The 288,358-nt window shown below is 40.4% G+C and overlaps 4 protein-coding genes and 1 long non-coding RNA gene across 18 annotated transcripts; 1 reads left to right on the forward strand and 4 right to left on the reverse strand.

Moving 5' to 3' along the window:
- Nucleotides 1-2,548: 2,548 nt before the first annotated feature.
- ADSL (adenylosuccinate lyase) lies at nt 2,549-20,498 on the reverse strand. The gene is made up of 13 exons (XM_065860473.2): nt 20,270-20,498; nt 15,877-16,080; nt 14,701-14,745; nt 13,849-13,928; nt 10,943-11,114; nt 10,600-10,646; nt 10,118-10,208; nt 9,214-9,283; nt 8,053-8,200; nt 5,993-6,083; nt 5,353-5,442; nt 2,984-3,160; nt 2,549-2,691 (listed from the first exon to the last, which is right to left on the reverse strand). The coding sequence occupies exons 1-13, from the start codon at nt 20,423-20,425 to the stop codon at nt 2,605-2,607; spliced, it is 1,458 nt and encodes a 485-aa protein (XP_065716545.1). The 5' UTR covers nt 20,426-20,498; the 3' UTR covers nt 2,549-2,604.
- Nucleotides 20,499-20,650: 152 nt separating this feature from the next.
- On the reverse strand, nt 20,651-166,362 carry TNRC6B (trinucleotide repeat containing adaptor 6B). Of its 12 annotated transcripts, none has more exons than XM_071801623.1 (26): nt 166,207-166,362; nt 149,705-149,777; nt 145,128-145,217; nt 125,452-125,519; nt 77,955-78,042; nt 73,918-73,939; nt 71,950-72,294; nt 64,869-67,196; nt 63,555-63,713; nt 60,063-60,241; nt 58,357-58,431; nt 56,922-56,967; nt 53,088-53,236; nt 51,735-51,905; nt 49,326-49,451; nt 48,153-48,284; nt 47,535-47,630; nt 47,114-47,288; nt 46,619-46,753; nt 46,239-46,415; nt 41,241-41,387; nt 40,884-40,979; nt 38,241-38,465; nt 37,689-37,759; nt 35,515-35,654; nt 20,651-34,578 (listed from the first exon to the last, which is right to left on the reverse strand). In XM_071801623.1, the coding sequence occupies exons 3-26, from the start codon at nt 145,170-145,172 to the stop codon at nt 34,191-34,193; spliced, it is 5,583 nt and encodes a 1,860-aa protein (XP_071657724.1). In that variant the 5' UTR covers nt 145,173-145,217; nt 149,705-149,777; nt 166,207-166,362; the 3' UTR covers nt 20,651-34,190. The 12 variants fall into 12 exon arrangements, with proteins under 12 accessions (XP_071657724.1, XP_065691507.1, XP_071657726.1 ...); XM_065835435.2 differs by having other exon boundaries at nt 145,119-145,217; XM_071801625.1 differs by lacking the exon at nt 145,128-145,217.
- Nucleotides 166,363-167,450: 1,088 nt separating this feature from the next.
- LOC136109554 (uncharacterized) lies at nt 167,451-177,800 on the forward strand. Of its 2 annotated transcripts, none has more exons than XR_011736293.1 (3): nt 167,451-167,653; nt 168,653-170,661; nt 171,085-177,800. It is a non-coding gene; the product is annotated as an uncharacterized lncRNA (long non-coding RNA). The 2 variants fall into 2 exon arrangements; XR_011736292.1 differs by having other exon boundaries at nt 168,653-171,244; nt 173,868-177,798.
- Nucleotides 173,977-201,024, reverse strand: FAM83F (family with sequence similarity 83 member F). Of its 2 annotated transcripts, XR_011736287.1 has the most exons (7): nt 200,501-201,024; nt 196,580-196,747; nt 189,175-189,296; nt 187,904-188,616; nt 179,298-183,050; nt 178,038-178,175; nt 173,977-174,110 (listed from the first exon to the last, which is right to left on the reverse strand). XR_011736287.1 is itself a non-coding variant. In XM_065852313.2 (5 exons), the coding sequence occupies exons 1-5, from the start codon at nt 200,954-200,956 to the stop codon at nt 182,986-182,988; spliced, it is 1,524 nt and encodes a 507-aa protein (XP_065708385.1). In that variant the 5' UTR covers nt 200,957-201,024; the 3' UTR covers nt 179,218-182,985. The 2 variants fall into 2 exon arrangements, 1 of the variants encoding a protein (XP_065708385.1); XM_065852313.2 differs by lacking the exons at nt 173,977-174,110; nt 178,038-178,175 and having other exon boundaries at nt 179,218-183,050.
- A 20,428-nt stretch (nt 201,025-221,452) lies between these two features.
- Nucleotides 221,453-261,985, reverse strand: GRAP2 (GRB2 related adaptor protein 2). Its single transcript, XM_065850243.2, has 8 exons — nt 261,873-261,985; nt 236,656-236,758; nt 233,427-233,518; nt 230,970-231,089; nt 229,086-229,254; nt 227,322-227,453; nt 225,060-225,179; nt 221,453-222,874 (listed from the first exon to the last, which is right to left on the reverse strand). The coding sequence occupies exons 1-8, from the start codon at nt 261,932-261,934 to the stop codon at nt 222,695-222,697; spliced, it is 978 nt and encodes a 325-aa protein (XP_065706315.1). The 5' UTR covers nt 261,935-261,985; the 3' UTR covers nt 221,453-222,694.
- Between the last annotated feature and the right edge of the window lie 26,373 nt (nt 261,986-288,358).

Below are 288,358 nucleotides of genomic sequence, written 5' to 3' on the forward strand. Positions count from 1 at the left end.
AGCCTCGAAAGAGGTGGCAGCAGCAGGAAAAGCTACTCGGGTCTTTGCCATCATTCAGCTCTAGGTTAATTTCTCCTCCAAGCAGGGCACAGACCCACTGCCACTTTATTGGTTGCATCTGTCATGGACGTGGGCTAGAGAGATATGTACCAGAATGGATTTGGCCTCACGAATTGGTAGCAAGCTGCTTTTGGAGCTTGTTTTGGCAATTTACTCCAGGAACCAAGGGGAGAGGCGAACTGCATCTCTGGTTGGTGCCTCTGTCAACTCTGCTGGAAAAAAGAAAGCAAGGTCCCAAACCAAATTCTTCTGAAGAGAAGCAGAAGCCTCTAAAAGGATTTGTATATTGTGCCACAGAATGGTTGGGGTTGGAAGGGACCTCTGGAGATCATCTAGTCCAACCCACCTGCTAAAAGCAGGTTCACCTACAGTAGATTGCACAGGAATGTGTCCAGGTGGGTTTTGAATGTCTCCAGAGAAGGAGACTCCACAACCTCTCTGGGCAGCCTGTTCCAGTGCTCTGGCACCCTCAGAGTAAAGAAGTTTCTCCTCATATTCAGATGGAACTTCTTGTGCTTCAGTCTGTGCCCATTGCTCCTCTTCTGATCATCATGCACCACTGAAAGGAGTTTGGTCCCTCCTCTTGACACCCACCCTTGAGACATTTATAAACATTGATGAGATCCCCTCTCAGCCTTCTCTTCTCCAGGCTGAACAGAGACAGCTCTCTCAGTCTCATAAGAAAGATGCTCCAGACCCATCATCATCTTTGTAAGCCCTCTGCTGGACTCCCTCCAGTAATTCCTTGTCCTCCTTAAACTGGGCAGCCCAGACCTGGATGCAGTACTGCAGATGTGGCGTCACCAGGGCAGAGTAGAGAGGGAAGAGAACCTCCCTTTACCTGCTTGTCACACTCTTCTTGATGCACCCCAGGATACCACTGGCCTTCTTGGCCACCAGGGCACATTGTTGACTCAGAGTCAACCTGTTGTCAACCAAAACTCCCAAGTCCTCTGCAGTGCTGCTTTCCTGCAGTTTTATAAGAAAGTGATGTTTTCCCTGTGTCATTGTTCTTCTTTTTAAACTTTCCAGGAAAGCAAATCCAATGGCTCAGCTGTTAGCCTCTACCTAGCACAAAGATTAATTTCCAGATGACGAGATAGGTTGCCTGTTCCTTTTCTCTGCACAGGATTGTTTGGTTTTTTGAATCTCACAAAGGAGGAAAGTGAATCAAAAAAGGAAGACTATCCATTTTGCTTCTTGGCTATCCATTTCAGTCATAGTTTGAAAATTACCAGTGTTCAATTAGAGTTATCCTTTTCAAACAACACTAATTGTTAAGAGCACAAGCAGGCAAAATACTTTAAACACCATAAACCTCACAAATGTTTGAGATATCTTGAATGTCATACTCTAGATGCAAGGTAAAGCCAGAACAATCTAGATGAGGGGAGATCATGGTCTGAAGCTTCCCATTTCTCTGACTACTTAATACAGACAAGCCTCATTAAAACATACTATATTTTTAAGTCCTCTTTAAACAATGATGGCCTCAAGGAGAGCAGGTAGCTTCTTTCAATTAGTTCTGCTTTTCTTAATTCTCTCCAACAATCACACTTCAAAAAGAATCAAGTAATTCTGATCAAGTATTTATTCAGACTCTAAGAGTCTGAATAAATAACAGAGGTAAGAGCTTCTTATTGCACTCAAGCAAAAAAAGAAGGGCTGTAATGTAACAAAACTGGATGAACAGGTAAGGGAATCATTCCAGTTTAAGTTAAAGGGAGAAGGGTCTGGTCCAGTACTGAATGTCCAGTAAAGCACAGACGTTACAAATAGAACACGCAGAGTCAGAAATAAGACCAACGCTCTTAATTTTCTCTGGCATCCAATGAATTCCAACATCTTTTTTCTTTCTTTATCAAACAAAACTTACTTGCAATAGAGAATGACTCACATACCAGAGTTTACCTGCCTTTCAGTGTCAAAGACCTGGAAAAGTAAATCACAATGGCTGGTTCCTGACCTACACCTGTAAATATGATTTTCAGAAGCTGCAGCACCACAGGTGCAGTATTAAACCAGCAAAGGGTCACTGCAGGACCACCAGTTTGGTGAGTCAAAAAGTTCCATGGCCTCTCCCTTTCATTACTCCTAATTCTTTTGGCCTATTTGCTCCCCAAATCGCAGTACTCTGAAAGCCAGAACAACCTTTTATCATCTTTTGGGATACCTGTGGAGAAAGTTTAAGAGCTGATGAATAAGATGGAAATGGAAGTGGGCTCAGTTGCCCTTACCCCTGCTCTTCAGCAAGTCACACATGAATGTCAGGCGTTGCTCTTTAAACAGCTGCACTGCTCTATAACGGGACAGTGAAAGGTATCTTGTCACAATCATGCGTTTCTCGGTAACTCAGCACACAATAGATGGAAGTTTGATTAAACAACAGACAAACAATGAAAAGCCCATCTGGAACTGAGGTGGCTGTAAGTTCTGGGGGTTAAATGTACTGTGGCGAACCACAAAAACATGATGCAGTAAACAGACCTGGTTCAATAAGGCTTTTACTATCTTCCTGTACCCACACACCTTTGTGGAATATGTCTAAAGTGCCAGCTCAATTTTCCCACCCATCTTGCTTTGGTATGGAATCAGTGCTGGTCGAACCTCTTCCTTCAGGAACTTTGCCACCTGTTCAAGAAAGATGAGAAAGAAAAAACTAGAAAGAGTTCCCTTCTCCTCCCCATTCAGACCTGCTTGTCTCAGTGGGGTCTGTTTCACAGAGACACTTGGCAGTCTGATGCCCAGGGTCATAAATGTGAAGCCCACAAGGAAAGATAAGAAAGCCAAGGAAAATCAAAGAGAGAAACGTGTCTACTTTAGTGGTATGGGCAGAGGTACACAATATGGACACTCTGGCACACAAGAGGATGCAGATTGCATTACAACCTGTAACACCCATAGCCTCTTTCCATTACCATACCTGCTGAGGAGCACGTCCAGTGAAGGAAGAGGGATCCAACAGGCTTTCAAGTTGTTTATGGATAGGGCTGAAGTAAGGATCAGCTTGGACACGGGCAATGAAGTCGTTATCGCCCCCTTCCTGTTTCACAACAGCGGCTGCTTGCTGGGAGAGAACACGAATCTTCTCATGGCAATCCTGTAGGAGCAGGGGGAAGACGAAGGGAAAAGAAAAATAATTCAATTGCTACTGAGAGCACACATTCATCCTGCTAACTTGTGCAGGAGGGAGAAACATCAAAGCGCACTGCACTGGACAGCATGTAAATGAGACACAGCTTGGAACACAGTGTCTCATATACCACTATATTAAACCAAGATTTTCTTCATCCTTCCGGATCTGCCCTTTGAGGCTAAAACAGTCTGAATGACATATATGTTCCATGTTCAGTTATACCACAAACTTGTGACACTGGAATCCTTTACACTTCTTCAAACTCCTCAGATACTCTTAGGAGTCATTATAGGATTTTTTTTTCAGTTGTTCTGTTCCCTACTTGCATGATTTTCCCCAAGACAGGCTATAGTAGCTGTTCCCAAAATATTCTATGGACTGTAATAAAGGATTTCCTTATTCACCGCTAGTCATCCCCTACATACAACATCTTGGGTGCATTACAAAGTAAAATCTCTACAGGTTTGGAAAAGGGAAAAGAACCCGTCTAACTTAATGAGCAGTGAGACTATGCAAACCATAGCTTACCTAAGGACAGGATGAAGGGAAGAAAGAAACTTTAGTAAACCTGAAGGCCTTAAGACATCTCTTCCAAACAAACCTCACATGACACTAAGACTGGCAAAACCCTTAAAACAATTTTTAATTTTTTAATTGCTTCCTAATCCCTTGATTCCTTGTGGAATCAATATGTAAAAACAAGGGAACCCAACTGTAGTCAGGGACCACCTGCAAAAGCAGATGCCACCATGCTTGCCCTAAAATACAGTCAAATGGTTGCATGTACAGCCATGTAAGAATCTCCTCATAGATATTATCCCTGATCTATCTCCAATTAGGAGGAAAATGATCTGTTCCTTGTTTCCTCCATCCAACAGCCATCTTGCTCCAGCACCGACCTGCCTCAGGTGACCAGATCTGTCTTCTGCATCTTTAGAGAAGGGAGCTGATCAGTAGTGGGGAAAGGAAGTGAGTTTCTATGCTATGAGGTGAGAAAGCATAGAGAAAATATGCTGTTCTCTGGAGTTCTCCGTGCATGAAAACAGAACATACCAATGTGAATAACAACAGATTTTATAAATGTACTAAACTCTATAGATTTGTAATTCAACAGCACCAGAAAGAAGGCAGGCCAATAACAAACACAAATGAAGTTCACTGTCCAATCTAATCAAAATAGAGAGGATCGTTTAGGTGAGTACGAACATTTCAGAAAGAGAACCAGCTGAAAAGATAATGAAACTTCTTCACATGATGTGACCCCTAATAAGTTTAGCTAAGAAACTTACTGACTGACTCAGTGACAAACATCAGAGACACATGGGAAAAAGAAAAAAAGGAAAAAGGATTTTTCCTGACTAACATCACAGGTGAGTTGTCAGAAATGTTTCAGACAACTAGAACCACATACCCTACTCAAAGCTTCTAGCAAACCCTTTCGCTATTACTATCTTGCAAGTTTAACTTCCGCCCCTGATATGGAAATAATCACAGAAGGAAAAATTACTTTATAAAATTAAGGTAAAATAAGCTGTTCTATTGAGATGTAAGTTTGATCATCAGTTTTAAAATAAATGATAAAAAAATATAATCTAATTTTCTCTGTATTTATTTACTAAGGAAAAACATTTAATTTCAATTTGCTTGAATACAGAAAACTGAATGAGGGGCCATAAACAAAGTTAAGAATAAAAAGCACTATACTGAATGAAGTGACACATAAATGAATGGTTCAGAATGTCTGTCTTGATTTTTTGTTAACAGCACTGATTCATTCGTTTAATTTGTAAGGTAGCCAGCCACCAACATGTTCCATTTAAAGAAGCCTGGCCTGTGTTCCAAGTTCCTTCAAACATTTACAAGAGGAAAACGCCTACCAGTATCTAATATAAAAATAGGTCTCCCTCTTCTCCAACATAACCAGCCAGATTAGCTCAAACACACAGTGTTTCTAACAGTAAATATAGATCTCCACAACCGCTCTCTCCTCAGAGAAGAGAGTCTCTGCAGCACCAGTGTCATATCAATAACTCTGTGGGAACAGGTGTAGAACAAAGAGGTGTGAGATGGTCAGGAGAAGAGGCCCAGGTATTTTTGTTTCTCAGGAGCAAAATGTCAGGCAGTGAACAAAGGTATTTTTTTGACTGCACTTGTACCTGACGATTGCCCCCTGCTTTCACCATTGCCATGATTATATTCTCTGTGGCCATGAATGGCAGCTCCTGCTGGATCCTCCTTTGAATCACCTTAAACAAAACAAATAGGAAAAAGAAACAGCATTATAGCGATTCTGTAGACAACTGGGACTCCCAGTGAAGTTTTCCTCTCCCTCTGAATCTCTAGGACTGGACAATGATGCAAATAAATCTATCTTTTTGAACACAGCTATGGAAATCTAGGTATTGAAACTGATAATACTTGGAATAGATATATATTTTAATGGACATTACTGGGAAAAAAACAGATTTTTTTTTTAAATCTGTAAGTTACAGGTCTGCATGACATCTGCCTTTAGAGCATATTTTGGTGATAAGTTCCACAGATCTGTCATGTAGTTCAGGGAAAAATGTTCTATTTGAGAAATTTTTCATTTACTATCATTTGGCTTCAAGAAGCGCCCTTCCATGCCTGTTCTGTGAACAGTGAGAATACAGTGAGAATGGAGAGGAAAATTCAGAAACTGTTTGAACTAACAGATAAAAATGTAATCCTTTGAGTAGAAGGATTTTTATATACTTTGGCATAGCTGCAGCATCATCAAGGATGCAACACTGCACACATTATCTCCTGCTTTACCTTTGGATATACCACAAGTCCCTCGGAGATATTCTGCAGAGTACTGAGGATGATGTCAGCTGTGAGGAAAGCCTCAGCCAGACAGACGCGCCTGTGAAACACACATACCCAGGGCCCCAGTTAGCAATAAAGGCCACGTTCCCACTCTACCTCAGATCCAGCTCTTTAGTTTCTGTAAATAATTCTGTAAATAGCATTACTGTGGCCCTAAAGTTGGAACTGTTCTTATAAGTGCCTTTTGTTGCTTAAAGTCACAACTAGGGAAGCTAAAGAACATCTGACAGAAGCAGCTTTCAAGCTGGGGAGACAGGAGCATTTCGGGCTATCTTCTTTTTTTTGGGGTCAGTAGAGAAAGAGCGAGAGGAAAAGAAAGGGTAAAGGTGCACAGAGAAAGCTCGAAGATATTTCAATGATTACACAGCTAGGAAAGAGGGCAGCAAGGTACAGAGCTGAAAACATGAGTCCATCTTCCCCTGTGTTCTGTGTTGCCCTGTCCACTGATCCCACTCTTCAGGAGCATGACACACTGCATTGTCACACTGTGCCTGGCTGTGCTCGTTGCGGAACTCTCAAAGGGATCCACACATTTGGTGAAGCTCCTTACAAAAAGGAATATCAAAAGGAAAGGAGGGCAAGGAGAAAAGTAGTGGGGACTGAGCTACACCAGGTGAAAGGCTCTGTGTCACAGTGCAGCAATTACAGCATCATCAATCTGTGACAGCAGTGTCTGGCCCATCTAAACTGTGACCTCTTAAAAAATACTAGTACTTGAACCTTGTAGTACATTTAAGGCCCCCAATTCTATCACATTGTCCTCAAAAGGACTTTACTGTTTTGTAGGTTGATTGCATTTTCTCTGGCTTGCTCTCCTTTCAAAACAGTATAGCTTTAACAATAAAAACCCAAGGTACAGGATCTTTAATTGGATTATGAAGTGGACAAATGACCTTTTCTTTTAGATGAGATGAAAATAAAATTTGAAACATTCCAGTACATCTCTCAACACTCTTGGAAAATAAACATATCACATGAACCAGTATCCAGTTTCTTAAATTTACATTGTTTTCTGTTGCCTATTCAGCTCTTTTCTTAACGAGACTGGCAGCTGTGGAATAAAGTCCTTTTGGGAAAAGATCTTGAATACTTTCATGAAATTTTATGCAGACATTATGTTTGTGGATACATTTTAAAATATAACAGTCTCATCAACAATCTGAACATTAGTCTATATCCACAACTGCTGCTGTTCATTGCTCCACAAGCCCCCTATCTAAAAAATCTAAAGATCTAAAGATTTCTAGGATTCTAGGAGATCAAATTCAGCAACAGACTACTTTGAAACAGAAACATTTCAAAGGTAAATATGAGCTTTATGCAAATTTCATACAAACTGGAAGATGGAAGTGTTGAATTTAATTGCTATAATTTACTTGAAAATCATTGTAGATAACTTGTGCTTATCTCAAAATAGTCATAATGGAGAATCAGAAAACAGGAAAGATTGTTGAGCAATATCTAAAAGACCTGCACAAGTTTTCATGAAACTGTACTTCAAAAATAACATTTGTGCTTTCTCTTTAGCATCTGAACTACTTCTTGTAAAGAACAACAATTTACAAATAGATGAAAATAAGTTTCTTTAAATTATTTGGAGGGTTAAGGGATTACAGATAAAATGTCAAATTATTCTTTAAGAAGTGAAGAGGAGCAGGGTCAAAAAACACATTTAAAACAGACAGGGAGGAAAAGGTGAGAAATGTAAGAACTGCTATAGTAGGCTGTTGAAACAGGAAGACGAGCAATTTAATACTGTGGCTTCTGCATCCCCCCCTCTCTCTGCTCTTTTACTTTGCAGAAGATGTTGATGTTAACAAAACCTAACAGTTTTCATCCAATCTTAGAGAGGAAACCAGCTTGTAATCTCCAGATTATATTGAGACTGCTTTTCATCAAGGTGGTAACTTGTGGTTTTAGTTTAAAAATAGTATTTTCTACATACATCAGAAGACCTTCCTGCACAAGACCTTCTGAAATTGCTGCATCGCACGATCTAAACAAACCTGTTGGCACTGTCATCCAACGTTCGCTCAAACCACTGCACGGAGGCTGTTTGGAGGGGATCCAGCACCAGAGTCATCAGGTGTCGAGCCAGGCTGCAGCAGCGTTCTGAGCGCATTGGATTCCTCTTGTAAGGCATTGCGCTTGACCCTGTGAAAGGAGAAAGAGTGATGGAAACAGGACATAGAAGCTGTGCATTCAGGAAGAAGAGATGGAGGTCATCCCCCAGATGAGAAAAATGTGTCGGGAACCATGTTTTTGACTAAAGCCTCAAAACACGTTGATTTTCCTAGGACAATAAGGAATAAAGAAAACAGACAGCACCATACTTCCCCTTCAGATTAGAAGCACCCAAATGTGGGGAGAAACAATTGAGAAGACATTTTGCAATTCCGCAGAACAGATTAAGTACTATCACATAAAAAGGACAAAGTGACTTAATTTTTAATGCAGTAGTTAGCACCACCTCTCTAGGCTACCAACAGCAACTTCAGCAGTGATGAAGACCCCATCTGCTCAATAACATTGTCCTTCAAAGTCAGATACCTATACTGCTGCCCATTGCTCTGGTGAATGGATATCAAAAGCAACCACAGAATGTAGAATGATTTAAGTAACAAATGCAACTAAAGCTTAATTTGCCACTATGCAACTATTTAGGGTGCCTGCCTGAACTTTCTTCCAGCCGAGAGCCAAAACTCTACGTTTCCCTCTCCTATCGATGTCAGAATCACATCATTGGTATTCTTCTGGCAAGAGTCCAGCCAAGTTTCATTGTTCCAAATTTGTCTGTTTATAAAGACCAAAATGCTGAGTCAAGCTGAAAACACATAGTTCCAGTTAGCTTCATGAGGAATGGAAAACACTAAATACTTCTCAGATCCAAGTCTTCCTCTGTGGGGAATATGTGACTGCTTCTGCTTTCCTCCCAAGCCCAGGAAGTACAGAAATACGAATCTGATTTTAATTACTTAATATCCAGAAACCTTTGGGTAAAGTACATCTTTTTCCTTTTAAAAAAGGCCCAAAATACTAAAAATATCAAACCTCAGTTTATTTAAAGCAACTTCGGTCAATGCCATTTCTAAGTTTGTTTAAAAGGCTGTACCAACATAAATGAAAACATATATACATTGGTCCAAGAAACGTCTGCCATCCCTTACCAATCTGGTCTTTTTCAAAAGGCTCCTCTATCTCCTTCAGGTTGGCCAAAAGACGAATATCAGTACAAATCTAGGAAAAAAGCCCAATAAATTAACAAACAGAACCAAACTAACGCACACACCAATATATACTCCTGATAGTATTCTTGGAGAAGTGTTTGCATCTATGTCTGAGAAGTAAATTGGGGACACAGTGAAAAATTTGACAAAAAAAAGACACCGCAATGATACTTCTCAGCCTCAAAATCCCAGTCAAGAAAGCGTAAGGAAACAAAGGTTTACACTGTGTTAGAATACAACAGGACTCCAAGAAGGGCACATGTTTGCAGGCAATGGAAGAAACACCAGGAGAGAACGATGAAAATGCACAAGAAAATTACACAGTGGTTTGCAAACACAGATAATGTGTTCTCACTGAGCCAGCCAGCCTACAAAACTACACCAGAAGAAAATACCACAGATCACTTTATCCCAAGAGGAGAAAGACGGAGGGAACAGAAATAAATCAACGAAAAGAATCCACAAGGACAGAGAGAATAACACCATTATCAGAGAAGCAATTAACTAGGAGAAAATGGTGAAATTTAAAAACTTGTACACCACTAGGGAAGACATTTGCTCTAATTGGATCAATTTAGCATAGATTAGACTAATATCTGGTGTGGGATTTGTTAAGCCATCTTAAAATCTGCTCAGTAAACTTGCTTTATTTGCCACTGTTCTTAAGATCTTAGAAGTCTGATTGCTAGGCATGTACCCAGGGGTGATTTTACATGACCTCAGAAAGAACAGCTGAACAAGGAACACCAATTATGTCTCTTAGGAACAGTGTTCTGCACCATTAGCACCTTCTCTTCAAGATATGTTTCCCCTTCTTCCCAGTGTATACAAATAGGGTACTCACCTTGTGTATAGATGCCCCAAGACTGGCCAGCACAGACAAGACTTCAATATCCACCTTGCGACTATAGGTCTGCCCTGTTACCATATAAGCCCTAAAAACAAGTACAGAAGTTGAGTGCTCCAGATACAATTGGAAGACTTGGAGCGAGGAGTGACATAGGTCTTAAAGTGAAGGGTTGCCATTCTGTCCTGACCAGAACAACTTTGGATTCAGGCTGTCAATTTTGGGCAGGATGCAGATAAAAGAGAGAAAAGCAGAGGGAAACCGGCCAGCCATGCTTTGAAAGGGAGACAAGTCACTTATTTAAGAGGTGAAATTTCCTGCGGGAAGCTGCAACTGGGAATGGAAGGTGGCAAAGGGAGGTAAGTCAACAGCAGCACAGATGTCAGTTTGGCAGCTAGGGGAATCTGGGCCAACATGGACAGCACGAGTCACGCTTTGTTTACACCAAATTTAGGTGGCTAAGCATGCATGTTACATACCGCTTAAATCCTGCCTTTGCAGTCACTAATCTGTCCAGCTCTTCAACCTCAGGGTGAAGAAAAAAACCAAAACAAACAGAGCTCAGAAAGCACCAACTCAGGAAGGTCAGTAACAGCACAAAGGATCCTTTGCTTTTCATAGTTCACTGCCAACAAATGTTTTACTTGCTGGGAAGCACTCTCTCCCCAGATTCTGCTCATTTTCACACAAGCCCTTGTAAGTGGGTCCCAGAGGGATCACAGTGCCCTTGTGTATTTCATACCAGAATCTCCATGTTCCCCAAAACAGAACAGCATTTCAAAGGGGAGACTGCAAGTCTATACCCTGGGCTGTTTGACTTACTTTACTATGGTCTCCCTCAAAGAGCTGCAGGAAGCTGGCTTGAGTGCCAGTGGTGCCTTTCACACCACGAAAGCGCAGGTCATCCCGAGCCCGCTCCAGGTTCCGCAGGTCCATGCACAAGTCCTGAATCCACAAGCAGCAGCGTTTCCCCACTGTGGTGAGCTGTGCAGGTCTGAAAACAATCAAGAACAGATGGAACTCATTGACAATTTGCACAGTAACTCCATAAGGACCATGCTTTGCTGCTGAGTCTACTGTTAAGACCTCCTTGCAGGTTGCTCACTCTGACTCCTCTGAGCAGAAATTAAAAAGATCTGGCTTAGGCAGGAAGATGGGCCACTCACTACAAGAAAGACACGGAGGTGCTGGAGCAAGTTCAGAGAAGGGCAACGAAGCTGGTGAGGGGTCTGGAGCACAAGTTTGATAAGAAGCGGCTGAGGGAACTGGGGCTGTTTAGCCTGGAGAAAAGGAGGCTGAAGGGAGACCTTATCGTTGTCTACAGCTACCTGAAAGGAAGTTGCAGCATGGAGGATGTTGGTCTCTTCTCCCAAGTAGCAAGTGATAGGATGAGAGGAAATGGCCTCAAGTTGCACCAGGGGAGGTTTAGGTTGGATAGTAGGGAAATTTTTTTCACAGAAAGGGTTGTCAGGCATTGGAACAGGCTGCCTGGGGAAGTGGTTGAGTCACTGTCCCTGGAGGTGTTTAAAAGACATATAGATGAGGCTCTTAGGGACATGGTTTAGTGCCAGAATTAGGTTAACGGTTGGACTTGATCTTAAAGTTTTCCTCCAACCAAAATGATTCGATGATTCTATGTAACAGCACATATATATCACCAGTAAAGACTACTGAAGACACAATTATTATTTTCAGGAATTAGATGCAATTACATCAAGAATTACATCAAAGAGAAAATAGTAATTGTAGTTTTTCTATGTGTTAGGGGATAAGCGAGATGCGATATCTGCAGGTGTTTCACTACTACAGCGTTTGAGTGTTTTAAATAAAAGCGACTGACGGCCCACTAGTCCGGGTATCTAGAAGGGCTTTCACGGCGTTTTCCCAGAGCTCTGCCCAGCCAGTGTAAGTACCGCGACTTCCCCGGCTCCCGCCGCCACCGGCAGGCGGCGCTCCGCCCCTGCGCCTCCGCTGGCCGAGGGCGCCCCCTGCCGGCCGCGCGCCGCGCCGCGCCCGGAGCTCTGCCCGCAGAGATAAGCCCGGGGGCTGAAAGAACGCGGGGGTGCGGCTGTCCCGCTCCCCAGTGCTGCTCGCCCAGGCCACAGGCGGCACCCAGGCTGACTTACAGCTCGAGTGTGAATTTCCCAGCGCAGAAACATCTGCGTGCACGTTGTGATTTTAAATGACTCCTCTAAGGGATTGTTCCTTTTTATTTACAAAAAGGCATGCCTCAGCTCTTGGGGAAACAATGCAATAATTAACAACATTGTTAGGTAACATTTTTTATAAGACCTCCACATTGAAATAAATATCTGTGAGCTTCAACCACATTGTCCCGCTTCAGAGGCTTTCAGGAGAAAACGAGAATATTAAACAGAGCCTTTCGAATTAGCCACATAAACTCCAAAGATAACCTCTATGATATTTTGAAAAAGCATATGCACACAAACAAGGTGCTCATGATTAAGTTCAGACTTAAAAAGAAGGCACATGAGATGTGGAAGCAGGGATGGGCGATTTGGGAGGAACACAAAGAGACTGTCCAGCACTGCAGGGATGGGGTTAGGAAAGCCAAAGCCCACCTGATGCAGGATGTGAAAGGCAACAAGAAAGGCCTCTGCAAGTACTTAGGCAGCAAAAGGAAGGCCAGGGAAAACACAGACCTGTTCCTAAATGGGGGAGAGGTGCTGCGGACAAAGGGCACGGAAAAGGCTGAGGTATCAGTGCTTTCTTCACCTTAGTTTTCACTTGTGTATACCTCCTGAATACTCCTTTGTAGTCTTTCCAAAAGCCAAGATAAAATGGAGTTCAGAGAATACGCTTCTGAAAAGCTGCAGACAAAGAGGGACCTAGAACTAGAGCTGATTGCACTGACATAGCATATACAGTAAGACTATTAATCAGAGGCCTGAAAGGATGAATTTTAAAGTGCCAGACACCACATCTGACATGACGTGTGCTTAATTTCCCTGCCTCTGGCGTTCCATATCACTGGGATAGAAGACCCAGGCTTAACTCAAGGTGTACAGTTTAACATCTCTGAAAACAAATTATCTTCATGAAGCAGCAGATTCATCTACCTCAACAACAGACCTACCCAGATCTCATTGTCCTTTTACTCAGCAGTCTGCCTAAAAATTTCTATTCTATTCAAAGTCAATGTCAGAAGTGCTGCACAAGAAGTATAAATTTCTCTGTTGAACAGAAGAAATTCTGCCTGATTCTTCCCAGGGATCCATACAGGGATGTATGGAAACTGATGGATCCTGAATCATCCCTTCAGAAGAAAGCTTCAGCTATAGTGCCAGAGTAGCTGTAGTGATAAGTAAACAGAACAAACCTTTCTAAGCTGCGGTTGGAACTGACAGGAAAACAAACAAACAAAACGTGACTGGAGGACAGGCTTACCACAATTCCCAGTCACGCTTTTTCAAACAGCCCAGAACACACACACCTATGTTCGCCAGGAAGTTGTTCCTTATGAAGCTGGGTTAAACAACTAGCGACAGCTGGTCAAAGCAACAGTTCAATTTCCTGAGACAAGGATGGAGTTAGGCACAAACCCCCTTTCTGAACCACCAACAATGTCTTAATGACATCCAGCAACCATCCAGTACCAACTGCCACTGGTCAGAAATAGGAAAAAGAATGTTGAAAGAAAGCAGCAGCAGGTCAATTTAACCAAAGTACAGCCGACAAAATGAAAGCAAAGGCTGATGGTTACTTACTGGTAGTGAGTGAAGCCCAGAGTAGGCAGGTCAGCGTACTTCTCAGCAAAGTCGGCCAGCCGGCTGATCACCCTTGCAAGCTGGTGGATGCAGGAAGGATAGAAGGGAGGCAGAATGAGAGAAAAAAAAAAAAAACCCACAGCAGAAGCTAGCACGCTTAAGCACAACACCATTGTGAGAAAAAGGGGAGGAAAACAACTGTGCAATCTTTGAACAACCCCCTCTTATTGTAGAACGTGGTGTTTTATTTTTTCAGGGCATGCATGAAATTCCTGCTTGCTACAAAACTCGAGCAAGAGATGATACAAGTGGTTGGACTTCAGCTCAAATTAGTCTAGCCCTCGTGCCCAACTCAATCGTGCACTGGGTATTTTCTTTATTCCTGGAATTAGCCAGAAATAAAGCCGCTAGGGGTAAAATTGACACATGTATGGTCCAAGGCAAATTGAGTGCTAAGACATTCAGCTCAGATAGACAACACTACACACTACACTCCCACCACATTTCACTTCAGAAAATTGTAGTATATAGCACCTTGAATACTGCATACTCCTATGAATACAGTTAGAGCGAATGCCTAAGCTGACCCTGAAAGCAATACAGTTGTTTTCTGAAACTAGTACCTGTGGCACAGAAACAAGGAGTTGCTTATAATTCCCATGGTGAGCAAAGAAACTTGGGAAAGACTTGAGAAAGGAAAGGAAGATAACTGTTTGCTTTCTTGAGAATAACCCAAACAGACAGCTCCTCCTAGCTTCCCAGCAGGGCTTAGAAAAATCCAAGTTAAACCCAGGCTGTTTACAGGACATCAGCACTGCCCACTTCCGAGACACTGCCCAAATGCCTTCTCACCTTGGGTAGCAGCAGGTTAAACCCGTCACGGAGGACAATTAGATCCTGAAAGAAGCAAAGAAAGGAAGTTTGGGCCATGTCTAAAGGACCAGACATAATGGCTTCTCTCAAAGGCAACACAGATCATTGAAATACACTTTGTCATCTCAAAACGGAAGCTCTGCTTTCCTTCTTGCACCAGAATTTGCAGTGAACTTGCTTAGGAGAGAAATGTTGCATACATCATTGCTCCTTCTATACTATCCACAGAAAGTCCTACTGGGCAGTAGAAGACTCAGTTCCACTGACCGGGTATGAATGATTATTTTGATATACTCCTGATGCCCATGGAATGACAGACTAAGTCATTCATCCCAAGTGGAAATACCGGCACTGCAGACTAAAGACAGCAGGAAAGTAAGTGGACTGATGAGGCAGCACTTGTCTTTACTCCTCTTTTGGAGACTCAGGTACTGGTAGGTGCCAAGTGTCACAGGGAAGGGGGGCTACTACCTAAAAGCCAAAGAGACTTGCAAAGCAGTAAGGTAAAAATAATGACACAGCAGCTTCTGGTTGGACAAAAGCAGATGTGAAGTTGCAATGAATTGGGCATGGGGGAACAGCAATATCTACTGAGAAATCAGGCTTTAGTTTGCACTCAGTTTTAGACTGTTTTTTCACAAACGTTTTACAGTTCCGTAAAATGGCGGTACTTCCTTTTTCACTTAACACATTTTTCCATTCTCTTGGCCACTGAAAAGTTTCTTTTACCCTGAATTAATACAGGGGTTCCAAGCAGCGGATGAAAGCTCATTGGCTGCGTATATCAAAGGCGGTCTCATTTTGTAAGTCAGTGAACTCTTGTCCTGTTGGCGTAACTGACAGTTCACGTTTCTGCATGTGTTTGCTACTCATGTCTCTTATCTCCCTGAATATTTAACATGCAATCAGAGTTTAGGGAACAGCTAGTTTTGAGACAGATCTTGCTTCATGTTGTAAGAAAGAAGGCAAGAGAAGCTTGCCTTCCTAGGGCAGCTAGGGTGAAGGGGAATTAGCTTCAACAGTACAACTAATAGAAATGTCTGAAAAATCTATTTAATATTATTTTATAAATAAAACTTTATAAAGAGCTATCAGGTAAGCAACTGTAGCTTTGTTTGGCAGATCTGCAGGCAGGAAACCAAAATATTTTATTACCGTATTATCCCCTACATAACACGAAGTTGCTCCAAGGTGAATGATGGCTGCGGCTTTTGGACAGCAGTGGGCAAAGGTGTGAACGTGGGCCATCACATCGTGACGCAGCTTCTTCTCTTCCTCCGCTGCCATCTTGAAGTCAATGTTGTCCAGATTTGCTTCCATCTCCTGTATCTGCTCATCTGTGATAGGAAGCCCAAGTGACTGCAAGGGGAAAAGAAGTTCCTATTTCTTTTTGTCTCTAAGAGACAAGTCAAATTGAGACAGAAGCTGTTTAGACAATTTACTCCCATGTGACATCTCATGCAGGACAATATGGCAAAATCAAAAGCTGTAAAAGCAAATGGTTGCATTCTAGAGTTCTCTAACCTCTTCCAATAGGACAGGACAGCGTTCATGCTCAACTGTTCCTCTTGGGCTTCATACTTCCCTCAATTCCATTAACATCCCTGTGACAACTACAAAAATCAGACACATGGCAAAAAGTGATATAAAAATATTGTAGCTTTAACTTCTTTTATTGAAATTTACCCTCTGGGTAAAGAACAATCCAGCTACCATGTCACAAGATAGCTTGTGTCAGGAAGAACTCTCTGGACCACAATCAGACCTAAGCAACTGTAAGTAGCAGGCTCAGAACGAAGTGGAAAGGTATATATTTCAGGACTTTTGGAAAGGTACAGACATATTTTGTCCCAGTCTGAATCTGGAAACTTGGGAAATCAGTTGCTTCGTCTGCAAGCAGAAGATAAATGTTCCTAGGTCATGCTCAAAAATATTTGCTAAACTTTTTTAGAAAGCTCACTTGAAAACAGAGTAAGATATCAAACCACAGAATTATACACTGGTATAAATCTTGCACAGCTCTATACTCACACAAGTTAACTAAGCTGAGAAAAATGTTTTTTCCCAATACCGAGAGTTTAAAAATCTCACAATGAACTTGGCATTATTGCCTTTTCCAAATCAAAATGCTATTGTCTGGTGCATTAGTAATTACAAGTCACCAGCCAGGAAGCTTCATGGATACAAAGTATTTCAAAAGCTGGTTCTATTCAGAATCAAACTGACTGAAAAAATGTTTTCAATGTGGAATCTAGAACTAGAGAAGACAGTAAGTGAAGCAGATGTGTCTTCAAGGCCCTCATCAGTACCCACATAACTTAAAATACGATGCTGCAAGTGTGATTGCACTACCATGAGTGTCCGTATGAATGAGGAAAAGTATCAGACTTCAGTCAGCTGGCTGTGAGGTGTGCTGATGCTGACCGTAGGTGCCTGAAAACACACAGGCAACTCAGCAAGCAACACTGTCTTATGTCAAGATTAAAATCTCACACCTTCCTCACACATCTGCAATCTGCTGGGAAAAGCTGACCACAGTGTGCATTCACTGACAGCCACAGAGAGGAAAGAAAGAACCCCCAAGAAAATAAACTACTTGTCATAGGGAATACATGCAAGGTCAGGTAGGGCCGTGGCAAATGCTCTTCTTGTGTGACCACAAACATCACGTGAGGCCTCTTCCCTAAGAGTTTTTGCTGATACTGGCAGTACCTCAAAGGGTCTTCAAACCTGTCTACCTAACAAAACTAAGCAGGAAAACTACCCGAGGAAGAACACAGGATTTTCTCCAAAGCACTACAGGTCAGAGATGCGCTGTTCGGATTGTGCTTTTAAGGTGTCATTCCTCCAAGGCTGTTTCAATACTTGGTTATTGAAGACTGAAAAAAAAAAAAATGAGGTATCATAATACAAACTATTTTTTGTTCAAAAAACCACAAACACTAGATGGGTATGAGCTCACTTCAGCTCTTAACCCAAACTTTAATGAGTATCAGTTGCAAAAAGATTAGTTTAAGGAGCTCTCTCTTACTCATCTAATCACACATTTGCTGATTCTTCTTTTTCAACCTCCTGGTATTACCCGCTGTAAGGAACAAAATACAAACTATAAAGCTTCTCTGTCTAATTTTGTTTCTAGTGAAATAATTTTTCAGTTTTTATTTCACATATTCCAAGTGGACTACTCAATTCTTTTTCCCATAAGTAAGGTCAATATTGAATGTACCTCATCCTCTACCTCACCTAAGATTTATCACTGAACTGCACATCACCTCTTTTACTGCTTCCCTGCAGCTTTTAGAAAACCTATGTTTAGATCCTCCTAATATTCTGATCTACTGAAAAACAGGCTTCTAGGATGATTGCAGAGGCTTGAAAGATATGCAGAGGATGGTGAGTACTACTAGAGTAAATAATACCCATAGTCCATTCATTTTGTTTTAATGTACCCCAAAAGAAATATTATATATCTTCAATAAAGAACCTGAGGAAACTGCTTATATCTATCACGACCTTATCACTCACAGAGCTAACAGGTGCTGGAAGTAGCTGACTCTTCCTCTTTCAGTCCAGAGCTGACATCAGAAGACAAACTTCTCCGGAACGAGGAGACAAAAATAGTAGTCTCCCTCTTCCCACGACAAAAAGGGTGCTCAAGAAATTGCAAGATCTGTCTCTGCTTTCTGGGAACAAAACTCTGGTGGCAATGGGAGGGAACATGAGGGTCAAGAGGCAGGGGAATCCCAAGTTCAGGGCTTAGGAGTGGAAACTAGAGGTCTTACACTGGTTCTTTTACCAGCTTGCTTTCTCCTACTGGGCAAGTCATGTCAAGTATTTTGTTCTTGAACAGCAGAAAAGGTGATTATTATCTGCTGGAATTGGTATGGCAGTGTTTAAATTATCATGCTTTGAACATGAAAACCTCCTTAAGCGTGCATTCTAGTGTTGACCCTTCCTACACTAGATGAGATTTGCAGTCAGCTCACTCCAGCATCTCAGCCTTGACAATACCTAGCACATAGCATTTCAGAAAACTCCTCCTATTTAACAGAGCTGTATAATTACATCTTCACCTTCTAAAACATCACATTTGTTGCATCATACTATTGATGAGGCTGCGATAGTGGTGTGATGCTTGAGTGGAGAAGAAACACAGCGATGACAATAGTAACAGTCAGACCTAGTGCTTGGATCACTTCCTACAACCCCAGTACTTTGAGAATGAAAACTGAAGGACTCTGGACAAAACAAATGGGCAACTATTAAGTCTGAAAGACAAAGCTATTGTGTCAGATGGCACAGTGGCTTTGTGTGGTCTTTCCCCCCCCCCCCCCCCCAGGAACATATTACAACATTTTCACTGTCAAAAACCTGACATGAGTCTTCCTCTCAGAGACAAGGAGTCAAGTTAGCACATCATAAAAACTGACTGTGTCTCAATTAAATAGCTGTATCCATACTCCGTACTGGGACCAAATCTAAAGTAAGAAGGTTCGGTTTAACTACATATAAAAAATGTTAACTCCATAGACTCTACTACCCTGTTTCCCCAAAAATGAGAGGGGGTCTTATATTAATTCTTGCTCCAAAAGATGCCTTCTTTTTACATGTACGGCTGCCTGGGCACTATTTAAATTGACTTTTCTAATGAACTGTAACTAGGGCTTATTTTTGGAGTAGAGCTTGTATTTCGAGCATCCTCAAAAATCACGCTAGGGCTTGTTTTCGGGGAAACAGGGTAACACAACACCTCACAGTCATATGGACATACTCTCATCCTCTGCTTCCTAATAGCTGAATCAACGCCAGTTCTTCGTGCTATCTTTTTGCGTGTGCGTGTGGTGCTTGGCCCGTCAGAAAAGTCACAAGCATTTCTAGGGTTGGAGGTTCCGCTTGCTTCAGCCAAAAGCAAACTTCTCTCAGAAATGAGGGCTATCCTAATCCAACTGGCTGCAGGTGTGTGGGGCAGCCCGGCTGGCACAGACCGACGGCAACCTGATTGAACGAGAGCGCGGGTGTCATCAGTCACACCTCCCGAAAACAAACAGACAAGCACTAGAGAGAAGGACACCAATGTTTGCTCAGAAGACAACCACCCCCCCTCCAAAAAAAAAAAAAAAAGGCAAACCCCAAACCCCAAAACTGCTTAGCAAAGTATGGAGACAACTAATTTCACAAAGAAGGCAAGAGTGCAAGGGGGAGGGAACGAGAGGAGTAGCGGCGATTCGCTGCGGGGTCGGGCAGGTGGAGGACTGCACACCGGGGGTTGTGCAAACCCGGGCTCGACACTCCCCGCCCAGAGGCGCCTGAAGGTGGGTCGGGTTTCTCCCGCCCGTCCTGGGCCGCCGCTCGGTCTCCCGTTTCCCCCGGTTCCCGCGCTGCAGACACCCAGCAAGCACAGCGCACGGGCTCCTCACATCCGCCGTTAACCGGCCCTTCCTCCCCTCCGCCACCCCGAGCCCTTAAAGGGAAGGGGGGGAGCTAGGGAGACGGTCCCCCGCGGCAGCTCCCGCCCGCTCTCCCCTCAGCGGCCCCGTCCCGCCGGTACCTTCTCAGCCTGGGCGAGGTAGAGCCAGAGGCGGCGCCAGGTGCCGAACTTCTTCCTCTCGCTGAAGTTGAAGCCCATCTCAGCGCTGGCGTATCGCGACACCAGCGGCGAGCGGTACCGCGACAGCACGTCCTCCTCAGCGCCGGGGGTCGCCATAGCAGCTGCAGCGAATCGACGGAGCGATCGTGCCCGCCGGCACCGCGGGATAAGGGCGGGCGGCGGCCCCACCCCGCTGTCGCAATGAGCCCCGCCCCCGCCGCGGAATACGGCACCCGTGCTGCGCGGGGTGGGGGGGGGCGGGAAGGAAAATGGCGGCGGGGGCCGAGACACAGGGTGATAAAACCCACAAGTGACAGAACAAACGTGCAGAAACCACGAGTATTAAATGCTTAGCAGCCAAACACATTTATTAGTCTTTTTCTTTTTTTTTTTTTTCCAGGAACCCAAAAATATTTTGTAGTTATAACGTAAGCAACTGAGTTGCACATAATACAATCATATCTTTCAAAAAATAAAAATAAAATAAAAACAAAAAAAGCTGTTTAAAAGCCAAAAAAAAAAACCTTCAGAAAACTTATAGAAGTATTACACCATCTCTCAGTTTCAATGAAATGACGAAGACTTAATTCCTTATTACTCTTTTCACACTCCAATAAAACATCACCCTTTTTTTTTTCCTTTTTTTTCAATTTTTTTCTTTTTTTTTTTTTTTTTCTAAATCCAGCATGAGAAATACAGTACCTGCTATGGCAAAAATACACATAAAATGCAACATTTCAGCTTATTTGTACATTAGTAGAGTTTAAACATTTTTCTTTTTTTTTTTTTTTGTCTTTTTTCTTTTTAAGTGAACCAGTGATTTTAAGTACCACTATACTAGAAGTAAAATAAAAATATAGAAAAGGAGGAGGAGGGGGGCAGCCAGCCATACGAGAGCACCTTCTAAAGTGCCGAGTTTCTGTGTCCATGGAAAACCCTTAGGGAGTTCAAACACCTGCGAGCGTGCGGGATGGAAACCACGGTGCAACCTGGATCCGTGAGACACTGCCTCATCTCCTCTACCTTCTCCCCGCTTGTCCTGTATCTCTCTTTACTGCACGCTAGAGGAGGAGGGGAGAAACTTGAGCTATGGTAAGAGTTCAGTAAAGGAAGCCATTTCAAGTATAAGAAAAAAAAAACAACACTTAAAGGTAACTTGCAAATAGCATCAATACACATGCAGCCACTACTGTTATTATTACCATGTTTGCTTCTGGGGGACAGTGTTTCAGACAAGAGGACTCAAGCAGTACCTTCCTGTTACCTAGTTATGTGCAAAGTAGAGAAGCTGCCTTTTCTGATCCAGCCATTCTGGACATCGCCGATGTTCTGTCCTGCAACCTCCTCCCTCCCTGTTGCCGGGAGAGAGGAAAGCGGCATTATTTTATCGTGAAGATAAGATGAAATGAACGTATTTCTCCGTTCCTCTTCTGGACACACCCTTCCTCCCTTGCAATGAAGAGAAACTTGCCCAACACCTGATGTCCACCATTAGCCAGTTTCCTGAACAGGTAGAAGGCATTTACCTTTGTAAACATGATCCCTTATGTTTGTGGAACTCAAAGCAGCATTTCAGATCTCCAAACCAACTGGTGGAGATGAAAATAGATCAGGACACTCCCCCTGTCACTGCTTTTCCTCCTCCACTTCCCTCCCCCTCGCCCCCAGAAAGATGACAATTGGTTACTTTTGTTAGAAGGTGGGGTTTTTTTGGTTCTTTGGGGAAGATACTCAGCATTTAATTAAAAGTAAACATTGCAGAATTACATCAGCAGAGTCATACTGCTGGTTTGTTCTGCTTTCTAGATGAGAAATAAAAAAGCATCGTGCATCAGATACTCTGCATGTTTTTGACAGGGTGTGGCAGAAAACCAAGATACGCATGTGTGTAAATCCTACAGGTGCACACGCATCATTTCGGCTTCTTTCTCTGCAGAATCACTGCAGCCGTTTCACCCGGAGAACTGGCAGAGATGGAGCGGGTGGCACAGGGCAACAGTGGAGAGATGTTCCTAAGGCCACGGGGAGCAATGCAAGACAGAGAGGGCCAGGGAGTGTCAGATAGGAAGGTTTCAGGTACAGAAACCATATTCTTGACATTTCAAAAGGCCAAATTCCAAAAGGCATGGGCTCATATGCACATCCCTGAGACGCACATCCAAGAAAGAAGCAACAGCGACCACGGGATCGGAGAGAGGAGAAAGTAGCAGAGGTTCCCTGACGGCTGTGGGATTTACCCACCAAAGACCTCTTCCCCCACTACCCTCCCAGAGACCTTCTGGGAGAGCCCTAAGGCAGATACATGAGCAGCATCTACTTTCATTCCCTCTGTTCCTACGTTTCATTGGCAGGTGATGGCTTCTGTATATGGTGGACAAGAAGTGACACTGCATTTGAAGTGTCACTGGTAACACACCAAAATTAATGCAGGGAAGGAAACAGAAAGTTACTCTGCCCTTCATCCCTGGAGCAGCAGCATAAAGTGGCAAGGTTCTTCATATTACAGTCCCCTCTCTGGAACTACCCACCACCACCTCCCCTTCCTAATGGCAGGAAAAGATGTGTCCACTTGAAGGATGACATTACCCCAAATGCTATTTAAAGGCAGGAAAAAATACACAAACTGATTCCAATTTGGTGATCTGGTGACAGAAGCAGCAAACTCAAAGTACTTCAATCAAGTCTGAAACTTATTTTAAAAGTACAACTAGAGACATGCAACCTGTAGCAACACTGGCATAACTATGTAACAAAGAGCAGGAGAATGAAACTGGCATAAAGACAGAAGAGGAGTATGAGTAACTGAATCTCCATCAACTTCTGTTATTTAGGATCTAAGTGTCTGATGGCTTTAATCATAAAAACAAGAGGTTATTTTCCTCCACGCAACCAAATAACGTAAAAACAATAAGCGATCTTACTGTAAAAACCTCATAATACTTCTGTCATGTTTTTTGTCTTTAAAGCACTTTACAAACATTTACTAGTTGATCCTCACAAAACCCCTGTGAGGTAGGTATTATTATCACCCTCACTTTACAGATGAAAAAACAAAGGCAAAGAAGTCAAATGACTTGCCCAAGGCAAAGGAAGAGTAAGGGCCAATGTTAAAATTCAGGAGTTCCAGGCTTCTGGTCCTGTTCTCAAAACCACTAGTCCAAACATCTTTTTAGAAAGCAGATAACAGATGGAAATAAAAGCCTATTAAGGTTAGAAGAAAAGGTAAGATTTAAAAGGTTACATCAGAAGGGGAAGTGTACCACGAGGTATTTTTGTGAGTTTCAACTTCAGATTTTTTTTTTCCCTTTTTTAAAAAAGGCAATCTGACAAGTGGAACCCTGATAAGATCACATCTGCAAGGCAGGCACAGATGCGAGAGTGATCATCAAGTCTATTACTTGTTACAGTACTGTGAACGTCAACAAAAATAAAACTGCTGCATGAAAACACTGAATATAGGCAGGATAATCTCTCAGTTTATGATATTACATCTAAGATAATGCCAAGGATAATGCAGGTACCATGGTATACCACGGACAAAAGAAAAAGTCAAGTCAAAGGGTCCCTATTAAGATGATGAAGAGGGCAGTGAGATCTCAACTTTTCTGAGGAGACTGCTCCTGGAAGCTCAGCAAGCTTCAAAGAACAGAAAAAATTCATAATGACTGCATTTCAGAGATGTGAGGAAGTGCATCCTTTTCTATGACCATTATGGTATCACCTTATACTAAAAAAGGATAATCTCTTTGAAGTAAACGGCCTTGTCTACACATCGGTCTACATTCCCTAAAACTTCGCACACTGCCAACACTAATGCTAAGTCACCAGCAGTAATACCAGACAACAAAGCGCTGGTAGCTGCTGACATTGATGCTTTGATCAGCACTAGAAAGTAAGTACCACCTCTACCATCTTGTCCACTGCTGCGCTGCCATTGTATGAGCCGTGCCAGAAACAGCAGCAATTTCAGGGAGAAGAAAGTGTAGACATCAAGGACCAGCTGTGTTCCAATTCTCCTGGAAGAGCACAAAGACTGCTGAAATGGAAAACGAGTAGTAAATCCAAAAAAGTGCCTACAGCACTGTGATTCCTGAGCTTGACAAGGGCCAGATGACAGGAGGTGGCAGATAGTTCCCCAGGTAGAGCTGGTGTCCCATTCACCCTATTGGCCCTGGGTTAACACTGCACAGCTAGAATTCACAATCCTGCGCAAGGTTTACAGCTGATTTTGTTTTGCAGTCAACATCAGTTTTCCAATCTCTGCCCAGTTCCCCATTGGCCACTTCCCCAAACTATAATGGATATACCATGGACACAGAAACTCCTAAACAGTTTAGCAAAGCTATCTTTGTCCCCTACAGCCCCTTTGCAGAATGCATAGTTTACAATTCACTTACAAAATAAAGAAGCAATGCTGACCACATATGGGACCTTTTTTTTTTTTGAAAAAAGAACAAACAACCTCTTCTTAAGTTCAGTATCAAAATTCACATTTGCATAATAATACATTTCAAGGCCATTAGAGAGGAATGAGAGCGAAGCAAAGAAAACTGCAGAGTCTCTCCTCTCTTTGTCTTCCTGAATAGAGCTGAGAGATCCCACTGAAGTTTTTTTTCAGAGTGGGAACTATGAAGGGCTACAGCGACAGCTCTTGATCTTGCACACCTCATGTTTTAGATGGGACGAAGAGGTGAATAATTAGAAAAAAACAAAAAACAAATGGAAGGAGACACTGCAGATTCCCATGTTTAGCTACAAACAGCTTCGAAGAAACAAAAAATTACTTCAGACTTTTTTTTCCTTTTAAACACTTCTACCTCACCATTTCAAAAACTCTTTTTTTCTTCTTGTGTAATACCCTGTTCATTTAAATGGCAACATTAAGTGTGCTGGAAGTTGAACGGTTAAAAAAAAAAATTTTCCTGTTTCTCTTACCAGGACACGGACAGAGAGGGTAAAAGTGTGCCTGCACCCACTATTCAACAGAAGCTACAAAACATCGTCTTCTCTACATGTATAAATTTGTCTCAAACATCACTGTGTTTCAGTTCTCCAGTGCTTACAAAAAATGAAGCCACACGCACTCACACTCATGCACACAAACGTAAAGAGAAACTACACAATACATATATGAACTCAACCTGCAACAGCAGACTAGCCTAAAACTACCAACAGCTTCTGTGCATCACAACAACCCTTCACACCCCCCCGCCCCCGATCTCTACCACATATATGAATACGTATTGTGCAGTGTAGAGACCAGCCCAAAGATGCTGCTTGTGAAAAGGGACCAGTGGGCTGCAATCTCGACGTCTGACCCTTGAAAGAATAAATTGACCACTGTCTCCCTTCTCCTCAAATTAGACAGTCACTATACTCACAAAGGCACATTCATAAATACCACATTTAACTTACTGCTTGTAAAAACATAGGAGGAAAACATTAAGCGCTTATACCCCAACCCATCCCTACTGACCCAGCAAGAAGTATCACAATAACGTATCACTTGGTGAGACCTTACTTTACCTTTAGAAGGTACATATTAAAGAAATCTTCCAACACATCTTTTTTTTTTTTTTTTTGCATAAATGAATGCTTTTTGTTTGTTTGTTTTTGGCTTACATATTTTGGAATACAGCACACTCACAATAAAGCTCTGTTGTAAGGCTACCCCCCCTAAAGTAAGGCTGTTCTACCTTGGTTTGCATTTTCACTTAATTTTGCTGCTTCTCCACACGTCCCCAAAACAAAACAAAAAAACCCACACAGCACTTTATATAGAAAGGGTAAAGCCATATCTGGCAGGGAGAGGGAGGGGAAAGAAAGCACGTAATATCATAACCATGTAACTAAAATAGCTATTCTAACAAGCTGTGCAACCTGCTCTTACTGCTCAACAGTACACAATGAAGAAAATCTTCACTTATGGTTGTGTTTCATCTGAAACAGGAGAAGTTTCCACTTTGTCTCAATTTAAAACAAAACAAACAGATTTAAAAAGCCCCGAGGAAGTTAGATCTGCAAATGTGACAACGCACAGTAATACCTAGGAGGAGGCATTTAGTGCTCAAGGAAACTTTTGCTAAGCACTACCTCCTTGTATTGCGCATCCATGCAAACTTCTCCAGTCTCTTTACTTCCCCTCTGCCCACCACAATCAAGAATGTTTGCTGCAAAAATACTTAAACGCTGGCTGGCACAATGCATTCCTCCCCCCCACCTTTTTATTTCTTTTTCCTTGGAGTGCTCTATATTCATTTACAGAAAGGCTGTCAGAGTCAAGTCAGAAAAACTCCCTTGCTCACCACAAAGTGAAGAGGAGCCCCAACACTGCTGAATGTCACCAGTCCCAACTGTCACACAGGGTGAAAATGGCTCTTTGCAGAGGGCACTTGATTTGCTAAAAGCTTGCTTACATACCACAGGATTCTGGGAGACTTTGAGAGACAATCTTTCCTGCATAGCTTGATGAAAAGCAACATGCACGCAAACTGTGGATGCAAAGGGACATTGTCTGCTGCGTGCCACAGATGAAGCTGCATCTATCTTGGCCTGACAAGAGTTTTAAGAGTAGGCTCCAAATCATCAGGAGCTGTGGTGCTCTTTGTAGCACAGATGAAACCTTAAATCACTTTTCATTTAAGGATTAGAAGCTATAGTTACTACATCACAAAGTTTAAAGTCTCACATAACATCACAAAATAGAGAGCTGTATTTTTAAACAGGACCCTGGCTCAGTTTTAACAGCAATGTAGACAGAACCTCGAATTCTACTGTACACAAAGCTCTGCTTGGCAAGTCACTACAAACTGGGCCTGTTTCCTATTATCTACTGCAGGAGAACTTTAGTAAAATTCAGCAACACTGGTATTTACAGTGATGGAACACTTACGTAAAATATTGTGAGGGACGTGAACTAGCAAGGCTGTTAAAAATCTCCAGTTAGGCTTCTGTTGTCATTTAAGCCTAACTAAAAACTCTGCTCCAGCATAATTTTTGCTTTGTGTTTTATGTCTGGATGTGAATTCAGCGTAACAGGGAAAACAGGCTCTGTCTACATCAGGGGAACTTTACATATTTCTCCCCATTATTGTTAAAACCCTTCTGCCACGAATGGAAGCCTAGTACTGGAGGTGAAGGAAGAGAGTTTGGGTTTTAGACATCTGTATTTTGATCACAGTGGGAATGACTGATGTAACAGTATCAGTTCCTAACATTGCAAAACAGTGGTAAATAAAATAAGAGAACTGAAATGTTATTTTGTGCAAAATAAATTTAGACAAATCAACAGGTTCTGCATATGTTGTTTCAGACTCAGGACCAAAGTTGTACTTCCACAGCATTTTTTTTAAGAAATAATTTCAATTTAGTTTTCTTGGTATTACTTTCCTGCCCACAAATACATGCATGCATATTTACATTTAAGCAAGCTGCTTCTGCTAGGGTAACCTTACCTCTTCAGAGAGAAAAAACTACCTTTTACTCAGTCAGGACTCATATCCTGAGATGGTGACCATTCACCACAAACCCAGCAGTTCAGTCCGCTTGAGAAACCTGGATACTAAGGTCACGTGATTTACAGTGAATGTGATATATGCAATGCAGATGTGTGCTGCACTGGAAATATAACAGGTCTTCATCTGCCACCTTTGGCCCCAATCCAGCTAAGTTTTCCTTACACAAAGAGCCCTTACCCGAGCAGTACTCGTTTAAGGTCAGTTGGACTTAATCATGTGAGGATCACACACAAGTCTGGTGCAGGAGACTGGGAATCTCAGATACACATACAGTACTCCTCTTAAAGTCTACAGGGAAACAATATGCACAAACAGAATTAGAAACCTAAGAGATAAATGTAATAAAAAAAGGAGAAATAAAAAAATTCTACAGTACTGTTTGGATGCACCACCAAGATACAGTGGAAGATGTGGCAGTATTTTTAGAAAGAATAGAGGAATAGTTCTAAGGAATAAATGTTAAGAAATTTCATGGCAAAAAAAAAAAAGAGGCCAACTTAATATTAAGGTTCAATTGTTATTTGATCTTTGAGGTGGTTATCTCAGCCAGTTTGTTGAAAACGTTCTGTTTGTGTTGCAGAGGAAAAACACACTTGGCTTAATACTCTTGCTCATTACACAAGCCACTTAACTTGAAGCAAAATAAAAAAACTTGTAAGAAAAACCTGACACCCTGCGATTGGAAAAAAATCCTAAACCAACAAAAAACCCACTCTTAAGACTGCCAGGCAAGCATCCAGGTAAAAGCATAAAAATGCTAGGAAAAGATGGCAAGTCTTCCAAAGTACATGGTACTGAAACTGCTTTCCAAAGTAAATGTCAGAGGTCTCAACATAGATTTCTGTGCTGTACCCCACCTTTTTTTGCTTGCTAGGCTTTGTTGTCACTGCTAAAATGAAATACTCAAATGGAGCAAAGAATTACCAAACTCATTAAAAAACTCCCAGCTTGATACACACTGTAGCATGGAGTGAGTGAAGTGGCTGGTAACACATGGATGCCTGTTTAAAAGACTGTGTTTTGTATTGTTTTTTAACAAATTCAACATTGAAGGATTCAAAACTAGGAAAAAAACAGGAATGCTGACACTATCTGTAAAGTACACATATATTTAAACTGTATAACCTGGACAACCACAAACAAGAAGAAAACTGTAAGAGTTATGTTTGTCGCTTAAAAAAAGTAAAGAGTGTTTTCCAGTGAAAGACGTTACGTTTGATTTTTTTAGTGGAAAGAGATGCCAGTAGTCTATTCCAGGATGTGCCTTCCCCAGTGTCTTTTCCCTGCCTTCTTCGTCAGTATGTTTAAACAAGACGTTCCCACATACTCCTTCCCTGGAACAGTTCTGTAAAAGCCCAGTAGTACCCTAACATGAGTTCCTGCTAGCTTCTCACTGTCATGAGCTCAGATGGTAGCAGAATATTTAAAACACTAAGTGATGGTCGTCACCAGAAGATGAGTCTCGTTAGTACAACGCTCAGAAATCACTTGCAAGGGTTCAGAGTGCCATGACTAAGCCACGCTAGCAACATCATCATTAACTACATGTAATCTGGAGTGGAATAGAACCGTCAACTGTAGTTGGACAATAGTAAGATTAATGTTGCTTTAACAATTTAGGAAATCTATCACTAAGGAGACAGTCACCGATGTTTGCAGGCCTGCATGTTTAGAGAAAGGCAGAGCAGACTGTTGCACTAAATAGCTTTGGACCCAGCAGACTGCTGAAACTCAAGACTATCAACCCTTCAGCAGTCAGTCACAACCCATTTCCAAGTGACTGTCAAGTTCCTGGGCTCTTTTTGATTAAATCCTACAATTTCCTCTCTTTTAGAGGACACTGCTGATTTGATAAAACACAGCCTCTGGCAAAGCACTCAAAAATTCTCTCTGTAAAGTAAAAAAAAAATAAAATCTCAAACTTCCTAAACAAACCCTCCTTCCACTGGCCCATGACAGGGTTTTTTTAAGCGCATTTTTATTATTACTGATGCATTACTTTCAACACACATGTATACAACACTCAGATGTACACGCAGCGCAACAGGAAAACACTGGGCAACTGGTACAAAAAGCACAGGAATTTGGCATCTGATTTTTTTTTTTTAAATAATAAAGTTATCTCAACTACAGTTACATAACTCATTGCATACACAGCATGCTTTTTTTTTCCTTAAGAACGAGTACATCTATTTCCACAAAGCGGCTGTACTGCCTCACCCTGCCTCATCTTCCCTCCCTTCCCCTGCCGTAGGGCATGTGGGTGCACGTAAAAAGGCACTAGCATGGTGTTTGGGTTTTTGTGGTTTGAGCCAAGCCATTTCAGACGGAGTACGTCCCTGACCCTTAGAGCTGGCAGACAGAAATCGGCCATCCCAACCAAACTCTGAAGTTCCAAGACTGTAAGCCCTGGCAGCCAGTAGCAATAGGGTGAATAGAAGAGTTTAACAGATATTTCCCTCATATAAAACAAAGCAGAAAGACTGGGAGGTGGGGTAGGTGAAGAATAGCAAGCAGCAAATCTCCAAGTGGGGGAATAAACTGACCAAATATTCTGAAAACAGAAAAGTTGATTTCTAATGTACATTTTACTGGAGTTTTTCCATATTGTCTAATTTTTCTATACTGAAAAAGGCAGGATAACAAAACTACTTCATTATTGTTTTTTTGTGTCAGCACTGGTTTTCTACACTACATAAAAAGTGGTTTAAAGAAGCACCATCACGTATATTCTGCTAGTCCTCCTAATTGAGGACTCTTTCAGTTAAACTATACTGCATTTTAATTAGGTTTATAGTTTCACTTAGCTTTTAAAAAGGTGCCTGGAAGAATATTTTCGTTTAGTTTCAACTGAGAGGCAATAAAGTGATAAATTTCCATTCACACACTTCTCCATGCAACTGCACGCATGTCTCTATGAGTAACAAAGCACTACAAATGATAACCCTTCTTCTCCCACAACTTGTTTAACATTACAATAAATTTCTGTTGCTGATATTGAGAAGTTTTCTTAATATATTTTCATTTAATCTTTAAAATTCTTGATACCCCCACTTGACAGTAACATTTGGAGATTTTTTCTTTTTCTTCTTTTTTTTTCTTTTTATTTTTTTTTTTAGCATTTTTATTTTAAAGTAAAAACTTTCAAACATTTTGAAGATTCAGGAACTTGTAAAAGTTTATCAACAAGAAACAGCCATCTATCTAGGATAAGGTTAAATAAACCATCTTCAAAAAACTGGCTTCCTACCCTAGAATTCCTGAGAATGCTTGCAAATTTAAAGCAGGAAAATAAAATGTTAAAATAAAAACAAAAACACTGTTAAATGCTCCCAGAGTTAGTCTTCATCTAAAATATATATATGCACTTTTTGGTCTTTTTTTTTTTTGTACGTTTTAATTTTTTTTCCCTTTAAGCTTACAATGGAAGAACAATTTAGCTTTTCTTTTTAAATATTTCAAATCCCTCATTATGTCTTGTAAACAAGAGGGGCTCTAGCACCCGGCTTTCACCGTAGTATCACAATGAACTCAACTAGCCCAAAGTGCAGGAAAAAGGGACCTTAGGGCAGGTTGGGAGAGAGAAGTGAGGGTGGAACACAGCAATGAACCAGCGTGTATAAATCACGTGGCAGAATGGATACTGGCTTACTTGGGCCAAAGGTGCTCCACTAGGAAGTACTGCTGGCACAGGACTTTTAAGAAACTGCTCTGTGTCCAAGTGTGCTGGTCTTTGAGCAGAGATTTAGCAGAAACAAAACTTCATGGATGTGTGCTTATGAGCGGCACGAGCTAGCAGGAGCTGGAAGAGAGCATTATCTTTGTGCATGGTGGGATGGATGAAGGAGGAGACACGATAGAAGAGTATATTCAGAAGGGGGCAGAGTATGCTGCACACTCCAGTTTACTAAACAAATACAAATCTCCTTGTACTTTTTGTCACTTATCACTTTGCATACAAATCTACAGGCATGTGTATATGCAGCATTTCCCTCAGTCAGCCTTCCTTGTGACATTGGGTTTACATCGAAAGGGCGAACTTAAAAAAGCCACGCAACTCCCCAGCCCCTCCCTCCCACCCCCAGCACACAGGCGTACACGCACACACACACACCCCCCACATTACTTGAATCTGCTTCTGCTTCTCCCCACCCAACCCATGCTTAGAGTTGAATGGATCTGGCATTGTCATATCCTTCAATGAAAATGCTGAATAAAGACACCCCTAATCCAATCCCCCCCCCCGCAACCCCGGTAATAAATCTTGAGCGCTGCTCCCGCTGAGGGCTGGAATGGACAGGTATGTGCTGGTACAGAATGTCGGCACTTTGATAGACAGTATCATGGCTAGACAACACCGCGCGGAAGTCCTAGCACTTATGGAAAAAGTACCGGCATCTCTCTTCCCTCTTCTCCCGGCCCCAATGCCCCGAGAGACTTCTCACTTAATGTCAAGGGATGTTCCTTCAAGTCTGCTACAACTCTTTTCACAACAACAGGTCTTAAAAGTTTTGTTCCCAGCGCACACATGCACGCACACACTGGCTATCACTGTGGATTATAGGTCACCCCTATCCTGCCCAGAGTACTACTACACTGATGCTAAAAAAAACCCCAAACCTTTCCTTAAATACAGAAATTAAAAAGCAACAGTACAGAAAAAGTAAAAACAAAAACCAAAAAGGTGCAATACTTTAAAAAAAAAAAAAAAAAGTCTTTGCTAGTTATATACTTCCCTAAGCAAAACCACGTACACAGGAAAAAACACAACACAGATAAACAAAAGGAAACGTTTGAAGTACACACTGGTTTAAGAACATTCGTAAGTAAACGTTTCTGTCAGTGATGGTCTGGCGCTGTAATACACCAAGGCCTGGCACAGGTAACGCTCACCATGAAGGACGCAGAAGGGAGTTTGCTGCATGTGCTGTCAGGAGATGAGGGAGGCTGGCCAGCAATTTGCTGACATGACTTAATTTTTGTCAGTTTTAATACAAGCAGTAAATCAATTAAAAGGCTGATTTGGTTGGGCTGAGCTTTCAAGCTTTTGATGGATTCTTCAAGAACAAATATGGGTGCCTATTTGTAGGTTTGGGGGAGAAAAGAAACACTTTTTTTTTTTTTTAAAAGGTACTGAGGCTTGCAAGAGACTAAATAAGAACATTTGTCTTAGCCGCACAGAAAATGGCAATGTCTTCTTTTCTCCCTTTTTCCCCTTGTTGGAAGAAAAAAAAAAATGGCTTGCATTATATAACAAACATTCTAGGGTTCACTCAGTACAAAAACCCCACATGCAGACATAAATAAATAAATACACTGCTACTCAAAAGACAACATTGGCTCCCCTCTCACCAAATCCTTTGGATATGGCAGTGTTCTGCTCTACCACAGGGTTAGAACAAGGGTCAGGAAGCAACTACCCACTCAATACGATCTGCAGACTTGAGATAGCACCCTACTAAAACCAATTTAAAAAAACCCTACTGACAATTTTTAATCCAGCCCAACTGAACTCTGCTTCAGCCACAGGGACTCCACCGTGCTTGTCTTGTTTTCAGAATCAAGACATGCAGATGGCCAGCCAGCCCACAGGCCATCAGCAATGCAGCACTTCAAGATCATATATAGAGAGAAAAAAAAAGCACACACACGAACATGTGCACACGCACTCACACAGAAACAAGCACACGTGGGCAGTTACATGTGCCAGAACACACTGGTACTTATCAACCAGCCAATCACAAAGTGTTGGTTTTTTTGTTTTGTTTTGTCTTTTTTGTTTTTCTGTTTTGTCTTTTTTTGTGAGTTTTTTTATTTTTAATTTTTTTTAAAATTTTTTATTTTGTTTTTAAAGTGAGGCTCCGTCAAGTCTTCCCCCCCGCTCTTCTTTTGAACCCCTCCCCTACCCCAACCCAACATGGTAGACCTAAGGACGGAAACACACCCAGTGCAAACAAAGTTAAAAAGCTATTTTTTCAGTATATATGTTTCTTAGCAACAACTTCCGTATAACATGAAAAAGTGAAAAACTAGAAACTAATTTTTTTAATTTTTTGTGTTTAAATTTAAATGGTATGTGTACTTGCTTCACATTGTCTTTCTAAGTTGGCGTTCATGATTCAAGTATTTCAAGAGTGATATGTTCTCTTTTTGGATTCATATTCCAAACGAAAAAACTGAAGTTATATAAGGGAGGCAACTATGTGCTCAGACAGTCTGTCAATGACCCACCTTTTTTTCTCTCTCCGTTTTCTTTTTTCCTTTTTATAAATGTATTTATTGCAAGTTGAAAAAAACGAAAAGGTCAAGTTAGTGCTGCTGCTGTTCCAAAAAAGGTCACGAGGTCAGAGTTGAAAGTTCTAAGTTCAGATTGAATCCGACCCTCCTCCCAGAAGGTCTCCAGGTAGTAAGGGAGCAGGGCTGCCCATTCTGTGTGGATCCTCTACGCTTGGGACCCCCCACAAGCTTGAAGAATAGTTTGGGGGCCCCCACAATGAAGCGCCAGTGAGATCACCCCCACTGCTGCCGCCGCCACCACTGCTCCACTGCCCAAGCCCTGTTGACCCACCAAAGAGATTTAAAGCAGGTCCAACTGGATCTGTCTGGTTCTGTCCCGTCTCCAGGGATTGCCAGCCTGCTGTGGGTGCACTTGGGGTTGCTGCAGGTGTAGGGGGCTGAGCTTGTGCCAGAAAGCGACTAACCTCTTCATCTGTGGCAAACTCAGCAAGGATGGTAGTGTTTCCCAACACACACCTAGAAGATATACAGAAGAAGAAAAAAAATAATCAGAGCCAGAAGGTTAAGAGAACGGGATTCAGAAGGCGTAGAAACAACACTATTAGGTGCCCAAATCAAAGGAGGTATCAGCTTGCCACAAGGGAGCACAGAAAACTTGAGCTGTTCTCGACAGCAGAAGTGACTCAAAGTACAAAACACTCCATTTTGTAAGGGGAGGGAGTAATGCAAACCAAACCAACCCACCCCCTTTCTCCCATCACTCAGTTGTTAGAACTGCAACAAAAGCTTTCTAAATTTAAACTAAGGTCTTGAACATTAACACTAAGAGCAACGGAAGGGCACATACGGCCTAGCTAAAATGGTAAATGCACATTTGCAACCTTTTGAACAAAACAGAGCAAGAACAGGTTAAAAGCCGGTGAAATTCAGGATAAGATTAGCATAGTTCAAAAGCTTTCACTGAGTTTAATGGCTTACACCCTCCACCCCTGCCAAGATTTTTGCCTCAAAACCTTTCACATTTTTAAAACATACCAGAGTCAGAGTCATTTCCAAAAAGCTTACGAACAGGAAACCTAAGATCTGCAGCTCTTCGACTAAGTTATTTCAGGTGTATCTCAAAACAATAGCAGATTCCCATACATGTGAGTTACACACAAGAATGATTTTCATCTGAAACAATTCACAAGCTTTTATAAAATGGCCAAAATTGTACAATAAGGTGCATACTGGTCAGAATTCCATCTTATTTGTACCTTCTTGCATGTGCTGGTTTGTGCCAACAATCAAAGTAACAAACACAGAAGACATCTTTTTTTTTCCTCTGCCAATGAATGAAAGACTCCCTTAGAACTACGATATTTGAAATGAGTTCCCAAAGCATAGCACTGGACAGAGCTTTTGTGTTCCCGACTAATGTAGCAACAAAGAACAGACACGGGGATTCCTTACATGTGCAGTGCAGTCTGGGCCTTGGCCGCCTCCTGTTTGGTGTTGTATCGGATAAGGGCGGTGCCCTGGGTCAGGTTCAGATGGAATGTCAGCAGTGGACCATGCTGCATGCAGATCGTCCTCAAGGTTGACCCATCGATCTGAGGAAGAATAGCCACGGTAAAACAGATGTTTGGAACTCTATCTCCAAATGCACTTCAATCCTATCTTCATCTCAGTAATTAAAAGATAATCTGCTCTCAGAAATGAAAACCTGAAAGCAGTGGGAAGTAAGTAAAGGTGACAATTTGATTTTCAGACAGGAACAGTATGCCTTGACTTCGCAGAATGACAATGACTTTGCTTTATGGAATAATCCGACTTTTCTTTCCCACTCGCTTGTAGCCTGAGTCAAGCTTTCCCCACCTCACCGAGTTTCTTACACTGTCTCTAGCCTTGTGTTGTCAGGTTTTACAGTAATTGTATACACAAGTTGCACTTCTGAACATCTTCAGCCATCAGGGATTTGCACCAAAGGAACCAGAATTTCTTAGTCTCCAGCACTACAATTCCAATGTAAATGCGATCAACCAGTATTTAGAAGTTCTTCACAAAACTGGAAATGTCACCCCTACAGTGAGTGTTTTTTAAAATTTTGTTGCATTTTTGTCTTTGTGGTTTATGGAAACAGTAAGCTACAGAAACAGTGATCTTTCTGCCAAACCAGCAATGTTCCTTCTTCCCGAGCTAATGTTTGCACAGCGGTTATTGCCTACATTCCTTCTGCAGCAGGAACAGCTCACCACTTACCTCCAGCAACTGCTGCTCTCCCAGGTGTTCTGTACAGACAGATTCCATTCCTGGTATGCCACAGGAACACGCACACATGAATGGGATCCATATGTGCAGATGCTTAAGGAAGTACTACTTTCTTCCTTTTCCCCCATTATGTAGTACAACCTCAAATGAGGGAAAAGGAATTTGTGTGTGGGTACAAATATGGACAAAGTTAAAAGAGAGAAACTTGAAGATACTGTCCCTCAATCCACCTTCTTGCATGTGCTGGTTTGTGCCAACAATCAAAGTAACAAACACAGAAGACATCTTTTTTTTTCCTCTGCCAATGAATGAAAGACTCCCTTAGAACTACGATATTTGAAATGAGTTCCCAAAGCATAGCACTGGACAGAGCTTTTGTGTTCCCGACTAATGTAGCAACAAAGAACAGACACGGGGATTTATGCTTCCTTCTCTCTAGTGTACTGACCCCCAATGAATAGAGCATTTGTTACGGAAGAGACAATTACGATCTGCTGCTCTCTCTTTTCTATTAACTTAAATGTCTCCAAAATACATTCTTCTTCCATTAAATGATTCCTAAAGTAGTATTAAACTACCTTGCACAAGGGAGACTTGTAACTGCACCTCTTCATCACACAACTGCTGTTTCCTTTGCATCAAGGAAACATCTTTTCTATTAAAAGAGCACAGTTTGCCATTCTGGGTGATCTGAAGGAGAACTTAGTTTTTCCTTTCATGTTGACGTTTTCTTTGACTGTAGTAGAAGCATTGTAAATTATCCTGCTGAACAGGAGGGCTCTCCGTCTAGACATCAGGGCGCTGCAAATAATCATACAGGCTTTTCCTAAGCCTCGAATACAGACTAATTGGGATTGCTGAAACCAGGATCTCCACAGAATCTACTCTGAATGGAAGAAAGCTCTGAGAATACTTGCAGGAATAACTTAGCTAGACTGTTATTGGCAGGAGCGCTGGAAACATTCTGTGGTTTAACTATGGAAACACCGAAGTGAAAACTGGCAGTTACACCAGCTTTCTTATTCACAACATCCCAAAGAACAGTCTCTTTAACAGCTCTAAACCATTTCACATTATGGGAATGGAATTTATCCTCACTTCTAAGAAAAATCTTTCTGTTCCAGTAATTTTTTTGAAATTCTCGGTAACAAAAGGTTATGGCAGTCATGTAGCAAAAACTGAACATCTTAAAGTTAGCTGAAGAGATTACAATAGAAATACCAATCAGACTGCAGCCCCATTTAGTAGAAACACATCTTATGTATGCTGACAAATCTGATTTTGTTAGATTTTATTCAAAGAGAAATAACCGAAGAATCCACAAAGCTGTATCTTGCTCAAGCAAACAAGTTCCCAGAGACAACAACAGAAAATACCTGTGGAGTGAGATTGTGAAGAACCAACCAGTAGCTAGGACGAACTGAGCCACCATCACTCCAAGTAGATGCTGCAAATTAGAAGACAGAGAAATCAAGACAAATTTGATACAAATACAACCATTTTTCTTTACAGTCAGGTCTTTCAATCTCAGACAAATTCAGCATTAACAGCCCTGCTAACACAGTAAAGCTTCATCTTCAGACCTGAAAACAAACCCATATATTTCCTCACATTTCACATCAAGATTCACTTTTTACTAGAATTTATCTTGGAGGAGTTTCCCACCCACAGAAAGCATCTAGTCTTGAGAAAGGTCCCATGCAGTAGGTATTCCCCCTGGCAGCTCTCAGCCCTCTTCACTCATTCCCTGCAGCAGGACCTGGGATTCCACACCCCACCCCAATTACTGACAGCAAATTTCCATTTCAAGAAGGAATTTTTTTGCCTTTTCCCAGACAACTAAAACTTTCTCTCCTCCAAACCATTAGTGCTGTAAAATGTACATTCCTCAGGTCTGATCAATAGTGCTATCAGTTGATTCTTCTCACCAGAGGCAAGCCTTGAGTCCTGTGCCCCCCAGCCCCTGACCGATCGGGGTGCTGTGCTGTTCCATGGAGATGATGGTTTGGGGTTGGTCAGGCCAGGAGGCGGGCGGGGCAGCCCTGTAGTGTTCCTTGAGGAAATATGGTTTTTCCACATCTTGTTGGAGAGATGAGTGGGATTGTGTCCTATGGGATCTGGGGACCATGTTGATTTGTAATCACTGAATTTTGCTAGAAGATTAAATAAATTATCCATATTAGAGAAAGCTGTGAGATTCAGCTAGCCTTTAACTATAGCATCATTGTAAACGCTTTGAACACATTCAGATCAGAGACAAACACAAAACACGGAACCTTATAACAGGTAATTTACCATATTAAAAAAGCTACGCTACATGTAAATTAATCTTTGCTTATTTTATATATGCTGACAAAAAAATAATCCCTTGATCATTTATGATAATGTAACTGTTTACAGTATGTTAAACCATTAATAAGATGAACAGCAACTTTTATGTCCACACTGCATTTGATTTGGTGACAAGTTTGGGCACTACTGACCTTTAATGAAAATGAACCTCCTTCAGGCCAAAAACTTGCTGAGAACTGAAATGAATATTTCCCACTCTTGGTCTACTAAGCTAATGCTATCTCCTAAAGGTGTCGTCCTATAAGACGAAAGCTTTCTCATGCATCACAAATTTCATACAGAGTTGACACCAAGATAACACATAAATGAGGCCACAAAGCTGTGTGACAGCTGGACTTTTAAACAATCTTGATAGTGCATACTCATTTTTTTCACTAGAAAACATTACCGATTGCCTAATAGAAGTTAAGACCAATAATGGATATCCCTAACATACTTCTATAGAAAGTCCAATAAAAAGAGAAAAATTAACACACTCCCAAAAACATCACTATCGGTTATGAATATTTGGGAGCTCTTTCTAAACCAGCTTTCTTTCAGAAGGAAAGGATCCACAAATTCTCCCACACCTTCTGACACCAAGGGACATTTATCACCCAGGAAAAAGCTAAACCAACAGTCAAAATTGGTCAAGTAATTTCTTTTTTCCTTGTTCTGTGATGAGAACCAGTGAAAACAGACAAGGTGATCTGGGAAGAAAACGCACTTGTGTCATGAATTGTTTTAATAATGAATTACCTTAATTAGAACTCACATGCGTGTACTGCAAATACCCGTATTAAGCTGTCTTGACTAATTAAAGGTAGTAAATTACTTATTTGAAACAGAGTAATAATCCAGGTCTACAATATGCCAGGGTGTCACAAAGTAATACATTTGGGAATCAAGACCATAAAAGCTTTTGGTAAGTCAACAACAAGCAGTTTCAAGCACTAACCTAACAAAGGTATATGAAAGTGCTTAAAAACCTGCTTTTGCTAGACTTAGTCTGCTTTATAGATAAGAGAATATTAAATCCCTAATTTGGATTATCAGTTTTCTGGCTATAAACCACTGGTGTGTAGTTTAACATGATGAGCAGAAAATGGCATGTGTGCCAAACAGTGACCTAATTTCTTCAACTGAACTATGACTTCAATCATTTTTTCTCTCTTGGGTCTTTATGTGCTGGACAAAAATTAAGCAGAGGTAAGAAGGTGATACATGCCACTCCTTTCGCCAGGCTATGAAAAAGAAATTTTCTATGTCTTTGAAATGCTGCATAAACAGATATTGCTTCAAACCAAAGTCACCCCACAAACTAGCAGCAGGAACACTGCTCTCTTCTCAAGGGCTAAACAGAATTTTCAACACTTGCTGTGAAGATGCTGAGGTAGCATATAAACACAGCTTTTCTGCAGTAAGATGCAACAAAGTAAGTCTGGGCCAGATGCAGCTCTCAGTTATGTTTGTCACTTTGGTGTTTTGCACACAATCCTTCAGTTCTAAGTAGTTGTGGAGACAATGAAGTCACAAGAGAAAACTCTGGCATTTCTGTGAAGTTCAAATTCCAAATGGTTTGTCTGCACCAAGTATTTCCCGCATCCTACTCAGAAGTGTGTGCAGAAACCATTTTTCACAAGAAAGCGTTGGAGTCCTTCCTACTAAGTATCTGAGGCAGATACCTAAATTACTATTTACAGGCCAACCATTAAAAGCCAGACAGCTAAAAACCCTCTGTCTTTTCAGGGAATGACCAGTGCTGTAAAAGGTGAGACAAAAACATTCTCTTCACAGCACTCCAATATTCTAAAGCTAAAATGAATAAAACCACTCACCTTATTAATCCAATTCCTTAACTCACACACACAGTAGCAGGTATCTATAAATTATGACATTCTCTCAACTCATTCATTGCATGTCAAAAGACTCTGCATGTGTGTTTTTTTTTTTCCCTTTTTGTACCTGCTGTTCATTGCTACCCTATTCTTTAACTTGCATAATGAAGAATTTTGTATCAGGGTGGATGGAAGGACAGATGATCTTAGCTTAGTTTTTAAAGCAACTACAAGAGAGTATTTTATCATCAGGAGGAAAACTATCTGATCATCCACTCAAATCTTGATTTCCAAGCTTCCTCAGAACTGACTGAAAGACTAAACACTCAAAGTGGAACAAGAATGAGGAACCAGTGAGTAAGTGGAAAACGTTTTGTCCAGGTGAGTTTTGAGCCCGCATACCTGAAGTGCTATGAACGTTGGTGAAGGAATTGTCAGAGGCACTGTAGGGCCAGGCACCAGGTGAAGGCAGCGAGGTGTTGAGGGAAGAATTAGACCCTATCAAAGGGAAAAGGAGAGAGAAAGAGCAGAGTAGGCCAATTTCATAGAGTTTCTGTAACGCTGTTAAACCTCAAGAGAGCCACGACATGCACCGATGCCAAGCTTTCATGTGATACACAGCCACGGTGCAAAAGCACACAGGCTTCCTCCTTAGTCAAACAAAATGGAATGCGTTACCCTGTTATGGCAGGAACTTCAGAATATTCTCAAACATCAGAACGACTTTAATAACCACATATCAGTTGTTCATTGTTTTACCTGTGGTGTTGTCCCGCAGAAGTTGGTGGTCAGTATCTACAATGGGAGATGTGGCTGTCCCCCCCAGCACACTTCCAGGGGTCACATAGGGGTCAGATTCAGGGTCAATGTTTTGTATACCTTTCCATGGCACTCCTGGTTGGAACTCTGTGACAGGAGGGAAAAAAAGAATTAGACTCAAACAGGGAAATGCCGTTTACTGGAAGTAAACTGAAGATATTTCTGGAAGGCAAATAATTGTCTTCTACACTGTTCCTCAGAAAAAACCAGACTTTTCTTAATTAAATTCTGTTACACATTTCCTTCGATGGCACTACCTCTAGTGTCTGAATACAAGTCCATGCTACAAAAAAGTGGCACAAGTGCATATGGTATTCCCTTGACTATTCCCGTTGTACTACATTCAGATGAGACGTCACAGAATCACAGAATGTTAGGGACTGGAAGGGACCTCAAAAGATCATCTAGTCCAATCCTCCTGCCAGAGCAGGAATGTTTTACTCTTCCTTAATACATCATATATTTTTGAAGATATGGAAGATTAGATTACATAAGATTATATTCTGCACGTATACTTTTGTGTGTGCACAGAGGCCTTTCTCAAGGAAAAGCAACCTAGCTTAAGAGTTCATTAAGACGACACTTTACACTGGAAGTACACACACACTTTATACATTACCAGTTGATACTGAGGTAATGCTAAGGTGAGATGCCTTGTGGTAAAAGCAACGTATATACCCATCGACATTCTTCATGCTTCGCAGTGAGATGGAATATACTTATCATGCTTTAGTTTCCTTTCAACTTTAACTCTAGCCATGTCAGATATTTTAAGACAAGAGGATGAGTTACATGGGGTATGAACACACAAAAACTCCAGTTACTATAAGAAAGATCAGTATCTTGGTTCCTTCTCCGAGTGGATGTTCAGTGAATAAAGTTCTGTGGTCAATTTTGGAAGAACTGGTAAGAAAGTAAAACTGTCAAACACAAAAAAGGGTGAAGAAGCTTCAGATACTACGTGACATTTTGGATGAGTGTGAAGAGTGCCAAGGTGGCAGATTCATCCCTTGCAGATACAAGTCCAGGATATGGAATGATACCTTTACTCCCAACCTGAAGTTCTGAAACAATTAATGATGGAATATTTGAATATAATTAAAATTCCATGATTAGAAGTGGGATCCAGGATAAGCTCTCTGGAATGAAGCCACATAGAATGAATCCAGCATGGAAGGATTAATTTCAGTCACCTTTGTAATGAAGAAGCATAGTCAAGACTACGACTTTCACAGACAAATACATAAGAAAATGTGATACTACTGGTTCAAACAACTGGCACAGCAAGAGCAGTATTAGACTGTGACATTGCACTGGCAGGAGAATCTCAGAAAAGACATAAGAAATGCCCCACTGGGTCAGAACTGTGGTCCATCTAGCCCAATATTCCACTAACAGTGGCAGGAGAGATACCATTTAGCATAGAACACAGACCTGACCACTATCTGTAGGCTACTGCCCTCACACTCTCCCAGCATCCGCAGTCCTTCTATCTAGGATATCAGGAACAGTCTCCATCTGTTAGCACCTGCTTGTGAAACTGTTTTTCCATCAGTTTATCCAATCACTGTTTCAGCTGGCTAGTACCATCTGCCTCCAGAAGCTCTAAAAGCAACACACTCCAAAAGCTCACCAATCCCAATGGAAAAAAAAAAGCTTTCATCTATTTAAAATTAACCTCAAGTCCAGCATTTGCACCATGGTTCTAGTGTTGCAGGATTTGTAGAATTACAATTCTGCATTTATCTTGGTCACTGTCTTCATGATTTTGTAAACCTCAGTCACACCTGCCAATCTTCAGTAACTCAACAAAATAATCTAGGATACCAGTTATCAACATCTCTAACAGCAGGAGTGATCAGCACTGCATCAAGGAAGGAATATAAGGAATATGCTCAGCTGCTGTCAAAATACTGTAATCCTCTGACAAACAGGACCACCTTATGCTTAAGAACAAGCAATGCAGCGCTTCGGTCTAGTCAGAAGATCATCTCTGTTCTGAGACAAAGAATCTACAAACATAGGTTAGGACCTGAAAATCATAACTTGTTTGCAAAACAAACAAACAAGCCAACCCCACCCCCCCCGCCCCCCCAATCTTGCCTTTGTAAACATTTCTGAGAACTGGTGAGACTGAAAATTAAGTGCACAGAGGCAGCTCACATAAAAAAGTTTAAGGAATATTCAAACAAGGTTCCAAAGATCAAGGCGTGCTGTATACAAATACATTCACTCATCAATATAAACTTGGTCTGGAGAAGAGTTTTCCTTGAATTTCAGCATACTGACAAATTTCCCAAACTATCCTTTGGGACTGACAGACGTTCTCATGCACATTCATCAACTCTCCCTACAGACATGCATATTTATTTCTAGATAGTAAAGAAAGCATGAAGTGCATTTCTCCACTGATATTTGAAAAGTCCTCCCAAAAAGTTCAAACCTAAGATTGTTAGGAAAACCATGAGAGACACATCCAGGACAGTTTGCCTGGAATATATAACTGAATTGCTCTTGAATGGAAAAAAAGAGTGTCTAGTTTTACCTATGTATGCAAGTCTGTGTGACATAACCAGAAGATAAAGTTCTCACCATCACAGCAAAAATTCCTTTCACCTCCAGCTGTGATACCAGTTTGATTAAGCACCACCTCATTTATCTTTGTGCTTAACAATACTGTGCTCTTAAATGGCAGAACTTCTGCAGCAGATGGCATTTAGGAGAAATAAAACACAAAAGGTGTACTCAGGGTGAATGGTGAGTGACCACTGTATTCATTGTAAGGAAAAATGCACCTATTTCAAGACGTTCTCTCCTGTAAGAAGTATTTTTTGTTAACAACTTATTTTCCAACACTAGGAAGGAAAGTTGTATCTCCACGCCAGGAACTGACAGTGGGCCTCATCTACAAGTTTGCATAGAAAAAGGACCTACAGTGTAAAATAATTTAAGTCTTTATTGTTCAACATGGGTGTTCATAAGGTGGATCGTGGTTTCAGCTAACTTTTCCTCCTCAAGGAAGCCAATAAGTTAGAGAGGCTATGAGACAATTTAAGTGGGTGGTTGTTATGGGAAAGCAACACTTGTCCCATAGTCTGTGGACTTCGTAAGAGAGGGCTAGCAATACAGCAATAATTGCATAAAAGCCACATGCCAAAACCTGTGATGTATTACATGACGTCTGCAGTCACAGTCATGGGCTACTCGTTTACACAATAAATTAGGAGTGGTATTGATGATCCCAGTGAGAGTTTATGGTCAGGATTTGTGAACTCCAGCAAACCTCTCAAAGTGGTGAGGTGCTCAGCAACAGCACAAATCTTACTTATCATCGACAGTGGGACTGCAGGTATCACTATGGAAGCTCTGTGATATTACAAGAGGCAAAGAATAGCTATTCAGCTTCTAATTTCTGTACCAGCCTTCTGGTTCCAAGAATCTTGGCAGTGGCTGCTTCTAAATGTGGGAACGTGGCAGAGCCGATCCTCACATTCCCCTCCTAACAGTCCAAGCAATTCTGTGTCCTTCAGTATTATATAGGGGAATGGTGACTAAAGAAACACGTTTGGCATCAATGAGTCTACAAAAGAGGTTCTGAAAAAAAATTAAATTGTGGGGTTCTGGCATTATGAACAGTAACTCCAGCTCAAGAAGCTTAATACCTAACAACCAGGCTGACAGAAATGTAACGCAAATACACCTCTACAGAGAGCAGTCAGTAGTATGAAATATTGTGAGTCTGCACCCGTTCTTGAGATAACAAATTCTCTAACTACGGTAGCTCATCAGAAAACATTTTCTTGCCAGAATTAAGACACTGAGATGTTCCCAAATAAACTGCTTTTTGTAGGTTTCTTGCAGTTGTATCTGTCACACAGATCCCAAGGCTTTCTGATGCAAGGTCTATGCTACTGGTTTAGCCAAGAGAGGTACCCGCACCTTTACTTTTTTGTGCTTTAGGGGATGCACAGCAGAGTATCTGCAGTTCGGAATGTTTTCCTAGAATGCAAGAGTCTTCGAGGAGGAGAAAAATCACAGTATCCACTACTTGCTGAACAGCAGTGGTGATTAATCCATGCAACGTCAAGGACACCACTCGGTTTAATGAATGCTTTATACAGAAAATTATGTGCGTGTTCAAATACAAATGTATTTTCCCTAGGTACTCTAGTCTTCTAGCAGAAAAATAAAAATCTGCAGTGAAAGTATCTACAAGGTTTAAGGAATGCGCTACTGCCTTTAATGCAAAAGGCAAGAAACTTCCACTCAAGCCACAAGACTGGTGAGCAGTACTGAAACACAGCAACACTCTTTCCAGCCTTTATGCGCCATGAGCAAAGGTGAACTGCAAGAGCATTTTTGTCAAAACTGCAACACACACACTGTATACATATTGTACCAATACTGCTGCTAGAAGAAACTTTGCAGTCCTAAGAGGACAACTGCCAGAATAGAAGTTCACGTTAGGTAAAATACAAGAGGTCAAGGCAAGAAAATCCTGCTCCCACCATTACAAAAAACAGGCTTTCACATCTTATGCTTTCCAATTCCATGTTATCCATCCGAATCTTTCCATCCCTTGTAAGCCTAACACCATGCAAATAAGGAACCAATACAAGAGGAAGGAGCTGGTATTGTGTTTTCTATGGACAAGTGTTCTCATGAAAATGTCTGTACGTGTAAAGTCACAAAACTACAGGAGTTCACCTAACAAAAGCTAACTACTAGTCAGGAAATTCAGCAGTTAGTTCATATTTAGCCCAGAATTTCTTACTGGAAATTCAACATTTATGTTCTAATTTAATGTGGAAAAAATAAAAGAAACAGATAGGTCAAACAAATATTTTCCTTGTCGTGGTTATTTTAAAAGTATGATGAGGAAAGGTCCCAGCAAATCTAATCTAAAGCCAGGACACAACCCTTGCCCCTGTGCAGTACCTGGAGGCCAGCTGGCATTGCTGGATTTGCTTCCAATCTTGTTCGTTGGTGGAGATTTGGCAGGTAACCAACTATCACCAGCAGGGCCTGCATGGCCACCTAGTGGGTCGCCCTGTATTATGTCAAATTGGTTGTAGGGCGATCCTCCGCGAGCCTTTCCAGGGGGTACTATTGCACCTGAAGCATTAGAAAAGACACATTTACAATCGGGAAAGGTTGGGATCTTTATGAGCATGGTATACCAAAACAAAAAATATTTAAGATGCATACTGGTGAGGTAAGACATCCACTAACTTCAAGCATAGTTTCACCTAAGCTATTTCACCTCTGGCAAGATGATACCGCAAGGGCATTCCCAAAACAGCCAGTCCCCTTCTCACCATTTTTGTGCATATTGGCATCTTGTGAAGCCACAGAGGGCAGCCCTTCCATCATAGTCCACTGCTTAAAGCGGGATTCTGTTCCAGCCTCTTTCCCTCCCACCATGCCATAATCCATGCCACTTGAGCCAAAGCCTGTGAAACAAACAAACAAAACTCCATTGTCATTCGCTCTTTTTGGTTTAATTATCTTCATACAGGGAGTCATTGTGATCATAAAAAAAGAAATAAAAAAAATAACAGTAGCAACTGAAAAGTTCAAGAGGCAACTTTCAAGTAAGCTTGTTAGGTCACTATGCCTCCAGGATATGCTTTGTTATTAGGTTTGTCTTCTTCCCATGTAATGAAAAATACTGCAATTTGATCAAGACTTGACACTTGTCGTAACCTTCACTCTAGTGTTTATATACGAGTTATTCATTTCTGGACCCAGATATAACTGGTTATATGGAAACTGTAGGCAACGCACCAAATCTTTATCCACAGAGCACTTACTTGAACCGTATCCAGGTATTTGCCCTTTGGTCTGTAAATCTGAGAGACCCACATTCAAAGGATTGGGTACCATACTGTCTAAATGTGGCTTAGGCCCAACAGGGTGGGAAGGTGAATGCTTCATGCCAGGCTGCCTCTGCTGCTGCTGCTGGAGGGCACTCACCATACGAGCAATCTGCAAATGGGAGAAAAAAAAATGGGGATGATCTATCCTACATTGTAACACAGAATTCCAGTAAACATCAAGAAGCAGTGACTTGAAAGAGATCCAAAGGACCTTGTTCACTGAAAAGTGCAATCTGAAGAGATTGCAAACTGAAGAGAGCCAATGACATTACCAAAGCCAGCGCTGTCTTTACTGCAGACTGTGTTTTCCCAACACGCACTATACTTCACATGACTGACAAAAACAGTGCCACACCTGTTGCTCCTGCTGTTGTCGCACAGCTTGAGATAGCTTCCTCTGGCTCTGTAACAGTTGCTGCTGCTGTTGCTGCTGAAGGAGGAGCTGACATGCCTGCGAGATAAGTGGGGGTGGGAAGAGTGAAAATACAGAGCTCATCAAGTGAAATATAATTGCCAGGTGCTAGTCACTAGCAAATGATTTGCTCAGAACTTGGGTAAACATTTCACACACTACAATAAAATGACAATTAATGCATTAGAAGACTGCTATATCCTTCATTTATTTCTAATTTAACACCATGCAACAGTATTACTAGTACTTGCTTTATTACCGTCACTGTGACTACAAGTCCAAAGAAAACTTCATTAAAAAATCAACAAGCAATTGTTTTCAGTGCAAAAACATTGTTCGGAATCATTACTAACTCACTGCAACAGTTACAATAAATATACAGGCTTATTTATCTGCTGCCTTCTAACAGGGCTGTATCTTCCTGTGCAACAATAGGGAATACTTGTACAAAAATCACACAAGATCAGTAGAACAAAACAGAATTAGAAAAAACATAAAAAGAAAACTCTTTTAGCAGATGATATGTAAACAGTCTGTTACACAAGATTACTAGCTACTTACTAATTGAAACTGGGGAATCTGTGGAAGCTGGCTCAGCATGGCAATCTGTTGTGGAGAAAGCTGGGGGCCCATATTGAAAAGACCAGGATTCAAGCCACTGTTGGGAAATTGTTTGAGCATGGAGGCCGAAACCTGCAAAGAAACCAGTTACATATCCTCAAGAAATGCACTGCTATGAGAAAGGATTATGAAGTACAAGTATTTCTATAAAGGAATTATGCAAATTTTAAATGGTGTTCCAGGAAAGACATTACAGATTTATTAACACATCACATTTAAACGTGCACAATCTATGACTTAAGCAGAGTGAATACCTCACTTGATTGACAATATACAGTATTACACGTGCAGATGCAGACACACACACAAAGGTTCCTCCCACAATCAGTCTGGTTGCTAGAGACTGCACTAAACTAAAATGCTGATGTATATGCAGGTAACCAGTAATCACAGTACTGCATTATCACATTAAAAATGTACTGCTTGACAAGGCAAAAGAAAAGCATTCAGGCAGTCACTGGAGCAAAGAAACAGTGCCTTACAGAAAGAGTTAATCTCTTTGTGTGCTGAATAAGCCATAGTAAAAGACAGGAGTAGGTGGAGAAGAATCCCCCCGTTTCTCCCTGCATTATGTGAGAGTTACACAAGGAGACTTCAACAGAATCTCCAGAAGTCTTCACCAAGCCCAAAGCAAAAGGTAAATCTGTGCATTTGGAGACCCTGATATCTTACAGCTCTACAATATAAATGCAATTGTGTAGCCCTTCATCAGGCCTCTCTTTCAGGGGATACAGGAAGCACAGGACAAGACTACTTAGGAAAAAAAAAAAGGTACAACCTGTCACACTTCAGAAAGACTTCCAGCTTTCACTTTTTTGTTCGTACAGTACTTTGGCAAAAGCCCTGCACAGGACTCCTGAATCCACTTTGAGGTTTAAAAATACTGACAGCGAGCATTTACCATCAACTGCTTTAGAAAAAGAAAGAAGGCTAATCCTTCTCCACTGAGTTTTAGGCACTTTCAACTACGAATTTCAATTTTTTTAATCTTATCTAAGTTTTTTATCTTAACATCAAGTCAAGACTAAGATAGATGTATAAGCAACTGCAATGATGTGTTCTGAAGGCTTAGCTCTACTTTCTACAAGAAACCAGTTACTAAAAATTCCTTACCTGGGGAGAAAGAAATTGGGGAGGCACTTGCGCCCGGATATTGGGGGAAGGATTTAGTGGCTGCACTGGTGTGTGCATGCCCCTCGATTGTGCTGTGCTGTTTCCAAACAAACCATGATTGCCACCCTATAAAATTAAAGCAGTAGTGAGAAGATGAATCTTTCAGGACAACGGATTTCTACACTATTAACTACATATCAACAACGAGGCAAGTACCGACGTAAACAGAGTATCTTTAGAATTTACTGAGATGTTTGCCCAAAATCAGTAATATTCTACCTGGGGTAAACTGCTGTACTAAGTTTTTGAGATGCATGCTCTTTCTCCTCTACATTGAAGAGTCATGTTTATCCACTTATTTCAAAGCACATGTAAAAGCTAATTGTTTTATATCTTGCACTTTACATGGTGGGAAATGGAAAGCTGGTGTACAAACAACATGTTCAAAAAACCCCATTCGACTGGCTCAAAAGTATGGCAAGACCATGTCAACAAGAATTTTGGGCCATGATTTTGGAGAATTCAGGTACTTTTTCTGAGTAGGTTTTTGAGCTATCACTCATAAGCCTATTACTTCCTTTGCAGGTCTTTCACTAGCTGAAATTACAATTCAAAAATTTTAATAAAAATTTTCCTTCTGATGTAAAAACTTCAGCATTCTGGATTGGGATATAGTCTTTTGCCTTTTTTTTCAAGTGAGGGCGGTGTTTTTTTTTCTTTTTTTTAAACTGCCCAGTCATTTATTTTCTAATGCAAGAATACCTGCTGTTTCTTTTGAGTTTTTTTTTTAAATGAGAAGTATTCACTGTTTTGTAAGCAACTCCTGTAATAATAAATCCTAGTGCATGAAAAAGGCCAAAGAAAATTCACTATTTTGTTTCACTGTTTCAGTCTCTGAGCAGACTGTCTTTATCTCTAGCATCTTTAAAAAAAAGCCACCAAAAAATGTTATGTGCAGTCTCCTACACTAACTGTTGCATGCTGTTGCTTCTAAATGCTGCAGCTCATACTCCAAAAGGTCTTTGTGTGCCATGATTCTGTCCTTTCATTTTCAAGATCCTCAGAACCTCCCACCTTCTACTGTGTTATCAGGCTACGATTCTCAGACACCTGGGGTTCTGTAAAGTACATTTTCCATCCCTCAGCCACGTTCTTCCTCTCCATGCCAGCACTGCTGTACCAAACATAAATTCATTCTACTTCCAAACTGAGACTATGCAGGCCTTCTCCAAAATCTTTCCTTCCCTTATATACAGGTTTTCATAAACTTTGCCTCCCTTCTACCATAATACTGTGCATCCTTCACTATCCCTTTGTTAAAACAGAAGTCCCATGTTGTTTCCATACTGGCAACATTATGGATTGCCCCATTCACCTGCATCACATTTCACCTCCTTAATGTATCTTCTCTTTCAGAGGCAACTCAACATGTCATATTGAGTATGGAGAAGGAGAAACAGAACAAAAAAACCAAAACAAAACAAAAAAAAAAAAAACCAAAAAAACAAACAAACAAAAAGTCATCTTTATGCTGGAAAGAACTGTCTGCGGTCAACTACACTTTCAAATTTTTGAGAGGCTTGAAGCTGCAGCTACACTTGCAGCCCTCCCTAAACCTCAACAGAGTTCTGCACACTGAATCCAGGAACATGCCTGCAAATTTTGGACTTACTCTGATATTCAGCACTGATTGTGTCACATGGAAACAGAAAGACAACACAAAGAAACACCATCATGTTAGGCATGTGACTACATAAGCTAGTCCAGTTGCAACACTTAAGATCTATTCTTCCATTTCTTAGTATTCCTGCAACATTTTCTTCTGGCATAATGCAAAACATAATAGCTAGAAATTCTTCCAAACTGCCGAGTCAACCACTTCATTTCTTCCCTACCACTCCCCCATATACAGAACAAAAATATTGCTACTCAAGAGCTTTTAAAAGCTGCTAAATCAATCCTTTCTTTGGGCTGCAGGGAAGGAAGAAAAGAACAGGCAGAGTGCAAAAGGACTGCCATTTTTTAAAAGGCACATTTCTACACAGGTCATTGGGTGGAGTCTGGAAAAAAAAAATCAGTGTCAGGAGGTGGTGGGGCAAATGACAGCCTCTAACTGGGTTTTAAAACAGCGAGTAGAACAAAGTTGTCACTAACTTAATGACTTCTGAAAAGCACATCTATCTGCTGCTGCAGTGTGATTCAGGAAGTAAGAGGCCAACAAAACCACATGGAATACATTTTAATGACAGGAACCAAAGCAGATTGATTCTCAATGGCCTGATATAGCTGAAATTTCCATTAACAATATTAATTTATTTAGTATGAAAATAAATGCAAGCAACCAACTAACCAGGATTAAGCCCAGGTTGCAGCCTTATAACAATGCATCTTATAAGGTGGCCTGCTTACTTGTCTAGCAGCGAAGTTTTGGGGACTGAGCCCTGAGCCGATTGCCCCAAGGCCGACGTTGGATAGTGTGGAACCAGAGGGAGACAGCTTGTAGCTGGGAGAAGGGGAGAAGGGAGAGCAGGGAGCCTCATCCCCAAGGCACCCATCTTGATTGGAGAAAGGCAAAGTCAGCTGAAGCAGCAGTTAAGCCAACAGCAGGAGGTGGTTAGTGAAGCAACAGAATGCAAGAGGAGAAAAAGAGGGACAGTGAGTGACTGGGAAGAAGCAAAGTTAATTTGTAATTAGCAATCACAAGGACAAAACTTTTGACTCAAATGATCACTTGACAATTAAGATTTTGGTCCAAGGCAATAATCGATAAATTCCTAAAGGTTGCTTTTAAAAAGCCACATTTTGAACTCTCATTAGGTTTGTTTCTGACAGTGGCTATTACTGCTATAGAAAGAAATCTTGAATGAATTCCCTAAGTTAGCACACACCTATGAACATAATTTGTTAGGAATGCATTAGCTCTGCTAATGGTTTTTATTAATTAGGCCACCAGAGGGAGTTGACAAAACTGTTTTTTGGCCTGTTATACCCCAACGGAGGAGGTAAAAATGCACTGACAGTTAACACGCCTTCGGAATTTTTAACCCAAATTTCTTTTCCATTCTACATGTGATAAATTTAAACTGTATTAAAAAAAAAATCCTCAAGCATTCTGAAACTACTGGACACTCTCCAACTCATAACGTGAAGCAATTAATGTTTGATAGTAACAGTGGAAGCTTCTATTTAAAATAGGCAAGAATATGAAAGAAATGCTATCATAACATACAACAGATGTCACAGAGAAACAGATGTCATACAGAAGCTTACAGTACACGGACATACAGCATAAGGGGTTGCGGAATTTAGAAAGAGTGTTTCCAATAAACGACAGACATGAAAGCAGAAAAAATCTGAAACACTGTGATTACTTATGTTTACTTAGATCTAAACCAAATTTTACAGTAAATGATTGTAGTCAGTAGCCAAACAAATCACTGTGATGAAACCCATAATGAATTTCATTGCTATCAGTACTTCACCCTTCCAAAAAAACAAAGGAATTTCTTTCTGTCCATATTGAGAGCAGTCTGTTCTAGAAAAAAAGCCTCATTTCTCCCCAGATAATTCAGTGTGTTTATGCACATCTGACACCTCTGTTTTATATACACATTCATTCCACAAATGTAACGCCCCCACATCTTTTATTATTGAGTTTATCCAAGGTTACTGAATTTTTAGCCCTTCCAGAGAAGTAGGGTGAAAACTGGGACCTTGAACATAGAAGGCTGATAATAATTTATCTAAAGATACTTCTCTCACCTTCTCAAAATAAGGCCCACTATCTGTGGTTCCCATGTCTTTGGAATTAGGTGGACGGAACCCAGATCGATCCTTTCTCATCATGTCATTAAAATCCCCGAGATTCATGGCTCGTTTATCTACCTCAAACTTCTTATCTGGGAGACCACCTTTAAAAAAAAAAGAAAGAAGATGAAATTAGTGGCAATAATCTCTATCCGGTTTCACAACAGCAGGTTGACAGCAAAAGAAAGAATCTTTAAGATCAGATCTGTCTTACAATTTAGCATAGCTACAGTTGCTATTAAGAGTGTTGAAAAATTACAGTGGGAAGTTTCATTTTTAATACTGAAGAAGCCAATTTAGTTTAGAGAGTTTAATGTGAAGAATCTTTTACAATTTACGTACAGATATAAACATACGCATTTCTACAGCAACCTAGTTCAATTAATGATATTCATTTTATACATAATTCTCAATGTCTTCCAAAACTCACTGTTAATTATCGGTAGTCAGATCTATAGACACCCCGCTATTTAAAGGCTAAATAGAATATACGGAGAAGTTAATAGATTTGGCTATGAGAAAGAATTTATCAAACTGCAAAACCATGTGCATAATTTGATCACAACTCTCCTCCAGTCATGTGAACTTCATGCTTGAACACCACAGATCATCTGTAACTCCATCAGTCTGTATGCAATGACTATACAACTAGTAACAGAGACGCTTTTCAAACATCCCCTACAGTCTCCTGCCATTGCTGCGTAATCTGGTAGAACATGAGGAAGAGATGTTAATAACAGAGGATCAAACTATAACATAGTGGACATCATTTTTCTCTAAAGCTATCATCACCCAAGTGCTGACTGAAGGAAATTTTCTACCTTACATACTGAACTGCTGCCAAGGAACATTTTTTTTTTTTTTGGTCATATTTGGCATCTGTGAAGTAGCAGATGCATATTGTTATGTTGAAGTAGACTGAAAACATCTTCATTTTAAAACATGGACAACATGACTGAAGTGAGCTTTACGGGAGTTTTTAGTTTTAAATAATTTCATTTACTAGCACAGATGGCCTAAGAACAGTTTAAAAAAAACTGTCCCCATAGTTAGCCAGTATCTGTGACTCTTCCAAAAGAAGCTGGTGATAGATATCCTGACCTACAACCAACAAAACACTAGGTCTGTCGAACACAGCTGACAGCTAATCACTCCAATATCTTCAAAACACTTATCTGTTCCTCAAAAAAGCTTCTCAAAACCCCTGCATCTTTTGTTAATGTCCAATCACAAACTATTAATATTCATAGGTATGTTATTGCCAAAAACCTATGAAATCAAGCACTAACTACATGTGTTTTACTTGCTGGCACAGCTTTCAAATTCGATCTGGCCTGATCTTCTCAGATGCCTTCAATGTGATTTATCAGAAAAAGCACTTGACATATCTTGACATAGCCTCACCTACATATCTCAGCTTGTAACTGGAATCATTTATGTGGATGAGCTCATCCCTTTCTAACACATCCTAAAAAGCTAGAACTGGTTCTGCAAAAGCAGTCACACAAAATGTCACATGCATCCCAGTCCTGTCAATTCCTACATCTAAGCACTACACACAACGCCAGCAATTCACTACCAAAAGGCTTCTGTGCTTTAATTCTAGAAGGAAGCCCTGTCTGTTAGTTACTTGAAAAGAAACTGAAAGCAAGACTGAGTTGCATCACTATCTGAAATGAAACTGGGTCAGTGCCAACACAAGATGACTAAGCAGTAGCAACACCCTTTTGTTTCTTCAGTTATCCTGATGATCCAGTGAACTCCTTAAACATTATTGAAGGATGCCTTGTTAAACAACATGTAGAGCATTAAACAGCGCCTTTACAGGCTTCAAGCATAGATATGCATGCCACTTGGTGCTGAGGTGGCTGCTTAAACTTCAATATAAACAAGGCCTTGTTAAGAGAGATAATACAATTCATTTATTCCATTCATAGAAAATGCCAACATAACCTTGAAACCTGTCGTGTGAATATATCTTTTGCACTTACCAACAAGAGCTATAAATAATGCTGGTGGCTGAAGACTAGCTTTAGCTTACATAGTACAAGATAACTCTTAAAAACTGAAAACTTTGGAGTTTACCATCACTAGGCAAGAACACTTGTGCATCAATAAATATGAAGTACTAAATCCTCTACATGCAGAAAGGCAGAGCAGGTTAAAAGTCCACCTTAATGAAATGAGACATTCCATCAGTTCTTGGATTCTTCCCACTAACAGCTGTAGATGTACATGATGCTGGAAAGTGAGATTACCTAATGCTTAGCACAGTCAGTCACAGACCTGAACGCTGAAGTTCTCTGGCAGGTAGTATCTCAGAAATAAATAAATTCTACCCTTGATATTGGATACTGCCAACTTGTATCACAGAACCCACACTATTCTTACTTAGAGCAATGAATTTCGGAAAACACTTCAAAACCAACTGTACTTGACTTATAAACACCAGCTTTAGTTGATCCAGAGATCTCACAGACTGTGACCTGACACAGAACTACTTTTGCAGGTGGCTTTTCAGAGATACCACCACAGGATCATCAGTAATTCATTCAACTGACAGGGAACACAGAAGTCTGCCACAGTAAACTAAGAACCACCAGCAGCATAAGCAGTGACTCCAGTGAGTCACCTCTCCCTGCCAGTCCTCCCTTCTTAGCAAACCTCTTGTGTCCTTCCAGCAGCACACTGACATTCCTCACAGGTACAGAAAATACGATGACAATTTCTCTCCAGTACTATTGCTGGGTTTGTACAGTGGCAATGTCCTTTAAGTGGACTAGAAGATCTGCTTTCGTAGCCAGGGGTATGAGGTGATCTTCCTGCTTCTGTAGATTTTGAAGAATCAAAAACTGAACGGAAGTAGTCCCTTAGAACAGGAACAAAACCCTCTTCTCCTTTATAAGTACCAGACTATCCTGTACAAGTTTTTAGCCCTACTAAGCCTTCAAACACTTCATAACAAAATAAATAATCGGAACAATGAATTTGGATAATTTCTTTTTAATATATACCTTAGGAATCTTGTAGGGAAGCCATCTCAAATGGCAGATTTCAGAAAGCCATGGTATTTCTATTGCAATACCATGATAGTGAGTATTCAGAGACAATTTGGAGAAGAACAGAATGCAAAACTAAAACTGATTTCAAGATTAAAAAGGAGTTCACTGCTCAGTTTGCCCAAGAAGAAATTAATTGCAAATTCAAAGGTAATTAAATGGGATTAATCTAAGTGGTCAATTCCAACTCTCATTTAGGATAGTGTTTTCCACATAGCACATCCCACACAAGCTGTGTAGTATATGTGGTGAGGCTATCAAGAGTGAAAAATCTAGTTCTACTGAGCAGTAACTTGTAATAGCCTGAAGCAAGCAACTGAAGAAATCAATGACAGAAGATACTCTTTTCCTTCACATCACCTCCAGGGAGCTGTGGTAATTGGGATGTTCTACCGCCAAGAGCTAAAACAGTCCTCCTCTTCCACCAAATGAAAGCAGACCTTTACTATCTTAAAACAGTTAACAATGAATACATAGATCAAAACAGTCTTATAGAATGTTCCTTCCACAAGTTATAGCTCAGTTCTGTACAGGTATACATCCCGGTGTTGCATATCAGCATCAGCTGTGTAACTATCCAAAGCCTACATCAGATGCTATCACTCTATCCTTCTATTATGAAGAGTGCTAAAAGCAAGGATCAGACCCTTCCAAAGCACAGCATGTCATACACATTAAAATACTACGCGTGATCTCATACTTCAAATGCACTTAAATTAATTATACGCACCTACAGACAAGTCCATCTTACTGCCTGGAATGTCCTCAGTTTGACTCTGGGGAAAAAAAAAAAACAAACAAACAAATCAGTTCTAATGTCTATGAAATGCTGAGGAACGTTTCAGAAAGCAGCCCTTGATGGTTAAAGGTGGAATGACCGTAGGACATGCTTGTCCCAATTAAAGTTTTATTTGAATCTAAAATAAAATACAATGACTCTTGATATTACCCTGGACACATCTCACCTCAAGCCCCTAATGCTCTGTGTGGCAAGTTTACCCATGTGAAACCAGACACATGAATGCATGGGACAGACAGAGAAAGATGGACAGACAGCTGCTCTGTGAAATCAACCTCTGTCCTCATGTTCCAGTGGTCAAGAGATGAAACACTGAAAATAGTGGCCAAAACGATAGCTCAGCCTCATGACCTGTCAAGTCATCAAATCTTGATATGTGCTGCCAAGCTATTCTTTAGTTGGCAGACTAGAACAGGGTGTTCCCATAGCTTTCAGAAGCATCTGCAGTCCAGCAGACTGAATTTGAGCTTGGGGCTAACAGACATCACAAACTAATCCTAGACACGTCAGTGACAGTTCATGTAGCCCTGGGTTTCTCACAGAACCTCTGCATTACCATCTTTTGCTGGTCTGCATTACATACTACTCACTCTTCACAGTACAACAGTTGGCACAATATTCTGTGAAATGTTTTACAAATCAGCATGTCAGAAATTCTTAAAAAAATTTTATATATATATATATATATATATATATATATATATATATATATATATATATATATATGTAATGTTTTAAGGTACTTCGCTGCAGATATGTCTTTTCTCTCCATGACGGGCTGTTTATTTAATCCCTTTACCAACCAGTCTTTAAGTACTGATTAATAATGAGTCCTTTTTTATTAAAAGGACCCTGCTGCACAGCATTTAAAATAAAAATCACCAGGATAAAGACACAGGCTGTAAATCTCTTTTTCTGATATGTGACTTACATTCAGAATGAACAGCCTTGGACTAATCACAGATGACTGACACTACAGCCAGGAGCTGAAACCTCTACCCTGAGTTCTCTAAACAGCATGTTATGGGAGAAGAAAAAAAAAAGCCAACCAACAACCCACCACAAAAACAAAAACCTAAAAATCTCCAATCCTATTACTTGCAAGGTAATTGCAATCTCAGAACAGTTGTCACAAAAAGTAACTTCGAAGAGTCAAAGTAGATCTCTGGTTTTTCTGAGAAGCCATTCTGACTAACTAGGAAGTGATGAATACCTAGCTATTACAGGTATTATAATCAACATGCCAGCATAGAAAATGCAGGTAAATAAGTAGGTAGACACTGTGCAACAGCTGACCTTTTGACTTATCCAAAGCTTACTGCTTCTTTACAAAGCTGGATTTTATATTTAGAAAAAAAATACTTACTAGCAAGCCCATATTTGAAAACTGTTTGGATAAAGGGTTCATCCACGAATCACTATTTCCTCCTTTTAATGAGCACTGGAGAAAAAAAAAAAAAAAAAAAAAGATGACAAAAATATTTTTAAGCAGCTTCTTGATTTCCTAAATTCTGTTTTATCCTTCAGTTGCACAAGTGCCAAATGAAAAGCCTGGTATCAGGCTTCGGGTTCAAACTGGAATCCAAGAGGTTCCACTTAAATTTGAGAAGAAACTTATCCTCAGTAAGGGTATCAGAGCACTGGAACAGGCTGCCCAGGAGGGTTGTGGAGTCTCCTTCTCTGGAGACATTCATAACCCACCTGGACACATCCCTGTGTAACCTCATCTAGGTGTTCCTGCTCCGGTGGGGGGATTGGACTAGACGATCTTTTGAGGTCCCTTCCAATCCCTAACATGCTGTGATTCTGTGATCAGAGAAATTCAACTCCTGAATAAATCAGTTAAAGTTTTTGCATGGTTGGAAACATTTATCAAATACTTCTTTATTTTCTCTCTCAATATTGTTCATTGCCAGGTATACCGAACTGTATGAAAACTTGCTGTGTAGAATGTTTATCAAACCTTTAGTTGAATCTGGAATCTGGAAACCCCTGTGAATGTTGTTTTTTTTTTTTCCCTCCGCTACAGTTTAATACGTTATTTAACCACCACATACAGAGGTAGATCCTTCTTTGGCTTTCTTCCATTTAGTGTGGTTTCTCTTATCTGTGCACTGTGCTGACAGGGCTCTCAATGTGGCCTTACTGTAATTTACAGGTGATCAAAACCAAAATTGAACACAGTTCAACAGAAAAGATACTGATAAGAAAATGTTCGGACTGTTGCTTTGGTGGTTAAAATAAAAAAGCTTTAAGTGAGAAAAAAGTTCATGAGAATAATTTCTGTAAAACAGGAATTGTAAAACTCCATACCATGTCACAACACTATTTTTCCACATCCTAGGAAGCTGCTCCGCAATTGCCTCATGAGCTTCCCCTACCTATTAGTCAGAAGTAGACAAAGCATAGTCCTTCCAATATGAATGCAGTATCAAGTGTTACTGTACTAGAGAAAATTAACACAAACAAGGTTTAGAAGGCAATTAACTCAGGGCTATAGCCAAGCTCCTGCTCCGCTCCTGTTTGAAGCCAAAGGTCGGTAACGACAAACCCAAGTCAGACCTAAATCCAACAGTCAGTAGAAATAAGACGTGCGTGTGCCAAAGGGACTGCAGAATCTGAACTTCAGCAGGCTGTGCAAGGAGACCGGCAGCAGCCTGACACAGGAAGATGTGTTGACCAAGAGAAGAGCAATAGCCTCGGGATACTTATTGCTCGGTTTCATTTAGTAATGGCTCTGCAGTTTACATACCAAAATTGTATGGCACCTGCTGGAAGATTTATTAGTCACAACAGACACATGGTTTGAACCGTGGAGCTGTCCTACGCAGGGACAGAAGTTGGACTTGATAATCCTTGTGGGTCCCTTCCAACTCAGGACATTCTATGAACATGTGTAATACATTAAAACAAATTCAGAAACCTCACATTTTTTACACTGTCATAACAAGCATCTTTCTAGCTGAATTTTGTAATACCTCTTTAAAAGAAGAACTATTATACTGCTCTAACATATCAGTCATACTGCTTTTAGACAACACAGTAGTGTTATGAATCATCCAAGCATTTTACCTTCATTTGTGTCTTCTTTCCTCCTTGCCCCCAGCTTGTTGAGTTGTGGGAGGAACTGCTTCCCTGAGAGCCTGCTGTGTTCCAGACTCCTCCCTCCTCCTCCTCTTCCCAGCTGGAATGACGCGTTCCTGTCACTGGCCCATCACTCTCTCCCCAGCCATCTTGCATAGATTTAGAACCTTTAGGTTAAAAAAAAAAGTGGCATTCAAAACCAGTCTAAAATACCATGCAGCTTGTGATTTGACACTGCAAGATTAGCTGAGATAATCAGAACCCCAAAAGAAGGAGACAAAAAAAAAAAAAAAAGTATGTCTTCACTCTAACAGCTGTAAAAACTTGTACGTGAATCCCAAACCCCAAGAGATCTGGTGGCATGCTAGCATGTCATGTTTTGCAACTATTTTAAAGCACTATCACACCCTTAAAAAAAATATAATAACCATGGGGACCTCTTCTACAGATACAGCTGCATTTGGATTTCTTTAATATGCAACCTATTATTTTCTAGTGTAAATGAAATACTTCAAGGACTCTTAAAACCAAGGGTGCTGAGGACTTTGGTTCAGGTGATTTATCAATTATTTCCTCTCTTCCTTTGAAACCGTAACACCTCCCCTGCAGTAAACTCTTCCACAAAATTACAGAAACAAAGAACTTTAAAGAATAACAACTATGTAGAATCTGGAGAGGACGTGACATGGTACTTTGGTAGATGTAACATCAAGAGCAATCTAATAGGAAAAAAAAAATCCCTGTTCTGTTCTTAACAATGTCACTGAAAAGACTTATTAGAATAAGTGCTGTTTAAGTAGAGATGCCAGTACCAGAAAGCTACAACAATTTCATCATACCAATTCAGACTAAGGACTTTTCTGTGTTGGCTTCTTTTCTTGCTGTTACTGTCCAGCACCAGCTGTCAGGTAACTGAGAATTCTAACCTCTACTGACAAGCCAACAAGAGCTCAAATCCCCATCTTGTCCACTGTCCAACTGTTCTCCTTCCTACTGCAACTCCTCATTCTGCATATTACTTCCCATAGTATTTATCTCATTCATAAAGGATTTTCATCACCATCACCTTTTTCATAACTAATTCTTCAATTGTCTGGGGTTTGAATGTGGAAATTGGAGATAAGGATATTAACACACACAGCATAAAATCTGAACACGAGTCAGGAATTGTAATTAGTCTATCAAGGGGAACTTTACCTTGATCATGTCGAAAGTAAGTACAGTAGCATTTCACAGCAGTTTAATAGCTGCCTTAAAATGAATCATAAATAATAACTCAGATACTTCACAGGAAACAATAACTTTTAAAATTATATTCATGTACCAAAACTGAGGGCTGCTTAGGTTAACATACTGGTCCGAGTTCAAAAAAACTACCTCTTCACCCTTTAATCGTGCTACTTACAAAGAAAAGGCTACATTTAAGGATTATGACTGCATAGACTTAATCTGGAAGTGTCATATATGGGGTAGTCATTGCAGCTTTAATTTATTTCTGGCCACAGTGCTTAAATATAGAACTATGGCCCTGGTTTTAACTACATTATCATAGATTATTTTTCTGCATTGACAGCTCTCAGGTTTGAGATTCCTGAATATGAATTTGGACAGTGGTGTAAAGATGAACTGTCTGTAGGACAATTCTGCATTTGTTGAGCAAGGTGGCACAAATACCTATAGTAAGCAATGGGAACTTTCAAAATGAAGTCAAAATAATGATGTTGCAGAAAACTGAATTTATTCCTATTTCTGCCAGAGAATTCCTATGCAATTCTGGTAAAACTATGTAAATCCATTTTTTTAAACAGGTGTTCAATGTCTTATGCTTTCCTCCTTTGGTTCTAAACTTCTTTTCTTTTCCAATCACTGCTAGTCTCTGTTTCCTGTCCTTACCATCAACCATCAGTTATGCCTTTGGAGGCTCTTTGTCCTCATTTCTTCTTCCAACTTATCCAAAACATTAAATATCTCCCCTTACTCCACTGAATAACATAGCTTTCTTCTTCATTCCTTCTGGGTATCAATTAGAAAGGAGATGAGAGAGCAGTCACAAAACACAGGAGAATGAAGATCTCTGCTCTTAACACTGGTGGCCTCTAAAACACCTGTTATGGGGAAATTCCCTGTATTTTGCTCCTCTAGACCTGTGGACAGCTTATGTACACAAATGCTGCAGTTCTTTGGTTATGTCACACATGCAGACCATTTAGGAAAAGCAAGTGACCATGCACAGTCTTTAAAGACTACCTTAAGTATTAACAAATCCACAGAATTTGCAATGAACCATTAGCATTTCAGAGACTCATATTTTGGTTATACTTAGGTGACTTTTTGCAGATGAAAGAAGACAACCATCTAAAAAAAAAAAAAAAAAAAAAAGAGAAGCCTAGCATCCTGAGAAGTGTCAAATTTGTGTGTCAGATACAGGAAGAACTACAGTCATCCACAAAAGGTTGCTATAATGTTAACACTAAGCAAGCAATGCTTTTTTTCCCAGTTTTGTTTCATAAATGCCCAAACAATTTAACTGGGGTGGGAGGAAGGGATAACGACCCAACAGCACACAATCTGCATAGAGCATTTCATTCCAAATAATTACATGTTGTAAAAGCAAGCTGTAACTGGAAACAGTTTTACAGTGGCTACCATCAGTCAAGATCAGTAACAGTCATGTATTTCCTACTGGAAACTTCATATCCAAACATTATTGGTTTTGGCTATAAAGTTGCTATGCTGTATCAGTAGGTGACTGCTTTTGTTTGTTGTATTTTCCTTAAAAAAAGTGAAATAAAATTCAACAAACAGCATACATCAGCAGGAACAATTTCCACAAAAATAAAACTCTTAATACAGCAACATTTTAACTTCAAAGTAAATTTTTAGAATATTTCAACATCATCTCATTCATGAAAAGCACAGCTGTAGGCCAGAAAACTAACATCCATTTAGGCTCAACCACAAAAGTAAGTTCAGTTCCTAAGAGTTACTGCTTTCCACACTGATATAATTAAAAAAAAAAAAAATACATTCAAAGGCAAGTTGCATTACCAAAGCATAGATTATCACATAATGGCCTCCATGGTGAAATTTGTCTGTATTGTGCATTCTTTTTTCTGATATAATCAGGAAAAGTGATTTATCACATTACAAGTTCATGTGCTAAGTAGTAAGTGGGCAGCCAGAGAAGAAAGGACGTTTTGAGAAAGACACATTTCCTCACTCAGATGCTCTAACATTTCAACACTTATGCAAATCAGAGCTGCCCCTTATATTGCTTAATTAGAGAAATTTTTCATTACCTTAAAAAAAAGTTCCAGTCATTTTTAAGTACTTAATCACTCAGCCATCAAAATCTTATATGACATTCAACATCGCTTCCAGGCCTCAGATAATTCCTCCATAGGCGAGTTATATCAAAAGGCCAAACGCTAAAAATCTCCAGGACCACTGCAAAGAAACTGGTACCTGGCCTATACTCACTAGATTTCATGGCATTTGGGGCGTTGGAAGGTGCATTCCCCCAGCCTGTTGTCGATGCTCCTGTATCATCTACTTCACCCCACCCGGGACTGGTTTCATTTGGCTCACCCCAGGCAGATGTACCGTTATCTGGAGCAGGTGGAGTGCTTTTGCTCCAGACTGCACAAAGGAGAAAGAGTTTTGATTACAGACCATTTAGACAACAAACTGTTTACTGCAGTGCAGCACCATGTCATTAATCTATTGCTTCATTCTTTCTGTTGAGGAATTCAGATTCTCAATAGTGTGAGTGCAACAGAATTGACAACTGTTCCCATCAAACTTAGAGTAGGCATTGACCTCCAGGGATGAAAGGGAACAGAAGGCTGTGACGAATATTATTCTTCTCCCAGGTTAAACATGAACCACATGTCTAATGCTGGCCTCCTATCTGGTGAACTTTTGTGACTAATTAAAAGCACCAGATTAACTCAGGGTTTTCATTTAATGTAGAAAGCACATATTTTAAGTAAATATTAAAATGGAATTGTATACTTCAAAGCATGCCTGAATCAAAGAAGAGATTACATAACAACAACATCTTAATATTTATTTCCAGGCTACGTAGCTTTTCCTTGTCCTTATTTCAAAGAAGAAAATATTTTGCTAAGTATTCTTTATCACACAGCAGAGCCAAAACCTAAATCATAGACTCACTCTGTTTCAAGTGTTAAGTGAGTGTTTCAGAGCAAAAAGTTTTTGACTAAAAGTAAATAATTTCTCCCTGTTTCTCTAATATGTAAATATCAAAGATGTGATTTAGTCTGGAGAAAAGGGGGCTGAGGGGAGATCTTATTGCTCTCCACAACTATCTGAAAGGAGGTTGTAGCAAGGTGGGTGTCGGTCTCTTTTTCCAAGCAGCAAAGATGTGTAGATGTGGCACTTATCGAGATGGTTTAGTGGTGGACTTGGCAACACTGGGTTTATGGTTGGACTGAATGACCTTAAAGGCCTTTTTCCAAACTAAATGATTCTATGATTCTATAATTCAAACTGTTCTCAGACTGAATACACAGATCTGTCAGTTAACAAACATTTTCTCCTACTGGCAAGCTGACCAGTATTTAGATCACAATTACTCAGGCACGAGCAGCAGAGCACTGACTGACTCAAATTTTGAAGACACTTTAAACACAGAACCAAATATTCAAACAAGAAATTGATTTTCTATACGGAATATAACTATTAGCCATTGGAGGCTACACAAGTATCTCTCATGCATTAAGGTTACATTCATGTCTAGGAGCTTACTGAAGAAAGGAACAAGACCAGTACCTGATGCTTGTGATTTGTTAGTCATCGGAGTAGGCAGGCTCTGTTCCCGTGGGGCCTGTCCTCCTTGTGAGTTCTTGTCCCACAGGTTCACATTCTTGTAGTTATAACTGCTAGGATCTCCCCACGCTGAAGTGCCATCATCGATATCCATTTTTCGACTGATTGACTGTGGAGAAGGTTCTTCCCAGCCACTAGGCTCCTCGTCTTTAGGGGCAGCTGGCTGTGGTCCGCTGTTCCAGTTTGGGTTTGGAGGTCGCCCATTACTTGGAGTTTGGGGTGGTGGACCCCAGGAACCAGAAGACTCCTGCTGTTGCTGCTGGTGCTGCTGCTGCTGCTTGTTCCAGGAGTTGGGCTGTCGACCCGTCTCATTCCACGTTGAAGTTCTTTTACAATCATCCCATCCACCTTTTGAAGCAGCGCTTGTGTTTGCACCATTACCCCAAGTTCCAATCTCATTTTGGCCACCTTCACCCCAGCCGGACACTGGCTTGTTTCCTGCACTTTCCCAGTTGCTGTTTTTTGTTTGGTCAACTTCCTCTCCCCAACCGTTCTTTCCAGAAGACCATCCTTGATTAGGCTGCCGTCCACCCCACCCCTGATCCTTACTAGAGCTGTCATTCCAAGAGGAAGATGATTTTTCTTCTGCTCTTCCTCCTCCCCAATTAGAAGAATTGGAGTTCTTATAGTCATTCCATCCTCCAGTATTTTTGGGGTCCTTCCACTCCGTTGAGGTTGAGAGCTCACCCCATCCAGACTTGATTTGATTGCTTTGGCTGGGTACATCACCCCAGCCCCCTGAGTTCTTTGTCTGTGTGGCAGAGCTCTCCCACCCCTCAGTTCCTTTATCAGACTTCCCCTCGGTCCGTGGCATCTCTTCAATATCCCACACGGTATCTTGCTTAATTTGAGTTTGGCCCCAGCCGGTGTTTGAAAGCACTCGGGGGTCCAAATCAGTCCTGCTCAGCAAAGTCTGCAAGACTGCCTGGCAATCAGGATGAGTAGGCCTATATGATCGGCGTCCAGAATTGTGACTGTCACTACTTCCTGCTTTGTGGTTGCTTCCAGTGCTTTGACCTCCAACCTCACTTCCCGCAGAGCTGGAAGATCTTCCCCAACAGGGAGCCTGGGAATTGCCTTGGTTTTCAGGAAGAGGGTGGCCTTTTTGATTGTCCCATGCTCCAGTGCTAGAATTTGGTTGGTTTGGACCACTCCATTCTCCAATCTTCAGTTCATCAGACCCAGACAGCTGTTTCCATTCTCCCTGAGAGACCCCAGATGTTAATTTGTTCCCTTCACCCCATTTGCTTTCATTTGCATGCTGAGGGCCAAAGTTCCAAGACCCACCACCCGTAGACCGGTTATTGTTATCCCAAGAATCATTTCTTGACCCATTAGGCTTTTGAACAGAAGCTCCTTTCCAGGAGTCCTCTCTATCCTTTCCATTGTTCCCATGGTTTCCAGAATTGCTCTGTCCAGAGACTGTGTCAGTTCCAGAAGACCCCCTAGCTGTACCCCAAGATCCAATACTCCCAGTCTTTCTTTCTCCAGTGCTTTGTGAAGGGGTGTCAGTGCTCCTGGAAGGGTTCCCCAAGCCCATTTCAAAGGGCATTCCCTTATTCTCCATAGGGTTTGGTGAACTTAAGTTCAAGGAGTTAGTGTTTCCATTTTTTGGTCCATCAGTGTTATGAATTTGAGCCTGTTCTCTGCCAGAGACAAAGTTAACACCCGCATTTTCCATCTTTGACTGCTGTTCCCTAGAGGTCTGACCTACTGTGCTAATCTGTGCATTGGAGCTACCACTATCAGATTCCAAAGTCCCTTTCCTAGAATTGCCCTCTTGAACCAGTGCCGGCCAAGCAGATGGGTTGCTATTTGGGTTAAAGTTGCTGAAGCCAGAACCGGGACCAATTCTGTCTTGTCCACTCAAGTTCCTCCAATTACCTAGTCCATTGTTACTCTCAGCAGCAGGGTTGGAAGATTGAACAGATTTAGCCTTGGGATCAGATTTCCAGGCCCCAAGATTACATTCGTTTCCAGTGCCTCCAGACTGGCACTGGCTTCCTTTTCCTTTGTTACTAGTGGTGCTTCCTGGCAGAGCATTCTTCTCCAAGCCAGGGTTCGAGGCACTGTTGTTATCGGCGGTGTTTTCGGAAGAAGACTCAGCATCTTTGCTGGCAATACAAGGCCACTCTTCCATGTCAGACCCGTCTACAATCACCTTGTCCCAGATGTGAGTTGGGTTGGCGTTGGTGCCGCTGTTGGAGGAGGCTCCAGGACCCCAAGTGGAATTTGCATAATTTGAAGCAGCAGCACCTCCAATTGCTGAATCTAAAAAGAAAAAAAAAAAAAAAAAACCACACCCAAAAAGGTAATTAATAATCAGTATTATTATTTACAAACACTGAACATCACATTTTTGATACCACCAATTACTGTATTCATTAATAAGAATCGCTCCCTCACTTGTGTCACAAAGTTGCCTTGGAATAACATCAGGCTGGAAAACACCATTGAAAATACTCATCAAAAACTTCTTCCAGTAAACTCCTTACAAGCATTTTATGGGGATTTGAGTTCACCGTTTACCCACTACTTCTGTTAACAGCCCAACTCCAAGTTCAGCATAATAATTATAACCCAGTTAATGAACCTGCATCATCATTACTGATATTGGCTGTAGACTCTTCAAATACACATTTAAAATCACACTATGTATAGAACAAGAATGTGTATTATGTGCACACATTCACATGCGTGTGTACATGAAGTCAGCTGTTGGTCTGTTACTCAACTGACTCAAAGGAACTACAATTTATTACAGATCAAAAGATAAACGATTGAAGAGAAAAGCATCTAATCAAAATAGAAAGCTGAAGAAGTCTACTCTACAGCTTCAAATATCTTCAAGTTCAGTTCTGATAGCAGTCAAGCTCTTTAACTACGTCAACTGTGTTCACTAACTCAACACAAAACTGTCCACTTTCATTGGGTTAGGTTTTGCTGGTGTACCACATCGTACAGGGTAACCTGCAAGTTCAACGAGCTTTGGCATCACTATAAGGAAATTAGCAAGTTGAACAACAACTAACAGGGCCCCTCTCTTTCATCTGTGACAAACCATTGTTATGCCCTATGTGGTACAACTTCACATAGACAAGATATTTATACATAGTTTTAAAGCAGACATAAATTAATGCAGTGCCACAATGGATAAAGCCTGTGTCACTGCTGGCAGCATGATGTCTACATACATGCAGACACTTTATCATCAAAACGTCTGCCATGATTCCCTAGCCATCCACATAATTACCTCTGATCCTCTAAATAATTTAAGTCTCTTAGTACTTCAGTGCTGTTCTCTATATAGGGTTCCATTTATTTTTCTACGTATTTTTAATACCAAGGGACGCTAAACTGCCTGCAGTGCAAATTCCCAGAGACGAAGACTAAACACTCTCCCTTTTACAAAACCATGTACTGAATCCTAAATATACTGGTCTTATTCAGTTATCCCACCCAATCAGTTTAACTTATTTCACAGAGCGTAAAGTTCATAGTAACATCTGCATCAGTATTCATACCTGAATACACACTGGTACTACCAATACTGGCCCAAATGACAGTATTCATGAAAATTACGCATAATCATCTTAGAAAGTGATTTCCTCCCCGCCCCCCTTAAATATCTATGTCATATATTCAAAAGTGAAGATGACAATTTCTGGTTGCTAATATTTTTAATAGAAAATTAACAGATCAGCTTTTAGTGCCTGCCTCAGGCTTTCAGTTCATTAGCTTAACCAACGAACATTCACTGAATGCTTCCAGATGCCCTCTTCAGTGAGTGCCACAAGGAAAGATCCAGACTTCACAGCAAGGTTAGAACTCTCTTGTAAGCTTTGAATACCGATGAATAAAACTCTCTTCATCCATTAAACTTTAGCCACCAAGACCCAAGAGACCGAGCAGCTCCCATGCACATTCTGTTCCTTCTATTGCCTTAATCTCAAGTACAAACTTCACAACAGCAAGGAAGCGCAATTCTCTACCAATATTTTTATCTGGCAATCTTTTTAGTACACTGACTAACCCTTCCCCACCACCACTTTAAAAACTTTCTGATTCAGCTGATCACAGGAATAGCTTAAGGAGGACAACAAAAGGCAAGTTCAAAAGACTGTAAGGCGCCATCTTTTGGATTGAGCAATGACTCAGCAAATGAACAACACACAGGCAGCCGTGCACTCAGCAAGACCTTCACATAGGTGACTTTAACACAGCATTTCACATTTAATTTTTGTGAAGACATTCTAAAAGTATTAAGATTGGGATGCTTCCTAATGTACTAGGACACAATTCAATGTTTTATAAAACCAGCTTCCCTCACTGCGTTTAACAGCAACAATAAAATTTTGGCAATTTACGGTTTTGTCTTAAGATAATGAGTAAGGGCTCTTGGCTCTTAGACTACTCCTGTTGGCTGAAGATAAACAAGTTTCTGATCTGACTACAGTGAAAAAAGTTACTAGCAAATTACTACTTGTAAGGATGAAAGTATGGAACTGAGATAAGTGAAAGTATTAAAATGGAGTATTGGAATGGAGTCCTGAAACAAAGATGCAGTTTTGCTGTTAAGAGATGGTGATCCTTACAGGGTATTGTAGCTATTGAAAGACTTTCACCAATAAAACTTAAGGTTTGTTTTCCAAAATTGTCTTGCACATCCTGAATCTCACTGGTACTGGAAGAATTATATATACCACCCTCCACCACAACCTCCTGTATTGCTACAAGGCACTCGTACATTTGGTGTCATCTTTCAGGAACTAGAGTTTTGCCATCTTACAGATGCATTTCCATTCTGGTGGAAAAAGATCCATGTAAACAAGGATTATGTAGTGACACTGTATTAAAGCCTTGCCAACAACATTTTTAGCTATCTGGTGAATATAAAAATACAAAGGAGTAGGTAGGCTACATTATTTTCTCCTTTGGGAACCTGTTTGCTTTTCTCATGTGGGATGAGAGTTAATCACAGTTATCAGTGTACAAATGTCTCACAGAACTGGGCCCATCTGAAATGCAATTTGTGAACAGTCAGGATCTCAGATGGGATTAACGATGTCTGAGACAGACAGCAACCCCATACTTCCACAAGCACTTTGACGGAGTGATGGCCACAGCCTTTCTCATGTCCAATGCTCATTCCCGCTCCTCTGGTATACCTACTCTTTTCGTACTAGAATGTATGTTCTCACTGATATTCAGTGAGCTGAACTGGCAGATCACTTAGACTGAAATTAGCTTTAAAAAACATGCTAGGTTAATTCTAATCCAAGTCAGGTTGCCAGCCCAGTTGACTGTGTTATGGTGCAGAACTTTGGATGACATGAGGCAGGTCTGAAGGACCCACATCTTTCTTTGCAATACTCACACCTTACACCAGAATAAACCAACTAACCATTGGCACAGAAATTTGCCACAATTAATAAAACAAAACCATGTAACGTGCTAGCTGTTAACGCACCATTAAACTAAATGCAAAAATATGAGAACTCAAAATCAAATTTCACTCTCAGAAAAACAAATATTAAGTGTCAAATTAATTACACAGAACTTAAAAGATTCTCTGAAATACTTCAAAATGGTCCTCATACAGTACATCCAACAGCAAAACCATGCTGCTTATGAGGAACTTTGGAAATTTTTGGCACGCTTCACTACCATAAAGTCTCCTTTATCAGTCTCCTGCAATCCCTGTGAAGGTACACCAATGATGACATAATGCTAGGACTTTATATAGTCGAAAAATTTGGGTGTTTTTTCCTCCACCCCCTTCATCTTTCAGGTGTTTTATCAAAATCAGCCACCCAGAAGAGATCTGTTTTCAAACTGATTAGCTAAAACTGCCATTATAGTTTGAAATTCACTTTCCATCCTTATTAAATAGGAAACAAAGACAACAAGAGAAACTGTCAAAAAGGGATTTGCTACAAAGGAATTAAACTACTGAAACCACAAAACAAACAGAATTATTCATTTTCCTAGAATCCTTTTTAATAAAGGCAGACATCCCACCTAGTTTACTTGATTCTAGAGTTCCAAGTCACCTCTTTTTTTTTTTGCCCTGAATCACAGAGAACTATAAAAAGCTCATGCTCTCCAAGACTGTGGTAAAAAACCCCACCCTTTTAATCTGGCATGGTTTTCAAAGGCAAACTCAGATATAGTAGCATCATTATTTTCTTCTTTTCACTTTCAAGCATTTATTTTTTTTTTTAAACACTCTTATTGTTAGAACTGATGTTGTCCTTGACTTCTCAGATTACCTAAGTTTTTCTTTAGAAGGCAGATAAATGTTTTGAGTGGAATTTTGTTTGTTCTACAATCATCACTTCAGAAGGAAATATTACAACAATTGCAATTCCCAAGTGTCTAAAAAGTTTTGGAGCAGCCGTAACTTCCTCATGCTTGTAAAATAATCTTAAAATCAATTTATCTTCTGGAATTAAAGTGAACAGAAAAGCAAAAACAAGACTGCCACCACTTTTATAAAAGGTTTATGTAAAGAGAATAACAAGATAACTACTCAAAAAGGTCAGAAGCAAAAGGACCCTCTTTCTTTCATCCAGATGAGAAGTGACAGACACCTGCCATTGGCAGACCTGGTATCTACATGTCTGTTTTACCAGATCATATAAAAAAGTGATGAGACAGGAAATTAATGTCAAAGAAACCTCAAGAGCTATTAAGAACTACTTAATGTAAAACACAAAACGCTGTTTATCTATGCACTGTGTCTGACTTGCTGTGGTCTTAAGAGCATTACAGCATTCGACTCAAACCACCAAAAACACATTCTAAAAAACCACCAAACCTCTTTCTTGCTCCATCTAGTAGTAAAAGTTGCATCCATTGTCACTAACAGCAAAAGAAAAGTCTATATGCTAAAATAGTAGAAGTAAGCTCCCCAAAAGAAATATGAGGAGCTTTGTTATACAATTATATGCTTATGCACAACTGTAGTGATACCTTTTCTGCCACGCACACATAGATGCCCATTAATATTATTATTACTTGCCTGTTGCAGTCCCACTGTCGGTCTGCAGCAGTGCTCCTGTCACTGGTTGTGCGTTGTTTGTGTTTGCTCCTGGTGCTGCTGGGGGAGGAGGCCCTGCTCCACCCCCAAGGAGCATACAGGATGGCGGAGGGGGCTGCCCACGTTTCAGTAACACTTTGTGGTCCTGCTGGCAACGGAATCGCGGCGGCACCTCCCGAGGCATGTAGCGGGCGGCGCTTGGCGGTTGTCCGTTCGGCACTGCCACCCTTTTGGCATTGTTGCCACCATTGACTGGTGGCGATGGAGAGTTGCCAATTGGGCTGGCAGCCACTGGTTGGCTTAAACTTGGTTTCGTCACTTCGGGCACTGAAAAACAGGAAGAATGAAAATCAGAAATTTTTCCACTTAAACTTGTGCTAGCTGCAAGAACACACTGTGATTCTTTCCTTTCATAATTTCATTCTTCTCCAAACTACTGTGCAATTTCAACCTTATCAAAGAACAATTTAATTAAAGAAGCAGGAATAAGCCATAGTGGCAAACCTCGTGCTTTCACATACAACTCTGCACCTCAGCAAGTATTTTGCTCTAAGCTCCAAATTTCTTGGAAACGTAGAGCTGGCAAAGAACACCACACTGGGCAATGAATGCTTTTAAAATATGAGCAGTCAAATATAACTGGTTTCCTCCCCTGCTCTGCTCCCTGATCTTCAACCGTTTTTTTGGATTGTTACACATCACCCGTATGGCACGTCTGAAATCAGATGCCAAGTTTTCACCTGCTTACTAGGCTACAGGGCCACTGCCAAAACAAAAAGGAGGAGGGGAAAAAAAAAAAAGGATCAAACCTCCTCTTGGATTCAGAGTTAACAAAACTGGGTTCTGTGCACTGCCCTCAAATAAGGCAGTTGAGTCTGACCCCAAAGGCAGTCCTACATACAGCATTTGCATTGGGCTTGCCTCAAGTTTCCTAGCTGCTCATGAGGCGCCCTTATAAGCAAAGGCAAGATGCTTCCAAGGGTCATTATGCATTGGAAAAGAAGAAAACCACAAACAAATCCTTGAGGAACTAACACCATCGAAAATTTGCCTAATACACTCTAGACTTGTGATCGCTTACTCATGTTCTCCATGTGCTTTTTTTGAAGAAAAAGCAATTCCCAGCCAGACACCTAGGTGTAATTGCTAAGAGATCAATGATCAACATTGTTGCTTAATACAAGAAACGGATGTACAGAAACCCCTCACCAGCAAAGTGAACATAATCAGTAAAACTTTTCCTCTTACAGAACTGAGATGAAGCAAGCCAGTCTCTCTTTGGCAACAAGACTGCATTATCCTCCGCATTTTAATTTTATCAGGGTTTTTTGATTTCCCTATAGAAGTTTCATTGCCCAAACCCCAAAAAAGGGTATTGTTAACTGTAAAATCAAGTTACTATCTCAGTTGTCTTGTCAATAACGACAATTTCCCCAGATAATTTTTAGAAAACTGACACACAAATCAAGATTAAATATATTTTTAGAACAGTTAAATAAGCTTGACTTTCAAGATGCTCACTCATCAATCCTGTTTTATCTGTTGGACTTTTAGGTGCCTGAACTTCTCCTTAGGTTTCCACAGACAAGTCATTTTCACTCATTTTGGTACCTCACCATAAGCAGTACTTTCTGTGTCTTTCATTCCATTTACACAAGTGGTTTCAGTTTTCGGTTACTTGTCTAATACCTCTCCAAAACTGAAATGCTAAATATTTCAGCTGACCTATTTCTTCCACAATACTTATTCTTTCTTCAACTATTCTGATGCTGACAACATGGATTGGTTAAGGTTCTCTATTTCGATCACCTCAGCTTTTATTTCTGAATACACATTTTCAGTATTTCACTCTTGACTCATAAATCCCCTTCCCTTTTTAACAGTTCTGATTAAAATCTAAGTCCTGGCTCAAGTCAATTAAAAATACTCTTTAGGATCAAAGATTCTTACCTTTGGTTTTTTGATCTGTGACCTGCAAATTAAGAGCAAGAATGTAAATACAGTTTTAAGAACCTTGAAAGAAACATTGAACAGGCTGCGCTAAATTACAACTTTAATTTCTTAGCAACAAGATCGATATTTGTTGCATGAAAATTATCAGCGGATGAGCTACAAGCCTAAATGGTACTCCTAGTCACATATATGAAGCTTTCAAAAGTACTACAGATCCTATAACACCTTTGCCTGATGCAAAAGCCCTCAGCAGAAACAGCAATTACTTCAATCATTATGATTTTTAGTATTCACACTCTTCCTCATCCCCACCATGGACTTCCAAAGCCCAAACGAACGTGCTACTGCATCAGTTATTTCAGATTTTGGAGGTGAAGTATTAAAAAGTAACAAAAGCTTCCTTCTATGACAGTATCCTTACAGTGGACTGTCTGGCCTCGCAACAGAGCTCCCATACGAGTAACCACGGGGGAGGGTAGCAGTCCGTCTCTGTTATCTTCCCAAACCACCTTTCCCACGACATCTCTTCCAGAGAAAAGAAATCCTAAACCTTACTGGATTCATTGCCACAATTACCAAAAGCACCAGCAATACCTATAAAGTACCAGACTTCAAAGTCTCTTGGATGCAATAAGAAGCTGATTACCGAAGTGAGCCATCATGCTGGCCAACATGTTCAATATGTGGTTTTGCTGTACTTCTACACTCTTTCAGGATAGTAGATATCAAGCTACAGTAGAGACAAACAGACCACTGGGATATTCTCTGGAACCATGTGTATTGTAGCATGTTCTGAATCCGTTGATCATGAGTTCCACCACACAATAATGAAAAAAAAACCCTAAAGATCATCATGTGTCAGGCTCTATGACACCTATTCTTAAATGAAATTGCTGAACTAGTTCATAAATCTGGAAGGTACACAGTGACAGTATTGAATAATGAAAGTACATGTAAAAAACAGCTTATTGTTTAAACCAACTATGCCAGAACTCCTTTGTATGGTAAAGAATAAAAAGACATACTGCTCTGAATTACTATGGCACCATTTACTTTGCAAAGATGAACACTGCAATATGCAAAGCGGAACATTCATTATAACACAAAATCTTACACACTGTAACTTCACAGAATTATGTAATCCAAAAGTCTCCAAGACACTAAAAATGCACCTGTACCAAAACTGTACCTGTACCAAGCCAGACATCAACTTTCACTTCACTTACAAAAAAATCCCTTATGTGTCAAATTATATTGTCTACTGTAACACAGCTAAACACTTCTGCAAAGCACTTAAGTGACTCTGAAGCTCCACTACTAAAGGAAAAGAAAAAGGGGAAGAAATTATTCATTAATCCAATCTGGGAAAGTGGATAGGTCTACTATATTCAACAGTAAACATGTTTACTAAAACAGTAACTTGTCTACTTGGAAGAAGCCCATGTTACTAGATCTTTAAAGAATTCTACATGACAACTGCAGTTTGCTTTAGGAAAAAGAAAAATACTTCTGTCTATACTGCATCTCCTTGTCAAAACAATTTGGTTTTGTATTTTTTTTTTTTCAGGTCTAGAATACAAAGACTGAGAAAATGTGACACTGTCTCAGATTGACAGCTGTCACCTCTTTGTGGGCAGCCTATAAGTACCAGCAGGGCTGGAGCAGCTACAGTGAACAGGAAGGTAGAGTACAACTCAGCCTCCTGACAAGCTGCCAAACAGCCCCTGGGACACCAACCACAGGAATTTAGTCTGTGATTTGGCTTGTATACCCTCTGTTTAAGTGATTTTTTTTTTTTTTTTTTTTTTAATTTACATTTCAGAAAATCCAGGAAGAAAAAGTTGTTTAAAATTATACGAACTCTGCCTAAAAAACCTACCCTCAAATCATTATTGCTTATTTGCTGAACACCACCACAGTCACTAAGAATGAAAACACACATGCAGACACACACACACTCTCTTATGTTCTGTCCTTGCAGTTGCCTGCTTTGCTATTCCTAGATATCTCCAAGTATTACTGTTAAGTTTGGTCTCTAGGAGATTAACTTATTTAGATAGGAGATTAACTTATTTAGTGTTTACACTTCCGAAGATTTGGCAAAATACCAACATTCAGTTATACTGAATAACTTAGGTGAAGGACCACACAGGGAAGCTGGCAAATCTCTTTTGTATTCAAAGCACCAATCCCTCAGTGAATAGTCACAGCACTGTAAGCAAGATGTTCACTACAACCCTTTACAGTTTCTCTTGTATCATTGAATATCAGCATATAATTCTCAAGTCATTAGTCTTTACTTACCAGGGTCTGCTCCTCCTGGTTCCTACACATGCTTTTTGTACTTGAACATTAAACAGCAGCAACACTGAGGCAAAGAGACACTGAAGAAACCTCATTCTGTAGCTACTGATCTTTTGCAGTATTGCTGGGGATGTATCAACACAATGGCTGGATAAAACCAGAAATACACCATTTTATCTGATTTAAAACCGATGGAGTCAAATCGGTGAAAAAGCCAGATTTAAAAAGGCCCTAGATAGGCCAAAATTTAAGTGAAATCAGTGCTGGCTGTTCTCAGCAGAAACCTACAGAATCTAACAGACTAATATCTGATCTTTCACAAGATCTGTTGTTACTGAAGTAACTGGAAAACAGACTACTGAAAGTAAAGCTTTCTGCCCTCAATTTCACCTAATCATTGAGGCTGGAAGAGACAGCCGCTTGAGATCTAGCCCACAGTTCCCACCTCTGCTCCCCACCTGCTTCCAAGAGTCTTCCCAGCTCAAAGCAAACTCATCAAAAACAGATTGCACAAAGCCGTGTCCATCTAATTTTTGAGCATCTCCAAAGATGAGGTTCTTAGGGACGTGGTTTAGAGGTGAACTTGACAGTGTTTGGTTAATGGTTGGGCTTGATGATCTTAAAGGTCTTTTCCAACCAAAATGATTCTATGGAGGCACCACAACCTCTCTGGGAAACCTGTTCCAGTGGTTGCCCAACCACACACACGCACAATAAAGTCTTTTTATGATTAAGAGGAATTTCCTGTACTTCAATTTGTGAACAATGCCCTGTGCCTTGTCCCTGGGCACCACTGAGAAAAGCCTGCCTCCATCTTCATTGCACCCTCCCACAAGGTATTCGTACACATTGACTGACATCATCCCCTGAGCTTTCTCTTCTCCAGACTGAATGGTCCCAGCTCTCTCAGCCTCTCCTCATTTGTCAGGTACTCCACTCCCTTAATCATCTTAGGGGCCTTTTGCTGGACACGTCCCAGGATGGCTATATCTGTCTTGTACTGGGAAGCCCAGAATGACACAGAAGGGATTTTACCAGTAAAAAGCATGGATAAAGCGGCAAGAGACTCAAGCTCATATGCCAGCTTAACACCTAGAACAATCTACTAGATTTTCAGCAAAATAGAGAGCTCCTAATACACCAAGTGTTCAAATCCATTTTCTGAACAAGAACAATTCACAGTGACTTATCAATTCTCCACAGCTCGAACTGGTAAACTTCAGCAAAAGTGCTACTAGCTACAGAAAATACAAAACCTAAGTGATAGCACAAAACAAAGAGAACCTTCAGTGGTAAATATTTAATATAAATTAATATAAAATTCCTTGAGGACTTGCAAAAAAAAAAAAAAAAAAAAAAAGAAAGGTATCATCTTGCTTTAGGAAAATATTTAGTCAGTTTTACTGCAAGAATTCAGAATTGCAAAACTGGCAGCATTTCCAACCCCAAACACCTCAAAAACACAGGAGTTGCACAGATCAAGAGACCCATATTCAATAACTTTTAATGCTTTATATATAAAAAACCCCCTTCTTCTACTTCACATAACACACTAAGGAGAGAAAATTTGTAAGTTAAACACTCAAATTCCATAAAAATAATGCAAAAATAGTCTTTAATAAAGCATCACTCTAAACAATATTAAGCTCAAATACAGTTTAACATCTTTCCATCACAAATACTATTTATGTTCCAGCTGGATAAAAGACTTCAAATATATCAAACCCTACCTTCTGAGCAGATTCCTTCTTTTTCTTATCCTCCTTCTTCCTTTTCTTGTCTTCCATTAACTGTTCTTCCCTTTCTTGCTCCTTCTCTCTGTCAAAACATGACAACCAATACTATGAGCACAATCAAGTTCTGTAAGATGAGCCAGATGTACTATACCCCTCTCTTCCCCCCAAGAAAGACAGTTGAGATACTAGATTCCTCTGATTATGATACTTCATTTGCATTTGATGGTTTCAGTCCAACTGAGATAAGAAAAGCATCTTCTAGCTCAGTATGACCACAATCACACCACTTGCTGCATAAAGGAAAATTCCTTTAGTTGGATCAAGCCTCTTATGGCAGTACCCTATACAAATTAACTACATGTCTAGTATTAGAAAATATCTTCAAGACATTTTGGCCAAAGTACCCTTATTAATTGGGTTGTGCTTTTATTTAATGAACAGTTTCATGAATCTTCTCATATGGTAAAAAAGGGAAGTTGTAATTTAATATAAGATCGTTTGGTCTGATACATTTATCTTCACAAGGGGAAGAGATTATTCTATTGCCTGTAGCTGTGTCACTTGTAAGAGACTAGAAGTGTCACAGCAAATCAAAACCATCATTTATTATACAAATCACAAATTTAATTTCTAGCCTATTGTACCCACCCACATAATTTTTGTGATGAAACTTGTAATATGAATTACTTTGCAGGGAATCCATTTTTTCCACAAGAACATTCTTTCAAAAAAGGAAGAAAAATATGTGCAGATGCTACTGTTGTCAAGCTATCATCTTGTTGCTATGTTTTGTATCAAATGTGAAAGTACCAGAAAATAGTTAATTTTCTGCATATGTGGTATTGGCTGAGCTGTTTCTATGGTGAACCACATTTTCGTTAATCAATTCTCTTTACTTCCTTAAAACTAAATTTAAGGCCAAGTTTTCACCTCACTTGGATCAATTCCTACTTATAGGAAAAGATTATGACAAAGACAATTAATGCAAAAAGATGATCTGACAGATGAGGGGTAGGACCAGAGATGTGTACTTTACAAATGAGAAACAACGAGCAAGTATAATCCATGATCTTTCAGAAAAATATTTCAGGAAAAATAGAACAGCTATATAAACAAAACAGAAGTTTATAATAGTACCGAGCTATTTCTTATATTTATGCACAAATCAAAGCTCTTTTTTGGTCACAATTTAAGAAGATTAGAGTTGAGTTGGCTTTGCTGTCACATCATTCAGAGTTTTTCTTCCATTGCATTTCTACGGTATAGGTAATATTTTTGTTTGCGTTTTCAGTAGATGCTGCCAGTCAGTGTACAAAGAGACATTTACATAATGAATCAATTGCCACAAAAATATTTTGAGATGTTATGTGTTAACAGCTTCCTGATTGAGGACTTCATGGAACTCTCTCAAAGAGCAAAGGTTCTACACACAGTAATAAAATGTTTCCGTTTCCTAAAGTTAGGCTCTCCTTCTTAACGGATGGAGAAAACACATAAGGGTAAGATGAGTCCTTAGTAACAACATTCTGAGGTTATTACCAAATGCAATTCATTAATAATGGCAAGTTCAGTCTGCATTTAACAAAGTTTGAGGCAAGCATTCCACATCATACAGAACAGCATTTCATGCACTCCAGCTGGTATTGCTTAAGCCAGGTCAGTTCCTGCTCTTTTCTCTGTAAAATGTCAAAGCAGACTTCCCAGCCCTAAACTTTGGCAAGGAAAAGCCCAGCAGGTTGTTTTACTAACAGCACAAGATGTGACGCACTGGGGAGGCCAGTGTACTTCGCATTGTCTGTCATAGCACCGAGATAAAATTTTCCATCTTCTTTAAGCTACAGATTGTATGCAATATGAAAAACCTCTCCAGTGACACTCTTATCTTTCAAAGTTACTATACCCTCAAATTATGTTTACTACATTCATACTGTCAAGGTACGTGTGCCTTTTGGGCTGCAGTGCCAGTTACAAATATATTATTTCCAAAAAACTTCCTGCAGCAGGCAGAGGTTTAAGAGCTGTCTTAAAACAGCTGCTGAAAAAGGGTAAGATCAAAATACAAAATGACTTCCAGTAACTGCTTGGCACACAGACAGCCTTTCAGTTAAAAGCACCTTCCTTAATTTTGCAAGCAGAAGAGCAGGGAATGGAAAATAATGAGAAAAAGGTCATATTCATAGTCAAAGCTGAAGCTATGGTTTATAATGACATATAACACTAGCAACAGAAGGAGCCAAGGACAAAAGATCCATAGCCTGGAAGTAAAAATCTAGTTGTGGTCATCTGTCTTTGTGATAAGTTCAGGACAGGGCGACCGCTGCTGCCACTGCCTTATTTTCAGACACACACAGACAAGTGGTACTGAGGATGCACAGAAACCTTTGTTTTGCATGGTGACCTCCCCTTCTTCTGTTCTTTCAGGAGAGATGTGCACTTAATATTCCATTGGGCACATAATCAACAACCATAATATAGCAACAATCAATACTTAGTAATTTAGGTTTCAGTTCACGTAAGCACACAGTTAAGTTCTACTGATACAGAAAGGGATCCATCTGAACACTTGGGCTGCATCACAGCTAACAACACCATGAAGTTCCTGACAAAACATAACTGAAACCTCACAAATACGTAGCACGTATGAAATAATACTCTCCAAATGACAGAGCGACCATTGATGCCACAGACATGCTAATAATGTACCACTAGAAACTTAACTGAATTAATGGGAAACAGCTCATTGCCGTTCTGAGAATCACACTTGCCATCTTCCCACTTTCACTCTGATGCACTTCAAGTTTTATGATCAAAGGTTTCCCTTTTCAGTTGTACGCAAAAAGCTTGTTAAACACAAAGTTAACTTGGAGTGTCAGGTGTTCTGATAAATTTAACACAAACACAGCTTCCAAGTACATAAATCCATTCAGAAGACAACACTGACTACTAATCTTCTCTCATTAGCTAAAAAGCTGCTACTTCTTGGCCTGGTCAAGGAAACCAGGGGTGTCCATCATGTGCAATCCAGTGACCAGCTGCCTACATTGACAAGATCAACATGGGGAGAAAATCCATCAACTCCAAATGAGTGGATTTAAAGTAATACAATGGGGTGTGGTTTCAGTTTTTGTTACCAGCACATAGTAATGGGAACATGGACACACCACAATCCTGCAGAGGAAGTTTGCTAAACAGCCAGCAGCAGCCAGTTTTTTACTTCAACTTTCTTCAAGAAAGCATGTGTCGATCTTAAAAATCTGACCTAATTGCACTTATGTTTCCTAAAAAATAAGTTTAAAAAAAATCTTAGAATTCAACATCTCTGAAAAGTATTTTAAAAGTCTATTATAGACTTTAACTCTGAGTAATCAAAGTAAGGCATATTAACAGCTTACAAATGAAAAGAAACTACAGGTTATAACCCAAAATTTTATTTTACAGAAGACCAAAACCAAATCAAGCCAACCCAGTAGCTATGATGCACTACACTAAATGCCTAATGAAATTCTTATAAAAACCTCATCTGGCTAAGACAAAAGCAATCATTTCAGAGAAAAGGGTTTTTTTAGCTAGTTAACTAGAAAAGTAACAGAAAATACTTGTGAAGTTATTAAAACAGACAGTCACTTCAGGGAAAAAAAAAAAAAAGGTATTCAAGAAATGTGCCCTCCCCAAAACAATTTACCAATTTTTGGAAAATGTCACAAATCCTAATATTAATTTTCCCAGAAAATTCTAAATAAAGACTTATTCTCGCAATGTACAGGCTTTAGGCATGGGTAGAGGACAGCAGTTGCCTTCTAAGTTCTTGCTATCACAAACTGAATTGTGAAACAAGATGACATATTACACATTCCACACTATCTGCTGGCAACACACTTTGACAGGGAGAGATAAAATGCCACACAACCCCCCCCCCAACCTTATAAAGTCACTCTCAAACTAAAATTGCAGAAAAAATGTAAGCAAAATGTAAGAAATTAAAATTCCTAGAAACTTGGGAGTGGCACTCTACTGTATGCAATTCCCAGTTCCTTCCACAGAGCTACAGGACGACAATATAATACTGTTTGGAAGTTCCTCATACGTAAAGATGTGGACTAGATACCAGTGCTGTGAGTCATCTTCCCAACTCTTGACCCCATGCTTTACTTACTTTCAGTACAGTTAATTTGGTTTAGCTGTACTATAACACAACAGAGGAGCGACAGTGAACTTCTACAGGTGCATGCTGTTCTTCGCATTGTAATAACCTTAGGATGATTTACAAATCTGCTTCCAAATTGTGAGCCAACTCTTGTATCTTCTTCCAGACTACGAGAGGATCCAAAACTACACCTGTAGGCTCAGCAGCACTGACAGAAAAAGCTTTTATCTATATAGCTACAAGGTCTCATTAACAACTGTTCAATTTTCCCTAAAGGCTTTAGCCATAACTACCCAGAGTCAAAGGCTATCATAAGATAATGATCTGCATGCATAGACCAGTTTCACTTAGAGGCAACACTTGAGCAATTTACTAACTCTTTCTTACAGACAGGCTCCTAGTGATCCAAAATATCAGACCACAAATATATTTCTGATAATTTAGAAACAGACAAAAAAGACTCAAAACTTTAGAGACCAAATCAGAAATTTAATATACAGTAAGGTACCCAACTTTGGTCCAGATTTAAAGCAAGATGACTTTCCAGCAAACTCTACACACATCTAAGCTTCTCCGCATTTCTGACAGCTTTCTCATTATCATAAATTTCTGACAAGTTATACAGCCTGGATATCGGCAGAATTAGCCATCACACATTGGTGTCTCAGAGGCATCGCAAGACACCATTATAACAAGCTCAAGGTCAGGTATCCTTCTAAGGCAAAAAGCTCCTCTCAGATGACACAGGGATGAAATCCCTCTGAGAAAAGTAAGCTGTGTTCAACAGTGCTATTTCATGAACAGTTTAATGCCACCACTGGAGAAGTAGGTTTAATTTTCTTCCACTTTATTCCTCTTCATCACTCTCAGTCCCTGACCTTCCCTTGCTTGAGCCTTCTCTGGAACTCAGTTGATTGTATGGCAAGCAAATTCAAATCAGAGTAACTCACCTGGACCACTCCCTTCATTTTGTAAACAGAATTAGCTTAGAGTATTATAAGATGAACAACAGAAGTAGTGCACAAAAGCAGCAAGGAATCTTCTCCTTTCAAAGGAACATGTTAAATTGGTTGCATTTGAATGAAACCACAACTTATTGTATCGCAACACTTCTCCACACAGCACCCAATATAAACTGTATCACAGAAAGATCTCCTAGTAAAAGTGAGCACATTTTCTTTTGAAACCAACTCCTACATTGTTCTAATATATTAAGGAGAATGTTTCCTCTGGACTATATTTACTCCTTTACCCCATACTCTGCATATGGGACCCTCACATAGACACCTGCATCTGCGCAATTCTCCTAACTGTAACAGGGGCTTTACTGGTACAATCCTCTAGCCAAAATAAAGTATTTATATATAAACACATTAAAATGTATAAGCTGATTACAACTAAGGGTCATGAGCAATGAAGAAAAAGCATACTACAAACTCCCAAATGAGTGCTTGCACATTAATGTGCAAGCAAAGAACACTGGCAGTCCTACTACTTCAAACGCTCAAGGTGGATGAAAGCTTTTGAATTGTACCAGGAAGCTGGATGTCAGAAACTAAAAATGAAGCAAAACTAAATTCACTGCTACCAGAGTATACAAATCTTTACATTTTTATGTTTACTTTCATCCAACATATCCCACGAAACAGACATGCTCCATTATTTCAACAGCATGAAGAGAGTATGGCATGTCCAAACAGGCAAGTGTGCTCCAGCACATTCAAACAGAACATCAAACAGAAGCAAGACATAACATAGCATGGGATAAATCCCAGGGCTGACAGATCCTAAATTCCTAAAGGTACAACTAACTTCCACCAGACTAAGCTACATAAAGAGTAACTGATCTTGCTGACCAAAAGATTAAAAACTGAATTACTTTTACGTAAAAAAAAAGTTAAAATGCACAACACCATGGCCACATTGTTAAGCAATGTTTGCATGCATAAATCAGACAGACGTAAGCCATACAAAAGCCAGTGAAATAAGGCATAGCCATTCAGAAAGTCAGGCTTTAGGGAGAACTGACAAAAATGGAATATGAAATTATTTTAGGCAAAATGAATTCTCATGTTTACAAGGAAAAAAAAAGGATCCTTCAAAATAGTAGCCATGAAGATCCAGAGTATAAATATTTCAAGGATGAAAATAAAGAAGACTAACAGTTCGCTTGAAAAAGAGACTTAAGTTTACAGCATCATTGAACAACTGCAATATCAAATAAGGGATAAACTATACAGTTTTAAATTGACCAGTTAGTAAAAGGACAATAGTCACCCACTTTCTGAATAAAAGTGAAAAACAGGGTATCAGAACTCAGCCCTTCAGTAGAGTATGAAATTAAAACCTTCATATTTGTAACATAGGTACATAGCATTAACACATGTAAGACAAGAAAGCGTGTCACACACCTGCCCCGCAAGGGTAAGCTGAGCCTTTTATATACACACAAGATACACTTCGCCATACATTAAATGAAAAGACTTCAGAAAGTGTGTTTTTACGAATGCTGTATTAAAGCAGGGTTCTCAAAAGGCAAAAGATTATTGCTCATCAAGGAGTTAGAGTAAGCTGCTTTTCTCTTTGGCTGAAAACCAAAACAGCGTCACAGCAAGAAGTTTGCTTACTTTAAATAGAATATCTGGAACAACTGATATGCCTTTATCGCAGCAAAACATCAGTTAATTTGGAGTTGCTGTAGAACATAATCAACTTTAAAACATTGGCAAACTGACTTTGCTAAAAGTACACTTCTCTAGAGAAAGACGACTCACAGACTGCTATTAAACTTGCTAATAGAGTAAGATTCAGTCTTTGTGCAGTTTTTATATATATATATATATATATACACACACATATATACACACACATATGCAAAATTATTTACATTATAGAAGGAAAAAAAAAAACTTTGACCATAAAGGGCTGTTTACTTTAAATAACTTGACAGTATAAGGCCTACAATGCAACAATAAATGCTCATAAATAAGGAGGTTTGTTCTCAACACTTCAGTGACTGTTTTGGGGGAAGGGATTAGTTTCAGTTTTAACAGTCTCCTTTTCATAAGAAAACCTTGGACTGTGTAAAAAAAAGAACCGAAATGTTTTTAACATTCCATATTTCTTGCTTGCATTCCTTTTACAAAATTACTCTTTCCAGTTGTATCACTTATATACATTCATAGAATGAATTCTAGGTACAATCTAAAATTTCCAAGTGTTAGCCATAGCTGATAAAACGGAAAGTTTTAAGAAAACAGAAAGTGATGGTCCAAGTTCTAGAACATAAGAACTAAGTGAGCTTTCTCCCCTGTTTCAGTCTTCAAACACTTCAGAGTTCTTACAGATCAGTAATTATTATTTCAGAGCATGCGCACTCATGCATATCAAAGATGCAAATAAAGCGTGTTTAGAGAATTGTGAAATGTCACAAAAATAGCCCAAGAATGGCAAAACTTACAGTTAGAAATCCGCCTGTAATTAAGACGTCAGTAATTTATTGTATCAGAACATTCATTCAGCAAGATGCAGTTCTATTCAAGACTTCAAGGTTTTGTGTGATTATCACATAACCGTATTTTCCTGTAAAAACTATTCACATGTGTAGAAAGCTCCATTATCTACAACTGTTTACCAGGAAAAATGCTGTTGTGGTTCTGAAAGCCACAAAATATAGGAAGAGAAACAAATGCATAACAAAACATGGAAAACTAAAAGTATGACAGCTACCACGATAAAATCTCAATAAAGAACCTGCCTGCTACAGGTTTAGAGAGAAACAAGTCAGTTTTTTGACAAAGTGAAGAGCTAGCATTCCTCAAGTATAGTCGAGATCTCTGTTCCACTACAAATGATCTATCCTGCTAATATGTACTCTTTCAAGCTCTAATTCTCCCTGAAGCCATAATTTCAGCAAATAAGAAGAAAGACTACCTGGCAAAACATCTCTCTGTATCTTCCACTAAGTGAAGTCCTTTCATTTCTGCAATGATGGGAGTGTGTGTGTGGGGGTATATCACAGCTCTGGACAGCTGCATCACTCTGAGGGAGCTGCTGCTGAACTTGCTTTTGCATGCGAGACACTTCTTTTTGCTACACCATCCAAAAAGAACATTTTACCTACCTCACTGTCCACACAGAAATACCTCAAGAGTCCTACTTTACCACACAACACGGGCTTTGAAATGAATGCAGGCTATCTGGGAAAAGTGCCAGATGTCAGTTAAAGGATTGCTTATTAGTCTGCAAGTGCAGTATGCACAAGTAGTTGCCAGCACTGCTTTGTATTAAAAGATTAAGAGATGTAAACCCTACCAGTTTTATAATCTCTAATGGTATCTATGTCAGGAGAAAAAAATCCTTTCATTTGAAAACTAAAAGAAGGAAAGTTACACAGAACATTTTCCCTACACAGTCCTTTCTATGATGTGGTGGGTTTTTTCTGGTTTTGCTGTTTTTTTTTCTTGGGGGGGTGGGGGCAGTTGGTGTGTCTGTTGGTTTTCTGTGGGGTTTTTTTGGTGTTTTTTATTAACCAATTCATCTTTTTGAATTAAGTGGCATTTTCTGCACTAGATACTCTTACTAGTCTCACCATGAGAATCACAAATAATTCTGACTGAAGGAACCTCTGGAAGTCACCTGGAGTCTGGTCTAACCCCACAGAATAGTACCATCACCAAGCAAGTTGCTAAGGACCTAGTCACATTCTGAGCATCTCCAAGGATAAAGAGATAATCGCCACTGTGAAAAGCTTATTCCGTTTTTGTTTTTTGTTTTTTTTTTGTTTGTTTGTTTGTTTGTTTGTTTTTGGTTTTTTTTTTTGTGTGTGTTTTTGCTTGTTTGTTTTTTAACTACACCCATCATATCTGCCTCTCCCAATATCTACTCAGAATTTCTTTCCTGCAACTTGTGCTTGCCGTCTCCTGTTTTATGACTGTGGACCAGGACGAGTCTGGCTCTCTACACCCTCCCATTAGTCAGTTGAAGACAGAGCACCATTACCGTAAGTATAGAAGGCTAAGGCCTTCTATTTCTAAGGCTGAAGAAAGCCAGTCCTCTCAGCCTCTCCTTGTGCAAGATGTGCTCCAGAACACTAATCATCCAAGTGGTCATTTAATATGTCAGTGTCTTTCCTGCATGAGAGCCACAACTGGACACAGCATGTCAAAGGTAGACACTCAAGTGTTGAAAAGAATCACTTCTCTTGACCCACTGGTCATACCCTTGCTAATATAGCACACCATGTGGCTGTTTTCGTAACAGCAAGGACACTCTGCTGACCCACATTCAACTTTTTCTTTGTAAGGACCTTCAAGTGTTTCTTCTGCAGAGCTACCTTTTCTGGTCAGTAGATGCTTAACCTATGCTGTAACACAGGGCTATTTTGCCACAGGTGTAGTATTTTCCATTTACATGTGCTGAATTTCAAGAGGTTTCTGTCAGACCCTTCTCTCCAGTCTACTGAGTTCACCCTGAGTAGCCATCTTACCCAGCAGAGGTGTCAACCACTCAGCTCACTTGAGGATCATCTGCAAATGTGCTGAGCGTACATAACATCCCATTGATCAGGTCATTAATACAGATATTGAACATTATCAGTCCTGATACTGACTCCCACAGAACACCATACTGTCTAAGCTGCCAGTGGACTTTGCATCACTGACCATAACAAACTCTCTGACTCTGGTAATCCAGCTCTGGAATTCTTTTTAAATAAATGTATTACCTTAGAGGAGAATGAGCAAGTATTTCTGTACTTAGCGGCCCAGTGAGCAGACTCTGAAGCAGAAACCCCTAAATAAGCCGGCACCCACTTCAGGTGCCCAGATCAGTCCGCCACTGCATTTTGCAGCCCAGATGGTCTCTGCAAGTTACACTCCAAACTCTGCTGGCAGCTTTACCAGTGCCTCACTGGGGCTCCGAACTGGTTACAAATTGTGACATAGGTGAAGCTGAGGAGCATTACTGCCATCTTAATAATGCATTCTTGTAGGTATGTATGAGATGTGCTATAAAAAACTCCACCTGTTTACTGTTAATCTTCTGTCTGTAGTTAAAAAGCAAATGCTATCTCCTGGCTAGGTGTAAACTAAATTTGAACAAAAGCAGCTCTGTATCATCTTAAATTACACATTTCTGTCTTAAATGCCAATAATATAATTATTTTTAACACTAAAAGAAGTCCCAAGAAATGAATCTATTTGCTATGGTTACTATGCCACAGTACGCCAGACAATTATGACATTTGTTTTAATGTCAGAATGTGACATTTCAGACAGAATACTGAAAAAAGTATAATAGAGTTTAATTAAATGAAACATTTTCTGCCATAGCATCATTTGTGGTATCAGCACAGGCCATATAGACAGGAAGAAACTGGATCATACAGAATCTTTGAGAACAGAAGTAGTTACATTTAAAACAAACTTTAACATTTCTTTGATTATGACTGACATTTTTATATCTGTGATTCTCAGTCATAAAGAAAAACAGAGACCTAAAAGTCATCCTGGTAAAGATCCAAACTATCTAAAGATACAGGAAACAGGGGAAGGTGGAAATAAAACATTAGATAATACCACATTACAGTGTTATTGCTGTAGTTTAACACACTTTAAAATATTGGAGGTTTTCTTAATTTTCATGGCGTGGCACTTCAGGAAGGATCCATAAAAAACCCCCTGAAATATGGGTAGGAGTGAAGCAGTTTCTATTGAGTGACAGTTAAATTACTAAAAAACAAAACAAAAACCACCACCACCAAAACCAACAAAAAAAACCTCACCACAACAACCACCAAAAAACCCCCAACAAACAACCATCCAGCCACCCACCCACCATCCCAAACCAGAGAGCACCATGCTGCTTAAAAGCAGCAGCTACTGAATGATGAGGTGCTTGGAATTGTACCTGCCCAGACATATTTTAAGGATACCCTCACAGCATCAGAATGGCATAATTTACACCTCATTTTATAAATTATCTGATTGTTTACTTCTACTCAATTTCCAAAGAAACACTCTAAACTCACTTGCTATAAAAACCAAAACACTTTATGCAAGTGAATGAATAGCCTGACAAGCACATTACATACCTCCAGATCTGTATAATATTGTAAAATTTTCCATATACAGTGCTTCAGGGCACTGTAGTAACGAAAATATCATTTATCAAATTGTAAGTCATTATTTTAATTATACTAAACCAAAATACTAAAGCAAGAATGTATTTAATTTTATCAGTGGGAAGTTAAGAACAAGGTTTTCCATACAAAGTTATTATTTATCTGTTGTAGGCCAAACTGGAAGAACCAGCAAGTTAAGGTTACTTGAACTTCTAATGCATTAAAAAACCAACTCTCACAGCTTGCTCAGATTTTCTTGGCAAAGGCATTTAAGGTTTGTATTTTCTACTCCAGTTATTGCCGGAGGCAATATTTATTTTTAACAGGTAAGAGAATTCATTCAGCTACTTCCTGCAAATATTCAGTTACAAAGTTTCAACACTGTCATGATCCATATCAGGAAATCTAAATTAAAGGCAGAAAGAAAATTAAGTAACACATTTTGCAGGTCTGGGAAACGCTGTATAAATTTTGCCACCAAATTACCATCTCTTCAAACAAATCCGCGTGTGTCCAGTATATTCAGCTGGGCTTGGGCAGGTAGATTCTTGATATTCCATTACTACTAAGCTTGCTCCATAAATTAAGGCATATAACCAGGATTATACGAAGAATCTTTTTTTCGTAACTGCTGATTTTGCAGACTACAAACCATTGTCTATCCTTGCTAAAGACAAACACTATTCCTCTCCATCCTTACACCAGTTGAGCCGAGAGCTGAAGCACGATTAAAGGCAAGTAAAAAGCCTCCAGGAATAAGCTGTACAACCAGACTGCAATACAGCAGGAGAAAGATCCAGGTGCTTTCAATTTGAATCCACCATAATGCACACGCACAAACCAGCGCTTGCATTCAGCTGTGCCTCACAATTCACTGCGCAAGCTGGTTCCTTCACAAAGTACTTTAAATAACAGTTTTGAAGCCCCTTGTTTTAAATAATTTATTTGTTTTGTGCAATCAGTAAAACACAGATGTAGGATCTTACATGAAACAAAAACCTGAAACCCTGTATTTGCATGCATAAAGCATGGCAAATCATTTCATTTAATGCTACTGTGCCTTATGTAATTAGACAAATGGTTAGCTGGCTAAGTCTTAAACAGATGTATACTTTTTGAAAAGTTCACTGGCATCTTGTAATTTTAATGACAGTGTATAATCATAACCTTCCTCTGTCAGATGAGGGAAAAACCACACAAGAGCCTGATACATATATTGTTATGTAACAGCCAAATACTAGATGCTATGCGAGCCGATTATCAATCTTGGCAATCACAAAGCTCAAATACCGACAGTACTCAGTCTAAAGTAAGAGCTTGTTTACCAGCTAAACACCATGGATTAGTGAGTGAGTGAGTTCTTAGAATGCAATAAAGGTTATATACACTCATTTCACAGTGGAGTTGCAGTTAAGCACAGCATATACTGAACTCAAATGAGAAAGAGATCTGCAACAGGCAAAATTCAGTCTAGTCTACAAGTAGCTAACACAAGTTCAAGTTCTCAACTGTTACATCCACTACCTTCTCACCCTCTGCTACTTGTAATGATGTATTTCCTTAAGTACCACCAGCTATGTTTAGCAGCTCGGTGAAGTTGTATACTTGTCTTCCCATCCTCCCTTTATTTAGAATGACTTGTGGGAGGGAAGAAACACATGCTGCAAAACACAGAGCTTTCCCAGGATGCGTTACAAAACAAGAGACTGCATGACCTGCTCAAGGTTACAGAATGACTCCATTGCTCACTCTGAATTAAAAACTGGCAACCTCCTGACTCCTCCTGTATTTTCACTAATAAAATAATTCCACTACTGAACACTTGCACAGCTCCTTTCATCACAGGATGTCGAAGGTCTTTATAAATATTAATTAAGCATTACAACAACACTAAGAAGTATGTAAAACTTAATTCCACACATGAGTAAACCCAAGCAAAGAATAAATAACCTGTGTTCAAAGTCACAGGACAAGTCAGCAGTATGAAGAATAAATGGCTCTTGCCATTAAGGAGCACTCCACTAGAAAAAGGACAAAACACTCCAAATGGGATGTGAACTGCATAGCCCTTGCTCTTCAACATACTACTATGAAGCCTCAGTCATGTTCACTCCTGCAAAGGTCACACAGTTTCTGGCAGCAATCTCATAAAGACACTAAGTTTGGCTTCCTCCAAACACAGAAAACAGTTCTCAAGTTATTTTTAGTAAAATTCTGTTTTGTAACTTTCCTTAGAGAACACAGGTATGAGTGTGATATTCTTCCGCACATGTTAAAAATTAACAAGTAATATCAAGCTGAGACAATTCAAATAGCAATTCAGATCCCATAAATGAAAGGGAGCTACATCTTAACATTTAATCATGTATTCCAGTAATTAAGGAAACAAAATACCTATTTTTTTTTTACAAACTCAATATCCGTTCTCAAAAGAAATCACTTTTATGAATCCAAAGTGAATGCTTTCAGCAAACAATATTATAGTCATCACTTAATCAAGTACTTCAGTGATCTTACAACTTAACATGTCCACACTTGACCTGCTACTAACTACTCCTTTACAATTACTTACTCTTCCCAATGACCATAACTATCACAAGACACCAATCTGTAACACTTATTTTAGTGTGAAACGCAGCTGTACTTTTAAAAACATACCAAAGCTGATTCGCTTCTATGTGCTACCAGATTTGCAGATTTTAATGATAGGAGTGAGATTAATTTTTTAAAAATTCCTGTTAGCCTACTGAAAAGACCACAAATGTGACAAGCTCTAAACTACTGAAAAAAAATCCCTTTTAAATTCAGTTAGAGAATCTGACATAAATACAACTGAAAAAAAAAAACTTTTGCTTTGGAGAACGACTACTGTTTTCTATGTAAGACAAAACAAATCAAGATGCAGCAAAAACATTTGCAGATTCACTTCACAGTGAACCCTGTACTAGAAAAGGAGACTTCATTGTTACAGTGTTGATGAAGAAATTAAATGAAAAGATTGTGTAATTAATATTTCAGCCCAGCAGCTTTTTGGTTTCGGTTGGTTGGGGTTTTTTGGTGTTTTTTGTTTGTTGGGGTTTTCTTTTAAACAACCAATGAACAAACCACAAAAACGGCTCAAACGCAAGTTTTACTTTCCACCAAAATAACAAGATGCAGTGAAGGCTGACAAAGAGTTGGCAGAATGAAAAACAGGTTTTTGATTTGTGTTTTAAACTACAAAGCATGTTTTTCTTTTGACTATGGAATGAATGCCTGGGTCTAGTTTTTGGTTGGTTGTTTTTGTTTGTTTGTTTGGTTTTTTTTTTTCCCTTTCAAAAGGCCATAATCTGTCAGTAGAAACCTACTGTCTGGGTGATGGAGGTGTGTATCACTACTATAATTTTATCTTGAGTTCTCTTACAGCACAAAATTAGAGAAAAAATATCAGTATTATATCCGATATACAGCTTTCATCACATGAAGCAATTTTTCTTCCCTCTTACATGGGACAACAGCTAGTTAACATAGTTTGCATTATCATTCAAGCATCGTGCCTTCAACTGTGGACTGATGAGATTTAACAGCAAGGCTTCAATAAATAGTGACCCACCCCCCATAACTCTTTGGAAGTCAACAGCTCAAAGTTTGCTGAGTTTTCCTGGGTTAAACAAGAGTCTTGAAGATCCTCATCAACTCCTTGCCACTCAGAAGTATGACCAAGTTCAAGATCAAATACTGCTGAGAAGTGTCCAAATATACTTGGAACCAAGGAGGAAGCAAAATTTTAGTCTGCAGCCACAGAAGTTTTATGGGAAGAGTGGTAGTAGTATATGCTCTCCAGACAAACAGACCTGCTACAGACATAACCATCAGGCAAGTAATTCTTAAAGTCTGGAAAAGCACAGATACGTGATCCTTTTGTTACAATACAGTATTTCCGAGTTTATGCTTTGGTTCTAATGATCAGTCAAAAACATTTTCCAGTGTACTCAGTCCGTTCTCAAAAGAGTTTTATTATACCCACAAAGCTGCTGGTCCCTAGCTGTTATCTACTACTATGTATCGTGGATATCCCGTGCAAAATGTGTAATTGTGTTGCATTATGTTCTCACACTTTTAAGAGACATTCCATAAATCATGGAGGATTGTATGTATACAAAGGAAGGATTTAGAACTATAGTGTCACACATCATGGTTGTACTTCAGGTTATCAAGATTCCACTGTATACAACAATAAAGTCAGAACTTGCCATGACAGTACTACAGAGATACAATATATACATATTATTAAAAACTCAATTTTATAAGGCTGTTATTCAATACTTGTGGCTTATGGGTGTTGCTTACAGATGATGAAAAACTAAGTTCTGGTGAAACAGTAGTGCTAAATTTTAAGCCAGGTGTTCCACAATTAAAAATGTTTAAACACCTTTGCCACTTTAAACTCGTAATTAAAACAGATTGTCCTGTCATATATCAACTTTGGCATGCCTTCTAAGATATACTCTTTACAACACACAAACTAACATAACCTTCCTCCCTCCCTACTGTTGTGTGAAGATTTAAACACTGATAAAACTCACCTTGATAAATTCAGTCAAATTACCTGTCTCATTTAAACAGCTTTTGGAATCAAACACACAACACTATTCACAGCATGGAGTGAGATGTGGAAGTCCTACATGACAATGAACTGAGCAATTCTGCTAACAGACCATGCCCTCTTTTTCTGCAGCTTGTGTCTGCTGCTAAGGTGGACAGGCAAGGATCAGGTCTCATTAGAGGCTCAGTGAGGATGAGAAATTGCAGACTCTGCTCAGGAAACTAGGTAAACCACAAGTGTCCTAGGTCCTCTCCTTCCTGCATTGCTACAGATATTCTGAAGGCAAAAACATAAGACTTAGTCATAAAATATAAATGAATAAATGAAAGGTGTGGGGTTTACTATGAAATTCGATACATTCTCAATCAATAAAGTGAACTTTATTCTAATGCAGTTTGCCAACAATAGGGAGATATGCCAGACTTGGTACCTACTTTTAAAGCAGCAAGACCTTGAGGACACTGAAAAAAATGACCGACTGACTCTCGGGGAACCTTTGCATGTGTTAAGCACACAAATTCTTTGCACAGTCTGGTAGAGAAGTGTTTGTTTGCCAGATGCATGCTTCCCATCCTTTTTACTGCAACCAGCTGGCCAGCTTTTTTGTTAGTCATTTTCCATTCAAAAGTGAGATTGATAAAATTATTATTCAAAACTCCACAATTCGATACTTCGTGTCATGACTCAAGCAACTAATTAAGATGTAAGCTGAAATTATTCACTGGCACACAGAATGAAAACTAGAGAATTGTAAAGAAACTGTGCGTAGGAAACAGGAAAAATGAAAACACCACCAGAGTATAAGTGCAAGACAAGACTTGTTTTGAACTACAAGAAACTAATAATCCTTCCTCATTAAGTCACTTAAGTAGCCAAAAAATTCAAAGCCTCTCCAAACTTGTCTCCTCATATAATCACTTGAGTTTTGAGGACATGAAGAAAATGTGATCATTTTGATCTGGCATTGCAAGAAAATGAGTACCTAAGATCTAAAAACGACAGAAAGAACCAAAACCCTCACCAAGAAAAACAGTGACTGCCAGCCCTGCTTGCACTCTTCATTACCTAGAACATTATTTTTGACTATATACAACTGTGAATTTTTCATTCATATGGAATGCTGATCACCATGCTGAGGTAACAGTATCATACCAACATTCTCTGGAATCTAGTGGTTTGCTATTTGCCCAAAATACTGTCCAAAACAGTGGGCAGAAGACACAGACAACCAACACATAACAGCAGAAGTTTAATTGTGATACACTTCCCTAAATTTCAAAGGCCTAAAATTTCTGCTGTGTTTTTCAACAACAATTGCGGACTCTCGATTTGACAATAGCTGTGCATCCTTATTTCCTTGTGAAGAACAAATTCTTTATAATTCTGAAGTCTAATATTAAATTTCTAAGCATAGGCCTGCTTTATGACATGACTGAATACATATCAAGGAAAATTCCTTCTGTTTTAGGTACCTCCCAGGAAAACATACACTTTGGAAAGCTAATAAAAATCTGTTTCCATATATTGGCACATAACACTTGTACAGAAGCGTAAAAGCGCCTCACTATTAGAAAGTTTGCGGCATCTCAGACTCTTTAATTTCAATTTTCTCCTGGTTTTTATTACTTACTTCCACGAACCGATATGACAGATAAAATTTTTTTAGGTAAAGACCTCAGTACTACTTTTTGCTTGCAGGGTGGGGTTTTTGTTTTGTGGTGGGTTTTTTGTTGGTGGTGTTGGTTTTGGATGGTGGTGGTTTGTTTTTGGTGTGTGGGTTTTTTGTTTTGTTTTGTTTTTTTGAGGATGGGGGTAGTGCTGTTTGGTTTTTAAATTTCTTAACTTGGTTTTTGGCAAGCTATGTTTGCAAAGCTAGAGACAGCTGTTCTCCATAGGAAGTACTATCAGGAAGAATATTAGAAGGTCAGTCAAGAGCTTTGTAAGGTCACAGAAAACTACAACTGTGATAAACACATTTTTAAAAAGAGACCACTCTGAGGATAAATTAGGTTAATGCTAGAAATAACACTGTTTATTCACATGTCTTTGCTAAAAGAAAAAACCAAACCAGAAAAGTACTGGAATCCATGGAACAAAACCACGAAAAGTGGAGTCCACTACAGTACAATAAAACATTACCACCCTAAATAAAGCATTATCACCCTAAATCATCCTTCCTAATTTAAATCAGAAAACACAAGCCTTTGCTAAACACAGCAGTGCATTTTACCTATAATCTGTGCAGATGACCTGAGACATTCATACAGTTGCAAATTTGAAAAATGTAGAAACGTGTCTTCTTCATTCCAAAAGGAATGGAAAAGTGTGGAAAACAGTAGAGCTGTTTAACAGCTTATTTAACTAGTCACAAGAGTTAAGGGATAGAAACAAAAGTAGTTCTAGGAAATAGCTGATGATTGCCACCTCTCATGATCAATCATCTGATAAACTATCTTTGATTCATCCATTTTTGTAGTCCTGATACTGTGCAACAATCCCTAGCTGTGTTTTTAAAAACTTTATTTTATGCCTTCTGGAAATAAAGCATAGATTACACCACCTAGTCTAGACATGAAACCCTTACTAATTGCTAAGTAAACAATCATTTCCTTATTTCTTAAGCAAAGACATTAGAAAGTTTAAGTGAAGTGTTCACTGTATCCTCGGGCATTTATCTAAACTAAGGATAGTCTCCCACCAGGGAAATAATTTCTTTTAAATATGCTGTTATTTCTGTGGAATTGGTGTCTGCCCAATCTCAGCAGTCACTCATCTGAGAGTTTTTCCTATTTGTATTGAGTGTAGAAGACAGGATTTTTGAAATCTTGATTGAGGGTTATCATTCCTTGTCTCTTTTCAGGAATGATAATTTACAGCTTAAGTCATGAATTTTACTTGCTGCTTGTGTCATTCACCAGTACAGTACAAGATCAACTTCTAACTTCAATTCCATTTAAATATCTCTTGTGTTTTAATACATTATTTCCAGACAACTTAGGAATTTCAAAAATAGTAAATAATCAATTTGAGGACTGCATATACGCCTCGCCTGAAAAATCTAGTGTCCATTAATACTCAAGAAGCAAGAAGGAAATATTTTTAAATTAACTATACATTACTACCAAAGAAGAATCTTCTCTTGTGAACTAAGTCAGCCCTGGAATAGCTATATTCCGGAAAGTTTGCACTCCTTTACAGCATGAAAATTCACTTCATAAAGTTGCTTCAACATACAAAAATTCTAAGATGACAGGAACTTGCAAACCACATATGACATGGTTATGGTTCATCTTCCGGACAGGCAACGTGCTCTTTTTCTGCCATGCAAGAGTCAAATTTTAAAGCAAGAGATAATCCAAAAAATAGTCTAAAATGAGGAAACCACTGAAATGCCACTTAAGAGATTACAAAAGAGCACCACCACAATGGTCCACAGAAAATAAAAGCGTTAGGTCACAAAGGGAAAACTGAGGTGGAAATTATAATTATATAAGTGAAATTTACCATTTAACACATTTCTGAAGTTCCACAACTAAGCTGATTTGTCTTGTTAAATTCTGAACTGAACTAGTGTTTGCTACTTTTAGGTAATTTTTGCCTTATTACATTATGTAAGATTAACATTTTTAATGAAAATCACATATTTCTCATGTTAAGCAATGATGTCATAAGAAGAAAGAAATGCATAAAACTTACAGAGACTATGATTTGTAAAGAGTAAAAGACATTTTTACTTCTGAGTGGTTAAAAATACGTACTCTTTTTCAGCATCAGTCCTAACAGAAAAGGAGTTATATCAAAAACATGTAAAGCATTCGGCATATAGATTCACATAAGTCCTGCATGTTTCCTGTGACAGAAGTAATTTCACCTCTGTTGACAGTAGATCTGAAGACTCCTATCTTTAACAGCTACCTCTTCCTATCCTCCACTGATGAATTTTGTCAAAGTGCGGAACAGAACAGTTTCATTTTTCAGACACTATGCAAAACCAGCATATGATACATGACAGGAATGTAAGATATTCATGTTTCACAAAAAGAGGCATTTATAATCTATTCAGTTAAACCATCTCTCTATCCTCTTTAAAAAAGGTGGCTCTGCATAAAGACAGGTCAGCTCTTCGTTGCTATATAAAGTTGAAGGTTAAAAAGCATAAGCTGACGTGGGAGACTATTTCCTGCTGAAAGAAAAGCCCTTTAAACCGTAGAACCTCAAATCTGTCAGCTTATTGATGCTTCCACACACACTGCCAGTGCAAAGTGTCTATCCTTCTATGAAGCCACTGTATTGAAAAGATGGTCAATGCTACATAGCAAAAAGGTTAGCCTGACCTTATAAGAAAAGTGATAAGAGAATTCACCCAAAAAAGCATTGAAAATTCAAAATTTCAGGTGAAGGACCAGACCTTTAGCTTTAATCAAATCCATCTGCTATGCTGAAAAGTGCTGGCTAGACTCTGATAGTCAGTAAGTGTAACTTACACATGGCTAACTTAAATGGGGAAGTGTACCAAATAAGAGTCACCAGCTTTTTCTTATGCTCTTTCTAAAGAGTCTGAAAAAAAAAACAAACAAACAAACAACCCCACATTGGGCACCACCAGAAACCATATCCTTAGTTAAGCCAGCCTTTTATAAGCTTGCTCTTAACTAACGTGTTGTTTTAAAGAGAGGAAGAACTTTATTCTGCCACTGAAGCTATCTCTACCGCCTTAAAATTAGGAGACAACACAGCTCAGAATAAAACAGTCTCAACTGGGTCTCTCATTCACCATCACAGGAATCTAGTCCGTAACACTGTTCTGAGTGGTAGCAACTCCAAACTCAGCCACTCACCTCTATATGGTTACAGTATTTCTGTAAGACCTGCTGGGAAGAACTAAACAATTAAATTACAGTATATTACCAGCTCTAACAGGTGAATAAAGCAAGAAATGCCACAACAATGTCAACCTCTAAAGTGGCCCAGGCTTGTGCAACAAACCTGATGGACATCCAGTTTAAGTGTATTCTGAAGCTGCAACTAAAGTGCATCGGGACTTGTAAACACTCAAATAGCTGAAACCGAAAGGGAAACTCAAAAACCATTTTCCATCTGGCTTGGTTAGCAGAGTACATAAAACCGAGAGCAAGTAAAATAACAGACCACTGTAATGCTCACATTAATTATTCTGATTTTCGTTAACTACCAATGAGAAGTTTTAGACGCAGGCCTAAAGCGCATATCACTCACACACAATTCTTTGCAAATAGTGAAATACAGTCACACTGCATGTGCCAGAAAACACTGGGGCACTGCTGCAGAGGGGGGAGAACAGGGAAAGGTGACTCGAGTCCTTCAATCCCTCAGAAGTGAAATATTTTATTGTTAAGCTTTCAATACCTGGATTTCTTTTTGAAACCATTTAACATTTTTGTTATTTTCAACGGACAACATAAAAATTACTTCCAGGTAAAGCACTGGAATGTTCTCTGTTTTGGTTTGTTTTTTTAATTGTTTTTTTTTAATTGTTTTCTCTAGCTAGGTTCCACGTCAGTAATTTAGGAAAATATCCTTAACTATACATTTGCATAGGGCCTAAGTCAGCAAGAAATGGTACACAAGATAAAGCAAATATACCTGAGGGAAAAAAAAAAAAAACAAAAAACAAAAAAAAACAAAACAAAAAAAAAAAAACAAAAAAAAAAAAAACAAAACAAAACAAAAAAACAAACCCTACTTTGCTGCTAGAGCTTGGAACTAAATACATTTTACCAGGAAAAGAAAGTCCCTTTTACTGTAAAAATGGATATATTAATCCCTGTGAAGATTTTTAACAGTACAAAAAATAACTCATAACAGTGATGTTTTCCTATAACAACACCTTAGATCCAAACCTCCTCCCTAAGGGGAATCCCCCTTAAATAAACAAAATGGTCCATACATTCAATAAAAGCTACTCAAAGCTACCTTTTTACTCCAGCAAGGAAGAAAATAGCAGTAAGCAAACCTACAGCAGGTTTTATCTTCTTTCATAATGCATTGAAGGGTAACAATATTTGCAGCCTCATCAAAAACTCCACAAGTGTTAAATAGAGAGGGTGAATTTCAATTTAATAAATTATTATTTCAGAAAGATTCTCTCTGAACTAGGTTTTTACTTCTATTTTACAACAAAGAAAATCATGCACTTTTCAGGGATTTTTTTTAAATGACATTAATATTTCTTAAGGTAGTAGGCAGAACACCTTTCAAGCCCTGAATTCTTCTGCTCTCAGCGAAAGCCCTTAGTCTGACCTCGAGACATTGCACTATGATTTGTTAACGATTTAAGACCCAGTAACATTAACCACGCTCCTTGGTAAGTGGAAATCCACAACCACTGAATGCAAGTTTTAACACAAAATAGAACTTTTAGCATTTGAAATTTTGAGAAAGGTGAAATAACACAATTCAATCTTTTTACCCACATTATGATTTTAGTTAAGTCAGTTTTGTTCCCATAAAGCCTTAGGAAAAAGAAAACATCATTCTATTCACAATTCAATACAGCTGTGCACGGCTGGCTTCAGCCCCAGGCTACAGGCCAGGAACTTCTGAGTTCAAGTCTGGCTCTGCCACTGACTTTCTGTGTGGCCTTCAGAGGTCCTCTAAATTTCTCTGCTTCTCCTCTTTGAGCTATACACTCACCTTACAGAATGGTATTTGTTTTGTTTGTGCAGGCTTTTCCCAAACAAAAAAAACCCCTTTGAGAGTATTTTTTACTATGGCTTTAATGCCCAAGACCTCCTAAGAAGTCTCCACATGTCAGCTGATACCCGGTAGTTCTTCACTGCATTAACTGCCAACATGCACATTACATATATAAATATAAATGCATATATAATACACACACAAATATCAAAAGATGCCCTAAGTTGGAAAACGGGCAATTATATCAAGGTTTGCTAAAAAAATTGGATGAAAGAGTGAAATCAAGCTAACTGCTATTAAGCAGTTTAAACTTAAAATGTAGAACAAGCTACAACCTTGTTATTAACCCACTGAGCCAGTGAGGAAGTCTGTTTTTAACAGCTTAGCATTATATGCACATGGCACGCAATGCTCAAGCTCAATCAATTACCACAACTAATATTTCAGAATATTACTTTAATTAAAAAAATGGCGTAGGAATGCGAAGGGAAAAAAAGGATTTAAGCTTAACTAAGTTACCTAGCACTAATGGAAACATCATCTAAAAGATAAATTTTCTTAATAAAAAGATCAAGGGAAGTTACATAAACTTAAGCTGACCATATACTTGCAAGTCTGTAGAAGACTTTCACCTCCCATTATCTGACAGAAGCAGAATGCAATGGAGACTGACACCAGCTCACCTCAGCTCCAACAATCCCATCGTGCAAATACAGCTCATCGCCTTCATAACAGTACACATTGCCTTCAAATCCACCCCTGGGAAAAAAAACATTGCCCCCAAAACTTTTTCAAGAGATACTGACTTTCCAAAAATTCACCTGTTCAATTACTCATGGCTTAACCACGGCAAGCTAGCTTAAAGAACTAAGCAACTGTAGCTCTATGGAATATTAAGCTGCCAATGTAAATTCTAGACTCTTGAAGTTAGTCTCCATTGGCTTTCTCCTTTTTCTTCTTGTTTTAGGTAAAATCTAGTAAGAACACACTTCCCACAGTTTTTCTGCATCAGGACATAGAATTTATCTGTGGAAAACGGTACACTTAAAGCAAAAATGTATCTGAATTAACAATACAGCAGAATAAATTAGTTCACAACACTGTGTTATTTTGTGATGTGTGTCACTCAGAGACTTCATCAGAAACAACCACTCCAGAAGAGCTACCATGCAAAGATGAGGTGGTTCAATGCAAATTCAGATCTTTTGTGCAAGGAAACTAAACTGGTTCAAACTGCTAAAAAATTACTTGCATGCAAAATTTACGATTCTCCCATCCCAAGTCATTCACTAAAACTTTCCACTGTAATTGAGTGGTTCTCAAAACATTTTTGCTGATTAAAAGAGAGCTGGAGAAACACCATCACAAAGAAGTACATCTGAACAACTTATTAGGAAGATTAAATCTTCACTCATTTGCAATTTTGGTTTTAGTTTCCTAATATCACACTACCACCACTGTGTTTCCATCAGATGAAGCAGGCATGAATACTACAGCAAGGCCAGCATATTGGTTAGCAAGCATTCCTGCCAAGGCAATCTAGATTTGCTCTGAATAGGATTACTGGACACAAGTACAGCCAAAATAAAACAAAAATAAACCTAATGCCCTGTCCACTTTCCCTCTCTCTCTCATTATTATTTGGTCTGGTTGAGTTGTATCAAACAGTTAATCTGAACATGATCAGCACAGGAACAGAAACTTTATAAGACAAGGCTACTTAATTTAAAATTCCTATTAATATTGCTATAACTGAGTCCTGTAGCAAAAGCTGGAGCCTTTTCTTACACTTAGTTCAAAAAGCTTTTGGGGTTTTACTTCAGATTTAACCCAGTATTTTTACAGGCAATTTGAATCTAGTCAACATTTATATTCCACAACCAGTGCACATGAACTTGTAATCACATCCACAAAGAAATACAGAGCTAGATACAGAAAGACATATGTATAACCTAAACAGGACATCCTCTGTTTCCATGCACTGTATGTTTTAACCATATATATATATTTAATATTTTTTTAGTATTTACCATAGAAATTCCCTTGAATAAAACAGTGGTGTTAATAACACTAACAATAGCCAAGTAAAGCCTAACAGAATAGGAAAGGTTTATTTACATAGTTTCAATGAGAATGTAAAAGAATACTTTTTAAAAATTCACATGGGGATCAAAGTACTTTGTGACTGTTTTCTGTTTTGCAGGACAACCAGTTTTTGATGCACATATGAGTAAGCTAGGAAAGGATATTAGCTAAGTTTTGGTTCCTTCTGCCCTCCCTTCCTCTGCATATAGGAGGTATCTGTTTTCATTTTTATTGTCCTCAAACTCCCTCCAGTTAAGAGGTAAAATATCTTGGAAAAAAAAAATCCAGCAAGAGTTATCAGATTAGAATTTCCAAGCATTTAAAAAAAAAAAAAAGTTTCTTGTGATCAAATTATCATCCCTACAAATTATTCAGCAAAAGGCTGAGCGTAAATATGCTGTATGTTTAGCTGGCAAAGTGATGTATCAGAATATATCAGTCTCATGTTAGTTGATGAAGTGCTCAGTAGCAGTCATCCTCTTGCCAAAGAAAGCTGTTTTGTAGACAAGTATATCTAGACTATCAACACGGAATTAGAACCATGTGTTTTAAATCAGACCCTCAATCTAGTATGATTGTGGAACTGAAACTACATACAATTAAAAATATAAATACTAATACAGAAAATGCAACAAGTACACAAATGCTGTTACATTAGAACTCTAATATTTAAAGTTGCAATGTCTTCTACTACAAACAGTAAAATTTAAATGGGGTGGTGGGGGAAGTGGAAGAAAAACAGAAGACTTATTTTAAGAAAGGTTTAAGTGACACAGGTTTAAGTGACACATCATGGAGAACTGGCTGGCTCAGGCATAACCAAGTTCACTGAGCCAGGATGACGACATGTGTGTGTTTGTCAGAGCACATGTAAAATAGCACAATTGAGTTCATCTCTAATTCATGATTAAGTGGCATTAACAGAATGTATATTAAGCTTTCCTGTTTTTCGTATAGGTCAACTAGCCCCAAAAATTCAAAATCTAAAAAGGGTGTGGTGTGTACATGCTTAAAAAATAAATTCCAGCAGTCTCAATGCAGCTGAAGTTTTGGATGCTCTCATGTACACAGAGGTTGTGCCAAACAGCCACTACAAAATTACAGATGGACAGTAGCTTATGATTGTGCTGTCTGACAAACACTGTGCTTCGAAAAGGAAAAAAATACTGAGAATATTAGAAGTAATTTTTCCCTTGTTTTATTTTTCTAAGAAATATTTATTGTCTCATCCAGAAATTAAGACAATGTTCTGTTCAAGTTCAAACCAGTTCTTAGGTTCAGTTGTTCTACCCATATCTGCACTTCTGGAAGCCCTAACTCTGCATCTACTAAGGACACTGGGAAAGATGAGCACCCTCCCCTTATTTCGTAACTTAAGCATGAACAGCACTGTTTTGTGTATTCTTAAGGAATTAAAGAATGGCCTCCTTAATTAAAAAAAATATTAATGCCTTTCTGCTTTTTAGTTGCTGAAGTAACTATCCTGTTCAAAGCACATTCAACCGTGATGGAGCTCAGTGTCAAAGTAATGCTTTTCTGACACAAATTAACAGCTGCTTATTCATTTACAGACAATGTATGTATTTATAAAAAGAAATACAAAAAAGCTGAAGTGTTTTTTGCTCTACTACCTCCATTATGTTTCACTGCTCTTATTTGAACTGCCTCACAATTTGTTGACCTCCCCACTGTTCAAAATGCTCTGAAGTTGAGGCCTCACAAGTACCATCCTAAAAAGAGAAGCACTCCCCTGCTGGCATGAAATAAAACACAGTTGTATCTTGATGCTTTGTTTTGGTTTTGTTGTAGTACTAAATTCCAAGGCTACATTTCACTTCTAAAAGTCTCCATTTACCATGTTTGTATTAATAATGCGCTTTGCACTTTTAAGCATTTTTTCACCTATTGATATTGAAGTACTTTTAGACAATTTTCTCCACGTAACATATACAAGCATCCATTTAATTAAACTCAGACACAAACTACAGCACTGAAAGGAACAGTACTCGCTCTCCTGCTTACTACCTGTGGTTTTTAACAGGACTCCGCTCAGAAGCTTCTCTCTAGGTGTATTAGCACACACTTTTCCATGCAGCTTAACCCTTGGCTTGATACGTTCTGCTTTTAAAGATCATTTTGTGTTTTATTAATGTACCTTCTTTTAAGCAATAGAAAAAACTCATGTTTTCCCACGTGACTAGACAGACTAATTAAAAGTAGTGCTGGAACTACAATATTTTGAAAGAGGATCAAGGTTTGTCTTTCGATTTGCCCATCCTATAATATCCAAACATCACATCAACCAGCCCTTAAGATACGACTTTTCAGACATGATTATGAATATTTAATTCTAGTAGCAACAGAGCATTTCAGCCCTGAATAATTATGCCAGCATGCTGTACACAGACAGCAAAACAACCTTTAAAATTACAACACCCATAAAGTCTTGGAAACTCCTTTCAGAAGTGTCTTCATGGCACTCTATTTAAAAAAAAAAAAAAAAAATTGGAGTTTGCATATATTCATGTTGCTCCCAAAATACACAGTCTGCCTCTACAGAAAAGAAAAAAGAAACTTGTCTTCTTGGGTTGCAAGCCTATGTACAAGAAGAAAAAGAATTTAAGCAGTGAAATGCACTGGATGTAACAGCTCTGGAGCTGGAATTCACAAATGCAGAAAGTCACCATTTCTCTTGGGCCCTTCCAAACAATTACAACACCATCACTAAAACAAAATAGAAATATTTTCAGTATATAGTATTTTTTATCTCCACGATGCCTTCACATTTGCCCTCAATGCTGAAGTGGCCAAAAAGTGTTATCTTGACACCCAACTTTAGATATCTCGTTTGACCATATTTGAAATACGGCACACGTAATCATCCCATCTAAATGCCAGTGCTATATTATCAACTAAAGCTGCTGTTTCTTGAAATAAATACTGAAATGGTCTTGCTTTGGGAAGCAATAAATCTTCGTATTGACCTAAACTGAATTTTACATGTCTATAAAATTAATTATCCAGCAATAATTGTAGCTAAATATTTAAAGTTTAGCCACTTAAAATCTAACCAGCTTCTTCAGCAGGATCTTCTAAATGAAAAGACATCTTTTGCCCTAACATTACAGATCACCCTTCACAAGACTTTCAGGAAGGTTACAAAGCTAGAACCCAGATACCCCCATCTCATCTCCTTGACAGGACGTGAAGTGCAGCTTTTTAGAGCTAAACATCCTGTGTATCTTATTTTCCTGCCTCGAATCTTCAGCTGTTTAAATAGAAAACCAACACTTAACATGCTGCAACAGCTCTTAGGAAGGAGGTAGGTTTATACTTAATCAATTAAAGCAAAAAAATCCCTCAGACTTTTCAGTTATAAAAAAACCTGCTAGCTGAAGAGAATACCAATTGTGCAGATTCCAACAAATACTGTTCAAAATAAACTGTAAATTAAACTTCTCATTTTCTACCCTGGTCACCAAAAGGAAAGTAGATCCATAATGACCAGAACTAAAGAATTGTGCCTCAAGGTGAAAGCCAAAACAAGATTTCGGAGGGGTACTAGGAAAGGTACGGATAAAAATTATCTTTCAGCAATATGCTAATTCTATAGATTTTTCTTCATTTATAGATTTGGATGCTTTCTCCTCTACTTAGCCATCTATTAATAAGAGACAAAAGTCTCAAAAGGTTAAGTTTAGCTGAAAGTAGCTGGCACAAACTGTATGATCTTATGAAGTTTTTTTTCCTTCCCAGCAGGAGAGAGAGGCTAAAAAAACCTGCTGAAAGCAAGCATACTGATCCTTCACACTCTTGTTTTCTGTGAATTTTTTTCCCATTAGAACTCCAGACTCCTGTATATTGAAACTCAATGGTAAAAAGGCTTTTCTCATCCATTATTTCTCAAGAATCTCTTGGACGTTGTGCAAAAAACTCCAGGGGCTCTGTAGACTACAGACTTCACTGTAGTTTTCAACCGACTAAATAGTCTGCTTTAGAAAGGGACAGATTCCTGTACATATCAATAACAATTGACATACAAATAGAAAAATGATATAAAGTTTGTGAATCCAGTGTCATCAGTGTAAACTGAACGAAGCAAAAAAGGCTCTCCTGTCCCAACAGCTCTGCAAGCTTCAAATTGATCTGGAAATTGCAATTTGAGTCAGGTCTCTCAAAATTATTTTAAATAAGTATTTTTTTTTCCCTTTGTACTGCAGGAACATACTGAACACAAACAGGATTGAGAATTGCCCAGACTCACACTTTTAAAATCCTACAGTTTCACAGGTTCCAGAGCCCTCACCACACCCTGGGCAAAGATTTGATAGACAAAAAAACATATTTATATGAGGAATTATTTAATTGGTCCTTCCTATTCACAGTGTACTGTCTCACAGAGCTACTCAAATGTTTAACAGACTCCATACTGGAATAATTTTTTTATTCTCAATAGATGCTTTTTATCTGATCCCTGCTATGAGCAGTTGCAGTTATTAGAAGATATCCTGTCTACCATCTTCCTAACAATTGAGTTATACTAACGCACAATTTGGAAGTGTGTAGCATAGTAATACACAAAAGCAAAAAATACACAGGAGAGGCGAGTACTTTTCTGAAGTGTAGATTCTGGGAAGGCTATGTCCTACAACATTGCCAACTCAGGACAAAATTTAGATTTTTGTTACTTCCTTGGTTCAGCCATCCTACGCTACAGTAATTACCACAAACTACTGAACTGATGTTTCGGTCCATTAAGTACCATATCTAAGACTACTACTGCTTCATACTGCTTTTGAAAACAGCTCTAATATCTAATAAAGTTTATCAAACAACAGGTATGTTCAACATATTCTGGCTTCATCAGGATCTTCCCTAAACTCAAGAAAGCTTTGAGTAACAAAACCAATCAGGATGCATTAGACCAAAGACAAGTAAAGTTTTTATAATATTCCCTCACACAGATACATGTCAGTAACACAAAGGTGGAATCTAACAAGTTCACTAACACTAAACAGGGAGAACATATTACTTCATACATGAACTGGGTTACCCTTTACTACTGAACTTTTTAAGATCAGAATTATCAACACAATATGCTGTATCAAATTTGAGTGGTAGTATTTTTTCTTGGTTTGCTCTAATTTAAAGTAAAAAACAAAAAGCCACTTTAATTTGCAAGAGAAACTTAATATACTGCAGAATTATTTCAAATATTTGCTAGCCAGTGGAAGAAAAAAACACCGATATATGCTACTACATGACTATAATGAGGACACCCAGCTATATTTTCAGGAAACATATACAAATCTATCTCCTTCATTTGTATTTAACTGTATGGATGTAAGGTCACAAAGAAATATAAAATATGAGCCATTTTGTTGGTTTACAAAGTTGACCTGCTAACCATAGTCAATGCAGACACACACTGCAATGTGAAAGCACATTCACATTATCATTTATATAATTTTCTGCTGCTTAAACATCCAGGTACAAAAAATATCACAGTACAAGGCCTATGAGGAAGGGGTGAAGAATAATGTATACCACCACAGAGAATTTTTTTTTTCATTTAACCTCGGAGAAAAGAGCATTACATCACACTCTTACAATGCAGGAGGAGGGGCCTGTTCTCAGAAAGCAAGCTTCAGCTATTTCCCTTTAATTTTCTGCTTGGTTCTGGAGGAAGGTGCAAAAATAACTTGGATTTAAATTTTTAGTGACATGGAAGACGGGGAAAAAAACTGAGAAAACACAGCTTTTTACCTACATTTATTAACATGCAGCTGAATACTTGTTTTCTGAAGAACGCAGAGCAGAAGTCTACAAAACAACAGCAGCACCCAGTATCTTGCATTTGCAAGCGTGCATTCCTAAATATCTGCCCCACATTTTATCAGTCGCCAGACCCGTTAAGCACAGAAAGCTCCCCTCACTTCTAGGCAACCGGACCCGGCAAAGACCATTTTAAAGCCGGCACTGCCCAGCGCGCCGAGCTCGTTTTAAGTCCCGATGCCATCTTCATGGGGCAGCACCATTTGGTCCCAAACGCGGCCGGAGCGGAGGCTCCGGGAAGGGGGAGGGAGCGGCGGCCGAGCCCGCGCAGGAGCCCCGCGGTGCCGGCTGCGCTCGGCTCGGCGCTGCCAGCGCAGGAATCCTCTCGCCCCCGAACCTGGCACTGCAAATGTTTGGGTGCGTGTTTTTTTTTTCCCCTCTCCCCCCTCCCTTCTTTTTCTCTCTGGGAAAGGTGGCCCGGTGAGAACACTTCCCCATCTGTCCCTGGTCGGACCCAGCAGCAGAAAGAATGCAAACCCGATTTTATATATGCAAATTTTTGCAGCAGATTTAAGAGCTGTGGGGAAGAAATCACTGTTTAAGAAGGCCCTATTTAAATAAAACAAGATTTTCAGTACTATCTTGTACTTCGCCAGCTTGGAAAATACAAACGATCTTGTGTAATTTGCCTAAATTACTTATCTCTTTAAAATCTTCAGTACACTTTTACGGAGACCTCCTTACAAAAAGCCCTAAAAATCCACTAAAAGTACTTTACACGTAAAACCAGACATCTGAAGCACGTATTTGTGCCAGGAAAAACACCTCTGCAAAACCACGGATGAAAACAGCCAGCTCAGGCTCCTAAAAATCTACTGATAGGTAAAAACAATAATAATAATGATAATATAAATGTACCACTAACCTCATAAAGTGCAGCAGTGCTTAAATCCAGCGAGTTGAGGCATACAAGGTAGAAATGGAAATGAAAAAAGATCCAAAAATGATTTTGTGTTTGCTTTGTGTTTTGCTTTTTTTTTTTTCTCTTTTTATTTCAAATGTTCAGAAACCAGCAGAGACTCTGTCGGCCATTTTGGCTTGAACTCCCTCTCTCACTCACTCTCCCTCTCGCTCGCTCTCTCCCTCTTGCTCTCTCTAAAGGAAGCAGCTTTTTGTGACCTTCAAATAGAGGCAGGTCATGTGACTCCAGGCGGGCTGTCAATCACCAGACTGGGCCGGCCTACTTCCCGCCTTAAAGGGACAGCGCCCTCCCTGCACCGGAGGGACAACTCCCCGCCAAGCAACACCGTTCTAAGGCGCTCTCCACTCGCTTGGTTCTTCTCCGTTCCTCATGCAAAGGCAATAATACACAGAAAGGGTAAAACAGGCGAGGCGTGAGAGTGTGGAGAGCAACTCAGCTGGAGCTTTTCTCTTTAAAACTAGCTAAAAAGAGAGAAGCCAATTATTCTAATTCTACAGTAAGGTTGCAGAACCCATTAACAGTGAATGATGAATGTTTAAGTCCCACTTGCCACACACTCTCTTCCATGGTGCACTGTGGAACACTTTACTCTAGCACTCAGCCCGAGGAGAAACCACATTTTAAGAAGTACCCCATTCTGATCCAAGGACAAGAAAAGGTTCACCTTCAGTCCAGAATGAATCCAGACTGTGACCAGACTCTACATGACACACACACATTTAAACCTGTGTCCTGGTTTTGTTAAAAAACAAGTTCCTCTTTTAGTGAATTTGCTTGTCAGCTAAAGCCTTCATATTAGCTGCATTTTCCTGGAGAACCAGATACATGTTTTAGTAAACATAGCAATGGAATGCAAAGTTATTGATAAGCATGGATGGACATCTCCCGGGAGGGACAACGAGAAACAAGCGACCAAGAAGCTGACCAACTGTGCATAACATTCCATTCACATGAATACTTCATATAAAAGTGGGAGATCACGAGGATCTCGTCAGACTTTTCCCTTTTGCTTATGGCCGACATCAGGAGAGGACCTTGCTGGTTGTCCCTGCGAACTGAGGCCTAGTGAGAGACTGCATCCAGCTCTGGTTGGCTGCAGAGTCCAATCCAGGACTTTGGGTGCCGGCTCTGCAGCTGTTGAGACTTTCAAGACTGGTTTTGTATATTTTCTCTATTCTCATTAGTAGCATTAGTAAAACATTTTTAATTTTTCCAACTCTTCTCTCTCTGTCCTTTTCCTCCCTATCGCCTGTCCTCAGCGGGAAGGGGGGAGAGGGAAGGGCAAAAGGGGAACGTAAGGGGGAAGAAGAGGTTAATACATCTGCCAGGGTTTTATTGTCACCCCGCAATCTAAACCCTCGACAACGTGAGATCCAGGTTCAGAGGCGTGAACACCTGCAGGACAGCAGAGCAAACCTGGTCTCTCCTACTGCCTTGGCTGTTTTAAGTCTCAGTCTGCAACTCAGTCATCAGGCAGACACTCGACAGCCTCTTCCCACAATTTCCATAGATAAATGCTCCGACAGCTGAAAGAAGAGAATCCCAGCACGTTGAAACAAAAAATTTCCAGGATGTTTCCAGACATTACTATTTCTGCACATTCAAGATAAAGGATAAAGTTCAGAAACAGTATACGGTAACGTGAGTACGATTCTGCGGTGGGACTTGCTCCTGAGTCAGCCCAACACAGGTAACAAACACTTGAACCGACTGCGTAACGAAACCACGTCTGGTGGGATAACTGACAGCAACCTGGGAAACTCACAGGCGCACCCTTGAATTGAGCTCTTAAAATACACAAGTTTTTAATTCTGTACAGTTTTGCACTATAGCTGTGTAGAAAGTAAAAAAGACCACACTAGCAGTAAAAAGCCATCACAGAATGAAACTAATTTGAAAAGTCATGTGAGGGCGCTCCATAGGAATGAATTTGGCAGGGCAGAGGCTGCACACCTTATGAATGAGAACAAAAATTATTATGCAGTATGATAATATACACTAAATCCTTGTTTCAAAAAATTATCAGGAGGCTATAGATGGCAAATATGTGTCAGGCTTTGACACGCTTTGCTCCTACTGCCTTTACGGTACAGGAACTCTCAAATGGAGATTCCACTAGCAAGGGGATTTCTTCAACAGCCTGCAGGGTAACCAGCCCTATATCTATGTCTGCAGGCTCATAAAACTCTGGAAATGGCTAATGCATGCTGCATTTACAGGTACTTAATGAAATAAAAGTAGTCAGATGCCAGGTATTCAGGTTGCTCTCTGTAAACCAGAACAGAGAATCCGCCTGCTGGATGTAACATCTTGCGGTGCTTTGTGGCAGGGCTAATCCACGGCAATTGAAGAAATGTAGTGGAATCTCAGGGAACATATTATTTGTGGCAAAACCCAAAGAGAAGACTACATTTGCTCTGAATATGTAAAGACAAAATCCAAACCAACTGCTAGGCATCGGATTTACACAAAGTTTCAAAAAAGCAAATATATATGCATATTTACAAAACAGCTATCCCCCTTATGAAGAATGGCATTATGTATTGCAGCTGCATGTTCTATACACGTTCACATTGAGTATGACAGTGTGCACTAAGCTACAGATAAATTTACTCCCTCTCAAAAGCCAAATTGTTTTACTTAGACTTATAAATCTTCTTAACTTCAGCAGGGCTTGCCAGCTCTCCATTCTGAAGTCCTGGAAGCTTTTACTTCAAGAATAATACTGTGATGTCTTTAAGCAACAAACACTCACTTGAGTTGCTCTGTATCACGAGTAAATCACCATCAAGGGCATAAAATTTCACCTTGTCAATGTTTGATTGAAAATGCTTTATAAATCAGAAAACTTTTTTTGGGACAAGCAAATAATCAGTGAACCAAAACTATTTGGAGAGGCCAGTATGGGGAACTCTTAAATAACTGCACCAGGGATAAAACATATTGAGTTATTTAGCGTGCTGTTACAAATATATGGGCCAGTTTGTCTTCCATGAAGAACCACGGACTTCACTTGATGAGGTGGAAATTACCCACGTTTTGTCTCTTTTAAAATGTTATTTGGAAGCAACTTCAAAATCCTTACTTCAACATAATGAAATAAATGTTTTAATCGATTTTTTCGACTAAGTTAACAACTGAAACACACCGCATTCTCCATCTCTGTTGGTGTATTTGTTAAGATGGCTCAAAAAAAGTTTGGTTGTTTTGTTTTCTGTTTGGTTTGTGTGTGCTTGTTGATGCATTTTTTGCCCTTTCTTGTTTGTTTGTATGCAGCATTTCCCCAACCAAAGTTGTTGAAGAAAGAGCAGCGCAGTAGTCCAGAAGGCAATGGAGTAGAGCATAATAATACACAGCAAATGTAAAATCTGCACATCCCTTTTCAGAGGGCAATTGCACTTTAAAACCTAACCATTAAGCTTTCTGATGCTAACAGCACTGTTAATAGCTAGTGTTAATAGGTTATATCCTTGTTATGTGCTACTAACTTATCTGATTACAAACACTTCATTTCTAAGCACCTTCCATCTGAGGATCATAAAGCACTTTAAAAACTTTAATGAAGCTTCACAGTGCTCCTCTGAGGACAGTATCCAGTATAAGACATACACATGCGCACACACACACACGGAGATGCTTACAGTCATAGATTCTCTGAGCTTGTATCTCAACTGAGACAGTAGAGGAGTGGTTTTTTAAATTCACATTAAGCTGCATTGTGGTTCTAGTAACAGCTCATTCTTTCTGATGGCCTTTTGATAAGAATCAAACAGGCTTCAAAATTATGTACATGGGCACGCTCCAATGTCCACTAGACAAACTGAGGTATCAACTGTATCCTCCAGTTGTCACCTCAAAAAAGAGACCTGATGTGTCTCATCTGTAGATCTTTATTCAATTTTTAAATGACCTGAGTTCATCCAGTCCATATGCAAAACTTCCTGTCCCATGATCTGGCATTTTGGTTGGGCTCTAAGTCCTACAGTTTGATGCCGTATCTCAGCTGTTTTGAAGACTGCACCCTCACCACCCTACAATACTGCACTCCAGCCACCGGGCTTTCTACATTGCTCATACACATATGGCAATAAATATAACACTTTTTTTCCCCCCTAGAAAGTTCTTCATAGCTGATACTATGAAAGTGAAAAAGTCAATTCGGCTCCTCCTGACACAATTCCTCAGCAGAAACCTCAAATGTTAACAAGTTTCTCATTGCATGAATGCCTTCTCACCAACTGTCCTTTTACCTGCTGGTGAAGAATTTGCTTCCTGAAGAGGCAAAAGGCAGGTTTTTTTGCCAAAGCGAACTGAAGCCTACACACCCTCTCTCCTACTGCAGCTCATCAATTAGATTTCCCTGGACCTCCTTCCCCTAGCCCCAGAAGGGGGTGCGGTAACAGCTACAAAGCTACAAGGCAACTGGAGGCCGATTCCTCCCCAACCAGTCACCAGTGAACCAACCAACCTGGATTACAATCCTGGCAAGCATGCCTCTTCACGTTAACAGGGATCAGAAAGGTCCCTTTGTCTTTCCTGAGTTAAAGTTAAAAGCATAACTCCTAAGGTATGGACAGGTATGTGAGTACTAGGTTACATAGCTGCACCAATTCTAATAATAAAAATCAAGCTAAGAACACAGCAAATTAAGGAACAGAATTGAGTCTTAACTATTCCTTGTGTGCTCTAACAACTGCCATATGATTTATTTCAAGAGAACAATTAAAAACATTAAGATTAAAACCAGGAGTTCAAAGCATCTTACTTCCTGGACTTGTTAACCACCAGAACTTGACAAAGGCTTCTCAGTTCTGGATAAGGGATAGTTCAGATCACTTTTAAATTATTTTCTCTGAACAGACAGAGATGTTCAATGCCTGACACTTCTGAAAAGTGAAGACAATAGCTAAATCTGGCTCTATCAACATACTACTTTTTTTAAAGTCTTCACAGCAATTGCATGTAAACCTATGCGCAAGAGAGACAACCTCTCCTTTTGCAGGAGTGCAAAACTTCAAAGTGTTCAAGAATTCTTCAAGGACAAAATACCCATTCCTAAGGAAAACTAGAGTTTTCTTTCAGGGTTAACCCTCCTTTCACACTTCATAAGTGGCAAAACATTTTATGCTACAGAATTGTGAAAACAGAAATGGCAGGGGTTTTAACTATAGTAACCAAAAGTATAATGTAACTTCTTTCTTCACAGAAAAATACCATGACAAAAAGGGTTCAGCAAAGGAAAAGGTTGCTCTGTTTCTGTAAAGGTTACAACAGCTTTTGCATATCTAACACAAAGGCACCTATCAACACATTTTAGGAATGGGACATACTATTATTATTATTATTATGCAAAACTTACATTGCAATAGTGCTTTGGAGCCATTCTAAAGCTCAGATCTCATTCATATCTTGCCAGGGACAAAAGAAAGAATACAAGGCCTGAAAATTTCACAGCATATGAAGCTTAAGAACTACACGACTTCAAGCCCAAGCCAAAGTTTATATCCTATACATGAATGAAGTGCTCACAGAAAGACAACAAGTCAGAAGGAAAACTTCATTCACCAACTTTGCAAACACTCAGTTTTCCACCTAATTTTTCCTCAGTCTACCACAATGCATTCCCTAGCTGTTCAGCCTATAAATAACCCATCACCATGCCTCTACTTCTTCCATCTCCTCAAATGCCCTTTCAAAACTGAAGATAAAGCTTTCTAGCCGCCTTTTAACAGAGCTGTCCATGAACAAGAGAACTGAAAGCTTATTGCCTATGAATCTCCGCCACACATCAGTGAACCTCTACTGCACTAGTCCCAGCTTCTGGGGCAGCCCGTTCTCCCTTGATGCCAACGCTCCAACAGTATATTAAGTCCTATTGTCAATCACTTCCCATAATTTCTTTCATCTCTTTCAGCACCCGGGCAAAAATAGCTTGTGCAGCAACTAATCTCAAAACATACGTGATTATTAGCTAAAACTGGACAAGAGACTCCAAACTTACTCAGGAAAGATACAGACATGGAAGGCAATTGCATGAGACTTAACTGTTCTAGGAACTGAAAACATTGACACAAAACGTCTCCCATGCAATCAAATTCACCTCTAAATGCTGAATGAGTTTTTATAGCCATATCTGTGGAAACTGAGTATTTTCCAGTAACAAAACATGCAAGGGAACTTGTGCAAACTAGTATTATTAGAATTTGGTTAATCTGCTCCTTACTATAATCTCAGAAGCTGCTTGATTTTGGAGACTATAATCCTATCCTAACAGCTCTCCCTCTTCAATTTCTAACATCCTGTAAACTGCCAAAATACCAATGAAATAGGAAAAGTTTATCCACTTTATGCAATTCTATCTGCATCAGTGAAAATCACTTTCAAATAAGTAGATGTTCAGGGAAACGGTATAGGATATCACTCCACTCCTACATATAGCAAGTGGTTGCTTTCTCATGGTTATTTACAGCAAGTGAATTAGCATGCCAGGTAGACAACTGATTCAACTTACCTTCCATCAACAATAGCTGTTCTTATGCAATTCAAAAGGAGGAATAACCTCACTGGTTCAATCCTTCCTTCCTTCCCTCTGTTTAAGCCTTGAAGCTTTAAACATTTTAAAAGAAATAGCAGCAAACACTTTCATCTGACCAGGCTGGAATAATTGATGAAAAACTTATCTTTCATGTCTATAAACACTTTACCACAACAGGACCCCTTTTTTCTTTGGAGCCTTTAGACATGTTTCTACTGAAATTCACTATGCTCTACTCACTTTGGTTTAGTCTGCTCACACAAAGCAGATTTCTTATAAACACTTATGGGAGGTCTCACAAAACACAAAGACAACTTTTGGACTGAAAGAGTTAGTCTTATTCCAGTCCTCCCCCGCCCCCCCCCCCCCTCCAAAGGAAGCTATACTGCACTTATTTATTATGCGCTAGACCAATACCTCTCTACAAATTGTTTTAACTTGTCTTTAGTTTTAGTGTGGGGAGTTCAATCACTGGCCCGGAAATCTCTGAGCAAAGGAATTTCTGGCATCTTGGCTGGAGCTGGCACCAACCCATTTTCCTTTGTTCTCATTAAAGGAACCATAATATGCTAAGTTAAATTAAAAAAAATTTTAAAACCCAACACAAAACCCCAAAGTAAAAGCAGAATACAAAAGGAATGCATATTCAGTGGATTACTGTAAGAGAAGATCTCCCTAATTTGACTCATTTTTCTAATAAAAGCACTATTTATTGCTGCAAAAATCTGTAAACTGATCTTTCCAAGTGACTTGAACATCTTCCCTAAGTAATTTGCCTTCATGTACAGCCTTTTAGTTTGAAATGTCAGGAAAGGAACAGCTCGCTATCCATGCAGAAAATTCTACAAGCTGTAGCTGTCACATATATTCAAATGCATGCACTGACCTAAAACCAGTATGACCCCCAAATATGATCAACTTCAATGAAGGGCAAAGAGCTCAGCAAACTCCATCTATCTAGGTAGGAGTAAAAGAAATCATACCAGCTCTCCAGATCACAGCATGCCAGAGAAGCAACATAGCTTAAGAGTTCCAAAACATCACTGTAAACAAGTTTTTAATTCATACCATGTTGACCACAGAGTGCAGTATTTTTAGTCATACAAAGCAAGTCATATCTTCTGCATGGAATAAAGAGTTTGCGTTTTTTCTTCCTTCCCTTTCTTTAACCAATAACAGTGAGTTCCTGACGGGTCTAGATGGGATCTGCGACTCCGAACGAAGGTCTTGGGACTTTAAAAACTATTTACCTTTTTTATCCTTTAATGTCTGGTATCTCTAAGCCACCGTGGATAGTCAGGAAACAAGAAGAGAGCACAAACTCTAATATAACATACAACCATTAAACCTTTTTTCCCTTCCCCTCTTCACCTCATTGAAATGAAAATTCAACCATTCATCTGGCTGTACACACAAAAAAAATACATAAAGACTTGAGGGACTTGATGAATGTATTTATTCTTTGGAGAGAATGAAGAATGCACTAAGCAACTGGAAAAAAAGAAGTTTTAGGACTGTACTTCATACACATTTATGAGGCCACTGACTTGTAGTAACAGTCCAAAAAGTGAATCCTTAGCAAATCAAAATGTAGTGTGGCACTAATCTCAGTCTAGATATCACAGAAATCTGTCTAAATTATAATATATTGTTAGATTAAGAATAAACGCAGAACACTAACTTAGGGCTCAAAACTATTAATAGCCCTTAAATGGTTTTGCTTGCTGTTCTTTGAAGTCTGTTATCTCACTCCCATGTAAGGTGTCATCCAACAGTCGCCATCTAAATAGTAATGAAATGCTGAAAAGAGAGCAAAGTCCAGCCACCCATAGAAATGATACATCGGGGGCAGTTACCTCAGGCAGCTACTGAGGAAGTGGCAACTTACGAGAGGGAGGGGGAACAACCACTAAGCAACCAGATCCAAAAACAAAACTTCAGAGACAAGGAACTCGAGAGGTCAATATAGAGTGTCCAGTAGATACTCTGCTTCCTGGAGAGAGGGTAGAGGACAAGAGGTGGAGGGTGTGGTGGTGTCTGAAATAAAGAGGCTCTGGGATTTTAGGAGTTTGATCAGTATGCAAATGCTCTCCCTTTCTAAGTACAGTAAGCTCTTCAAGACAGCAGTAAACCAGAATACCCTCCTTTTTGCTAGCAATCACAATTACTTCTAATGGTAACGATTAGAGAAACTGATGGTATCAAGGATAATGTGACATTATCTACTCTGGGTACTTTGCAATATCATGCGTATGTATCAGCAAGCTGGAATGGAAAATCTGCTTTTCTCTTGTTTTGGAAAGACAACAAACGTAAAGAAGTCTCTTGATCAGATGCAAGTGCAAATTCAGAAGCAGGCTTTGTATGCTTCCTACACAGGACAAATACAGATCTTGGCAGGGTTTGAGGAAGAACTCAAACAAAGGAGCCTGTTCTTACCACAAGACATCTGGAAGAATGCATGATAAAATCCTAGGGAAAAGAAGTGCCAAACTATTCACATTTAGAATGTTCCCTGTCCACAAACCTCTTCCTCTCTCAACATTCGGCAGCAGTGTAGGTTAAACACATTGGGGTAGTAAGTGGGAACTTAACTTCCAAAGTTGACTTTTATCTGGGTGATCTCCCATTGCTTTTTTCCCCTTAACAGTCATCCTGCTTCTGTTTTCCCTTGTATTGAGAAAATACTTGCAAAATAATAGTACACAAACGGTGTGGGTTTGCTGAGGTACCTGAAAAGCCTGTATCTGTTAATGATAAAATAAGACATACAGTGCTATATGCCTTGCTACCTCCTAATCTATGGTTTGAAAGAAAAAAAAAGATGAAATGAGGAATCTTAAAAATAACGAAATTACAATTCAAATTTTTTTCAAGACTAACTTGCAGAAGTGAACGCCTAATTTTAAGTCATTTTTGCTTAGGATATTCAGACTAGACTTTCCCTGTGGGTATTACCTCTAACTTAAATTATAAAAATTTCAATAGATTTAAATATAATATTAAACTGGTAAAATATGGAAAGCAATTGAAGGAACTTCTGGCATTTTCAAGTCCTTAAGTTTTAATTCTTAATTCTGCATATTTTTGTTACATTGTTCAGAAGTATTGTACTGTAAAGAAGTGCAAGCCAGATTTTGCAACCTAACTGACTTACCAGTCTTACAGCTACAACACAGCTGCCTCTACAGATACAGAATTCACTGCTGTCTCATCCATTTCAATCCACTCAATTGCACAACAAAGAGCAATCATCTTCTCCATGCCTCAGGCCCCCCTTATATACACAGGTAGAGTTGCCTTCAAATGCAAACTTGTCCTGCCACTCATTCCACTGCAGGGAGTAAAAAGACTTCTACAATATGAAGGTGATGAAAATATTCCTCAAATCTTAGTTGGACCAGTTTTATCTTTAGACTAATGGTCTTACACCCTCAAATATCTTTTCAAATATCCAAAGACATAAAGGAAAAAAAAATTTCAAAGTTAGTGCTACTCAGATGGCAATCCCAGAGCTAGCCTGAATTATCACCAGGACTGAAGTGTATTCTGATGGAACAGCAATAGCCTGTGACAAAAGTGTCTGGTATGGCCACTACAGACATAGCACATGTGTCTGTGGTGGCTTGTTAGGATGTCAGACAGAGGACTTCAGCGTGGGATGCTTCTTTAATGGGTTACTTATTCTATACACATATAGAAAAATCAGCAACCAAAAAAATCAGTTATGCCTTTATTTTTGAACATAACTGTTGATATTTTCAAGGAAAGACAGAACTTGTCATGAATTTCAAAAGTATTTGAAGTCATACCCAAAATTTATGTACCCCAAATCTGAGATTATAATCTGCATTAGGATTTGGAGGCTACTTTGAAAATCCCAGCATGAATCTTCTGAAAAAAACCCTTCTGCTTATGCTGGTACTGTCAATAAATTTAAAAAATGCAATTGCACTCGAGACAAATCTCAATACCTTCTGTAATATGGAATGTTCCTAAAACATGAAACAATCGCCCCTGTTATGCAAGCATTTAGCCAACCGCTTACTTTAAATTTGTAAGAACAGTGTTTTATGCTATAGGGACACAAGCTATGGCTAGGGTCCGTCATGGGACTTTAACACTGAAGAAACCCTTCAAATGAATACTGTAATACTTCATAACAATGTCTGGCAATCTGACCAACCAAAGCAGACATCTTCAGGATATACTAATGCAGACTTTTTATAGTTTTCAGCAACACTATAAAAGAGTAAGATTGATCATTTTATGCCACTGTGGCAGTGATATTTGTATGTATAACTATATCAACAGTCTGATGAAAGTGAAGGAAGACTGGTTTATTAACTGGGTCCTTAATTTAAAATACAATGAAAGGCTGATAGAGCTTGTGTCACTTAGTTTTAAAAGGACAAAACTAGGCAGAGGAGGTGAGAAGGGGAATAATTTTGCTGTGTAAGCAAACATGGAACTAAGTTTTAATGAAGACAAAGCCACACTTTCAAACATGCACAATGGAAGATGAAAGGCAATGGACATAAATTGCAACAAGCTAAATTCTTACTGAATAGTAGGAATTTTTTTTCACCATGGGAGTGATAAAACACTACAAAAGATTACCCAGAAAGGGCAATCCTGAGAAGTCTGATACAACTTAGAAGTTAGATCTAACTTCAAATCTGGCCCCCCTTTGAGCATTGGATTGGACTAGATGACTTTCAGATGTCCCATCTTAAATTGTTTTATTAATCTATGATTTCTGTTTCCGGCTTAGGTCATTTTAGCTACTGCTTTCTTCTAAGGGTAGTGTCACACAAATCCAGGAAGACATTGAATATTTCTGCTGAAATGTCAACAAATAATGTAAGAGAATATTAACAAATTTTAAATGAAAACTTTGTCATCCTCACTGGTTGCAATCTCTTCCTGGAATTACTGCAATTTTGGAGGTTCTCCTTAAAAATCCTTGTCTCAGAATCTGTACGTTCAACTATCAAGTCAGGGAAAAGGGCCTCCAGTAGGTCTAACCAATGACACTTTGTAACTTATGGAAATGACCTTAATTTGCTGTCTTTCCTACAATATGAATCAATTCCAGATGTACAAACTGACAAGATAGTTGAACTTCTCTCCCATTACTGCAAAACAGCAGGTGGGGAATATCCAGCTGAGTTATTTCAGACAGCAGTAATAGCTTGCCTTACCTTGCTAGTAAACCTGAGTATGAACTTTGCTCACTTTTTGTCTGAATAGCTACTGTCAAATAGACCTCTCTGTGTGTCAGTCAGGAATATAAAAACATTTATTTTTTTTATTAAAAGGATTAGATTTTCATTACACGAACCCTTTCACTAATAGATCAAGGTGCATAAGTTTCTGGTGGTGACAGCAGGAGATGATTTATTAGCACAGGTTGAGTTGCTAATTAATACTCCTAGAACTAGGAGCACAACCTCAATTTAAGGACTTCAGTAGAATTTTTTTTCCTACGTCCAAAAAAGTATAAGGAAAAGCCGCTCTCTGCTCATCAACAGAAGTTTGACTGTTTCGGAAAGATGTTTCTGGATCAAAGTCGCCTCTTTATCTTTGCTCTAGCAGTGAAAAAGTAAAAGCCCTATTACAACTGGTAAGGCAGCAGGAAGCTACTGGCACGTAAAAAGTATTTTGGAGGAAGGTATTTACTCCTTAAGCATGGAAATGAAGACGAATGCCTCTAACAAAACATCCACCTGCAATTGAACAGAACGTTACTGACCTTTCTCCAAACTTTTCCTTTGGGAGGGAAGGGGGTTTCTTACCAAACATTTTAGCCACATAACAAAATAATGTGGCCAAGTGTAACAAACAGTGGTATCATATACCAGAATGCAGAGAGAAAAGAGGAATTTACTGAGTACTTAAAAACTAAGCAGTAACAATTTTTTCAATGAATCCATTGGTCCTCTACCGGAGAAGAATCATAGAATGTCCTGAGGTGGAAGTGACCTACAAGGATCATTGAGTCCAACTCCTGTGCCTGCATATGACAACCCCACAGTTCACACCATGTGTCTGAGGGCGTTGTCCAGGCTCTTCTTGAACACTGTCAGGCTTAAGAAGCAGCAGCATGGACCAAGACAGCCATTATCCAGGCCAAGCAGACTCACTTATTTTGAAGTGTAGGTTTTAGAGTAAGTGGCAACCATCACTGCTGCACAACCTCAGTCTTGTGACACACGTACTGTGCATAAGCTACAAACATCTCACAGGACTTGAGATGAGTACACCCTTTCCATATTTCAGTTGTACTAAGGATTTTGAATGGATAACTTTTCTTCTTCATAATTAGCTTCAACTGAAATCAATTACACTCATGTTCTAAATGATCAGTTGAAGATTTCTTGTATGCAATCTAACAGCATATATCAGCAGACCACAGTTCTCAGGTATAATCTACTGTTCAGCAAAAAAAAAAAAATCTCAAAATGCTGCAACGTTAGTACAGTAAGTCTACCCAACAGAACTGTTCAATTCAGCAAAAGAAACGCTTGCAAGACTGAAGCTGTTGCTGTTTTGTGTGTTTCCCAATACTCGAAGGTACTCTTGCAATGCCAAGTTTTCATCCCTGAGTAAAACTGAGTGAAAATAGTCTGTCACATTGCAGAAATAAAGTATCAGAAGTCATCCATGGATGACTTGTAATCCCTTATGAAGCTGTACTTTAGCAAAGGAAATTTCATGTGAAACTGTGGCTAGGTAAGAACTACTGCTTCCATTGAAAGTCTTTCAGAATTATCTTTTTATTTCTGTTCTTTCATCGCCCACTCAAAATTAGAGTCCTTGAAATGGGCTTGCCTAGGAGGTTAACACTGGCTGACTGTGCTCAAGCACTCTGGTGCAAGCGAGCTCCCTTGCAGGTCAGTTGGCCAAACTGTATCTTGTGAATAATTCCTCGACAATCTCAGTACAGAGTTTCCCCAGATCAGGATGCCTGTGAAAGGCAATTAAATTAACATGGCCAGCTTTTCAGGAAAGTAAATTAGAAACACTAAAAAAAAAAAATCCCATCTGCATGGCTATAGAGGCAATAAACTCTAGAAAGTCTGATGAGCAGCTAGAAAGGGAAGGAAGCATCTCCAGCTGTTTTCGTAGTTAATGTCTAACTCTACATTCAAACTTACGATCTACTTTTCACTAACAAGCTCCAATTTTATTTAAAACCAATCAGGAGGACAACAGTAAACACAGGTACACAGAATCATTGCAGGCAGAAGGGATCTCCAAGATCATCAGTCCCCCTCTTTTGCTCAAAGTAGGGTTAACTACAATAGGTTGCTCAGGGTTGTGTCCAGCTGGGTTTTGAATATCTTAAGACAAAGGTGGCACACCTTTTCTGCGCAACATCTTCCAAAGGTCTGACCACATTTCACAGCTTAAAAAACAAAAAAGCAGCAAAGCCTTTTTTTCCTTTCGTTTGAGAGGAGTGTCCTGTATTTCAGTTTATGCCCATTACCTCTTCCCTCCACCACCCTCAACTGTGAAGAGTTTGGCTCAGTCTTCCTCAGTCTCCTCATCAGGTGATATTTATGCACATGCACACAATCCTACCCTGAGTCTTCTCAAAGCTAAACAGTCCCAGCTCTCTCAGCTTCTCCAGTCCCTCTCTGTGGCCCTTCACTAGACCCACTCCAGGATGTACAACTAATGCCTAACACAAGTAAGTAGTAATACAAAAAGGTAAGTTCATTTTTTTCTTTTATTTCAAGATCTGCAGCCAAAGATTTGAAATCAATGCAGCTTTTTGGAGTTACTTAAGAATACAAATTACTGATCGTTTGTGTGATTATCATTAGTTTATCTCAGATGCCAGATCCATGTGACTTACAAGAGGTAAGCTCTACCAAGGCAATTTTGTTCGGTAGTTGAAAATTTGAGATTGTAGGTAGAAGATTCAAGTGACTACTTCAAATTTAAGAGCAATTCTCACAGTAGGACTTTGCTGGCATGCTACAGTTGCACAAAACAAGTATCTTGATTTCTTAGCTGCATTACTAAAATTGCACATTTAGACTTCTATCAAAATATTATTAACAACACTATCAAGAATGATACTTCTTAGGGCAGAATCTGTATGACAAGATCCCAGATGCCATCTGAACACAAACACATTAGTTACAAAAATAAAAATCCTGCCTACCACTGATCTCATATTCTCTAATAACCACCATTTTAGAGAAGAGACAATGTTGTAAGGCACATGAAAAGCTCTAATTAAAAATCAGGTCAACTGTAAAGTAATTCTGCCTTCCACTTGCACCTAAAATAAGACAGCAAACACAAGTCTATGATAAATCCAATACAACATCCCTCATATTATTCACTACAATATCATGATTCATTATTCTACTAGATATCTAAAGAACCAATTCCAAAAAACAGAAGTCTAACCCTTACTTTTAATTTCTGCACTGATTTTTCTTCTGGAACTTTTAGAAAGTTACTATTTCAACAAGCTGTGTATTTCTGGGTACCGCAGTAAGCTGGGCAGTCTGAATATAAAGGAATAGCAGAATTAATTCCATGATGCAAAGAATGTGCATGTTCAGCACTAGAACCTCCCTGAACTCATTTGGACTACCTCAGAAAGTTTTTCACTGCTGCAGAAGCAGTGGACTTACAGTTGCTAGCTTATTCAAAAGGTAAGGAAGACCTTCACCCCAAGTCAAATCCCAGCCTTTCTGCAACCAGTGTTCTGCTGATCAATGAGAATTTCCTCCTTCTTATGAAGGTACATCCAGCTAGGCACAGGAAAAAGTGCTCTGTGCTGTGTATTTCCCAAAGATCATCTTCTTGCTTGCACCAAAAGGCAGGTCACAAAATAAAAAAATAATGATATAAAAATTGAATTACAATGGCATTAACTAAAGAAAATAATATGGAGGACAACTATCACTGCAATACTTCTAGGAGAAGACTCTGTTCATCCCATCTGAACAAAAACCCATGAAAAAACTCAACCACTACTGGATTTCATGAAGTCGTATGAAAAAGACACTTTCTGTATGCCTTTTGCTTAAGGAAATCTGTCATTTTCTTTTCTGATCAAGCTGCTTTCCCTAAAGAACTAATACTAGCATCTTAAACTGCTCATCCTTGAAAAAGCATTTTGTTTATAATTTCTGTTCCTTTATTAAAACACAATCTAAAGAAGTAAGACTTGTATTTCAAAGAGGACCAATCTACCACATGCACACCAAAAGGAAGGCCCTGGTTCTATCATATTTCATGTTATTTCAATGAAGAAAAGCTGTATAAAAACTTCATGTACAAACTCACTACCTCAGTGCCAAGCTTCCAGAATGTTTCCTTTTATAATAACTTCTGATTTACCATCTGAAAGTGCAACACATATTTCTATGGTTTTAAATTTAAGGCAAGTCAACATCCTGCCTTCTTTTTTTCAGTCACCATCCACTATTATATATGGATACTTAAGGAATCAAAAGGGCAAGCACCAATGAACAACCAATGCTCCCAGCACATTTAAACAAGAGTGCTTCACACCATTGACTATGGTAAGGCCCTTTTTAAATAAACGTGTGACTCACTGTTTGTTTTCTTCACCAGGAGGTGGAGTCTTGCCATGCCCCTCCATTACAAAATCCTCATGTTCCATCTGCAAAGGCAAGCATTGCAGGTCAGAAATTGGTGGAACAAAACGCACATCACCTAAAGTGGCCCTTTTCCATGCGCAACAACTTAAGACAACCACTCACAGTGGCTGGTCCAGAACAGGTCACATAGCTTCTTAGCAACATATGTACATCTCCAACCCCATTGCTATCGTATCATTTTATAGCACAATTTTCAGAAAATCTTACAGGGGGAAAAAGAATGATTTAATGGCTATGGCGGAAGATTATCAGTCAGGGTATCTAGGTTCTAAGTTTTGTTCTGTTCTGGGCCTGCTTTATCATCCTGGGTAAGTATGGCTTCTACCACTTCTTCCTTACATTTAAAGCAGGAATTCAGCAGTTATGTCTATCAACATCTCTGGAGAAAAAAAATACAGTTTTCAAAGAAATTTATTAACTAAAGAAAGCAACTACTGCAAAAGCAGAGTACTTCTTGTGAAATAAAACAACTTTTATATGAAAAAGAGACATTCGGTGCTCACACGTACTTAGTTCGCAGGGTAAAAAAGAGGCCTAAGGGAACCTCAAATAGATGCTGTTCCAATGACAACATAAGGTAGGCATTTCCTTTGGCTCACATGTTAAAAGATTCCAAGGGCACTAAGGAAGCTTTCTGCTTAATTGTTTGCTTTTAAAATACAGTTGTAGCATACATTTGCAGTAATTTCTTTAGCCAGAAATATTTAGATTATATTTGATCATTAATTAATTACACATTCTTCATTTAATTACTTCATTTGGCCAGAATTTCCTGCACAGGTAGCAAAATATTCTTCTCTTTATACAAAAATTCAGACACATGCACTTAATATTTTATATAAACATCCAGATATACAGTTAGCAATGCTCTACTTCACATGAAGCCAGCAAACAGGCCACACAGCGGCACTCAACAAGCCATACAACAAAGCAACTAAATCATAATCACACACAAATCCATGATCCACTACATTAAGCCAGAAAGAGGAAGGAAGCACTATTCAGTCAATAAAGATAACATGGTTTAGTCAGTCTTTGAAGGAGTAAAAAAAAAAAAAAAAACCAACTAAAAAAAACACACACACAAAAAAACAAAAACAAAAACAAAAAACAACAACAAAAAAAAACTAACAAACCCAAACCAACCCAAAATCCAGCAGCCACTTTCTCTTGTGCCCCTACCCTCCCCCAAAAGAGTCAAGTTTACTCATGTGTACCTTCATCCTGTTGACAGGTCAAAAACACTGGCAAAAAACCACTATCTGCATATTGACATCTAACAAGGATAACAGAAGTTACATTATTTGCCTGCACAGACACAGCCCTAAGCAAAACCACAAATGAACTGAGAAACTGTTTAACTGTGAGATGGTAATGACATCCAGGAGACAAGACTGTCAACCAAATAGGTGTAAGGTAATTTCATATTTGTAAACACGTACTCGTGCGACCCACAGTCAAAACAGCATTTTCATTTAAAAGTAATGTTTGAAAGCAATAAAATTTTGCATTACAGTTTTGTGAGTAACTTGGACTTTCATCCACATATTCCCACCATATCAGACACACTGAAACCTATGTGCATCTCAGTCCATACCTGAATCTCAAGAGCTCTAACATCTGGGTGCAAAACAGAAAGGTATTCATTCCGCTAATTCTTTTGTCGCAGATGTTAAAACATAAGTTTGATAACTGGTAGAACGGGTACAGATTTGTGGACACACAGTGAAAAAAACCACAGTTATATGAGTGAGGGTAAATGTTTAAGAGTTAATCTTACATAACCTGAAATCAGGGTGTTTTAGCCTGTTGCTGGTATGAGACAGGTACAACTCAGATGATGGCAAGCAAGGGAATAGTTTGTGGTCAGTACTGGGAAGAAAAGTGAAATACAGCCTCAGTGCCAATCCAACAAGATTCCCATATAAAATAGAAAATCAATTTAATGGAGATATAGAAAAGGAGAGATAATAAAAATTCAAGTATAAAATGGGAATTATTTTAAAACCAACAAAAACTTAGAAAGGAATAAGAAATTATTTTATTAGATCATTAACAATAAATTTGAATGAGAAGCAGAACATCTAGACAACCACCACCAGGACAAGGCAACTGCTGAAGTACAGCCAATAAAAGGCTTGCTTTAATATGAATTTTATATGAAGAATGCTAGTGACATAGCTGCTCCAAACACATTATCATCTAATATGTATATCTATCAAAATTACAATTTCCAAGAGAAGTGGGTAAATAATTAAGACAAAAAAAAAAAAAAAAAAATCACCTGAGCTAGAAACAACAAGATTGTAGGTCCACGCACAATCTGTTTTAAAGCAACTAGAAAATTCCACCTACTTTAAGAAGTGTTGATCAGCTTGCTCTACTTCAGACAGTAAACAGAAGTATCTAAAATGACTAAAATCGGTACCATAGAAAACTGTGCTGGGTCAGCTGAGACAGGGTTAATTTTCACAGGAAGCTGTGAGGGTACACAGCCAGGACAGCTGATCCAAATTACCCAGAGGGATATATAATACTGTATGACATCATGCTCAGAATAAAACTGGGGAGCACCCACTGCTTGAGGGGAGTTGCTGCAGTCTGGCGGCTCTTGGTTGTTTGGACCAGCAGTGCGGCCTGATTGTGTTTGGTGCAAGTTGCTGTCCAGATCTCTATTGTTCTGGGACAGGACAGGACCAGGGGGTTCAGGGATAGAATGTTCAAGTGTGAGCTGCAGATCAGTGTTTGTGATCACTGCCAGGGAAATCACTACTTGGGAGCGGACTGTGCATTGGTGTTGCCACATGGTGAGTGACTGCATTGTGTATCCCTCGCTTTGTATATTCTATCATTGTTATTACTGTTACTGTTTGCCTTTTCCCTTTTGATGTTCTGTTAAACTGTTTTTATCCCAACCCACTAGCTTCCCCTTTTGTTTCCCGATTCTCCTCTCCATCCCACAGGGGAGTGAGGTGAGCAAGCAGTACGTAGTTCTTGTTGCTGGCTGGGGTTAGACTACAACAAGAAGTGAAGAAGATATCGTACAATTATGTCAGCACTGGGGAAAAAAAAAAAAAGGCTGGGCTTCATGTAACTTAGAGAAAAGCAATGACAAAGTTTTTCATGAGAAATCCACCAAGAAAAATCAGTCACAGAGTGAGAAAGTACTCAGAAACAGAGAAAGTGGTCCACACACAAAATAAAGATTAATTGGTAGGTTTTCACTGATGAAAAAGCTAACAATAAAATGCACCAAGACACTAAAAGAGGACATGGGAACTTCAAGAAATTGAGTATTAGTGAACTAGGAAAAATATGCCTCTTTAAAATGAACAACTGGACTGGCAGGACAGTTGGCTAGTGAGGCTCAGATGGTGACAGTTACTGTGTTGTATGCTACCTGGAGGCTGGTATCAAGTGGGGTGCTTCAGCGGTCTACCCTAGGACAAGTCCATTAAACAACTTTACCAATGACTTGAAGGGCCAGGTAGGGTGTACTCTGGTCAGAATTTTAAGATAATGCCTAACTGGGGTGAAGAGGTTAAATCAACAGGTCCAAGGGCAGGGCTGCTGCTCAGATGGACCTAGAGAGGCTGGAGGAATGGACCCTACAGGGACTGTATGAATTCAGACAGGACAAACACAAAACCCTGCACCTGAGAGGCTTTGGCAACCATACACTGGAGACTGGCTGGGGAGCAGTTCTGTAGAAAAGGTATTGGCAGATAGCAAGCTGACCATGAGCCAATAATGTGCCCTGGCAGGAAAAGTCAACAGTAACCCAGGCTTTATTAAGAGCATTGCCAGTAGATGAGGGACCTGATTATTGTCTCTACTCAGTGCTTATTATTCCAGGTATGGTCTAACATACCTGATTTTGGGCCCCTGGTACAAGAAATAAATCCATAAACGGGATGCAGTAGGACATCAAGATGCTTAAGGAGCCAGAACACTTGTCCTGTGAAGAGAGGCTGAGGAAGCAGGGCTTGTTCCACCTGGAGAAGAGGCAGCTTTGGGGAGACCTAACAGCAGCCTGTCTGTATCTAGGAGGAGGTCAGCAAGGAGTCAGACTCACCACAGTGGTGTGCCATGACAGGACAAGGAACAATAAGCATAAGTTGAAACAAGGTAAGTCCAGACTGGATAGAAGACAACTCTTTCACTATGAAGACCGTGAAACACTGGAACAGATAGCCCAGAGACGTTTTGTAGTCTCCTTGCTTCAAGGTTTTCAAGGCCAGACTTGATAAAATCGCTTGTAACCTCGTCTGACCTCATAGCTGACCCTGCTCAGAGCAGGTCAGTCTAGAGACCTCACAAGGTCCCTTCCAACCTGAATTTCCCAGCAATGCTATGAACACAAGAACAGATTCAGTTTAATGCTGAAAGGTAACACATAGGAGAAAAAAAACCCTATCAAATTCCCAATCCAGGAAGAACCTGCACTTCAGTGTAGAAAAGTCTAGGAAAAATATCTTAGAAAGTTACATAATTAAAAACAAAAACAAAAACAACAACAACCACCACACAAAAAAAACAACCACCAAGAAAAATTAAACTATGCTGAACTGTAATACAGAAAGAAATACTGAAATTATGGTAGCAGAACCATAGTATGTCCTCTTTTAGAATACTGCCTATGAGTACACGTAGTAAAGGCTGAATACCCTTCCACAACACTCTAAAAACATGAGAGCTCAGAACAAAGAAAGGTCTGAGGCAGAGGGAAGATTTTACATGAATAAAATCCAACATTTGGGCTGCAGATGAATCTCCCTGAATGCAAGACAAGACATTACTGAGGCATACACAAAAACGGCAGTTTGACAGTCTTGTAACAAATATCACCCCTTTGCTACCACAATACAAATAAAACCCAACCCACTCAAAAACAACCAAACAAAAAAACCCAACCAACCAACCACAAAAAAGCAACAACAAACCAAACACCAAAAAAACCCAACCCAAACCAACCAAACCAAAAAACCCCACAAAACCAAAGAAAAACCAGAAAAGGATATAGAATTATTTGGAAAATATACTATTAAGCAGGCAAAAATTAGTTGTTGTACAAACATAAATTACAACATCAAATTTCACAAGTCCTCATGGATTTTATCTGTGAAGATTTGTGTATTAGAGGATTACAAACCAATAGCAATATAAGCTTTGCTATTTCTGGCAATGAGATAGCTTTTCTGAAGGAAAAGTGGTTACATATAAGATCATTCTACAGGCCTGATCCAGTACAGCAATTTTTGCATTACTCTTTTTGTAGAACCTTGTCTCTCATTTTCTTTCGCTTCCCTGTATATGTTAAACAATTTCACGATCAGTGATCTATATTTTTCACTTTGAAATAGATAGCCTAGCTATCTATTCATTAAAGTTATTTTTGAGATCCAAAAAAAGTACTTTAAAATATTTAGGTCTTTTTTCCCCAATGACAACAGTAACACATCATTGTACAAAGAACGAGAACACAATATTTTATGGTTTTGATTAAGTGACTACCTGAGGATGAACTGAAGAGAGGGACAGCATATAATAGCCACAGTTAGCTGAAAATACTCTTTTTGCCTGCACCCACAATTCTTAATAAATTCCTGTGCACACTTCTTCCCCACATCTCTCAGTTTCTTTTTCTTCACTCTGTCATCACCGTGTCATGTCCAGCACCCTTTTAATCTTCTTCTTAAGGAAGCTGGAGCCCAGAGTCCTCACAAAGTTTGAGCAATACACAGCATACAGCAACCACAACAATTCTGGTTAAGTACAAGCATTCTGAAAATGCCTTTTCTAAGTCTTCAGTCTCTCTAGACTTAGACCACACATAGGAAAAGCAGTTGTCCTGAACGTGTACGGAAAGAGTGGAAGGTCAACATAAGACAAAACTCTGGCACCTATTGTATTCCTCCTAAGAAAAGAAGGTGGAACAGCAAAAGATCTGAGACACTTTAGTTTCTCTTCAAAGGACTGCAGAGGGAGCCATTGATTCCAAAAGGAGGAATCAAAGGAAGTGCACTCCACACCTGTTTCTCCTGGCAAGTGATGGAGAAGGCTTCAAGATTCTGGCAGCTGGAAGCAAGAACCAGAAATAGACCCTTAAACAGCAGGGGGGCAATTAAATAGAAAACTTGCATTTAAAAAGGAAAAAAAAAAGAAACCACAATTTGTTGAAGTCCATATTTTATTATTTCAAAACTTTTTTTCCTTAAAAATCCAGGCACCTGTGAATATCCAAATTTTGACTAAAGCTTATAAGTTGAGTGTTCTAAATAACAACAGACAAATTGTTTCATATAGGTTAAAGCTATTCACCATTAGACACTCAATACTTAGTTTCTAGAAAATGAAATATACCAGAAGCAGCTTAGACATAAAAACTTTTAATTTTTTTTTTTCTTCCAGGAGTGCAACACCTGTTACTGCAGTTTCATACTACTCTTTCTAAAAATACCTTCAGTAAGACCTTAATGGATTTGATTAATGAGTAAACCTAATCTGCAGTTCCAAGATAAAGTCAGCCACACTTTGAAGGGTCAGAAAGTTTCAAGGGCAAAAGCCTTATCTTTCCTGAATTCTGATGTCAGAAAGCACATTTTCCTAATGAGCTTCTACACCTTCATTAGATATCCTAACTCACCAAAACTGGACTGAGCATAAAAGAAACCAAATATTGTCTCGGGAAAAAAGACAGATGCTTGTAAGAAATCCTAGATTTACTATGAAAAGCTATTAATTCTAAACAGTATTTTGTCTTTTTGCCTTCACCAGTTATAGAAACATACTAATGCAGCTTCATCAGAGAGCTACCATCACCACCTTTTCCCACTCATTCCGTAGCTCCTTTTCATAGCTGTGATTTTTTTTCTCTTCTATTTTCATTAAAAAAGACTGCAACCAACCACCTGAGTGAACAGGAGATGAAGACTTTTCAGATTTTTTTTAATTTGCTGGCATCTCAAGCACACATGAACTGAAAACCTTATCTGAGTTACAATGAGACTCCAGTAAGGATCAGCCAAGGCCAAAAGCTGCTTTCCGCAGGTTGCAGCAATTTATTTCCAGGGCTTTATGCTACCTGCTAATTTTAACACAGCTACTGCAGACTCATCTCAAGACCGAAAAAATTGGTGTTTTGTCATAATTACTGCTCTAACACCAGTGTATCTTCCCCATAACCAGCAGAAAGAGTGCTACTGGAAACAGCAGCCGTCAGCATTTCTTTCATCTCACTAATACTTGCTTTAAGTAGAATTGCACAACCTAATCATTAAAATCCAAGCAATTAGTCACTGGTCACTATTGCTAACAGTGGAAAGCCTGTAAATGCCAAGCAGTTAGAAGAACTTGTTAGAAATCTCAGAGACAATTTGAGGTCTAACAGGAATGTAATCACTACTACAAACTAAAGGAAAGCCGAGTCAGCCCTCTGCCTGGCTTTATTATGAGCACTTTGCACAAACTGCATCAGGGAAAATTTTTCTCATTAGCAAAAGATTTTAATTAAATTTTTAATTTAACTTCTTTTAATAAAAATCAACGCAACTTAGCTGCAAAATTGTTAATAATTTCTTAGGAATAAATTGTGTTAAGCTAGCATCCCAAAATATGAATAGCACAAATTGGTTAGCAAAATTAGTCTCAACATACACTTTTTAGATTAAACCTTACTTTCAGTATACAGATGTAAGCATTAAAAATACACCTTAAGAACACTTAAAAGAAATAAAATAATAGAAAAGAACAGTTCCTAAAATGACAAAGAGCAAAGTATTTTTCTGATCCACACAAAGGAATGTCTTACAGAAATAATATGCATTAAAGGTTAACTGATTTTTGGGGTCTCTTTCAGGATTTTGTTGTATTGTAGAGCATTGTGATATTCCTACATTTTCAATTGAACCTTTTTTCTCTCAATTTTTACAAAACACAGTCTCAGTATACAAAAGATACCAACACAAGATGTGAACCATCTCCTAGCTCACTGTTTTCTTGAAGTTTCTCATCAGCATCTAGATTTAGCATTTTAATATTGTTACTATCACACAGTCCTAACTGGTTTTCCCATTAGTGAAAAATAAGTGCAAATTTACTATTCTAATCCTGCTGCTAAGTCACACATCACATTCAGCACTTCCCTGCTCATCATTCTGAATGCTGACACTTAAACCAGACATAATTACTTTTTAAAATAACTTATCTAATACCTATGTTTGGTATATGCAACATAATGGTACTTTAATTCCCGACTCAAGTGTTACAACATTAACTATAAATGTCAACATGTTAACATATACCACTATTAAAATGTGCATTATCCTCATAGAACAAACCTGCAGCAGTGCTTAAAGCACTGGAAGCTTTGCTTCTCCCTCCAGCTGTCACTCATTAATCAGCTGCACTTGCAGAAATAACCTATGGCCCATTTTCTATATAATTTTTACAACGTTTAGGTTACATTATCTAATATTCTGTGAAACACCAACAGCTTAACATGAATTCCCTGCTAAGCTTAAAATAATTTTGCGAATATTGCAAAAACAAGTCACACTTCAGAAATGCTGAAAAGGTCAGGACCTCAGCCACATTTAATACAGTATATATAAGAAAGTTTGTTTGTTTTTTTTTTTTAAATGCATTCATTAGCTGCAAAATATTTCAAATACAACAGCTCATATGTGTATATACATATAAAATAATTAATCTGAATCTTGCTCTGAAGACAATTAGAACTATCCAGTTGCTTGCAGCAAGATACTGTTTTGCCATCAACACCTTCGAACATCAGAGATGTTGAAGTCACTAAGTTATGGTATGACAGGATATCTAGAACTGCTATTTGAAAACTTCAACTCTGAAGCTGCCAAGGCAGCTTTGAATAATAGTTTGGCTATCTCAAATACAAAATGCATAAAGCATTCTGAATGTAAGCAGAAGTGCTCTCCTCTTCCTGCACCACAGCTGATAATGCACTTCATCCATTTCTTAGTGTGTTCTGCACATAAATAGTATGGATTCCAGAAAAAACTTTATTTAGTAAGACACAAAAATTTCCCATGTTTTATTTAACTGACTTTCTGTATTATTTATTCTTCAGCTAAAGATCATTAGAATTTCACAAGCCATGGATTCTTGCTAACTTCCACAACTCTGAAAAAACCTTCTCCATTTCCATAACAAATTTTTTACATTTTCCATTTGGGGCAAAAATCTGACCCGAAAGCCCTTGAACAGTTCACCCCCACCACTACATTGAACAGCCACTCACATGCAGCCCAATGACTCCATTTGCCAACTCATTTTACAGTTAATTTCCTACTTATGGTGCAGACACTCATGAACAAGTTACAGCAGTTTAAACTGACATCTCTAAGTGGCTGATATTTTAATATCCATGTTGATAACATGTTTTCTCTCTTCCTTGTCAGGGTGGTTAACTGTTCTTCTCCACTTTGATTGGGAAAGCTAGATGATGCATTGTCACAAAAGGCCAACAGGCACAAACAAATAAGAGCATTTTTGATGTCTCACAAAAGCAGATTATGATCAGAATCGACTAAAAATAAATTAGACTTCTGCACTACACATTCAGTCACCTTCACTGCCACAAATATTGTTTTCTGCTGTTTGCTGGGAGCAACTGAGTGACATAAACCAGGCACACACAAAGAGGTGCATAAATAATTCTGCCTTAAGAGATATGACCAGACAGGCAAGGAAGTGAAAGAACTAACTTTCTTTTCTGTGTTCACAGAAGAGAAATCTATTGTGTGGATTCTAACCACACGGAAACTGTCAATGGCCCAGAAAGTTCCTGAGCAACAAACAGGTGGAGGCTGAGAGCAATTCTGTAGTAAGTATATATTAACCCTGCTTTAAGCCTGTCTTAGGCATCCACCTTAGACCACTGTCAAAAGGAGAAGGAATACAGACTGTTCATACACTTCAAAACCCTGTATCTGTTGAAGCCTATCAATATGATTTCAGAGTACTTTCTTGGCAACCTGATTTCATACAGGCTTATTGCATCTGTACACAACTATTGTATTATGTTCTCCCTTCTTCATAATACTCTGTCTTATCTACTATCCAAATGTCTTGGTGAACAGACTTTAAACAAGTGACAGGAGATGTTGCAATGCTTTTAATGTTGCTTTTACCCTCAGGGGAGTTGACATTGCATAATGCCTTTTTGCAGAGTTCAAGTGTTCTTAGTTGTCCACACACTCTTTTATCTACTGTAATGCTGAAGACCTGATGGCAAGAATAATAAAAAAAAAGCTCTTCTCTGCAAAACCCATATCCACTTCTTCTATACTCAATGAGAGAAGAAAATAAATTGATGAACTGACAAATTCATACCTGAAAAGAGAGAAATCCTTCAAACTGTGTGCCAATAGTACAACCACATCAGAAGAGATACTCTGTAAGCAAAGCCACAAAACAAAGTCCCTGACTGTCTGTCTCCAAAACCATAGTGGAAATATAACACTTCAGCTATTCAGCTATCAAATGCAAAACTGCCTTTTTTTTTTTTTAGGCAAATGTTATTTGCTTTTTTGTCTGTTTTGCAAATTATTATAAGTTGCTGTAATCAACTGAAGAAGAGGTGCTATTGGTTGAGAAAAAAAAACGAGAGAAAATTTATGAAAAAGAACTTTTAAAAGAATGGAAAAGATCAGTTTTATTTAACACTGAAGCATTTTTTCCTTTGGAAATCAGAGATAGAAACCTGTTCACTGCAGTGACATTCCATGCCATTACATTTCCTCCACATGAACAGTACATATGAAAAGGCTGGATCAAACGACTGTATGATGACAGTTCTTACAGATCTCAAAAGTCAATTTGGCAGATGATGGTATTTTCCAGGGGAAAGAAAATACAACATTGTATAAACCACCTCTCTTGTGCTTCAAAAGCACTTCAGGGTATTCTGAGATTAGAAACCGGAGAGTCATCTTTCAGTCTGGTATCTGTATTTCAGTAGTCTTCACTATGGGTAAGCAGGTTTCAAACGAGCAATCCATCTTGCCTCTATAGAAAACAGACACGCAACTGGCAAAATCTTGCACTTGATCCTGAATTTCTTTAAAAATGTCCAAGCTGCTAAGCTATCAACAGCATTCCTTTACAGCAGTTCAAGTAGCACTGGCTGTTTAATTCCCACATGCTTTTTTGCAAAGTCCTCAACAATTTTACCTTGTTTATAACTGCTGTTCTATAAAGCCAGTAGACCTTGATAACATACTGTACTGGTTTTGACTGGAATAGAGTTAAATTTCTACATGGTAGCTTGTACGGGGCTATGTTTTGGATTTGTGCTGGAAACAGTGTTGATAACACAGGGATGTTTCAGTGACTGCTGAACAGGGCTTGCACAGTCAAGGCCTTTGCTGCTTCTCACACCACCCCACCAGTGAGTGGGCTGCGGATGCACAAGAAGTTGGGAGGGGAGACAGCTGACCCAATGATCAAAAGGGATATTCCACACCATATGACATCATGCTTAGCAGTAAAATTGATGTGGTGGGGGTGGGTGGGGGTGTGAGTGGAGGTTGGCAGGGGCTCCCAGTCCTCAGGGGCTGGCTGGGTACCGGTTGATGGTAAGCAATTGTTTTCCTGTTTTCATTTTGCATAATTTTTTTTCTTGGATTTTATTTTCCTCTCTCTCTCCCTCTCCCTTCCCCACCCCCAACCTTACTTAGAAGAAAAAAAAAAAATAAACTGTCTTTATCGTAACACAAGTGTTTTCTTACTTTTACCCTTCTGATTCTTCCCCCCCCATCTCACTGATGGGGTAGCGAGTGAGCAGCTGTGTGGTTCTTAGTTGCCAGCTGGGGTTAAATCACATAAAATAATTTTAGCTTTTTGCTACAATGCCCTGAAATTTTGAAATCCAAAGTTATTAACTCACAAACAGGTTCCCCATCACCCTTTCCCCCTCAAGTAGGAAGGTCCAACCATGTAGAGTTTTGTAGGAAAGTGTTATTAGGTTCTTTTGTTAACCACAATATTAAAGTTCAAGAGAAAAACTAACCCAAAATTTCTGATTCCTTTGACAGACTATGTTAATTCCTTTTTAAAACAAAAGTAAGCCATAACATTTTTACAAGCTTTAATAACATGTCATTAAAGGGAGGACCACTTTATTGACTTAAGATTTAAAGTAATTTTGTTCTTTACTGAGAGATGAATGGATTTTTCTTTCTTCTAAATACACGATACGCAAAGATTTTGGTTTTGAAATTACTCTCCTAAGGAGCTGCAACATCTTCAGGCTAGAAAAATTAAGCTAGCAGAGCACGATGAAGATGACATCAGTTTCTGTTGTGAAAAACTGTCTGTGTGCTCAGATCAGTTCTTAAGCTGCTGCCTTTCAGGAGAAAGGTAAGTTAAATGTCTTGTTAGGCACAATACCTCTCTCCTTCTAAAAGACTTTACAAGATACTTTTTACAAAGACTGTAGGAACTCAGTATAGTTGTAGGTTAACATTAGAAATATTAGCTGCTTTTACAACTCACATTCCAGAAAAATGATATCCTGTATATCAGGGAACAGAAATGTTGGAAGCTCCACAAGTAACCCACCAGACAACATAAAAAATTAATAAACTAATACATTCCAAAAATGAGGTGACAAACAAACATGACTTCCCTGGAACCAATGGAGAGGCAACAGCCACATGAGTAAACTGAAACCTACTCTGACTTACCAGGTATTCACAAGAAAGTACACTGAGGTTGAAAGTTCACCTCATTGTAACAAACCAAAATTGTCAAGAGTAGCAGGGATTCGTACTACAGAGAAACCATCAAGTCTGAAAGCACTATTAGTACCAGGCCAGTACTAAATTGGTAAACAGCTTTTTTTAAACTACAGTGATAAAGCATTTTGTTAATTACATTACTATATAGGACTTCAGCTTGAGTTTTTAAAAGTTATTTAGTGCCATCTGAACAGAAACTCAATTCTGTATCACTAAGTAGTATTATAAGCCTCAAGGTTTTGGATGCTGTGAACTTTAACTACCCAACTAAGATCTTCTTTCTACTATATGAATTCTAAATCCCACATAATGAAAGCACCGGCCTAACTTTTGCACTGTCATCGGCATCAAGCAACATCCACTATCAAAAACTGAGCGTGACTTATGCATAAATGCAGTTAGTGAACACTCGCACTTTCAAGAAAGTATCTCCTGACTGGCAACACTCCCTTCTAACACTTTCTTCTGAATTTTAAGCTTCTGTTTCTAAATACAAAAACACATAACTTAACAAATAAAAATACTACTCAGGCAGGCTTATGTTTCATTATTCTCAACATACATGAAATAAAATCAAGAGCTAAGATACTTGAGTAAACGTCATATACTTTTTAACCTTCTCATAATGTGAGTGCATGTTTCAGGATAAAGAAAAACAAACACACACACAACATAGCCAGTGCCAACAGAGTTCTGAAGACTGATTTAAACAGAAGAAAAATGCTATTTCACAGTCAGACACCAAGAGGCAAGAAAAATAAGAATTAACCAGGATGAGAACAGGCAGGCAATAATGTAAGGGAAAGATTCATGTTGACAGATAAGAATAGGGGGCAACATGAAAGGAAATAAAACAAGGATTAACCTCAAGACAAGCTTGGTAAGTGGCACTGTACAGTGAGACTGAACAGAAGAAGCCTCAATGTTTCTGTCACTGATTTTGAAAAAGCCACCAAAGTAGCCTAATTTCTAGACTACCTATTCAGTTCATTAATTATTTCTACAAATGCAAATGAAAACTTTGAATAAAAATAAGTTTACCTAGTATCACACAGCACAGAATCTTTTCCCCTTTCCTGTACTTATTAGGAATTGAGTGTTATTACAAATCTCATGCAGCCATATTTTTCATTAAAATTTTGTGTACCTGGATTTTTATCATACAAAGCATTAAAAGGGCAGAACTAGCCGTTTTTCCTCTTTTCTCTTCTACAACACTGAATTAAGACCATGATTCATAAACATCTTTCTATAAACTAATTTGGTCAAAGTCTCTCCCTTCCTTCAAATTCACAGGTTTTTACTTTGAAAGATGAAGGGAGGAGAGGGGGAAATTTTACATTTGACATGAAAAGTTTAATGCACTTTTGAGAAGAAGTTTGCAACATAAGCTCAAAACTACTGCCAATATTGAAATAAATCTAAAAATATTTCAAATCAGGTATAACATTTTAGCTTCCTTCTGCAATACTTCATAGCAAAGGAACAACCGAGAAACAAAGTTTAAGTGTTGTCTGTGCAGTAATCCTTGACAGATGGAAGAAAACAGCTGAAAAGAAATTAGTCACAAACAAGCAGCTCTGCAAGCAGCTCTGTGCTTGTTGATATTTTCAGAGCACCCAGTCTGTTAATGGGAAAAGCCTAGTAATCATTAGTGGCAAATTAACTACCACATAATGTAACTGAAAAAAAAAATTATAATCCAAAGAACAGTAGAAGGTGTAGGGTTCCAAGCAGAAATGTTGTTTTGCTTTACTTTTTTTTTTTTTTTTCAGGAAAAGAGAGCCTGAAATGCCAGAAACCAGAAACTTAATCCCCTAACTTTATAAAGGTAAAAGATATTTCACTGTATGATATTTACCAGCAGATCATATGGATAAAATAGACCAAATATTCCTGTCAAGTAAAACTTCTACATCTGTCAAAACCAAATACATTTTTTAAAACCCTACACTCATTTGAAAAACCTTACTTCTGTACAGGTTGTTTCCTCTCTTTGTGGCACTAATATTAGATAATTATTGGAATCAAGAATGTGCTATTGACAGGTGCCAGCTGTTTTTACCATGTTTATGCCATATTAACATAAAGGGTATTTTCTGATAGTCTGACAATAAGGAAAAAACTGAGATCAAACAAAGGAACCAGTGAAGATGAAAAGCCCTGGCAACAAAACTGTCAAGACAGCAAGTTTCTTCAGAAGCAGCCCATGGGGCAGAAGGGGAAAGAACATACACAAAAAAACCTCTTTGCTGGAAAGCAATCCAATGTATACAAAAAAACTAAAGGGAAGAATTGTAGAAACTTCCCAAGTATGAAAACTGATAACAATGAGAGAACAACCTCAACTACCACTATATGTATGTATATAAATACAATTACAAAATGAAATAAAGATGTATGTATTAATAACAATGGGGGAAACAAAAAGTGAGGACCGAGTCCATCAGTAACTTTCCTTAAGCTCAATTATCAAGAAGTTGCCACTGGATTTCTGTCATTCATTTCAAGAGTAGCAAAGCCAAGCACAAAGGCCAACTTTTGTAGCAGTGCTGCCAGGCTAATAGGAGTCAAGCATGACTATCACCCTTCATGATGCCTAACTGCAAAGATTAAATTTTCTAATCACGTCTCACGCCATGTTAATTAGTTTGAAGCACATAACTAATTTAGTCCTTACAGTGACCTGCTCAGCTCTACACGAGGTACAATTTTTTTTATTTTTCAAAACCAGAAGGAAGTCTCCTTTCCTCTCCAAGGCTAGGTCTTTATATCTCAGGATACTATTGCAGTCTAGGATGCCAGAAATTCTGAAACAGTTACATAACCAACCAAATCAGTTCAGAAGAAATAAAGTATGATATATATTTTTAATTTTTTTTTCCACTGTATGATAGAGTGTCCACGCATAACTTTTCAGGTTATTTTCAGACTGGCACCATAAGAAAGTTAATTCTTGCAGTACCCAAATCTTATTCATTATGAAAGATGACTTTGATGTCATCCCTGACACCACAGAATACTTTATTCAATTATACCTCAATATACAATAAATTGGGTTCCTCACATTACGCCTTTGTGATTCCAGAAAAGATGTACCAAGGCTTCTTAGAGGTTAAGACTGCTAACAGCATTAACATACTGCCTCTTCCCGTGCTACCGGGAAAGAACTTAAAAAGCAAAGTGAGTGACATCTTTTCCACCAATTAAATGTTCTTTTAACTGAAGACTCTGGAAACAAATATCAATAACTGGTCACGGGATCTGCAGTTCCAGGTAACCGAGACTAGTATTCTCATGACTGCTTTTCCTGCAACAGGCATCAATAGGAATCCCCTTTGCTTTCTCATTTTGTGGAGTCAAAAGGATTAGTTATTCACAGTCTGAGGTACAGAGCTTCATGTAGTGCGTCTTACTCTTTACAAAGATAAATTATGAGTACGTCTTGCCATGATGATAAAGACAAAACACCCTGATATCAACATAACGAAGATCTCGCTAGAAGTTAGCATATTTTCTTGTTCAATGCATACTTATGGAAAATAAGATGGATCAATTTTCAACTTAAGATAAGCTTAAGGTAGTGTCAGAACAGAAGTGATTGCCAGGTGACATTTCTACAAAGGCTCTACTTGGAAAAATAATACAGTTTGGAAGGGATTCAGTTACAAAGTCTAAAGACAATGTTCCATGTCTGCTTGTTCAAGTGATTTTCAACTTAAATTCAGTCAAATTGATAACAGGAACACTCTCCAAGAGCCCCAAATGTAGGTCTTGCACTTCTTGTCAAGACCAAAACTGAGTAAGAAAGAAATTCTGAACAGGAGGGAAGTACCTACCAGATGTCCGGGCATGCTGCATCGTGACAAAGAAAATCCCAGAATTATCAAGCATAGTCACAGCAACACCATTTACTACTCAAGAGAAATGCTTTAAGTGTAGCTGATACCAAGTCCTTCCAGCACGTAGGCCTAAGCCTTTGTCTTTTGAACATGAACTTACATTTTGTTAAGTTTGTACCTTAAGATAAAACAAAACAAGCATAAAAATAAGTTCTACAATATCTTCCTCCATCTTTTGCAACAATAGCTTTAATAAAGTCCTGCAAGACTGAAGAAATAATTTCAAAATGGAAAGCTTGCCCACTTTTCTGTCATAATTATTCTGAGGTAGTAAATAAAGGATGTTACAAATCACCATAAACAGTAATTTCATTCTTCGTATCACATGCAAAAGTCTTTTTGGCTATAAATTAATTATTCAGAACAAAGGCTAGGATTTGGGCCTTAATCTGACCTTACGGATGATATAATCAAACTTCTTGTCACTGAAGTAGCTGGAATGTACTTAATCAGCATTAACTAATCTCATAAGACCTATGAGCTGCAGACTCAACTCCTATGGTGTTTAAGAGAAGAGCTTCAAAGGAGCTGCTCACATATGAAGTGTTCCAAGTCCTTCTTGAAAGTTTATAGAAAAGAAAATGCTAGAAGATCACAGCATCTCTAGACATTTACAGGCTCAGAAATAATTTCCAGTGAAGGCAAAAGTATAGGTAAATTATGGGATTTTTGATAACAGAGTATAAACTGAGTGTGGGCCAAAAGGATTGCTGGCACTTAAATATGGGTATAAAAGGAAAATAAAAAGAAACAACCACCACCACCCCCCTCCCCATCAAACTTCTAGAAAAACACAGAAGAAAAGATCCACTGATCTGAATAATAAGCATAACAATAATTATATATTTAGCTTATATTTACAGATTGGTGTTTTGGAACAGGTAAAAGGGGAGAAATGAAAGCTCCAAATAAAATATGAATGAATACGCAATTATATTAGTGTCTTTGAAACACAAAACTAACTTCTTCCAAAAATACTCCTCTCATCAGCCTGGAGGAGGCACTGACAAAAGGAAAAAACCTGAACTATATTACTTCAGCCTTATAAAATATTTCTTTGAAAAAAAGTATCTTTATGAAAATGGCTCACTAGATCATGTAAACATTTGGAAATTAAGGACATCACTTTAATGATACAAGACAATATAGTGGAATAGACATTGCCTAAATTCTTCTAGGACAAATTCTTCAATTGTTACAGCTATAAAGCTCTCCTGAGACCAGGGAAGAGAGCATAATTATTTACAGACTAAGGAAACACTGAAAAACATATTTCAGTGAGTACTCCTGTACACCACAGGATGGGAAGAAGGACTAGATGTAGTCATGAGTCTTTTTTTACTTAATATATACTGATCCTATATAGCTCTTTGACTAATAACACAGATTACCAGATGTACAATTCCAAATCTCCCACGTTCTCTAAACGACAATTACTTCAAAAAAATACTGCATATGCACTTCGGTATTCAAAGTCAGTCTACAATATTTATTTTAATTTAAGCTCACTATGTATTTTTAACACCTAATGCTGGAAAAGAGGTATGAGCTTTGCCACTACACCCAGAATTAAGAATGCCAGAGGAAAGCATACTTTTCATTGGAGGAAAAGAATAACACTCACAAGACAGTTACTTCAATCTACTTCCTGCCACACAGACAAAAAAAAAAAATGAAAGCTATGTATCCATACATGTGTACCTACAGCACCTGTGCATACGTATATAAATATGTACACACGCACAGACACATTCTCTCCCTTTGATGAACCAGTAATATGCTAATGAAATTACTAATTCATTGCACCACAATACTTCCTCTCACATGTCTATCCACGACTGAACCTTGCAATCACAACCTTGTCAAGAGATGCGTTCGATACCCTGGATGGCCACAGGTACACCCACTGAACTGTTTTCATTTGTCAGCTCCTAATCTAGAGAGCATTCCTCCAAAGCTATTTGAAATTAACACAATTCCTAAACTACATGCAAGACAATTACCAAATCTTTCCTCTAATAATTAATCACCTCGTAACTTGATGCCTACAGCTTAAAACCATTTTGTTCTACTAGGACATAAAATGACAGCATTTCCCTAACAAGCTACAGCTAGAAAACAACAAATTTTAATTTTAGTCCTCTATTTTTTCGCTTTTTCAGCCAGTCTCATACACAAAACTACAAGCAAGCTATATGATTCATATGCTTGTGAAAATTAGGAGCCATATTTTAAATAGAGATCCGTTGCAAAGACAACACTAACTTGTTGAGATAGTCAGGGCTATAAAATAAGTTTATAACCCCGTTGAAGAATATGATCATCACTATATCATGATGCATACCAAAGATACTAATGACTGAACATCTGGATCTTCAGAAGTAAGCAAAAAACAGGACACAACCAACATTGTGTTCAACAGCACACTTTATAGCCTCTTCTCCCAACAAGCTATGTTGAGTCAGAGGTATCTTTAAAAGCAACATACTATCCAGTCTCACAACAAAGCACATGCTGTCAAGTACAAGGAAACAAGCAGCAGAACACTTTGGATATAGACCAGCCAGTAATCCCCAACACTAACACCTGCACCTACAGGCTCGCATGCCTAATTCTTCAAGTCGGTTGAGAGGGTGGGTGGGTAGGACAGAAAGTTCTAACAAATGGAGTACAATCAAGGTTAGTATTTCTTTACAGGAGTTTCCTCTTTCCTTCCTGGAAATGCCCAAAGATACATGTTCCAATCCTTAGTAGACAGCAAAAAAGCCTTTAAAGACTATTTTTTAAAATATCTCCAGAGTAATAAATATTATTCACTTGCATGCAGGTATTAATTAAAAATACCATCCACAGTTAGTGTTCACTCCATGTATCTCCCATTTCAGCCAAGCAAACTCTTCCTCTGAAACACAGCAACATTTACCTCACTGACCTTGGGACTGCCTTCCTCCAGTATTTCTCCCTCATCAGTTTGCATGGGAACGGTATCTGTGCAAAGCTCTGCAGAAATGCAAAATACTGCCTAAAAGATGAAAAAGAAAGACATATTTTTAAAATAATGATCCTTCTGCCTTTAACAGTGTTATGTGAGATTGCAGTGCACATGAATAACAATTCCAGGCCATGACTTTTAATGTTCCCATTCTGCTCATATTCACTGAATTTATATGTTTTACATAAACAAGTAACATGACTGTTTTTCAGGATAAGATATAACTCTACTTAATTAAGAGGAAAAGAAAAAAAGCACCTAACAGGAATATACTTTATTTTTTAATTTTTAAATGTGTCATTGCTGAGTATTTAACATATTAATTGTGTTTACTCATTAAAGCTACAGTCAGTAAGGAATAATCACACATACTAGAGCCTAACAATTCCTACTCACGAGGAAATAGCTTTTGTGCAAATATATGCTTCACAGATTTGGTTTACAGACAATCTAAATGTTATTAGTTTGAAAACTGTTAGACTTGCCATGATCCCACAGTACCTCTGGATTCCTAATCTAAGGAATTTTTCCTTGACTTCTTTTTAGAAATAAATACATTACAGGTTCTAAATGGTTCAGGGAACTGATAAAGTCATTCATCTTTAAGACAACATTTTCAGTCTAATTCAGGTCAACAGCTCCCAGTATTTTCAAATATTCAACAGTACTTTGTAACTTATTTTGAAATTTATTTCACAGTGCGAGTGCAGTTCCAACTGAACAAAAGCCTACATACAAAGCTACATTCTTAGAATTGTAAAACAACTTACGAAAGAATGCAATACAGCTAGGAAGATCTTGGTTACAAAAATTAGAATGTCTTCTACTCTAGAGGATAACCCATCTTCCAGAGATAATGGATTAGTCAATTTAGGAGATCAAACACACCAGCATAAATTCAGCAGGAATCTCCCTGTCTCACCATGCAAGATGTAAGATATCAGCAGATCCATAACATGCCAGGTACATCAAAAGTAAGGGCTCTCACCAAGTCAAAAACTCTCTTAAAGCCAAGAGCTGTTGGCCTTTAACAGCTGTGCATCTCAAGATGCTGTAACTCTTCAACTGCACCAACATTTAAAATCTATTTGAAGTATTGCAATTTTTGTGCCTCAGCTACAGAGCTGCTGACTCTACAGTCACCTTCAGAGCAGCAATTCCAAGCCTGGAAACTGACAGCTTTGGGAGTGCAAAGAGTAATGAGGCCAAAAAGAGAAAGCTTGGAAATTGTTCATCTAGATGCACCTCCTTCATTTCAAGGTTAAAGCCTATTCATAAGGTAAGGCTGTCGGCATTGCAAACATCTTCTGTATGTTGTGCACAGGTAGACAACATCTTTCACAGTTATTAAGTTGACACGAGGAACGAAGAATATGTTCTACAAACATAAGGAGCCTCAGGCTAAAAATGTTACATACAACTTATTAAATCTTATAACCAACAAGCTGTTACGTTCAGTAATATCATATATTCTCATGCAAAACATGAGAGCTGTAAAGACTTCCAGCACAGTAATTTCCTTTTCTGGGGAAAGAGGAATGAGGATAAAACTGAACTCTCACCCAAATCCTCACCAACTATTCTGTCTGCAGCATATATTCAAAAATCACATGTATCAAATTCTAAGTAAGACTTGTAGCACGTATCTACACCAAGATCCTCCTGCAAATAATGAGCCCCTCTCGCTGCCAGGCCACCCTCTGCTGTGGAGCAGGACGGACCGGCGGTCCCTGTCCATGGTGCTTCACCACGCTCAGTTCCTCACACCCACTCCAGAGCTCCCGGAGCTGGGAGTTTCTGAGCAGGATTTTGCAATATTGGATTCAAGCAACTGAGAAGCTCTACAGCTTGTTAGACAGACAGTCTGATGTCTAACAGCCAAAACATTTTTGGCCAGAAGGATTGCAGTAATGCTTAATTTGCTTCAAATCAGAGACATAAGCAAGACTGAACTTGAGCTACAGAAGCATTAAAAAAAATAAAAGTGCTTATAAAATAAAACAGGATCGGTGATCAGTCAGGTCAGGCCAAGAGTGCTCCAAGGACAGGTCACTCTTCATTCAGAGTGCTGGAAGAACTCAAAATATGAACCTCAGAAAAAAACACCATGTTTATCTCCTGAGATAGTGTAATGGAGAAGAAAAAGAGTTTTACTCTTCATTTGTCCCAGAATTCATGTTTTATCAGCTTTAATGTTCAAAACACATATCATACTACTTCATACAACGCTGAGTTAGAGTGAACTCACAGCGGATGGCAACAAGATGGGAGTTTTAAAAGGCTGTGTAATTTACTGGAAAACTTCACAAGGGGGGAAGAAAATCCACCAAAAAAAAGCTTGCAGCTGGCGTAGGAAAACTAAGCCACAGACTTCAAGAGGTGTCGCAAGAAGAAGTTTTGCTGAACACTACCCTTCCACTGTATTTTTCTCCACTGCATTTGCTTCTGGTTTCTTCCAGGACACAAAACATCAAGCAACAAACTACAATTCAATACAATCACTTTTATATTCTTTCTGCATACATGAATCCTTGATTCCCATGGCCACTGGCACAAGAGTGCTGCATTTCAAGTTTATTTATTGCTTAAAGCAGGCATTTGGGGATTTCTGAATCCATTGGAAACTACCTCTATGGGAGACATTTGTAGTAGTCATTTACAGCTTCTCGGCCAAAGTAACTGCTTAGTGCCAGCAGTGAAGAAATAACACAATTATTCCATGTTGTTGACATTGCCTCTTCAGCTCACCAGCTTCTGAGCGGGGGGCTAAAGCTCACACATAAGGTAATTTATGTTGTACACAGAGGACAGACAGGCAATCAGAATTTGTACTAGAATCCTATAGGACTGGAAAAAGGGCCAAATGCCAAAAAGCATTTATTTACTTATTTCCAATATTTATGCAATAGGCCAAGTTCCCAAGGGATAAAACCACAAAATTTATACACAGTCCATTTAGATTTTCAGATCAGACATCTATCAACAAAGTCACTCTTGGAAAAGGTGAGATGTATGATAATTTTCTTCTTCCATTCTTGCATATACCCACCAAAACTACTTCTGATGGAACTGAAATCCCCCAATCTTTTTATTCATCTGATGTCTTACAAAAAATTAACCAACTTCAGTTTCAGTGAGGACTCAAGGAAGGTCTGACAAATTGCAGTACACAGATATGTCCACATATGATGTAGCAGATACATGTCTTAAGTTGGGAACAATTTTTATTTAACTCTAAAATATCATACAATGATGAGAATCTGTTCTCAAAGGTAAAAATGCTCACTGGTATGAGCTAGCTGCAGCTCTTATGAACTACAATACTGCCTACTACAACATCATCCTGTCATAAAACAATATGGCTTTGGGACAATCTAATTTGATATTTAGTAATATTTATGTTCCACCTCTTTCTGCAGCAAAGATGTAGACGTTTCATTCAGTGGTATCGGGACAATGGATGCAGCTACAAGTTATAAATTCAGTGTAAGCACAACAGTGCAGACCACTTTATGGATACTGTCTCTTGACTATTGCATTCTAGCACACCCTGCAAGTAAAACCTGATCCAAATTTTCCATACATATAAAGCCCTCAAAATCGATACCACTGAACGAAGAACTTCCTCAAACCTAATTTTCCCCAGGTAGAAAGACCCACCATTCAGAAACACAAGGTCCTCCTTAGGAAGAGGACTTCCTGTGAATTCCAAAGTCTAAATTGGATATTTCCCACTGGAACACCCTTGAAGGACAGTAAGGCTGTGCAAACTGTCACCATTACAGACAGTAAGCATAAACTGAAGGTAGGTCCCAAAATCTCCCACAAGAGAACAAAGCAAAACAGGCACACAAGTGCTCTTTGAAGATGGTGATCTAGCATACATGGCATACTTGAATAAAAGTAGTTAAAAAAGGCAGTGTTGTACTGAACTCTGTCTTAAATGACATGCTGCATATTTAACACAATCGTATTGATACATGATTGCAATCATTAGTCTCTATCCAGGTACACAGAGAAAAAAGTGTTAATTTTTAACAGATGGTCTAGCCATATTAGATATAATTGCTACAGCTTTACATTGAGTTTGTTCCGAATGTACAAAAGTAACAAAATTTAACATATGGAAAAAGAACAGAATATTTTTTGTCACTTTAATTGAAGTTGAGAAATACTGAGATGAAAGCAGGACCATCCAGAAGATAGAAAACAACTTGAATATAACTTCATTTCTTGTAGGAACTAATCACTTACCATTACCAGTGACTTTAAAATCTCATAATAAATTAATTAATTTTCAAATAAAATCATCATATGCATCAACTTCAGCTGACAAAAACAAATCGCATAAAACAGTTACAGAAACAACTTCACACACAAACTCACAGGAAATAACATACTAGAAAGTATATACAAACAGCAACATATCTTATAGTTAGTTAAGAACTATTATAGCCTAATGTTCCTCTCATCTCCAATTTTCAAGAAAGCAATAGTGAACTTGGGTCTATTTTTACCTTTGACAGTTTCCAAGGGCTGCCAAAGCCCACTAGGATCCGTCCTGGCTACATTCAGTGCAAAAACGAAACCCTAAAAGGGGACAAAAAAAAGTTAAAAGGTCAGTCAACTCTGGGCATTACTAGATAAAAAACCATAAAAAATGAAAGTAAATTGTCTCCACAGCTCAACAATCCTTATTGCCAAAGAATTTAGAAAAAGCCATATTAACTTTAATAAAGTCATGCAGAGTAAACAAAAAATTGGAATCACAACTAAAGCAATACCCCCATCCCACTCCAGGGAGATGCAGGGAAAGAGCTCCCGTTAGGGTTAGAGTTATGGAGATAAGTACCTTTCTACTCACTACTCTTCCACTTCAGTTGCCACCCCCAGTAAAAGAAATTATTCTTCAAAGGCAAAAAATTTACATTTACTTGCTTTTACTTGCTGAGCCTTAGCCTCAAATTTAGGCTCAAGTTTTGGCAAATTCAGGTTTTTACAGAATAAAGTGGCACCACTGCTGGAAATGTATCTTTAACTACCTCAGAGAAAATGCTAAAAACCTAAGTATTCAGAAGCAATTAACAATTTTATTACCCATCACCACACAACTTCAACCAACAGCTTTGAGAAAAAAATAGGAATCTTTATCCTGTGACCCACCGAACTATTTAAGAGGTATTTTATACCTATATCTATAATATTTAGGTTGCTGGTTGATTAGCCTGCTCTGAATCTTCACTAAATACTATAGATAACCAGCCTGACATTGAAGTCTTAACAATGTACCTTACATAGGGCTGCACAACAGAAACCTCAAACTGACAACTGAACAGGAGATTCCCCTTCCAAGGATTTCCTGTCACTATCAGAGTTTCTGTAAACTTTGCCAGCAGAACCACTTGAAAAAAAGACAGCTTACATTTCCTCATAGGTGTAACAGGAATATCTCTTAAAATTAATGCCACCATTTAAACTATGAATTGCAAATTCTATATGTGCTGGAAATGGTATTTGTTTGGCAGCAAGTTACAATTTTCTCATTAGTAATCATCATATTAACCTTTTCACAACAGTTTTGAACTGTTTACTTACTATGTATAGGTACAAAATAGAAATGTTTGGTTTCTATCCAGAAATAACCGTGCAGTTGGAGCACTATCAAAGCCCAGGTGCAACATGCTCAGTCTTCTCAATTACTCTGAAGCAGTTTTTCAAGTGAAAATCTACACTAAGTACATCATCACCTTAATATTATCATACCCCAAAAGCATCAGCAACCTTAGAGTTCATGCCTAAATGGAGGATGTTTTTACCACACAAGGCATTTTAAATCATTGTTAAAAACTAAGGCACTGGAGACAGTAGTATAATAAAATTCACTCGTGATTACTTTTACACTAAGTGAATGCATACTCTGAAAAGAGTAAGAAGCCATAACATTTACCACTTTGTAGTATTTTCTCCATTGAAAAAAGCACTGTTTTCATCTTAGCTAACTAGGTATAGCAAGTTGCATTTACCTGGCTTCACTAGACAACAGGAGATTAAGGAAATGTTAAGAATTAATATTTAATAAATAATAAATATTAATTAATAAATACTTCCACTACTGAAATATTTTTAAAATAGTACACAGAGGTAAGAGTAACCCACTCTGTTGTCCATGAGTTTTCAATTTTCCCTATTTATTTCCAAAACTACAGAAAAAAAAAAAAAGAAGAATTTCCCTAGAATGCCTCAGAAATATCCAACACCACCATTTAGCACACTATTATTATCCTGTGCAGCCAAGTACATAATGCTTTATAGGTGGAGTCAAAGACTGCTGTTGACTCAGCAGTTTTATCATGCATTTCTGACACGTACCTCCATCCAATGAGAGTATCAGCCAAGACTAATGAAGTAGTTGCGTGGTTTTTGATGGCATAGGAGCTGGAGTTAGAGGATAGGAAATATTGCAGAAGCTGGCCAAAAACCAGCTTTTCCCAAAAAAGGGGTTGTTGCAGGCTGGATACTGAAATACCGTAGCATTAGTATCTACCAAAAGCATTCAAAGTTCCAGCCAAACCACTACATGTTTATGGACGACTAACATCTCCACAGAAAAAGTGATAACTGTTACTAATTATGCCAGTAATTTGACTTATCATAGAATCTTATTCATGAAGAGGAGTATGGATTCCTACTTCTAACTGAAAAAAAAGTCTCTAACTTCCAATAAATATAAGACAGGAAAAGGCTGGCTGTCTACCCATTCTCTGATAAATTTAGGCCTATCACAGAATCACATCACAGAATGTTAGGGATTGGAAAGGACCTCAAAAGATCATCTAGTTCAATCCCCCCACTGGAGCAAGAACACCTAGATGAGGTTACACAGGAATGTGTCCAGGCGGGTTTTGAATGTCTCCAGAGAAGGAGACTCCACAATCCCCCTGGGCAGCCTATTTCAGTGCTCTGTCACCCACATTGAGAACAGCTTTCTTCTCATATTTCAGTGGAACCTCTTGTGTTCCAGTCTGCATCCACTGCCCTTGTTCTGTCACTGGTTGTCACCAAGAAGAGCCTGGCTCCATCCTCATGACACCCACCCTTTATATATTTATAAATATTAATGAGGTTGCCCCTCAGTCTCCTCCAAGCTAGAGACCCAGCTCCCTCAGCCTTTCCTCATAAGGGAGATGCTCCACTCCATCATCTTTATTGCCCTGCGCTGGACTCTCTCCAGCAGTTCCCTGTCCTTCTTGAACTGAGGGGCCCAGAACTGGACACAATATTCCAGATGCAGTCTCACCACCCCCTCTTCTAACACACTCCAGGATACCATTGGCCTTCCTGGCCACAAGGGCACAATGCTGGCTCATGGTCAACCCCCAAGGTCCCTTTCCCCTACACTGCTCTCTAACAGGGTGTTCCCCAACTTATACTGGAACCTGGGGTTGTTCCTGCCCAAATGTAAGACTCTATACTTGCCCTTGTTATATTTCACTAAATTTTTCCCAGCCCAACTCTCCAGTCTGTTCAGGTCTCGCTGGATGGCAGCATAGCCTTCTGGCCTGTCAGCTACTCCTCAAAGTTTTGTGTCATCAGCAAACTTGCTGACAATACACTCTATTCCCTCATCCAAGTCATTGATGAATATATTGAATAGTACTAGTCCCAGTACCAACCCTTGAGGCACTCCACTAGATACAGGCCTCCAACTAGACTCTGCCCCATTGACCACAACTCTCTGGCTTCTTTCCTTGAGCCAGTTCACAGAGATATAACGACATTAATTAGCAAAGTGGCACGAGTGAGTGGAATCCAGCGAAAACAGTTGGTTTAAAGACAGTGACATGTAGCTGAGTAGGACTGCAAAGATGTTACGGCAAGGAGGATTTCCATGTCTACCACAGTCTGAACAAATTTAAATATCACGCATACATCTCCTCCTAATTCAAATCCTCAGAGTAAGCATCTACTTCTGCTGGCAGCCAGGGCTTTAGGATTCATCAACCTGCTTGCCTGGACTGCAGAGGAAAAAATTTAGCCAGGAAAGCAGATGCAGTGTGATTAGGTAGCCAGAGAGGAAGAAAAGGGAAAACAAACAAACCAAAACCCACCCACAACTTACACACTATTTCTCTAATGGAACACAGGGAACCTGCCCCTTCTCTCCAAAAACTGTGACAGTTTCTAACCAAGTATTAATCAGCTATCTACAACACTTACTTATTAATTCAGGCACCCATGCACACTGAAAGATCAGACTCAGTCTCTATTATCTTGCAAGAACAGAAACATTTCATTATACCTACATACTCTTGGCTTACATAAATCAAGCCCTGCCCTGACAGACTAGAACTGTGTGCATGTATAGTGTAAGCCCCAAAATATTCTGTATTTTTCATTCTAATATAGTCAAGTGCAGCAATTTGCTTAGCTGGGTTAGGGAATCTATGAAGCAGCAGAATATCCTGTACAGAGTCAGTACTCCTAGACTAGCTTTTTCATCGAGTATTTTTTAGAGTGCACCAGGTCTTCCCACATTTGTGCATCAAGATCTTCACTTACAGCAAATATCTCCTTTCTGGTCACCTCACATAAGCTGTCTCTGTAGGAACAGCGAAATATTTCAGGTACACAGAACCGAAAGGAACAGGCTGGCATCACGAAAATGTTTTCTTCAAATTCTACCCCCATCAGCTTCCCATCCAAATCTGGAGAAACAGTAAACACTGGTAGCATGTGTGACAGAATTTCCTACTTACTTTGAGATATGACAGAAGAGTAGGAAGCTCTAAAAATACAATTTCTACTCACAACTGGGAAAAAAACATGGACTGAAACTGGTTTCTTGTATAAGAACTGAGCAAACACATACAAGTGTGTTCAAGGAAAGTGATTACATAATCCTACAATAACTCCTGAATATTAAATATTCTGTGTAAAAATAAAACCCATTACCTACCAATTCTCAGGTATTTAATTCTGTTTTGACAGAATAACCTATCAGCAGCACTGAACTGGCTAATGCTCAAGCCAATTTCAAATAATTCAGAATCTACCACCATGTCTTAACCACAGCTAAAATGAAATACTTCAATTTTGGTTTTGCAAAATGTAACCCACTTCCAGGAATGAAAAGAAGTCCAGAACTACTGGTTTACCACCATACGACTAAGTTAATATTACTAAAATCTAAATTATTCCCACTGCCATTCCCAGACACCATAAAAGAAAGGTTTGTTGTGAAGGTAACCAACAGGTGACATGTCTAAATTCACTGCATCATCTTGTTGGCTACTACTCATGTTTAAATGTACAGCATTATCAAGTGACAAACTGTTCCTGTCATTGGACCAGCTGCCATAAACTTTTTTTTTTTTCCCTGAGCTTCTAGCATTAACTAAGAGCTTTCTGGACACAATTTCAATTCAAACGATTTCTGACTAGCAACAGTACATTTGGAGACAAAAAGGGGGTCTTTGCTGTCACCGTGGTTTAACTACTGCTCTGCTAATCGGGCAAATGTTTAACAGCAGCAAATATTAATTTTTAACTTAGTTCTGACTTATGTTGTGGAATGCTTCTGATAAAGCAACCAAGAGCACAGTCTCTGCTCAAAAGGCCTCAAGCTGTCTAAAAACATCATCTCACAAACACCAGCTGCTGATGCAACTATACAAAAACATCACATACATCATATATATGTTATATATATATATGGATATTTGGAAGTCAGCTTAAAGTCATTAATGACTTCAAAACAACACAGAAAATTTCATGATGTTTTCATCTACAGCACACTGTTACTGTAACAGTCATGATTTACTATAAAAACTATCCAAGATAATAAGGTCTCCCTGTGGTCATTCTTCTCCACTTTACATTTCAAGACTGAAGAGGGAAACAGAACTTGTAATCAATTAGAAACAATTCGGTAGAAGAAGGAAAGATGCTGTTGGTGCTTTAGAGAGGATTTACAGCCTCTGTCTTTCACATTGTTTAGAATCATTCCTTTGTATTGGTTGAGTGCATCCAGGAAGAATGCACCTCAAGGAAAAAGGAACTAAACATATGACTCTAAAAAAAACACCTAGGAAGAACGGGAATAGGCAGAAATCCTCAGCCTCTTATTCACAACTAAAAATCCAGGGAACAGCACTTAGCAATGGCAGCTGAATACTCCACAAAATCACTGTGGTGTTCTACAGCAAAATGTGACAAAGGATAAAATGGCTATTATGTTTAATTCAGTGTTGGCTTCATGTTTTGTTCAATGTTAACTACTCTGCACCGATGTTTTTTGTACTATACGGGAAATGGTTCAGCTGTTGACATAGGTATGACACAGCCACTTTCAATGGCAAGATAAATAACTATAACTTGGAATAGAAATCATGTACAGTGGTCTTCTTATAAGGCAGAGGGGAATGCGAGCATAAAAGGACTATACAGGACTTATGTCATTAACCTGTATGTACAAAACACAAGCCCAAATTCATAGCACTTAAGTCTATTCACATCAACAGCCTAAACATAAATTATCAAATCACTTTCATAAAATACAACACTCCTGAAGGTGTCAGGTTTATTTGCTAAATGGACAACTTTGTCTTCTCAAGAAATCCCATTCATTAGTGAGTTTAGAATTTTTTTGTTAAAGAACATCTCCCTTTTTGGCTCAGTATTAAGGAGGACATGAGAAACAAGTACAAAAGGATACTTCTTAAATCACATTTATGGAGCTTTCTCTGAGCAAACTAGTAGTTTTTCTTAATTCATGTCTATATAATCTTTGAAAAACAAAAACTTTCTTCACTTCATCACATGGCTACCAGCTCATCAGTTTCAAATGCACAGGAAGGAAAGGCAGTTCTAGACTGGACAAAAATGGTCCTCAGTCAGACCTTCTATTTAGAAAATCCTGTTTCTAACTCTCGAATGTGAAGAGAGCCTTGAAATGTGAGCTGAAGACAAAACATTGCATCACCACCTTCCCAGTGTTCCAAAACATTTATATACACAGTATCTAAGGTGCTAAACGTTCCTTCTCCCACTAAATGAAAAAATAAATTGAAAAGTGTATTTTTGAAAATGTTTTGCTTTAAAGTGTTTTCTTGACAGTCAGCAGCATAGTGAGAGTTTTGGTGATGACTGGAGCACCTAGGAATTAAGACACAGGTTGAGAATGCTGACTACTTTTCCACTCTGTATCAAAGTTCTACCCAGTCAACATAATGAAAGGATTTTTTTAGGAAAGTTGGAAACAAACTATCACTAGAAAAAACTCATTCTTTTGAATTGTTAGTCTTCTGTTCTCTTGGGTCTTGCAAACTAATGCTTTTCAGGCACAAGAAAGAGGCTATTTCACACTGCTAATACTGCTTCTCCCTGATAATGGTAGCAATGCTCTGAATCATAATGGCACACAAGCAGTCATTACCATAGCTGTTACAACTATCATGTAATTCAATGGTGCCCCGGTGGCAAAAATAGGGATACAGTCAAGATGTTCAAGGTGCCAGCAATCCATGTATACCAGCATTCCCAATGCTTCAGTACTGTTGGAGCAAAACCAGTACAATGGTAGCAACACTTTATTTGAGGACATTCACTAAATTACAGAAAGTCTTCAGAATCCAGAGGACTGGAGTTTCTTGGAGAAGAGGTGAAAAAAAAGGAGGGAGGATGTTATAGTAGATCAGAAACTTTAAACATTTTTCTCCATCTTAAGCAAAATGTTATGAGAGAAGTCTGCTTCTCAATCACTCAACTTTAAACCTGAAAGCTATAAATAACTCCTTTTTTGATGATCATTTCAACAGAATCACCCCATCAGATCATTCATACCATGAAAGACAACTCAGGATCTAAGGATTCCCTTGAGCCACAAGTAACAGCCATCAAGTCCTATATAACAGTATTTTTATCAAAACCAGCAGTAGTGACTAAATTAAAACTGATAAAGTAGTAAGCAGGCATGTGCAAAGGAGAGGGGGAGGGGTGGCTTATCCATTGACACATTTAAATGGCAACTTCAGCAGTTACAAAAGTTAAAGACAGCACTACTAAAAATTAAAAATCATTCAAATACAAGAATGGAAGATACGGCACCTTTTAAACTTTTCAGATCTTACTGTCTTCCCATATTATAATTAGAACAGTATCGAAGTTTCCCGTGTTAAACCACCCATTTTGTTCTGTGATCTTTTACAATAAGAGAGGCATTGTTAGGAAATTCACACCAGTGTGGCAATACTGGTGTCAACTCCTCCAGCAGTCAGGACACAAACATACATACCCTGCTGCACACAGAGAAGCTCTAGGTCATGACACTACAGCCTATAAGGCAGCTTTGGGCAGGTGTTTATGGCCAGTCTGAGCCAAGACAGAGCCAGGAGCAGGGCTGGTGAGGGTAATGGAAAATTAAGCTGAAATCACAATTTGCTTTTATTCTTTACTGCACTCCTTGCTACTTTACACCCCAAAATTTTCCAAATGAATGTTCTGTATTTATCACATTGCTAATCATTAATAACTGAGGTTTTGTTTTATATAAAAGACATTTTGACTTCCTACTGACATGATTATATATGTAGAGAAGTCCAACATCTTAACACTATTATTGTCAAAGAAAACAAATACTGAGTTGTTAAGCAAATCATTCTAAACAACAATTGCAAACACCAACTTTCAACATAACCAGCTGCCAAGTTCAGCTTCATTAATATTTATAGCTTGACATCAGTCTGAATTATACTTTTCAGCTATTTAAGCATCTCAGAAAGGAACAGGAAGCTAACTTTCAAAAATCTGCTCTATATTCAACACTTATTTCAATCTTCTTCAAAGAAATGAGGCAATGCACTCATTTTATGGTTTTGCTTGTTTTAAACAATTTTTTTTAAACAGAATGGAAGTTATTAGCAATACAATCTTAGTCTTCAACAATGCAATCTCTGATAAACATGCTCAGTTAGACCTACTGAATGTGGAACTACTTGCAAGAAGAATTTTGGACCCGCTCAAGCATGTGTGAGGTCAGGGCCCTAAATTTCTGGTCTTTTGAGTTTGGCATAAAATTGTTCTTTAACATTCACATCTAATTTTCTCTGAAAGTGGTATTTAAATGATGAGTAACCAATCTTTATTATTTCCACCAAAACCACACAAGCCTGCATTTAGGCTACCTACTTGCAATACATTACAATTGATTTTCACAGTCTAGCTTAATCCCCATATCTAAAAACCTAACTCTTTAAATTTGCTCCCAGGTTTCAATGTTTTCCACCTTTACATTAGTTTTTGTTCATTTATGATTCAATCTGAAACTGTAGTAATAAAAATTCCCAGTTATTTTTTTAAAGTCAAAACTTCATAAAACTGAAGTTACTTTTTAGTTTATTTACATACTCAGCTGAAGCAGAGGCAGGTTAAGCTGATATACAGTATCCATACACAGGGCAGTACCACTTTATCTAGTTACTTAAACTGGTTAAAGTAGCATTATGCAGTAGTTGGATAAATACAAGGTTAGAGCTGGAGACAGACCAGACCCATTTCATCACTGTATTCTTGCCCTGAGGCCATCACTATGTTTCACTGTCAGGAGCATTTTCCATTGCTTATTAGCCAATGCTAAAAGTATTTGACACAATGGGACTTACACCTTTTCTCCCCTGAGACACTTCTCCACAAGCTAATCTACTTTTCAATCAACAGGAAGTCTTTCTCAATTTGAATCTATTTTCTGCAATACATGAATTGCCAAGGACAGGGAAAAGAAATCAAGTTGGCCTTTGAATATGAAAGAACCCGAGGAGTTAATTTCCAACAACAGAGAAAGTTACGAGCCAGTTTTGGTTGCTTCTCCATGTACTCAAAATTAAAAAAAGCCAAGCAAAGAGAGTTAAAGACAGCGAATTTACTGCAACATTGTAGTTTAAAAAGTGAGTGAAAAAGCCTAGTTGTGCAATAAAAAAAAAACTTTTTCCCCTTCTAAGTCTCATTAAACAAAGTGAGTGCCATCAGAAACATGGGTAACGTTCTCCTAATCTTTCTTTAAATATAACAGAAACGTAGATAAGTAACTAAAATGTGCATGTTCTTCATTCTGTCACCACACCAGCCACAGAAAGTAGATGAGCAGATCCTGAAGCACCACAACACTTATCCAAGCAAAAACCACAGCTATATCAAAAACCCCCTCAACTGAAGTTTTAGCATCTCACTTTGTTTTGAAGAGCTATGAGTTGTGCCTTTATAAAATCACCACCAAAAAAAGACAATATGAGTGGCTGGGAAATACTAGTATGAGATAGTATCCATCGCTAAAAACTTCCCAATGTAAGAAAAAAAATCAAAAGTTTTTTTCTGCACTGTCAATGACAAATGGTCTGTATCTTGATGAACAGCTCCAAACAAGCACTGCGGTTTGATTCTTTTGCACTCTTGTTCACCTCATCAAAAAAAGACTTATCTGCATGTTTAATTGCAAGAATAGACGTGTGGTACAATGCAGTTAAAATCCATCAAGGCAGAATCTTAGCCATTTGACAAAAAGAAAACGTTAGAAAGCTAATTTGAATTTTTTTTTTCTCAGAACCCAAATATATACAGAAGGATATAAATTTAAATTAAAATGGTTGTAAGAGTAAAATTTCCTGTGTGGACACACATTTGTGCCAAAGTGCTTTTTTTTGGATTCATACTTAGAAGCAGTTTAAGGTGAATTTAAAACAAACGAACAAACCCCACCAAAACAAATCCCCAAAAACCCCACCAAATATCAATTTCAGAATAAGCGTGTTCCCAAAACTGAGTTAAACTGCTACATTTACAGCAGTACTATTACAGTCACACACACATATCTAGGAAAAAATTCAATGCATAAAAATCCTGGAAAGAGTCACAAAGAAACATACTAAAAACCATAGAAGTAGCTAGCAATGTTGCACAGCAACTATGTCAAGCAACATATATTATTTGCCTTCTTTCTTAAAGTGATTTTCAGCTGCTTCAGGTCATGGATGGATCATAATTCATTTTGGCATGAAGTAGATTTTAGTTTCTGTAAGAAGCAGGGATGAGGGGACACATTCCCCTCCTTTATCTCAGAGACAAAATATTTTAATCAAAAATTTATACTTATACTTTCTCTATGATTGTATTAAAAACATTGTTCCTCAAGCTAGTTGCACCTACTAATATTAATTTACAGTTTCTTAAGTCACAGTGTGAAAGCAACAGAGGCCTTGGACATTTGAAATAGTGTTTCACTGTATCAGTAAAGAAAGTGACTGTAAAGGTGACTTAAGTTTCTACAAAAACTAACTTCTGGAAAAACTTTCAAATCACAGAGTTATTGTACTGTTGTACAAAAAGCAGATTCCACTGCTGGCAGCAGTAAGAAAATAAAATGTACTCTATGGCAGTTCAATTGTCTCCAGAAGGAGAGTCATCGGATTATTGCTAGAGATAAAAAAAAATAAATAAAAGTCCCACGAGAGAAATAAAAGGTTTTCATATCCACAAGCAAAGGGCTGGACAACCTGTGCCTCTTCAGCCACACACAACTCTTAAGACACACAAGTTTATAACGAGACCATGCTGACACAGGGTTGTTGGGAAATTTATATCTCTTGGCTGTAAGAAGCAGGAAAACAAGAGGGCCTACTACTGTTAACGCTGGTCAACTACCCCAGGATCAAAGCATAAGTCCACAGTAGACTTGCCAGTCCCTGGAGAGATACTTCTGTCTCCTAGACGTGAATCCCTTTCCTACCACCCATGTGATACAGCCATGAAAGAAAGGTCACAGGGCCAGGAAGGTTGGTAATGACTACCTTAGAGCAGCCCAGATGTTTCTCAGTTCTCATCACATGCAGACTTAACAGACCAGTCTTAAACCAAGAATGCCGGCATACAGCTTTTCAAACATTTAGCTTCTTGATTTAAAAATCTTACTTTCAGTTTAACTTGTAGAACTTTCTCACAAATTTTACTTTTGCCACATGAAGAACACAGTAGAGAACTGCAAGGCACAACCAATGTTTTATGTACGAAAAAAAGACTCAAGTAGGAAAAAAAACTGCACCTCTAGGATACAAGATGATCACAGGAACAGGAAGAAGCGTTTTCAACTAGAAAAATAAAGACTAGATACTGAAAATCTCTTAACAGAAGAAAGTTCACAGTACTCATAAAAACTATGTTCTCTGTAGGCTGCTACCAAATCAAAGAGCATAAAAGAATAAAATTATCCTAATACGGACTTCACTACCAAAAAATTAATACACTACTGAAAAACCCTTTGTGAGGCTGTTTTTCAACATAGTACTTTTTATAACACTGTCAAGAGCTATGATGAAATTATAAAAATTAAATGCAAGTAAAAACACTAATGACACTTCACTATTCATTTAGATAGCTTAGCGGGCTTCCCCTCACACAGACAACATGATATTATTGTATCACCTTTTGCCTAATCCTCTGTCAGGCTATCTAAAATTATCAACTCTTTGTTTTGCAACTTTGCTTCTTATCCTTTCATCCGTTAATTAGCTTTTCAGCCTCCAGTCTTCTGGTTGACGGGGTCAAAATATATGAACTACCAGTTTATACTTTACACATTTATTCTGACCAGTGTCCTACAGCATACAGCAGGACTGCTGCCTTACAGTACCTCCCATTTTTCCTGACAAGCAGTATGCTTCTCCACAGACCTAAAAGCTAAACTGGTTAAGAGCTACTTTTAGATCCATTTTACCCTTTTAAATAGGTATTTAAAATTTTTTAAACAGTGGAAGTCACATACAGAACACCAATTTTCTTCCCAGAATTTTTCACAGAGGGTCTATTGTATCTTTTCTAATCCACAGACATTAAATCAGGAAATACATGCCAGATATCCGATTTCAGAACTACTAAAGCTGGCAAGGCCCAGAAACGCAATCCGTACTGACTAGCTGAAACTGGAAAAGGTCATCTCCATAGCTCACTACATGGTAAACACGGAGAACATCCAAACTCCAACCACAACCCGTACACTGATGAAAACTTAAAAACCTCAGAACATTCCCCTACAACATGATGCAAACCATAATAAGTACAAAACCACCCTCTCCCTCTTACCGCTATAAGGCAGCAAAGGGAAGAATTATCTAGCATACTGTCTGCAGTTCTAAAGGAGAAAGAAAACCTAAAATACACCAACTCTTTGCAGCAAAGCATGCTTAATTCCCTGAAGAATTAAAAAAAAAAAAATACACAAAAAGTGCAACACAAAGAGCATATGAACAGTAAAGCCGCAAAATGTAGGGAAGTATAAGAGTTTTACTATCCACAGAAAGTGACAGGGAACAGCAATCGGAATATTCTGATTACTATTACCCTAGTCCCTCCACAAGCAGAAATACCAACAGGCAACTACTTGTCTGACAGTGACAGCTGCCTCAAGTACCAAAAAGCACCCCTATTTTTATTAACATATAGTAGCAGAAAGTTTAGTTTAGATTCACAAGAAAATAAAACCAATTCTTCAGCCTCTATTCCACATATTGTTTGCTGAAAGAATAAACAAATTAACATGCATATTTTATCTGAAAAGGGGGAGAGACAATACATGTTATGCTAAGGAAGACTATCAGCAAAAATCCATGTCTTATTCTACCACATCTAGTCAAACAATTAGAAATATATGTTACTGTTTGCTCAAGATCTCTGTACTGAGTTGTTGCTATTAGAACTGAAGACTGACTTCTTGCTATTCTTTCCCCAAGATAGTGTAATGTTTCACGACTAAAATTTCAGAAATGGCAACAAACAGATCATTAAAAGCAATTCCAGAGATAATTCAGGCAAACATATTTTATACACACTGAGGTGACAGAAAAGTTAAAAGAAAACCACTGGGGTTTTTTCCTAATATCAGGTACTTCCCCCCCATATCTATGTGCTAAATATGCTTAATTTATCATATGAAGACAAACAAGACACTGGTTCTTCGTGATGACACATTTACTGATCCAGAAGTTATACACAGAAAACAGCTGAGTGAAAAATCAAAGCTAATAATAAAGAACTGAATCAAATAGCTTTAAGCTGTAAGGTAGAAGTATTGCAGAATTCTTAAATCTTCAGTATAGACAGAATTTGTGAATCTAATAGCAGCACTAGAGAGCAACTACTGAGGAAAGTCTTTGCAAAGAAGTGGGAAAATGACTGATAACCGTTATTATTACCATTATTGCACAAGCCAGACAATATCTATGTATAAAAAGGCATTCTGAGAAAATAAACACGATAAAGGCAATAAGTGACTTGGACAAGAGACTTTGCATCCAACCATTCTGCAGAAAATGGTGAATAAAGTAACTGAATCATTGACTATTAATAAACTCATTCAAGTCAATAACTAGGCTTCTTAGACTTATTCTATGATCTCCAGTTGACACTGCTTAATTGCAAATTCTATCTCTTCTGCAAGCAGAAATACACCAGCTCTACTGGAGGAAAAACCCCGACGAAAAACCTCACTCAAAACCCCAAAAGAACAAACCCCATTTGAACGCATTTTCAAATTACTTACCAGTCCTCTAATCTTTTCCATCATTCTACAGCTTCCATCCAGCTATTCATCCCATTGCTCCAGATGCAACTATCTCTATATAGGATGTATGTTATCCATTACTTCTGTAAAACAATTTTTTTTTCCTATCTCTTACTTCCTAAAACAGAGGGCAGATCTCGGCTAAAATATACTACCTCAGAACCACACAGAATTCTCTCCTGAAGCTCTCTCCTCTTCAAGTCATCCTCCAACATCAAGTTTTAATGATCAAACACTCATCACCAAGCAGATCCATGACACACGTACTACCTAAATGTTTTATTTGACTATTCAGTCACATAAACTCTGGCAGATGAGGCTTTTCTTGATTCACAGTTTCAAGATTTTTATCTCCAAACATTTGAGATTATTTAAATGAAAGCTTAGATTTCTAACTAAATTTGCAGTTATATTGAAAGTGCAGTAACACACCACCTCATAAGGCTGCCTAATCAAGAGACACTGACTGTTTTATAACTAATTCTTTTTCCAGTACTGACACATTACAGGATTGAAGCAATTCCCTTTACTAGACATCCCAGTAACAACACTATGAGAAAAGAGAAACCAAATTCACAAGAGAATTATGTATATTAGAATTTTACCAATTAGCACTGAAACTTCTAAGCTAATTCTATACATAGGTATAGTTTTACATAAAACAGTATATTCATGAAACATTTACATGCCATATAGCTTACCAAGATGAAAGTAGAAAGTATAATGATAACCTCACCTAGTTTCTACAGAGAAAGATCTGCCTGTACCTTATTTCACCCAGAACTTCATGACAGAAAAGCTAATACACACTGCTCTGTGCTTCATCCCCCCTTCCCCAGCCTCAACTTTTTGCAGGGTGATTTCTTCACTACAGAATTGACTAGTCACCTTCACAAACCACTCCCTGACGCACATCTACATGGCAGTCCCTGCACTAACCATGGATCATATAGAAAAACTTGACCTCAGGTAATGCAGCACATGAGAGTATTCGCCTTGCTTCTCAACAGTGCACATGTGCCATGGAATCTGTACCATTAGAGAGAGACACCATAGGAGAGGAGGGAATTGTCCAGCAACTTCAGTGTAGACAGACTAACTACAAAGCTGCTTGAATTTGTGCATGTTTAACAACTCTGCAAATCTAAGGTATTACCTCTAGAACACTTGTAGCAGAAACTGAAATTCAATTCATCTGGATAGCAACAGTACTGGAAAATACTAAGGAAAATACACCTTTCAAATACAGAGCTATACAAATCCCAAAGATCTACCTACTATTTCTCAGGAAGATTAACAGTTTTTGTAGAGGATGAAAATGTGACAATTAAGCCTAACAAGTCACAATTGAAAATGGATAATTACAGACTGTAAAAAACAAACAAACAAACAAAAAAACAACACACACAAAAACATCTAAAGGCTAACTTTCTGAAGAGATATATTAACAAATATTCCTAAGATTAATGAAATGTTCAACATGGTAAAATGAAGTACCATTTACAGTAGTAAGTGTGCCTACTTTAGCTAGGAAAACACTCTGTTGAATCTTGGTTTTATTCAACAAGCCTCAGCTCTATCCTGTACTAGATACTCCCACATGCATTTTCATAAAGCAGATTGGAGCTTTCAAGATACCAGCCGGTCAAATGTCTCCAGAAACAATCATTCGCTCATTTTGCTACAAACAGTTCTGCAAACTTGTTGTTGTTTTGGGGGTTATTTTTCCGCCTGGGACACACCTCTAAACACGGCCACTCCTCCCACCCGCATACACACATTTTAACAAGCATCATGCTCAACATATCCAGTGCGGTTTGTAGTGGTACCAACGTAACCTCAGGACTGTACCCACACCACACACAAGCACTTTTCTCCCCAGCCACAGAAAGTATCCTCGGGGTCTTTCCGCCATTGCACATTTTGCCCGGCCCGGGCCAGCGAGCCGGCGGGCGGCTCTTTCCGGGGCTCGGCAGCCAGCCGAGTGCACGGCGCTGCGCACCAAGGCGCCGGGCAGCGGCCTCGGGGCCGCCTGCGCGTCCCGCCGGGGCCCTGTCGGGGAAACCGGAGGGGGCGGCGGGGGCACCTTCGGCGGGCGACGGCCGCACGTGAGGTGGGTGGCGCGAGCCCGGCTCTGCCCCGGGACAGGCGCTCGCCGGGGTGGAGGAGGGGGGAGCAGCAGCAGCCCCGGCGCCGTTGGGGCAGCGCCCTTGAGCAGCCGCTCGGGGCCCCTCCCGCCCCGAGGCACCGCAGCTCGGGAAAGGGAGGGGGGGCGCGCGCGTTCGGCGCCAAAGGCCCCCTCAGAGGCGGCGCGAGGGTCCTCAGGGCGGGAAGGGCCCCGAGGGCGGCCCCAGCCCGCCCGCCTCCCCCCCGCCGCCCGGGGAGAGGGAATGGGGGGGGAAGCTGTCCCACACTCACCGTTGAGGCGCCGCCGCGGTGCGCTGAGCCCCCTTCTTCTCAGTGCCGGGGGCGGCTCCGCCCGCTCGGGAAACACGAACCCAAGAAACAAACGCGAAGAAGCTGCTAAAAACGCCCTCCCACCCTCCAAAAAAAAACACACACACAAAAAAAAAAAAAAGAAAAAAAAAAAAAAAACAAACCCAAACTTTCCTCGCCGCCGTCTCCCTCCCCCGAGGAGCACGAACCCAAACACACCGAGACACGCCTCCGCACCGCCCCTCGCGCCACCCATTGGACGGCGCCCCGTCGGCCCGCACGCTGATTGGCCGTTCCGACTGCTCGTCTTTTCCCTCCTCTCCTCTTTCCGCCCCTAGACGCTGCCCATTAGGAAGAGCCTTAGGGATCTCTCCGCCCATTAGCCACGGCCCACGTCAATCACAGACGAAGACCCGCCTCTGAGCGCCTCTAATTGGTCTATCGCATCACTTTGCCCTCATTGATTGGCTGCACTTGCTGGCTGTCATCGCTTAACATTGCCCCCTTCGAAACCCTCACTTGGCTCCCACCCCTTCTTCCCTTCTGCCAGTTGGCTCCGAGATCTGCCCCTTAAATGGGGCACGCACGCTCCCGCCCCTGCTTGCCCCGCCCTTCCGCGCAACGGATTGGTAGCGGGTTGCACCCTCCGGACATAATTGGAGAAGGGACGTGCCCGTTACACTATTACAACGCGAAGACCCGCCCACCGAGCTGCTCTCCTTGGCGGTCTCTGCGCGACGGCGCTGGGGACCACTTCAGCCGAGGCGGGAGGAGAGGTTACATCAATGTGCCTACTTCATTTGTTGGCCCCAAGGGCAGGGCACTGTGACGGGCACACGCGATAACGAGTACTGCCGCGGCTATGGTGGCTCAGCGGCGCCAGGCGCCCGCGCCGCGGAACGGCAACAACGCCACATTCCCTACCGTCCCCACCGACATTTACCCTGGCTCCGCCCCTCCCTTCACGAACACGACGGCCCTGGAAGAACTATTGGACAGGGGAGGTGTCGGTCGTCCGACTCGCGAGGCCATTGGCGGGAGGCCGACGCCTCCGCAGCCAATTGGTAACCGCCCCAGATGTCACTCTTCGGATGACACAGCAACTGTAGGCGGAGGGGGTAGCTGCGCAGGGGAGGGAAGGAGCTGCCTTTGATTAGTTGATTTCATTGTCAATCTCCTTGGAGCGCAGCAGGGAGAAGGAGAGGGACGTGCCGGACCGCGTGACGCAGTAGAGGGGCGGGGCGATTTTGCGCGCCTGCGAGCTCCCACGTGGACTGGCCGGTTGCGCACGGGACGGGGTCGGTGGGGCCGTTGGCGGCCTGAGGAGCTCGGTCAAAACGCCTCACGGCGGCAGCACGGTTCGCCCCGCTCAGCCCACCGTGTCTCACGCCGTCTGTCTCCGCACATGGGCGTGTAGGAGCACAGCACGGTGAGCTGGGGGGAGGGCGGTTAATGACGCCGGACTTGGCGTTCCTTCAGGGTCTGCCTTCAGCTGTGGGCGCTGGTCCTCAGCAGCCTCAGGGCGGCCGCGATCCGGGCCCGCTTGCTGCCCCAGCCGACACGTGATTTACATTTCGCGGGAGGTATCTGGGATTCTTTCGGGCTGAGAGGAACTCAGGCGTCGGCTTCCACGAAGCAGTGTTTTGCCTTTCATGCTTTGAAAGGCGGCTGCAGTTTCTTTCGGAGTGCGGCCTGAGGCTTGGCAGACTGTGGTGCTCCAGATGGCTTGGTCCAGAATGTCTGCAGTCCCTTCACTGTGCAGGCTCTTTGGGCTGAAAATTACTATTACAATTTTCAGGTGGGAGCTGTGAACAACAATCAGGAAAACGTGTGAAAAATGGTTTTGCAGTGACTGCAGTATCATTTATAAGTGTAATTGTTAAAAATGCTGATCTTCAACATCAGTGTCCTGGGTTGGGGCAAAACCAGGGCTGTGGGGATGGGGCAGTGGGAGTTTGAAGCAGGACCTGACCTGGGGGTGCTCTCCTGGGAGGGGATGTGAAGCCTGGGGTGAGGTGCAGCTGCATTAGCATGGAGCTGGAAGGGTGTGGAGAGCAGACATGAGGCAGCAGTGCTGGATTCCAGAAAGGAAAAGAAGAAAATGGGAGAGACAGAAGAAAGACTCTCACAGGCCAAAGAAGAGTTTCAGGTTTAGCAAAGCAGAAGAACATGGCCAGGGGAGCATGCATCTCTCTTAAACTGTCAGGGAGAGAAAGCACTGAGGGGAATGCATGGAATAACAGAAGCATGTGAAGGATAACCTAGGAGGACAGAGAGGGTATCCTTCCTTGTACCAAATTTTTATGGTCACTATTCTCACTTTTCTTGTCCAGTACTGTTGAAGACTGCAGTTGTCTTAATGGCTGTCACTTCCTGACCTCACCCAGGGCTGCATACCAATGCGATACTTTCATTTGATCTCTTCCAGAGAATCCTGTTACAACCTGATCAACAGAATAGTAGGGCAGCTGAAAATACCATTTTGATGATGAAGAGAGAACTATAGAGATGTGATGTGCCTGTCATCAGTGAACAGGTCAATGGATGTTCAGTGGAAACACGGTCTCCCTTGGAGGAGCCATAGAGCCCTTCACAGGTTGGTCACCACCAGGAGGGACAGCTGCCAGCGCAGCAAAACTGTGTGCGCTGCTGCCACAGACAGCAGAAGAGATCCATATGTACTCAGGCTACACAAGTCAGTAAACAGCACTGAATCTTTTGATGGCTTCCCCATTCAGTAATGGTAATTGATTTTTACATTGATTAGTGGGATAAAGAGCACCATTAATACGAGTAAGATTTTATACTGAGTATGTACATATTTGTTACTGTGGTGCTTTAAGGAATGCAAAAGGCACTATATAAATCAATATGAAATAGTGTAAATTGGGGATGCGCCTTGCCTCTGTTTCTCATTGTTTATTCACTAAGCAGGAACTGTATATATCCACATGTATTTTTCTTGGTATAAGCAGAAATCTAATGTACTTCAGAGTACAGGTTACATGCACTGGTGTATGTCCAAGATGCTGACCTTGTCTTTGCCTTAAAAAAAAAAAAGTCCCTCTTTAGATTCCCTTTCCCCCTATTGGTGTTCTTTTGCAAGTTTTCCTTCATATGTTTTGCTCAAGGTTTTGGTGTGCTTGTAGCAGGACATGGAAGGCAAGGTGAAGGAGAATTACTTATTTTTCATATGCCTACGAAATCCGACGTTTCATTTTGGTGGAGCGGCAGATTCAATGCTCCATTCTCCCTGTAGTTTCACGCTAAAGAACAAATGAGAACTGTGGAAAGCAAGCAGTTTTTGTTGGTTTGTCTGAAATGAAAATGGATAACTCAGGAGTTCCCACCTGGGTTCACCTGTGGATTTGGGGGGATGACAGCTTCAAGGCTAGTTTTTGGCTCTCATAAAGTTCAGAAACTTATAAACAAAATAGTTCTTCCTATTTTTTTATAACTCCCCCATTGCTACTTCTGTCCAAAAATGGGACCAGGTTGGCTAGTGAAATTGCATTTTTTCATCCACTGGATGTCAGTGTTACACTACTGCTGTGGTACATTTCCAGGTGCTGGGAAAGGTCTGGCTTCTCTGGGGTGACGACTTACGGAAGAACTTTCCTCTGTGGCGGACAAGTGATCTGAAAGACCATTGAAGTTTGGGGGAACAGATTCACTGCGGGATGAATGTTCTGTCTTTGGCTTTTGCAGGAGCTTAAAGCAGGGGTGTCAAACTCTTTTTCTCCAGGGGCCGCATCAGCCTTATGGTTTCCTTAAAAGGGCTGAATGTAATTTTAAAATTACTGATGTGGCCCCTGGTGAAAATGAGTTTTGCACTCCTGTCTTAAAATATCAAACCTCACAGGGACTGTAGCCTGAAAGACAGACACATGTCAGTGTTGGGGTCAGCTCCACCACCTTTTGACTGTTCCAACCTCACCTTCTTATGCCACAAAAACACATGGCACCTTCTTTGAAAAAAAAAAAAAAAGGAAAAGAGTTTACTTCTGATACCTGAAAGACAAATAATACTGTACCTGACCAGGATACTGTGCAGGAAAAGGCTGTGTGAAGGGACTTCTCTAAACAAATAAGGAATGCTGCTGGCTTGGGACAATTCTGAATGCAGGGATGAGAGCAGACAAAACACTACAAGTGGTTTTGATCTTTGGAGTTGAAAGTCACATTTATTATTTTTTAGATCTGACACTAGTTTATTATTTCCAACAGTGCCATAACATTTTTTTCATAGGTTTGCTATGTTTTTTAAATTAATGCATCCAAATTAACTCTGAATAGTCAGTCACTAAAAGCTAATGATACTGAAAAATAGTCTTTGCTAACCCTGTCTTTTTTTCTGCTTCAGATGCTTTAAGCAGCAGCTACCTAGTGGGCATGGAAAGTAACCAGTTAGTTACCTGCATTTCACTTACAAGAGAGGTTAGTTTTTGAAAAGCCACAGTAAAGTGCATGCTGATGCTCTTTATGGTACAATGTGTTTAAGTGTTTGGGTATGAAATGTGGCGTTTAATATATGATATAATCTGTGACTGAAAGGCAGGCAGCACTGAAAAAGAAGATGGCTGTTGTTAAAAGGATGATTCACAAAAAAGTAATAAAAGAATTTATGTTCTGTTGCTATATATGAAGACAGGCTGATTAGGTTACTCTCTTGCTTATTTCTTTCCCCTGGAAACTGCTTTTTTATTTATCATTTTCCTAGAAGACTTCAGTGAAGTTTCAGCAGGCATATGACATCAAAGTACCAAAGGAATAAAACATTAATATTTGGAAACATCTTGCTACTGTTTGAAATACCAATTATCCTTATTTAAAAGTATTTATCCTACTAATTACTTTCAGAAAAATATATCGGCTAAGGATTTGGTACTTCTTGTTCCTTCAATTGCATGGTGAGAAGATTTCTCAAGAATTCTCCTGCATCCTTCACATAGCTTTTCAGGGAACAAGCAACAGAGAGAGGAAGTAATACTCTGGATGCCTGGGAGCTGTAAAAATGGGGGTAGGAAAAAGGAATTTGTATTTAAAATAGAGAAGAGCAGATTTCAACCCAATTATTTTTCCTTTCTAGGTCACCTATAACAGCAGAGAACAAACATAAAAGAGCAATTTGAGGGGAAAAAGAAAGAAGTAATGAATACTAGTATTAAATGAAATAGCAGGAGGAAATTAGAGAGATAATGTCAAATGTAATTTTCAAATTTGTATGTTGGTCAGATGACTAGTCCTAACATTCCTTCTTTACCAAAAAAATGTGAAAAAAATATCCTCAATGACTGTTAGTGTTCAGGATCTGAGCTTTAAGTCCCAGTCAGACATCTTCACTTCTATAACTGTTCTTAATATGATAGGCTTATTTTGACATTACCTATTTTTATATGTCATACCCAGGAGAGGCACACAGTTGCAACAGAAGCAAGAGCAGTTTATGCATGTCTTGTGCAAAGTGTTTAGCAGAAGTTTCATTTTGTTGTGCTATTGTGCTCACATAATACTGTTGGAAGGAAAAGGGGAAAAGAGAAGGTTGTCAGCCCACAGCTAAAGGGAAAAAATTACCAATATGGTGGCAGCGTTCTTAATTGGAGAACTACTTATAATAGGATTTTGTTTCATTTTCCTGGAAGCAAAGTTAAAACAATGCTTCATTAACATTATTTGAAGCTATTTTAAATATTTCTATTTTCAACAAAACAATGTTAACATGCGGGGGTTTTTAATGGAAAAAATGCAATTAGGAAAACATTTTGAATAATATTATCTTCTTTTACACAGACAGTCTTTTTTTGTCCTTTTTTTTTTTTTTTTACTATGTTGATAGAGGAAGATGCCTGCTTTGTGCTTTCAGTGCTGAGAGTGAACCAGTGTGCATATATGAATTATTGGCTAGGACTGGAGCAGTTATGCTGAGGGTGGAGGTCATGTGGCTCTCCAGACAAGGTTTTATTTACCTTTTAGCCTCCCCATTCCACCAAGTTGGTTAGAGCTACGATACTCAACACCAGTAACAGCCTATGCAAAACTGGTGTGAGTCACCTTTAGTTGAATGTAAATAAAAACTACAGCACAGCTGTGTGAAAGCAGCTATAGTATTTCATTGTCACAGGTCCACCTTCATCATCGGGACAGCATGAGAATTTTACAGCTAGTTGTAGTGTGAATGCTACAAGCACCTTCTCCCTCCATTTCCCAAGGTTCAAATCTACACTGGAGTTTTTATTTCTCCCCAGTTAGCCAGTTTCATGTGCAGTACCCATTTATGTACCAATTTATGTCACCCAGCCCCATCACAACAGAAGAGTCAGGTCTGAAAGAAAGAAGAGGGCAGGGCACCCTCTTGCCAGCTCCTTCCCCATGTCACAGGAACTAGGGACATGTATAACCCATGCACTTGCAAGAGGGCAATAAGGAACTCACATGTGATAATACCACACATATACCGTGAATGCTGATCCTTGGGAAGCTTCTACCTGTCCTGTCCCAAACTCTTTTTAGGACAGCAAGACCATATAATTTTTTTTTTTTTTTTTTGGTAATTATTATTTTCTGGGAGTTGTAGCTGTATAGTAATTTAAGATGGCAGCTTTCCAAGGCCTTGCTGTGGTTCTAATTAATCGGGTACGCTGTTTAATTTTTTATTTTAACTCAAGCTTTTTCCTTCTATTCAAAAGAGCTCCCATTGTCCTTTATTATTAATGAGATCCAAGCAAGCAGAATGGCTGCCATTTCTCCTTAGCCTGTGGAAGCCAGACTGTCAACAGTGGAAAAGCACAGTGCTGTCCGCACTTGTTGGCGGGACTGAAAGTAACACCATGGGCAAAGCGGCCGCCCCGCTTTGCTCTAGTGAGCTGGACACAGACTGCGAGCAGGAATAATGCTCTGCCAGAAAAGCATACGAGAAAACAAGGAATGGGGCCTGAAGAACAGGGGATAGACTGAAGAGTTGCCAGAGGATGGGGCAGGGGAGTGTGCAAAATGCAGGGCAGAAAATCTGGAGGGGAAAAATCAGTTTTCTTTCCTAGTGTGTGGAAAATAGGGCCTCCTTCAGGCAGCCTGGGTGAAAAAAAGAAAACAAAACAAACAAACAAACAATCAACTTTGTTTAGGGATTTGAAGCTTCGGTTTGGCTGTTTCCCATAGTTTGGATGGTTGGCTATATTGTTTCCGCTTCACAGGCTTCCTTTTTTTGCCTCGAAGTTTCAAAAACGGGTGTTTGATGGGGAAACATCAGAAAAACAAAACAAAACAAAACCACAACCCACCAATAAACAAAAAAGACAACTCCAAACACACCATTCCCAACCCCAAGTGTTTAACTGACCTGCTGACACTTGCGAAGGGGCCAGAGTCAATTGTGGCAGGACCTGAGGATGGAAAGTGAGAATGATTCAGGAAAGGAGCATTTTAAGTAAGAAAGATAGAGGAGAAAACCAGCAGAAAGACAGCATAAGACTGGGATAACTAAAAAACATTGTTACTGGAAATCTCCGTGCAAGGCAGAATGAGGGTGATGGTGGGAAAAATGTGGGGAAGATGTTCCATGCCAGGGAGTGGGAAGCTATATGGGAGGTTTCTTGGATGTAGGGCCGGCGTTGCACACAGAAGGGTGTGTTTTGACCCTCACACAGAGCTCTCATCAGATGCAGTCTCCTCGCCCTTGCATCATCCCTGATCAGCTGCAGGGAGTCCCTGGCAAAGACCCTGCAGAAATTGCCATGTGAAGAGGCAGAAAGGAGATGGATGGCAACAATGGGATATAAGTACCAGGAGGAGGAGCTGCAAAGGACACTGGCCCAGGATCATCCCATGTGAGGTGGGGTGAACTCCAAGGAAGGCAGCAGCAGCCGTTCCCATGACTTCGCTTCCAGCAGCTGCAGGAACAAAGAACAGCAAAGCTGGGTGGGCCAAGCTCTTTTTTGTTTACTAGTCAAACCTGACTCCTTGCAAACCCCATGACTCACTTGCAGTCCCAGCTCTGTTCCTGCAAGGGTTGGCAGCTAAGGCAAACCTAGGTTCATGAGTACAGCTTTGCGTGTCACCTCCTCAATGGAAATCTGCCAGCAGCTTCCTTGGGAGTCTGAGGTGGAGCTTTGTGGACAAAACCCTTAGGCTGACTCCTGGGAGCAAGTTTAAGACCTCTCGACATTGGGAGATGATCTCTTAGGAGACGCTGACAAGCTGCACACAGGCACCAGTGGAAGAAGAATAATTTGCTCAGGGTCTATAGCAGGATTTGGCCCACTGTATCGTTTTGTCATGGGGAAGGAAAGGTAATCAGGATTCCAGTGGATTTCATCATGTGCAAACAGCCTTTCTAAAAACACCAGGTTCTCTCTCCCTCGCTTGGGAAAAAGCAAGCAAAGCCCCAGGGCTTTTCTCTGCATCCTGCCCTAAAGCAGTTCCTGGATTGCTAGAGGAAAGTCAACAGTTCGTTGTGGTTTGCTTGCTTTTTTTTCTCCTGAAAGACAGCAAAATGTTCGTTCTTCTATGATTGCTGTTCTGGATTAAAGGATCTTGCTAAAAAGAAACTGTGTTCCCTCTCAAGAGCCCTCAGCAGCTCAGTTCTAGTCTGTTTCCACTCCTTGGACCACGCTCAATTTCTGCTGCTGGATTCCTTGTTATAATTTAGGCCCTTGTAGAGCCTAAACCAGCCCTGGTATCTCCAGTAGCCCATGGTCCTGCTTCAGCAGGGTAGTGCTAGTGCACAAAGAGCAGGGCAAGTACACATTTAAGCTCCTCTTCCAAGACATTCCAGACCAGGGCTGTGTTCCAGACAACAGGGAGGCTGCATTCCTCAAGGAAGCCCAACTCCTCCAGAAAACCTACTGTTCCAGCAATTGCTTTTGCAGCAGTACTCAATGGAAAGACCCTACAGCATTCCCAAGGATTTCCTCGCATTAACAATGCTGCTGTGCATGGGTGAATTCCCAATTATTTATGCTAAGCGCTACTTACGTGGAAGATTTTGAAACAAGATGGAGCCTGCCTAGAACAACACCCTCCTTTTGGCTGCAGGGCACAGCATCTGTAGCTGGCGCCTGTGCTTGTCTGCCTCTCTCTTTGTTCTTGTGAGTCTGTCTCCTTGGATGCAAACAGGAAGCTGTTGGTCATACTGTGCTGTCAGTAACTCCAGTGTAAATCCAGCATAACCCCATTGGGTGCAGGGAAATTAATCTGGATTTGCAGCAGCATAACTTTAGCTCTGTAGCTGAAGTGGTTCTTTAGAAGCAGTTTGGAAATTGGTGAGAAACCAGTAGAGACTGCTCCAACTTTTCCTTCCAGAAAACTTTTGATTTATTGAAATGCTGCGGTCATAAATACAGAACAAAGGAAGTGAATATATTACAGTGTCCTCATTGTGAAAGGGCAATGGCAGATGCTTTGATAAACTAGGAGTCAGGTCATTATTTCAGCACAGTGCCTGTCAGAACTTCTACCTAACACACCTCTCCAAAAAGTTATTTTTTAAACTTACTTCCTATGGGATTTATTAGACTGTGAAGGAGAATCTCAAGCAAGTGGTCGAATAATTTACCAAGTCTTAGGAAAGGTACATTGGTGAATTGCCTTGCATTGTACTGGGGCAATGGACCAGATGACCTGGTGGCCTTTTCCATTTCTAATGTCTATGATTATTGCAGTTACACCTCAGGACACTAAACAGAGCCATTTTCTTCCTTTAAGTGGCAGCAAAATGTCACTAATGGCCATGCTAAATCAGAGCAACTGATCCTTCTGCAGATGTGTTGTGCACTTAACAAGACAGCTATAAATGATCCCACTTTGTTTAGATTTGCTATTTTCTGTTTCTGCAGTGCAAGTGCTCAAGCACAAGGGGACTGCCAGCCAAAGGAAAGAATTTCTGGTAGGAGATTAAGAATAACTAAGGAAATGGTTGCATGACCTATAAAGAGAGGATCATAAATATTGCAACAATAAAACCAATAGCTCTTTCAAAGTTTAAATAGCTTTTCTTTTCAAACACTTGAGGTAAATGCCCTTTTCCCAAGGTTGTCTAGCATCCCTACCTCGAGATTTCACACAGTGTTTCACCAAATACACTGTAATTTCTCAGGGAGCTACCTTTTCCTTTTAATTATCTTTCTTTGCAGAAATGTCCCCTCCACAGAAGCTAAACCCCAGCTACCTGGAAATTGCTGATTGCTTCCTCTAGTGTCGAAGTTTCAGAAAAGCCAGAGCACTATAATGACCATAAAATAATCCCATTTCTTAAGCACAACACCCACCAAAAAAATGCAAGAAGGGGCAAGTATGGTTCTGCCTTTTTTAACCAAGCAGCAGCACTTGGACTTTTTCTTGAGTCCTGGGAGGAAGCTCAGACACAAGGGTCTGCCTCCATAAACACTCAGGTATAACCCTTTCTATTCTTCACAATCCCCAGTGTGCAAAACCCCAGACCGGAGCTGCTGCAGCTCTGCAGACAACTGACATTCCTCTCCCACGCACCCTGCTGCTGTGCAAGGTGTAGCCTTTGTGTAGGATCCACCTCCAGAGCAAGCAGCCTGCTCTCTCGTTCATATTTTTTCCCCGTTCTCCATCCCACCATTAGCCAGGTCAGGGGAAGCATAGACCAATCTGTTCCACCAGGATGCAGAGCTCACAGAAGGGTTCCTACTCCTTTGTCACCCTGCATTCTCATGTTCATTTTGCTCATATGTCTCAGCCCTTGGCTTGAGAGTACTGCTTGGGGCACTTTTAAATAAAAGGGCACACCGTCTGCCATAGGACAAAGGCTGGAGAACCTTGATATTAGTGCCCCATCCTGCAATCAGGTCTGATTGCAGAAAGCAATATCCTTTCTGTAGCAGCCACTCTAGTCCGGTAAATCAAATAGCTGAAGAAACATGGGTGTTCATTCAGCCCACAGCAGCCATGTGCCAAATCCACCCCCGAGCCTGTGCAAAATGCTGATCAGTCCACAACCAACTGGTGCAACATACTTCTATTTCTTGCACACTGGAAATTTGCTACTGAGAAACTTTTTTACTTTAAATAAATTAAAAAGGTAAAGGACCACCTGAATACAGTAAATACAAATGTAAACTATCCTTAAACCCGGCCTCCCTATCCTTGTCTATGCTACTGTATGTATATGCATTAAAATCAGCTCTAATTTTTATGTTCTGGCTTTCAGGCCCTCTATAATAGCTACAATCCACATTATTCAAATGTCATACTTTGCTCCTATGCTTTCTGCATGAATTCTTTTGGTTGTGTTTTCCTGGTTATGTGCAATTTCACACATCCAGTGTCAATAAAATCATGGCATTCAGCACTCGTTGTCATCTAGAAGTTGCTACTTTCTACCTGAGACAGGCAGGGCTGTTTGATGCTTACAGTTCTCCTACAAGTGACATATCTAATGTTTTAGAAAAAGAAAACACCACCTAACGAGTCAGATGAAAAGGCAGAAATTGATACTGCAGACAGACGGGCTGGAACGGGAGAGAGAAGCCGGATTAGAAACATCTCCGAAACTTGAGACATCAACATGTTATGTTATGAATTTAGGACACACCAGCTAGTCTGCCCTAAGCTCTGGTGCAGACACTTCTCAGCTACTATCCCTTACTTCCTATCTTGCTGAAAAGCACAGCAAATTTACCCATAGTGGCAGTGAGAATGGAGTAGCCAGGTGCTGTTGATAATGCTGTGGTTTTCTGTACCCTAACTCCCCGCATACATGTGCCCAGACTTGCAAGAAAGATCAGAAATAGGTGTTGTGCAAAGAGTTAGGTAAACATCTGCCAGCCTTGCTACACACATAAAGGCCTTACCATTTCATCTACATCCACAGATTTATCTTCCAAGATGGTTCCTACAGTCACTGACTGTGCTTTTCCCAGGCCTCGCTTATTAATGAGGATTCCCAAATTTCCATTTCTTCAGCAGGCTAAGGACAGGGGACATAAGGTCTAGGAACACAAAGAGGTCATTCATTACTGGACTGTTTCCTGATTTTGAAAGAGCACAGAAAAAGAAAAGTTTCAAAAACAAGAGAACAGTTTAGTTTTGAAGTAGCAGTGAAGCTAGAGGAAGGACAAGTCTACCTTACTTTCATGGAGAAACAAGTTCAAAAAAAGAAAAGGCACAAAGCAGTAGTGGTGCCAATACTATAAAGAAAGAAGCTCAGGATCCACAGAGCCCTGACATACACTGTGAAACAAGTTTGGATTAGACAGACTCCTCTTAAACAGTAAAAATGCAATTGCTATGTGGACTTTAAACGCTGAAATAAAGACGAAGGGTTTGTTTACTGCAAATACTTTTTCATGTACCTTAATGCCCAAAAGTAAAATAGAGGCTGGATTTATTCTGAAACATGGTCAAGAATTTTAAAACAGGCTTTTGTATACACAAAGGGAGCATGGGAAACAAGAGCTTGGGAGTTAGTTAAATGTCAAGGATTACATTGTACCAGGTAGAACTGCAATGTAGTGGAGGGACTCAGTTTCATAAATGAAATGTCATTGCTGATGGGTACAAATTATATGAGGAAGATGGAAAGAGAAACAGAGGTAGCACTTTGTCAGATGCATTTATAGCTTCAGCAAGATACAGCTCAGCTGCAAAGAGAGCGGTAGTAAAAATAAAGGAAAAACTGAAGTGGACATCTGCGACAGCCTACTCCAGCAACGAGAAAGCAGGAATGAATTGGTCTCTCTCAGGGTACTCAAAGCCACAGGACACTGTTCTTGTGGGAAATTTAGCTGCCCACACATCTTTCAACAAGCACTGCCAAACACTGGCCAAAGATATTACTGTGTTAACACAGAAACCTGCTCTAATCCAGACAGTACAGATTCTTGACATATAAACAGAAAAATCTCCCCAACCAGGAACTGTAGCTGAGAAATTAAAAGCGACACCAATGAATAAACTATCTCAATGTAACATAGTAAAGAGTTTATTTGTTTGACTTAGAAAAGGTCTCCAGCATAATTCACTAGACACATATACATTAAATATACAAATACATACCAAAAGAAACCTGGAAGGCACACATTCAGCCAAGAGGCTCATTCAAAACCACTCACCATTTCATGCCAGAAAGAAAGAGCTGCAAGCTCCAGCTTCGTTACTCTCTGTCCAAAATCAGGACCACAAGTGCAGGCCTCATGGTACATCACACAGATCAGTAAACCTGGGCTGACAAGCAAAAGAGTAAACAAGATCTGGAAAACAGGCATCCTCTTGGGATTGTCCAGGGTCAGGACACAGATGTCAAAGAGAGCTAATCTGTTATTTAAAATAGCAACAGAAGCACAATGTCTCACATCCTTCCTGCCCCCTTGGGCAGTTAGTGACTTGGTTGCAAGAGGTGGCCTCTTGGGGAAGGATCAAGTGACGGCTTATTTGAAGACTACTGTAGGTACTGCTGCACCTTCAGCCTCCACTAGCAGACTTCCAATGGAATTCATAACCACTGCTCCTTGCCCCTCTGTCCCCCAGCACCACCAAACACATTTTATCTGGAGAGTGCCAGACATTCATTTTACAGGTCACAGCCTCAGGTTTGTAGCAGTCATCCAGAACCACAATTAGCAAAATGAGTCAAAATAAATGCGGTCACCTCACCCGGACTCAGATCTGTTGACAAAAGAGCAGCCAAATAGTCCAAGTTCAGCTGATCTTATCTTCAGGGAAGAGCAAGGTCCATCAGAGTCTGAAACATTCACTCTGGATCAGCAAGGCTGCACGCATCCCCAAAGCTGAGTTTAAGGAGCAGATTCATATCATGCGAGAGAGCAAGTTTGCTCTCTCTTATTAAGTAATTAAACAATGCATGATAAGCCTAAGGAATTCTAATATCCCCTGGAGTCAAGGCATGACACTCAACTTCAGTGAGAGGGAAATGAATTTAAGAACAAGTGAACATTACCCTTCAGGAACTGGGGTGGCAACAAAACAAAAGACAAACAGATGACAGAGTCTCACTGGAAAGGAGATCCTGTTAGTTGACAAGGTTAAAGAAAAGAGCTCTTACATCCGTCATAGGAAAGAGAAAGTAAAGCATGTTAGTAAGTAAGCACAGAAGGAAAAGAAGGGCAAGTAAAATCAGCCTTTTAGACTATTTGTGAAGTCACTCCACCCAAGATGAAGTAACAAAGACATAAAAACAAAGAGATAGAGGACTTCCTGGAAAACCTGACCATATGTATCAACATGGTACTAATTAGTTAATTAAACTATTGCACAATTAAAAAAATAAATAAATATTTTAAAAGTCTGGGAGAACAAGGAAGCACCAGATGACAATGTTCTTATCAGAACAAAAAGTGGAACAATGTTGGCCTGATGAATTTAACTCTGATCTCTGCTAACAAAGCAAAATAAATACAAGGAGAGAAAGAAAAATCTCCCAAATGTCTGGAGAATAACGGAAGTATGGCAAAATCAAACCATTTTAGACAATCCTACAAACATACAGTGTGTAACTTTTGGCACATGAGGCATACACCTGAAGCTAACACGATAATTCATGTATTAAGTTACTTCTACATCCAAGTGATGGTGTCATTTCCAAGACCTCTTTTCTCCCATTACCAGGAGCAGTTTTATAAAACACTGCTAATAATAGGAGCTGACAGACTCAGCTGTAAAACTACCATTTGTTCCCAGAAGACTATACAGAATACCTATACAGAGTGGCAAGCATTTAATGCACCAAGCAAGGATGAGTATGTTTAACAGAGAGCATACCTTAGGTATTTTAGTGTCTCAAGATGTTCTACAGAGTAAACTCAGAGTAAAACAGACCTGCTTGCCATTCAAGTTAAATACACTTCCAGGAATGGCAGTTAATCAATTAATCAATCCATCAATTGCATTTTATCATCAACTACAGACAGCTGTTTCAGTGTAATAACTGTTACTGTAACCCAGCACCTGGGAGAGTCTTTGCAACATCTTAGTTCTATGTTGGAAATGCAGCAGTTGCCTTTGCTGTGAACTCCTTGGGCAATGAAAAACTCAAATGGTTTCTCTAAATAAAAAGAAAGAAAACCAAACCTGTGTTTTTCTGATGTCTGAATAGGTTTTTTGGCAAGTAGATATGCTAGTTTTCAGGTGTCTGCTTACAATTAGGATTTCTTTTTCTTAGGTATCACAAGAGGGCTTATTTATGACAGCAGAGTATGTAATTTAGATGGCAAGAAAGCAGAGTGAAACATCAATCCATGCACTGAAGAAACAAAAACAACCTGCTTCTCCACTCTTTTAGTGGGTAGAACTGGAAAAAGGCCAGTGAACAAAAGGACAGAGGTGACAAACAGGCCCCACGTAATGAATAGCTACATATAACATGAACCCGCAACTTGGAAAAAGTGATGACTGAGGACATGTATGATATGTCTGTAAAATCACAAGTGGCAAGGAGACAAGGACTAGGAGTGATCATCACTACCTCCGATAGTGGAAGAATTGGGGTCACTCAATGAAATCAAGCAAACCCTTAAAACAGCCTGACAACAGTTCTTTTTCATACCACACAATGAACTCCGGGTTCATTGCCACAGAACACTGTCGAGGCCAAAAGCAGTAAAGGAATTTTAAAAAGGAACTAAGTGCATTCATTAAGGCCAGGTCCAGAAGGAACTGCCAGTTCAGAAAGTCCATAGACCGCTGGAACGGTGTCAGAGAAAGACCTCTGTGTACAAGCTTTGTATTTTATGCTTCTGTGATCACCTGTTACTGTCTGTCCTCAGAGACAGGATAGCAGATTAGATGGCCTTTGGTCTGATTGCATGCAGTGCTTCTTATGGATCAAAGCTCTCGATTTTGGCCTGATTTACAGTTTGGAAAGGTTAACTTAAAAAAAAAAAAAAGAGAACATTTGAAAAGCTCGTATGGCTCTTCTGCTTCCTCTTTCAGCCCTCAAAGATGTGCTCCTTAATCATTCAGTTTCCATGAGTGGTGAAGTATTGCTGAATCCAACAAACAGGATTTTGTGACAGCCACTGAAGTCTGCATTATTGCTCCCAATTCCTGCCCAGTCCGCCTTGTAAAGCATTTCTCCTGACCCAGTCTTAACTGCCAGTTAAACATCCCCCTATATTCCATCTTTTCTCTTTACTACATTCTTGCTAAATCCCTTTGTTCGACTGCTACATTTAAGACATGAAACAGTTAAGATACTAATCTGTTGGCCTCTGCAAGGTAAACCCTCCTCCCAGACCACTCATTTCTGTGTGAAAAAGTGACAACAGGAATCTACAGGAAGGCTCCTCGCAGACAAAGGATTGCTACGCTGTTTGTAACCATCCTTATTTCACCCAGAATTTGCCACTTTGATTTGATTTTGTCTTCCAGTGACTCAGACCGATACATTTCTGCAATGCAGTAAACAATGCAACACAGTGACTCTGAGTCTGTAGCTCAACAGACTGAATTAGCAGCACAAGAAGTCAGAAAATCTCCTGCATTTATCTGGACACAGAGCGAGCTCTGAGACCAGCCATCACAGTTGTTTTTATACATAAAATATGTGTGCACATAGACATATGGGCTAATACATTCATCACCAACCCTCATTTAAGGGACTGGCCATCCAAAGTCTACACTTCACCCAGTAAATGTGCTTTAACTGGGGGTGCCAGGTACATCCAGGACCGTGCAGTGGTTTGACAGACCACTGTGTGGGGACATGGCTGCAGGTTCAAAATCAATCAAGAGGTTACTTTTCCAGCTTGTTCAGTCTCCAGTTCTCCAGACAATCCTTCCCAATCAAGATAACACACAGGTAGATTGTTTGTTTTTATCGCTCATAGTGGAGTTTGGACTCAGGTTACCTGGAATGAAAAGAAGTTAAAAGTAATGTTAGTGTTAAGTAAATAAGACTTGGATAAAGTTTGGACTCACGCTTCAATCCTCTCTCATTATTTACTATACACCTGTGTTAGACCTACATTACTCTGCACCCTCTTGTGATGTGATTTCCTGCTACTGTGAAATGAAGAGACACTAAAACAAGAGCAAATTCAGAGAACACTGTGGAGAAAACCACTGGAGTGGTATTTCCACGCTTTACGCTGTACCGAGGCCAGCTTCAGCGGTATTCTTATGGCCCAGCTGTCACTGAAAAGCAGTCTGGCTATGACTGGGGTGGGAGGTTTTCCAAACAATGAGGGATGAAAAAATATTTTTAAAAAGTCAGGTAATCTCATCCATCTGATCCCCACACACATTCTCAGGAGACATTTTTTCATGTCCAATTTTAAACATCACGAGTGGCAGTATTTCCACCATCTCTTTTGCAAGAGAAATCCCAAGGCCTTGGCGTCTCTCACTTCAGTAGCATAGTATGCTGCCCCAATTTTTTATCTTTTTTTTTTTTTTTTTCCATTGCTTGCTCCGTGGATTCCTTCTGCTCCAAGTGTCTGTACTTTTCAATGCTTGTGCTGTTGTCTGATATCCCTCATTAGAGCCAGCTGTTGGTCTAGATGCCACAGCACATTTTTTTCAAGCACTGTACTACAGTGTGTTTGCAGAGGCTTTTGCAAGACAGGTAACTCAGCTGTGCTTAGAGCTCAGCAAGACTTATATGACCTGTAGCCCAGGGCAGTACTTACTCAGAGGGGCTGGCATGTGGCTTGCTGTCACCCTGAAGAAGGGCAGACCTCACTCCTGTATTTCTGCATCTCCCAAACAGTTGGATCCAGTGGCCAGTACAGAGTGAGAACAGGGAGAGGAAACTGCCACAGATTATGGTGACATGCTACTGAGAAGTCTCAGCCTTGCTGAGATGAGAGGGCTTTCAACCCAAACACTGCCTCTGAACTGGGGTTCAGCCGAATAATTTCTCATGTCACTCTCTTGCTTGTGAGTATTTGGTCAATGTTTTCCTCACCTGTAGGTGATGGGGCAGAGAAGAGCTCTCTCCCTCCTTCTCTCCACCTTCTTCCACACTGCACTTTCTCCATATCCATGTGGGAGGTCACACTGCAACCTGCCCTCACTTTTGTGGCTGCTCTATAGGTTACTGCCTCCTCCCCACATCTCCCCATGGCATTTCATTCTTCCTCCTGTCCCCCCTTTGACCCATTCTATACATTACTACTAAGTTTATCATTATTCCTATCTCTTCACCACCTCTATTCCCTGTCTGTATCACATTCAAGACCCTCATGTTTACTTTCAGAAGTGCCTGCTCTCCTCTGCTTGATCTCCACTCCCAACTCCTTTATTCTTCTCACTTTCTCCTCATGTCTTCTGACCTTTTTCTACAGATCCTGCTACAGTGAGAGCAAACACCTTCCTTGTATGTACCCAATGATGTTCCCCTCTTTCTCCGTAGAAAAGAGGCTGAAAATTCTGGTTACCACCTGTCCACAATCCCACTTCGGCTGAAAAACACAGGTGGTAACTACGCAGCTATTTCTGCAGTATTGCAGTGTTCAGTGTAAATCTCATATCTTTTGGCAAGACGCACCCAAAAGTGAAACATGAAATCCTGCTGTTAAATATTTGTGCTCTGCAGCCAATACTCATGAGGAGTGAAGGCTGATGTACAGAGAAACTCAGGACAGCAGACCCTCCTGAACCAGCCCACTTTGCTTCTTTCAAGGGAGAAAACAAAACAAAAAACCAGTGCATTCCAAAGCCATGCAGCTTTCAAACCCTTGCAATTCCCCAGAAACTGCACACAAACAACAGTGTCTTTGCTGATCACAGTGCGCCCAGCAGCAGCTTAAAACTAACAAGATTCTGGTCAGATTCAGAACTGCCACTGTTGTGTTCCTATGTGGGCAACAGTGAAGTTCAAGAGTTGTGCCAATTTGATGATGTGATTTAAGAAAGCTGTGTATGACAAAGCACAGTCTCTGTGCACTGTGCTAGGACAAAACCTCAGGATGTTAATTTGGACACTTAGCTTGGGACATTACTATTTATAGCCCTATTATTTTCCACACTCCCAGTTCTGATTTGTAGGCATCATTTCCTAGCATGTAAATACCCAGTCAGATTTTCAAACTGTTGCAGAACACACTTCCATCGCTTCCCTTCCCAGTTTGGTTTCCCTTCATCACCATTTGCTCTTACAAGACTGAACCTGACCTTTAGCCTGCTTGAATAACGTCTTTCAATTACTCTGCGAGCAGATCTGGTCTCTCTATGCATTTGCAAGGTGGGATGTATCTCTGTGGTTCTACCGAATTAATAGTGACTTTGGAGGATGTGTGCACAGGCAGGCCCACAGGGCTTAAGTGTGCTGTTTAATCTTTACAAAAGGTAAGGGCAGCTATTTCAAACTGTGAAGCTCTGAATAATTGCATCTTAATGTGACTGCATACCAAGCACCTTCTCCTTCCTTCATTTCCACTCCCTACCTCCCTTCTGTCATCCAGAGTATCACAGTATCGGTTTTTACAGGACCTGCTCAAAGCTAACGTAAACTTTTAAAACTAAGTCAGTCCCTCAGTTACCCAAGAACAAAGTGCCTCCTATTTTTATCTTGAAGATGGAACTCTATTCCATGCCCTTGTTAAAGAATTTTGTATTAAATTCTAATGAAGCACATGCTACTGATCAAGTAGCTGCAAGATCCTCTGTGGTAACTAATTTTTTTTCCTCTTTCTCATGAATTTCCATCTTTTTAATGTGCCCTCTTGTCACCTCTGTTCACATGCCACTTTGGGCCCACTAGACTAGAGAAGCTTTCCCTCAACAACAGTGATGCAATTCAAAAGCAACACACAAGCAGTGATGTTCTTCCAGTCTTTTACAACAATGGTGACCTAAGTATACTTACACCATACCTCAAAAGCTGTGGAGTCTTTCATTGACACCATGAACAGGCATTCTCAATTTGCATAAAACAAAAAAATACTTGCATGGACTCCTTAGAAAGACTTATCAGGTCAGGAAGAGCACAGTGTGAAGGCTGGTGTACTGGACCTCTGCGCCTTCCCTGCATCTGTTCTCAATTCTTCCTTTCCCTTTATTGAAAGAGGTGGCAGCCCTCAGGAAGTAGCAGGGACAATCAATAAAACCCGAACATAATAGCATGATAGTGTGGAAATGGTCTTGGTGGAAATGTTCCAGACTAAGCATCAGACTGTCTCGCACAGGTCCTTAAAAGGAGCAGGGACATCCCTGCTGCCCTGACAGGGTGGTGTCCCAGAGGGGCACAGTGCCCCATTGTTCCACTAGAAACACCAACCTCTTTTGTGGCTCAATCTGGGCCTAATTTCATCATGGCACTGCGGGAATGGCGGGGTGTCTGCTTGAAAACAGCTGACAGTGAGAAACAGAATCTCTGATATGGTAAAGTGCTGACAAATCAGAGACTACACAATTCACTACTTCTGTCACTAGAGGGTAGTGCAAGCCCTCAAGTCCATTCCTCCAAGAGGGAATGCCCATACATCTCCCTATAGGCCCTCACGGATTTTGTTTTTCCTGTTTCCAAGGAATAGGGCCCAGCAGCACAAACTGTCTGTGCTCAAGACATAAAGTGATTTAGAGAGAGGAGCTCTTTAGACCAGGGCTTAATTCTGCCTCCTCAAATGCCAAATGGACATCCCAAAATGGGTCTACTATAATCTTCTTACCATTCCTTCCATATTTGTTTGGCACTTTTGAGTCTCTCCTTCATTCAGCCAGAAATATTTATAAGAACCTAATCAATTGCTATCATTTACCTTCCTAATACCTCGCGTTTCTTTTTGGTCTCAGGACAATATCTTTCCATTTCACGTCATGGCAGTGTCAAGGGAATTCAGACTCTGTGCCTGCGTTTTGCATTCATTGCAGCACAGAATGGTCCCTGGCCAGACAAGCCAAGGAGAATTTTTTTCCCTGGAAGTATTTTATTTTCCTGCTGGTGCAGGAGGTATTGGCACTGAGCACAGCTCACTGAGAGTGAAAGACATCCAGGCTGAATAGTCCATAGATTTACTTCAATCTGACAAAACATCTAAAATGTCAGGAAGTTAGCTATGAACTCCTAAATTGGGAGAAATCTTTATCATTTGTCTCTTAAACCAGATGAAGCCTTGGAAAGCCTTAGTGAAAATATCAGCCGTTTTAACAAAGAAAAAAATGTTGAGATCTAGTACTTCTCCATTCTATTTTCACGACCTTCCCCCTCATGTCAGAAGGTGATAAAGGAGCAATTAAGAAGACTTTCACCCTTTCCTCCACTCCTTGCCCCCTCACCACAACATAAACAGGTTTCCTTCTCTTCTCCACCAGAAACTTGTCACAGTAAAAGTGCCTGACTAAACCCAAATGAGGAAAGGAGGGGGTACACTGGAAATCTGTTTGCACCCTGCTAACCACTACAATACTGAACATACTGCTGCTATTTATGAGGGCAGTGCCCTTCATGAACTGCACATACAATCTGTTTCCCACAAGGAGACATTCATCTTCCTCTCCCTTTGTCCCATATCCACTTTTGAGAAGTATGAGAAAACATTTAAATGAGAAGTACCAACTTTACAATAAGACTGCCATTAAATTGCCTTCAACTTAAATTGCCTGTATCATTTGTTACAACTTCTAGTCTTCTTTGATCCCACTCACTTTAATATAGAGGAAATAATAGGATCCACTCTCAGGTGCCTATATTGAATATGTTTTCACCCAAACCTGGAACAAAGGACACAGAAACAGAATATGCTGGTAGAAGATGTTTTACCTGAGATGCCTCCAGTGCTCCGACCACTGGCATGGCCAATGCTGAGCCGCTCGTATTCCAGTTTCATGTTCCCAAGGTCTTCTCCTGAATGTCCTTCACTGGCAAAAGAATTGGCCTCAATGCTTGAGCCTGGAGACCGTTTGGCCTTGCGACTGAAAAGCCCAGTAGCAAACCGTTTTCCTTGCTTTGAATTGGCTTGTACCTCTTCTTTCTTCACATCTCGAATAGACTCTCTGGATTTGGATTTATTTTTCAGGTCCACGTGGAGCCGGGAGAACAGTTTCTGAGGGCTCCGATTCAGCTTGTTCACATTCTCCAGAGGTGGATCAATTTCTGGGAACTCTTGCTCCAATGTGATTAAGTCGTTCAGAAACTGATTTAACCGTTTCTTTGACTCACTTGTTTCCTCCTTTTCCATGTTCCCCTGATTATCCTGCCTATGTCGTGAAGCCCAGAGCATCATATCACCACGGGTTGCCCCTGCCACTAAACCATATTTGGGGTTAATGAACTTCCGAGCCACAGTGGAGGAATGAAGGCCTGGCTTCCCAATTCCGAGAACAAATGGGTTAGCAATACCCAGTTCCTTGTAGAAATTAACTTCTTCTGAGATGGCATAGAGCTCACGAAACTCAACATCAAACATCTCCACGTGCTGTCCCGTCAAGACTAGCAGGATGTTTCTGTCGATGTGAGATGAACTCCATGTGAAGCTAAGAGTAGGAAACAGAACTGACATTAGATTTTTGGGTGCATATTTGACCCAGCTCACCTAACAACATCTAAGACACTACATGGCAATATGTGGCATTGTGTCATTTGCCTGTATGTCCTTGCCAAGATGGGTCAGGACAGATACATGACACTCTTTATTATTGTTCTTCATTAAGGATGCAGACCAGGTCTGGAAGAAAAGGCCCTAAAATGCTGAAGGACAGTTTACCCATTTAAAAAAGCAACTCTGCATCAACAGAGTCTCCAGACTGAAAACCTTACTAGAGCACAGTGGAGTCCATGCAGACCACTACCTGATGAACTGTCTCTAGCCCACTGAAATGGTCCACTAGCATGCACATGTTCGGTTCTCTCAGAAGCAGCTTGTCCTCTATGGTACCTTCTCTGTCATCTCATCCCAGTTTCTACAGATGCCACACAGATTACAGAGGCTGGGATCAGGAAAGGGAAGGGCATGGGAAGAAGACTCTCCAGCAAAACCACAAGCCATTCTTTACACAAAGAATGTAGCCTTGCCTTAAGCAAAAGCAACCCACCTGTATGATCCAGTGGCCACCTTTTCACCATCCACCATGAGGAATCGGGATGCCAATGTGCCTCTGATCTTTCCTGCTGGCATGTAGAACCCAACTCCTGTCACAGAACGTATGCGGATATTCTAATGGGGAGGTGAAAAGACAAAATGTCACAATAAATAGGGCAGAGAATTAGAGAATTAGACAATTGCCAGCTCCAAGTCTTAACATGTCACTCACATTATCTCACTACTTCTGGGACTACAGCTCATTTGGTATCAGTCACCAGAAACCAGAAGGGCTGCAGAAAGGAAAGCACAGTGCCATAAAACCTGTTGTCATCCCCTGTCTGTACAAGTCACTCCCCTCCATCAGTTTATTATCAGCATCTTTGTAACCCTGCTTGTTGTCTTCAGCTATTCATCATAGCCCACTGGCAAGATGATCCTTTCAAAATCAAACAATCCTCCATCTCCAGTCCTGTGCTGTAGCCCAGCCCAGTTCAGGGGAATGAATCAGAGCAACTCTGAGTCATGGCTGCACTCTCTGAATCCTGATCCCTATTCCATGGCACTCGTGAGTTCTTCTCCAGATTACATTAGCAGGATCACGAAGGAACTTTGCAACACCTCTGCAGTGCAAAGGACACAGTTACTTGGAGGGTAATGTATGCAACAGGTCAATACTACGTTCTTTTTGTGCTTGTATTCTGATTCCCAACAACATGTGGCTTGACAAAGCTGGGCAGAATAGAAGACCAGACAATTTAATTATTACAGAAGAGAGGAGGAAACAATTCTATTGCTCAAAATATAGATGTTTCCTCTCTGTTATAACAAAAGTGGAACCCTGAACTTTATAATTTTGCTAGGAACCCAAAACAGTTATAGTGTCCACTGAGATTCCTCACTGTTCAACAAAGAGTGAGAAAACACGGAACTTTTTTTTGAACAAGAGGAGTAGGACAAGTATCTCTACTGATGTTTTGAATAAATCAGCAAAGAATAATTTTTGAAGAACAGGAGGAAAAAACTTTTCATTAAATGAATGGAAGTAGTTTGGAAAAGAGAATGCCTCTCCCCACACCTCTTGTCTCACACCCTTTGGACAGCAACCCTACAAGTAAACGAACAAGGCACTATCCAGCTCAGAGGAAAAACAGATTTAAGTTTACATGATTTTCAAGAACAGATGTGTCCCTGCACTTACTCTATGAATATGTTTGCACATTGGACTGAGTGTTACTCTGCTCATGGGTCCTGGCTGCATGAGGCTGAATTTCCAAACTGTCTAACAGAAACGACTGCCCCTCCCCAAGCCCAAAACATTGATTGTCAGTATAAGTTCAGAGTAAATTATCTTGTTGCTCTGACACACAAATTTAGACCATTTTCTTCATTCCACCATCTGTTCCTGTAAAAATTCTTTAACAATGAAAAGCTAAAAGGTATTGGGATTGGCAGTAATAAATCCAGGGTTGGGAGGCAGATAGTTGCAAATGTAATCACAGTTCTGACACTATTCCCTGTGATGTTCTGGGAAAGTCAACTCACCTTTGCCTCATTTTTCCCCCATCTGCAGAGCAGGAGAATCATGAGGATTTGGCTAAAGCCAGCACAGCCTCAGATCCCACAGAGAGCTAAGTCCTATTATTATCAACTGCACTGACAGCTTAAATATTGATAGGCTATAGAAATCAGCATGCAGGAACGAGTTATTATAAGAATGCAGATTTATTTCAAAATACATTTTCCTGAGTATAGCTCTTACCTTTTGAATCTGCTCCTATTTTCCCCACTAAAATACAGCAGTGTCAGTACAAATTCTGACTAACAGTAACTGATTATACTACTGTTTTGCATTCATCTGTTGCTTGATCTGTCTGGAGTCCTGTGTGGGCACCAGCTAATTAATGCTCCCAACACTGCTGAAAGTATTATTACTCTGTTTTAAAGATGAAGAGCCTGAGAGAGAAAAAGATGAAGTGACTCGCCCAAGGCCTAGAAGTGAGTCATATGTGTGGGATGCTGAATGCAGGTTGGGTAGAGCACATGAGAAAGGCTGCCCTTTCCAGTATTTAGAATGACATTTGTAGTTGGCTGGCTGCTCACCTGAAATAATATTTTTGCCTTGCTGAGTAAAGTTGGATGTGGGATTTGCCCAATCATGGAGTATTGGCTGCAAGTGTCAAGAAGGACCTCAGTTTTTCAAATCAGTCAACAGCTCTGACATGTCATGTACCTTTGTGAATCAAGAATTATCAGCCTGTGTGGGCAGAAAGTTTCTTAGCATGTAACAAGTGTGGATTTTATTGTGTTTGTATGTCATATCACCTTATTTTGGTGGAAAGAAGGTATATTTGAATTTCTGCAGTAACTGAGCTAGATGTAACACTTAGAATGGCACAGAGGGGATAGAACCAAACAGCTGAACACATAAACCTCCTTGAACAAAGTAGGCACAGGAGTGCATAAATACATCTTGAAATGCAGAAAATTAGCACAAAGTAATATAAACATCAAGTCACTTAACAGGTTATTTGTATAATGTTTTCTGCCTTGAAGGATCTTGGAGCATTTGTAGACTGATATATCAAGCCGTACAGAGGAGGAACAAGCCTGGGTTCAGGTACTGAAAACTGCACAACAGAAGAGGAAAAACAAACACAAATGAGGTGAGATTGAAACCATTTTGGTGAAGCATTTCTGTTACAGTAATTACAAATATTTTGGGTAGGGGACCAATTAGTTCACCAGATAGAAGTGACCCCTCCAGAGCTGCATTGTTGCAGAAGCCTGCTCAAGGTTTGTCATAGCTGGCCTATGGAAGCTGCAGTCTGCATTAAATTTCCACATTTGCTTTACACAGGCTTGCGCCACTCCTCACCACAAGCACTGACTAATGTCTCCCTGGCAGCAACTTAACAAAGACTAGTAACAGTCAAGCCTGACACAGCATCCTAATACAAACACAGATGGAATCAGACTTTCTTCCTTTATTGTGAACCTCACCCTGAATCCACCGAAAGTTAAATTAGACCCAGTTTAGAAAGTCAGCGATAGGTTGTCTTGTGACTGATGCTTAGTTGTCACTTGACAGACCTGGGCAATAGTGCTCACAAGCTGTGGTTGAGTAGGGAGGATACACAAGACAGACCCTAAAAGGAAGTGTTGTAAGTACTTCCACTGGGGAACCTGTGTGTACCTCCTCTCTTAGAACATCTGCTGATACACTTTGCAAAGCAAGCAGGGATCTTTATTTCAAGTTGGGACGGATGCCATGGATGACCTCTATAAACTAACAGATGTAAAACAGATTAAGGAGAGGCACCACACAAACGCAGTAGCTGAGAGATGAGAGACTCAACAGTCCCTTATAGTGACTGTGTTTTTCAAAATGTGGAGATCCCCTTTCTGCTGTCCCTGGAAAAATCAGATCCCTTCAGACAATGGAATCTTCTGTGATAGCTACTGCCCCTTGTTTTCTTGAACTACTGTTCCACCTGAGCACAGGGCTGAGAGGGAGGCCCCAGATGCCTGTTACTTCCCACTGTAAAATCCTAGATGGAGGTACCACAGAGGGGGAAAGAGGTAGAGAAGTATGGGATTCATGTGGACAGGACCACGGTAACAGGAGTAAAGGAATTTTTCTTATTCATGGTCTGCAAGCTTCTTATTTCTGGTGATCATATCTCCGGGTCAGAGAGTTGGGTGGTAGATGCTCATGTTACACAGGGACACAAAAGCAGCAACAATCTGGAAGCAGCCACCAAGTGGAAATACTGTGGACTTATCCTGTGTGTTTGCCCTGAACAGTTTTGGAAAAGGCACCCTTGTTGACAAAAATAGTAAAACTTGCAGGTATTCAAGTAGAATGGACCTGGCCTGCCGAGGTCATTACTGGGTATTATTTATTTGTGCCTTTGCAAAAAGAGAGCCTTGTAAGCCCCCATTTTCAAAAGCAGCCTGGAAGAATTCTATAACAGATAATTAAAAAACCAACAGCTCTGCATCATGTTACATTCAGCTTCTCCCTCAGCTGGGTTAGGAATCAGCGAGGAAAGACACAAAATACTGAAATGAAATTCCAAAATTTTCTTAGGCAGAAAGTTTAAAGAATTCATGGAGTTAGGGGAGGAACTCCTTACATGTTGGGCACATGAATGTAAAGATCAACATGAATGTGAACTTCCCTCAGGGAACTTGTTCCCTGGGCTTGCTCGAAACTCTAGGTGAACTTGCCATCTTTGAGCAGGAGTGTCTGTTCCTGGGGTCTTGGTTAGCAGAAGCATGGGGAGAAAGAAAACTCATCTAAAACCTGCTGAGATCACATACCCTCAGGTCAACAAAACCAGGACTTTTTGTTTGGCTATGAATTTTGTATCTATGAGACCTTTGATTCACTGTGACTTCCAAAGAACACTCCTGGATGAGACATAATGGAAGTCTGGCAAACCATGTCCTGTAGGCTCAGGAAGCCATATGACTCAAACACACAAGACATATTCTTACTAACATCCCAGGATGAATGTGCTGATGGTTGAATTTAAATGCATTTCTAGTGATCTCTGGCCTTCAGACAAAAACTGAGGTTTCCTCCTTTCATGCTTGGGGTCAGTCAAGAACTTTTTGTCTTTGCAGAGTGACATACTGTCTTCCTCCAGCAGTTTCCCTCCTGTGAGACTGCCATCTCAAAATGATACAATAGCCAGGAATTTTGTGAAAACACCCAGCACTGTATGTAGACAAAGGGCAAAATCCAGTGTTAACAGTAAAGCTCCCTGTATTAGGATTGTTGAAGTACTCACTCTGCATTAGAGGAACAGGGCAACATATACAAAAGGGCAAGAATCACAGAACAATCTGAGCATCTGGTGATGACAGAAGACAGAATCCTGACCCTGCAGCAAGGACACCCCATGTTGGTGTGTCATCTCTCTCTCTCTTTCCCTGGGATAAGAACTTACCTCTAGACCTTAAAGTTACATCCCACATTTCTGCAACTTTCTGAGAAAAAGCCATCCTGTAAATCTTGCACAAGCATTCTGAAGGAAAGGTGGGAAGAAGGGCAGGAAGGAAGAGTATGCAATTCCTTTGCTGACGAACTGTGGCCCACTGGTAAAAATCTTTTAGAAGAAAGCAAAATGGTTACACAAAAAGATAGTGTAAGGAAAGAATGTTTTCCCTGTTGCAGAAAATCTGTAGAAGTAACTCAGACATCAAAGCAGATGTCAGGAAAAAGACGTCATAAATAAGAAATGCGTGAATGATAGAGTTAACTGCGCCAGTTTCTCTTTCTTCCTCAGCAATTCCAGCATCCTCTGTGATCAAGCAATGCCAGACAAAATGATTCTGCCTGAACAAGACCAGAGGCCCAGCTTGCTTTCTTGCTTCAAAACTGGGTCTTCAACACTAAAAGTTCAAAACAACCCTCAACACATTGAATCAATGAGGTGGGGTTGGAGGGAGTCCTCAAAGGAAAGCCTTAACCTTGCTTGAGATTCCTTGGGTATCTGAAGCCTGGTGCGAGGGGAACTACTACATAACGATTTCTGCCATACTGACCCAAACAGCAGCACAGATACATGCAAGGCAGCCTCAGGCAGGATGCTGAGAGGTCATCCATCTTCCTTGAGAGGTAAATGACCTGTTTCACCTTACAGAAAGACTCTTCCCAGATCCTCCATAGTACCATAGACAATAATAAACTACATTGACCTTAACAAGATTAATTAAAGGCTTAGCCATACTGGAAAAGGAATACAACAACCTTAGAGTGAATTTAAGATAAAGTATGAGATAGCTAGGAAAAGAAGGGGAAAAGTTGAAGGACAGCACTCTGTGGGCTAGAGCTCTGCAGAAGAGTGAACAATTAGGTCAAAGAAAGATGTTAAAAGGTTCTTCAGAGTGGACCTCCTACAGCTGAGCTTGTATTTGGACTTTTTTTTAGCTGAAGGAATTTGATGAAAAACAAAGTAAGGGCTGCTGTGAGAGAAGGGAAGCACAGAACAGACACAGGGTTTTCTCCTGCTTTTGATGGCATCAGTTCAAACTCTGCCTCTCTCTCCAACAGCATTGCAACTTTTTCTAGAATACCAGGACAGCTCTTCATTCACTCTATCAAGGAGTTAAAACATGCAGTACTGAAGGCATCATTCCTGCACATGATGACACAGTGAGAATAGTACTGGGAAACAGGTAACATCACAAATGGAACTACTGCTGTGATTTCACAGTTTGGTACCAAAGAGATTCAAGCCTAGGTCACAGAATACCCCTGAAGCTTGAAACAGGTCTGTTATAATGATGTCTGTGTCTTGCTTTCAAGACACCAAAGGAAAGAAACTTCTGTTTCTGTTTTGGAGAAAGATGAGAAAGCTGCTCAGCTGGATGTCTTTTTTTGATGAAGTCCAGAAACTCAGAGCAGAGTGGTAGTTCACAGGAGCGCTGTTCAGATACATGCGAGTTATTTTCAGCCAGATTTAAGATGGTTTTCCTAAAATCATTAATATGAGCTCCTATAACCTTCAGAGTTTTTTGAGTTTTGGTTGTGTTTTGGCTTTTTCTTAAGCTATTTATTGTGTGTTTATGGAAGATCTGACCTTCCTTCAGGCAAAAAGGTGTGCTGCTTCTTTTTCCCACTTCTCAGAAGAACAGTTGGATCACAACTGTGAGTCTCACATTCCATAGGTTGTTTCCAACCTAACAACTTTTTCAGTATTCGGAACAAGTTTGTGGTAGTGACAGTGACTAAAAATGATGAAAAAAGAACGGAACACAATACTAACTATAAACATACAAAGGTTTTCACTCTGTATGTCATGGAACGAGATCCTACTGAGGCTGCTTCTGCCAGCCAAGCTAGGCTGACTACTCTGCTGTGCTGCATGCACTACATGAAGGTGTACTCTGATATGGAAGAGGGGAGCAGCTGTGCTCCTCAATCCCTCATGTTCTCAGGCAGAGGAGTACTACAAGCTCATTCACTCCCAGATGATCATTGCTGGATAGAAAAGTCTTGATTTCACAGATCGTACGTGTCCTATAACTGGGATCCATGCAGGCAACAACTCCAAGAACTACTCTGGACTGTGGTTTGAATCCTTGCATAGGAGACCCACAGGAATTTCTTCAGACCATTTTCTTCCCAAACAGAAATTTTTAGGTCACAAGAGCCAAGAAAGGACATAGACCTCTGTCTTAGGTGAAAGGCAAAAATTTCAAATCTTCTCTTTCTCTTTCTCTTTCCTTCTGTATTAGCAAGCAACTCTCTTATCCCTCTATGCTCCATCACCTCTAAGTGCTGTGACGAGACTTCTAGGGCGGAAGAGATGTGTTTGCCTGTCCAAGTGAGTTCCAGGATTTTCAGACAACTGATAAAGGCTACTGACCTGCAGGAGATAAGGGTTCAGTACTGAATATCTTACCCGGATCTGCAGGTCATTGAGGTCAAGGCATCTGCACATTTCCAGGAAGAGCTTAACACCCTCCTCATCTAGGATTATATAGACTGGGATCCAGCGCTTATATGCTGCATCAACAATGTCACGGAAGATGTCCCGGTCTGTAAATACATCCATGACCACTGCAATAATCTGGAAACAAGAAGACAGCATACAGACAACTGAATAAAATATTAAAAACTGAAAGGGAGGCCCATCATGCTGGTGCAAAATAAAGGAGAGCACAGACACCAGAATATGGAGGAGGAGAATTTAGGGGAGACAAAAGTACAGGGAAGTACATGCCAAACCACTACCAATAATCTTGTAATTCTCTGGTTTGTCTCCTGCTGTACTTTGGAAGGAACTTAATAAATGTTTTGAGAATTCTACTTCTTCTAGGGGCAGATGGCTGATTTCAGCAACCTGAGGGATGCCAAAGCCAAATACCTAGTTTTTCCTCTGTATTGTGAAACTTCTGTTGCCTTTGTAAGGATACACTTAACCAAAGAAGAACACTGAAAATAGATTTTAAAAGAAGAGTGAAAACCACAGCTCTAACACTTAATCAGAAGGTGAATAATGGAAGACTGAATATGCAGAGGAATCAGGGCCTGAATCTTCAGCCATAATGCACAGTGCAGACAAAAAGAATTTCATTTTCCTTGTTTCCCTGATTCCCTGTGAGAAGTCTGCTCTCAGGGCTGGCTTCCCAAGGAACGTGTTGGGGAACTCAAACATAAACACTTCATATTTGTCAGGAAGGGACTGGAGAGTGTGTTTTCAAGATTTGGAAGCAAAATGATAGTTTGCTCTCTTCACATGTGCATTTTTTCCGGTATAAAATTAATCCCTCTTTCCAGGCATAGATTTTACGTTAAAAAAAAAAAGGTTGCACTGACGTGACAGACAAGCCTGAACATTCACAAGATGAGTAACAACAAAAACAAGAGAGTTATGGGCAACTCTAATGCTGATCTTACATGTTTTGTCTTTCTCTCCATTTCTGTATCTTTTATGCCATTAGAAATATCAATTCACTTTTCTGCCTGACAGTTATTCTTCCCAGCATTTGAAAGGCTATGAATGAAGGAAAATACTGTTTTCCTGTTCCCGCTGAGAAACATCAACTTGCTGGGTCAGAGAGCTCTCATGCTGACATTGTGTGCTGGGAATAGAGTTGCCTACATTTTAATTTCCCAGGCACTGGGGTCACAGTGACAAGCCAAGCTGTGCTGGGGACAGCGCACACAGGTGTGAATGGAGCTGAAAACGGGACCAAACAGTAGGATTTTCTTCACTGGAAGTTTGGAAGAGGTGCAGCTGAAGGTGCAGGAACCCCCTATGGAAGGGGGAATAATTCTTGCCAGAGACCTCTTTCCCTTGAAAAACGCCCTTGAGCAAATTGCTTTTGCGAAAGTGATGCTACAGTAAATGTCCCCTACTGTGTTTGCTGAGTCTCTGCTTGTATGGCCAACAACAACCAACACATCTGCTCCGTCAAGGCTCCTTCTGTCAACAGTGCTTACACAAGCTTTTCTTTGTTAGAAAAGGAAAAAAAGAGCTGACATTGTGTTTATGCTCAACATTAACATGTAGGTTCCTGACAGAGGTGAACTGTGCTGGAGCTACATTATATTAAGTCCCTCAATAAATTCTGCCAGGCAGAACTGGATTCTAGGCCTGGCCTTAGTCCTCACTTCCCAGCACAAAGCAGCAAGATACAGTGAACATTAACAGAACCTCTGAAAATTAAAATACAATGAACTTGTGCCACTTTATTCCTGAACAACTTCATATACAGGCAGATTATAATTAAAGGCATAAAGAGTTAATGCATTACTTCAGGCCTCCCTCTCTCCACACTGTGGTATGGATGTAGTTATTCAGGAGCAAAAGTGCCAGGTAATACTTGTTTGAAGTACGAACATCCACATAGGGAATTGATCAAGAATAGACAACAGAAGTGTGAATTTGCTTTCTTCCCATCCCCTCCATTGGCAATGAGTCCAATGACTGCAGAAATGACACCACGTCCTGGACAAACCATTAATTGTTACTCCTGGCCTTGCAGTATGAAGGATAGTTCCCTCCAGGCTTTGGGGCCATGAGTCACTTCAGGGTTCTTTGCAAAACTGCAGACTAAACTCATGAAAACTGCAGTCCTGTACGAAAAGCAGATGAGCTGCCTCACACACGGCACTTCCAAGCCAGCAATATGAGCAGCAGGGCAACTCCTGTTATGTTTGTCTTCTCAAACCCCTGCCACAGCTGGTGATCTATCTGTCAGGATTACCTAGGAGTTTTCCCACATACAGCAAGTCAGAGCATGAATGTCTACCCCTGCAAGAGGTTTTCCCAATTCCTCTGCTTATCCTATGGATAACAACTTATCTATAGGGCCCATAGGTGTGCCTAGCTCTTCACAGGTATTTACAGATTGGCAAGCATTAACTTGCCAATCTCATTATGACAAGGCAGCTTAATTAACATAAGTTTGTAAAACACTGATGATAACGCACCCACAGACATGTGTCTCATATTACTAGTATCTGTTTAGACCTCCTGTCCTCAAAAAACCCCAAAACAACCAAAACCTGCTCTCATCTGCTAAATGAAAAGCTGCTGCCACCCGGAGCTGAACACAATAGGCATAGTTATCTAGGAAAAGGACCATTAAACACTTACATGGCTGTTAAACATGAAACCACGTCTGGGCTGGGAGGGGTACAGTTTGTCCAGTCAGCAAAAAAATAAAAATCGACGAAGGAATTAATTACTTCTAGGTGCCAGGCATGGTTATTGAAAAAAGCAGTTTCCCAATCCCTGTACAGTCTGTACAGGTGTTCATAGCAGCGCAAAGAGGATGTGAAGTCACACTAAATCAGAGCGTAAGGAGTTTACAGCTTTTGCCTCTTCTATACGACCGATCATACCTGTACAGGATTATGGGGTGTGCACATATTTCAGCAAGCAGGGAGCTGAGGAGATCACCTGCTGGATTCATGTCTCTCTGGAAAGCTTTCTGTATTTCCCAGCAGATTTGTTTTTAACAAGTCTGCAAAAGTTGTGTGTATAGTGTGTGCTGGGTGGGGGGAGGAAGGAGGCATGTCAGCAGGTGGAGGAGGAAGTAACTACTGACTTAGCAGAAAAAATCCAGAAAGCAGGAAAACTAAGAGCAGGGATGAAGTTTCTTGCAGTGTTACCTGCTTTTCCCAGGGGGGATGTCAGCTCTGAAAGGAATGTTTTCCTGGGTGGGCTTGGCTGGAAACTTCATGCACACCTAGAAAAACCTCGTCATTGCCCCCACCTAGGCAAAACAAGTTCTTGTAGCATCACAGCTGGTTTGCTTTCTTGCCAGAGGTGCCCTGTCACCACTATCAGACCTTTCCAGGCAAAGATAAATAGGAGGAGCAGCCGCATACTGTCTTGACTCTGGCTGCTTGCCGGCCAGGCTGGATGGTGTTGAGACCACATAAAATAAACCCAAAAAACACCACCCCATTAACAAACTCACTGCCCTGTGTTTAACTAGGGATACCTGCACGTACAGGAGGGGTGGCTGTAAGAGCATCATGACCTGTGCCAGGGAATCATACCAGGACAGGCCAAAGCCAACTGTGGGTAGAAAACCCCAATTTGGGGGGAGGAGTACTGGGGTTTAACCCCATCCTGGGCATCAGCTTTGGCAAAAGATGTGACTGGCAACAAACCTCAGGGAAAGCCCTGCCTGACACACTGAAGGGCCAATGTGCTTTGGAGGGGGCCAGAGAGGAAAGTTCGGCATGGGGGGCTCTCCCCTCCCTCACACCCCAGACACTCCCCAGCCAAACCCTCCGCCTGGGTGCCCCCAACCCAGGCATGAAGGTAGGCAGGGGTGTCCCCCCGAGGGCGTCCAGGACCTACCTTCTGTGCCTGCTGGATCATCTCCCTCACCACCTCTTTCAGGTGGGGCGCGCTCTCCTCCTTGCGGGGGTGCGTGAAGAGGGCCACCCGGCTGATGCCCCGGTAGAAGGTCTTGTCGGTCCAGCCCAAGTCCAGCGGGGGCACCTCCGTGTCTGAGCACTCGGGCCAGTAGGCCAGCGAGAGGGTTTCACCCCCAGGCCCCCGTGCCACCTTGCCACCCTCCCGGGGGTCGTCGTATCCCCGCCAGCTGCCTCGCAGGGCTTGCAGCTCCCGGCTGGAGAGAAAGTCGCGGAGCTGCTCCTTCCTCAGCGCCTCCCGGTAGGCCACCTCACCCCGGGTCACCAGCACCTCCAGCGCCCGGCGCTGATCCTCGCTGTAGTAGAAGCGGGCCTGGGCCTCCGTCACCTTCTCGTTGACGTGTGACTCGTCCAGCAGGAGCACCTGGGACTCCGCCATGCTGCCGGCACCCGCAGCGCTGGCCGGCCGAGAGGGAGGCTGAGGAAGGAGGGAAAGGCAGGGCTGGGACCGCCTCACCTGGCCTGCCCGAGCCCGCCCCAACGGGTGGAGCAGCTCTGCCGCCCTCTCACGTTATCCTGGCTCCCTGGGGACACAGCTGTCCCCTCCATCCTACCCCTCTCCCAGACCCATGCGTGGCCCTGGCACCAGAGTCCCTGAGCACAGCACTTGGAGGAGAACCAGGGCCAGGCTGCAGGTGTGTTTTAAGGTGCAGAAGTCTATTTAAGAGGGGTTTTCCACCTTTTTCAGATGTGGCTGCCACCCAAGGGGTGCTCACAGGGGCAAGGGGGATACGAGTGGGGCTGGGGACACAGGCAGAGCACCATGGTTGGTGCAAGCAGTGGCACATTGGCTGCAGCTGGTTGCCAGCCCTCCCTCTCCAAACCCACTGACGGAGCAGCAGTAGCAGCCCAGCGACTCCCAAAAAGCAGGAAGTGCGTACCCTCTTTATGGATGGGAAGATGACAGAGCGATTTGCCCGAGGCCGCCCAGCAGGCTGGTGTCAGACCTGGCAATAAAACTGCCCTGCTCCCACTCGCTGGCTGGGAGTGTGAATAAATACCCCCAGCTCCACATGCATCCCAGCTGAGAGACTACGGGCTGTAATGTTAAATTATGATTTTTGCACGGTACGCAATAGTTGCTCAGGGCCCTAATCAAGATTCAGGCCCCAGTGCGGTTTGCAGTGCGTACACAAAGGATAAAAAGCCATGATTCCCCCTTGCAGCCCAGGGACAGAGCTGGCAGGAATGAGCAAGAAAATGGGTATAACGGCAAGGCAATGGTGAAATACAAACATTCAGCGGCATTTGCAGGGCTTTACATACGTCATTAGGCCTAAGTGCTCACATGCACAAAAAAACTGTAGGGACAGAGCTGCTGGAGTTGTTCTTTGTCTCCTCTTTATAAGCAATCACCTGTGCCTGTCAGTGCCAGTTAGCTTAAAAATCCAAGGATAAGGTGAGGCACCAGAGCTCAGCCTGTGCTGTTCCTCTCCTTTAGGCAGAAGGGAGAATTTTAGTATTCCAGAGTGACATCAATAGCTTTTCCTAGCATGAAATTAACTTAATTTGAAATTGCACTTTGCAGAGATCTACTCCTCTGTCCATCTAGTCCCCTTTAAAAATTGATTTCTATACAGGTTCTTTTAGCCTGATTTCTGATGGAAATGAGGCTTATGTGTTCATGGTATCTGCATCTGTCTGCCTGTCTGTCCCTCTCTCTAATAACTTTTGAACCCACTGGCTGATTTCAAACAAGTTTGGCAGAAGCATAATTACACTCCTATAGATTTTGTAAAAATAAGTGGCCTGATAGCAATAAGAGACCCTATCGCAGTCCCCAATAAGGAAGACCAACATGGGTTCGTGCCTGATTAGATTTCAGATATTCCATGAAAGTCAAAACACTAATAAGTGCCTGATCTGTATGAAAAACTTCAAATGAAGTTTAAGCCTAGACACCCTAGTCCAGGGGTGTCAGACTCATTTTCACCGGGGGCCGCATCAGCCTCACGGTTACCTTCAAAGGGTCAAACATGTTTTTAGGACTGTGTAATGGAAAACATGTATAACATGTATATACATGTTTTATATATATATATATATATATATATATATATACATACACACATTGCATTATTATATATACATTACGTGACGTATATACATGTTATACATGTTTTACGTTACATGTATATACATGTTTTATATATATACACATTGCATTATTATATATACATTGCATTACATATACATTACATTACATGTATATACATGCTATACATGTTTTACATTACATGTATATACATGTTGTACATTACACAGTCCTAAAATCACATTTGGCCCTTTGAAGGCAACCGCGAGGCTGATGTGGCCCCGGTGAAAATGAGTCTGACACCCCTGGACTAATCAATCAACCACAATACACAAATACACTTCGTTAGTTCCAGTGCTCACTAAACTATTTTTTTCCCCTTGTACCAGAGGCTGCCATTCACCCCTGCTACTTGACGTGTGGATAAATAAAATGTCTTTAATCCTAGGGGCTCTATTCATTCAGAGCCCCACAATGTAATCCTTTGTGTTCAGCTAAGGCTCCCACATGAAAGCAACAGTAGGTTCACAAATATATGTTTAGTTTTATATTTAAAAGCAAGCAAACATTTCCCACATCCAAGTAAAAACAGCAGGGATTTTTCAGTTTGTTGTGATGAAATGTTCAGCCCCCATCTCTCACTCTAAAAGACAAAGTGTTGTCTGTGTGTTGGTATGATAAGCAGGGGCAAGGAGCAGTGCGAAAGCTGAGAGACCCTTTCCCAGAGCATGCACGTGTCCCGTGCCCCCCTCCCCATTCATCACAGCAACACATTCCATCCACGCGTATTTCTTATATGAAGTTTTTATAAGGTCTGATGATTCTGTCCCTTTTGATATACCCTGACCCTCTGGCTGACAGCCTCACCCCAAAGCCTGGTAAGAAGGGCTGTGCAAACAAATCGCCCTCCCCGTCACAGAGGTAACCCAACCCTTCAGGAGTGGAGAATAAGAAAAGTGGCAGATGGGGTGGGGGGAAATACTTGTGCATGGCCCTGCCCCTCTGGGACGGAGGACTGAATTCCTGTTTCCACTCTTGGAGAGTGGTCAGTGCTGTTTCAGCTCAGGTTTTGCTCTCTGCCCTTAGCACTGGCTCCAGAGAAAGAAGAAAGGGGAAGGTTGCTTTTAATCTGAGCCGATGCAGCTGCAAATCCATGCAGAAATACACTATCAATCCTTTGATTTATTTTCTTCCTGGGGATTACTCGCTGGAGGGGCTGCGTGTGCGTCGACAGGGTTGGGTCTCTTTGCTTTTCACCTTTGTTTAGGTATCATCCCAGCCAAGTCCTGGTTAAGGTCTTGCTTACTTTTCTGGTCTGGTTGCAAAATGTTTTCCAAAGGATGTAAACTAACCTATCAGGAAATATTACCTCTTATTGTAACCCTCCCCCAGCCCCATTACCGTGTGTTGAATCTTCTGCCTTCAAACACTTCCCACGTATATTCTGGTTACTTGGGCCTAATTGTTTCACTTTCCTTTGCGAGGCAGTGCAGGTTGTGCATTAGATAAGGATATGCCACCTTGTATTTAGCATTAATTGTAACTGTGCTTGTCCTGAGCATACATCTCTCTTGCCAGTCCTTCCTGTATAATTCCAATCCCTAAATAGCCCACCTCATGATATATTCTTTGATAAATTTCCCAGCAGTGTTTTTCTTGTGAAATAAACTGCTACAAGCTCTTGTTGTAAATCTTTACATGCTCAGCTCTGTGGGAATACCTTTCCCCTCACCTTCATCTTATTTCTCCCAAGTGCAGTCAGCATCTACATGCAAAATAGGAGTAAAAACTAGCAGATATTAGAAAGTATAATTTTGTGATAAAATGATTGAGAGCTGTATAGCAGAAGCCTTTTTTTTTTTTTTTGAGGGGCGGTATCTTCCAAAACAAAACAACATGATTTACCAAAATGTCTCTGATCAACCATATTACCTTTTTTTTTCCCCTCCGTAAAAAGATGCAACTGGTTAAAAATGAGTTTTGCAAAGAGGATGGCTTAATGGATGGGGGATACAAGAGAGTGTTTTCCACTTCTCAGAGTCCCAGCTGCAGGTCAGCCTGAGGTGATGGGGCTTTGCCATGGTCTTGAAATGGAAAGGTAAATAAATAGGTGCCTGTGCCATTGTTGTTACTAAACACTACACTCCTTCCCTGTGCTGGCTGGCACCACAGCAAGACTCATAAAGGCTTGGTGGAGATTACGTCTCCCCAACTCTCTTCTCTGCAGCTGGGATCCAGGAGTTTGTGGGAAGACTATTACGTGCACAGCAAGACGCGCTTTGCTGGTCCTGACTCTGAAATTGCACTTGCAAGGGCTGTGGGTGCATTAGTCATGTCCAAGTATTGGCACAGCTAAAAAGCCTGAAACAAAGTGATTTCAGGGTGGAGAGGAAAAAGCGTTTGCCTTCACCGTTCTCCCTCCAGTGACCCAAAGAGCTGCAGGCGGTGGAAGGTAGGTGTGTCACTTGTGCAGCAGCAGTGACAGGCTGCAATCCGGGGGATGAAGAAATGCTTTCAGATGTTTCCTTTCTGTCATATTACACTGCCTCGGGGAGAAAACCTAGCTGCTGAATTGGAGAATTGCCGCAACTGAGTCAAGTGCTTCTGGCCTCCCACTCAGTTTTTCAGCTGTTGTTTCCGTGTGAGAGTAAATAGGAGAGACTCCTCTGAAGAGAGAGCAGAAAGGAGCAACTGTGTTCACGGGCTCATTTCTTGCAGCAAGGTATTTGCTGACTGAGCACACACAGAAAGGCCTTTAGCCATTTTCCCTGCCTGCTTTCATTCACTGGGCAACAGCTTGAGGCAGTTTCCTGCAAGAAATAGTGCTGACCCAGGTCTCTTGCTTCATCTTTCAGCTCCCATATAGGCAAGGACTCAAATCTGGTTGCAGCTCAGAATTCAGATGAGCTACTATGTGGGACCTTGGCCGAGTCATCTGCTCTGCCTCAGTTCCCCATCTGTAAAATGAGGACAATACTGCTGTACTTCACAGGACTGCCACGGGGAAGAGCTTCAGAAATAAAAACCCAAACCAACATCACATACCTTTACTTCAGTTTCTCCTGCAAGGAGCAGGGAGATTTAAAAAAAAACCCAAAAAGACAGCTGTGGAGTCCCTTTGTATATGAGCCAAACCCTGAATGGAAGCTCTTGCTAAAGAAAATAGTGGCAAATAAGCAATGCAGTCTCTGAATAGGATGCTTAATTGCAGCTATAATTATGTAGCTCTCAAATCACAGTGTGCTTTATGGACAAAAGAACACCAGGAATGGGGGCACTGAGAAGTTACGGCAGCAACAAGTTTACAGTATTGTGTACTTACCTGTGTACTGGCCACCCATCAGTGTGCATTGCTACCCACTCTTTGGAGAGAAAAATGCTCAGGTGAGAGTTGATGGGGAGAGGAGTGGAGCACAGAGGGATGGCTGGGGTGGGTGTCCCAGGCAGAGCAGGGAGGGATGGGGAGCCTGGCAGGAAGCAGTTAAAGGGACAATCTTGATATCGTGGAGCAGGCCACCAGCCAGTGCCGCAAGATGAGGTGGGAGATGGAGTTACGTGCTGATGGCAAGGATAAGATGTCCCAATGTTATGTGGTGGAAAGGAGGGAGTCAGCAGAGGGAATGCAAGAACGTGATATGTCCAAGATTGAACAAATTCATTTGAAAAGCTGCATAATCAGTGGAGGAGAGGAGAACAGGGGGAAGCCAATATGAGGCTCTGGTGTCCATAAAGTTTTGGCCATCCTGGGAGCTTAAAGAACAAAAAAAGGAAGCACTGTTTTCTATAAGGAGGGGGAAAGAATAGAACTGTGAGGCTTGGCTATGGGGAGAAGTTAGAAGTGGGCCCTAAACCACAAAAATGAACATGTAGAAGCAGCTCAGCCCCATAATAAATGCAAAACTGTGTGAAGGGAGCAGCATAGGAAAGAGAAAGGGAACCCTCTGAAGGCAGATGCAGAAGGCTGAAGTGTAGGCTTAGACCTGGAGATGGAATAAGGAGATTTGTGATTCATGAACATGAAGAAATATACATCCAGATTTTAAGATGTAGTAGAAGTGTATTTATTTGGTTTGGAAAATACCCTTTACTGATTAGCATACATTGGCCTCTGATGTGTATATCAGAAGCACCCCTAGTTCCAGAAGATCCCTGCCATTCACTTGCTAGTGTTTCTGTCCAGCAACGCCATGGTGAAAGGCAGATGGAATGGGTGCAAGTGGCTCCCATGAGTCAGAGAAAACAAATAAAAGGAGCCGACCAGACCTCCCTCCTGAAAGGCTGTTTCCAGAGAGACGTGTTGTAGGTGTGAAAGCAAAACTTTACAGGAAGTTACGCTTGAAATCTGCTGTTTAATTTTTTGCCATACAACTCCAGAATTAAGGCCATTAAAAAAAAAAAAAAAAAGTATCAGGTGACATCTCCCAGCTCTGTTTTGGCTACTTTTTCTGTGGACAAATCATCCATCAGGTTGACTGATACACTGTGCAGCAGCTTTTATCTCAGACTATAACGTTGCTGCAAGTAGAGGTGCACTCTGACCACCCCAAAGCCACACAAGGAATAACTAGCAGTGCCTACATTTTGATAAAGGAGACACCCCTCCCTTGGACTTCAGTAGAGAAGAGCTTCTAAGGGAGCCAGCCTGAGGCATGGTGATGATCTTGGTCCTGAGACAGTGTCACAGGGACGGTGACCCAGGCTGTAGCTCCCTGAGTCTACAACCACCTGAGTTCAGGCTTAGAAGACTGTATTTTCTGATCAGCATTTGCAGAAAGGTCTGATTTTTGATTCTTCCAAAAAGGAAAACCCAAATGCATAATGGACGTATGTTCCTCCGGTGCCTGTTTTTAGATCCATTTCTTTTGCAACTCAGTGAATCAAGATTTTGCTGCTCATTTTAAAATAAGTGGCATTTCTCTTAGGGTGATTTATAGCTTTCAGTCTTAGAGGTTTAAAAATAATCAAATGGATTCTGAGCTAATCCAGATTCATAAACCATTCTTGTCTGTTAATATCTGAACACTTTGATCATCCTATTTTAGAGATTCTTTTCTCCAAAGTGGTATTTTTCAGACAGATTGTCTCCCACTACTCTTTATTTTGAGGATGCAGTAGGTTACCGTGCTGCACCGTCATGCAAAATGCTTAAAAGGAAGGAAGGGGGAGAAGAAGCTGCAGCAGAAATAGGCCGTGGTTCTGAGCTTACCCACATTCCTTTTTCCCTTTCCTTCTGATGATGGAGAAGCCATAGATCTCTCCTTGTGTTTAGCATATCCTCCTCACCTGCTCTTTTCTATTTGCCATGACATCCTTTTGTGGTATCTTCTAAAAATCTTCTCTTGATAGGGATCATGGACATTTTTCCTTTTACTCTGCCAACAGGGATGGCTCAGTAACATGTTTCTGCTTGTCAGACCCCCATAACTTCTTCCCCACCCTCCTGTATTTATTTCCTCCTGTTGGAGAAGCAGCTGCATCCCCTGGGGAAGAGTGCAGCCTGTGGCAGAGCCCCAGCCCTCCCAGAGTATCTCTGCTCTGACAAACAGGATGAGAGAGTCCAGTGTTCATGGCTGTGCTACCACTTCATTGAGGCTGCCAATTAGCAGAGCAAGCAATGATTGGATTTTTTTTTTCCCATGCTGAGAATTGACCTAAGCCACAGTAAGGCAGGAAATGCAATTAGGCAGTGGATGATCTTGGGAAGGACTGCAACTAATGGCTTAGCATTTTGTGTTTCTCACAAACATTTAATTTATTCTTCTACTCTTCTTGCAAGTTGTGTGTGGGATGTAGTGGGGTCATTTCATCCCCTCATGTAAGGTAATTGCCTCGTGATCCTCTTTCAACACTGCAGAGCAATGCAAATAGCAACTTACAGCTCAGGTACCAATCATGCCAGTGCTTGGGCTAACACTGTGACAAGAGATATGAGGGAGGTACTGGTGGCCTTGGCCAACAGGTAGCATGGTGGCTTTCCAGGTAGGTTTCATCTGAAGGGCATTAGCTGCAGCAAAGCTCTTTTAAGCTCCAGGCCGAATCCACCATGTCAAGTCAACATCATAGCCTCTGTCCATCACCTCCAGGAAGCTGTGGCTGGCACTCAATATTGCAGGATGACAGGCAGTCACGATACCCAAAGGAGAATGAGAAGTGCCATATGTGAGTCCCAGCATGGCAGACAAGGTAGGCCTGACATTTAGGATGAGAAATGGATAGGCTCCTGTTCTGGGTCTCCAGGACATGCAGCTATATACTGCCATGGGACTATACAGAAATGCTGAGGAATCAATTCAGTTGGCTGGAAGAGGGCGAGTTTGGACAGAGTTGTTTGTCTGCAGCACTGGGTAACCTACTTTTATGAACACTGCCCTGCAAATAGGTTAGATCAGGGTGAGTCCCTGCCTTCATCTGCTCATTGGCCTGCCATCCCTTTTGTACTGAGCTCATCTGCATTTTGAAGGTAAACACAAGGTACGCCCATGGTGACCTTTAGAACTAGAAGCCTTTACAGTTTGCATAACACTGCAGATATATATTCCATGATAACAAATAAGCTAAGGTAATTATGGAATAAATACTTGCCCCAAAGAGATACCCAGATGTGAATGATGGAGCACACTGCCAAACACGAAGTACGCCTCAATGAGAGAAGAACGTGCTGCAAACAGCCAGGGTTTTCGCAAGAGGAGGAAAGAAAGCCTAGCCCACATGAGCAGGCTCCAGTGGCAAGCTGAAAGAAGTTAGTGAGCCAGAAGGGGTGAGAAGCAAACTGAGGAGATGTTTAGCCACCACACGAGGGCCCAAAGACAGGGGTTGTAAGAGATGATGAGAAATGCTATATTATCACAGCCATGGAAAAGGAAGAGGGGCTTGGAGCTTCACATCTATGGCTCCACTTTCGTCCTGCTCTGCTACCTTTGGCAAATTTATTCACCTTTGCCTGACGTCATTCCTCCACTTGTCTTGGCACTCTTGACTTGCAAATTCTTTGGAGTAAGACTATCATTTCTACAGGCACATGAAGTGCCTACTGTAACCAGGCTCTGAGGTCAGTCAATGATCTCTAGATCTATATATCTATCTATCTAGATCTCTATCATGAAGGACAGCAAAATCTGATGGAAGATGAACAGTTCTTTCATAGACTTGGACACAGGCAAGGTTTGTTCGTTAACAGGGACTGACAGCCTCTGCTGTGGGGATGAAGGAGGACAGGATGCTGGAGAGGAGAGGACAACACTGGCCACCAAAACCACAGTTTTCTCATGGCAGTGGGATAAGAGAAAGAGCAACGAAGAGAAAGAAATGTTAAAATCATGATATGTGGGTGCAGGTGAGGAAGAGACAAGCAATGGTTCGGTAGAAAAGGCAAGTGCTATTTTAGTCAGACTGGGCTAATTTCAGCTCTGATGTAACTCCATTTACGTCAGTTTTAGTTGGTTGAATTACACAAAAGATTAATTTAGGTCAGTGAGTTGAGATGAGGGTGAGTCAGCCCAAAATAAGTTTTGGGGTGCAAGGAAGAGATGTGAAACACAGACCAGGCGAAGAACTGGATCCATCCTGGATTTGGAGAGATTTGGAGAAGGGAAGGTGGGGATGAGAAAGGGCAAACAAGAGGTAGGAAAGGCAAACAGGCCACAGGACCCTGCAGGGATCTTGGCCAGTGATTTTCATTCCAGCCCAGAACAACTTGGAAAGAGAGGCAGTCTGCTCCTTGAACACTGCAGTGGAATGGTTATATACCACTTACTCCTTCTCATGGTCCACCTCCCCTTGCCACTCTGCCAGGCAGCTTGCACACCCACATACCATTCTCAATGAGAGATCATAACAATTAAGCTTTGGTTATATTTTTTTTGTGTTTAATCACAAAACATTCCAGGTTTAACCTGAAACAGACTTTGGGTCAGGGTTCCACAGGGCAACAGCTGCATTTAGCAGGGAGAAGGGGTCTGATTTGCTCCTGGTACAGCTTCACTGGAGTTGATGGAAATGAATTTGTTCCATTAATTCTCTAGAGACATCATGAAAGCCAAATGAAACCAGACAGGGCCATTCTCAGGCTGACAAAAGCATCCACACCTTAACTCTCACCAGCCTGCCTGTGGCACACACGGAAAAAGCATCTAAAATACTTGACACCATCTTTAAGGTTTGCAAAGAAGTACCTCTCAACAACACATAGGAAATGAAAGAACGATGCCATTACATTTAATGAAACGAAACCAAAAATAATTAGGAACACCTCTTGCTTCCTTCGCATGCCACTCTCTTTCTTTCACTGCACATGCTTTCCATCAATTGTTTCTGATGCTTCTTTTAAATTGGTGTTTACTTTCTTGTAATTCCATGTACTGAGGTAATTTAACACCATGAATCCCTGAGGTTTCTTTTCTCTCCTCTGTCCCCATTTGCCCTAGCTTTTATTTTCCCATTCAGTTTTTATGCTTTTGTTCTTAGAAATCATGATTTTCAACTGTAGTTTTATTTTTTCGTTCCCTTCATCTATAGCTTTGCCCTGTTCTCGTCCCTCTCTTCTCTTGTCTCTTGTTCAGCATTAGCTTTAGTTGGGTGAAAAAGAAAGTCAGTAGGCCATAAGGTTAAAGGTTAATTTTAACCTTCTCTTTCACACCTACCCCAAACTCAGCTCTCGCCGTTTTCCACCTTCCATAAATACTTGTTACTGCACAAGAAATAAATACCCACAAAGTGCTCTCATTTCATATTCAATCACTATAATAAATACAAACTCTCTTCTGTAATATTCAATCATTATATTTAGTCTTAATATCATACTTTTCATCTGCAAACACCCACACAAGCATTGGTTAATTTGTCCTTACAACAGCCCTGCAAGGTTGGTAATTACGTGTTATTAGCTCCATTTTACACATAAGGAAACTCCAGAAGAAATTATGAAACTCCTAACAAGCACACATATCCACAAATCTAAACAGGCACTAACTATATCTTCAACAAATGCACACATATACACAGTACTCTACATACATATTAGCGTACACTGAAAATAAGGGACCAGCAAGCTCGCTGTAGGACAGGAGTGAGGTGCTCAACACATTACATCCATCAAAAAGAAAATTTTTGAGAACATGAGATTGGCCTGGACAACAAAGGAGAGATGCAGGAACTATGTTCCCTGTTTTCTGGGCAGCATTTCATGACATCCCTTTCCTGCGATGAGCAAGCATGCAAGGTGAACTCCTCCTTGCCCTCACGTACTTTTTCTGAAGCACCACTGAGTTGTGATTTCATGTTTGCAGTTTCACCGCTGGTGACTGCATTCACTCTATCAGCACTTGTTTCTGACAAGAAGTTGGGAAAACCCAGACATGCACAACCCCCGAGTGAGCTCCTGACCTATTTGAATGCTAATTACCTCTTAGTGCTCTATCCCACTCGCTTTACTGCCTATCAAGATGTCAGGATGGGAAGATAAGAGACCTTCTGAACCACAGGCAGCCACACGCAAAACCATAGAAACACGGAAGAGACATTAGTGGGAAAGCCAAAGAACGAAAATGAAGACACGAGTAATTAACTTAGAGCTGGGATGTCAGCAGTCTGTGCCAGAGCATCCTGTGTGCAGCGGTTTCCCTCCTCCACCGCGGGGACAGGACACTCTGTTCCCCTCCCACACATCACTCCCCTGCAGCAGCCCTTGCACAGAAGAGGCCCCAGGGACTCTGCAAGATCTAGAGTGGGGGGTCTGTTTCGGAGGGTCAGATCTTCAATTGTATTTAGACATTGAATTCTCACTTCTGCAAGGGAGCTCCACTGCAACTAACGGGCATTAGATGCCATTAATATGAAGAAATTTAATGTGAAAATCAAGACCTCCATAAGGATTTGGGCTTTTGTGACTTCCCATGTCATTGTCCTCCATTCAGTGTGACACGGGGGCTCTCATGGACTTGAGAGTCATAGTTTAATGAAAACTACCCTCTTCCCCCTTTGTCGGTCCTCCTGTCTTATTTTCCGAACCTGTCACATCTTATCTTAGCACAGATATGTCCGGCCAAATGATTTCAATACTGTCTTCCTTTCACTCCTTGTGTTTTGGGTGGTACGGGGGACAAAACTATAGGACAGGATTTGCCAAGATGAATGTATGTTGCTTATTCCATAAAAACTGGCACATGGCCCCATGTCTTCTCTGTACCAATAAAAATGTTGTTAAGTCTGATTCGTTGCTAGAGTTTTCCCTTTTCCAGATTTTCTTAAAATCCTTTACTGGTTTTACCTTTTCCAGCCAGGGTTGTGTCCTCAATGTATTCTGTTTTCCATGTCAGTTTTCTGCATTTAATAATTTTTGCTTTAGAACAATTGTGGTGTCTTTTTCTCTTTCACCTACTTGGCATATGTTACTTTTAAAAATTTCTAATTGTTGTCTGAGCTTTGCCATTGAGCCAGCACACACTGCTGCTTCCTAAAACACAGGCATTGATGCCAAGGCTGAAACTTCACAGAGTTCTGCTAAACCTGCTGACTCTGGATCCCTGCATCACAGGGGTCCTCTTGTCTTCATCCCTTCTTAATTACAGTCAGTCATTCATATCACAGGAGTGACCTAAACTTCCAGGATAGTTCATGACCTGAGTGTCTGTGTGCTGCACAGACAGGGAGAGAAGGCCAGCCCTGTCTTACAAACTACAAGTTGACAAGGTGAGGCAAAATCATTGTGCCAGGTAAAAACTGTGGTTCTACATAGATCAGCAGTCTTTCCTTCAAAGACTCTCCTTTACCTGGTGCTCTCTTCCCGGGGCCTTCAGGATCAGGCTGCTAGCAGAGCACTTGTGCTGGCATGGCCACACCAGCCTCACAGCACATGGACCAGCTGCCCATGTCTGGAGGAGTCCAGCTCCCCCATGCCCCGTTCACTGGATGTGATGAAGCCATGCTGCTTCATTGGGAGCAAAGCCAGGGGAGGGGAGAAGCACCAGGGAGCACTGACCTGCTCCTACTTGCAAGGGCTTCCTACTTGCACAGTGGTGCTGCTGTAGGTCCTGTAGCACAAACAAGTCTTAAAACAGATTTCAGGTCAGGGAGGGAAATACTTCACTCATGTAGCATACACTGAGATGTCCAAATGAGTCAAAAATGCCTGCTGCTTTGGCCCTCACAGTAGTGACCTCTCCTGCCTCATTGCTTCTTTGTGCTACTCTTGTCTACTTGCCTGTATCCACCTCTTACCACCAGCTGGAAGCTGCACTAGAGCAGCACTATGTAGTGCCAGCACTACGAGGCCTTGGTCTGGATTTAGCATTCTCAAGTTCTTATGGCAAGCTGAGAATAAGAGGAAAAAAAAGAGAGCAAGCACACTAATGTCCATGATGGGTCTAATAAATGACATGTAAAGCAAATCTATGCGTTCTTGAGAGAGAACGTGATGAGGACAGTGAAGTTTAGGAACACCACAGAATGAATTCCAGGATCACAATTCAAGTGGGACGTACAGGACAAAGGAATTAGAAGCTGCAATGATGAAAACAAGAGCTTCCAGCTCATGTGGGAGTGCAAAGGGAGACAGTGGCGGGATGCAAATAGGAGGTTGTTATGATTGCAGTGCTGAGCCAGCCAAGCCTTGCCTATGCTCGCAGTACGCATCCTATTAGAGAGAGTTTTGCACCCACTCTCTAAGTAACAGGATGCTCAACATGAATTTGAATTTTGTATGAACAGAAGAGAGATGCATTAAAAACGGGTTAGTCAGTCTTGGTTAACGCTCTCTGAACATGTTTGGTACATGGTCCTTGGGCACTGTCTTCCTCAAAATATTAGCTCTTCTTCACATGGGATAATCATTTACACACATTCGCAACGTGCTAGTTCTTCACTGACTCCTCTGTGAGAGGAGACCAGACAGGTCTCCACCACACACAGTGTCCTCCCCTTCTGCTGTGTGGACTGCGTGCATCCATGCAGGATGCTTGGCTTGACCACTTGCTGAAAAACAGTCATGCTGCCATCACCAGCTTGAGTTATTTACTGAGGTTAACTAGCTCAAAGTTAACCAGCTGTTTTTCCTAAACGACACATTTTCCCTGTACTAACATGGGTAGAAAAAAAACCCCAACAAACAAACCAACAACCTTCTGCAGCAGCTTTTTCAATAAGCTGGAGGCTGCAGAAATAAGATTGAAACAATTAAGCATAATATGAAGAGTATGTTGAGAAGTGCTTTGGAGCTGTGGTCAGCTTTGTCTGAGTCATGAGAAAAGAAAACCACGAGGCTTTGCCCATATTAGACTGCCTTACACAGGTAAATATAAAGATTCTTTAAATAGATGAAAGATGATAATTATAATTCCAAAGAGGAGTAAATCACTACCCACGCCCTTTGGCTCACTACCTGAAGATCTTATCAAATTAAATTATGATCTCCTTCTGGAATAATGAGGTAGAACCTCAGCTGGTAAAAATCAGAATAGCTCCATAGACTTAAAACATACAACAGCCACTTAGACAAAGCTCAGTCCCACTCACCTGCTCAGATATCTTCTCAGGTGCCCCCCTTTCCCCCAGTCACACTCAGACCCATGTGTGCCACAGCCACACACTCAGGCTAACACAGGCTGCTCTTCAGGGGCAGCTTCCTCTAGAGCCGGGGAAACCAGCACTTCAGAAAAACAGACTTCATGTTTAAATGTTTACTGCAAGGACAATAAACACCATCAGTCTCTTGTTAGTCATGGTTTGTCATCTTATAATGGCTGGCCTTCAATTCACTGAGAGAGCCAAAGGCTTCAGAAGACTGAAGGGACAGTTCTGACCACGTTTTATTGCTTCTCATAACCAAAACTGGAGTATTTCACTGCGTAAATCTTGTATCCAGCTCTCCTACCAGCCTTGAGCTGGAACTGCATGGTAGAGACCACAGCAAGCTTGCTACGCTGTTCAAGTGGTTATGAACCTTCTCTTTTAAACATGGATGTTTTATTTTTAGTCTGAACTTGTCTAAAGTCAGTGCAAACCACTCATTTTTGTGTCTTGAAGCCTTACCTCTTATTTTCAGAATCCCAAATTCAAGATGTTTACAACTGGCATTCCAGAGTGCATTCTGCTCTGCAAGTGCTTGTGTAATTCTTGTGCTCTTCTACTCATGCACATTCTAAATGAGAATATGCAGCTGTCATTTTGGTCAGCTGATGCTGAGGATTGAAACTTGTAAGCACTGATTTGCTCTCCAACCTGATAAACATGACCGATAGCTGCACTCCACCCAGAAAGAGAAGCATCAGCAACAAGTGGCACTAATTTAGCTATTTCATGGGGCAGCAAGGTGCCTCTTGCTATTATTTTTTTTTCTCCTGAGAACTGTTGTGCATAGCGCATTCCCCTCAGAGGTAATATTGACAATAACTTGAACGACTGAGAGTTTTACTGTTGTGACCATGTTAGAAATTAGGTTTTTTCCTGCTTTAATTTACAGAATTTACAGTCCAAAAAATAATAAACTCTTACAGCTTTTCTGTCTAAATGAAAAGATGTTCTGTGAGCTTCCACAGAGGAAACATAGGATGCAGTATTTGTAGCAGATCCGAGTTCTTTCTCATTTTCCTCCCTCCCTGATCTCCCAAACAAGCTTTAAAGAAATGATTCCCTACTCATGTAAAGGCATTGTGTCAAGCAAATCAAAGCCAAGTAAATTTTAATCTTGCTGAGTCTGCAGCCTAGGATGAGGTGATCTAATAGCTCGGGCTGCCAGGACTGGCAGGTTCTGCCTTCCCTTTTCCCCTCCTGGCTGTGCATTCCCACTGCTCACCCTGTGCTGGCTCTGGGCCTCCTTGCACTGCCTCCCTGAGCTGACTCAACTCATTAACCCGGGAAAAAACAAAGTGGATCCTTTTCTGCAGGGTGGCAGTGAGCTGTTAGATTGACTCACCTGCTCTGATGAAATCACAGCCATTGTTATTAGCAGACCATCCTCATCCGATAACAGGCAAATTGCTGCCGTCACAATGGCAAGATCAGATATACAGATAGAAAACGATGGAGTGCTGATTCTCTACTGCCGCATATCCCTCTTATTCACATCTCTGCCAAGTGAGTGTCAAGAGCTGCTAGTTCAGAATGAGCTGTTGGTGGTACACAGGCATTCAGCTCTTAAGAAACTGAGTTTAGAAAAGGGCTGAGCAAAGGGCAGTTCCCCTTCCTCTAGGTGCTGGCAACAAACTTGAACTTGATTTGTTTTTTCCCTCATAAATTTTGATGAGACAAAAAAACAAGTAAAAAAAGCTGATGCAACCTGCTTCTAATTCAGCATTTTGCAACCACACTTTTGGCATGCTATACTTGGCAGAAAACATTCAGTCATGAGAAGGGTCACTGTGGACTGGTTCCTGCTCTTTGTTATTATCTACTGGTGCTGCAGTTACTGGAATTTGACAAGGAAGAGGGACTGGCTAGTACCACAGTGAAGCCATGGTCCAAGTCAGACACATTCAGTACTGCACAGACATAAAACATACGATGCAAATAACCTCTAGAACAGTAGAGAGGGTGCCTTTTTTTTTTTTTTCCCTCCTTTTCTTTATCTGTGGCTGGATCTGGCAGAATGGTTTCCCAGAACTGCCTCTTAAACAGGGAATTGAACTTCAGTCATGCTATCAGGACACTGTCACTATTTTACAGCTTTAAGTGCACAGTAATAGACTCATGTCCTGAACTACATTTTTTAACTGCATTTTTTTTCCCACAGATTTGCTCTCATTTTTATTTATGACAAACAAACTTGCTATATCTTTCATAAATCCTGGTGGAAATGAGCCTGCTTGGACTAGTGAGGAGAAGCCACAAGATATATAGAGATCTTTTAATTTATTTGTTTCTTCTTCCTCTCTTTGTTGCTGGAGTTAATTTTATTTCTGCATGTCTACAAGGATCACTGCACACCTGCCATTTGTGAAATTTTGCATTTGCATGCTAGCAGGCTGGACATCCACCAAGAGGCTCTCACTTGCACAATGACAGCAGACGATGTGCTTTTAATTTTCCATCTGCACAAAGGTCCGTGACCTTTTCCTACTCACTTGCCTGTTCCCCTGCTGTCCTGTAGCTCGCAGATAAGTCCTCAGCTGCTTTCTACTGTCAGTTCTGTTTATGTAGGAAACTTCTTTTGCGTTTGATGCAAATTAAGGCTCCTGAATTCTGTCACATGAAAGCGGACTTTAAAAATTGGAGAAATTGGCAATGCTCTGCCCTCTTCCTCAGTGCTATTAAAGGCTTTATCATACACTCAGTTCATGCTTCCCCACTGAAATGCAAAACTTTCAGCAGCACAGAGAGGCTGGATGTCAGAATCCTTTTAGTCAATGTGTGTGTTTTAACCAGTAAATGTTACCGCCTGGATCATCTAGAGGCTGCTAATGGTTTCAACTGATGTCTATTGGGTTTCATTTAAAAGCAGCTAAGCCAATTGCTTCGAAGAAGTATTTGAAATGAGATGTCTGCAGAGGACTTTCTCATATCAGCACAGAGGCAAAAAAACCCCAAACAACTGGACGATGGTCATTCTGGTGCATCGAGGGACAGCAATGTGATGGGCTGCAGCTGCAGGGAGGCTTCGTGGATGCATTGGCAGGGATGGCAGCATTGGAAGGAACAGTATTGCCAAATACTTCTCACACCTAGTCTGGCGTAACCCGGGCTCCTTGGCAGAGAGCTGCGGAAGTGCAGCGGGAGTCTGAGGACAGCCCTAGCCCGGAAGGCCACATCTCTGTCTTGCCAGACATCCTTGTCGTCCCTATGATGATAATTGATACAATTAAAGACCTGCTACTTCCCACTCAGTGCAGAGCTTACCCCTCACCTGACTGCTGGACTACAGGTGCTGGGACGTTGCTCCTGTAAAACATCCCAGCTGATACCGCATTGCTCTTCAAGGCTGATGTCTCCTGATAACATGGTCCTGGCTGCTGGATATTCTGCTTCTGTCCTCCTTGGTTGCTCTCCACAAGGGCTGAAGGCAAAAAGGCCTTCCAAGAGCCTGCAGCATCAGGATCCCATTGGAGAGGAAGGATGAGAGGTGCTTCTGAATACGTACCTGGTTGAGAAAAGCTCTACTTTTCCTGCACACCCTACTGCAATTGAGAACTACTTTCAATTTAAAAAAAGCAACAACACAAGAACTTGTTGTATCCCTGGTACAGCCTAGGCCTAACAGCCTGCCCAGGTGCTGGATTTGCAGCAGCACTTGAGGATCATCTCCCTGGTGCTCTTACACTGCCAGCAGTCAGATGGGAACCAGCGATGTTGCTGTTCTTTCTGTAGCACATCCAGAGAGTTCAGCTGTTATAGCAAGCACATACACCAAGACAGACATCTCTGTTTTGTGGCACAGAAAACCACCTGGACAGCTTTTCACATGAACAGAGATTTCCATTTACTTTTTTTTCGCTCAGCCTTATTAATCACAGAGACATTTATAAACAAAATACAGATCTTCAGCAGAATGTAGGTGAAAAGTTCATTCAGACAGGAGAAAGCATAGCTCAGCTGTGCTCATCAAACTTATTTTTCCATGTGCAGGTCTATCTTCCTCAGTTTCATGTGTTATAATAATGTTTGTCTTCCCACATACTTTACCTACTTCAACTCTGTTTACAATGTCTTTTCTCATGAACTGTCTTTCTTGCTCAAGAAAAAAACCCAAATGAATACTTTCCTGTGTTCCTTTTTTATTCCTTCCCATTTTGGTTTCACAGTGGACTCTCTTGGGATGTGTTCTGGAGGGTTAGTTCTTTACAAAACATTGACAAATGTCAGGTAAATTCAGTGCACCACACCATCATCTTAAGGCTCCTGTCCTCCTCTGCTGACATGTGCCTCTTGCGTGGGTAATAGAATCTGAGCTTATCACAGCACAGGTGTCAGTGAAGCATCACAGTATTAGCAAGGATTGTGTTACAACTAAAACCTGCTGGAAGAAGAAGCAGGAAGATCGGCAGGATATATGGGTGGAGGAGAGGAGTATATCTCTCTCTCTTTCCTTTTCCTTATTAAGTGACCTGATCTATGGGAGAAACCATTTTATGGGCAGACTACAGCAGAAAATGGCATAGAGCATGTTGAAAACACCTTCATCCTGTGGCTACAGCACCTTCTACCCCAGCAAAACTTCCCCCTTTGCCCACACTTCTTGTATCCAGAGACTCCGTTGACTTGGGAATGGCCATGATTCCTCTCTGTGCTGTTGTTTTGCCAAGAGGAAAACAACTTCTCTGGGAGGGTACAAAAATGCAGTCTGATGCCTGTGCCTTCCAGCTGCTGGCATGTACAGTACATGCAAGTGATAGAAACAAAGGTGAGCGGGGCTGGGTCTTGCAGACCAACACTTGGCCAGCTGCACAAGGCAGGGCAGAACATGGCACTAGTACATTTGTCACAGATGCCATGATACCTTTGCCTCTGAGGAATTTTGGTGTCATTAGGTGCTGCTCATAATGGGAAATCATGATTTCACTGTGTTTCTGGTATGTTGTCCATAATTAGCGTGCAGTCCTTTAGTGCTAATTACTTTAGAGTATTAATTCCTTAAACATCAATTTAAAAAATCATGTGTAAATTTACCTCTTCCTCAAATGAATAATGAGTTAACATGGGGGTACTTACAATGTACTACTTAGACTTGCTTAATTAGTTAATCTCTGTAAAGGGGTTTCAAATGTGTGAAGAGCTATCAAACTGCTAAATGCATTATCTTCAATTAATTTTGTGCAACTACATCTTCACTACCAAGAGGGTCTTTAGAGTGCTGAGGAAAGGAAAAGGAGACATTGCTTCTAATTTTAAAAGTAACCAATAAAAAGAAAGAAAGAATGAAAAAAAAAGAATTAATTTCAGAGCACTGGAACAGGCTGCCCAGGGAGGCTGTGGAGTCTCCTTCTCTGGAGACATTCAAAACCCGCCTGGACACATTCCTGTGTAACCTCATCTGGGTGTTCCTGCTCCGGTGGGGGGATCGGACTAGGTGAACTTTCGAGGTCCCTTCCAATCCCTAACATTCTGTGATTCTGTGAAAGATGATTTAGGATGGTAGGAATAAGGGTGAGCATATGATTTCTTCTGTTCCAGACAGACCTGAATTTGAAAGATTCATCATTCATATCCCTCCTCTACCTTTGCTGGTCTCTGGCTTCTTTGCTTCCATCTTCCCTTGGTTGTAATCCTCTCTTAACACTATTAACCCTCTCTCTTCCAAAATTGATGTTACTTTAGCAAAAAAAAAAAAAGTTAAAAAAGAGCAAATCACAACAAGTAATAACGTAGCTTGTTCCGATAGAGGCCTCATGGACTTCACTTCAAAATGAGATGCTAAAGGCCCAGAGCAGAGCTCCTGCAAGAGAACAGGGCCAAGCCCAGCCCAGGAAGTCATGTGGTGACTCTCACTCTCCTGAACAACCCTGGTAGCCAATGGAGATAAGCTCTTAACATGTCTTTCAAAGTTTTCTATTCTATTTAGAGCTTATATGCCTTGTTAATGATCCTCATTTCACTTCACCCATTAATAATCTGCGTTTGGTGGAGTTCTCTCAAAAATTTGACAATGGGTTATTTCTGCTAATACTCTGTCTAGCTGGCAGCTCTATTTAGGTCAGCCACATTGAATTGGACTTTACCAAGAACCTATATCCAGGATTATTTTTCTCCCACTGAGACTAACAAAAGGTAAGGACATTTCTCTTGCTGGGTCTGATTTGTTTTTAGAGTTTTTCACTTGCCTTTTCTTTCTTTCTTTCTTTCTTTGAGAATGATAAATCATCACTTCCTTGCTGACTGCCAAGGTCCCACATGTGAAAAATTCAGGCAGCTTGTTTAATATAAACTTGCCTGAGCGGTGGTTATGCAGCAGTGTCTACTTCTCAGGGTTCAAATCATTTTTAATGTGCATTTGCAGTATATTTGTATCACATCTGGGCATTCACTCAGCTGTGATTTGAAAACCTAATCATTTACATTATTTCATCCAAAAGAAACTGGAACAGAGAACAGACTGTTTGATGGCCATGACTTTATTCCCTGCACTCTGTACAGTAACAGCTTAATCTGTTGGATGAGGCATTCCACTAGCAAGTCAGAGTTGTGTACACGGTGATCGTGAACACCCCATGTTCTCAGGGAAAGAACTTCTGCACTCAAACCAGAAAAACCTCTTTTCTTCAGCCCCTTCCCAATTCAGTTTTACAAAAGGAACCAGTGAGGGACATTCATTGTTATCCAATCCAGTGGATACTAATTTAGCAGAAGGGCCTGACCTTCTCTAACCAGGATGTCTTAACAGAAGTGTAGGTATCTCAGAGAGCAGCTTGAAAATGGGACAAGTTGTTGTTATGGGGTGCAGAAAGAATATCAGGACACTTAGAATAAGCAAGGAAGGTAGCTTCTCAGACTCCCACACCTTCACCACTGCTTTGTTTGTACAAAGCTTACAGGATCCTTTCCCTTCTCATCCAGTATATCCGTACAGTCCATACTCACAGAAAATACTAGAGGCATAAGCCAGAAACTATTTAGAAAAGTCAGGGTTGCCTTGCACCTCAACCTAAGGCCTCCTCACTTTCCTTCCTTACCTGAAGGATTAATGTGATTACTAAAGATCTTGTAGTTCACCTGGGTGTTCCTCCTGCCTCTGAAAGAAAGGAGAAATGGAGCCCAAAGAGACTATGAGTGCTACCATTTCCAAAAGGAAGGGGTAGGGTGACCTGAATACTGAAGCCTGAGTTGTCTGAGGTGCATTTCCGCATAACAAACCTAATTGCAGGAAGTTATCAATATTTAGACAAAGAAGTGAAAGGACAGGGAGGATTCAGCAAGGTCTCAATGAACAGTCCAGGATTTTTGCTCCCTCTCCACCACAGATGTGAAAAATAAGGGAAAAATTCCTCTCCTCTTCAAAGGGTTCCCTTTCATACCAACATTTCAAAAGATCAGTTGCCAATAAATTAAGACAAAACCAAAACCACCATATGTCCTGGGGGCAAGGGAAGATGCACTCCCCTCTTTCTCCCTGTCATGTCAGAAGAGCAGCTCCAACATGGCCCTCTGGGGCATACTGTGCCCTCACAGGTGCACTGGTGTGACATAGTTGGCAGGGAAGAGACCCAGTTCCCCACGCAGACGTCCTTTCCACCATGATGGGTTGGAGCTGTCCAGAACCTCTAAGATGTCTCCACTGCGGAAGCCCAGCTCATCATGCTCCATAGCATCAAAGTCGTACAAGGCACGGACCCATAGTGTTCGCTGGAAAAGAGATAGAGACAGGGAATAATGAGCCAGAACTCTTAACGATCATCCTCCTGTCACTCCTCTTACGACTCAGTACATTTGTTCACTAAGAGAAAACAAGCATGCTGAAATTGAGACCATCTCACAATTTTAACAAGGAAGTGGCCAAGATGCCAGGAAGGAAGGACCAATTTACAGGGACACCCAAGGGGTGTTGTTTGGGCTCTCAGCAGCCTCGGTATATTTATGGGTATTCGCACCACAAGGTGTAAAGTCAGACTGAGAGTAGGTCCTCAGGAAATAGTGTTCACGTGGCTCTGTCTCCTCTGCTGTGGTAGCCATGTTTGAAGCCAGTTATAGGAGCATGGAGTAGAGCTCCTGCCTGAGTCCTGCTGTGCTGTACACTGTAAGTGAATGGCTCCAGGGAGGTGAGCTGCTGCTTGCATGGATATAGGGATGTGTCCTTGGCCAGTAGAGGATGAGGGGTACACCAAGAGAGCCAACACACAGTAGAGTCTAGTGAACATTGTAAAGAATGATACTTGCTGTTTCAGGCACTTCTGCGGCAGAGTGGACTCTATCCAAGTTCAGTCCCCTGAGTTCAAAGGGACTTAGGAACCATTTGGGTGTATCAGTTTATTTTGGGTTTGCACTTCAATGAGCACTATGGTCAGGTTTTTTTCTTATGAGAAATTGATTGTAAGAGATATTGCAGTCAATCTCCCATTTGGACTGGAAATCAGATTTTAAAGGACATAGTATGGACTTCTTTTCTGGGAAAATTTTGACACCCACGCCATGGGACATGGACAATTTGGGATGAATATTTTGCAGGCACAGATGAAGAGATCTTTTTGAAGGCCAACTAATTTTTGCTACATCTTCCATTTACGGCCCAGCTTAGACGTGGCTCCTAGTTATTTGGCTGGACACATAGACCTTCCTATAATTGGATTTATGGCTTCTAGATCACTGATTTGGTGTGGCAGGCAAGGGCATGTTTTTATTCATTGCCACAGCTTCTGAGCGATACAACCCATTGTATTTTGAGCTGGATTATAATAAAGTTTTGGGACTTTTGCCAAAAGAGGACATGTCCCTGTTTCCCAGTTTATTCCAAATTTCCTAATCCAATCTGTCCTCTTTCTCTCACACTTGAGAAATGTCTGCTGTCTTTCCCTTCTCTGCTTGGATCTACGTTCTCTGATTGTTCTCGGCTAAACTGTACATTTCCTCAGGGAAGAGGAACATGGCTCAGATCACACTCCTAAAAACTGATGGAGAAACATTTTGGAGTTGACATTGGAATCATGGGCTGAAGCAGAGAAAGACACCATGCTCTGTGCAAGCATTCACAAAGTGGGAATTTGGAAAGCAGGTGGTTACTTAAGGTAAACTGCCAGGTATGGATCCAGGTAGGAGAGCAGTTTGAGATGTCTGCAGAGACATAACTGGATCACGCCCACATCCACTGTGATAAGAGGCACTGACAGATAAGAGTGACAGAGAGGTGAGTTCCACTTTGATGGCATAGCAGGTCTGAGAGGATGTGCCAGGTGCAGACAAGTAGAACTGAGTGATGACAGGTCTTCTCAGGACTGAAGCAAAAAGTACTCGAAGAGACAGTGTGACAATGAGTGTACTGAAAGACAGGAGCGCTGCAGCATGGCACAGTATCACGAAGCAACTCTCTATAGGACTAAGAAAGAGTATTGTACATCTAGCTTCTGTGCTTAGGAGGGCCTGGCTGTGGTGGCAAAAATACTTGATAGTCCCTTGCACCAGTGAACATGAGGCCCTTCTGGGAAAGATCAATACATTTTTAGAAATGTCTTCTGCTGGACAGGACCCATGCTTGATTGAAACCCACGGGTGAGCTTGGGCTCATTCACAGATGCCCATTTTGTTGAGCTCATGCTAAGTTCCCTCTTCTACTAAGTCTGCATGTTAACTAAGACTGGGCCTAGAACTATGCTCATATAACTCCATAGTCCTGCCCTCAGAGTGCCCCAGAAGCAGATTCAAATGGCTGAGATAGAGCCTTGAGACTCAGAAACATCTTCTAAGATATATCCTCACAGGCTTAATTCATTATTACTCATGCAACCTCTGTGCAGGTGACATTGCCCAGACTGCTTGGTCACTGCTAAGGGACCCACTGATTTGGGCAGATGAGGCCCTCCAGGTACATCACACCTACCGGTGTCTGCTGGTAAACTGGGTCTGTGTGTCTCCGTTGCATGGCTACTGCACTTCCTTGGCCATGATCCCTTAGTCCATGCAGCCCACCTCTCCTGTCCAGACTCCCACCATACCTGTCCTAGAAAGAAAACAGCAAGAGAAAACTCATGTATATGTTGAAATGTATAAATGAGGGGCTTTAAGAATCAATGGTGGCCAGGGAGTCAGGGTCCAGCTCTCAGTAAATATTTTGGATGTCTGTTTCCGATACAGGCCTTGTGCTGCAGTCCTGCAAGCAATGTCGCTCATGGAAGAAGTCAACTTAGACTGCTGTGGTTTGGATTTTTCTTCTTAGAAGTTGGAAGTTGAGTGTCCTCAGCTGTGTTCCACAGCTCCTGGGAAAAGTGGTAAGAGAGGGGCTTTTTTTGGTCTCTGGGACTTTTGGAGAGTGGAAAACCATGATTGCCATGGGGACTTTTACCAGTTTGGAGTGATTACGCCCTGTCCTGCTCACTCCTTGCTCTTTCTCTGTTCCATATGCTGGTGGAATGGCAGTGATGCTGATGCAACTGACTGTATATCTGAGGACTCACTACTTAACTTTTTTCTGGGCTGCTCCATGCTATAAAGTACAGGGAGCAAGCCTGAGAATCCAGTAGCCCAATTAACCAAGGAAGAAAGAGACAAAATCAGGTTCAAAGAAAAGAAGCCATAACACCACACATCTGAAGTCATATCAACACAGATCAGCCCAGGCAGATGGAGAGAGGAAGCAGGCAACATCTAGGGAGCAAGTTCTCTTTTGTTGGCACAGCTGAGAGTCATGAAGTGTCTTCATCCCTCCAGGCCCTCAGTGCATGCACTAGGCTTTTTTTTTTTTTTTTTATGATAATGGTGTAACAGAATCTGCTATCGTGTTAGCTCAGGTTGCAGCAGTGCTTCAGTGACACAGGGTCTGATCAGCTGTGTCAACAGAGGGGATGAAGAACAACAGCTTGTGCTTGCTGTTGCTTGTAAACAGCTTTTGTCCTCTTCTTCTTGCTGCTTGCTTTCTTGCACCCACTCTTCCAAAAACTCCCTTGGCCTCATTTGTTCCCTTGTCAGCCTAAAAGGCTGCTGAGGCTGCCTGAGATTGGAGCACAACTTGCATGTCACCTGCCTGAAAGTGACTGAACTCACTCTGACTTTGCAGCTGCAAGACTTACTACATGGATACTTCACTCCTGTAAGTGTTTCTGCTACATATCAAATGTGACTCATGCACAGACTATACTCCAAAGATTCCAGGCCTTCAGCTTTGTCAGAAGCTGTATTATCCCATCAGAAGTCCCCTGGCAGGCCACACTGCTTGTCTGATGAGAGACCAGACATTTTATGATAGCCCTTGGCCTTGCTATGTGGGAGCCCTCATGCCTTAAGGGATGTGGTTTTGTATTTCTTTCCTTCAGTAGGACAAGTCCTCTCCTTGGATGATGCTACACTGTCTCTACCTACAGATATGAGTCAACCTCAGGAAAATATTTTCCTCCAAAATTAATCAGGAAGAACTTTGAAGACGACAGCACCAGGTGCTGCTGTTGTCCTCTCCATTCCTATGCAAGCAAAAGAGTAAAGAAACCTCACACACATCAGGGATGCAGAATTATGAAAGAGTGCAGAGAGGGACCAGAACAGGGAAGAGGACAAGGAATATTATAAGGAAACCAAACTCTCACAGGGCTACCATAGTAATTTCTCATCCCTGTGATGTGTTTTGTGGTGCTGAATGTCAGTAGCATAATTCAGAAAAAAGAAACAGACAGCAAGGGTTCATTTGTCCTGCCAACTTGAGAATAATTCCTGAAACCATGTATGTGTGTTTGTGAAAGACTTGGGAGTGTTTTTCTGCACTCTCACTGGATGATACTTTGTGTCCCTTCCTAAACAAAGCAAGAACATGACACCATCCCTTGTTTTCCAGTTTTTGGGAAGAAGCCCCCAAAACTCCATAAGTTCCTCGTGAAAGGACCACTGTACACTGACATCTATTTTTTGCCAGTTTGTCAATCAGTTACGGATCACAGAACTAAATAAAAGCCCAAATATTTGTTACATATTGGAAGAGCTCTGTAGGCCAACGCCATCATCACTGCTAATCCCATATGAAGATCTAACTGCTTCCTAAAGCAGGTTCAGGGTGGCAGATTTTTGACAAAGTGACTGTTCACTTGCTACTGAGAAATTAAGGCCAATGTTTCATGTGCCTGGGATTGATGTCCCAGTCCCTCATTCCTGGTGGTACCTGCTGCTGCTGCAGTATGGGGATAGGATGCTCTACATATCTCTTGGATAGATAAGAGTGATCTTCTCCAGCTGCCCCACCCAGGCGGAATCCTTCCTGGCCCATCCGTTCCAGGCTGCCACCGCGCCTCTCCTGATGGAAGAAAGATCACGAAAGTGAGGTCACGTTTTGTTTCCCGCCACATCCTCGACTGAACCTTGGCAATCATTGCACAGTGATCACTACCACTACCTTCTACCTTGAAGGCTCTTCCAAAGGAAAGATCCTGCCCCTGTGAACGGAAGGACAAATCAGGAATCCCATATTTTAGCTCTTTGTCATAGCCATTCCCCACCTGAAAAGTGGATAGTGATGGAAGGTGTCAAGCTGAAAAGGTGGCCACTGATGTAAGGACCGGCACAGGAGCCAAGCTCTTTTTGGAAATACTGCCCTTAGACTTCATTTGTCTCTGCACTGAAATCTGTATATTACTATCATTTTATCTTATGGCTGCAGCATCTAGAAATCTGAATTGTGAACAGAAACCCCACTGTCATGAGCGCTAAACATACCCTGCTGAGCCCATCACCATAACAAATGTACAGAGTGTTTGCCAAAGCAAACTCGACTCCTGTTCTTTCATTTGCCTGTCTGCATCTTGGAGCAAAAGCTGTTCACTTTCCTTTCCTGCTCACAGTCAGCCCAAACAGGTTTTTTTTACTGATATACATGCGTACAGTCTTCCTTTCTCCTTCCCCTGACAGTTCTTCGCTGTGATCTCTCTCTCATGGGTCCCATAGCCCCTATTTTATACCTTACTAATGCATTTTTAAAGCTCTGTGTAAGTGGTCTAGAAGGAGACAACAACAAAAGCCCCTTCTTCAGACTGAAAAATATATCATCTCTCTTTTGGAGCCAGCAAGAACGACCCACGCGCAGCCTATAAAACTTTACTGCTGCAGTGAGCAAGTCGCGTACTTTCTGCCTTGCCTCTACCTGCACATCCTGGTAATTTAATACCAGAATCCGCTTCCCAATAAAGCAGGACTTTGGTTACTGGGGTGACCAGGCACGTTCACTCCCAGTCCTGTGTATGCAACGCATAGCAGTCTTTACTACGTCATTTGCTTGTTCCCCTGGCACAAAACCAGGCACTCACTGGACTGGGATTTCCCTGCCTTCTCAAACATCCACTACATCTTCCCTGAACGCACAACTTGTTCCCATATCAGCTATGTTTTTAGCAGTACTTTTCAGTTCCTGCCAGCCACTGCTCCAGGTTCTGCCCTCAGTTCCTCCACACTCCTTACTGTGTTCACTCAGTAACAGAAGATGAACGATTCTTCTGAGCAGACAAACTTTCAACTGCAATAACAGCTGCACTCTGGATACTAGGAAACCAGACTCAAATTCTTCTCAGACCTATCAGTCAGCTGTGTACCTGCCCTTATGAAATCTAGGCATTTCAATAAGGTAAATCCTGCTCCTGCAGGCATAATTTCAGCTCTGGGGCCTTAGCACATCTTTAGCAAAGCACCTCTATGCAGATTTGCGGCACTGCCTAATGCTATCCAAAACAGAATCAGAAAATTCTGTTCATTTATTTAACTGTACATACCACTGAATCCACTAAAAACCTATGTTGCAGGTCCCAGCAGTGTGCTGGTGTGATTTGGTTTCCAAGGACAGACTCTTTCCCCACTACACTGAGACATTATTATGGGCTGAATTCCTTGCTCAGAAAGGTTTCTTACTGGGAAACTCCTAAGGATAGTTCATGTTTACCTTATCTTCTTGGCTGTTGTCCCTCAGGAAGATCTGCTTCTGCCTGGAGATGGAAGTTGTCTTGTAGTAATCCACTAGCTTGTTTAGCGAGTGGAATTTCTCTGTCCACAAGTAATAGTTACCCTTTGAATCCCTCATCACTTTAAAGTGTTGCACATCATCTTCATGCCTGGATCCAATTGGAAAAATAAGAAATCATCAACCAGATTGCACTTTTATCTTTTTATGAAAAAGTCTTTTCTAGAAGGGTACCAAAGTTTCTTGCTTGGCCAAATCTAGATTTCTGGAAAGTAAAGCAATGGGAGTCGTGGTGTGTAGTGGACCTAGATGTGGCTCTGTATTTCAAAAGACTCAACTTACAAACACGGAGTGCTGCAGGGCTGCCCAGTCACAAAGCACTATCAGAACAAAGCACAGGGTTTTAAAGCCTTTCCTTTGAAATAAAAGGCCAGAGAAGCTTTCAGGGCCACAAACGGCTGATAGCTTTATTCCGTACTTTGTACAGGAGACAAAGGTGCAGTTGTAGTCTACCTACTGGCCTCTTCAGGTTCCTGTTAACACCCAGTCTGCATTAACTATATGCAATGTATTATACCTTTTCAAACCATGCGCATCACTACATGCAGACATAGTCACATGAAACTACACACTGAGTTTTATTATTGCATAACATTTAGTGTAATACCATTACTACTGGTCATCCACCAGAATAAATTATTAGTTGCTGTTCCAAGCTAAATTAACCGTTTCAACCTTCTGCCCCTGCTTTTCTCCCACAACTCTCCTCCTCTTACCGCTTGTCTGATTTGGGCAATTCTTCTTTGCACCAGATGTGATCTGGTTTTGGTACCCACCTCCTTGCTCTGTGCAACTCTAGGAACTCAAACTACTCATCTCAGTGGCTGCATCTCCAGAAATAAACTAAGAGAGGGGCGGGCAGGGACTGAGTGCTATCCTGGAGTCCTATAGTCACATAAACTGCTAAAGTGTTAGCATGGTTTTGGTCTAAACCAAAAAGCCCTTCACTAAGTAGTGCTGGGCCATGGTTTGGGGGACAGGGTGGACCAGGAACTGTTCACAGTGAGGTGCTTGAATACAGCTGTTCTGTGGGGTGAAGAGGATCTGAACTCTGCCATGTTACTTGATCTCAGGGCCAGAAAAAGAGCCTGACTGTACTTAATTTATTGGTGTTTATTGGTGTAGATGTAACAGAATATTTTCCTGAATTCCTGCCAGATACTTTTTGAGCTCCATGAATCAGAAAGAGCACACATGTCTTTTCATTGCTACATGCGACTCTAATTGGAAACTGGTTATCAATTGTTCAACTGAAAATTGGGAAACCAACCATCATTTAAGACCTCTGCTTTAAAGCAAACACTCTGAGAAGAGTTGGGCTACAATAAGTTGCTGAAATGCAGCGGGGCTGCAAGGAACTAAAAGCCATTGCTGTCCCATGGCTGTTTAGTGACCTGTGGGAAATATGTTAATAATATAATAGTAATCTCTTGATGGGTGGTAGTGGAATTCTTGGATTCAGTAACCAGAGCTGTCAGGGAATTAAAACAAATGCAAGGCACAAGTTTTGTGCTGTGGGAGGTGTCCCATGTATCACTCCGGTTTGCTGCAGCTCTTTCAGAGAAGCAGGTCACCAGGGGATGCAGTTTGGGAATGGGGCATTCACTGTGTCACTTGAAAGGGGGCGGAAACATTTGAGAATCAGATGCCTAATTTGTTCTCATTCACAATACAGCAGCATTGCCAGTGACTGGCAGCATGAAAACTTCCCAAGAAGCTTCATCACATTAGGAATCCTGCCAAGAGAAGACTAGGGACACCACTAAAGAGGAAGAGAAGCAGGAAAATGTCATCAGCAGCAGATACCTGACAGAGATGGAGAAGTCACCATGAGAGTTCTGACTGGCTCGAACGATGAAGGAGCCAACTCCTTTGCTCATGAGGGTGTTCTCTGCTTCGTGGCGGGATATCCTTTCATCAAACCAGCTGCCAAATGGGAAAAATCATGGAGACATGAATAAGAAACGTGAATTAAGGTGAGGAACAAAAAAGCTGAAGGTAGGGAGAACGTGAATAAGCAGGGTGGAGAAAAGACAAAACAAAAGGATCACAAGAGCCCACATGACTACTCCCAGTGGCCATGTGCACGCTAAGTTACAGGGTTTTGATGGGTGCAGACCATTTTCTTTGAGCAGTAAAAACACGTAGATGCGAAGAGAACAATGTAAGCTTTGGCCTGTTAAGAAGCAACACTCAGCTGAAACTGTAATTACAGGCATGGTACAGTAAGGTGTTAATCAAAGAAATTTTAAATTACAAATATGTATGTATATGTATACACACATAATTCTCAGACATATATATAAAATTGCTTTTGTTAAACTGATTGAAAATTACTGGGCTTTGATGGATATATAGCAAAGGACACACATAAATTTTTAGCAGAAGCAAGCCATGAACGTTTTAGTACTAATAAATTGGTTCCTGCAAGAGTTATAATACCACAAAATCCCAGAAACACAGAATACATAAGCACACTTATGTAAATTTAGTCAAGCGTAACAAATGATAGTATAAAGCACTGGACAAATAATGAGAAAGTCACCATGAATAGTAAAATAATACAGTGTCAATAGGAATTTTTCAGTAGAGAAAAAAAAATCATGACACTTATATATGTCAACTCTACAGCTAATAAGATCTATAATCTGCAGTGTTCTGCTTTCATGTAATGCTAAATTGCCTGCATTGCATTAAAATTAAGGACTGATAGTTTCACAAGCTCTGTACTTTCCACTTTTGACTTTCGTTATGCTTCTCCTTACTATCATCATAGTTTACCTATGTATTATCAGCAAAGGGAAATCAGACTTTAAAAAGCATTGATAACCAGTCTCAATTATTACTTGACGAGACAGAGATGGGGAAAAAACTAGCCCATCAAAAATAGGAGACAGTTTTCTTCCTTATGTCTGGTTCTAGCATCTGGCCTGAACTCTTCAAAGTCCAGACCTGCTACTCATCGAAAAGCATCAAAGTGGAAATATTTCTTCACAGCTCTTGCACAGAGAAAACATAATGAGAAAAACGTGTGAAAAAAGAAGCCGCTAGTGTCCCTGTGAGATGCCACCGCCCTGTGAAAGAGCAAACAAGAACAACTGACTGGGAGATTGCATTCCCCTGAGGCCCAAAAGCACAAGCCCATCTTTGCACAGTAAACTAATAGTGTCCTTTAGCTTGAACAAGCAGGCTGGCTTATGTCCAAAAACGCGGGAAAGCGCCACTGCCAAAGAGGACAGTGGCACCTATTTGTACCCTCAAAATCCGTGTACACTCCCAGTTTGCCTGCTCAGGGCATCAGTGTGTTACAGCCTGCAGTACTGGACTTGGTGCCTGCTCTGCCTGTGTGCTCCTGAGGTGCTGCAGCACGTTTTCAAAAGGGTACAATCAGAGGGGCTTCAGGGAGCCTTTCTGCCATCTGCAAGGAAAAGGTTGTAAAAATGCCACGCATTGTCATATTTATAGCACAGGGCTGGAGAGCACATTTAACATGTATTGAAACACCTACCAGTCCCTTCTGGAACTGCAATGTCACCTACTAAAAGGTAAGAGAGGAATGAAGTGACGTACGTGTGTCCTCTCACAGATCTGTGTTTGGCTGTGCAGTCACGAAACGTGGAGAAGGGTGCGTGTATGTGGCGGGGGTGTGTGCGTCTGCATGTGTGTGGGGGCAGAGTGGCGTGCCTGGTCTAGCGTCTCTGTCAACCCACGAGTAACACCAGCTGTCACGTTTCTCGTAGCATCGCACTGACCTCTAGTGTATCGAGCGAAACTCACACCCACTTCTCTGGGGGTAGGGAATGCGGATGGCAGGGTGGGGAAAAAGGAGTTTTTGCCGTCAAGAGTCAAGCAGAGTGGTGGTGGGGGACATTACATTTTTTGTAATTAAGTTTCAGAGAGATCTCTTGCTCTTCCTCTTGTGCTCAGTCTCTGTTGCCAAGACTTCACATCATGCCTATTCTCCTTCTGTCCGAGGAGAACTAAATGCAGTTCCTGCCACATCCCAGTGACATCCCTCTGAGCAGCAATAACAAAGACACTTGGGAGTGACAGAGAGAACTGAGAACAATTCAGCTCTGAGAGAACAGAGGATGCTTCAGGCTAGAAATAAGGTGCTCTGGCAGAACTGCATATAGCGTTATGGCAATCCTTGCTGGCCTTAAATCATAGTATGTTATAACCAGTGCTTCCTCTGTTGTACTGTCTTAACAGCACTCTGTGAAAATGTGCAATGGTGGTGCACGCAATTTCTGTGACACTTACGGCGGAACATGAAAATCAATGAAGTTCTTAGGAACGTAGCCCTCTTGACTCCGGAGCTCAGCCTTGTACCAATCTTCCTGGGAGCTCAAAACCTGCAGTGGAGAGATAAATAGAATGAATATGTCTCCTGAGGAAAGCAAAAGTAACCAAGATTCTGGCAAAACCCTCAAATTTCTTGTAAGAAGAGAGCTACACACATGCTCTACTTCCCAGCCATCGTGCAGCAAGGTTAGTGGCTGATGACCACTTCAGAGCAAAGCCATAAAGAAGGCCAAGCAGAATTAGGAGGATTGATTGTTAACTTTATCCCTTCATCTGAATGCCTGTCCAGGTGGCTGGGGATGCCATCTGCATGTCTCTGTTGTCTGTGAAATGAAGAAATTCAGCTCTGAAGGTCTTAATAAGGATTTAAGGAGTTTTCTGTGCTGCTTTTAATAGCTGGTACTGGAGCACCTCAATTTCACAAGGGAAGAAAAAAAATCTGTGAAAACTGCGCTGACATGTATGGGTACAGAGGAATATACAGCATTATCTCTGTGTGTGTGCATTATAACTGCACAGATGTTACCATTTGCTTTCACATGTCATTTTGCAAGAGATTATATAGTGGGTTAAGTGTTCCACAACCCTGAGCTTTGCCAAGGTACATAAAAGGAAGAGGCAAAAAGTATTTTAAAGCCACTATTACACTTAAGAGATCGTAGGATAACAGGACGCCAGCCCACAGCACACACTGGAGAAGCTTCAAGCATGCTAACATTAATATTGACTGTAATGGTCCTTAGGGACTGTGCTGCTGACCAGGGACTGCTCAAATTCACTGCTCCATGACTGATGGTCCCTGGTATAGCCCTAAGCTAGAGGAAAGAGGACAGGGATACAACTACATTGTGAATTTACTGCAAATGTTGTGGTCTTTGGTGTTTTGTTTGACATTCCAATTCCCAGGACAGAATTCTGCTTCATGAAGTAGAACATGTTGCTCTCCTCCCTGGTTTTGGAGAGGAGCCTGAAAGCACGAGCCATCACAGTTTTAAAAGGAGAAAGCATGTGGACAAGGCTTAATTTAAAATCTATTGTTAACAATAATAATACTTGTTCTGTAGGCCAATCTCGTGTTTTGGGGAGCCTAACACACATTCTATCTGCTTGGTGTTGGCAACAGGATGTTACTCTCTCTGGAATGGATTCTCCATTGCCGTGCCTGCCATGTAGGCCTATTTTATGCATTTGGATGCAGAAAGGTTGGGGAACAGAAAGCTGTGGAGTTCCCTGCCTGTACAGTCACTGCTTCCCCCATCCCTCGATGCCAGATTAATCTCTCTTTTGCTGCTGTGGCCAACCAAAGGGTGTGATAGGTACTCCCAGCTTGCATTCAGGCCCTGCTCTGTTGGCAGCAAGGTTTCCAGAAAGACCCACCTGCTGGTTCTCACTGCAAGGCTGGCAGGTTTCTCTCAGTGTGTCATCCTCGCAAAAAAGGATGTGGGGTGGGTGAGAGGGTGGATTTCCTCCTGTCACTGCTGGTTGAGGGCCTCAGATTTCCTGTTTTCTAATCTCTACATCAATACTGTTCATCTTATCTCCTTTAAAAATCAGAAAAGACAGCCAGCAGGTTGTACAGGCAGCAGGAGGGGGCTCATGATGGGGTATGAACGTATGTGTGCATATGCCAGAAGGAGAGATGTTACTCAGGCTAATTTACTGTTACTATTGCTTGAGCGGCTAAGGTGTTGTTTTGTTTACCTCCAGGATGTTAAAGGAAGAGGCAATCTGACTTTTCTGGCCGTGATGCCTCTGTAACAACTAGTAAGTATATCAGTGTGTACTGTTATTTCACACTTCTCATCTGTAGCTTCCAATATACTTCGTAAGGAAGCTCTATCTTATAATGATTTTACAGGAAGGAAAACTGAGGAACAGAAGGAAAAGTGATCTGGCTAACACCATCACCCCAGTCAGGGACTTGATGAAACCACAGTCTCCTGAGGAAGAAAATATCAGGTGAAGATCATGAGATAGTAGGTACATGGGGACTACTCTTGACCTAAGGAGGAATTAGGAATGAGATTGTTTGTCTGCACTGAAGAGAGGCAGGGATTTCTCCTGAACATTTCTTACAGCTGTCTGGAAAAACTTGGTCTTTGATCTTAATGAGTTCTGGATGCCATCAACTTTTCTAAGCTTCGAGAATTAAAAGGGCAATAACATAAAAAATGGTGGTGACAGAAGAGACAAGGCTGAGACCCAATATCTGGCTATTAAATGGAATAGCTGGGACTGTACAGGGAGGTAGTGAAGACTCCCTGGCTGAATAAGGGTTTAGATCCTATTGTTACACAACACCCCTTTGGACAATGGAGGAGTTAAGGCCTTAGAGAGGAGTTATACTCAGGCATTTTCAACTGAAACAGAACAGCTACAATGGGGGCTGAGAAGTGGATAAATAATTAGGGTGGAGAAGCGTGTGAGTTCATTTGTGGAGAATGAGAACTGTTCTACCATAACACATGCAAATCAACTTTAAAGAGACTCTCACATCATCTGTATTGTATGTGATCAACTCTACTTCTGCCACTCCCCCTCTGCTAAATTCCTGCGAGGGTGTATATAACATTACCAGCCCAAGACTGCTTAAACTCTTTCATTATGTCTGTAACAGACTGTTTCATGGACTTTTCCTCTTCTATTTGCAATCGCCTGAATCCCTTGCGGCAACTAACAGTACTTACTTACAGTGAGAAGTTAGATATAAGTTCTATAAGGCACGATAACTATTTTTAGACAGTTTAAAAGTTGGAAATAAGGAAGACAGCAATCTCTCTGGACCACACTCATCCTGCCTGCCTTTAGACAAAGTCATCCTAAATGTAGTCACATGAGACTACCTATATAGTAAATGAAAACAGCACCCTCAAAATCTGTCTACCAAGGAACTGGGATCTCTGCCCCAGCAAAGATACTCACCCTTCCCTGCTGACTACTGCAGGACTGTAGGACAACTAAATTCATAGTTTAGGGACTGAAAATCAAGTGGAGTGGACACAAACTCAAGTGACCTGGTAACTGTTGGTTGACCTATAGCAAGCCCTATGGGATATGAGTATCCTGCTTTTATATCCCATTTTATAGATATCTGTGTTTATCTGTTTTGTCAAGGCAAATAGAAGTATAGAAGGATCTGGCAGCACTCTCAGGCATGCTGTTTAGTCAAGCCTGGGGCTGTACTTACCTTCAGCATATCCCCAGCCTGGAAGCTCAACTCATCCTCTCCAGAAGCATTGAAATCAAACTTGGCGATGGCTTCCATACTGTGTCTTGGTGGCAGAGCAAAGCTGGAAGGAAATATAAACTTGTCAACATATATGAGCTGCTGAGACTAGCCTCTAGAAAGCTTATAGGCAATGCTGTGATTTGTACGTGGACAAGCAGGCACCAACCATTGCCAGACATTACTTACTAGACATCAAAAGACAGCAGGTACATGAGATGAAATGACCAAGAGGTTATAATAGCTCATGGTCAGTGGTTCAAACAACCCATTGTGTATGCTCATTCCAACACATCTGCAGCAATCTCATGGAGAAGCTTGCCCACATTACCCAAATAAACTGGTAGCAGGGAAAAACATTCTTTATAGACCAACCACCACTCTGCCACAGCGCCCAATAAAGCAAGTCATGCAACAGAAGAATGCATTTACCCTCTGCAGTGACTTACTCTTGAGATACACAGTGAGACACATTGCGGACAAAATGAACAGCCTGCAATAAATATAATTTGTTCTTGGACAGGGGCCACAACACTGAAGGTTGAAAGAGACTTTTCTCTGTGATGGCTTAGTATGGGTGATTGCAACTTTCAGCCAGGAAAATCTGCAGCAAGTCTGTATTCCCTATTTCAGAGCAGGCAGAGAGTGAAACTATAGCAAAGCAAGGCCCGCTTTTCATCAGCAGAGCAGATGTGGCAGGGGAAGCAGCAACATGAGCGTCGCTTCTTCACCACTTCCTGCTCACGTAAGTCAGATGTAACCCAGCAGGACCACTTCTATACTCAAGAGTTACTCATTTCCCATGGCTGGCTTATGGACCCTGCAGCCCAACAGTGAGGCTGCCAGTGACAAGACAAGAAGTAGGCAGTGCCACATTAAGCAAGTGTATTGCTGCTAGTTCTTGTAGCACGGCTTGTGAAGACGACCAGCCAGCTCCAATATAGAGGCACTTTTTAATGGTTACTAAGGTAGGTCCATCTGGGAACAATGACCCTCCAGCCAAAGGCTCCATTACCTTACTTCATCTCTCGTAAAACAACCCAGACTTTACAGCTTGAGAAGTGTCAACTTGCCTGATCCAAAATATTCTTAACCAGAAAGCCCTAAAAAGAAACTGTATGAACAACTCTAGTTAGGCAGGCTATTTCTTGTCTCCTGTTAGAACTGAGACAAGATCCCCAAAATATAAGGTGCTGATATGGAGAGCGCTCCGAAATTACACCACTCTAAAACCAACAAGCTACTGTAACCCTCCTTCTCTGCAGTGCCTGCTGTAAGCTTCCTCCTTTGACAGACAACCCAGGGATTTAGCTGCCTGTGTACCAAGGATCCAGGGCTCAGCTCTGAGACAGTGCAACTTGGCTTAAACTGCTGAGAATGGGCTGGGAGAATGTCTGCAGGGCAAAAATTATAGACAGAGGTAGGGCTGTTGAGATAGCACCAGCAGTAACTCAGGGATTCAAGAGGAGAAAACACCAACATGGAGAGATATAAAATCTCAGAGGAAAAAGAAAATCACAGGAGGTTTAGTTGGGAAGGTCAGTCTAGTTGAAGACCACTCACAAATCATTTGGATCACTGAGTTGAGTTGTCAGTGCCATCAGTCCTGACCCAGGTGGTGGCAGATGGCAACCATGGAGGCCAACTCCTCCCTCCCAGTTGATGCCTGCCTCACCAGCAAAGACCCTTCAGCTGCCTTCGCATAGGTGAGAAGTATGGTAATGCTTAGCCTAATATTTCATTAAATCCTAGTTAGCTTCTGTATGTGGCATGTAAAGGAGTTTTTTTATTGGGTAAGATGTGTGTTTCCTGCTCCCTTTGCACTAGATTAAAGATGCCTGAATAAACTGATCCACAAGAAGGGCCATAACATCACTGGAGATTAGTTCTGAGGTTTATCATGTCTTATTTCTAACTATAAAAAGATCTTCGTATGCTTCCTGTTGGATACTGTTAGCACCCTCTTTTTTGCTGCTTACAGGTGATTTTGTATTCATGTGACTGATGTGAGCTCTGCAGAACCAAGGCAAATTTTTTAGCACTCCACAGGCAGCTTTGCTCGTTCAGCATGAACTCACCCTACAGCAGCTGGGGTTGTTTCAATGTTGGGGTCTCCCAGGTAGGTTTGAGTACATAGCTCATTTGTGATCTGCTACACACCTGCTATTCCAGCCCTCTGCCTTAGGGTTTTGTCAACATACATCAATACTGAACTATAACACCCTGTTTTACGAATGCACTTTCTTCTCAGTCTTCAGCTTTCCAGCTATTTCAAATATTTTCACGCCCTCTTCTCTCTGTCGAGTTACTGATGCTCTTTCATTCTTCCTTTAGGTACCCTTTGCGGATTTGCAAATATAGCTCAGGTTTGCTCACCGATTGCCCTACTCTTATTCTAGGCATTGGTGTAGCTCTGCAGATGGAACTCAGACCTGATCTTGCCCTGACATTTTTTGAGCTTCAGTCTATAACTTCCCACAGCCAGTGTGAGCCCCTTGTGTGGTAACAGAGCATATGGGTATTAAATTGAGGGGAATTAACCATAGAGGGAACTAGTTAAACAATCATACTCTTTCATTGAAGAAAACTGAAGAAAGAGACTAAAGGAGTGTTACTTTAATACGGGATGTTTTATCTTGCAGTGGTGGGCTGCCGCAGAGGGATCAGAGCCAACAGTGCAGATGAATCCTGGAATTCCTAAGTGCAGAGCATTAATCCCAGCTTGAGGAAAAAAAACACACTTAAAAACAATAAACTGTTTAAATACAAATCCTGTCTTTGATTTTTGCCCCTTAGTCACAGAAGAGACAGTGGGGGTACTCTCTGCAGGCGGCAAGAGGGGAGAGAGTCTTTCATTTTTCAATAACCCAAACTTTAAAGATGTTATGGGAGATGTGACTGCCTCAAAAGGGGAAGGGTGTATGAAACAGTTAAAATCTCCTCTCTCATCTCCTTTTCAATTTCAGCAATCCCAACCTCGGGGAGAGACCAGGAGACAGATACCTCTTCAAACAATCTAACACATGGATTAAATGTGCTTTTCATTGCCCGCGGCTGGATTTAGAAGTGACTCAAATACCATACACAGTGTTGGCTGTGTTGATAAATCAGCAATGCAGTAATGCTCTGGCCTTAAGCTCTTCCCCCCACCAACTACTAAAGCAACACTAGCCAATAATCCTGTCTTTGAACTCCAGCCTACCACTTTTCATCACCTGAACTTCAAACCAGTTCTGTTTTTCTGATCCTATTCCTCTCTCCATCTGTAACTCAAGAATCCTCACTCCGTATGGGTCAGAGCTGGGGCATCAGGAAAACTCCCCTGCCAGGGGCCCATTCTTTCCCTCTCTGCATGTGCATGATTTCAAGCACCACCCCACGACATAGAGAGACAGGAATTTTTTCATTATTGTCATAACTTACATTTCTCAAGCACCTTTTATCCCAAAGGACAGCTCTGCAGTTTGCAGAGAGACAGATTATGCTTTTAACTGCCCGGGGCAACTCCTTTAAGCTTTCGAGTAACCAAGGACAATTTTAGACTGTGCATAATGTTCTGTGTGAAAACCACCTTTGTACAGAGCTTAGCATGAAGCCTAGACAATGTTGAAAGGAGGATCTTTCAGTTCCGACTGTGAGTTGACCAGTACCCTCCATTTTGTGCTGGCTCTCTGCATGGAGGTAAAATTTTCTCTCTGGCTCCCCATTGTAACGAGGCAGATCCAAGGGACATAAGGCTACCGCAGTTCTGTGGGACTGGTGTAGCAGAAGGTTCATAAAAGGAGAAGCAAAAAGCAATGTGGTTTTGAGAGCGCTAGGTAGGTATTTTAGTTTGGCAGAATACCATTCCCTGACCAAGAACAGCAGCATCTCTCTGTTGATGAAAAGAGCCAAGGCCTAAATCATGTCAGCAAGGAACACAGTCTGACAACAGCATCCCAAAGAGTTTAACACCATCACCCTACACCAAGCTGGGTCAGTTATTCAGTAATAACAACGTCAGGGAAGGTCACCACCTATGAAGAGTTCAGCACTTGGGGACTGCTCAGGCTTAGCCCTTCTCAGTCTCACATCCATCACAGAAAGAGGGCATAGTTGCAACAACGTGCCCGCTTAAAGGGGCCATATGAACAAAAGTTTTAATTTTGCAGCTCTATCCAGTGAGGCTTTGCTCTGAGATACACAGCACAAGCTACTGTGTCTTTCTTCGGCTCTGCAAGAACAACCTGTCGGACTGACGAGCAACCAGGGACAGAAGTGAACCCTGAACATCTGTACAGAAAATTCAGATGACATTTCAGCAGAAACAATGAAAAAGGGACCTGTTATCTATTAGAGCTGCGACAGATAAAAGCCAGCTAAGTTGCATACAAGTGGCACGAGAATATTTCATTCCAAAAACACAAACCTCTTGCTACGGAGTTAACGTGTAGCTTCACTGACTGGCAGTGATAAGAGGGTAAAATTTGCAAGGGAGAGCAAGTCACTAAAACACTCAGCCCGGTCGCATTTGTGTCTTGGCTATCCTGCCATCCAGAGCAATGCACAGCCCTTGGGCTCAAGCTCTGTGCGCAGACAAAATAAGCCTCCTAGGAACCGGATTTACGGAACAAATTTTCAGGACTCTATAACCACCAGCAGTTGGTACAAAAGGCCCCAGAGGTGCTTAATCTCCCTGGGGAACCTGGGTTTTCTGTGCTACTTCCAGTCATGACAACGTAGAGCTGTGCAGCACCATGGGAAACCTGTGCAACAGCAGCCCTGAAGAGAGTAACACAATACCATGCAATATCGTCAGAGTATAAACTAATGAGTCTTGGCTGTGTTGGCAGGGTTGGTGTGGAGGATTCAGGTGGGGGGAAGCACCTCTCTCGGTTTGCCCACCTCCTCCCTCAGTTTCCAGCTGGTTGGATTTGGCTGATGCACAGGGCTTTAACCTGCAAAAGCACTGCCCTGTTGTGGAAGCTGATGAACAAGATGGCAGTGGGATCCTATGCTCTTCCCTTACCGCACAGTACTTTACCTCTCATTCCAAAACCCTCCTTTCCTCCTTAGTCCCTTTGGCACACAGCACCCCCCACCAAGTCTCAGAGCCACGTTCGCCCCATACCTTGTGCAGCCGTCCTCTCCTCTGGCACTTTGCTAGAAAGCAGGAGGCGCATTATCATCTAAGGGAAGGAAGAGGAGAGCTCAGCCTATATCAGGCTCCTCCCTGCAGCGACAGTGTGCCACATCAGTAACGGGTCCACGTGTGTGGACGAGGACAGTCAGGAGCGGGCATGGGCAACAGTGGCAGAGAATAGTGTCTGTCACAGGATGGAGTGGGGCATGGGTAATTATCAGGCTCTAATTTGGAAATATTTGGTACACTGCATATTTAAAATGGTGGTGTCAGTTCAAAGGACCCGTGCAGGCTGGTTTAACAGCTGCAAAAAAGGAGAGTACTGTCCCTCAACACGTGCAAATAAGGAAAACAGAAAAGAGCACGGATCTGGTAAGTTAAATATGAAACCGTAAGTCTGTTGAAAAGCATATCTTGAGGAACAAGTAGCTGAAGACATAAAAACATGTAATAAAATTATTTTCAAAAACAACAGAAGCAGGAAGCCTGCCAAAGTGTCTGTAAGGCTGACAGATGACTGAGATGTAAAAAGAGTGCTCAAAGATGATAAGGATGAAGCACTAAAGCTAAATTAATTCTCTGCATCCATGCATCTTCTGTGGGGATGTAAGGAGGTCCCCACACTGGGGTTTTCTGTGGAGAGAAGAGCCAGGGGAACTGTCTCAAGCTGAAGAATTGGAAGAAAAGGTTTTAGGAAAAAAAATCAGTAAATTAACAAGAATAAATGATGCAATATTTTAGAAATCTTGACTGAAATCTAAACCGAACGTGAAATAGTAAAGGCTGAGCAATTAAACTGTGACATCCAAAGCAAGACCTAACACAGCCTCGGTACTAGGAGAAGAAGCAGCAAAGATAACGCCAATGTTTGAGAAGTGTTTTGAGAGGTTGCAAGGGGCATGAGGTCTAACTTGAGTATGGCTGAAATCGGTAGAAACAATAATGAAGAAAATAATTGCTGGGCATAAGAGAGAAAGGACATAGCAATTGCCCCTCACATTGCTTTTGTAGAAGGAAGTAATACTGCAAAAATCTGATCTAGTTCTTTGAAGGAGCTGATGAACATGTGGATATGGGTGATGGCTTGATATAAAACTTGCATTTCTAAAACCTGTTTGATGAAGTCTCTCAATGAAGACTCTTAAAAAACCTCCTAAGCTCTCAAAAAAATAAGAGGGAAGTTTCTATAGAGGATTAACAATTGATTAAAAGTTCAGAAACAACTTGAAAGAGCTATTCAATATATTCATAAATGATCTGGAAAAAACAAAGTGCCAGAGATTACTGATGAGAAAAAAACCCAACAAGGTAATACAAATTAAATCTGATCACAAAGACTTGCAGATGGTTTTCAAAATACTGTTGAAATGCAAGATGAATCTCAGTGTTGATGACTGCAAAGTAATGGACATGGAAATAAACAACCGTAACTATATGAACACAGCAATGAACTTAAAATTAGCAATTACCACTAATGAAAGATACCTTTGAGTTGCTGCGGATAGTTTTATCAAAGTGTCAGCTCGGTGGAAGTGAAAAAGGCAGGTTAGGAAATGTCAGGAAGGCAACAGAGAAGAAAACAGAAAGCAACGTCATGTCACTGTATAAATCCCTTGGGCACCTGTTTGAATATTTGTAATTTGAATACGGCAGCTAATTCTCGTCCCTCCATCTTGAAAATGAATATAGTAGCATTAGAAATAGTAAAGAGAAAGTAATCAAGGATGATCAAATGAACGGAAAGTTTCTGAACAAGGATGGACCAAATTAAACAGACTAGGATCCTTCACCCTAGGAAAAAAATGTTCACAGAGGGATAAATGCAAAAGTAATGTAGAAAATAATTAGAATAACGTAACAGGCAAATAGGAAATTCATATCCAGCATTTCTCATAACATAAGCACTAGGAGCTCATTCTCCAGAGTGCTGGGATCTAGGAGGCCGGAGTGAAAGCAGTTTTGCTGTGTACTTGCCCCGTTCTTACCCTCCTTCCCCAAACTGTTTTTGCTGGGTGACCTGACCTGATTAGTTGGTTTTTTATGAGCCATGGTACTTCACAAAAAACACCACAATGTGCTAGGCTAAGACAATCAGTCCAACAGCAGGCAGTGGTAGTCCCCCCCCGCCCACCCTTTGGGGAGGCAATAATCTGCCTGGAATACCTGTTAGTTAACATAGACATAGACTGTCAATTATGAAGCACTCGAACCAGTGAGGAGCAGCAACAATGAGAATTCACTCTGAAGAGGATAATTCCCAATATATTTTGCTGAAACAAGTACAGGTGCAGAAAGCAGGGGGCCATAAGAAGAGTACAGCAGCTAGCTCTTGTCATGTAGTGAAAAGTTTACTTGCGGCTATCACTGTGCACATCAGGAATACAAACTGCTGTACAAGCAGGTGGGACACCAATCCTCGCAGTCTTCATTTTAAACAATGTTCATTCTCCTGGTCTGTAAATGGCCTGACAGATTACATTATGTTACACATTAGAATGACCTATTTTCTCTCCTTCTACCATGGTGTGATCTAATGGGCCCCCCAGCAAGAATGCTGCTGTTATCTGTCACTCATGCTCGCTGCCTGACAACTGTCTGGATTCCGGCTAGGTATCCAGAACTATTCCATGATAATATTAAATCTATTTAATGTCAAGCCAGAGAAGACATGGATCTCTATACCATAAACAAAACAGTCAACAGTGGCAAGCCCCTGATAGAAAAGAACTCCCTTTTTTTTCCTTCTCCATTTCTATATACTCCTTCCCTGTCACAGTTATGGTAGCATGTTAACCTCTTCACCATGTGAAAGGTGTTAGACTCCATGTTTCCATATTTTAGCCCATCTCTGTTAGATAACTGGATAAAACTCAACCCAGGCAGACAGGTTATTCCACAACTACCTGCTGCAGACTTATGTCATCATCTAATACTGGCACAATCTAGATGAGATAGCACAACCATGGCTACGATACAATCTGGGAAGACCTGGGTTTAAAAAGCTTGATGCAGATAAACTTACACCTGCTTTTACACTTAGGTGAATGACTGCAAGACACATCTACACTTACATGTGTCTGAAAACCTGTCTGAAAGCTGCCTAAGCACACATTGTCTCTCAAAAATTTTAGTAATTTCTTGCTGGCTTGGAGTTTTCGAGAGAAAACGGTTTCTACCCAGGAATCATGGGAGCAGCCAGAAATAAAACAAAAGGAAAAGAAAAAAAAAGGTTATTTCCAATAAAGCACGTAAATCCAATATTTTGCCTACTCTGAATTGTTTTGGTTTATAATATATAAAAGATTAAGTGGCCAGATTTTGTTTGCTCTCAACGTAAACTACTTCCCCGTGTTCTTAATTAGTTTGCCTCAGGAAAGTAACATTGCCAGTGAGGGAAACAGAAGTCCAAGTGTGGAAACGAGGGAGATTTCAATTGCTATATTTTGTTGTAAGTAATAACTCAGCATCTGTGGATTCAGGAGCATCAGGGCTGTAAATCCACATAAAGCTGAATGTTATGAATGGAAGCTGTCTGGTCTCCCATCTATTCCTGTCCCTACATTCAGATATGCTCCACACACAGTAATTCATCCTCTCTCGCCGCTTTGCTTTCTGCAAGCAGCTGCTCACGCTGCCCGCAGTGACAGGTCATTAGTGGGCAGTTATTTTTTTCAGGCTGGAGTGTGCAGGAGTGGCAGTGCTGTAAAAGCTTCTCTGCCAAGCTCCACAGACTGATCTGGGCAGAGCTCTGTCCCAATTTGCTATGCTTCCTGTCAGCGAAGATTGTCCTGAAAGCTCCGCACCTTGTCATGTACCTGCAGCGCTCCTGTTCGGTCACGTCCTAGGATTTTCAAACGGCTCAGTCAACAGCATCAGCTACACAGCTATTGCTGTTCAAGTGCTGGTCTTGTCACCATCACCCTCATAAACCACATTCAGTTTAGCTGGTATGACTACAGCTTACTGTGCTTGCACATGTGGTACAACCATTTCAATTAAAGGTGTGAAGCCGTTTCTCTTACAGGAATAAGCTTTAACTGTAAGAGCACTGTTCTAATTCTACAGTTGTGCATGCATTAGGTGGGTATACAACTTCAGCTGCCTGGTACCATCAATATAGCACCATTTATTGCATGGAGGTGTGGCTTTAATCCTGAACAACAGTGTTAATTTGCTATTTGATTTATGCACCCCTTCCCATCATTCTGCTAATTCATCTCCAAAGATACTCCCTACCATTCCAGCTGATGAGCATCTCTGCACTTCTGAGAGATTTTTCTTTGGGAATATATTGCTATGATCCTCTAGTTTCCTATTCTAAAGCAGTACTGCCAAACTTGATGATATTAAATATTTTCTTCAAATCCCTCCAAATCTGCCAACTTTTCCTTCTACATTCCCTGCTCCATAACTCCTCATTACTGAATTATTAGTGTCTCACTAGCAGCTTTCTGTATTTAACCAGTTAGGTTCTCTATCTTCTGCATTTGCAGGGTGATCACACTCAGCCGTGCTTGTGACATCCCAGATTATCATGCTGACAGCTACTACAGGGTCACAAGAACCGAACTGTCACAGAATTGACTGGATTAGCAGGGGAAGAAGAAGCAGATTAAAATGGAGAAATAGAAGTTTTCACTTCTTTTCCTTTAGTATCAAACAATACTCCTGGATTTCCATAGACTTCCTTTAACTGCTGCCCAAGAGTCCAGACAGATGCAGCCGCCTTACAGCTTCTGCGTTGTCAGCTTCTCTGAGGACATGTGGCAAAAGCATGCCTGCAGTGTTGTATGGTGTTCTATGTCAGAGGTTTTCAGCTTGGGCCCATGGACTGCCTTTTAAGGATCAGCAGATGAAACCAAAGAAGACGCATCTCACTGTCAAGGAAGCCTCTGTTCACCGCACAGTAGTTTGTGCCTCCCCTGGGAAATCTAAACGAATCTGCAAGCCCAAAGAAGGTTAGAGAACATAGGAAAAGATGAACCTAACGTGCCCCTCATAAGAGCACTTTTTCCAAGACTGTGCTACATTCATCTCATCTAAGAGCTAAAGAGGGCCAGTTACTCAGGGTGAGAAACCATGGATCCTGCAGCCTGACCTCGGCTCTGGAGTCTTCCACCAGCGGGACTAGTGTCTGACCACCCCCAGCACTGGGAGCCAACGCCACCACTTCCAGAGACTCTTAGGAGTTACTCAGTTGATCTCCACCCACCATCATCTATGATCTACAAGACATTACACCAGCGGCAAATTTGGCACATCTGGCTTTATAATACATTGGGCTAATTCTTGTTTACAGTATCCAAATTAAGAAAAAAAACAAGCCCTGTGAAGACAGAGAGAGAAGCACTGCTACTGATAGAAAAAGAAGCCTCTTTCCAGTCTTTACAATTTGTTTATTACCATCCTTTCTGAAAACTAACGAGCAGAAAAATAAGTCCAAGAGGCTCTTGCAAGGGTACCCTGTGCATCCCTGAAAGATAAACATGACAAAATACAGGAGTCAGACATCTAGGCCATTATAATGATAGCTAATTTTGTCATCACGTTATTAGAATTTGAACTACAGATAAGCTAAGCAGGGGCTGCATGCCTATCAAGCCAAAATCAACAAGGGCTGCATGAGCTGCTGATTTGTTTCTTTGCTGCACGCAAGCGGCAGAAGGAGAAAGGAAGCGTGAGAGAGAAAAAGAGACTCTTCTTCAGTGATTTGAATCCAGTGCTGGAGTGTTCAACGAAACATTCCTTTCCAGGATTTAAATTCTCCCTTTGATGAGCACCTAGTGAGTCAGTGGGATTTGCTAAGCTTTCATTTGAAGCTAGAGAAAAGTAATCTCATTCTTTATTTCTTCCCCCTCCCTGTGCTACACCCCTCTAAATCATGATAAATATATCTAAACATGCTTGATTAAACCAGACAGACAATGTGCCCCTAATCTCAACTGATCAGGGCTCTGGAGCTGCCAAAGTGAACCTGCTGTCACTCTATCAGACAGAGCAATAAGGGGTCGGTAATATAGCTCCATTAACTGCTTCCCACAGAATGAATTTTCCCTGACTGCTCCTAAAGAGCAGACACTTGAGGAACACCACCTGATGGGAGGTTGCTTCAAACCGTCTTTTGGCACAATTGTTGAGCAGCTCCTTCTCAAGCCCCTCAGACAAACAACTAAAGTAGGAAAAGTGTAGCCACTTCCTTCTATGCTACTTTTACAAAAAATCTCCTCATACCTTATCTAGCTAACTGCCTCTCAATTTTTCTTTTCTTGTTAAGCTTCAGCACTGGCTGATATGTGTTGTACTGCAAGTGTGTGGTTATCAGAATAACAATCCTGTTTCCCACTGTGCATATGCATATCGATACAAGGGATCTCCTTTTGTGTACAGGTGGAGCTTGCACTTTGTCGTTTCACAGAATGACAGACCCCTATATCAATATACCATATCAATATATCAACATACCACATCAATATATCAACATACCATGTGCGTTTAGCCTATTTGCACTAACATTGAAGGTTCATTGGAGGGTAAATGGAAATAGATCAGAGCAAGAATGCACACCTCGGATTTTCCTCTGGAATACAGGCACGTGTACATACATCTGCTTTCATGCAGGTGTAGCACTCTATGATCTTTATCCTCTAAAAAGATCTGCTGTTAGTAAAAGACTGTGCTTGAGAGGGATCCAGGGGGTGTCAGACCATGTTTGGGTTCTGCAAAATCCTGGGACTATTTATCCTAGAACTGATCTTTGGTATAATTACAAGTACCTTCAAAGTCTCTCTGTATCACACCCTCTGTGATGAGCTCCAGGGAACCATTTTGCTAGCTGCAGGTCAGATGGAGAATTATACTCCCCAAATTGACCATACAAGAGACTGGGATGAGGAGTGATGTTATATCCCAGACATGTTTTCTGTCAGGAAAGGCTTTCCAAAAGTAACTGCCAAAGCAAAAGAGTCAAAGCAGAATCAAGAACCTGGTTCTATGAGATTTGATTAAAAACAACCAACCAACGAGTCACAGACAATAAAATTCACCTAGATACTTCAAGGTGCTTTCCTTGTATTTGCGTATCTAGATACAGGAAAGAATACTTAAGATTCAGCTTTGACCATCAGAAAGAGATTTCCAAAAAATGTACAGTTCTGCAAATCTGAGGTCTTGTACTGTAACTGAGAGCTGAGCAATTCTGGTGTTCATGCAGGTCTGCATATGAATACTAACTGGATGCACATGTGAATGGTAAATTCCTCTTGTCTGTGCGTGATCATGCATTTCACAATGTAAAACAGAGATGTAGAAAAAAATCTGTAAATATTTGTGCTAAAGTAGGAGTAGGTTCACCTAATGTCTTCGGTTCATTTCCACAGCAGTTAAGAAACTCCTCTTTTCATATAGAAAGGATGAAGGGAGCAACAGAAAGCTATAATTTCTTTATTTCTGGGCATAGCACAGATGTAATGAGAATTCATTACATGAAGGCATTAATCCACTCTGGTAAAAATAGTTTCTAATCTTATATTGGACTCTACAGTATAGCAATAGATTTGAGTGGGATATATGAACAAAATAGTACTAAAATCTGCTAGCATTTACTTCTGGGTATATAATATTTTGTTTCAAATCAGCTACTGCATGTTTCTTTGATCAGGCCAGCTGGCAAAATGTTGTATAAAATGGGAGGAAGAGCAAGATCAGTGATGAAACTGCTATTTTCCTCGGTAATTTTTGTGCAATATTAATCCTGGCAGCACAGATAATTGCGGAAAATCTGGAACTGTAGTATTAAGATCACATTGTGTGTTAACAGATGCAATTTTGCACAAGGGTAGAACTACATATAGCTCAGTAAGAAAAGGTAACATTTCTTTGTCCTTTCAACCATAAATCTCTTTTTGTACGAAACCACATCTGACTGCACAATATGCATTTTTTTACTGAAAAGTTTGTCTCATGTCTTTTCCCTTATATATTTTTTCCTCTTCTTTTGTGCTTTTATGAAAGAATGAAATATAAAAGTCTGGTTCAACATACATTGAGCTATGATAATCTAAACACAAACATGGAGTATCTGATAATTAGGTTCTCAGAGCCCTCTTATCTTGGACATGTTTTACCTAATTTCAGCTCACAGCCACCTTTGTTCTGGGAAGATCTGATACACTTTATATACAAAGCTTCACATATAAGAAAGGACAGAGAAACTGAAATGCTACTAGTGGTATCTGCCGTGTAGTATAATGAGCACTACTGTAGCTTCATTGCATAATGTCACCACCTGGATATTTACCTTCTGAGCCTCTGTGTTGTATTAACTGTGTCTTTTTTCTGCTTAATGGATCTTCATGGCTTAACTTCCTTTTAAACACAGAACCCCTTTTACAAGGCCTAAGTGCCACAAAACAGTCTTTCCATAAATTAATCTTATGTGCATCTGCATTTGGGAATGCTTCTGAAAGGGTTTTAAAAGCAATCAGTTACAATAATTCATACACCTAAAGATGCAATTCCAACACTCAATCCAACTTCTCTTGTTATTATAAGGTAAATGTGAATGCCGGCTTGTTACTATTCCCGGGGTTTGTCTCTGCACAGTAATCGTACCATTTAAATTAGAAGTGTGGAACATATTTCATGTTTGTCTATGCATTTTTTAGTTCACTTGGATTATGATACCTTTGAAATTAAATTGCAGCAGCAGTTCCTGAATGATTTAACACGTAGACATTTTTACTCTGAAGTAGGAACAGCTCATTCTTGTTTATCTTAATCCAAAAATGAATTACATCAAATTGGAATAGGTTCTCATCATTCGGAGTAAAAATACCCAGATCATACCCTGATGTAGGAATATTGGTTACTGAACTAACACGCAGACTAAGACTTAATTAAACACATCAAGTTCCTGTAGGTAGACCAGGCCTGACATCCTACGTTTCCCGTTCCTGCAGCGTGGGCACTTTTGTGGCAATGAGGCTAACTGGAACTTCCCTGCGTAACCCTGTACACCCTGCAAAAATAATCACGGTCCCACTCGTTCGGTGAGCAAGTGATGGATTGCTGCTCTGCAGCAGGGAACCGCACAGCCTTCAGACTATTCAAGAGATTGCATGTGGCAAAAAGGGAACACTGCGCAAAGGGTGTAAATGAGTCATTCGACATTTCAGGTTGACTGAAGTAATTCTGCTACGTGTATTTTGAATCTTGATGTGCTATCCACGTTTGCGAGTTGATCAGGATGGGAAGAAAGAGATTGAAATTATTTGCTACAATACACACGTGGAAAACAGCAGACTCTGCATGTGTGCGAGAAAGTGGGATTACATGCATGACTGGGTGAATGCAGCATCATGTGAAGGGCCTTTTCTGCCCTTATTCAGGAGCAGGCATTCTGCATGCAAGCCTGAACACATCCGAGCAAAAGGATGTTTGAACACATGTGTCTCTAGGGATAAATGAAAGATGTTCATTTGCAGTATGCCTAAATGGAGTGACAGAGGTCCCATGAGCGTACTTAGGTGATGTGTGTGTGTTCTATTTTCTTTGGCAAATACAAATCTGAGCAACTGTAAATAAGTTGGTCTGTGTAGACTTGGAGGGTAGGTCCATGTTCTGTGCGCATGTGAGTGACAAGGAGCACCCATGAGCAGGTGTCAGTTGGAGTTTATACGTAGTCAAACAGCAGCAGCGGTGAACCACCTACTTAAAGATTTCCGTGGAAAGAATACAAGGCAACCTCTCAAAGTATGATCTGGCCTAACACTGTGCTCCTTCACTCCTGGTCATACCTCCAGTTTAAAGTGCAAATTTGCAGAGAGCCTGACTTCTTATAGCTCACCTTGAAGTCTGTTTGATCCATGCATATTTAGCAACTTTAAGCATTAAGCCATTTTAGTACAGTACACAGTCACCTCTGAGGCTCAGAAGCCTCAGTTCAAGTGCTTGGGTTTGAAATTCTGGACAAAGACACTGACTTAGCTCTCATTTAAGAAAAAAACCAGCTCAGTATGGAGTCAAAGACCCTAGTGAAATGCCTCACAGGAAATGTTTTCTGAGGGTGAAGAGGGAAACACAAAAAATACTTCATGAGATACGCACAGCTATGTTACATGGACTCAGCGCTTTTAACTGAAGGTGGAGACACAAGAACTTTTTCTTGAGGAGATGAAATATTTGGGTTGGGCAAACAGAGCTCTGGTATCTTGCCTCAAGCTAAAACCAGTCAGGTTTAGTTTTGCAAAGAGCTAACAATGTTTTTGCACCCAGAGCATCAGACTAGCAGCGTGTCGCATTGGTAAAAGGCACTGCGTTATATTTTGGCCATGTCCAAATTATTGTGTTCTTTAAATTATTAAGATTTTCTTATTGCATAAAGTACTGCATATCCTCCCCCTGCCTCTATTCTGCAAGTCACTGATACCACACTCAATTAACCCTGGTGAGTGAATATAGGCTGGACATTGTCTCTTTCAGTTTCAGTCACTTTTTTCTCAGTGCCACAGTTTGCATACAAACCACTGAATGGCGGTACTTAAATCTCCAAGTTAAATTGCTTAATGGAAACAAAAGTGCATATTCCTGACATTTGTATTCATACGAAGTCTCCTGTGCTTAATTATCCAAAAGCCTAAACATTGGGCCTAGTCTACGCAGATTCTGTTCTATTAAATAAAGAAACAAATGTAATTCTGGTTCAAAAAGTTCAGAGAAAATGTATTCTTACATTTCTTTGGGTAGCAACCACAGGCATATTATTGCAATTCCAACTTACCCATCGTGCTTGTATTGGCTTTGTACAGAAGATAAAAAGGAATGAGATGGAAATCCGATTTTTATTAGTGAGTCCTCTCCAAGGCACTCTTATTGAGGTACATAAAGGTCTAGCAGCCATTGGAACTGGTGATGAAACAAGTGGAGACTCCACACAAAAAGACTGTACAACCCATGAGTGTCTTGAGTAGCAGTGGGAATTCTGGATGTACTGGTTACACCATAGCACAGGTAATCAGGGCAGAGGTACATCATGATCTGCAGCATCTGCAAACCCATTCACAGATCCCCTGAGAACTGGTTTTGGTCCCACAAGCTCACTTAACCATGACAGCACAATTGTTTTACCTCAACTTTGTTCTTGGGCTGAGAAATGGGTGTGTACGCATTTAAAGAAGCCAGCTGTTGCATTCAACATTACATTATGGTTTATGAGGGGAGGACAACATGCTATTTCTTCCGTAACACAATAAAACATCCTGCACAGTTGTACCTGCAGTTATGCTCCTGAATAAACTGTACTGAAAGCAGTGTGATCATCTAGGAATCACCTCATGAAAAGGAGCTGAAAGCAAAAAGGAATAATTCAAAAAATTGGGGAATTTATATCATATTGACAGTCTATGGGATTGGTTATTATGTTTCTATGTTACATCATTTTTCCTTACCATTTCACTGTCTTTCCTTCTTGAAGCAAATAGTATTCTTCCATATGGTGCAACTTAACAAAAACCAATGGGTTAGAACTGTTTACAGAAACATACAATAATTAGATTAAAAGGGATCTGTGAAGATGATCCAATTCAAGCCCCTGCTCATGGCAGGGTTAACTTTTGAAATTATACAAGTTGAGAATGTAACCTGATTTTTCTACAGTGACTACTCTAATGGAACATCAGTCTCATTCTGGCAATGATATAAATTATGTGCATATCTAGATCAAAGACATATGGAAAATCATTTAGGTAGAAGACCTGCATTAAATGATTTGAGATTTCCTTTCAATATGCATCCTAGAGGATTGTAAAAGAAAAAAAAAGATGATATTGACAGTACTAGACTCCAATTATACAGCTGCATATTACCAAAACACACACTAAAATGAGGCTAGGATTACAATCATTATTTCTTGACTTCTGTATGCCTAATATCCTCATTATGTAAATTCTAAAAAATGATTATTTGTAGATAGAATTCAGGAAAAAAAAAAAAAAAAGGGCAAAAAAAGGAAGGAAGAAGAATATTCCAGAGTGGAAAAAAAAATTACTTGGCTAGACACTGGGGAAAAAATTACCAGGCTAGACACTGCAAAATGCTATATGCCGTGTACTTCATAGAGCCTTCCAGAAGGTGCTCCTCTTCTGCATACCTTAGAAAATCTGCAGAATAAAGTTTTGAGAGCTGCAAACTGTCGGAACGATGCAGCTCTTACCCTTGAAGACACAACATGAATGTGGTAAGCGCTCTGCGGTGAGAAACCTGCCAATGGCAATAATTACTTGTCACAAGACTTAAACAAGGCCCATGCACTGCTCCAAGGAGATTTAATTCCTCAAAATAGGGATTATTCATTCTATGATGAATGGGGTGATTTTTATCAAAATTGAATACATCTAAAAACATTTTCAGTGCTGCAATTCTGCTTCCATATGAAAACAACAAAACCCTGGGCTCACTGCACTTCCGTTTTCTATTCCATTTTCTATCTTTTTCTTCTACTTATATCTACTTTTACTTGCTATCAGATTTAAGGAACAGCAATGTTCAGATTCATTGCCATTGCTATATTCGATTACGGTAGGCTATGTCTTTTTGTCATGAGGATGAGCCTTGCTTTTTAGTTTAGTTAAGAAAAAAAATATATATATATTTCATGAAGTGATCATCTTTGTAAAAGCAACTAATCCCCAAAGCATTCACTGAATTTTGGGATACCGTTTCCCTGGTTGCTCTGTCTGAAAGTGGTTTGACTTTACTCATCTCTGCAGCTGGTCAAGGGAAGGCGTAAATGCTCAGCCCTTCCTGAGCTGAAGTCAATTAGGCATCTCAGACCGCATAGCGTTAATGCATTCAAAACCATCCTCTTAAAAAATGTCATGCCAGGATTGTTTAGACTGAACAGGAGAACATCATTTCAAAATAACATCCTGCTCAAAAGCTAGAAAACATTTCAAGCAAAAAAGTAAAACTAAACATACCAAACTGAAACTGTTCAAAACAGCAGTAATTCATTAAGAAAATAACCACTGTTCACCTCAAGAGATTCCCAATGTGTTTCACAAATAATGTATTAAATTCAGACTCACTTTGTATTTCTGGTATCCTGAGGGAGATGCAGCAGCTCTGGGCAGTGGCCACACAGTTCTGCAGTTTCTCCCGGGAGTTTTTTAAAGGATTACAGCTGTTCCTTTGGCTTCTCTTGCTAAAACTACCCAGCACTTTAATTAAGAACACCTTTTATGAGCTCATTTTTTGCTGCAGCCTCACTGAGAGTAACGCTTCTCTGAGACCCTCTGGGATGGGTTAGCTGAGCTGGTAAACCTGAATGTTAAAATATGATGACTGTGTCCTCTGACCCCAGCTTTACCCTGGAGGGTGCCTCTAGTTTGGCTGCTGCTTTGCCTTTTTCTATTAGTGAGTCCACTCCAAGGCACACTTACTGAGGTACACAAAGGTATCTATCCCTTCACCTAACAATGAAATCCATCCTCCAGTGCTTTTCAGCAGTGCACAGCAGGTTATGAGCAGAAGAAACAACTGTCCAATTAAAATCAAAATGTCAGATGTGCAGAAGGCAAACTGAAATCTGCCTGGGCTATCAGGGCAAACACCTTTAGACTTATGCAATTAGCTGAAGGATAATTGATGACCGCAGGCTATCAACCTACAGTTATGGGTCTCAAGTGCAAGCAATGTGCTAGGACATATCATTCAGTATTGACTCAGAGGAAAGGGCTTGGTTCTCTCTGAGTCACTACCACCACCTCCTGAAGTACTGAGGATTTCTTTAGAAATCTCCCCTAAATTACCAGATGAAATGACAAAGCACTTCGAAGACTCAAAGCAGTGGCTACTAGTGTGCCACCACTGCCGGTATCTGTGCAAGTTATGGTATACAAAACATGGTAAAAGCTCTTTAGCTGGCCGTGGAGAGGAAGGGAATTCTTCAGTTGAAAGTGGTAACCCTGATGATTTGTTACTGTGAGACTGTAATAATATAGGTTAAAGCAGGGAGCTTTGAGGCACTACCAAACAGATGGAAATCAAGCCAGAAAAAGGACCCTTATTCTGGAGTACCAATGATTACTCAAAGAACTGTCCTGAAACAACTGCCCTGGTACAACATCACTGGGAGAGCTCCTCATTCAAACAAGCCCTTCATCTTTCCTGCCTTCTCCCTCCCACTGCTCATTTTCATTTCTTTTTAGAATGAGAACTTGCTGAGGCATGGGTTTTCTTCTGCTATGACTTTGCTTGCACCTCAAGAACTGACGTGTTTAGTTGTGTTGGGGTTTTTTGGTTTGTTTAGGGTTTTATTTAATTTAAATCAAGACAGCTACTGCATAGTAAATTTATAATGGAATTATTACCTTGATGTAACTATTTGAGGTACCTTCCTGGCAGATGTATTGAGCACAGCTAGCCACATTGCTATAAAATCACCTATGCTTTCTGTTCCCTGAGATTCTACACTGAGGAATATACCTGGAGAAAGCCACTTGAATTTAAAGCACTGCTTGTTTTTGGCAATGAAGACACAACCTCTGTCAGTGCAGAGCATCCTGTGTCAACAGTGTCTGAAAGTCAGTTGAAGCCTTTCTGAAAAAAGACTAATTAATAATAAAGCTCAGGATGCTTAAAGAGCTCACCCTCAGAAGCCCTGGAGATTTAAGAAAATATTTCTAAACTCATTCTGCAATTGCAGTTATTAATGAATGATTAACTTCTACAGACATCATATTGTAGTTGCTTCAACCCCATTTCCCACAGTGACCTCAACAGTCAAGGGGAGCAAATCAGAACGGTGTTGAAAACTCGTTGAAAAATAAAAATAAAACTAATTAGTATATATTATGGAGATACTTGTCATGTCTGTGTACTTACAATGATCTGAGTTTTGCATTTAAAATAAGGATTCGGCGGTTTTGCTATGTTTGAGAAGCATGGCGTACAGTAAGAATTACAGCACTAACTGTAAGGGCACATAATGATTTTCCCGACAAGTTACAAGTAAACCTAGTAACTAACTTATTAAGTAAAATTACTCTTAAATATGGGTGCTTTAAGAAACTTGACACTTTAGGTTTGATATTATCTTTTTTTTCCTATAACCTCAATAATGGATTAATTCGGATTTTCATTCTACTTAAAGATCACAAAACCTTGCATTGACAACATATAAAGATTTTTCCAAGATTTTTTTTACCTCTATGATACTTCTTATTAAAAAAAAAAAAAATATCCCTTAAAAACCCCCTGGTGTTCAATTTATTCCTTCAGCTGATGCTACAAATAGAGCTTTCAAGACACCTGAGCTGCCCACAACTAGAATGACCCTTTCAAAATGTTCCTCACTTCACAGCAGGATTCTCAGTAGACAGCACCACCATCTTTCAGCAGGGACGCCTGGCTTCACTTCTGTTGGAAACAGAGGGAAGCAGCTGCTGTTCTGAGTGATGAAACCCTGTGAGCAGCGGTATCAGCCCCACTGAGAACTGCCTTGTTGTGATGTCGCGGGAAAGGAAAAAATATTTTCTTGAACATCATTTAAAGCTAATCTGACAACACAAACATTTAGAGGCTTTGATTATTGAATGGGCTCATTACAGCAAAAGGAGAAGATAGCATTAAAGGCATGTAATTACTTGGGATACAGGAGATAGCAACATACGCTATATCAAATCAGTAGGGAAAGGATGCAAGTGCTGTAAACGGCCTCTGCTGAAGGTAATGACATGATTATGACAATGCCTATATAACTTTCAGCAATGTAATATTGCATGTCTATTCATCCCCTCCTACTAAGAGTGTCAAAGTACTTGATGACTTCAGTGAATTAAGATTCACCTTCTGCTCAAGATGGGAAAGTATTTTCAGACCAGATTCAGTTCTCTTTGACGGTAGAGTAAATCAGGAGAATTTTTGTTTGCTTTGATGGATTTAATCTCAGAGATCTGTTACACTATCAGGACTACCAAGAAAGGAGAATCCAAGCATGTAATGGCTCAACAACAGCATTATTTCTGTCCGTGCAATGATAATACAGCTTGAAACTTGATAATACAACCTGAAACTGTAAACTAATCACCATGTTAGAATTCTAAAGTGTTTGTTCCATCCCTGCATAGAGCTCTCCACACTTGATTGATAGAGGATTTGGTCACCTTTCTCAGAACCATTATGTTTTGACTGCTGTTTGGGTAGCATACTGGATGTGACAGACTAATAGTCTGATCTGGTACAGCAAATACTGTGTACAAACACTCAGACAGAATGTCTCCAGTACCTTATCCTTATACGCTATACACTTCTGCATGCAAAACAATTACCAGGGCACATTCACACACAGAGACAACTTCAGAAGTTTGTCTACATCCTAAGATAATTGCAGGGTTCTGGAGTGTTTCTCCTGTGCCAGAATTCAGCTGTAGCTTGGAGTGGCTATGACCTGGAAACATTATGTTATTTATGTAGCTTTTTTTTTTTTTTAAATAAAAAAGGAACCTCAGAGTTCTGAGGGTTAAAGTTTGTACTCTAAGGGTTACTGGTGGATTTACCATGACAAGATACTAAAAAAATATTGGGGAACTAAAAAAAAAGTCTAGAGAACGGGAGGCATAAAGTGTCTCAGGGAAAAGAATGGCATGTAATTAGTACTGTACACTTCTCCAAAAAGATAAAGCCATATGTAAAAAAGGTTATAGAGTCAGGGAGAGAGAGAAAGGATGGATCTTGGAGCTCCAAGAGAGGGAAAACAAGAGTTTCGTCATGTGTTGGTGCATACTGTTAATTTAGGCATTCCAGTCATTTTCTTTCATCTCATAATGTTTCGCAGTACTGACCTGTGATCTTAGTGCCAGGATAATGTGTCCATTCTTAGCAAGCTTATTCCTCAAACATTAGTCTCCCCTGCTTAGATGTTATTTAAATGGTCCTTTAGCATGGTTCTCTAATGAGCAGAACAATTCTAAAAATTTAAGGCTACAGGAAGAGCTTTCCAAGATCACTTTTTGCATTTTCATCTATTTGAAATCTTTTTAGAACCAGTATTTACAGCATTTACACTTCAGAGACAGCTTTCTGGGCTAAAGCCAAAAGAAAACTAAGATGCCCTTCCTCTCACCCAGATTACCCAGCTGGGTAAACCTGACAGCTGTGGGACAGTAGTGACCAAACATCAGAAGCATCTGAGTAAAGCATCAACCCACTAGAATTGCTATGTCAGGGGATTCAGTTTGCACCTTGAAGCATTAAGTCTACAGTACTTGTTAGCCTGGCTAAAACCACTACCAATTCTACTCACGTTTGTAATTTTTTTTTAAAAAATTTTAAAGTGCTGGTTTAAAATAATATTTAACACTTAACTGTCACTATAAAATGCAGAAACAACGCAGCCTTGTTTAGCGATGAAGAACCAGGACCAAGAATCCAGTTTCTAAGCCCAGCTCAGCTGAAGACTTGCTGTGCACCCCTGGGCAAGTCACTTCACTTGTCTGTACTGTAGGACACATCTAAAAAGTGCAGTGAGGCCATACATGGAGACATTCAAATGGAATGGGACACAGAAAGACATAAATCTGCACTCTCAGAAGGCTGGTTCATTTTCACAGATTGTCAAGTTAGTTAAGCTATTAAGGCTTTAGTGCTTCTGTCATCTCAATGTAATTACATCCACTTTCGTGGGCCTGATTGCAGTTATAAAGTGAGAGCATTCATACTCACCTATCTTAAGGGCAAATGGGGAAAATGCCCATCAATAGGCAAAAATGTGTGTAGACGGTAAGACAAAAAGCTTATAAAGGAAAGGCAAGGTTAACTGCCATAAAATCCTGGATGGTAATATACTTCCTTTCCTGCTGCCCAAATGTACAAAGAACGGTGGAAAAATAAGCTGAAAAGACTCAGAAATTTCCTTCCAGGGAGCTGCAAAATAAAGCTTTTTGACAGATATCAAGTGGTTTATGGATACCTTTTACACGGGCTGGAATATGGCTGTCAGCTAGCCCTGATCATCAGATCAAGTGTGTCACAATCACTATACTGTGCATAGCAATTTGAGGAACTGAAAGCAGACAGAATAGCTACGTTCCTCTTAAACCAAAACCAGACTCTGGAGAGAAGAGAGAAAGGTAGAGGAAGACAGGACCTTATTATATTGTAAAAACTAAAGAAACTAAAATGAGCCCCAAAGACATAGGCATGGCAAGCGTTGATAGCAATATTTCATTATTGGCAAAACACAGGGCATTTTCTCAGTCACAGTAGGTAGCCTCTTCTGACTAATACCAGAGGCTGAACTTTGCCAGTGAGTGTATTTTATGGCATATATCTTACAGCTCCACTAAGAGGAGAATTTCAACTGAAAATACTGCTCAGGGAGGAAACATAGTGAAGGGAATGAAGATCATTTTCATTATGTCAGGCAGTAAGAATAAACCAGAAGGGGCTGCCTACAGCAGTAGCTCCACACCTGTGGCTTAATAGCAACCTCTTGCCTGCCAAACTTTCACATACGCTTGTGGCCACAGAGAGCTGCTGTCAAGCTGCAAATTGATGGGGAAGGCAAAGTATAACATTGTACGGAGGGCATCCTCACTGCTGTTGCCCTTGAATCAGCAAAACCAAGAGGCAGCAGCAGGTTATTGCAAGTCTAGAAGGTAAGTGTGGGGAAAAAGAAGAAATTCTGTGTCATTAGCTAAAGGAAGACAAAGTTCAAAGAGAAAAATAGTGTATTTTATTAGATTAATGGCTACAACATAAAAACCAGACAAGCTTGCAGGCACGTTATACCTTCTGCAAACTAATGTAAGAAGGTGTAAGAGATCAGGATGGACAGCTAAACTGAGCAGCAAATCTCTCTTTTTCTAGGAGTTGTACAAAATTACATCTTGTGAAAGACCAATTTTTGTTTTGGTCAGGGAGATGCCTCAGTATTAACAACTTCAGGAAGTGTGTTGACGGGAGTGTTAAGAGATGAAAACAACTTAAAAGTCCAGACAATGAAACTAAGCTAAGTTTAGATGTGTACATTTCACATTGCCTATCCATCCATGCCCAGGTTATTAGCTTCCTTGATAAAAATGGGAACGACAGCGCTATTTTGTGTTTAATCTCTTATCTGTGGGATTGTGAAGTTTGGATGCAAGAAAGAAACACAAGTAAATGTCACTAGATAGAAAAGAAAGGGGAATTACTTCACTGGGACACCAACAGCATGTTTCCAAGCCGCTACTAAGGGAACATGTTTTCTCCATATCTTTTCCTCGACTCATTTCACCACCACATCATAGCCAGGGTTTATGCTTTATTCAGAAATGTGGGTGCAGAGGCTAAAGCATGGGCCTCTCTCCTTACACACTTCCAAGTGGATGACTGGCATTGCTAGGTGCATCAGCTACCGTCTTCTATGCCAAAATACAACTGCAGGCAACTCTTTCTCATCCCCAAACCCAGCTCCTTCTGCCATTCCTGTTTACTAAAAACTCAGTCATTATAAAAACTTTCTTCTCCAGACAAATATAAATGTGCCAGCTCTTCCTGTTGCTGAAGATAATTTAGATGATTATTGTTTTCTAAGGAAATTTTGTGCTGATAATGTGCTACTAAGTCATGTATTGGAGACTGATGCCCTTTTGCTCATAGGTTAACTGCAAGACAAATCAAGCATTATGAACTTCCTCTATGCATGCAAACACCCATGAAACACACACAAAAAATCCCCACTCATCATTTTCTTTGCTTTGTTCCAGTAAATACCCTCCTTCTGAGCATAGTCCTGATCCCCCATTGACAAGGAGAAAAACTTGATGCACCTGCAGCGGAAATGAAAACATACTAAATCCTGAGCCTTGCAGCTAAAACCTTACTTGTTTAACTCCGCAGAAAATGTGATGCTAATTTAGCCAGCGCATCTACCCTTGAAACTTCATAGTGAAAGAAGCAAGCAGCCAAGCAGATCCATACCTTTGAGGCAGGTGGTTGCAGTCTGCTGTTTCGTGATCTGTGCTGAGACAAAGCAGCGGGGAATGGCACGAGTCTCATAACAAGATAATCAACTCACCTCCTATCTTCAGTGCAAGTGCTTAGCAAGGGCCAAAGTCTGCAGAGCCATGTGGGACACATGTCTTTGCCACGGCATCTTTGCCTCTCCTTTGTGAAGTGCAGCCAATCAAGCCCTCAGGGTGAAAACCGCAAGCTGTGCAGGAACTCACAGGCACGGTAGCTTATCGAGCTGGGTGTAGGACTCAGCTTAGTGTGGTTTTATTCTTTTACTGCGAGGCTTGCAGCTGCTCTAGAGCAGTTTCTCTGAATGCTACAGGTGTTTGCTGCTCCAGCTGTATGTCATGTGCTGGAGCACCCCATAACTTGCTCAACACTCAGTTTTTTAATGCACCTGTCTGGAAAGCCCTGGCCCCTTTGGACACAAGTAGTGATCCCCAGGAGCAAGCCATCAAAAGTCCACTATAATGTGCTCACTTTTGTAATATGGGGTGACAGTGGTGCTCATAAGCTGTCAGCATTTGAACCTGTGGAGCCCCTCTCCTGTCATGACAAAGTCCATGGCTCCATACGCACAGCTTACCCACACACGAAGATGTATCTCTGTAACCAAACACAAGGAAATAGGAAAACCATTTTGTGCCCGTGTAGGCACAGGCCAAGAGGAGTTGATATGAGAAAGAGTCCAGGATTTCATCAGTTTCTGCAGTAAGGGTGAACCAGGGTACTGTCTTCCAAGTTGTGAAGAGGTGTGAAAATCTGATTCTTGTAAGAACACAGAAAAGGCACATTTGTCTATTTAGTCGTTGTGTCGCTTTGTCCCTAGCAGGGGCGCACCATGGAAGGCCGCTGGCCAGGACAGAGTGACTGCCCAAAGCAGGGAGGATTTGTCTGGCCAACACCTGTGTTACTGCTCTGTCAGACAGAAAAATATTTAGGGACCACATACATGCCATAAAAATAAAAAAACCCTAAAATTAAGGCTTTCTTCTCAGGTGAGTAAAGGCTGAAAAGCCGCTGCTGTGTTACCACAGTAAGCTGCCCCCTCACACCTTGCAGTGCAAGTCCACCCATGTGTCCTCACCTATGTCAACCCCAGTGGTAATTAACTTCACACATTAATTATACTGTTATCCCTGCCGAATGCTCATTCTGCCCCGGCTAGGCCTTGGCCTTCCAAAAAACTGTTTTCCTCCCACCTTTTCTTGGACACTGTCAGTCTGTGAGATCCACACACCTTGATTTGTTAGAAACCACTTTTCTTGACTTTGTACCTGTTTGAAGATCTGGATGGGATTCTGTTTTCTTAACCATGGTTCAGTGTGGCCAAATGGTCCGTGATTTTTCCAGCCTGCTGCTCAAAAGCAGCAGAAAAAAAATGCTTTAACTCGTAATTATTGTTGAATTTGGAGAACAAGCAGCCAGATCGCTCAGGTTCCATCTGTGTCCCTCAAAAAAGCACAGGTGTTACAAACAGAAATGAGCAAAATTTTATTGATAATAGTGAAATATCTGATACTGAAAAAAAAAAGTACTTAGTAATAGATTTTGTCCAAAAAGTTACAGAGAATAATGAAGCTGTTTTGTGAATTTCTATTAAATTACTCTTTTGTCATTTTAAATTGTTTAAGTACTTCCAATACAAAATGTTCTGATTTTTCAGCTTAAACGAACTCTTTATCTTAAAATGTACTTTGATTTGAATAAAAAGGTGAAAACACCTTAAACAATAAAATATTTTTGGGCAAAACAAAACTTTCCATTTGGCCTAAGATAAAATACTCTCAACTATCCAGCCAAAAATAATTTGTGTTTTGCATTAGAGATGTCAATCTTGCAAGCAGACTAAAAATCTGTTATTTATGCAGCATTGTCGCACTAATCACGCGGAGCTGGCTCAAGAAATGAAGCACAGAATGCAAGAATCAAATGTTGATGTCTTGTCTACTAACACTAAGACCTAAACAGTGTTCAGCTTCATTCATATGACATGATTTGTCTGACATTAACTGAGAAACAAAAGCAAAAGACAGGAAATTAATGCATGGCTATATTCAGGCTTCAGGCCTTCATATTCTCAATGGCTCGATCTGAATATTATTTATATACGAACATCTACCAATTTTTTTTTCTTTTTTGTCAGAGAAGGATCTTTTAGGCTAATAATTTGTTTTAGTTATGATTCAACTACTTTGACATATTTTTATCCCTAGCACATCTTACCCTTTCAGGATCTTAGGGTACTGGACAAATAACTAGATTTGAACATTAAGAGTATATTATTTGTGAATGTAGAAGTCCTGTGTGTTATTGCCCCCAAAGTAATTAAATAATTTTATCATAGCGCCATGTCACTGTAGTACATCTTTTTACGCCTCTGAAATACTCCTGAGCTCCTGAAGTGAGAGGGAAGTCTCTGCTGGTATTGCTCTTGTTCTTTTTGTATGCATATAGAACTTCCAGCTGTCACTCTTGAACTTTTCACCATTTATTAAAAACAAGGGAACAGAAGAAAGCATGACATACCCAGTAAAATCCTAGACTTAACAAAAATCAAACTGAGTGGGGACCCAGCTAAAGAAAACACGGAGACTAAGTTTTCTGTTAAAGTAAATAACGATTGCAGGAGGATTATCCAGTCGACTTGGAAAACAAAGCAAACCAACGTATGCTGCCATGTAACCAATGTCACAGTGCAACTCTGACAGAGGAAGAAACCCACAAAGGCAAAAGAGGAATCTCATAATTGAAGTTTTTAATAGCTTAATTGAAACTCATGATAAAATCAGTTTTTATGAGCACAAGAGAGACAGATGAAAACTGGCTCCATTTGAAGTGCGAACAACAAAGAGACACAGGGAGTTGTAAAACGTTGAGCACTCTCCTCATAAAGATCCCGCTCCCTCTCAGTTCCAAGTGTTTGCAACTGTGTCTCCCTGTGAAATCTTAATTAAACCAATATATTTCCCATCTAAGTCATTTGAAGATGTGTGTAGTTTGATAGAAAGGTTAATTAGCTCTATTCTTTAAAACATTAAAAAGAGTGCCATTTTGATCTTTTGCTTGAAATTCATGCCTATACTTGCATTAAAAACATCCCTCAATCTGGACTGTGGCAGCTACCAGACAGGAGAAGCACACTCCTAAGGGGGGCTGTGGGGAGGAGGCGCAGATGAAAAACAAACACGTATTCTGAATTTTAGTATTTTTACCTCTGATTCTCATAAAGTGCATTACAGATCGTCACCCTTCATGAAGCTGTTTTTTTGTCAGGGCTGGGGGTCAAATTGATACATGCTGGAGGCGGACCCTTCTCTAGTGAGTCAGCTGGGAATTGCAGAAATCTACCCAGCCTGACACTAACTAATAAAAGCAAGGGAGGGGAACAAGAACATTGCATAAAGCTGTGAAATGACAATTCACAAGCATCACTTAAATCATTTGGAGGCTGCATTCCCTTTTTGTGTTATTACTGCATTGACTAAAATGCACCGCCTATTGAGTATGTCATCTGTGAAAGCTGACAGATCCAAGCAGATCAGTATAGAAACACTGTTTACAAATTAGCAGAGCAATTCACAGGCCAATAGAAGCTCTTGTTTTAATTCCTTCACCTCCCTGCCCTTGTTTAGACCCCTTCAGCAATTCCATAGACAGAAGGGTTGCAATAGATTGATGCAAGACATTTCCTTCCCCTAGTTGCAGACATTGTCCTTTTGCTGTAACGTGACTTTCGCTGATCTGACATTTGCATTTGGATCTTGCTATCGCTGTGATGAAAATGCTAGCTACGTTAGCACCATAAGTCAACTGAAGCTGTTGCTTAATGGTTGAAGGTTTTAGCCATGTTTAAACAAGCTTACTGAAAAATAAAATAACCCATTTCTTCTTTTACCTGCTAGTGCTCTCTGTGTTTTTGGTAGAGTGTTCATTGTGAAACTCCTGAATATGGTGTTTTCAAGCTATAAATGTAAAAACAATTATTATAGTGTACATTACTGAGTAGAGCGAAGCCAGTTTCCTTCTAGTTTGGTGTCAAACTGTATTCTTGCCGAAAGGGAGGCTAGGCATATGCTCTGTATTTTCTCCTTGGGTTTGTCATGGTTGCTGTATTTTTAGTTAAGGACAGTTGAATGAGGCTGAAAGGTTACTGCAGAAAGTGTTCTTCTGCCTTCCTGTTCATTAATTTCTCTACCATGGAATCCCAATGTTGGCTGTTTTATTCAAATGAGAAATGGAGAATGAAATTATTTCTGAAATTCTTTCTCCAGAACTGCAAGTCAATGATATCATGTTTGAGCTCTTATATTTGCAGAACCATGTTGAGTTTTCTGATTCATAGAATGGAATAAGCACCCTGAGAAATGTCTGGCATCAATTGCTGCCTCTAGATGCAAGATAACACTGGAAGAAATCAAGGATGACCTGTGAAGGCCTGTCAGTTAAAGTTAAGAAGTTTGGCGGGGGGTTATTTAAAACAATCGCTCGAGGAAAGATAGCAAATAATTATGGCTGCACAAAGAAATCAGAAAAGGAATAAGGACAATCAACTTTTCTATGTTATTTTCAGAAATAATACTTAAAAATACCAACATCTTAATGAGTAGGAACTTAGGACAAATGACATCATTGCTGACTTCAGGTTTACACATCAGTGGAAATAATTTTTAATATAAAGAAAAATGAGCTGGAATGCTAAAAAATGAAAAGAAATTAGCAGCCATTCAGCATATGTAAAAATTAGTGGCTTGAAAATAAGCAAGACAAACTAATATTTTCTGGCTCTAAAATACATATTAAAATAGATTGCAGTTTATATTGCTCTCTCATAGCTATATTTTCCTAGATTAATGAAGGGAATTGCACCAGAGAAGACAGTTATACAGGATCTGTGTATACAAATTCCTGGTTGTACGAGTACTAATATGAGAAGACGGTAATTAATGTGGCTGCTTGGTGTGACGACAGCCCAGACAAGTTACTAAGCAGCACCCCAGGTGAAGATCAGCTAGGAAGCAAGTGCTGAAGCGGCTTCAGCCAGCAGGTTTGCTCATTTTGTAGTTCTGACAGATGCCACTGGTAGAAACAAGCTGGTTTTGAAGCAAATGTGCTTTTGCCAAGAAATCCTACTAAAGATGGTATAACGCACATAAGTGCACTACAGTAGTGTACAGGGCCAAGCAATAGGCACATCTGGCAGAACGTCCTCTAGCTGAGAGTGTCGATAAGATCTATTTACAGAAAACAGGCAGGAAGAAAAGAAACAAAATGAGCCTTCTCTTAATATTCCTTACAGGAACTGCTCCCCGCAATTATCTAGGGACTTGTTGAGACAGAGGTTGCATTTGAACAATTATATTTAAGAGCCACTTATTTTCTGTAAATCTGTACATTTATGTTTTTGCCCTTCTCTACACTATATGGCAATAAATGCCACAATTTACATGATGCACTGTATGGAATAATACTTCCCTCCTTTTGTTTAAAACTATTAATACTACCTGGTAATTTCATTACTGTAGGTTTGCTCCTCCTCGGGAAATTAGGTTACGCCTTTTTTTCTGAGGAAAATAAAGAATGAAGCACAAGCAGAGCACCAGAGTTTTCATTAAAAAAAAAAAAATCAAGGTAGCTGTTAACTGTATTTCTATATGACAGACTTCTTAAAATTTAAATAAAATATCCGGGAACAATTACCAGAAAGTCAAAGCCAGAGAAACATTCTTTTTCCTTCCCCTTCTTCACTGAAAATGGAGCACTCTCAATTAAAACCAGGGTTATTTACATAGGACACAGAATTGCTCATCAAGTCAATTTGCATTCTGGGGAACAAATAGATGGATTACAGTATTATGTAGAAAACTTATTCCTGCTGTAGTGATCCATGAAATTGCAGTTAATTTTGCTGAAATGGACCATTATATTTTTAAGTAGAAGTGAAAGAAAATGAGAAAGAGGAGGTAAACTGCTAGGAACTGAACTTCAAATACAAGATTAAATTATTAGTAGGAATGTAGCACTGCTGGGAACAGCATGAGCTTCTAGATGAAGCCACTGACCTGTTGGCTTTCAGACACAACCAAGTACCCGCCTTGCCATAGTAAATTAGATGAATTATTGGTAGTGATGGGCCTGTCACATTGTACATTCGTGTCCCCGAGTGATGTATGTGAAAGTGAATTCCTGCTGATAGAAGCTCCATGCAGCTCCTGCTGGCTCTGAGATACCTACAGAATTCATCTGCTTGGTGCAACAAAATAATTCCATCATGACACTTGTATAGTACAGCTGCGCATAATGATTTTGCTTGATTTTATACTGATACATGAGGTAAGTTCAAGACTGTTTAAGAACTGTACAAAAATCTAGGGACTGTGAGATTAGACTAATGAAAACTGTAGCTGTACCATGAGGATTTGCATTTCAATACCTTTTTTTCCTCTCTCAGCAAAAGATGGCATGTGCTTCCACCTCGTCACTGCTTAACTTGAAAGTAGTATGTGGTTAATGTGGTTTCAGTGCAAATCAGAAAAACCAACTAACATTTGGTCAGTCAGTTCTAAGAAATGTGTCACTGTCTCAACCAGCTATTGCCCTTCACCTCACTTTTGATAACTGACAATACACGTAGCCTTACTCCATCCCATTAGTGAAGTAAAATATCTCAACTTCAAATGCTATTTGAAAAACCCTGTGCTCATCAATGACCAGACGTAACTGTCTGAACTACCAGCTGCAACTGCAATTAATCTGTCCACCAGGTCCAGGCTATTGAGGACACCCCAGAAGAAGTGTCCATCAGCGTGACACTACAGGGAGACTAAGGGCGTTATCAGAATCAGTGCTTGAAAAAATTATCAACAATAGAAACAAGGAACGAAAGACAGAAAATAATACACAGGGGAGGAGATCTTAGTGCTGAATTTTCAGGTTTATAAATCTAAGAGGGGAGGAAGCCCTTTCAGTCTTTCACTGTCTGCAACCTGTCTCTTGAGGCATTCTGTAGCATATTTTAATATCTCTGCTCAGCATGCCAAAACCAGGAAAAATCTGCCATATCTTCCCTTTCCTATGGTTCCTGACAGCATCAAAAGAAGTAATATGACAAACAAGCATAAGGTAACAAAAACATAAATAGATGTTGTATCTCCTATATTATGCTGTCCCCTACGAGGGCTACTATCAAAGGCTGTTCACCAACATTGTATAACATTTCTCTCAGCTCTGACCAGAATTTCCCAGTTCAAACTTCAAGCTAAACAGCACAAATTTAAATTTTAAGAAGGCATGCACTGAAACTTCAGTTGTTTAAAAATGGAAATGTTTTCCATGCTAAGAAAGTGCTATCTATTAAAAATAAATGTTAAAAATCTGTATAACGCAAAGAGTAAAAGCTATAGGTCAATGGTTATAGAAGAAGGGGAAAATGGAAGCATTTAGGAATAACGTAATGATTCTGTTATAGTACTCTCTTGTACACTCACAAATAGAGGTGTACTGTGGGTGTTTAAATCTAGCAAACATTGCTCTGTGACAGTCTGTCTAAGCCACTATTTGGTACAACTTGGTTTGACTGAAAGATTTCATTTGAAACTGGAATAGCAGGACCTACTGATGGTTGGTCTTAAAGCAGCTTAGCAGAAAGTGCATTGGGATCCCACAATCAGGAAAACAAAGGATTGCTCTGCATCACGACTGAGATGCCTGCTGTGAACTTGGGAGAGAGCATCGATAGGGGAATAACAAGTAATCAGTTTAATAGACTGTTGTTCAAACCGTGCAATACCATTGGGACTGAAAAGTACAGACACCAGTATTAGGAGAACAGGCACGCTGTGGAAACTGTAGATTAAATGCTCTGAAAAGCTGGAAGAGATCAATAGAGTGGTTACAGTAGGTTTGTAACAGCTTTCTTTATGCTTCATCCCAGCTACAAATGTCCTGAGTAACTTAGAGACTGCTGGTGCTCGCACAAAACATACAGTATATATAGGTAAAAGGAGAAATCAACTCTATGGGGTTTAGGCGTGATTCAAAGTAGTTCTCTATTTTCAGGTGGATCACTACTTTTAGAAGAGGATGTCAGATGATATTCACTGTGAAATAATATGGGAATAAGGTGATTGAACACTAATGTTAACTAAGTATGGCTCTGTGCCATGAAACGAAGAGAAATTACCCACTGGTAGCATATTTTCAGTTATTTTTGTGCAGCTTTTACATATATCAGATACTACAGAGGTCTAAAAACATCAAGGCTATTTATTCATGACTAAGTAATTCTACATCACATTTGAACTATAAAAAGCAAGCAGGGGAAACTTGTGAATAATTAAAATTGCCAGGAGTTCATTTTGTTCAGATAATCTTCTAAAATGTGTAAATTTCATTTGAGCTGAAGTAGCAGTAGGAAACTTCACTAAAGAAGCCAGTGTTTAATATCAGAAAATATCTACTCAGAATTTTTGGCTTGTTTTTCTAAAACGTAAGTGCCAGATATTGAATGCAAAGTTACAGGATGTGACTATTCAAGTTGACACACCATCCAAACCAACCAAAGTCAGTGCGAACGGCATTTAGTCTGTCGCTGCGCCTTTCACCCTGACCCATCAGTCCTAAATATTTCTGCATTTTAAATGCAGTCAGTATAACATTAAGGATATCATGTTGTCTAGTTTCACCAAGAGAAAAAACAGAAGTGCTGCAATTTTTGGACAGGGTGACAACAAATCTTGTGCGATGTGACAAACTAATTTCAAACAGACAGAAGATTAAATCTGTTTTTATTGGTGAGGGTGTATGGTCTACTTGCTTCAGCTATTGCGGAGAGAAAGTGTCTGAAGTCCCTGCTGGGGCTTCCTCCGCAATAACCTCTGAGATTTATCTGCACAGCAAATGCAGGTGCAGGACAGCAGGAGGCAACTCCATGGTTATGACAGCTCTAGCGTATGGTCAACAGTTGGCAAGCGTGCTGTGTTTAGGCATTATGAGGTCTTCAAACGCAGCTTAATGTTTCCATACCATATGTACTGCAATGTCTAATCACCATGGGAGTGGAGTCTGGTGTTTCAGCACCATTTATTTGTTGGCTGATAAAAAATCAGGTAACACTCAAAATGCTATATGTTGCTATTTTTCTTTTTTTTCCCACCAAGGCAGAAAAACCCACTATAATCTGCAGCTTTTCTGCTTTTTACCTGCCAAGCTTGCTTTCTTCTTCTCACCAGACAGGGGCCGTAGCCTTCTCCCTCTTCTGGAAAACTTGCACATTGTCAGACAAATAGTTTCAACTGATCTGTTTCTCAAATATTTGGAACACTGCGTAATTCCTAACAGAAGAAACTTCACAAGGGATTTTCTATGGGAGATTAAATCATTCTGATAGAAAAGAAATTCCTAACAGCTTGTGTTCTTTTCCTTTTTTATTTCAATACTTCCATATTGCAATGGTAGCTTCAAACAGACTTGCATGGGAATCACCAGAATCTTTGGTATGATTATTTTTTTTTTTCCACGCTAAATTGTGTTCACAGTTAACTGGGGAAAAATACTAATTATACCAAAACTAAGAAACTGAAGAATGAAGGCACCTCCAGTGTGCAATCCACAATGCCTTAAAGAACATCTCTCTCTCACTCATAGCCCCGTGACTTTTTCTTTTCAAAGCAAATTGATGCTGAAATGAAGATACACTAAAATAAGCTCTTCACAACACAGCAAAGGGAAGGGTTTTTTTCATTAAGATTCCTATGACTGCGTGCAGTATTCTGAATATATTCAAATTTCCAAAGGGAATCATCCCTTCCTCTCAGCTCCAGCCACACACTTGGGCAGGAAGTTGTACTCATACAACCCCAGTGGGGAACCTAATAAGTTTTTAGAAGGATTAGTTCTGTTGTTGTTTTTGTTGTTTTGTGTGTGTTTTTGTGTGTTTCCAGTGTACCTCCCTTAGTCTTATAGTTGAGGCTCTCAGGAAAAGTGGGCAGGAATCTGTGTTGGGGAAGAGGAGAGAAGAGGGGAAACTCTGAGATCGCCTGCTTCAGCAACTGCCAACCATTGGATGCATTTAGGCACAGTACAAAACCACACCCTTTTACACAACTTTGGCAATGATGAGACACTTGCAAGTGTATGTAAATTTGCACTGCGTTTGCATCCACTCCAAGATCATTTTACATTGCCAGGACTCTGTGAAAAACTATAGTGTAAATAAAAAGTAGACCAAATGCATGCACTGTTGAATTCAGTTACCTTTAGCTTCCTTTGATCAACTATCTCTGTGGAAAATGTGCTGGATAAGGGCAATTTTATTTACTGAGGAGTCCCAGAAGACAGTGAATTTAAGCTTTTTTGATCAGTGGAGCCCTAAAGTTTGTATAGTTAAGTTGCAGTCTCCTGCACAGATAAAGTAAGCATAATGACAGTAGTCTTGCTTTTCTGAGCTCTCAGATAGTACAACTGATATAAGAGATGTACCTTGAAAATTTGGATGAAAGCCTGAGAACCATTTATCACAAATAAGTTAATATAGCTAATAAAAGTTGCATCAGCTTTCTTGAATGTTCTACAGCAGTTATAATATGGATGTGCAAGTCCCAGCATAAAAAAGCTCACTTAATGAGATTGAATGTGGTTACAAAGACATTCTCACTGGCAATAACATAAATAATGAAATATACTGAAATTATGCATGATAACTGGCCCCTTAGGAACTAAGCAAAAAATGTGGTTAGCTCACCCAGTAATCCCCGTGAGTGAAAGTTTTAACAGAGATAGAGCTCTTAGTTAAACAATCTTTGTAATGTATGGTTAAAAACTGAAGTATAACACAAAGTGTGAAAACTTTGTTTGAATAACATGATTTTTCTTGTTCTTGGTTTTTAAATATTAGAGATTGCAGTTTATACTCCCCTTGGAGCAATGAAGAGGACATTTTTTTCCTTTTGTATGTTACCTATATCTGTATTTTATCAGTGTAAAAGGCTTTAACATCCTGTAATGTAGGTGTTATCATCTTCACTGGCATACAAGTCTTCTAACTTCCATGAAATAACCACATGTAGAGAAAACTCAAAACACAGTCTCGGATTTTATTACAAATAAACAGTCTTGGCATTTTTAGACCGACCCACCAACAGTGATGCACAGCAAGGGTTAGCTGAAAATACCTTTATAAGATTCCATATGCCTTTAACCAAATCCCAAGAATAAAGGTAGATTTTCTCCACCATAAAAAGAATGATGTAGCCCTCTCCATCTGTTCTAGGGGGGTCTCAGTTTCTCTCTCTTAGACGTGAAATATACCAATAGCCCTCCCTTATTTCCTCCTTTCCCTGAAAGAAAATTGGATGATTTTATGGTTGAGTCACTGCACTGGATACAGGCCTACATCATTATTTCTGTCACAGATTTCCTGTGTAGTCGTGGACAAATAATCTCTTTATTCCTCCGATGATAAAATGAGGCTAACACATCTCAAACTCATAAGGATATTCTGAAGATTAGTCTTTGTGAGATACTCTGATATTAGAGAACAGATGTTTCAAAAAAGCCGGTAAATATATAGCAATCTTTGATTTCTGGTCTTCCACAGTTTTCTTTAAAAAAAGCTTTGCACTTAATAAATCCCAGTTGGATGACTGTTCTTTTTTACTCAGCAGCTCTCACATTAGTTTTCTAAGGTGGAACCAATTTTCTTCCCTTCTCCTTTCTGGAGCTCTTTACTCTTTGCTGATTTAGTACAACATATCCTTTCCAAACATATTTATTTGCTGCTTTTTATCCTCACATTCCCAAGTGCCTTATAAATGCATGTATATAAAAAACTTCAAACAAAGAAATAAGACTGCTGCAGGGATAGTACAGAGCAGACAGATAAACAAGCTATTAAATAGTTAGCTATACAGTCCCTTCATGATCATATCAGAACACCTACCATGGGAGTTATGGGGGAAATATCATCTATTCTACAGAAACTGCAAGGAGAAGCTTTTAACTGTGTGTAACATAACAATCAGGACACTAAAATTAACCTCCTATTCTTTTAAGTGTAATTTGGGATAATTAACCTGTCCAAATAATAAGATTATGGAGTTTATGACTCATCCGTAGTTGGTTGCAAGGCCAGCATCTTCTATAGATGTTGGTGTAACAGAAACTCAGAGAAGTATTCTGCATAATAAATCGTCATGACCTGTTTCAACAAAGTTCTGCTTGAAGACTCCTGGCTGAGAACTAAACAAGGCATGGTCCTAATAGTCTAAGTGAAACATGGAGGTAAAAATACAAAGTGGGTGCACATACAACCTATGTCAATGTGGGGAATGCTCTACACTGCTATACAGCTCTCTGTCAAGACGGATTCTGCAATGAAGAAATCTATGAGGGTTTGCAAACCTTCTCTAGAAGATTCAGGACACTGTCTATATAGAAAGAAATATTAAAAGCTTTCACAGAGCATAACTTGAAGTAGCTAGCAAATTTTTACTTCTATATTTTCCTCTATCATTTTCCTTCTATATTTTTTCACATTTGTTTTAGGAATAAATATTTCTCTCAGGAAACTGCAATCTTAAAATTTAGTTTTTCAAACCCTCCCTACTCTCCTGTTTTGCTCCATGTGTTATGGGGCACATGTCTGACATAATGCTGCAATAATGTTCCTTTTGAAGTAGTTACTAGAAGTGGAGGAGGCTACGCTGATCCTGGTTTGCTGGGTGTTCATTCATCTGTATAATTTTCACATAAATGAGCAAAACAACCCAGCTCCTCATACTCACATCTCCCCTGTTAGAAAGGGAAGCGTGTTTCAGACACTGGGGATATACACACAGAAGGCAGCAGGTAAGAACAGGAGGGCTACATTGCACCATGAATCTGTCTGGCTTTGTCAGTTATCATAAAGAGTTATAAAATCTGTTAGTATTCAGCTCCAGCCATTGGCAGTTGGCATTGCAGTTAATGGACTGAATGATGCCTCAGAGGCATTTTTCTACCCGATTAACTCCAGGAAATTTAACACCTGTGTAAAAAGTATCACCCCTCCCCCCCAGTAATTAAAAAAAAAAAAATCTCAGCAAAACATTTTTCCAAGGCAGCATCCATGTCACATAAAAACCAGCTTTCCCCAGCACCCAGGCAAGGAACAGCAGCCCAAGAAAGACAAGTTCTGGGGAGCATTGCTGTGGAATCACCAGAGGCCTATTTTATAGATAACAGTGATGTATTTAGAGGGGAAGAGTTGATGGATACCTAACAGATTTATTTTTAATCATCATTCTATTCCACCATCTTCAAAGTAACTAACAAATAGCAAACAGATGGTGTTAGCAGTCAAATACTCCAAATGAGGATGTTATCTCAGGAGCAGAGTTGTGGGACACAAACAACTGAAATGAAGGTCGTGATTTTATCTTTCATCTGTTCCCACTGGTATAAATGCAGCAAGAACTTGGACTTAACCATGTCTTGCCAAGTCTCTACCATATTTCCAAATACAAGGGTCCATGGTAGTTTCTTGCCTGGTTTCCGCTGACAGGAATCAAGCTTCTACTGCCACAAATGTACAAACTGCCACGATAGAGATAGAACTTCACAGTTTGAGCATTAAAGCTCTCTGGGTCTTCTCTTTCTGGGTTGCTCTATTGGATCTTCAAAGAATGATGTGCAGCTTAGAATACTTCAGGATAATTTTTACTGGGACATGGTGGTGTCTTGGGGTAGAGTTCATTTGATTTCATATTGTAAAACTGCACTCCGAGATCCCAGTTTTGGGTTGTGCCATGTACTCCCATTTAATATTGCCTTACATCTGTGGCATGTCCTCACACTTAGCACTGTCTGACGTCATGGTTAATCCTGTTTAAATCAATCAGGTGCTACCTAATATGGATAAAAATATCACAATTTGACTCAGCATCATAGACAGGGGATTAAGCTAGTTGACTAAATTGGTCTCAGATCTGGCTACCAATCAGCAGAAGCCCCCTAGAATGTAAGATGCTGTGTAATTTGCAGGACTACATTTATTAATGGTGAATAAATGCATAATAATGCATATCTATAAAATTGTGTGTATATCCCTTAATGCTGCGTTGGATGCCTGTCTGCTTATTCCTGCACAAAAATACTATTTTTAATCTAGTTAATTAGTATCTGGTTATCAATGTCTTACATCTGTCAAGCATAAGAGTTATTTCCCCTAGGGAGTTAAAATGCACAGTTTGGAAGCTGTTTTATACAGAAATATACCATCCACATTACTCAGGGTATGCGCATGATGACAGAGTGACGAAAGATTTCAGAGCATTGAAGAAGCAATAGTCTTCAAGGTGAGGCAAACGTGTTTGCACTCTTCCCTTAATATCAAAAATAAGGAAGGGCGCTGGTATGACCTATATTGAAATAATCAAGCAGCTACTCATTCCATAGAATTTACAGTAGAGAATACAAACCATGGCTTGATCTGAATTCAGCCGCTGGGTAAATGAGATTTTCAGCAATTGAATTGCAGAGCAACAGGAGAAAAGAGGAATAAAAAAAAAAAGGAAGAAAATTCCAACTCGAAACATTTTATCTGTCCTCAGAGAAGCACTTTTTAAACAAATTGTAGCAAGTTATAGCTCTACACTGTATGACTCTGAGGACGTATTCTCCAGCCAAAGCAACTAATTCTTTGTGCACTCAGGAGGGGAGGAATATGCTTCCAAATATTTTATGGCATCTTATGAGGAAATGGAGGGCAGACTGAGGCCTGTCTTATTCCCATCTGCCCATGATGATTTTTTCAGTGGGCTCTGTGAAGACCTGCTGTAATTTGTTTGCCACCTTCTTGAATACAAATAATTTCCTACAAGTTGTGCCCTCTGCTTTCCAAAGAGAATTGGAGAGGATGCATTTTTTTTTTGTTTGTTTTAAAAACATTATTATATTATGGCAATATTCCACCATATTCTTGCCAAGTTTCTTATTAGTATCAGCAGCATCCACCACAATCCAACTCTCCCCTCTGCTCAGCAAGCTGCCTTCTCAGTGGATGATGAAACTTGGCATGGATAAAGAGTAAATCTTATTAGCGATGCCCACACGTGCTGTGCAAGGGCTGGTACGTGATCTATAGTCCTGGAGGAAGACATGCAAGCTGATTACAAAAAGGGATTTTGTAAAGGGTTCATCTCTATGGTTGCTCAGTCAGCACAGGCAAAGCTTGCACATCTCTTTTTTTTTTTAAATGGTTTGAGATAAAATCTGCTTCAGTCCATTCTGATTTCCATGCATAGCCCATAGGAATTTAGAAAAGCAGGGCTTTCCTTTTCCTGCTTTTTCATGCTTTGTAATACAATTATTTAGCATTCAGAAAACACTTAACTGTTACAACTTGCTGTCTAATTAAATATCACTGTAAGATACTAACTCCCCTAAAAAGGTAACAGTTATTCAGGCATAGTGCTGCACAATGATATCTGATATTTTGTATTTCTGTTCTAAAAAAAGGGAACTGCTGTGATTTCTCACAATATAATAGCAGTAAGGAAACACTGACTTTTTAACAGTAATGCCATTAGGCAGTAATCTTCCTGATGTTAGGGGTCTAATTCATATTGATGGGAGCACTATTGTAAGGCAATGTAAAGAGGTTTTTAGGTGTCTGAACACTACTGGGTAGTTTTATTCCCAGTTTTGCACCCTGTGCTGTGTTCCCCAGTTGCCTAACCTGCTTGCTTGTTAGAAGGTTCCTGAGCTCCAGCTGGAACAAAATCCAGAAGTTCTCCTTGTAAGAGAGTCTGAGGACACTTCAGATGTGATTGCAGAACATGCCAAGAGCAGCCTATTCTAATGCATCCTGACAGCCCTTCCTGGAATGGCTTAGCATGCGTGAAACGCTGTCTGCAATGAACTATAAAAACACAATGCTGGCAAACTAGCTATCAGCCTTAACATTGCGTTGTCGTCTATCACGGAATCACAAAATGGCTGAGATTGGAAGTGGCCTCTGGAGACCATCTGGTCCAAACTTGTGCTCAAGAAGAGCCACCCAGATCTGATTACCCAGGATCATGTCCAGATAGCTTTTGAATATCTACAAGGTGGGAGATTCCACCACCTCTCTGGGCAGCCTGTGCCAGTGCTTGGCCACCCTCACAATAAAAAAGTGTTTTCTGATGTTCAGATGGATCCTCCTGCGTTTCAGTTTGTGCATGTCACCTCTGGTCCTGTCAGTTAAAGCAGATGGAATAGCCTGCAGTGAGTGCCATGTAGATGGAAGCTAATCCACATATTTAATCCCTGTTTCCAGCTCAAGTGTGTAGCACAAGACTATCCATCACAAAATCTTTGATTAATTTCAGGGAAAGATAAAAGTCTTGCAGCTTATGATGAAATGTCCTCAGCACTGTCATCTGCTCCTGGATGCAGGGTTTGGCATTGGACATGTCTTTAATTCCAAAGGTGTAAAGTCAACTTGACAAGTATTTTTCTTCCAAAATTTAGCTTTCAAGTCCACAAATCTCAGTGGCAAGTATTACACAAATCTTTAAAACTGGGCAGTAGCTAGGATCTGCCACTTTTAACTTTCAATCTTTGCTGAGCTGCTGTTCTTCAAATGGCTGCTACAGCTCATTTATTGCTCTTCCCAACATTACCACTTATTAACTTATTTGTTTCTTCCAGCTTAAATAGTGAAAGAGAACAGCCATGTCATGATGATGCAGCACTAACTCTGGGAAACAGCCCTGGAGATGGGTATAAAGAAGGCCATGCCAGGGCTGCCCATGGCCAGGGCAGGTGGCTTTTCCAGTTGTTGATTCACCTTTCTGTTACAACCTCAGTCTTGATCAAGGACACAATGAGATCATGGTACGCTTCTGTCATCTCCCTCTTCTGCCCTCAAACTGGAGAGTGACATGACTTCCTGCAAGGACATCTAGCTAATGACTACAGAAACACATATAGTCCCTGTTTCTGCCCTTCATTGTCCCACAAGGAGCTGGATGGTGCCTAGAGCCATTGAGAAAGAGCTCCACACCACCCACCTTCTCTATCTTAAACTCATCCCAAAATAAATTTTCTGATTCATGCGCCCATTATCTGTTTTTTCCTCTCTTTTTTTTTGGGAAATCTTCTGGGGCTTTTCCTTTTGCACAAGGATTGCATAAGGCTCAATTTCTTAGGAAGCCAGGCTAAAAAAAAACTTCATAGCATATTAAGAGTCATATCTAAGATTAGTCTGCAAATGTGGATATGCAAACCAGTTTGCTGCTGTTTTTGAGAAATGTAGCAAATGTGTATAATAAAGGAAAGATCAGGTCCTTCAGTTACATAAATGAACGCAGCTGGCTCCCTGTAAACTTGTGAGAATCCCTTTCACATCTAGACTTCAAGCCTCTGATGGGCTCTCTAGGATTCAAGAATTAACAAATCTTAGGCTTAGCATCAGAAGAAACAGACCCTAAGCACAGCAGAAAAGATGAGGGACTCTGATTTATAGACACCGACAGTAACACTCTATAATAATTAATTTCATCGATAGGGCTGACATAATTTTCTCCGCACCAGAGAAGTGAAAGGAAAAGGTCCAAGTGAAACAGCAGAAGATGCTCTTATTACGAGCCTACAATACACAGACTGAAACCTTTTTTGCTACCATCCTGATAGGACTGCTACTGTCACTAGAGCAGCTGAACCACTCCACTCTAGCAAAATAATCTTTCTTACAACATGTGCAAGTGCAATGTATTGTGGAGTTGCATGTGAGAACCTGTGCTTCTAAGGATAAGGGACATACTGCATGGCAGCCAGCTGACCTACATTTTTAGCTGAAAGTGTAAAACTGACCCACAGCTAACCTACAGCACAGGAGTGCTAGTCAAACAGACCATGTATTTTAAAATGATAAACTGAGCAGGAGAAGCAGCATGGGGACAGGTTTGTTTTACTTCCATATATAAGAAGCAAACCAGTTCAATACAGCACTATGAGCCACTGCTGGCAGGGAAACACAATTCAGAGCAACTCCTGTCTCCTCAATACACTGTGTGGTAGGGACTAAAGCAAACTCTTCGTATGTGGAAGCAAACCCAGCTTGGGAGTTCTCCCAGCATTGAGATGGAAATGTGGGCTGTGCTGGACAAACCAGGGGAGTACTGGGGCCTTGGTGCGGGCAGTAAAGCTGCGGCAAAGCCAGTGCTGCTGTGCCTTCGCTGCCACCAAGCCCATGGTATCAGAGCTCACATAAGCAGCAACACACAGCCGAGCATGGATAATCATCAAAAAAAGGAGATAAACAGTGCATTTGTAGGGTTGCTAGGCCATGAAGAGAGAAGAGGAAGAGGCAGAAGCAAAACTTTCCCAGGCACAGTGGTGATAATTGTATCAGCATAAAGAGAGAATCTCACACGTGTGGGACCAGATTTTTAGCCTCCACCAAATGAAGTAGCTCTGTTAAGATCAGCACAATGCTGCTACACGCTGCACGAGGTTTTCCCTGTTGACGCAAATCAGCTTTTAGAAAAACAGGCTTGTGTTTAGTTTGCTGAGTCCTACACCAAATACACTGACTGTTTTTAAGCAGAGCCTTCCCTGGTACTCTGTGGATCTGTGTGGTCCTGTGACCACTGAAGAGCACACAAGCAATTACTGCTACAGTGGAAAAAAAAAAGATGTAAAAGAGAAATTAAAAGTTACTACAACACAAAAATCCGTATCCTAAACCTGTCTATTAAAGACGAAGCACAACAGTTAATTGAACCACCTTGCCTATAGTTAAATGACATCACATCAAATTTTCATCCCCACAAGCAGGAGTGCCAGTTCTGTATTTTGGAGTTTTATAAGATAAAACCAGAGGAAGGAAATAGCTTTGTGGTGCTCAATAAATGTATGCAAATAACCACAGCAGGAAACTATCATTAATGAAGTCCAGTTAGAAAGACATCTTCCCAGATTACTCAGTGTTACTTCTCTTTCTATTTATTTTTTTTTAGAAATCTAACCATCTTTTTTCAAAACTTCACACAGACGAGACTTTTCCTGAGACCAGCAGCTCCTCCCATGCTTAAGACCAATATGTCTGGTCTGGTGAGATGAAATACTGTCAAGGAATATGAAGTCCAAAACTCCATGAGGTAAGTCATTCAATATGGGAGTAGGTGTCTGAGGTTACTATCAAAATGACATCATCCAGACCAAAGGTTCCCCTGCTTCACCGTTCTCTGTTCAGCAATAGGAAAACGTACGTACTATCTTGGGAAAGACTACAAGAAGCAGGATAAGTTTTGGGTGATCTTTTCCTTCAACAGCCTCTAGCTTCAAGTCCTGCAATAGCTTAAAGTAACTGACATGAAGGTTGTATGTAGAGCATCATGTTCATAGCCACAAATGTATTTATCTGTTGAATTTGTTCAGGTTTTTGTTCAGGTTTGAACTTCCTTTGGCTCTTGACCCTCTCAAAACCCTGTGGTGCTGAGTACCACAATTATATGCTGTGGGGAAAGGTGTTGTTTTCAGTTTGTATTAAAGCTAATTTATTACAGCTTATAAATTCACTGGGTGCCCTTTAGTTCTTGCATTGTGAGAAATAACAAGTAGTCATTTCCTATTCAACTTTCTCTGCTCCACACATCTTTTATAATCTGCATCTCTCTTGCTTTTTCTCCAAGCTAATAAAAGCATTTAGTACTTCCTCCTGTATAAAGCGCTCTATACCTTAAATCACACTTGCCTTCTGTCTCCAAAATCTTTCCAGTTCTTTGCAATGGTCAAGGTTGAAAATGCATCAGGAATTTATACAGTTGTACAATGATGCTTCCCATCTTATTCTATTATTTTCTCAGTGACTCTTAACATTTCCTTTGCCTTTTTAATCTCTGTGCAACACTGAGCTTATGTTTTCATAGATCTGTACAAGACAATTGTAAGATGTCTTTTGGAAGCACTAATAACTAATTTAGAATCCATCACAGAATGGCAAAGAACACTGAGAAAATAAAGATACTTAGTGTCTTGAAAGGAGGAGGATTGTGACAATTCTTGCAGTTCCAGTTAGAAGCATTTCTTGTGAGTCACCTTCCTACATAGTCTCAGTTGCTGTAATGTGGACATCTCCTGCATTGAGTACCTAGAAAATGCCTTTGCTTTATTGCTGGAACCTTCATAAGGAAGTGGCTTGGGAATCTCTTTGTTGATCAGGGCCAGCCCTCAAGTTTTTGTCATACGAATCTAGCTTTCTCTTTCACCTTTGAGTTTTGTGTAAATGCTGATATAGCACCCTGGTAACTCTAACTGAAGATGCCCTCCAGGCTGAACTGGAATACTAGACCAGAAGAGATGGTTATTTGGCTGAAATAGCATTTGTAGGCTCATAGTTATTTTAGTAGTAGTGGGCATCTTAGAACAGACACATGTGCTACCTAGATTTAGGGAGAACACAGGTATGTGCAAAAACATGAGCTGGACTTTTTTGATTTCACACCTGAAGAGGATGAAATAAGCCGTAGCAGACAAGTAGGAAGGCTTCAGGAAGGAGAATAGAAATAATACAAGGAAAGTTTTGAACAAGAGAGAAATGTAAACACTGACCAGGCAACTCCAAAGAGACTTTCATCAGACACATACAAGTTTAAGCAAAACAAACTACAGTATTCAACTCAAACTGTTCAATTGCTGCCAAAAGGAACAGTCTGAATGAAGGCAAAGGTACTTAATGGACTGCCATGCACTCCACAGCTCTTGACAAATATTTCCCTCCTTGACAAGATCTTGGAAAGGGGAGCTGAATTGCAGGAAGATGTCCTTCTGAACATGGGAGACAGTATTGCTATTGATCTTCATTGTTTTCTTTCGTAGCTGGCTTTGCAGCTTTACTTTTGCATACTTAAAAAACTTTAAGAATCATTTTGCTGGCTACTAAGAATTCATCAGAAGGAAGTTTCAGAAGTTTTGGATTTAAGATCTAGAGAGATAAGAAACTACAATCATTCAAAGGAAAAATTTAGACACTGAGCAAATTATCTATTAAAAATGGATACTGTCCATCACTTTGTTACTACATCAGCTCTTCTGATTGGTATAGCTACCACTGCTCTGCACTAAGACAGATATTAAATACAATGCTATTTAGATCCCAAACATTATTAATTTACTTCCTTTAGCTGTTCATAAAAGTTGCAGTCTCCTTCAGCTTTTTTTCTTCCAGCTGATCTTGATACAATCCAGGCATGGCTATTGGAATAGTATGTCTATCAAGTGGAGCCTGATTCTCATTTAGAAACAAAAAAGCCAGTCATTGTCTCAGCTTGGAATTGAACCTAAACAAATAGACTGAGGCACTCAAGAATGGTCTGTCAGTTTTTCCAGTCATTTTTCATTTCAAAGTTCTCTGTTTTCTTTTCATTGTGAAAAAAACCCACACAAATGCTGAAAGGATTTTCCGCCCCCCCCAGTAATTCATGGATGCTTACATGAATTAAACTACGAAGACTTTAAAGTTGTGCCAGCTCTTAGCAGTGTAAAAGGATTTGGAGTTCTGTGATATGTTTGTGCTTTGTTGTGAGAAAAAGGAACAAACATGTATGTGGGCTGTTTTTTTTTTTTTCGGCCTGCTTTTCTTATTGTTGTCATAATTGTCTTAAAGAAAGATAAACAAAGACAAGAGAAGTATGAATGTCAGCATCCTTCCTGAAGAGCTTTGTGTTCAAACTTTCATCCTGTGTATCATCAGGCAACTGCCTTCAACTTCTCCATGTCTCTGTCTGTTAACCCACCCACATTGCAAACCTATAAGATCATGTACATTTATGTCACTCACAGTTACTGCTTCTAGTCATATGTCAATCACAGTTACTCGCTGTCTACCCTGGGTGGCTGTCAATCTGTTATCAGGGCAGAATCACTTCAACCTGCTCTAAGAATGTCTGCCTTTCACCATGACTATAGTACAGAAATATCCTCTTCTAATAACAGGTGTTAGCAGTAGATGCAATTAAACTTGTCCTGACATACTCAAGTGTTATTCAGCATAGTTTTAACTGTATTTCTTCTCATCATCCCCCTTTAAGGAAGTTACTTTTAATCTAATATAGAAAAAAAGCCTTAGTTCCCTGTTCTACAGCTTTCAACAGCACGCTGATAAACCGAGCCTATTTAAACAACTGGTGCCTGCCGTAGTTTGTGAGCCTTTTCTGTAAAGTGAGATAAGCATCTCAAATATTACATGCTTGGATACTAGTTTTGTGTGTTATCAGCCAGTATGCAAGCAGAGAAGCCTGTTATCAGTTTCTTATTTCTGCTTAAAAAAAGTCAAACCAACCTCAAAGGAAAATCAACTAGAATTTTACCTTATGAAAACAGACACGAATTGACTGACTTCACTGAGGCAAAACCAACTAATTGCACATGAAGACCTGCTCTGTCATTTGGACATGGTGAAGAGACATAAGACATCTCTCTGCATGACCTTGGATATATTTCACTGACCCATGCCCAAGTTTCCATACCTAGGAAGGCGTTTCCTAATAAGGGCTATGTCTGAACAGGCTAAATTCCCTTTCTTCAGTACTTAGGATGTTCTGAGTGTGGTTACACAGTGCCTTCTCTCTGTTCCAGATGTGTCTAGCCTTTTTATAGCCCATTACACAATTGTGCCATGCAGCTCATTTAATTTAATCCTTAAGTGCTTCCTCACAAAGGATATGATAAAATACAAAGTATTAGAAGCACTATCAACAGAAGTAAAACTGTCAACTGGATAAAAGACAGCCCTTCTTAAAGCATTTTTTTTTTTAATAACTGCTATGGAAATGCAGCACAAAGACTTTTTCTTTTTTAGAGCAAAGTTTGGTCTAAGCCTGAAAGTTGCCCCTTAGTAGACCAGGTCTACTAAATAGATTCTCTGCTTTGTTTTAAAGGTGATTAGGGAAGCCTGTAAGCACTCACTGAAGGGTTCTGTGTTCTTGCTGTAACGACACAAATGAGGAGCAGCTCTAGTTGCAGTAGAAGCACTGGTGATATTACTACCTGCAGCCGGGGAAATATTCTACTCTTCTCTAGCCCCTGTTGCAGAGGAGAGAAATAAACATTCGATTATTTTTGTTGTTAGATATCTGCCTCTAATCACCTGAATTTATCATGGTTACATATGCAATCATTGGCTGTCTTAAGCATTTTAAAAATACTGTCACTTGGGCCAACAGGTTCATTACACACCAATACCGGTCAAATAGGCTGCAATTTGTAACCACCTGGCCATTTTTACTCCTCCCTCAGCTTAAAATGGATGAAAAAAAAAATCATCATAATAGTGATCAGAGTGGCTCATATATGAACATTCACTCTAACATTATCACTTCTGGTTTTCTTTTTTATCATGACTTGATAGCGCTCAGTGAAGATGAGCAGATCTCCTCCACTACCTCTTTATCATCATCTTGTTTTGCCAGGAGCTCTGCAGATGAATGGCCACCAGTGATTAAGAATGCTGTCAGTGATGCCTGGAGCAAAAGTATGATGTTTAAAGTGTGCGCAGCTTGCACGGGGCATATCTCTTGGTTAATACAGGATTTCCAGCTTCCTGAAGTATATCAAAATAAGCCTGTTTTGAAAGTTATTGCTTAATGAAGTATTAGTACAGAAAGCAAAACTGGTCGTACTCCATATATTATAATATCTATTTAAAAGTACAGTCCAGTCCACCAGGAAGAAACAGCAGGAACATATTTCAGAAGAGGGTTAGTTTGATTCAGGCACCTCTTTCACAAGTGCAGGTGTTTGCTCCTTGTTCTTGAAATTTTTACCCCATGGTGTTAAAGTCCCACATCGGCCCTGTTGCATACAGATTATTAACCTATTTACTTGTTCATAGGCATCCTTTATCTCTACATCTTCCAGCTTCTCATGTTCAGAAGCATATCCTTACAAAACAGAGAACAATACAGTGGAGTACTAAGCTAAGCCCCTAAAGACATTCAGTACAGCAAGAGAGGCATTTTCACGTGATACTGAAGAGTGGCTTAGGAAGGACGTATAGCAGGAGAACTTTTATGGAAGCAGACAGGTGTAGGAAGAGACGAAGAAAGGGCAGAAAAATAGAGACAAGGATCAGAGCCCATTGACATGAAAAGGGATTTCAGGCCAGGAAGCCTGAAAAGAAAATTCTTCAGTTTATTGAGAAAAAAAGTTATTGTTAATATTTTTAAGACCCATTTTGCATACTTCTGGTGTAAGAAGAACAGTCCCTGAAACTGAATTTTCTGTATATGGATTTCTAACAGCTGACATGAGCTTAAAATATCTTTTTATGTAGGAGCAGTTCAGCTTCCCCCCAATATGTTCTGCGCTTTCCTTCCTTCTATTTCACTGGGACTAAAATCAGCTTATTTGAGGACAGTCCACCTCTTCCTCCTGCTGCCTCTTCTCATGCCTCCACAGTGAGAGTCCTCTATAACATCACCATTGATGTCATGAGCAGAGGTGTAAGACAGTAAATGTAAGGCTTAGGGTGAAAGAAGAATCTATAGTGGGAACATGTCAACTATCGAGAAACCAAGAGACTATTTTAATGGCAATGTTTGTCTCCTTAGAGATGAAAAATGAGGAGGAGTCAGATGAAGGAAATCTCAGTAATAAGAAAGTGAATTGGGTTTAAGATTTTGTGTATTCGGTGAGATTTCAGTAACTCTCTGCGTTCATAATGAAGACATGAATCTGAAAACTTAGTCCGTCTGTAAAACTGGTTTTAGGTGGCATACAGGAAACGTATACAGAAGAAAGAATCCTGTTGAATTTTATTCCTCGCATTTGACTATAAAAACAAAGGAGAATGTGTTACTATTAATTGTGCATATAAAGCAGGCCATAAATTTATTTCTAAAAAGCCTGTTAAAAAACTGGAGGTGGTGTTAATGTAACGACAATAAAGTTCACTTTTACTCCCGTTAATGCAATAGGTCACCACAAAAGCTGCTGCAATAAAAACCAATTAAAGAGCCAAAATAATGGAAAAAGCTTAACTCTGCATAGGACTGCATTCCCCTTGTAGTTGTCCTGAAGAGAGAAATAGTCATTATATTGTACTAGAAAGCCTCAAATAAATTTGAGAGACTTATACTCCTATGAATATGGGGTCTGTCCCACAAGCCTTGGAATAATGGACACATAAATTTTAACATGCCCTTAGCAAACATCTGAAAGTGCAGTGAATTTAATGCAGGAAATTACCACTGTTTTCTGTATTGCTGCTTATCTCAGTTATTGTGAATTTGCCTGTATCATATACACATTGTTTGTTTTACTACATGTATGAAAAGCATAGAATAGAATCTAGCCAGAGGAAGGAATTCAGCAGAAATAATCTAACAAAATAATAAAAAAGCAAAGCAGGAACAGCATCTACATTAATTATACTTCTTCTCATACATCCCAAATTCTATTTGCTGCAATCACTTGGTATTAACTGAACAACCTATCATCAGTCTCATATATTGCCAGTTATATTATCAGAATTTAGAAAGCAAACAGCTCTGTATCTAACTCAGTAATAATCTCAATTAAAGCTAGACATTATCTTCTAAACTGTTTGTTACCACTTTTTTGGAGGAGATTATGACCTGCACATTTGAACCTTGTAAAACAAAACACATGAATACTTTTCATGAGCTTCAGTGTGAAGCCAGCTCATTAGCTTAAGTAGATGATTGTGATTTGAGGGAACTTAGCTGACTTATGAATATCCACACTTGGAATTGGAATAGGTATTTCTGCGTTCCTGGTAGCAGGGAGACATATATATATATATATGTATATACATACACACACTTTTTTTTTTAATGTAAAGCTAACATTGCAGCAGGTTATTGTAAAGTAGGCTATTGATCTTGACTTTCGATCTGATTTTCAGCAAACCTTTTTATTTTCTATGCATTTTGTTAATGTTTACCATTACATTAGGAGAGGAAAGACTGTAGGAAAAAGGCCAGTGATGAGGAAATGCATTTATTTAAATAATTACTTGTACTGTGGTAGCACCTAGAGGCTCCTATGAGGTCTTAATTTTGCTGTGAGCTGTGATTTAAAAAACAGTCTTTGAAGAGCTTAATTTTGTTTTGTGAGAAGGCATCAGGCAAATCATGAGTGGGGGAAGGGAGTTAATGACACAATTTTGATTAGCTTAATAAGCAGGAGAATTGTCTGTGGCTGCCTGAACTGTATTTGTCTAAGTTGCAGCTTACTGGCAAGTACTTAATTTCATTTCTAGGAAAAAGAACACTATAAACTACAAGACTACTTTTTCAGCCAGACTTTTCCTGCTGACAAAATGGTGGAAAACTAACAGTGGTCTCAGTTAAAGTCATTCAAGCTTTGCAAAAGCAGCCCCCAATGCTGGTCTAATTTGTGCAGTCTAGTAAATGCCATGTGTATTTCCTACTTACAAACTCAATTTCAGAGCTGCTCAGAACCTCAGCTATATCCCTTAAGAACAGAGAAAAGGTATAGTTCAATTTTTAATAAGCAGCAGCAACCTGAAATTGGTGCAAGCTTAGCTGTAGATAAAGCTAC

This window comes from Patagioenas fasciata, chromosome 1, assembly GCF_037038585.1.
Source record: "Patagioenas fasciata isolate bPatFas1 chromosome 1, bPatFas1.hap1, whole genome shotgun sequence".
Classification (NCBI taxonomy): domain Eukaryota; kingdom Metazoa; phylum Chordata; class Aves; order Columbiformes; family Columbidae; genus Patagioenas; species Patagioenas fasciata.

Bases quoted from the DNA above. Each gene is read 5' to 3' on its own strand.
- ADSL (XM_065860473.2), bottom strand. From the start codon at position 20,425: ATGGCGACCCCCGGCGCTGAGGAGGACGTGCTGTCGCGGTACCGCTCG. The intron at 10,647-10,942 runs GTAAGTCAAACA...CTTCACCCTGAG, and splicing joins TTGAGGGAGACCATAGTAAA to GTTGAAGAGCTGGACAGATT. The intron at 2,692-2,983 runs GTATGGTAATGG...TTTCTTGAACAG, and splicing joins CTGGACGTGCTCCTCAGCAG to GTGGCAAAGTTCCTGAAGGA.
- TNRC6B (XM_065835435.2), bottom strand. From the start codon at position 145,172: ATGCAAACTGATGAGGGAGAAATACTGGAGGAAGGCAGTCCCAAGGTC. The intron at 63,714-64,868 runs GTACTGGTCTTG...TCCTTTGTGCAG, and splicing joins TAACAAATCACAAGCATCAG to TCTGGAGCAAAAGCACTCCA. The intron at 46,754-47,113 runs GTAAGTGCTCTG...TTTGTTTCACAG, and splicing joins AATACCTGGATACGGTTCAA to GCTTTGGCTCAAGTGGCATG.
- FAM83F (XM_065852313.2), bottom strand. From the start codon at position 200,956: ATGGCGGAGTCCCAGGTGCTCCTGCTGGACGAGTCACACGTCAACGAG. The intron at 196,748-200,500 runs GTAGGTCCTGGA...TCTTGTTTCCAG, and splicing joins TGATCCAGCAGGCACAGAAG to ATTATTGCAGTGGTCATGGA. The intron at 189,297-196,579 runs GTAAGATATTCA...CCTCCCCATTAG, and splicing joins TCAATGACCTGCAGATCCGG to AATATCCGCATACGTTCTGT.
- GRAP2 (XM_065850243.2), bottom strand. From the start codon at position 261,934: ATGTGTCCCACATGGCTCTGCAGACTTTGGCCCTTGCTAAGCACTTGC. The intron at 233,519-236,655 runs GTAAGTACAGCC...TCTCCACTGCAG, and splicing joins AGGCTGGGGATATGCTGAAG to GTTTTGAGCTCCCAGGAAGA. The intron at 229,255-230,969 runs GTATCTGCTGCT...AATTGGATCCAG, and splicing joins GACTTCTCCATCTCTGTCAG to GCATGAAGATGATGTGCAAC.